At 46.0% G+C, this 243793-nt stretch overlaps 1 protein-coding gene and 1 long non-coding RNA gene across 3 annotated transcripts; one reads left to right on the forward strand and one right to left on the reverse strand.

Moving 5' to 3' along the window:
* Positions 1 to 110136: 110136 nt before the first annotated feature.
* On the reverse strand, positions 110137 to 120340 carry LOC138300850 (uncharacterized). The gene is made up of 2 exons (XR_011205029.1): positions 120267 to 120340; positions 110137 to 115390 (listed from the first exon to the last, which is right to left on the reverse strand). It is a non-coding gene; the product is annotated as an uncharacterized lncRNA (long non-coding RNA).
* Positions 120341 to 120903: 563 nt separating this feature from the next.
* On the forward strand, positions 120904 to 236136 carry C6H10orf53 (chromosome 6 C10orf53 homolog). Of its 2 annotated transcripts, none has more exons than XM_069242501.1 (3): positions 120904 to 121771; positions 202905 to 203024; positions 235515 to 236136. In XM_069242501.1, the coding sequence occupies exons 1-3, from the start codon at positions 121675 to 121677 to the stop codon at positions 235577 to 235579; spliced, it is 282 nt and encodes a 93-aa protein (XP_069098602.1). In that variant the 5' UTR covers positions 120904 to 121674; the 3' UTR covers positions 235580 to 236136. The 2 variants fall into 2 exon arrangements, with proteins under 2 accessions (XP_069098602.1, XP_069098603.1); XM_069242502.1 differs by lacking the exon at positions 235515 to 236136 and adding an exon at positions 213949 to 214026.
* The last annotated feature ends 7657 nt before the right edge of the window (positions 236137 to 243793 follow it).

The following is a 243793-nucleotide window of genomic DNA, read 5'->3' on the forward strand; positions in this document are numbered from 1 at the left end:
AGCAGTAATCCATGAACTCAACATATCTTTTTCCCCCCCCCCACTTTTTTTGTGGTCTTCCTGTTCATGTGTGCATCAGCATCATCAGGAGAAGTGGCATCGGAGCACGAGGGAGCGGCATCTCACATGGCATGGCGGGCCATGCAACAGAATCGGATTTCACCAGTGAGACGGAGGGCGAGGGGAGCTCCACAGCGGGGACTCGTGCTGATGTCAGTGGCAGCGACTCGTCCTCTGAAGGGAGCTCCCTTGTGGTGGCGGCAACATCCGTGCCCCCCGCAACAACAGGTACAGCCGCCACCCAGCGCACCAGCACCGCCCTCCCAGCAGCCCCTCAGCCTTCGCCTCGTGCCCGCTCACCCAGGAAGGTGGGCATCTCCTTCGCCCCAGGCACCTCAGGCCCTGCCCCAGTCACCCCTGCTGCCCTCAGTGAGGAGGTCATTGACCTCCTGAGGACCATCATTGTTGGGCAGTCTACCCTTTTGAATGCCATCCAGGGAGTAGAAAGGGAGGTGCACCGGAGTAATGCATACCTGGAGGGCATTCATCCGGGTCAGGCTGCCCATCAGCGATCGTTCAACGCTCTGGCCTCAGCACAGACGGCAGCAATTGTTCCTGTCTCTAGCCTCCCTCCTCCAACTTCCTCCACCCAGACCCAATCCCCAGTACCTCTGCCTATCCCAGGCACACCTACAGACCAGCCTGCACACACCTCAACACCCAAGGGAAGCTCATCCAGACATAAGCACCACACATCACACAAGCATTCACACAAGCAACATCCACATGCAGACACACCAACAGCCACTGCCTCCACTGTGTCCCCCTCCTCCTCGTCTCCCTCCTCCCTCCCTGTGACATCTCCACTCACACTTGCATGCACAACATCTTCAGCCACTACGTCCATCACCAGCACACCCACCAGAACACTCTGCACACGTGCAGTCACCACCCCCACTACCATTTACACGTCCCCTGTGTCCTCTCCCAGTGTGTCTGTCACCCCCTCTTCCAAACCACACAAACGCAAGCAGCCACCCATCCAACAGCCATCCACCTCACGACAGCCTCCAGCCCAAGCACCTGCACCCACAGACACCAGACTTCACACTCCTACAACCACATCCTCTTCCTCCACTCCCATACCCACTACACCTACCCGTCACTCTGTTTCCAAATTGCTTTTCCTTGCCAACCTTAACCTCTTTTCAACAACTCCCCCACCCCGTCCATCTCATAAGACTGCAATCAGCACCTCAGCCACCACCAAACCAGGACCTATCAGGACGGTTGTCCAAGGACTGTGGAGTCCCCTACCCTCAAGGGTAACAACTCCGGCGAGGAGCCACGGCACGGCCAGACCACCCCCGGAAAAGCACCCAAAAGTTAGCAGTGCCCGGCCCAAGAGGCCACGGACACCAGGGACCAAAATCCCTACCCTGGCTCCGTCTGGAAGTGGGGTGCCACCTGGCACACCGCCAAAGGTGTCAAAGGGCCACAGACGACCAGGGAAGGGTGGGAAGGACAGCACGCCCGACAAGTCCGGCATCAGGCCAGCTGCCCAGGAGTCCCCCACTAACCCCCTCCCAGGTGTGCAGGAGGACACCCAGAGGCCCGGTACGGCAGCCCAGGAGGGCCCCGCAAGCCAACGGACAGATGGGCAGGAAGGCCCTGCCAGCCACATGCCAGGTGGCGAGTGACACCCATGCCTGGGCCGGAACCGCTGAACTGGGCCCTTTCAAACAAGCACCGCTGAACTGGGCACCGCCGGCTCAAGCACCGCTGAACTGGGCACCGCCGTCTCAAGCACCACTGAACAGGGCCCTTTCAATCAAGCACCGCTGAACTGAGCCCTTTCAAACAAGCACCGCTGAACAGGGCACCGCCGTCTCAAGCACCGCTGAACAGGGCACCGCCGTCTCAAGCACCGCTTAACTGGGCAACGCCGTCTCAAGCACCGCTGAACAGGGCACCGCCGTCTCAAGCACCGCTGAACAGGGCACCGCCGTCTCAAGCACCGCTTAACTGGGCACCGCCGTCTCAAGCACCGCTGAACAGGGCACCGCCGTCTCAAGCACCGCTGAACAGGGCACCGCCGTCTCAAGCACCGCTGAACTGGCCACCGCCATCTCAAGAACCTCTCCGCTGGGCACCGCCGTCTCAAGCACTGCTGAACAGGGCACCGCCGTCTCAAGCACCGCTGAACTGGGCACCGCCATCTCAAGAACCTCTCCGCTGGGCACCGCCGTCTCAAGCACCGCTGAACAGGGCCCTTTCAAACAAGCACCGCTGAACTGGGCACCGGCGTCTCAAGCACCACTGAACAGGGCACCGCCGTCTCAAGCACCGCTGAACTGGGCAACGCCATCTCAAGAACCTCTCCGCTGGGCACCGCCGTCTCAAGCACCGCTGAACAGGGCCCTTTCAAACAAGCACTGCTGAACTGGGCACCGCCGTCTCAAGCACCGCTGAACAGGGCACCGCCGTCTCAAGCACCGCTGAACAGGGCACCGCCGTCTCAAGCACCGCTGAACTGGGCACCGCCATCTCAAGAACCTCTCCGCTGGGCACCGCCGTCTCAAGCACCGCTGAACAGGGCCCTTTCAAACAAGCACCGCTGAACTGGGCACCGCCGTCTCAAGCACCGCTGAACAGGGCACCGCCGTCTCAAGCACCGCTGAACTGGGCACCGCCATCTCAAGAACCTCTCCGCTGGGCACCGCCGTCTCAAGCACCGCTGAACAGGGCCCTTTCAAACAAGCACCGCTGAACTGGGCACCGCCGTCTCAAGCACCGCTGAACTGGGCACCACCGTCACAAGAACCGCTGAACTGGGCCCTTCATCTCAAGCACCGCTGAACTGGGCCCTTCATCTCAAGCACCGCTCCGCTGGGCCCTTCATCTCAAGCACCGCTGGGCACCGCCGTCTCAAGCAACGCTCCGCTGGGCACCGCCGTCTCAAAAACCCCTGAACTGGGCCCTTCATCTCAAGCACCGCTCCGCTGGGCACCGCCGTCTCAAGAACCGCTGAACTGGACCCTTCATCTCAAGCACCGCTGAACTGGGCCCTTCATCTCAAGCACCGCTCCGCTGGGCCCTTCATCTCAAGCACCGCTCCGCTGGGCACCGCCGTCTCAAAAACCGCTGAACTGGGCCCTTCATCTCAAGCACCGCTCCGCTGGGCCCTTCATCTCAAGCACCACTCCGCTGGGCCCTTCATCTCAAGCACCGCTCCGCTGGGCACTGCCGTCTCAAGCACCGCTGAACTGGGCCCTTCATCTCAAGCACCGCTCCGCTGGGCCCTTCATCTCAAGCACTGCTCCGCTGGGCCCTTCATCTCAAGCACCTCTCCGCTGGGCCCTTCATCTCAAGCACCGCTCCGCTGGGCACCGCCGTCTCAAAAACCGCTGAACTGGGCCCTTCATCTCAAGCACCGCTCCGCTGGGCACCGCCGTCTCAAGAACCGCTGAACAGGGCACCGCCGTCTCAAGAACCGCTGAACTGGGCCCTTCATCTCAAGCACCGCTGAACTGGGCCCTTCATCTCAAGCACCGCTCCGCTGGGCACCGCCGTCTCAAGAACCGCTGAACTGGGCCCTTCATCTCAAGCACCGCTGAACTGGGCCCTTCATCTCAAGCACCGCTGGCCCATTGGCGGAAGGGGCAGGCCCGCATCTGTGTCGGGCAGGGCTGCACGAAGCACTCTGGGCACTAGTCCCCCTCCAGTACCAGTGGAGACTGTTATCCACTTGAGAGACTTTGGCTTTGCACTCTCCAGAATTGAACAGTGGGCAACCCACCCACTGTAGAGACTTGTGAGACTGTGGCTTTGCACTCCCCAGGATGGCACAGTGGGCAACCCACCCACTGTAGAGACTTGAGAGACTGTGGCTTTGCACTCCCCAGGATATGGCAGTGGGCAAGCCACCCACTGTAGAGACTTGAGAGACTGTGGCTTTGCACTCCCCAGGATGGCACAGTGGGCAACCCACCCACTGTAGAGACTTGTGAGACTGTGGCTTTGCACTCCCCAGGATGGGACAGTGGCCATGGAGGCCCCTCGTGGATCTGGCGTTGTGTACTCATGTGGCTGAGGTGCCCCCCCTTCCCTTCCCCCTGAGGTGCCTGTAGTTATTCTATCTGATGCCCCTGCAGTGTTCTCTCCGTTGGTGTCAGGTATCTTGTGTGGGCCTTGCTCATGTGATTTGGGCCCAGTGGTCCACGGACAATGACAGCTAGAATTATCGGACTTTTAATATTTATGTATATATTAGTTTTAAATGTGTGATATTTTTATAAGGCAATAATACAATATATTCGACTGTTTATGATCTATTCCTTTTGTCTTTGCATTCTTTCGGGGGGTTTGGGGGTTGTAACAGTGATGTATTGCTATGCATTGATGTGTGTGTTGTAGTGGGTGGGGGTGTCGCGTATGTGTGTCCCCGTAATATTTTCTCCTCCCCCCTCCCCTGTGTCGTAGGTGCAGTACTCACCGTTGACTTCTGCGCCGGCGTTCGTGCCCCTGGTAGAGGAGCAGGAATACAATAGCTGGTAGGATGTGTAATTCGGGTTCCATGCTGACCAGATTCCTCGTGGGGTGTTTGGAGGTGAGCGTTTTCAGTTTGAAATGTCTGTTTCCGCCGTGTTTTTATCGGTGGGGCTACCGCCCCGGAAAAGGTGGCGGATTGGTGGGTTGTGATAGGGTGGGCGGTACATTGTCTTCCGCCTGTCTGTTGGCAGTGACCGCCGCGCTGTTTGTTTGTCCCGCCGTGGCGGTCAGAGTGTTAAAGTGGCGGTCTCTGTTGGCGGTTTCCGCCAGGGTCAGAATTCAATTTTTTTAACCGCCAGCCTGTTGGCGGGTTAGTCGCCGCTTTAACTCCGACCGCCAGGGTTGGAATGACCCCCTTAGTTTGCTTTTAAAAGGCTTAAGACACTTTATATCACTTTTCAGTGATATCTCTACATTTACTTAGTGTATCTTTGATTGTTTTGACCTGCAAATAGCCAGATAAATATTATATAGTTTTCTAAACACTGTGTGGTGTATTTGTGTGGTGCTATATTGTGGTATTGTATGATTTATTGCACAAATACTTTACACATTGCCTTCTAAGTTAAGCCTGACTGCTCAGTGCCAAGCTACCAGAGGGTGGACACAGGATAATTTGGATTGTGTGTGACTTACCCTGACTAGAGTGAGGGTCCTTGCTTGGACAGGGGGTAACCTGACTGCCAACCAAAAACCCCATTTCTAACATTGGTGATCAGCGGTGAGGATAGGACTTGTATTTGTGCAGTGACATACAGTAGCTAAGTATTTCACTACCTACCCCACAGTTCAAGGTCAACTTGATTTTTATATTTTTTCTGCAACTTCGTTTTTCCTGTCATTTTTTTGACCTAAATCCTCACTCAACATGTCTCAGGCTGGGTCTCAAGCAGGAGATTTTGAACTTGCCCTGTTGGAGACATACACTGTCAAACAGCTGAAAGGGTTCTGCAGGGATATGGGAGTACCCACCCAAGGTGCCTCCAGAAAGTAGGAAATTCAAAAGGCGCTGAGGGCCTGGGCAGAAGCCCATTCAGAGGAGGAGCCAGAAGATGGCTCCCCAGAGGATTTTTTGCCACCAGTGGATGTTACCACTGCAACTGTGCCCCCTGCAAAACCAGTGAGCAGTGTCTCTGATCAAAGCCTGACCACAGAGGAAAGGAGAGAGGAGAGAGAGTTTCAGTTGCAAATGGCAAGGCTAAAAATTGAGGCTCAACAGGAGGAAAGGACGGCAGAGAGAGAAGCCAAACAAGCTGAGGCTCAAAGAGCAGCCAAACAGATTGAAGCTGAAAGAGCTGAAGCTACAGCTGAGAGAGCCTTGGCTGAGAAGAAACTATTGTTGGCTCATGAACTGAGTCTCAAGGAGCTGGAGATCAAGGCGAAACAGTCTGAGTCCAGCAGTAATGATGTCAGCACACAGGCAGGACCTGCTGAAGAAAAGAAGGTTCGTATAACCAAAAATGTGGTGCCCAGTTTTGTGGTGGGAGATGACATAGATAAATGGTTAGCTGCTTATGAAGTTGCACTAAGGGCTCATGAGGTTCCTGAAGGCCAATGGGGTACAGCTATGTGGAGTTATGTGCCAGCACTGGGGAGGGACACACTTCTCACACTGGACCCAAAGGATCAAACACATACCCACTTCAGAAAGCCATTTTACTTGCCAAGTTTGGGCTGACCCCTGAGAGATACCGTCAGAGGTTCAGGGACAGCACCAAACAGTCCACACAAACATGGGTAGATTTCTTTGACTTTTCCAGTAAGGCACTGAATGGATGGGTGTGGGGCAGCAAAGTAGATGATTATAAAGGGTTATATGACTTGATTCTGAGAGAACATACACTCAATATTTATTTTACAGAGTTGCGCCAGCACTTGGTAGATAGTAAGCTGACTGATCCCAGGAAGCTTGCTGAGGAGGAGGACCTCTGGGTTAGTACCAGAGTGTCCAAAAAGGCATCTGGGAGGAACTCCCACAAAGGTGGTCAGGGTTCCCAACAGAAGAAAGAGGGGGGAGAAAAACTTAAAGAAAAGGAGTTCTCAAAAGGCCCCCAAAAGAATTCTCGGGGGGGGTGGATACCATTCCTCTTCTAGGTTTGCAAAGAAGCCAGGGTATTTTGATAAAACATTAGGTAAGTTCATCCCCAAATGCTTAGAGTGCTACCAGTTTTGACACTCTAAGGGCGACTCACAGTGCCTCAAGAAGGCACAGTCCACACCTGGACAGACACCTGGGTTGGCTAGTGTAGTGCTCGGGGGGAGACTGTCCCAGTTAGCTTTGGGGAGCAGGCAGAGGTTTCCCTAGTGTCCCTGGGAGAAAGCAAGATGGTGCCTAAAGCCTACATGCCAGAAAATACTCCAAAGTATAGGCAGTGGGTCACCGTTGATTGGGCAAAGGGTGGAGGCTCTGCGTGACACAGGAGCCAGTATGACTACTGTCAAGGGTCAGCTGGTGTCATAAGAGCAGATAGTCCCAAATACATTCCACCAGGTCATAGTCGCTGACAATCGCGAGAGTCACCTACCGGTGGCTCTGGTTCCCTTTGAGTGGGGGGTGGTCTCTGGTACTCTGAAAGTAGCTGTGAGTCCTGCCATGCCTGTAGATTGTCTGTTAGGCAATGATCTTGAGCGTACTGCCTGGAAAGAGGTAGAACTCAGATCCCACCTGGAGATGTTAGGTTTGCCTGAGTGGGTCTGCATGACCACACGGTCCATGGCTGCCCGGGAAGGGAGTCAAGGGCGTCTGGAGCCTGGAACAATGGCCCAGACAGCTGCCAAGAGAAAGGGCAAGAGGCGCGGGAAACCCGCCTCAGATGTCCCCCCCTGAGGAGCAGGAGGCCCCAGAGCCAACTGAGGAAGACATAGCTGACCTGGGTAATCTACCTCAACTTGCTGGCTGGCAAGTAGAGGGTGGGCCAACCAGGGCAGAATTCTGCAAAGCGCAGAAGGAATGCCCCACCCTTGAGGGTCTGAGACAACAGGCCACAACCCAAGCAGCAGGTGACGCCTCTGGCACTCACCATATTTACTGGGAGAATGATCTCCTTGACAGTGAGCCTAAGGTTCCAGGTCCTGGTGCAGCACATGTGCTGGTGGTCCCCCAGTGATACCGGGCCTTCCTACTGGGTCTGGCCCATGACATCCCCCTGGCAGGACACCTGGGCCAAGACAAGACCTTTAACAGGCTTGTCACCCACTTCCATTGGCCCAGAATGAGGTTAGCCTCAGATAATTTCTGCAGAGCTAGCCCCACCTGCCAGGCTAGTGGGAAGACAGGGAAAAAGCTTAAGGCTCTCCTGCTCCCACTCCCTGTCGTTGTCACCCCCTCTGAAAGGGCATCAACATCATTGGTCCCTTGGACCCCAAAACTGCCTTGGGCAACAGGTTTATCCTGGTTTTGGTGGACCATGCCTCCCGCTATCCAGAGGCAATCCCTCTGAGAACAGTGACTGAACCAGTGGTGACCAGAGCCCTGTTGGGAATATTTACCCGTGTGGGATTCCTTAAGGAGGTTGTGTCTGACAGGGGCACAAATTTCATGTCCGCATACATGAAGTCCATGTGGGATGAGTGTGGGGTGACCTACCGGTTTACCACCCCTCATCATCCTCAATCAGATGGACTTGTTGAGAGATTCAACAAGACCTTGAATGGCATGATTAATGTCCTGACTGACGCCACGAGGCGTAAGTGGGATGTCCTCTTACCATGCCTGTTGTTTGCTTACAGAGAGGTGCCCCAGAAAGGCAAAGGGGTGTGGTTCAGCCCCTTTGAGCTTCTCTATGGTCACCCTGTTAGGGGACCGCTAAGCATTGTTAAAGAGGGCTGGGAGAAAGCTCCCAAGACACCTCCCCAGGATGTGGTCAGCTCAATGCTAGCCCTCCTCAACCAAACCCAACACTTCTGGAAGCAGGCCAAGAGTAACCTCGAGGACAGTCAAGAGGTGTTGAAGGATTGGTATGACCGGAAGACCACTCTGGTTGAGTTCTCACCTGGAGACAAGGTTTGGGTGATGGAGCCATTAGAGCCCAGGGCTCTCCAGGACCGCTGGACTGGCCCCTTTGAGATCAAGGAGCGTAAAGGGGAGGCCACTTACCTAGTGGACCTCAAGACCCCTAGGCACACTCTAAGGGTCCCCCATCACAACAGTCTCAAACCTCACTTTGAGAGGTCTGAGATCAGTATGCTCCTGGTCACAGATGAGGGCATGGAAGAGGAGAGTGAACCTCTCCCCGACCTCCTCTCTGCCAAAGAAGGTGATGGGTCAGTGGAGGGCGTCATTCTCTCTGACTCCTTGACTCTAAACCAGAGAGGAGACTACTATGAGCTGTTAGAGCAGTTCTCCTCCCTGTTCTCCCTCACTCCTGGACTGACCCACCTATGTGTTCATGACATTTACACGGGTGACAGTCCGGGTGACAGTCCCCCTGTGAAGAACAAAATTTGCAGGTTATCGGATAAGGTGAAGGCCAGCATCAAGGAGGAGGTCTCCAAGATGTTGTCTTTAGGGGTTATTGAGAAATCCAATAGTCCCTGGGCCAGCCCTGTGGTGCTGGTTCCTAAGGCTGCTGCCCCCAGTGCGAAGCCAGAACTCAGGTTCTGTGTGGACTACCGGGGTCTCAACTCAGTCACACAGACTGATGCTCACCCCATCCCCGAGATGATGAGCTTGTTGACAGACTAGACGCTGCCAAGTTCCTGAGCACGTTTGATCTTACTTCAGGGTACTGGCAGATCGCCCTGACTGAGGGGGCCAAAGAGAGATCAGCATTTTCTACACCTGATGGCCTTTACCAGTTCCGGGTGATGCCCTTTGGGTTGAAAAATCCCCCCGCTACCTTCCAATGGTTGGTTAACGGGTTCCTAGCTGGCAAGGATGCCTACTGTGCAGCCTACCTGGATGACATAGCTGTCTACAGTTCCAGCTGGGAGGAACACCTGCACCACCTCAAGGAAGTGCTTCAGGCTCTGCAACAGGCAGGCCTGACCATCAAGGCTAGTAAGTGCCAGAGTGGGCAGGGTTCTGTGGTGTACTTGGGACACCTAGTAGGTGGTGGCAAGGTGCAGCCACTCCAGGCCAAGATTGAAACTATCAAGGCCTGGCACCCACCTAGAACACAGACTGATGTGAGAGCCTTTTTAGGCCTCACTGGATACTACTGCAGATTCCTCAAGGGCTATGGTACCATTGTGTCACCCTTGACAGAATTCACTTCCAAGAAACAACCCAGGTTGGTGAATTGGTCAGAGGCTTGTCAGAAAGCCTTTGATTCTCTGAAGGAAGCCATGTGCACGGCCCCGTGCTCAAGGCCCCTGACTACTCCCAGGAATTTATTGTGCAGACAGACGCTTCAGAGCATGGCATAGGGGCTGTTCTAGCACAACCAAATGAAGAGGGCTCAGACCAACCAGTAGCCTTTATTAGCAGAAGGCTATTACCACGAGAACAGAGGTGGAGTGCTATTGAGAGAGAAGAATTTGCTGTGGTCTGGGCACTGAAGATGTTAAGACCCTACCTGTTTGAGACTCACTTCCGGGTTCAGACAGACCACAGGCCCCTCAGATGGCTCATGCACATGAGGGGTGAGAATCCTAAAATCTTGAGGTGTTGCATTTCCCTACAGGGGATGGACTTTACGGCGGAACATCGCCCGGGGATTGACCACGCCAATGCTGATGGTCTCTCTAGATACTTCTGCCTTAGCGATGAGAGCTCCCAGGAGGTTGGGTAGCTCTCCCCACTTTCAGCTGGGGGAACACATGTTAGACCTGACAGCCTTAGGGTGGTCACCCCTAACTTTTTGCCTGTCTCCCTCCACTTTTTGGATGCTGTTTTTGCTTGTTTTTAGACTCTGCACTTTACCATTGCTAACAAGTGCTAAAGTGCATATGTTCACTCCCTTTAAACATGGTAACACCAGATCATACCCAATTGGACTATTTAATTTACTTATAAGTCCCTAGTAGAAGGCACTATGGTGGTCATTCTGACCTCGGCGGTAAAAGGCGCCTACCGCGGTCAGAAATCCTCCATAATCCCGCCGCGGTCGCGGAAACCCGCCACGGTCATTCTGACCCGCAGAAGGCAAACCTCTGAAAATCCGACAGCCACAACAGACCGCCAGACCAGCGGTCGGCGGAAAAGTGGAGGTGACAAAACCTCCACCGTCACGCCAACAGAAATACGCCCATGCCATTACGACCCACGAATCCACGCGGCGGTCTTTCAAACGCGGTATTCCATTGGCGGGACACACCGCCGCGGTCAGAATACACACAAACGAACAAAACTCAGCCACATTGGCCGATTTGAATTCCACACACCTGATACACATACACACACCACTCCCACACACACAATACAATATAAAACACACACCCACATCACCCACAAACCCCTACGACCAAAAATTCTGAAAGAAGGCCAGAGCGAGACACCACCATCCACAAACTAGCAGCCACAGCCACTCAACACCATCACCCACACACTATCCACACACAAAACAACACACACCACCACACTCAACACACTTAACTACACATACTCCACCCCACACATCATACACACCACCCCATGGCCCCCCAAAGACACCCCCGCTTCTCAGACGAAGAACTCAGGGTCATGGTGGAGGAAATCGTTCGGGTAGAGCCCCAGCTGTTCGGCACACAGATCCAATACACCAGCATTGCCCGGAGGACGGAGCTATGGCAGAGGATTGTCGACAGGGTCAACGCAGTGGGACAGCACCCCAGAAATCGGGAAGACATCAGGAAGCGATGGAACGACCTACGGGGGAAGGTGCGTTCCATGGTATCCAGGCACAACATCGCCGTGCAGAAGACTGGCGGAGGACCCCCACCTCAACCCCCACAATTTACAACATGGGAGGAGGAAGTCTTGAACATCCTGCATCCTGACGGCCTCGCAGGAGTCGGCGGAGGAATGGATACTGGTAAGTTGAAGCTTCAATACTGCTTCCCCCCCACCTGCATGCCAAATCATACCCCAACCCTCACCCCCATCCTCGAACCCCACCCTCACCCCCACCCCCATCCTCACCCCCACCCTCACCCCCACCACCATCCTCACCCCCACCACCATCCTCAACCCCACCCCCAGCACACCTATTCCCTGCCAATGTCTCACCATCACAACCCACACATCCAAAAACCTAGGCCTGCATGCGTCCACTAAGCATGGACACCCATCACCAAAGCATGCCCAATGCATATACACATCCCCCCCACAAGCCACCCTCACCAAAGCCCCCACACACGAATGCCAGCACTTGGGGACACGGGAACCCACAGATACACCCATATGCCACACATTGAAACTATAACCATACCTCTATACCCCTGCAGGACCCGACCGTCAACACACCGCCGCGGAGGGCCCAGAATTCTCCACACCCCCCACCCAAGAGGCCGTCAGCGATGACAGCAGCTCTGTCGACCTGGACACCGATGACCAGCCCGGACCATCGGGGACCTCTGGACAGTCGGTTCCCCTCACACAGGCCCAGGCCACTACAGACCCAAACCCCTCTGGGAACACCAGCACAGCTCCCACCCAGCGGGCCCATGCCTCTGTCTCCAGGGCGCGTCAATCTGCGGTGTGTCTACCACTACAGGGCACCCAGGATAACCCACCACCCCAACAACAACAGGGACCTGGGGGCAGTGGTAGTGGGCACACCGGCCAGGGGGCAGAGGCCCAGGGAAACAGGGCAACTCGGAGGGCAGCTGTGCGACAGGGGGGGGACGGGCCCAGGGAACCCACTCTCCACGAGGCCCTCACCACCATCATGGGAGCATACAACCGCTCCCAGGAGACGATGGCGACGGTACTGGCCCGGTTCCAGGAGATCCAGGTACTGCAGGAGGAACACTATTGGGGGTACAGGGAGGACTTCAGAGCCCTCACCTCCACCCTGGTTACCATGGTAGGGCTGCTGCAGGACCTCATCAACACCAGGACGGACACTCAACAACACCAAAGGGCCCCTGCCACTAGCCTGGACCAAGAACAGCCAACCACCTCCGCCGGCGCTAGTGGACAGGAGGCCCCCGCACAGCAGCAGCCCACCAGACCCCCACCTCCTGCAGGAGAAGAACCACCCCGCAAGAGGGCCCTGAGATCTCGCAAGAAGACAGAGTAGGATGTCAAGACCCCCGCCAGCAAAGGATACCACCTGATGTCATCCCACTGTCCCACATTGTCACCCTGTCCATCCTTGAACTGCCCATGCTCCATCTCTCCACAGGCCTCTGGACAATGCACCTGTGTGACTGTTACTCTGGACTCTGCCATGGACATTCCTTCACCATAGCCCCCACCCACTTGAAACCACCCATCCCATTTTGAGCACTTAAATAAACACCTATTTTGCACAAAACTATCTGGAGTCTGGCTGTGATTTCAAAATATTGTAATTGACATGACAGTGCAAATATGTCCTTGTACATAGTGAAGTCAACAAACAGCTGCCACAAAGCTGTAGTCCATGGGGAAACGAAGCACAGGACTCGTAGTGGGGACCCCAGATCTGAAATAGGGAGGGAAAAGCCACAACTCACTCATCATACACTGGGGCAAATAGACAGGCAGCAGAGATGCAGGAGAGTAGTTCACATTTACTAAATTATCTTTGAATTGTTACCTGTGTCCTATTGGAAGTACTGTTCAATGATTCTGTCCCTGTTGTCTGTTTCAGCCCCGTCGTCTTCCTCCTCGTCACTCTCCTCAGGTTCCACCGCTGCCACAACACCACCGTCTCGACCATCCTCCTGCAGGAAAGGCACCTGGCGGCGCAAAGCCAGGTTGTGAAGCATGCAGCAGGCCACGATGATGTGACACACCTTCTTAGGTGAGTACATTAGGGATCCACCTGTCATATGCAGGCACCGAAACCTGGCCTTTAGGAGGCCAAAGGTGCGTTCGATCACCCTCCTAGTACGCCCATGGGCCTCATTGTACCGTTCCTCTGCCCTGGTCCGGGGATTCCTTACTGGGGTCAGTAGCCACGACAGGTTGGGGTACCCAGAGTCCCCCAATAGCCATACACGGTGTCTCTCTAGCTGTTCCATCACGTAAGGGATGCTGCTATTCCTCAGGATGTAGGCGTCATGCACTGACCCTGGGAATTTGGCATTTACATGCGAGATGTACTGGTCAGCCAAACACACCACCTGGATGTTCATTGAATGGTAACTTTTTCTGTTCCTGTACACCTGCTCCCTGTCTCTTGGGGGAACCAAAGCCACATGGGTCCCATCAATGGCACCAATGACGTTGGGAATATGTCCAAGGGCATAGAAATCACCTTTCACTGCAGCCAATTCGCCCACCTCAGGGAAAAGGATGTAGCTCCTCACGTATTTCATCAGGGCAGACAACACTCTGGATAACACCTTCGAAAACATGGGCTGAGACATCCCAGAAGCAATTCCCACTGTTGTCTGAAATGACCCACTTGCCAAGAATTGGAGTACTGACAGGACCTGCACCAGAGGGGGAATCCCTGTGGGTTGGCGGATGGGGGACATCAGGTCGGGCTTCAGCTGGGCACACAGTTCATGTATAGTGGCACGGTTAAGACGGTAGGTCAGGATAATGTGGCGTTCTTCCATTGTCGACAGGTCCACCAGCGGTCGGTACACGGGAGGATTCATCCGTCTCCTCGCCAAACCCAGCGGACGGTGCCTAGGAAGGACAACATGGAGCACACAGTCAAGCAACCCACAGGTACGTACTCACAGCTAGCACAGTAAACGATTCTCTATGCAGTGAATGGTGTGTCTGAGTGGCTATGCAAGGCCTAGGCCTGTGTGACGCAGTTGAAATTGAGCCATGTGGACCCTCGAAATGGCGGCTGCCTGACCTGTGAAGTGTGACAATGGGATGTGAGGTCAATGCGCTGGCGTGGCACACCGCGGCGGGCGGCGGGCGAAGACCGCGGCGCGAAGCCGCATTGGTTAACATTGAAGCCTATGGGTTTCAGGAGCCAATGGCGAAGGGCGCCAGTGGTGGCGGTACGCACCGCCGCGGTACGCACCGCCGCGGACGTGACCGCCATTTTCTATCTACTTATCCACTTGCGACTTGAACTTTCACAGGAGAGGACCTATACTGCAAGTGTTGCTGTGACCTCGGTCTGGAAGGGACAATGGCTGCTGCGCCTGGGGAAAGGGCCCCTGCCTTCACTGGAGAGGAGTTGGAGAAACTTGTGGATGGGGTCCTCCCCCAGTATGCGCTACTCTACGGTCCTCCAGACCAACAAGTGAGTTTAATTCAATCTGGATTTGGGGCCACTGGCTGGCTTGGGGGCCTGGCGGGGGGCCTAGCGGGGATGGGGGGGCATGTTGGGGCTGGCGGGGGGCCTGGCGGGGATGGGGGGCATGTTGGGCCTGGTGGGGATGGGGGGGCATGTTGGGGCTGGCGGGGGGCCTGGCGGGGATGGGGGGCATGTTGGGGCTGGCGGGGGCATGGCGGGGGGCCTGGCGGGGATGGGGGGCATGTTGGGGCTGGCGGGGGGCCTGGCGGGGATGGGGGGCATGTTGGGGCTGGCGGGGGCATGGCGGGGGGCCTGGCGGGGGGCCTGGCGGGGGGCCTGGCGGGGATGGGGGGCATGTGGGGGCTGGCGCGGGCATGGCGGGGGGCCTGGCGGGGATGGGGGGCGTTGGGCCACTGGCAACGAAAATGCAGACAAACTTGAACGTGGTATTTCTCCCTCCCTGTACGTGTCACATAGGTCCGCGCCCATGAGAAGATCGGGATTTGGCGTGCCATCGCCAAGGAAGTCCGGACCCTGGGGGTCCACCATCGACGGGGCACCCACTGCCGCAAGAGGTGGGAGGACATCCGCCGCGGGACCAAGAAGACCGCCAAGTCTCTGTTGGGGATGGCCTCCCAACGTAGGCGGGGTGCCTGCCGTCAACTGACCCCCCTGATGTTCCGGATCCTGGCGGTGGCCTACCCTGATTTGGATGGGCGCGTGAGGGCAGCACAGCAGACACAAGGGGGTGAGTACAAGCATTATCTACTCTGTTGTCGCGCAGTGGAGGTGTCTGGGTGGGGGAGGAGGGCTGTGGGTCCCCCTAGGCCAGGGCGATATCTGTAGGCTGGGCACCCCCGTAAGCCCCTGTGTCCCCAGCCACCACCCTCAGTAGTTTGTCAGTACAGCCATCCCTGGGCCGTGTCATCCATGGGTGCAGTTGTCAACTCTAGGCGTGTAGGGCATGTTCCACGGAATGCGTAGCGGACCCCAAGTGCGCAACTTAGTGCAGGGGGCATCTGTGTCTGTCATGTCCGCTAACTGTACCGGAGATCCATGTACTCAATATCCCTTTATTTCTCTCTCCCCCCCCCTTTTTGTTTGTCTTTCTGTGCTTGTGTGCATCAGCATCATCAGGCGGAGGAGAAGTGGCATCGGGGCAGGAGGGAGCTGCATCTCACATGGCCCAGGAGGGCCATGCCACAGAGTCTGACTGGACCAGTGAGACGGAGGGCGAGGGGAGCTCCACAACGGGGACGACTGGACCCTGCAGCGACACGGACACGTCCTCGGAAGGGAGCTCCCTTGTGGGGGTGGCACCATCCGTGCCCCCCGCCATTACAGGTACAGCCGCCACCCAGCGCACCATCTCCGCCCTCCCAGCAGCCCCTCAGCGTTCGCCCCGTGCCCGCTCTGCCAGGAAGCCGGGCATCTCCTTCACCCCAGGCACCTCAGGCCCTGCCCCTGTTATCCCCGCTGCCCTCAGTGAGGAGGTCATTGACCTCCTCCGAACGCTCATTGTTGGGCAGACTACCCTTTTGAATGCCATCCAGGGGGTGGAGAGGGAGGTTCATCGCAGCAATGCGTACCTGGAGGGCATTCATTCGGGTCAGGCTGCCCATCAGCGATCGTTCCAGGCTCTGGCCTCAGCACTGACGGCAGCCATTGTCCCTGTCTCCTGCCTCCCTCTACTAACTCCCTCCTCCCAGTCTCCTGTTCCTCTGCCTGTCCCACCCACACCATCAGACCAGCCTGCACACACCTCAACACCCAAGAGAAGCTCATCCAAACATAAGCACCACAGATCACGCAGACATTCACACACGCAACATTCCGATGCAGACATGCCAACAGTCACTACCACCTCTGTGACCCCCACCTCCTCGTCTCCCTCCTCCCTCCCTGTGACGTCTACACTCACACCTCCATTCACCTCACCATCAGCCAGTGTTTCCATCACCAGCACACCCTCCACTCCAGTCCGCACACGTGCAGTCACCACCCCCACTGCCATTTACACGTCCCCTGTGTCCTCTCCCACTGTGTCTGTCACCCCCTCTTCCACACCACACAAACGCAGCCACCCACCCACCCAACAGCCATCCATCTCACGACAGCCTATCCCTCCTGCACCTGCACCCAAAGACAGCAAACGTGACTCACCTACAACCACATCCTCTCCCTCCACTCCCATTCCCACTGTACCTACCACTCTCCATTGTCCCAAGAAACTCTTCCTCGCCACTGCTAACTTCTTTCGTGACCCTGAGCCCCCCCTCCTTCTCGTCGGGGTAAGAAGAGCACCTCAGCCACCACCAGCCCTGCAGCCCCCTTGACAAGGGTGCAGGGGTATTGGTGCCCACCAGCCCGCATGTCTGGATCTTCGCCCAGCAGCAAGGGGACAGCCAGCCCACCCCCTGGGAAGAGGAGCAGAAGGCGGAAGGGGCGCCGCAGGAGCCCGGCTTCTACATCCCCCCCGGACACCACCCAGACACAGTCACCAGCCACAGCTCCAAAGGGAGGAAAGGGCCACAGACTCCCGACTAAGGAGGGCAAGGGCAGCAAGTGAGCATTTCCCTGCACTTAAATCTTTCTGTGCCTTACAATCCACGCCTGGCTGGGTTTAGTTGACAGCTCCTTGTGCATTCACTCAGACACAACCCAAACACAGGACACTCAGCCTCTCTTGCATACATCTGCATTTTGAATGGGTCTTCCTGGGCTGGAAGGATGAAGGGCCTGCTCTCACACAAAGGACTGCCACACCCCCTACTGGGACCCTGGCAGACAGGATTGAACTCAAAGGGGACCTGGTGCACTTCTAAGACACTCTTTGAAGTCTCCCCCACTTCAAAGGCACATTTGGGTATAAAATCAGGGTCTCTGCCCTACCACCTCAGACACTTCCTGGAGAAGAAACTTGTAACCAGAACCTGCATCCTGCCAAGAATAACTGCCTGGCTGGCCAAAGGACTCACCTGACTGCTTTCTGTGAAGGACTGCTGCCTTGCTGTTGCCCTGCTGCCTTGCTGCTCTCTGACTGTGGTGAAGAAGTGCTCTCCAAGGGCTTGGATAGAGCTTGCCTCCTGTTCCCTGAAGTCTAAGGACCAAAAAGACTTCCCTCTTGTAACTGGACTCCTTGTGCTGCAACAATTCGATGCACAGCTTGCTAAAACTGACGCACAGCCTGTCTCGCGGTGAGAAATTCACTGCACGTCGAACCGGAACGACGCAGACAGACTTTGCAAAGAAAAGATCGACGCGGCGCCTGCGTTGCAACCGGAACTTCGATGCACGGCCCACCGGATCGACGCACAGCCGACCTGGGATGACGCAGCCCGACTTCCAGAGTGGAAATCGACGCAGCGCCTGCCGTGCGGGAGAGGTTTCCCCGCAACGCCCACCGGAAATACGCAGAGTTTGTGACTTTGCTCCACAAGCCCAGGATTCCACGCACAGACCCCAGGGCGTCTGAAAACCCCGCAACCTGAAGAGGATCCACGACCGAGCGCCGGAAATCAACGCACAGCCGTCCCTGCGTGGAAACTAAATGATGCATCGACCGCGTGCGGCACGAGAAATCGACGCATACCCCTTTGTTTCCACGCTTCTCCTCCTCTGCGGCCCTTTGCGGAGATTTTTCACGCGAACCAGGTATTTTGTGCTTGAAAGAGACTTTGGGGGTCATTCTGACCCTGGCGGCCGGTGACCGCCAGGGTCACCGACCACGGGAGCACCGCCAACAGGCTGGCGGTGCTCCTGAGGGCATTCTGACCGCGACGGTTCAGCCGCGGTCAGAAAGGGTAAACCGGCGGTCTCCCGCCGGTTTACCGCTGCCCCAGTGAATCCTCCATGGCGGCGGAGCGCGCTCCGCCGCCATGAAGATTCAGACACCCCCTACCGCCATCCTGTTCATGGCGGGAAACCCGCCATGAACAGGATGGCGGTAGGGGGTGCCGCGGGGCCCCAGTAAGAGGGCCCCAAAAAGTATTTCAGTGTCTGCTTTGCAGACACTGAAATACGCGACGGGTGCAACTGCACCCCTGCAACTACGCCGGCTCAATTCTGAGCCGGCGTCCTCGTTGCAGGGGCATTTCCTCTGGGCCGGCGGGCGCTCTTTTGGAGAGCGCCCGCCGGCCCAGAGGAAATGTTTGAATGGCCGCCGCGGTCTTTTGACCGCGGTGCGGTCATTTGGCGGCGGTACCTTGGCGGACGGCCTCCGCCGTCCGCCAAGGTTAAAATCACCCCCTTTGTTTGCTTTTAAAAGACTTAAGACACTTTGGCCTTCATTCTGACCCTGGCGGTTTGTAACCGCCAGGGCAGTGGGCAGAGGAAGCACCTCCAACAGGCTGGCGGTGCTTCCGGGGCAATTCTGACCGCGGCGGTAAAGCCGCGGTCAGAAAAGGGGAACCGGCGGTTTCCTGCTGGTTTTCCCCTGCCTCAGGGAATCCTCCACGGCGGCGCTGCAAGCAGCGCCGCCATGGGGATTCCGACCCCCTTCCCGCCAGCCTCTTCCTGGCGGTTTACACCGCCAGGAAGAGGCTGGCGGGAACAGGTGTCGTGGGGCCCCCTAACAGGGCCCCATTAAGATTTTCAGTGTCTGCTTGGCAGACACTGAAAATCGCGACGGGTGCAACTGCACCCGTCGCACCCCAGCAAATCCGCCGGCTCCATTCGGAGCTGGCTTCATCTTTGCTGGGGCTTTCCCGCTGGGCCGGCGGGCGATCTTTTGACCCCATTTATATCACTTTTCAGTGATCTCTCTACATTTACTTAGTGTATCTTTGATTGTTTTGACCTGCAAATAGCCAGATAAATATTATATATTTTTCTAAACACTGTGTGGTGTATTTGTGTGGTGCTATATTGTGTTATTGTATGATTTATTGCACAAATACTTTACACATTGCCTTCTAAGTTAAGGCTGACTTCTCAGTGCCAAGCTACCAGAGGGTGGGCACAGGATAATTTGGATTGTGTGTGACTTACCCTGACTAGAGTGAGGGTCCTTGCTTGGACAGGGGGTAACCTGACTGCCAACCAAAGAACCCATTTCTAACATTGGTGATCAGCGGTGAGGATAGGACTTGTATTTGTGCAGTGACATACAGTAGCTAAGTATTTCACTACCTACCCACAGTTCATGGTCAACTTGATTTTTATATTTTTTCTGCAATTTCGTTTTTCCTGTCAATTTTTTGACCTAAATCCTCACTCAACATGTCTCAGGCTGGGTCTCAAGCAGGAGATTTTGACCTTGCCCTGTTGGAGACATACACTGTCAAACAGCTGAAAGGGTTCTGCAGGGATATGGGAGTACCCACCCAAGGTGCCTCCAGAAAGGAGGAATTTCAAAAGGCGCTGAGGGCCTGGGCAGAAGCCCATTCAGAGGAGGAGCCAGAAGATGGCTCTCCAGAGGATTTTTTGCCACCAGTGGATGTTACCACTGCAACTGTGCCCCCTGCAAAACCAGGGAGCAGTGTCTCTGATCAAAGCCTGACCACAGAGGAAAGGAGAGAGGAGAGAGAGTTTCAGTTGCAAATGGCAAGGCTAAAAATTGAGGCTCAACAGGAGGAAAGGACGGCAGAGAGAGAAGCCAAACAAGCTGAGGCTCAAAGAGCAGCCAAACAGATTGAAGCTGAAAGAGCTGAACCTCCAGCTGAGAGAGCCTTGGCTGAGAAGAAACTATTGTTGGCTCATGAACTGAGTCTCAAGGAGCTGGAGATCAAGGCGAAACAGTCTGAGTCCAGCAGTAATGATGTCAGCACACAGGCAGGACCTGCTGAAGAAAAGAAGGTTCATATACCCAAAAATGTGGTGCCCAGTTTTGTGGTGGGAGATGACATAGATAAATGGTTAGCTGCTTATGAAGTTGCACTAAGGGCTCATGAGGTTCCTGAAGGCCAATGGGGTACAGCTATGTGGAGTTATGTGCCAGCACTGGGGAGGAACACACTTCACACACTGGACCCAAAGGATCAAACACATACCCGCTTCAGAACGCCATTTTCCTTGCCAAGTTTGGGCTGACCCCTGAGAGATACCGTCAGAGGTTCAGGGACAGCACCAAACAGTCCACACAAACATGGGTAGATTTCTTTGATTTTTCCAGTAAGGCACTGAATGGATGGGTGTGGGGCAGCAAAGTAGATGATTATAAAGGGTTATATGACTTGATTCTGAGAGAGCATATACTCAATATTTATTTTACAGAGTTGCGCCAACACTTGGTAGATAGTAAGCTGACTGACCCCAGGAAGCTTGCTGAGGAGGAGAACCTCTGGGTTAGTACCAGAGTGTCCAAAAAGGCATCTGGGGGGAACTTCCACAAAGGTGGTCAGGGTTCCCAACAGAAGAAAGAGGGGGGAGAAAAACTTAAAGAAAAGGAGTTCTCAAAAGGCCCCCAAAAGAATTCCCGGGGGGTGGATACCATTCCTCTTCTAGGTTTGCAAAGAAGCCAGGTTATTTTGATAAAACATTAGGGAAGTTCATCCCCAAATGCTTAGAGTGCTACCAGCTTTGACACTCTAAGGGCGACTCACATTGCCTCAAGAAGGCACAGTCCACACCTGGACAGACACCTGGGTTGGCTAGTGTAGTGCTCGGGGTAGACAGTCCCAGTTAGCTTTGGGGAGCAGGCAGAGGTTTCCCTAGTGTCCCTGGGAGAAAGCGAGATGGTGCCTAAAGCCTACATGCCAGAAACTACTTCAAAGTACAGGCAGTGGGTCACCATTGATGGGCAAAGGGTGGAGGCTCTGCGTGACACAGGAGCCAGTATGACTACTGTAAGGGGTCAGCTGGTGTCATCAGAGCAGATAGTCCCAAATACATTCCACCAGGTCGTAGTCGCTGACAATCGCGAGAGTCACCTACAGATGGCTCTGGTTCCCTTTGAGTGGGGGGTGGTCTCTGGTGCTCTGAAAGTAGCTGTGAGTCCTGCCATGCCTGTAGATTGTCTGTTAGGCAATGATCTTGAGCGTACTGCCTGGAAAGAGGTAGAACTCAGATCCCACCTGGAGATGTTAGGTTTGCCTGAGTGGGTCTGCATGACCACACGGTCCATGGCTGCCCGGGAAGGGAGTCAAGGGCGTCTGGAGCCTGGAACAATGGCCCAGACAGCTGCCAAGAGAAAGGGCAAGAGGCGGGGGAAACCCGCATCAGATGTCCCCCCTGAGGAGCAGGAGGCCCCTGAGCCAACTGAGGAAGACATAGCTGACCTGGGTAATCTACCTCAACTTGCTGGCTGGCAAGTAGAGGGTGGGCCAACCAGAGCAGAATTCTGCAAAGCGCAGAAGGAATGCCCCACCCTTGAGGGTCTGAGGCAACAGGCCACAGCCCAAGCAGCAGGTGACGCCTCTGGCACTCACCATATTTACTGGGAGAATGATCTCCTTTACAGTGAGCCTAAGGTTCCTGGTCTTGGGGCAGCATGTGTGCTGGTGGTCCCCCAGTGATACCTGGTCTTCCTACTGGGTCTGGCCCACGACATCCCCCTGGCAGGACACCTGGGCCAAGACAAGACTTTTAACAGGCTTGTCACCTACTTCCATTGGCCCAGAATGAGGTTAGCCTCAGATAATTTCTGAAGAGCTAGCCCCACCTGCCAGGCTAGTGGGAAGACAGGGAAAAAGCTTCAGGCTCTCCTGCTCCCACTCCCTGTCGTTGGCACCCCCTCTGAAAGGGTGGGCATCAACATCATTGGTCCCTTGGACCCCAAAACTGCCTTGGGCAACAGGTTTATCCTGGTTTTGGTGGACCATGCCACCCGCTATCCAGAGGCAATCCCTCTGAGAACAGTGACTGCACCAGTGGTGACCAGAGCCCTGTTGGGAATATTTACCCGTGTGGGATTCCCTAAGGAGGTTGTGTCTGACAGGGGCACAAATTTCATGTCCGCGTACATGAAGTCCATGTGGGATGAGTGTGGGGTGACCTACCGGTTTACCACCCCTTATCATCCTCAATCAGATGGACTTGTTGAGAGATTCGACAAGACCCTGAATGGCATGATTAATGGCCTGACTGAAGCCATGAGGCGTAAGTGGGATGTCCTCTTACCATGCCTGTTGTTTGCTTACAGAGAGGTGCCCCAGAAAGGCAAAGGGGTGTGGTTCAGCCCCTTTGAGCTTCTCTATGGTCACCCTGGCAGGGGACCACTAAGCATTGTTAAAGAGGGCTGGGAGAAAGCTCCCAAGACACCTCCCCAGGATGTGGTCAGCTACATGCTAGCCCTCCGCAACCAAACCCAACACTTCTGGAAGCAGGCCAAGATTAACCTTGAGGCCAGTCAAGCGGTGATGAAGGAGTGGTATGACCGGAAGACCACTCTGGTTGAGTTCTCACCTGGAGACAAGGTTTGGGTGATGGAGCCATTAGAGCCCAGGGCTCTCCAGGACCGCTGGACTGGCCCCTTTGAGATCAAGGAGCGTAAAGGGGAGGCCACTTACCTAGTGGACCTCAAGACCCCTAGACACCCTCTAAGGGTCCCCCATCACAACAGTCTCAAACCTCACTTTGAGAGGTCTGAGATCAGTATGCTCCTGGTCACAGATGAGGGCATGGAAGAGGAGAGTGAACCTCTCCCCGACCTCCTCTCTGCCAAAGAAGGTGATGGGTCAGTGGAGGGTGTCATTCTCTCTGACTCCTTGACTCTAAACCAGAGAGGAGACTACTATGAGCTGTTAGAGCAGTTCTCCTCCCTGTTCTCCCTCACTCCTGGACTGACCCACCTATGTGTTCATGACATTTACACGGGTGACAGTCCCCCTGTGAAGAACAAAATTTGCAGGTAATCGGATAAGGTGAAGGCCAGCATCAAGGAGGAGGTCTCCAAGATGTTGTCTTTAGGGGTTATTGAGAAATCTAATAGTCCCTGGGCCAGCCCTGTGGTGCTGGTTCCTAAGGCTGCTGCCCCCGGTGCAAAGCCAGAACTCAGGTTCTGTGTGGACTACCGGTGTCTCAAATCAGTCACACAGACTGATGCTCACCCCATCCCCGAGATGATGAGCTTGTTGACAGACTAGACGCTGCCAAGATCCTGAGCACGTTTGATCTTACTTCAGGGTACTGGCAGATCGCCCTGACTCAGGGGGCCAAGGAGAGATCAGCATTTTCTACACCTGATGGCCTTTACCAGTTCCGGGTGATGCCCTTTGGGTTGAAAAATGCCCCCGCTACCTTCCAATGGTTGGTTAACGGGGTCCTAGCTGGCAAGGATGCCTACGGTGCAGCCTACCTGGATGACATGGCTGTCTACAGTTTCAGCTAGGAGGAACACCTGCACCACCTCAAGGAAGTGCTTCAGGCTCTGCAACAGACAGGCCTGACCATCAAGGCTAGTAAGTGCCAGAGTGGGTAGGGTTCTGTGGTGTACTTGGGACACCTAGTAGGTGGTGGCAAGGTGCAGCCACTCCAGGCCAAGATTGAAACGATCAAGGCCAGGAAACCACTTAGAACACAGACTGAAGGGAGAGCCTTTTTAGGCCTCACTGGATACTACTGCAGATTCCTCAAGGGCTATGGTACCATTGTGTCACCCTTGACAGAACTCACTTCCAAGAAACAACCCAGGTTGGTGAATTGGTCAGAGGCTTGTCAGAAAACCTTTGATTCTCCGAAGGAAGCCATGTACACCGCCCCCGTGCTCAAGGCCCCTGACTACTCCCAGGAATTTATTGTGCAGGCAGACGCTTCAGAGCATGGCATAGGGGCTGTTCTAGCACAACTAAATGAAGAGGGCTCAGACCAACCAGTAGCCTTTATTAGCAGAAGGCTATTACCACGAGAACAGAGGTGGAGTGCTATTGAGAGAGAAGAATTTGCTGTGGTCTGGGCACTGAAGATGTTAAGACCCTACCTGTTTGGGACTCACTTCCGGGTTCAGACAGACCACAGGCCCCTCAGATGGCTCATGCAGATGAGGGGTGAGAATCCTAAACTCTTGAGGTGTTCCATTTCCCTACAGGGGATGGACTTTACGGCGGAACATCGCCCGGGGATTGACCACGCCAACGCCGATGGTCTCTCTAGATACTTCCGCCTTAGCGATGAGGGCTCCCAGGAGGTTGGGTAGCTCTCCCCACTTTCAGCTGGGGGAACACATGTTAGACCTGACAGCCTTAGGCTGGTCACCCCTAACTTTTTGCCTGTCTCCCTCCACTTTTTGGACGCTGTTTTTGCTTGTTTTTAGACTCTGTGCACTTTACCATTGCTAACAAGTGCTAAAGTGCATATGCTCTCTCCCTTTAAACATGGTAACATCAGATCATACCCAATTGGACTTTTTAATTTACATATAAGTCCCTAGTAGAAGGCACTATATTTGCCCAGGGCTTATAGATTAAATGCTACTAGTGGGCATGTAGCACTGATTGTGCCTCCCACTTAAGTAGCCCCTTAACCTTGTCTCAGGCCTGCCATTGCAAGGCCTGTGTGTGAAGTTTCACTGCCAATTCGACTTGGCATTTAAAAGTACTTGCCAAGCCTAAAACTCCCCTTTTTCTACATATGTCAACCCTAAGGTGTGCCCTAGGTAACCCCTAGGGCAGGGTGCTGTGTGGGTAAAAGGCAGGACATGTGCCTGTGTAGTTTACATGTCCTGGTAGTGTAAAACTCCTAAATTCGTTTTTACACTACTGTGAGGCCTGCTCCCTTCATAGGCTAACATTGGGGCTGCCCTCGTACATTGTTTTGAGTGGTAGCTGCTGATCTGAAAGGAGTAGGAAGGCCATATTTAGTATGGCCAGAATGGTAATACACAATCCTGCTGACTGGTGAAGTTGGATTTAATATTGCTATTTTAGAAATGCCACTTTTAGAATGTGAGCATTTCCCTGCACTTAAATCTTTCTGTGCCTTACAATTCACGCCTGGCTGGGTTTAGTTGACAGCTCCTTGTGCATTCACTCAGACACAACCCAAACACAGGACACTCAGCCTCACTTGCATACATCTGCATTTTGAATGGGTCTTCCTGGGCTGGAAGGATGAAGAGCCTGCTCTCACACAAAGGACTGCCACACCCCCTACTGGGACCCTGGCAGACAGGATTGAACTCAAAGGGGACCTGGTGTACTTCTAAGACACTCTTTGAAGTCTCCCCCACTTCAAAGGCACATTTGGGTATAAAATCAGGGTCTCTGCCCTACCACCTCAGACACTTCCTGGAGAAGAAACTTGTAACCAGAACCTGCATCCTGCCGAGAAGAACTGCCTGGCTGCCCAAAGGACTCACCTGACTGCTTTCTGTGAAGGACTGCTGCCTTGCTGTTACTCTGCTGCCTTGCTGCTCTCTGGCTGTAGTGAAGAAGTGCTCTCCAAGGGCTTGGATAGAGCTTGCCTCATGTTCCCTGAAGTCTCAGGACCAAAAAGACTTCCCTCTTGCAACTGGACTCCTTGTGCGGCAACAATTCGATGCACAGCTTGCTATAACTGACGCACAGCCTGTCTCGCGGTGAGTAATTCACTGCACGTTGAACCGGAACGATGCAGCCCGACTTCGCAAGGAAAAGATCGACGCGGCGCCTGCGTTGCAACCGGAACTTCGACGCACGGCCCACCGGATCGACGCACAGCCGACCTGGGATGACGCACCTCGACTTCCAGAGTGGAAATCAACGCAGCGCCTGCCGTGCGGAGAGGTTTCCCCGCAACGCCCACCGCAACGACGCAGAGTTTGTGACTTTGCTCCACAAGCCCAGGATTCCACGCACAGAACCCAGGGCGTCTGAAAACCCCGCAACCCGAAGAGGATCCACGACCGAGCGCCGGAAATCAACGCACAGCCGTCCCTGCGTGGAAACTAAATGACGCATCAACCGCGTGCGGCCCGAGAAATCGACGCATACCCATTTGTTTCCACGCTTCACCTCCTCTGCGGCCCTTTGCAGAGATTTTTCACGCAAACCAGGTACTTTGTGCTTGAAAGAGACTTTGGCCCTCATTCCAACCCTGTCGGGCGGCGGTAGCCGCCTGCCAGGCGGGAACCGGCATTTGGCCGCCATGAGGCCAAAATACCGCTTCCCTCATTCCGACATTCCCGCTGGGAAAGTTAGCGCCGGCCGGCCCAGCAGGAATGGGGGCCGCAACACAGGAGCCGGCTCCGAATGGAGCCGGTGGTGTTGCGGCGGTGCGACGGGTGCAGTTGCACCTGTCGCGCTTTTCACTGTCTGCTAGGCAGACAGTGAAAAGCTTCATGGGCCCTGTTAGGGGGCCCCTGCACTGCCCATGGCCGCCAGCTTCTTCCTGGCGGTGAAAACCGCCAGAAACAGGCTGGCGGTAAGGAGGTCAGAATCCCCATGGCAGCGCTGCTTGCAGCGCTGCCCTGGCGGATTCGCCCAGCCGGGGCAAAAACGGCAGGAAACCGCCGGCCCTGGTTTTCTAACCGCGGCTTTACTGCCGCGGTCAGAATGGACTTGGAAGCACCGCCAGCCTGTTGGCGGTGCTTCCGTCATCCGTGGCCCTGGTGGTCTTGGACCGCTAGGGTCAGAATGACCCCCTTTGTTTGCTTTTAAAAGGCTTAAGACACTTTGGGGGTCATTCTGACCCCTTGGCGGGAGCACCGCCAACAGGCTGGCGGTGCCCCGCAGGGCATTCTGACCGCGGCGGTTTGGCAGCGGTCAGAAGTGGAAAACCGGCTGTCTCCCGCCGGTTTTCCGCTGCCCAAATGAATCCACCATGGCGGCGCAGCTCGCTGCGCCGCCATGGGGATTCTGACACCCCATACCGCCATCCTGTTCCTGGCGGTTCTCCCGCCAGGAACAGGATGGCGGTATGGGGTGTCGTGGGGCCCCTGGGGGCCCCTGCAGTGCCCATGCCAATGGCATGGGCACTGCAGGGGCCCCCATAAGAGGGCCCCACAAAGAATTTCAGTGTCTGCTCAGCAGACACTGAAATTCGCAACGGGTGCAACTGCACCCGTCGCACCTTCCCACTCCGCCGGCTCCATTCGGAGCCGGCGTCCACGTGGGAAGGGTGTTTTCCACTGGGCTGGCGGGAGGCCTTTTGGCGGTCGCCCGCCAGCCCAGTGGAAAACCCAGAATCACCGCAGCGGTCTTATGACCGCGGAGCGGTGTTCTGGAGGGGGGAACTCTGGCGGGCGGCCTCCGCCGCCCGTCAGGGTTAGAATCACCCCCTTTATATCACTTTTCAGTGATATCTCTACATTTACTTAGTGTATCTTTGATTGTTTTGACCTGCAAATAGCCAGATAAATATTATATATTTTTCTAAACACTGTGTGGTGTATTTGTGTGGTGCTATATTGTGTTATTGTATGATTTATTGCACAAATACTTTACACATTGCCTTCTAAGTTAAGCCTGACTGCTCAGTGCCAAGCTACCAGAGGGTGGGCACAGGATAATTTGGATTGTGTGTGACTTACCCTGACTAGAGTGAGGGTCCTTGCTTGGACATGGGGTAACCTGACTGCCAACCAAAAACCCCATTTCTAACATTGGTGATCAGCGGATAGGACTTGTATTTGTGCAGTGACATACAGTAGCTAAGTATTTCACTACCTACCCACAGTTCAAGGTCAACTTGATTTTTATATTTTTTCTGCAACTTCGTTTTTCCTGTAATTCTTTTGACCTAAATCCTCACTCAACATGTCTCAGGCTGGGTCTCAAGCAGGAGATTTTGACCTTGTCCTGTTGGAGACATACACTGTCAAACAGCTGAAAGGGTTCTGCAGGGATATGGGAGTACCCACCCAAGGTGCCTCCAGAAAGGAGGAAATTCAAAAGGCGCTGAGTGCCTGGGCAGAAGCCCATTCAGAGGAGGAGCCAGAAGATGGCTCCCCAGAGGATTTTTTGCCACAAGTGGATGTTACCACTGCAACTGTGCCCCCTGCAAAACCAGGGAGCAGTGTGTCTGATCAAAGCCTGACCACAGAGGAAAGGAGAGAGGATAGAGAGTTTCAGTTGCAATTGGCAAGGCTAAAAATTGAGGCTCAACAGGAGGAAAGGACGGCAGAGAGAGAAGCCAAACAAGCTGAGGCTGAAAGAGCAGCCAAACAGATTGAAGCTGAAAGAGCTGAAGCTGCAGCTGAGAGAGCCTTGGCTGAGAAGAAACTATTGTTGGCTCATGAACTGAGTCTCAAGGAGCTGGAGATCAAGGCGAAACAGTCTGAGTCCAGCAGTAATGATGGTAGCACACAGGCAGGACCTGCTGAAGAAAAGAAGGTTCGTATACCCAAAAATGTGGTGCCCAGTTTTGTGGTGGGAGATGACATAGATAAATGGTTAGCTGCTTATGAAGTTGCACTAAGGGCTCATGAGGTTCCTGAAGGCCAATGGGGTACAGCTATGTGGAGTTATGTGCCAGCACTGGGGAGGGACACACTTCTCACACTGGACCCAAAGGATCAAACACATACCCACTTCAGAAAGCCATTTTACTTGCCAAGTTTGGGCTGACCCCTGAGAGATACCGTCAGAGGTTCAGGGACAGCACCAAACAGTCCACACAAACATGGGTAGATTTCTTTGACTTTTCCAGTAAGGCACTGAATGGATGGGTGTGGGGCAGCAAAGTAGATGATTATAAAGGGTTATATGACTTGATTCTGAGAGAACATACACTCAATATTTATTTTACAGAGTTGCGCCAGCACTTGGTAGATAGTAAGCTGACTGACCCCAGGAAGCTTGCTGAGGAGGAGGACCTCTGGGTTAGTACCAGAGTGTCCAAAAAGGCACCTGGGGGGAACTCCCACAAAGGTAGTCAGGGTTCCCAACAGAAGAAAGAGGGGGGAGAAAAACTTAAAGAAAAGGAGTTCTCAAAAGGCCCCCAAAAGAATTCCCGGGGGGGTGGATACCATTCCTCTTCTAGGTTTGCAAAGAAGCCAGGGTATTTTGATAAAACATTAGGTAAGTACATCCCCAAATGCTTAGAGTGCTACCAGTTTTGACACTCTAAGGGCGACTCACAGTGCCTCAAGAAGGCACAGTACACACCTGGACAGACACCTGGGTTGGCTAGTGTAGTGCTCGGGGGGAGACAGTCCCAGTTAGCTTTAGGGAGCAGGCAGAGGTTTCCCTAGTGTCCCTGGGAGAAAGCAAGATGGTGCCTAAAGCCTACATGGCAGAAAATACTTCAAAGTATAGGCAGTGGGTCAGCATTGATGGGCAAAGGGTGGAGGCTCTGCGTGACACAGGAGCCAGTATGACTACTGTCAAGGGTCAGCTGGTGTCATCAGAGCAGATAGTCCCAAATACATTTCACCAGGTCATAGTCGTTGACAATCGCGAGAGTCACCTACCGGTGGCTCTGGTTCCCTTTGAGTGGGGGGTGGTCTCTGGTACTCTGAAAGTAGCTGTGAGTCCTGCCATGCCTGTAGATTGTCTGTTAGGCAATGATCTTGAGCGTACTGCCTGGAAAGAGGTAGAACTCAGATCCCACCTGGAGATGTTAGGTTTGCCTGAGTGGGTCTGCATGACCACACGGTCCATGGCTGCCCGGGAGGGGAGTCAAGGTCGTCTGGAGCCTGGAACAATGGCCCAGACAGCTGCCAAGAGAAAGGGCAAGAGGCGCGGGAAACCCGCCTCAGATGTCCCCCCCCTGAGGAGCAGGACGCCCCTGAGCCAACTGAGGAAGACATAGCTGACCTGGGTAATCTACCTCAACTTGCTGGCTGGCAAGTAGAGGGTGGGCCAACCAGGGCAGAATTCTGCAAAGCGCAGAAGGAATGCCCCACCCTTGAGGGTCTGAGGCAACAGGCCACAACCCAAGCAGCAGGTGACGCCTCTGGCAATCACCATATTTACTGGGAGAATGATCTCCTTGACAGTGAGCCTAAGGTTCCAGGTCCTGGGGCAGCACATGTGCTGGTGGTCCCCCAGTGATACCAGGCCTTCCTACTGGGTCTGGCCCACGACATCCCCCTGGCAGGACACCTGGGCCAAGACAAGACCTTTAACAGGCTCGTCACCCACTTCCATTGGCCCAGAATGAGGTTAGCCTCAGATAATTTCTGCAGAGATAGCCCCACCTGCAAGGCTAGTGGGAAGACAGGGAAAAAGCTTAAGGCTCTCCAGCTCCCACTCCCTGTCGTTGGCACCCCCTCTGAAAGGGTGGGCATCAACATCATTGGTCCCTTGGACCCCAAAACTACCTTGGGCAACAGGTTTATCCTGGTTTTGGTGGACCATGCCTCCCACTATCCAGAGGCAATCCCTCTGAGAACAGTGACTGCACCAGTGGTGACCAGAGCCCTGTTGGGAATATTTACCCGTGTGGGATTCCCTAAGGAGGTTGTGTCTGACAGGGGCACAAATTTCATGTCTGCGTACATGAAGTCCATGTGGGATGAGTGTGGGGTGACCTACCGGTTTACCACCCCTTATCATCCTCAATCAGATGGACTTGTTGATAGATTCAACAAGACCTTGAATGGCATGATTAATGGCCTGACTGACGCCACGAGGCGTAAGTGGGATGTCCTCTTACCATGCCTGTTGTTTGCTTACAGAGAGGTGCCCCAGAAAGGCAAAGGGGTGTGGTTCAGCCCCTTTGAGCTTCTCTATGGTCACCCTGTCAGGGGACCGCTAAGCATTGTTAAAGAGGGCTGGGAGAAAGCTCCCAAGACACCTCCCCAGGATGTGGTCAGCTACATGCTAGCCCTCCTCAACCAAACCCAACACTTCTGGAAGCAGGCCAAGAGTAACCTCGAGGACAGTCAAGAGGTGATGAAGGAGTGGTATGACCGGAAGACCACTCTGGTTGAGTTCTCACCTGGAGACAAGGTTTGGTTGATGGAGCCATTAGAGCCCAGGGCTCTCCAGGACCGCTGGACTGGCCCCTTTGAGATCAAGGAGCGTAAAGGGGAGGCCACTTACCTAGTGGACCTCAAGACCCCTAGGCACCCTCTAAGGGTCCCCCATCACAACAGTCTCTAACCTCACTTTGAGAGGTCTGAGATCAGTATGCTCCTGGTCACAGATGGGGGCATGGAAGAGGAGAGTGAACCTCTCCCCGACCTCCTCTCTGCCAAAGAAGGTGATGGGTCAGTGGAGGGTGTCATTCTCTCTGACTCCTTGACTCTAAACCAGAGAGGAGACTACTATGAGCTGTTAGAGCAGTTCTCCTCCCTGTTCTCCCTCACTCCTGGACTGATCCACCTATGTGTTCATGACATTTACACGGGTGACAGTCCGGGCGACAGTCCCCCTGTGAAGAACAAAATTTGCAGGTTATCGGATAAGGTGAAGGCCAGCATCAAGGAGGAGGTCTCCAAGATGTTGTCTTTAGGGGTTATTGAGAAATCCAATAGTCCCTGGGCCAGCCCTGTGGTGCTGGTTCCTAAGGCTGCTGCCCCCAGTGCGAAGCCAGAACCCAGGTTCTGTGTGGACTACCGGGGTCTCAACTCAGTCACACAGACTGATGCTCACCCCATCCCCGAGATGATGAGCTTGTTGACAGACTAGACGCTGCCAAGTTCCTGAGCACGTTTGATCTTACTTCAGGGTACTGGCAGATCGCCCTGACTGAGGGGGCCAAAGAGAGATCAGCATTTTCTACACCTGATGGCCTTTACCAGTTCCGGGTGATGCCCTTTGGGTTGAAAAATGCCCCTGCTACCTTCCAATGGTTGGTTAACGGGGTCCTAGCTGGCAAGGATGCCTACTGTGCAGCCTACCTGGATGACATAGCTGTCTACAGTTCCAGCTGGGAGGAACACCTGCACCACCTCAAGGAAGTGCTTCAGGCTCTGCAACAGGCAGGCCTGACCATCAAGGCTAGTAAGTGCCAGAGTGGGCATGGTTCTGTGGTGTACTTGGGACACCTAGTAGGTGGTGGCAAGGTGCAGCCACTCCAGGCCAAGATTGAAACTATCAAGGCCTGGCAACCACCTAGAACACAGACTGAAGTGAGAGCCTTTTTAGGCCTCACTGGATACTACTGCAGATTCCTCAAGGGCTATGGTACCATTGTGTCACCCTTGACAGAATTCACTTCCAAGAAACAACCCAGGTTGGTGAATTGGTCAGAGGCTTGTCACAAAGCCTTTGATTCTCTAAAGGAAGCCATGTGCACGGCCCCCGTGCTCAAGGCCCCTGACTACTCCCAGGAATTTATTGTGCAGACAGACGCTTCAGAGCATGGCATAGGGGCTGTTCAAGCACAACCAAATGAAGAGGGCTCAGACCAACCAGTAGCCTTTATTAGCAGAAGGCTATTACCACGAGAACAGAGGTGGAGTGCTATTGAGAGAGAAGAATTTGCTGTGGTCTGGGCACTGAAGATGTTAAGACCCTACCTGTTTGGGACTCACTTCCGGGTTCAGACAGACCACAGGCCCCTCAGATGGCTCATGCAGATGAGGGGTGAGAATCCTAAACTCTTGAGGTGGTCCATTTCCCTACAGGGGATGGACTTTACGGCGGAACATCGCCCGGGGATTGACCACGCCTACGGTCTCTCTAGATACTTCTGCCTTAGCGATGAGAGCTCCCAGGAGGTTGGGTAGCTCTCCCCACTTTCAGCTGGGGGAACACATGTTAGACCTGACAGCCTTAGGGTGGTCACCCCTAACTTTTTGCCTGCCTCCTTCCACTTTTTGGACGCTGTTTTTCTTGTTTTTAGACTCTGCGCACTTTACCATTGCTAACAAGTGCTAAAGTACATATGCTCTCTCCCTTTAAACATGGTAACATCAGATCATACCCAATTGGACTATTTAATTTACTTATAAGTCCCTAGTAGAAGGCACTATGGCCCTCATTCTGACCTTGGCGGGCGGCGGAGGCCGCCCGCCAAAGTCCCGCCGTCAGGTTACCGTTCCGCGGTCGAAAGACCGCGGCGGTAATTCTGACTTTCCCGCTGGGCTGGCGGGCGGTCGCCTTCAGACCGCCAGCCAGCCCAGCGGGAAAGAGGCTTCCACGATGAAGCCGGCTCGGAATCGAGCCGGCGGAGTGGAAGCTGTGCGACGGGTGCAGTTGCACCCGTCGCGTATTTCACTGTCTGCGCAGCAGACAGTGAAATACATGTAGGGGCCCTCTTACGGGGGCCCCTGCAATGCCCATGCCAGTGGCATGGGCACTGCAGGGGCCCCCAGGGGCCCCGCGACCCCCCCTACCGCCATCCGGATCTCGGCGGTCCGACCGCCGGGATCTGGATGGCGGTAGGGGGGGTCGGAATCCCCGCGGCGGTGCAGCAAGCTGCGCCGCCGCGGAGGATTCAATGGGGCCGCGGTACACTGGCGGGACCCCGCCAGTGGTGCCGGTCCGACCGCGGCTTTACCGGCGCGGTCGGAATCCCCATTGGAGCACCGCCGGCCTGTCGGCGGTGCTCCCGCGGTCCTCCGCCCTGGCGGTCAAAGACCGCCAGGGTCAGAATGACCACCTATATGTGCCCAGGGCTTATAGATTAAATGCTACTAGTGGGCATGCAGCACTGATTGTGTCTCCCACTTAAGTAGCCCCTTAACCTTGTCTCAGGCCTGCCATTGCAAGGCCTGTGTGTGAAGTTTCACTGCCAATTCGACTTGGCATTTAAAAGTACTTGCCAAGCCTAAAACTCCTCTTTTTCTACATATATGTCAACCCTAAGGTGTGCCCTAGGTAACCCCTAGGGCAGGGTGCTGTGTGGGTAAAAGGCAGGACATGTACCTGTGTAGTTTACATGTCCTGGTAGTGTAAAACTCCTAAATTCGTTTTTACACTACTGTGAGGCCTGCTCCCTTCATAGGCTAACATTGGGGCTGCCCCCATACATTGTTTTGAGTGGTAGCTGCTGATCTGAAAGAAGTAGGAAGGCCATATGTAGTATGGCCAGAATGGTAATACAAAATCCTGCTGACTGGTGAAGTTGGATTTAATATGACTATTTTAGAAATGCCACTTTTAGAAAGTGAGCATTTCCCTGCACTTAAATCTTTCTGTGCCTTACAATCCACGTCTGGCTGGGTTTAGTTGACAGCTCCTTGTGCATTCACTCAGACACAACCCAAACACAGGACACTCAGCCTCACTTGCATACATCTGCATTTTGAATGGGTCTTCCTGGGCTGGAAGGATGAAGGGCCTGCTCTCACACAAAGGACTGCCACACCCCCTACTGGGACCCTGGCAGACAGGATTGAACTCAAAGGGGACCTGGTGCACTTCTAAGACACTCTTTGAAGTCTCCCCCACTTCAAAGGCACATTTGGGTAAAAAATCAGGGTCTCTGCCCTACCACCTCAGACACTTCCTGGAGAAGAAACTTGTAACCAGAACCTGCATCCTGCCAAGAATAACTGCCTGGCTGGCCAAAGGACTCACCTGACTGCTTTCTGTGAAGGACTGCTGCCTTGCTGTTGCCCTGCTGCCTTACTGCCCTCTGACTGTGTTGAAGAAGTGCTCCCCAAGGGCTTGGATAGAGCTTGCCTCCTGTTCCCTGAAGTCTAAGGACCAAAAAGACTTCCCTCTTGTAACTGGACTCCTTGTGTGGTGAAAATTAGACGACAAGCTTGCTAAAACTGATGCACAGCCTGTCCTGAGGTAAGAAATTCACCGCACGACGAACCGGAATGACGCAGCCTGACTTTGCAAGGAAAAGATCAACACGGCGCCTGCGTTGCGACCGGAACTTCGACGCACGGCCCACCGGATCAACGCACAGCTGACCTGGGACGACGCAGCCTGACTTCCAGAGGGAAATTTGATGCAGCACCTGCCGTGCGGGAGAAGTTTCCCTGCAACGCCAACTGGAACGATGCAGACCTGTGACTCCACTGCGCAAGCCCAGGATTCCACGCGCAGACTCCGGGGCGTCTGAAAACTCCGCAACCCGAAGAAGATCCACAACCAAGCGCTGGAAATCGACGCACAGCCGTCCCTGCGTGGAAACTAAATGACGCATCGACGTGTGCGGTCCGAGAAATCGACGCATACACCTTTGTTTCCACGCTTCTCCTCCTCTGCGGCCCTTTGCGGAGATTTTTCACGCGAACCAGGTACTTTGTGCTTGAAAGAGACTTTGGGGGTCATTCTAACCCTGGCGGTCAACGACCGCCAGGGCTAAAATGACGGGAGCACCGCCAACAGGCTGGCGGTGCTCCAATGGGCATTCTGACCGCGGCGGCTGCCCTGGGGAATCCTCCATGGCGGCGCTGCATTTCGCTGCCGACCCCCTTACCGCCAGCCTGGTTCTGGCGGTTTTGACTGCCAGAACCTGGCTGGCGGTAACGGGTGTCGTGGGGCCCCTGGGGGCCCCTGCAGTGCCCATGCCAATGGCATGGGCACTGCAGGGGCCCCCTAACTGGGCCCCACTAAGATTTTCAGTGTCTGCATAGCAGACACTGAAAATCGCGACGGGTGCAACTGCACCCGTCGCACCCTTCCCACTCCGCCGGCTCCATTCGGAGCCGGCATCCTCGTGGGAAGGGGTTTCCCGCTGGGCGGGCGGGCGGCCTTCTGGCGGTCGCCTGCCCGCCCAGCGGGAAACTCAGAATAACCGCGACGGTCTTATGACCGCGCCGCAGTATTCTGGCGGTTCCCGTTTGGCTGACTGCCCACTGGCATGTAGTGGAGTGATGCAGGGTAGAGTGATATAGAATGCAGTGGCATAGAGTGCATTGGTACAGAATGCAGTAGTGCAGAGTGTTGAAAGGTGGAGTGCAGTGTTGTACAGTGCATTACAGTGTATTGGCATAAAGGGCAGTGGCGTAGAGTAGAGTGGTGTTGAGTACAGAGACACAGAGTATGATGGTGTTGAGTACAGTGGTGCAGAGTAAAGTGCAGTGGCTTACGGTGCAGTGGCATAGAGTAGAGTGGTGCAGAGTGGAGTAGTGTGCAGTGGCATAGAGTAGCATACAATGGAATACAGTGGTGTAGAGAAGTGTAGAGTACATTGGGTTAGAGTGTTGCAGAGTATAGTGTTGTAGAGTGCAGCAGCATAGAATTCTGGGGTGTACAATGCAGCATTGTAGAATTCAGTGGCACAGATTAGAACAGTGCATAGTAGAGTGCAGTGGTTTAGAGTGCAGTGGTGCAGAGTTGAGTGGTGAAGAATAGAGTGGCATAGAGTGTAGTGGTGTAGAATACAGTGGCGTAGAGTGCAGTGGTGCAGAGTAGAATACAGTGCCACAGAGTACAGTGGCATAGAGTGCAGTCACAAAGTGGCACAGAGTGGAGAGGCATGGACGGCAGTGGTGTAGAGTGAAGTGCAGAAGAATGCAGTGGCATAGAGTGCAGTAGGGCAGAGTAGAGTGGTGCAGAGTTTAGTGGCAGAGAGTGCAGTGTTCCAGAGAAGAGTGTCCATAGAGTGCAGCGGTGTTGAGTGCATTGGTGTAGAGTGCAGTGACGTAGGGTAGAGTGTCGTAGAGAGCAGTGGCATTGACTACAGTGGTGCAGAGCAGAGTGCAGTGCAGTGGTTTAGAGTGGTGTTGAGTCCAGTAGCAGAGAGTGGACTGGCACAGAGTGGAGTAGAGTTGAGTAGAGTACAGTGGCAATGAATGCAGCGGTATAGATTGTTTCAGACTATAGTAAAGTGGTGTAGAGTGGAGTGGTGTAGGGTAGAGAGAAGTGGCGTAGAGTGGAGTGGTGCAGGGTAGAGTGCACAGCCGTAGAGTGGGAAAGAGAAATGGTGTAAAGTGATGTTGAGAGCAGTGACAGAGTGCAGAGGTGCAGAGAAAATTATAGTTGCGAACAGTTTACTGGCACAGAGTGAAGTGGCATAGAGTGCAGGGTTTCAGAGTGGCATAGAGTGGAATTGTGCAGAGTAGAGTTGAGTAGCCTACACTGGAGTGCAATAGAAATGCAGTGGTGAAGAGTACAGTGGTGTAGAGTAGACTGGCGTACAGTGCATTGGCATAGACTAGAATGGTGCAGAGTAGAGTAGAGAGGCATAGAGTGAAGTGGCGTAAAGTGCAGTGACATAGAGTGGAGTAGAGTGCAGCGGTACAGACTGCAGAGGCATGGTTTTAAGTGGAGTGGTGCGGAGTGCAGTGACGTGAGGTTGTACAGAGTAGAGTTAAGTGGTGCAGAGTGGCGAATAAATTGTGCGGTATTACACTGCCACTACAGGCAACATGTTTTCAATTGAAATGACCCTCATATTTGCACAGAAATACAGTTTTACTAATAAAAATATACAGCACACAAACGATAATAGGTGGAAATGGCATCACTCAGTATATTGGTTTTGATCATATTAAACTATTTGTTTTCAACACACTTCAGAATTAACCCTATTGGTGCATGTGTTGGCCAATGGCTGATACATGCACACCCCCCTCAGTGCATTTGTCGGCCACTTTCAAACACTGGGGAGGGCTCATAAGGACCCTTTGGTGGCACCGAAGTATTCCTTTTATTTTTTAGCTAGGGAAGATGCAGAATTGCTTCCATATCTCTCCCCAACCCCCCCACATGCCCATCTGACATCACAGTTTTCCCTATCGGAGTTGAGGAGCGAGCAGGTATGCCTGCTCTCCACTCCAGTGGGGAAAAAATGCCTCCCCATGTTTCAGGAAGGCCTTGTTTGAATGGGAAGAGCCTTCCCTTTCAAATGAGGCCTTATTGGCATGGTTTCCTGGCTGGGATGTGTAGTAGAGGTCGGCCATCAAGCCATCATCTGGCACTCACCCCGGGTGCATACATTTGTTTAATTAAAAGTTGTTTTTTTTTTCTCCTGTGTGGCGAATGCGCTCCCCATGAGAATTTAGTAAGAACATTTTTTAAAAATTAAAAAATGAAATTGTCATAAGGGTTGGCCCTCTTGGACATCTCCAACTCCCTCGGGCCTGTAATAATAAAAAAAAAAAGTAATGTAGGCAGTGACGGCTTTAGCGGTGATGCCCCCATGCCATGACCTCCTCTTCAGATTCCCTCACTAGCACCCAGCAAAGTGCCCCTAATCTGTCCATAGCCCTTCTCTCTCATACATTTCATTTGTTTTAAAGCGCTGGTAAAGGATGGCTTTATCCACATAAAATACAGATCTGTTCTTTGCAGCAGGCATAGTAACCTTCTGCACTACTTTATGAGGAGTCAAAACAGCCACTAGCCAAATGATTTCTCTCTTTCTAGCAGGAACACTAATCACAAGATTTATCATGACATTTTTATTGCTGCGTGAAAGCAGGATGCAGAGGGAACTCTTCAGCCGGTGCTTTTGAATCAAATGTTAGGCTAAAAACAGTGCCACACCTGAGGTCGGTGCCCAGTGCAGCTGCACCAGTCATATTGCCCTAAAGGCAGCCATAAACATAGGGAGGAGGTCGACCCCTGCCATGCACAGTTTTTTCTTTAATATTTGACTGTTAATGCTTCATTTATATTTTTTATGACGTAATAGAAGTTGTCATGAGTGCTGTAATATCTGAAGCAATTAGCAGTGTATAGCGAGGGTACAAGTTATAGTTATCTTAGTTTCTTAAAATAACTATGCTGAATTTCTAGGATTTGTGCCAGTAAATTCAGGGCTTAACTATAACATCTATGAAACCTTTGTTTTTTAGGTAAATTTATATGTTTTTTCATTGTATGTCCTAACTATAACGTCCGTGTAACCGTAGTGTTTCAGTGAATTTCCTTGGTCTTTTAAACACAAAGGCACTCATTACAACCCTGGCGGTCGGTGATAAGGTGGCAATAATACCGCCAACAGGCTGGCGGTAACTACTGCCAAATTATGACTATGGTGGAAAGATCTCAGATAGATAGCCACTTTACCACACCGACAGCCAGGGTGAAAACAACAGGCACCACAGTGGTAGCCGCCTACAGCCAGGCGGAAGTCAATGTTCCGCCCACCATATTATGACCCCTGAAACCGCCACCTTTCCCGGGGCGGTGCCAACGACAGCAAAAGCCTGGCGGAAACACTGCGCAGAAAGGAAAGAACTCACCTTTGGAGACACAGGGAAAAACCATGACGCCATGGAGCCCGAGCTGCAAATGTTCCCCATGATATTTTACATCCTGCTCCACCACAAACACCAACGACGGCGAAGACGACCAAGGTGAGTACAGCCGCCTAGCACACAGGGGAGGGGGGGAGAAAAAAGAGAGTGACACACAAACACAGGCACAACACATCCCCCCACTCCCAACACTATACACACAATCAGATGCAGTAAGAAAACATATTTACCTCGTACCCCTCAAGAATATTGCAAGGACAACACGAATAGATGATAGTAAGTGTAATAATATAAATACCGTAAAAATACGAACATTCAATCCAAAAATATATTCATATGTACAGTTCAAGGGACACTGCCCAGTGCTCAATGTGTGTGGGCCACAGGGCCACATGACAAAGCCCAAGGCCCCACCTGTCTTCTGCACCAACACGAAGAGAACACTGCAGGGGAATCAGTTGGGGGCACCTCAGCTGGCAGATGGAACAAATCCACTGGTGCTGGAGGGGGCAACATGCCCTGTGCTTGGTCCTGGGGAGTGCAAGGCCACAGTCTCTCAAGTGGGTGACTTTCCCACTGGCTCTGGAGGGGGCAACATGCCCTGTGCTTGGTGCTGGGGGTGCAAGGCCACAGTCACTAGAGTGGGTGACTTGCTCAGTGGCACTGGAGGGGGCAACATGCCCTGTGCTTGGTCGTGGGGAGGTCTCTCAAGTGGGTGACTTACCCACTGGCTCTGGAGGGGGCATCGTACCCTGTGCTTCAGATGCTGGGGAGGATGGGGTGAGTGGTTGTCATACCCACTGGTTCTGGAGGGGGCTTTGTGCCCTGTGCTCCTGATCCTGGGGAAGATGGGGTGAGTGGGTGTCATACCCACTGGTTCTGGGGGGCAACATACCCTGTGCTTCAGATCCTGGGGAGTGTGAGGTCACAGTCTCTCAGCTGGGTGTCATACCCACAGGATTTGCAGGCGGCAGGCCGCACAACAGCCCATGGAGGTAGGTCTACAGACCATCTGCCGGCGACGACAGCTGCTCAGTGGTGGTAGTGGTGCTGCTGCTGGTGGTGGTTATGGGGGGAGCTCATGCCCATCCCCTGCAGCCTCGGATGGCTCCCCCCACTGCTGGTGGTGGTGGTGTTGCTGCTGCTGACAGTTGTGGGCGGAAGCTCCTGCCCATCCCCTGCAGCTTTGTACGGCTGCCCACTGCTGGTGGTGGTGGTGGTGGTGTAGCTGCAGCTGGTAGCGGTTGTGGGGGGTAGCTCCTGCCCATCCCCTGCAGCCTCGGATGGCTGCACAACTATGGTTGGTGGTGGGGGCTCCGACTGAGTCCCAACACCAGGCCCCTTGTCCATCCTGTCTGCTGGTGCAGGCCCCCTGCCCTTCCAGGCAGTAGTTGGGGATTGCTGTTTGCTCTTCTTTGCAGCACTTGGGGCAGGCTCCTTGCCCTTCCTGGCAGCAGCTGGGATGGCACCTTGCCCTTCTTTGCAGCATCTGGGGCAGGCTCCTTGACCTGCTGGACAGCACTTGGGGATGGCACCCCTTCCTTGAGGCTGCCTGGTGCCCTAGATCCTTTACCACCACGAGTGGGTGTGGACACTGCTGTGCCCATGGACTGGGTGGCTGAGGTGCTTGCCTGGGTTTTTGCCACCCTGGCCAGACATGAAGAATGGTGGGTGGGAAGGGGTAGGGAAGAGGTTAAAAGTGGAGAGGAAAAGCTTCTTAGGGACACTGGGGCGGGAAGAGGGAAAAGGTTGGGGAGCGGAGGAAGAGAGAGTGGTTGTAGGACGTGTCTGTCTGCTGTGTTTGGGTGCAGGTGCATGATCTGGATGCTGTTGAGAGGTGGACGGCTGTTGGGTATCTGAGTGCTTGCATTTGTGTACCTTGAGGGGACAGACACAGTGGGAGAGGACACAGGGGACATGTGCATGTCTGTTGTGGAGGTGTCTACCAGTGAGGTGTGTGTTCTGCTAGGTGTGGTGGTGATGCTGGTAGTGGAAGAGGATGTAGTGCATGCAGGTGTGAGTGTAGACGCAACTGGGAGGGAGGTAGAGGAGGAGGAGGAGGACACAGTGGAGGCAGTGGATGGTGGTATTTCTGCATCTGGATGGTGCTTTTGTGAGTGCCTGTGGGATGATGTGTGGTGCCTGTGTTTGCCTGTGCCACTCTTGTGTGTTGTCCTGTGCTTGTCTGCTTGTCTGCCTGTGTGCTTGGGATAGGTTGGGGCTGAGGGGAATGGGATTGGGAAGAGGAAGTTGGAGGGGGGGAAACAGGGACAATGGCTGCCATCAGAGAGGAGGCCATAGCCTGGATTGATCTTTGTTTGGCCACCAAGCCAGTGTGAATGCCCTCCAGAAATGCATTAGTCTGTTGTATTTGGGATGCCAGCCCCTGGATGGCATTTACAATGGTTGACTGCCCAACAGAGATGGATCTCAAGAGGTCAATAGCCTCCTCACTCAGGGCAGCAGGGCTCACTGGGGCAGGGCCTGAGGTGTCTGGGGCGAAGGAGATGCCCACCCTCCGGTGTGAGCGGGCACGGGCAACTTGATGAGGGGCTGCTGGAAGGGCAGTGCTGGTACGGGGGTGGCGGATGTACCTGTAGCTAGGGTGGGCACAAGTGCCGCCACCACCAGGGATCTTCCATTGGAGGAGGTATCTGTGTCCGAACTGTCCCCTCCCGTCTCCGCCGTGGTGCTCCCCTCGCCCTCCGTCCCACTGGTGCCCTCAGCGTCGGTGGACTCTGCCTCCTGGGTCCTGTGGGATTCAGCTCCCTCCGTTGCTGCTGCCTCTGTTCCTCCACCAGATGATGCTAATGCACTTAGGACAGGATGACAAAACAAAAAGGGGGGGAGACAAAGGATACACCTGGTCAATGGCTGCACCAACACCACCGTTGGCCTACGCTCTATGCAATTCACTACCAGTACCAATGCTAGCCACCAGGACATGGGGAGGAACACATACCGCCAATTACAGCATACCTGGGACCCACACAGCCCTACCCAGTAGAGGATGCCTACAAGCTAGGTAGGAGGCACATCACATCAGAACCCTGCCCAACATGGGACCTACTCTGTAATGTCAGGCCTGGTCTGGGGGCACCCACAGACACATATCCACCACCCGGATAGCACCCTACCATGTGTAAGATGTAATGTTGGGCACTGTACTCACCCCCTTGTGGCTGCTGTGATGCCCTCAAGCACCCATCCATCTCAGGATAGGCCACCGCCTGTATGCGAGCCATCAGGGGGGTCAGGGCTCGATTGGCTCCCCTTCCTTTTTGGGAGACCATCCCCAGCTGGGCCACCGCCAACTTCCGTGCCCAGCGTCTCAGGTCCTTCCACCGTTTCTGACAATGGGTGCTCCGCCTGCCATATACCCCCAAGGTCCGCACATCCTTGACGATGGCATGGTAGGTCCCAGACACAGGTCACAGCAGCACATGCAGTGTAGGTCCTCTCCTGTTGAAGGTCAGGTTGCAAGTGAGAGAACAGATCGAAAATGGCAGTGATGTCCAGGGCGGTGCATACCGTCACCACCAGCGTACATCACAATTGGCCACTGTACCCTTTAGGGGCCAATATTATCCAATGAGGAGTTGCACGGTGGTTCCCGACCGCCTCCCTCAACAGTGCACAACGTCAGCGGAATTACCTCATTTCACCTGTCCCTCCACACAGGACAGGTGGACGTCATTGAAGGTGGGGGAAGGCCCTGGATTATAAATGTGTCACAGTTCCCAATTGGACATACAGGACAAATGACACTTATACATTTCAAATTAACATGATGCATTGTACTGTTGTGGCTACAATGTTCAGTTTGTGACCGGCTCCTCACTCTTTTGTCCATTAGACTGCAACCGTTGTGGATGAGGAGGAGGTGGAGACATACCCCCCGTGTACAGACCCCTGGTGGACTTGGCAACAATGGAGGACAGGCACATTATCCTTACCTACAGACTTGACAGGGCCACAATCACGGAGCTGTGTGTCGAACTGGACTCTGACCTGATTTCTGCTATTCGTCACCCCACTGGGATCCCTCCTCTTGTGCAAATTCTACCAGTGCTCCATTTCCTGGCAACTGGTTCTTTCCAAGTGACAGTGGGCTTGGCAGCAGGAATGTCACAGCCAATGTTCTCAATAGTGCTGACCAGAGTGTTGTCTGCCCTGATTAAACACATGTGCAGCTAAATTGTTTTCCCCCAAGTGGAGGATTTGGCCACAGTGAAGGCTGACTTCTATGCAATGGGACACATCCCCAACATAACTGGGGCAATTGATGGAACGCATATTGCATTTGTACCCCCTGGCAAAATGAACAGGTATTCCGAAATCAAAAGAGTTATCATTCCATGAATGTCCAGATGGTGTGCCTGGTGGACCAGTACATCTCCCATGTCAATGCTAAGTATCCTGGGTCTGTGCATGATGCCTTTAACCTGAGTAATAGCAGCATCCCAAATGAGTTGGCCCAACTACAGACGCACAGGGTGTCGCTAATAGGTGAGCGCTGGTTCCAATCCAGTGGATGTTGGTGTATGGGTATGGTGTAGGCCATATGGGATGGTGTGTGGCTAAATGTTGTCCCTCCATATTTGGAGGTGACTCAGTTTACCCCAACCTATCATGGCTACTGACCCCTGTGAGGAATCCCAGAACAAGGGCAGAAGAACGTTACAATGAGGCACATGGGTGTACAAGAAGGATAATAGAACGTAAATTTTGCCTCCTGAAGGCCAGGTTTGAGTGCACAACCTTGCCTTGAGATGTGCCTTTTCTGCAGGAGGCGGAGGCTGGAGATGGCCTTGTGGTAGCAGGGGACCCTGTGGACAGTGAGGGTGAGGAGGCAGAGGATGAAGATGAGGACAACAGAACTGCAGTGATCAGACAATACTTCCAATGACACACATGTAGGACAGTGTTGCTTCATCTTTCATTGAGATTTTCTTGTTTATCTTTGTCACTGGCGTGCTGTTTTTCCCACTTCTATGCCCACTCACTGTACCCTTTGGTAACTCATTTTGCAGATGTTGGTGCCCCACTATTGCTCCTGGAGTGATCACTGCAGTCAACTTAATGGTCTTTCCTATGTGAACATTACTGTACATTTGAAATGCAATGTTTGAACCTGGTTCAATGAATATATACTTAAATAATTTGACATACTCCATACTTGTATTTTTTCAACGGGTGTTTAATTAAGTGCTAAGGAGTGAGGGGGTCAAGTGCATTAGGCTGGGGTGATGATTGAGAAAAGTCCAGGGTATAGTTCCAGTCTATTTGCAGCACAGGTGCATTGTCCAAGGGGACAGAGGAAGGGGGGCAATGGCAGTTCAAGGTGGTCAGGGTGACAAGGGGTGATAAGGTGGGACACAAGAGTGACAATCAGGAGAGTCTCATTTCCTGGCAGGGGACTTGGCAATAGTCTCTGGTGCCTGCCTGGATCACAGGGAACATTTGCAGGGTGGTTATCTCTCTGCAGGGGGAGGGGTGCTGGTGGCCTGTTGGTCCTGTGGCGTGGCCTCCTGTCCATTAGTGGTAGCGGAGGTGGAAGGCATTTAAATGTCTGGCTAGTGGCAGGGGCCCGCTGTTGGCCATGTCTGCCATTACCCCTGCAATGGACACCAGGGTGGTGTTAATGACCTGCAAGTCCTCCCTGATCCCCTGGTACTGTGCCTCCTGCAGCCGCCTGTTCTCCTGCACGTTGGCCAGGATCTGGCCAAGCGTATCCTGGGAATGTTGGTATTCCCCGAGGATCTCGGTGAGTGCCTCCTGGAGAGCCGGTTCCCTGGGCCTGTCCTCCCCCTGGCGCACAGCACTCCTCACAGTTTCCCTGTTGACCTGTGCCTCTGTCCCCTAAACCGTGTTTTCACTGCCACTGACCCCAGGTCCCTGACTGTCTTGTGAGCGAGGTGTGCCCTGGGGTCCCTGTAGTGGTGGACAAACTGGTGATTGACGTGTCCTGGAGACAGAGGTATGGGTACGCTGGGTGGGTGCTGTGGTGGTGTTTCCTGAGGGGGAGGCTCTTTGGTGGTGTGTGACTGTGGCTGGGTTACCGACTGTCCAGAGGTCCCTGATGGGCCAGACTGGTCATCCTGATCCAGGCATCCAGAGTCGCTGTCATCACGGTTGTCATCTTCTGTGGGAGGACTGGATATTGCTGGCACCTCTTCTCCGGTGACATTGGCTGGGGTACCTGTGGGGATGTGAATGCAGTGTTATTGTTTCTGTGTGTGAGATATTGTGCATCAGTGGGTTGCCCTCTTTGGTTGTATTCGCCCTGGCAGCTTTCACTTGTGTACGTTGGTGTACGGAAGGATGATTAGTTCTCTCTAGTGTGCATACTTTAGTGATAGGTGTCAATGCAGGTCTGTGAGTGGTGTCCATGCATTGGTATGACATGCAGGGCTTGGCATTGGGATGAGAGAGATGTGATGGTGGGCTGTGTGGGAAGTGGTGGAGTGATGGGAGTGAGGGTGAGGGTAAGTGATGGCATGCAGGTAGGGGGGCTGATAGAAGTAGTGAGTTGACTTACCAGAGTCCAGTCTTCCTGCTACTCCGGCCAGGCCTTCAGGATGCATTATTGCCAAGACTTGCTCCTCCCATGTTGTTAGTTGTGGGGGAGGAGGTGGGGGTCCACCGCCAGTCCTCTGTACAGCGAGCTGGTGTCTTTCTGCAATAGAACGCACCTTCCCCCTTAGGTCGTTCCACCTCTTACTGATGTTGTCCCTTGTTCTGGCGTGCTGTCCCACGGTGTTGACCCTGTCCATGATCCTCTGCCATAGCTCCATCTTCCTAGCAATGGATATCTGCTGCACCTCTGCTGCAAATAGCTGAGGCTTTACCCGGATGATTACCTCCACCATGACCCTTAGCTCCTCCTCTGAGAATCAGGGGTGTATTTGTGGTGCCATGGGTGTTGTGTGAGTAGTGTGGGTGAGGGTGTGTAGGGTGATGTGTTGGGGTGTGTGATGTAAGGTGCGTGGGTGGTGTATAGGTGATGGTGGTGTGTGGGTCTGGTCTGGTCTTGTCTGTAGTCGTGATGTCAGTCTGTTGACAATGATTTGTATTAGTAAGGGGTTGTGGGTACTCTGGGTGTGTGTTTTATAGTGGTGTGGGTGTGGTGTGTGTCAGGTGTGTGTTGTTTGAATTGTCCAATGTGGTGTTGTTTTATATGTGTGTGTGTATTTTGAGCGCAGCAGTGTGTACCGCCAATGTTTTACAGCCGTTGAATGTCCGCTGTGGTGATTCGTGTGTCTTAATGTGGTGGGCGTAGTTCTGTTGGCGTAACGGTGTGGGTTTGGATACCACCAGTTTATCACTGACCTTTGGTGTGGCAGATTTGTGTCTGTGGCTGAATTGTGATGGATTGGTGTATGTTTGTCATAATATGGTGAGCGGATGTCCGCCGTGGTGGCGGTAGGTTTGCGGCAGTCAGCGTGGCGGTATGCAGAATTTTCCACCAATGTCATAATGAGGGCCAAAGCAATTTTGATTATTATACGTTAATCCAACCACCAATGTGCACAGCCTTCAGCCATGGACCAGGGGGGAGGGCTTATGGCTGCAGGCCCTGCGTTCAACCCTTATAACCATCAAACCCCATCCCATGTAGTCTCTAGCTATGCGCAGCAGGGGTTGGCCATAGGGTCTGGCCTGAGGCCAGGCCATGAGGGCAAGCTCCTCTAACCACCCAATGCCACGCATGGCTTTTAACCGTGTATAGCGGGGTTTGGCCTGTGGCCATGCTCTGCAGCCAACCCGCTATAACCACCCAACCCCACATCGACCCCAAATGACTCATTGGTATGCAGTTTCCAGACATACATATGACATTCAACCCAAAGATTTTGATAGCAAAAAGGCATTAAGTTCCATCAAAAGGAATATTATTGGTGTTTGTCCTGAGGATGTAGTGGTCCCCAGGGTCGTGGGGACCACATGGCCCCCCATAATTGCATACCACTTTGCCCCAGGAAGGTGGCGGTCCTTGGGGCATGGGGGTGCTGTGTGGTAACACCCCACATAGATGATAAACAGTGGTCCGGGGAGGTGGCGGTCCCCGGGACTATGATAAGCCCTAGGAGATGGGCCCCGTGCACCACTCTCCTTTTTTTTACCAATGCCCCTGAGACCTGCCCCAAATCTCATAAAAATCTGCAGATTCATCTTCTGATTTTCCTAATTTTTTTAAAACAAATGCTTTTCAGCCCTGGCATAGGTCCCAGGGGGATCCCTAGACCAAGGCTAAGAGTGCACGGCATGCTTACCCTGGCCTCTTTTCTTTTGTTTTGTGTTTTTATGTGGGACTCGGCTGAAGCTGGGTCCCAAAATGGCTGCCAACACTTCTTTGCTGAAATGTTGGCAGCGTATCCAATAGCAGAAAAAGAAGAAAGAGGTAACAGTGGTACAGCAAATACCACACTTCCCATAATAAAAACTTTTTAAAAACAAAGTCTGCTCGACAGGTAGAGGCACTATACCCAACTAGCGTCAAAAGAGTATGAGAGAAACTCCCACACCTACATCTACACCAGTCAGATCCAGAGCAGAAACAAACAGTCTCAACAATAATGGTAATACCATATAGTATGTTTTTGCCAATCAACTAAGTCCATTTCTTTTTGGATCTTGACTTCCTTGAGCAAACTGTGCAGCAAACAAATGTAAGTGTCAAACAGTTTCTGAGGAAACATGGAGGCACTCTAGGGCCTCATTCTAGAACACACCACTGGACTCCCACTTCGCTTGAGAAGCTCAAGATATTTTTGGGCCTTACACTCAAAATGGGGTTAGTGCAGAAGCCAACCTTGCAGTCCTACAGGCCTAATCACACAATTTGGGCAACTCCCATCTTCACACTGTATGTGAGCAGAGATCATTTTTCGCTATTACAGAGCATGGTGCATTTTAATGACAATTATGCTGTATTGCTCGGGGACTGTCAGATTATAACAATGCAGTGCTTCCCTGAAAGCCCACACTGGCCACTTGGCAGAGACGCTATGGATCCAGCTCCGTACACCCCACCTTACTGCCTGTGCTACAAAATCCCACTAGGGAGATTCGATAGAGTCTAGAAGGGACTAGATTGGATGTTGTCTGGAGTGCCCTATTATAGTTGTTGAACCTTAAAAACGAGAGGAGTTATAATTGACCTGTCCTGATAATTTAGTTGCACTAACTGCCTGTTGTGTTGCCCGGCAGTATGAGTAGTCCCCCCATCTACCTGCAATGAACTATGTCAGTCGTGATGTCCATTGTTTAGTTGTAGTGCTGGTATTGCCCATTCAGATCCGTCTCTGGATGGGGTGTTAGTTGTGGCCAGATTGTGTCTAAGAGAGAACAAGCATATATATATATATATATATATATATATATATATATATATACATATATATATATATATATATATATTACAATCCAGGTTAGGATTCATACAGTCCCCTTCAACATATAACTTTATATCACTATGCGCTGCCAGAGGTACACATACTGGAGTTGTCTTTAAGCAAGCTCTTTGGAAGTAGACTATGCTTCTTGAATATCTTTTGAACTGTTGCCAGAAATAAGATGATGGCAACCTTTAGTTCATAACTACTGTTCATAAAACGGCAAAACGTATGTCCAGGGACAATTATAATTTGCTCTGGTCATGTCAGCACAGTCCTCAGGCACCAAGTTCTGTTTATCAAGTTCTATCCTCTACAGGCACCAAACTCTGTTCACTTGTGCCTTTACACATAATCACATTTTACACAACCATACTAAAGTTCTATTCACTTGCGCTTTACATAGAATATACAGAAACACAGAAGCACACTGTAACGCTACAGTTCTCTCGCCAATAACTAGCGCCTTGCCATGCGACCTTGATTTAATGTTGCTTTGATTTCTTCTTTTGTTTTCCAGGATTTCAGGAAGGCCAAGCGGCATGAACTTACTGTGATGGTCATAAACCAGGACGGTTGATGGGTGACTTTCTCTCAGGTAAGTTTGGGTCAGATCTGGGGTTCAGATGGAAAGCAGCAGAGATGTTGTCTGATGGAGCGTCTTAAAGCACAATAAGTTCTAGCCCACTGGGCGTGGTTGATGTGGATGAACCACACCCAAGATGGCCGCAGAGAGTGACTGTGGTCTTGCAGGATCTCAGCAACTTCTGGAGTGGAGCCTACAGTGTAAACAGTAGCACACAAGCCCGGATGCCAATAGAGTGAGCTATGATGTGTGGTGCTAAAGCAGAAACAACACTTTTTTATCAGAATTGAAGCTAACCATGATGTGAATGTGAAACAAGGTACAAAATATAAATACTGCATTAATCAGTGAAATCATACACATTACATAAATGAGTAAAACGATATGCATACACTATACACAAAGGTGCTAGTGCTCGGGTTGGAGGGCGGGCTCCTTAAGGAATAAAGGCTAGTCATTCAGCATAGCAGAGACCGTGACAGGGACCATCCATACCATGACAGGTTCCTCAAAATTCCACCTGGGTGGAACATTTGCCTGCAAGGTTTCCAGAGATTTATGCTCCTGGAAAGAATATACCCATTGATGAGTCCTTCCTTGATTCTTTCCAAACGCCGGCTGCTGTTCAGGCAGAATATTGTGAGCAAAAGTGCTTGCTATGGAATCAAGCTACACATGCTGTGTGAGCGCTCTGCTGGCTATATGTACAGCTTAAGAGTGTATGCAGGGAATGACTCTGATCTAAACACTGTAGGTTGTCCTCCAATGCTAGAAATCACAGGAAAGATTTAAGGGAGCTTGTCCAGCCACTCCATCACAAAGTTTCTAACCTTTATGTGGACAATTTCTATATGGGGTAGAGCTGTTCAGTGAGCTCCAGAAAGCTGGCACTGTGGCCTGCAGTACAGTTTGTTGTTTCCGCAAAGGATTACCAAAGGAGCTCGTTTGTAAGCAGCTCCAGAAATCCCAGAGCACTCAGTTGAGTTCCAACAAAATGCTGGTAGTCAAGTTCTCAGATTATGATGATAGCACTCCCCTTTCACGGTTTGGGATCAGATGGCCGAAGTTCACAAGCCCACCTCTATACTTGATTACAACAAGTACAATGGCAGAGTGGATAAAAAACATCCAGGTTCTTTAGCCACACAATGCAAGCTGTAAAACTCACACTTGGTACAAGAAACTGGTTACCCACCTGATCCAGATGGCAACATACAATGCATATGTTGTTTATCGTCAGACAACCACAGGAAGAGTCACGTCTTTCCTTGATTTTCAGGTGACCGTCAATGAAAGTCTTACTGCTACAGAAGCAGTAGACTCCACTTCATATGTTGTGGAGGACATGGCACGGCTGCAGGAGTGACACTTTTCTGATCGCATTCCTGAAATATCTAAAAAGGCTCAACCATGTCATTGTTGTAAAGTCTGCTCTACAAGAAAGGGAAAGAGGCAGGAGAGTCATGTTTACTGCCTTCATTGCCCATCTCCACCCGCCCTGTGATTTCCTACTTACTTTATGTTGTATCACAAAAAAAGAGAAGTACTGGGAAAATGACTGAGGTGGGGATGCCGTTAGGTAAACCTTTCAATGGCTGTGCATGAATGCCCACCTCATGTGGACCACTACTTCACTAGGCAAGCAGTCGCAAAAATGTATTTCCTCTAACTGAGGAAATCATAGATGTTCTTATGGCCTGCTCAACACCTTTATCCACTGTCAGAACATGGTAGGTGTTCTGTTCGCTGATTGACAAGTGTATTATAGTCCCCACCCTACACATAATGGTAGACAGGAACATAAGCCACGTTGTCACGGAGTACCCTGTGTGGCAAAATGTTAAAGGCTGGACTGGATTTTGAAGTGCTTTTTAGGGAAGGTATGTATACAAAACAAGGACGACCCTGATTGCCCACAAGAACCAGGGTAAGTGTAATAAGTCAAACAAATGTCATGTGGGACTTATTCTCCAACATTTCTACTTGCTTTGAAAGTGTGCAAACTCAATTAAAACATTTTTCATACCTAATGTTATTGAAAAGAGGTCCAGGACACAATGGGGGTCATTACAAAAATTGGCGGTAAAAGCCGCTTACCGCCGTGCAGAAGACCGCCAACAAATCGCCGCAGCAGCGCAATTCCGCCACGGTCATTATGACGCACTGCTCGGAATCTGCCAAAATTTAGACACCCACACAAGTCCGCCACACCAAAGGTCAGTGATAAACTGGCGAAAACAAAACCTCCACCGTCACGCCAACAGGAATACACCCACACTATCACGACACACGAATCCACGCTGCGGTATTTCAACCGCGGTATTCCATTGGCGGTACACACTGCTGGGCTCAAAATACACACACACTTACAAAACACTACCACATTGCACAATTCCAAATACACACACCTGATACACATACACGCACCACTCCCACACACCCATTATAATATAAAACACACACCCACATCACCCAAAAACTCCTATGACAAAATTACTGAGAGAATGCCAGAGAGAGACACTACAAACAACTACCAAGCATCCACAGGCACACAATACCATCACCCACATAACTTCCACACACCTCACACAACACACCACTAAATATAACCCCACTTATCACTACACAAACCACCCCACATACCACCCACACCACCCCATGGAACGGCAAAGACATCCCAGGTTCTCTGAGGAGGAGCTCAGGGTCATGGTGGAGGAAATAGTCCGGGTAGAGCTATAGCTATTCGGATCACAGGTGCAGCACACCTCCATAGCTAGGAAGATGGAGCTATGGCGCAGAATAGTGGACAGGGTTAACGCAGTGGGACAGCACCCAAGAAATAGGGATGACATCAGGAAGAGGTGGAACGACCTACGGGGGAAGGTGCGTTCCTTGGTCTCAAGACACCACATTGCAGTACAGAGGACTGGCGGCAGACCCCCACCTTCTCCCCCACAACTAACAAAATGGGAAGAGCAAGTCTTGGCGATTCTGCATCCTGAGGGCCTCGCAGGAGTAGATGGAGGAATGGACTGTGGTAAGTCAAATCTTAACTATTACATCCCCCACCCTACGTGCATGCTATCACATACCCCCACCCTCACCCCCATCACTCCAACTCCTCACAAATGTCCCAACATCACAAACCACACATCCTAACACCAAGCCCTGCATGCAACAACAAAGCATGGACACCCATCACCAAAGCATGGCCACTGCACATACCCATACACCCCCCTAAACCACCATCACACAAGGACCCACACAGGAATGCAAGCACTGGGGTACACAGTCACCCACCCATTGCACACATGGCACACACAGATGTAACAAACATCCTTTTATACCCCTGCAGGACCCTTACCCAACGTCACCGGACAGGAGGGTCCGCACATTTCCACACCACCAACAGAAGAGGCCCACAGTGATGACAGCAGCTCTGTCCAACTGGATCTAGATGACCAGGTCGGCCCATCGGGGACCTCTGGACAGTCGGTTCCCCTGACACAGTCACAGGCCACCACAGAGCTTCCCCCCTCTGGAAACACCAGCACAGCACAGCACCGACCCAGAGGGCCCATACCTCTGTCCCCAGTACACGTCATTCAGCAGTGTGTCCACCACTACAGGGAACCCAGGCTAACCCACCACCCCAACAACAACAGGGACCTGGGGGCAGTGGCAGTGGGCACACGGTCCAGGGTACGGAGGCCCAGGAACACAGGCGAACTGGGAGGGCTGCTGTGCGACAGGGGGAGGACAGGCCAAGGGAACCCACTCTCCATGAGGCCCTCTCTAACATCATGGGAGCCTACTACCATTCCCAGGAGACAATGGCAACGGTACTGGCCAAGTTTCAGGAGACCCAGAGGCTGCAGGAGGAACAGTATTTGGGCTTCAGGGAGGAACTCAGATCCATCAATTCCACCCTGGGCACCACCGTAGGGGTGCTGAAGGAAGTCCTCAACACCAGGTGAACTGGCGCTAGTGGACAGGAGGCACCGCCACAGGACCACCACACCAGCACCCCACCCCCTGCAGAGGGAGAACCACCCCGCAAACAGTCCCTGAGATCCAGGAGAAAGACAAAGAACGATGCCAAGACACCCGCCAAGAAATGAGACCGCCCTGAATGTCATCCTTTTGTCCCACTTTGTCACCCTGTCCATCCTCAAACTGCTCCAGCTCCACTTCCTATGCACATTTGGGCAAAGCACCTGTGAAACTAAAAGACTGGACTCTGCCATGGACATTCCTCCACCATCACCCCTCACCATTTTACAACCCCCTCCCATATTGAGCTCTTAAATAAACACCCTTAAAGCACAAAAAAATCTGGAGTCTGTCTGTGATTTCGAAATAGTGTATTAGCAATTACAGTGACAAAATGCTCTTTCAAATGTAATGTCAACATACCTATGTCACACAGCTCTAGTCCATGAGGAAACATAGCAGATGTCACACAGTGGGACCCACAGCTGTGAAATTGTAAGGGAAAGTGAAAACTCAGTGACCATACACTGGGTGAAAAGGACAGACAGTAAAGAGGTAGTAGTGTTAAAGTGCATGTAGTAGGCAGGCTTGTTTTCTTACCTGTGTCTCACTGGAAGTATTGCAGGATAACCGAGTTCCTGTTGTCGATGTCCTCTTCTTCTGCTTCCTCGTCTTCACTGTCCACAGGCTCCACAGCTGCCACAACACCGCCATCTGGACCATCCTCCTGCAGAAAAGGCACCTGTCGTCGCAAAGCCAAGTTGTGAAGCATACAGCAGGCCACGATGATCTGGCACACCTTCTTTGGTGAGTAGAATAGGGATCCACCTGTCATATGGAGGCGGCTGAACAAGGCCTTCAGGAGGCTGAAGGTCCGTCCTATAATCCACCGAGTTCTCCCATGGGCCACATTGTAGCGTTCCTCTGCCCTTGTCCTGGGATTCCTCACTGGGGTCAGTAGCCATGACAGGTTGGGGTAACCAGAGTCACCTGCAAATGGCGAGGGCAACTGTTAGACACACACTAACCTATAGGGATATCCCCAGACCCAGACAACCATTCCCACTGACTTGCTTCCAGGTGCTCACCTAATAGCCACACAGGGTGCCTCTGGAGTTGCCCCATCACATAAGGGATGCTGCTATTCCGCAGGATGTAAGCGTCATCCACTGAGCCAGGGAATTTGGCATTGACATGGGAGATGTACTGGACTGCCAAACACACCATCAGCACATTCATGGAATGATAACTCTTCCGGTTTCTGTACACCTGTTCATTCCTGCGGGGGGTACCAAAGCCACATGTGTCCCATCAATGGCACCTATGATGTTGGGGATATGTCCTAGGGCATATAAGTCACCTTTCACTGTAGGCAACTCCTCCACCTGAGGGAAAACGATGTAGCTCTGCATGTGTTTCAGCAGGGCATACAACACTCTGGACAACACGTTGGAAAACATAGGCTGGGACATCCCTGATGCTATGGCCACTGTTGGTTGAAATGACCCACTTGCAAGGAAATGGAGCACTGGCAGGACCTGCACTAGAGGGGGTATTCCTGTGGGATGGCGGATAGCTGACATCAGGTCTGGCTCCAGCTGGGCACACAATTCCAGGATTGTGGCACGATCAAGCCTGTAGGTGATGATCACATGTCTTTCCTCCATTGTCGACAGGTCCACCAGCGGTCTGTACACCGGAGGATGCCTCCATCTCCTCACATGTCCCAGCGGACGGTGCCTACGAAGGACAACAGCGAGCACAGAGTCAACCAACTCAGAGGTACGTACCCACAGCTTACACAGAACACGAATCATAATCCGAAATTTGGCCTGTATGAGTGTTGAGGCAAGGCCTAGGCATGTGTGATGCAGTGAAAAATTAAGCCATGTGGGCCCCTGAAATGGCGGCTGCCTGACCTGTAAAGTTGGACAATGGGATGTCAGGTAAATGCGCTGGTGTTGTACACCGTCGCGGTAGGCGGTCAAAGACCGCCGCGCAATTCTGCATTGGTTAACATTGGACCCTACGGGTCCCAGGAGCCAATGACGATGTACGCCGGCGGTGACTGTATGCACTGCCGCGAACGTGACCGCCATTTTCTATCTGTTCAATCACTCGATACCTGATCTTCGACAGGAGAGGACCTACACTGCAAGTCAATGGCTCGTGCGTCTGGGGAAAGGGCCCCTGCCTTCACATCGGAGGAGTTGTAGAAACTCGTGGATGGGGTCCTCCCCCAGTACACGCTACTCTACGGTCCTCCAGACAACCAGGTAAGTACACTGGGAGAATGCTGTATGGGCTATGCCTGTCTGGAGTGGGGTGGATGAAAGATGGGGGGGGAGATTGAGGCATGCATGAAACAACGGTGAGTGCATGTGCCACATGGCAAGGGTAGGGAAGGGGGCCAATGACTGTGACGGTGCGGACGGTTATATCTTCTCCTTTTCCCCTGTGCTATTCCTGTAGGTCAGCGCCCACCAGAAGAAGGCTATTTGGCGTGCCATCGCCAAAGAAGTCCGGACCCTGGGTGTCCACCACAGACGGAGCACCCACTGCCGGAAAAGATGGGAGGACATTCGCCACTGGAGCAAGAAGACGGCGGAGGCCCAGCTGGGGATGGCCTCCCAACGTGGCAGGGGTGCCCGTCGCACCATGACCCCCCTGATCTTCAGGATCCTGGCAGTGGCGTACCCGGAGTTGGATGGGCACTTGAGGGCATAACAGTAGCCACAAGGGGGTGAGAACACTCTCATTCTGCTGATTTTGCGCCCAGTGGAGGTGTCTGGGTGGGGGAGGTGGGCTGTGGGTTTCCCTAGGCCAGGACGAGTGTGCTAGTTAGGTCCCCTTGTTCCGGCAGACCCTGTGGCACCCCACCCCACCTGTGTACAGTGCCAAGTACACCTAGTCAGGCTCCTGAGACATCCATGTGTGCAGATGTCGGCCATAGCCTTGTAGGCCATGTCCCAGGGATTGAACAGTGGACCCCAAGTGTGCGGCATAGTGCAGGGGGCTTCTGTGTCTGTTGTGTCTGCCAACGGCAGTGGTAATGCATGCACTCAACATGTCTTTCTTCTGTCGTTCCCCCCCTTTTTGTGGTCTCCCTGTTCTTGTGTGCATTAGCATCATCAGGCGGAGGAGCAGTGGCATCAGATCAGGAGGGAGCTGCATCCCACATGGTCCTGGAGGGCGACACTACGGACACGGATTTCACCAGTGGGACGGAGGGCGAGGGGGAGCTCCACAGCGGGGACAGGAGCTGACAGCAGTGATATGAACTCGTCCTCTGATGGGAGCTCCCTTGTGGTGGTGGCCACATCTGTGCCCCCTGCATCTACAGGTACAGCCCCCACCCCCCTACCAGCACCACCCTCCCAGCAGCCCCTCAGCCTTTTCCCCGTGCCCACTCACCCAGGAGGGTGGGCATCACCTTCGCCCCAGGCACCTCAGCCCCTGTCAGCCCTGCTGCCCTCAGTGAGGAGGCCATTGACCTCCTCAGGTCCCTCACTGTTGGGCTGTCTACCATTTTGAATGGCATCCAGGGTGTAGAAAGGCAGTTGCAACAGACAAATGCATTCCTAAAGGGCATTCATTCTGGCCAGGCGGCCCTTCAGCAAGCTTTTCAGACTCTGGCCTCAGCACTGATGGCAGCTATTGTCCCTGTCTCTAGCCTCCCCCCTCCAACTTCCTCCACCCAGACCCAATCCCCAGTACCTCAGCCTATCCCTAGCACACCTTCAGACCAGCATGCACACACCTCAACACACAAGGGAAGCTCAGGCAAACATAAGCGCCACACATCTCACAGGCACTCACGCAAGCATCACACACATGCAGACACACCAACATCCACTGTGTCCCCCTCCTCCTCATCTCCCTCCTCCCTCCCTGTCTCGTCTCCACTCACACCTGTATGCTCTACATCTACAGCCACTACTTCCATCACCAGTACACACACCACCACACCCCACTCACGTGCACTCACCACCCCCACTACCATTCACACATCCCCTGTGTCTCTCCCAGTGTGTCTGTGACGACAACTCCCAAGATACACAAACGCAGCCACACACCCACCCAACAGCCATCCACCTCACGACAGCCTACAGCGCATGCACCTTCACCCAAAGTCAGCAAATGAACACCTCCTACAACCACAACCTCTTCCTCCACTCCCAAACCCCCTCCAGCTACCCGTCGCAGTGTTTCCCAAAAACTTTTCCTGTCCAGCCTTGACATCTTTCCCTCACTTTCCCCACCGCGTCAGTCTCCTAGGGCCCGACTCTCCAGGTCCCAACCTAGTACCTCAGCCACAACATCTCCGGGACCAGTGGTGTCTGTAGTCAGTGTGGCACGGAGCCACAGCATGGACAGTCTCCTACCTGTCAAGCATCAAAACTTGGCCAGTGCCCTGCGGGAGAGGGGGAAGACTCCAGCCACCAAAGCCGCTCCCAGGGGTACAGGTGGGAGTGTGGATTCAGCTGTGACACCTTCAAAGGTGGGAAAGGGGCACAAGAAACTCAGCAAGTCTGGGAAGGGCAGCACGGTGGAGAAGACCGCCATCATCCTCGCTGCCCAGGAGGCCATCGCCAGCACCAGCCCTGCTGCCCAGGAGGCCACCGCCATCATCCCCGCTGCCCAGGAGGCCACCGACATCATCCCCGCTGCCCAGGAGGCCACCGCCAGCACCAGCCCTGCTGCCAGGACAGGACCGCCAGCACCAGCCCAGCTGCCCAGGACAGGACCGCCAGCACCAGCCCAGCTGCTCAGGACAGGACCGCCAGCACCAGCCCCGCTGGGCCGTAAGGGACCGCCAGCACCAGCCCCGCTGAGCCATAAAGGGCCACCAGCACCAGCCCCGCTGGGCCCAACAGGACTGCCAGCAGCTGAGTCACTGCCAAGGACACCGCCGCCACAAGCACCGCTGAACAGGACACTGCCGCCACAAACCCCGCTGCCAAGGACACTGCCGCCACAAGCATCGCTCAACAGGACACCGCCGCAACAAGCACCGCTGAACAGGACACTGCCGCCACAAGCACTGCTGCCAAGGACACTGCCGCAACAAGCACCGCTGGCCCATGAGCACCAAGGGCACTGCGGCTACTGAGCCCGTCACCAGCAGGATGAAGCACTCTGGGCACCAGGCCCCCTCCAGAACCAGTGGAGATTCACATCCACTACCTCAGTCCTTGGCAGGATGAAGCACTCTGGGCACCATGCCCCCTCCAGAACCAGTGGAGATTCACATCCACTACCTCAGTCCTTGGCAGGATGAAGCACTCTGGGCACAAAGCCCCCTCCAGAACCAGTGGAGTAAGACATCCACTACCTCTGTCCTTGGCAGGATGAAGCACTCTTGGCACAAGGCCCCCTCCAGAAACCAGTGGAGATTCACATCCACTACCTCAGTCCTTGGCAGGATGAAGCACTCTGGGCACAAAGCCCCCTCCAGAACCAGTGGAGTAAGGCATCCACTACCTCTGTCCTTGGCAGGATGAAGCACTCTTGGCACAAGGCCCCCTCCAGAAACCAGTGGAGACTGTTATCCACTTGAGAGACTGTGGCTTTGCACTCCCCAGGATGGAACAGTGGGCAACCCACCCACTGTAGAGACTTGAGAGACTGTGGCTTTGCACTCCCCAGGATTGAACAGTGGGCAACCCACCCACTGTAGAGACTTGAGAGACTGTGGCTTTGCACTCCCTAGGATTGAACAGTGGGCATGTGGCCCCCTCGTGGATTTGGTGTCGTGCACTCAACCGACTGAGGTGCCCCCCTTTCCCCTGTGCCTTTTTTATTGCTATCTGATGCCCCTGCAGTGTTCTCTCCGTCATGTTCGGGGATTGAGTGTGGGACTTGCCCATACCGTGTGGGCCCAGCGATCCACGGACTTAAATGGAGCACTACCTGGACTACTATTCTTGGTGTATATATTTGTTTATAGTGTATATATATTTTTGCGTATTGGATTTTAATATATTACAATGGTTACACTCATTTCCTTTTGTCATTGCATTCTTCCAGGGGGTTTGGGGTGTGTAACTGTAATGTATCATGCTGAATTAGTGTGTGTGTTGTCGTGGGTGAGGGCGGGGGTGTTGCATGTTGCGTGTGTGTGACACTGTTTTTTCCCTCCCCCCTCCTGTGTCATAGGTGCAGTACTCACCGTGGTTTTCGCCACCGGCGTTCGTGCTCCTGGTAGAGGAGCAAGAAGATAAGGGCTGGCAGGATCTGGACCTCAGGTTCCATGGCATCCGGATTCCTCGTGGGGTGTGTTGAGGTGAGCGTTTTGCCTTCGAAGTCCTGTTTCGCTGTGTTTTTGTTTGCGTTGAATCCGCCCCAGAAAAGGTGGCGGATTGGCCTCTCATGATACTGTGGGCGGTACATTGTGCTCCGCCTGTCTGTTGGCGGTGAGCGCCATGCTGTTTGTTTGTACCGCCGTGGCGGTCGGAGTGTTAAAGTGGCTGTCTATGTTGGCGGTTTCCGCCACGGTCGTGATTCCATTTTTTTCTGCGGGCCTGTTGGCGGTCTTACCGCCACTTTAACACCGACCGCCAGGGTTGTAATGACCACCAATATTATGATTATTTTCACATCTTTAGTATAAGATGTGAAAACAATCTGCATACAAGTAGAAGTGTTGGTGAATGAGTCTCACAGGACATTTGTTTGGCCTAATACTTTAGGGAACTTAGGCAGCATTTATCATCCTGCCTACCTTAGTTTCAATTGCAAATATGCTCGCTCATTTTCGAGGAATGAGGCCTCAGAAGGCATACTTGGTAACCCACAACTTGCATCCACAAACTGGAAGGAGTAGGATTTAGAACAGTAAGGCCCAAATGTAAGAGCGTTAAAAACAGCCACTAAAAATGGCACAGTGGAATCTGATAGATTCCAATGTGCCCTTTTTGTGGGCCCCTAATGGGGAAACGTGTTCCATGCATACTTTATGCCTATTGCAGGCATACTGTGGCACAAGTGGTTACAAAGTGGCACAATGCATGCATTGCACCATTTTGTAAATCTGGTGCAGCTAATTTGGCCTCATTGAGCCACATTAGTGTAATAAAAATGGTGCTAATATGGCACAAGGAGGCGCTAGGCCCTCTTCAATGTGGGCCTAAGTGCGCTAATGGTGCATGAAACACAGTTTCTTGAGCTTCAACTAGCCAGGAATGGAAGGCATTAGTATAGGTTTACTTGGCAATTATACAGGTTTACTCAAGACTCTGATGAGGACTGAGACATGAATGGGTAAAAAGGCTTAAGGTGGGTGTGCTATCACAAGGATATTGCTCAGGTAGAAGGCAGATAGTAAAGATACCACAGATACACATGTCATGACTTCATCTTCAACTACAGATTCAAACCCATTTGCTCTGCACGCGCCCTTATATTAAATTACTATTGCATGCATGAGTAAATACTTGACCTGCCTGCTATGTTCATCCTCCGTTAGAACTTAGTAGATGTTCGGTTTGCTGTAGAATAAGTGTATTACTGTCACAGCACTGCACATAATAGAGGATGGGACATATGCTACGTTATCACGGAACACCCTGTATCAAAAACAATCATTGTTCATAGTTTATGACGTTCTCTTTAGGAAACTTCAGCAGTATTCCCCAGCATGTTTGCCTTAGTTTCAAAGCTAGCTATGCTCACCTAGTTCGAGAAATGACGCATCGGAGGCATACTCAGACAATCCCAACTTGCATCCACTAACTGGAAGGAGTCCAATTTTGCACAGTGATTGCAGTTAGACATAGCATCTTTTGGCATTGTTTCCCCTGATTTTTTGCTTTCTAAACTGTTTTGACAGTATTGAACTTCGTTTTTGTTGGCCACAGGGGTTTGCACACTTTACCACTTATATCCAGTGCTAAAGTGCATGTGCTCTGTGTCCTAAACATGGTGGCATTGGCTTCTCCACAGTTGGCATATTTGGTTTACTAGTAAGTCTCTAGTAAAGTGCACTATGTTTGCCCAGGATCTGTAATTCAAATGCTAATAGTAGGCTTTCAGCACTGGTTGTGCCAACCACTATGGTAGCCTTTCAAACTTGTCCCAGGCCTTTCATAGCAGAGCTGGTGTGTGCATTTTAAATTGCCAGTCAACCTTGCAAGTGTACCCACTTGCCAGGCCCAAACCGTTCCGTTTATTACTAGTAAGACACCCCAAGGTAGGCCCTGGTTAGCCTCAAGGGCAGGGTGCAGTGTAGTTAAAATGTTGGACATATACTTTTAAGTTTAACATGTCCAGGTAGTGAAAAACTCTTACATTCATTTTAAACTATTGCAAGGACTATCTCTCCCATAGGCTAGTATGTGTAATGTTTCATTAGGAAAAGACAGAACACTGAGTTTGCTGTCTCTGGACTCACAATTTAAAAACATCTTTCGGTAAAAGTGTTTTTCAAATTGCAGGCTTGAAAATGCCACTTTTAGAAAGCTGGTATTTTCTTCCTTTAACCATTCTGTGCCTTAGCCTGCCTCCAATCCACATCTGGTCTGTGCAAGGTTTAGGTGACAGCTACATCTACGCATTCCATCCCAACAGCCATAAAACACAGGACATTCTACTGCGTTTGCATCCCATCTGCTTACTGGAGGGCCTTCCTGGGCAGAAAGAGTGGAGGGGCTCTCACACACTTCAAAGGGTAGTTATGTGACCCCACACAAAGGACTGATAACATACCCTCCCCAGACCTCCTGGTAGATAGAACTGGGATGAAGGGTAACTGGGGCACTTCAAAACCACTCACTGAAGTCTCCCCCACTGCAAAGGCACATTTGGGCATATGTACTGGGCCTCTGACATATACTCTGAACACTTCTGGACTGAAGACATTCTACCACTGAGAAGGACCCTGGCATTGTCAGGAGGGACTGCCACTTTGCTGTTTGCATTGCCTGCTGCCGCTACCTCATGCCTGGGAGTGAGAGGGCTGGATCTAACTCTCTACATTCTGCAATCTAACATTTATCTAAGGGCCTGACTGAGCTTGCCTCCTGTTTCCAAGTCTCAGGGACACCAAAGACTTCACCTACATCTTGCTACCAGCACCTGGACTCCTCTGCTGAGAGTCCTGCTCTGCCAAGTGGTGCAAAATCCAGTCATAGGCCCTTGGAGGTGAGTGTGGTGCTGCAACACAAGAACTGAGGCAACGACATTGGTGCATCACTTGGGATCAATGTATCCAGCTACAGAAATGCTGCTTTGCCACTGCCTGCACTGAAGCCGCGGACACCCCTTGCAACTGTGCTTTGCAACAACTCCAAATTACAATGTAGCCCCGGCTTGGCCAATGGAGCACTGATACATTGGAACCAAGGCTTCTGGACCTCAATGCATCACTGATATTGCCCAATCATTAAACAATGTATCGCCTGCAAGTGCGACGCATCCCCTCCTTGGATCAAAGCATCGTCACTGCTACCAAGGTACTGTCAGTGGATCTGCATGACTCCTGTAACTGACCCGCACTCCATCACGGTCTGACTGAACTTTTGGATTTGCACCAGTCCAGCGCGACCAAATAACCCCAGGTGGGACCTATTGTTTTCAAAGCACTGCATTTTGATTTCATCTTTCAAAATTCAAAACTTGGCTTGTGTATTTAGGATGTTGGCTGTATTTCTAAACTGGGCTGGAGTTACTGTGTGTGTGCACAAATACTTTATACATTGCTTCTTTAGTTTAGCCTGACTGCTCTGTGCCACGCTACCAGAGGGTGAGCACAGGTAAACTTTTATTGTGTATCTTACTTGCCCAGACTAGGCTTGCGTTCCCTACTTGGACAGACTGCAAACCTCTGCCAGCTTAAGACCCATATTCTAAAAGGTGCATTAAAGACGCATGTAAGACATGTCTTACTGAGCCTCGTGTGGCTGTCATGGAAGCCTTTAGTAAAGGTTCGCTAGGCATTTGTTTGGTAATGTTCAGAAAAAAGGGGGCCGATACTTGACAGGTGGTAAAATTTAGTCTAAGTGATTCCGTCCTGTGGCATATGAATGTGATGGGCCTTTGCATGATGCCGGTATGTTGATGTGAGTGCACTGATCTGTTGGATTGAGCCCGCAGGCAGCAGTATGAAAGTTTTCTGTATAGTGCGTGAATGGTGTTTGATTGGTCCATAAAGTGGTTGGCGCCCTGACGTGGCTTTATGACTCACCTTCATAATTCTTGGTTTCAATATTCAGATACATTGATAAGTATTGGTGGTTTTAAGCCATAATTTCTGGAGGTGCTAAAACCAACTAGTGTAAATTGTAGATGAACTTTAAAAAAATGAGTACCAGATTTATATTTGTGGTAGTAAGATGGCTCTTACTAACAACTCCTTTTTTTCCTCCTTACGGGTAGCTGTTTATTTTCAGCCCTAGCTCAGCCGGCACCTGGGCAAACCTGCACAATTAAAAAAAATAGACAACCAGGGATGAATGACTTGGGTGGCTCTCACCAGGTAATATTACAGAGAAGCCCATACAAACGTCAAACTTTGATGAGAAGCATACATTTTAATCACACATCTGTGACGGAAAGACATGGAATGTGCATGGAGCCACAGATTTCCTACCACCCGGAGTTCCCACGCATCTCCCAATAAGAACGGTATCCCACTTCTGTGGAAGGCCCAAGAGAAAAGGACATAAAAGGCCCTAAATCACTATGTTGAGAGATAAGCAATAGGTGCAGGTGCAGTATTTGTGACTGTGCTGTGGAGCCACCTACATAAACCTACAAACCACAAACATTTTTGAAAAGTAGACAACCTAGGTGTGCCTTGTGTGGATCCCACCATGTTCTACAAACCTCAAACTCTGACATGAAATCACACATTTACCTTACATTTCTGCGATGGAAAGTTCCGGAATCCACAGCAATCCACAAAATTCCTACCATTCTTCATTACCCCATTTGCACCAATAGAACTGCTGCCCCACTTGAGTGGGCCTGGTGCACGCTTGCCAACGGACTGTCATTGACCTTGGTTTGATCAGTTTCTGTCACAGGCACTAGGCCTACACACACAAGTGAGGCACCATTTTTAACAGGAGACTCGGGGGAATGAAGGGTGGATGGAAAGAAGCTTGTGGTTCCCCTCAAATTCCAGAATTTTCCATCACAGAAATGTGAGGAAATGTGTTTCTTAGTCAAAGTTTGGAGTTTGCAAGGGATTCTGAGTAAAGAAAAAAACCTGGTCAGACCCATGCAAGTCAGCCCATCCTGGATATCCTTAGGTGTCTACTTTAAAAAATGTACAGGTTGGTTAGGTTTCCCTAGGTGCCGGCTTGAGCTAGGGTCCAAAATATAGAGCTACCAAAGTTGGAAAAAAAGGTCAGTTTTTGGTGGGAAAATTTGAATCGTCCATGTTGCGTTTTGGGTCATTACCTATAGCAGGCACTAGGTCTACCCACACAAGTGATGTACCATTTGTATGGGGATACTTTGGGGAATGTTGGGTGGAAGGAAGTTTGTGGCTCCCCACAAATTCTAGAACTTTCCATCAAAGAAATGTGAGGAAAATTTGTTTTTTAGTCAAGGTTTGAGGCTTACAAGGGATTATGGGTAGAAGAACATGGTGAGACCAACACAAGTCATGCCACCCTGGATACCCCTAGTGGTCTAGTTTTTAAAAATGTACAGGTTGACTAGGTTTCCTTAGATGCCGGCTGAGCTAGGGTCCAAAATCTAGAGCTACTCACATTGGAAAAAAGGGCTGGTTTTTGGTGGAAAAATGTAATGTGTGTATTGGAAATGGCCCTTTTTGCAGAGTTATCCCCAAACTTTTTGCCTCTGATCTCCTATTTTTGACTGTGTACTGTATTTAGTTTTTACTGACCTTAGGACTCTGGACACTTTGCCACTGCTAACCAGTGCTAAACTGCATATGCTCTCTGTTTCTGTTGCATTTTGGGCCGCTTCCTGTCACGGGCACTAGGTCTACCCACACAAGTAAGGTACCATTTTTATAGGGAGACTTGAGTGAATGGCAGATGGAAGGACGTTTGTTGCTCTCTGCCAGTTCCAAAACTTTCCATCACATTAATACGAGGAAAACATGTTTTCTTGTCAAAGTTTGAGGATTGCAAGAGAATCTGGGAAATAAAAAAACATGGTGAGACCCATGCAAGTGAGTCCACCCTGGATACAGGGTGGTTAGGTTTCCCTAGGTGCAGGCTGAGCTTAGGTCCAAAACCTAGAGCTACCCACACTGGAAAAAAGGGTCAGTTTTCTGTAAAAAAATGCAATATGTGTATTGGAAATTGCCCTTTTTGCAGAGTTATCCCCAAACATTTTGCCTCTGATCTCCTGTTTTTGACTGTACTGTATTTAGTTTTGCTGGCTTTAGGACTCTGGACACTTTGCCACTGCTACCAGTGCTAAAGTGCATATGCTCTCTGTTTCTGTCTAAAAATGCATTGGTGATTGGTTTCTCAACGATGGGCCTATTTGACTTACTAATATGTCCCTAGTATAGTGCACCAGGTGTGCTTAGGGCCTGTAAATCGAAAATCACTCTAGACAGACACACAAAGGACGATGAGGTGTGCCCTTCATAACGTGATGGGTCTTCCAGGGCTAGAGTGATGGGAGGAGCTGAGACTTGCACCTGAATAGGGCTGTGCCTGTCTTTACACAAAGCAGTATCCAACCCCCTGGAGTGTCTGAGGCCAGGGTAGAAAAGGCAGGGTCTTGTGCACTACAAATACTTTTCTTCAGAAATGGGTATAAGTACTGGACCTCTGACCTCACAAAGTTAGAATCCTTTTAGACTGAGGCATTCTTCCAGGAAGAAGAGCTGGATACTGTAGGAGGGACTGCCACTCTGCCTGTTGCTTTCTGTGCTGGCCTGCTGCGGTTGCTTCTGCCTTGGAAGTGAAAGGACTGGATTTTGCTTTCTACATCCTGCTTCTAAAGGTTGTCCAAGGGCTTGGACTGAGCTTGCCTCCTGTTAATGTCTCCGGTAAATCATAGACTTTACCTGCCAGTACCTGTGTTGTCTTGCTTAGAGTCCTGACCTGCCAAGTGGTGCCAAATCTAGTTTTTGGGCCCTTGGAAGTGAGCTCTGGAGGAACCTAGAAAACACCAAGCACATCGACTCCACAACAACTTTGGATTCAGCACCACTTTCCAATTCCACACCGCTGCCTGCACCGGAGCTGTGGTCCCCACTGAGGGCGACTGCAACCGATGCCATATGCCTGATGTCCCACCACAGTATGAGTCTCAAGTGCTGTGTCACTGATGCCCGTGACACACTGCTCCGACGGAGCACCTGTGGCCCAGAGGTGTGATCGCGACACCACAAAGTCGACGCCGCGCATCCTGACCTGCTGGACTCATCGACCCTGTTGGGTCGTAAGGAACCAAAGCCTCAACACCAACACTGCATCACCTTCCGTTCAACAATATGGAGCAGACACCTAACCTCTCCTGCCTAGCAGTAAGGAACCGATGCTTCACCATTCCCAGTAGCAGTAAGTAACCGATGCCACACCAGCTCCAGTGACTCCTCATCTCCCCAACTCCATGCAACCTCCTTGTTTCCTCATTTTCCAAATGTGCTGTATCTGGGGTCGAAACAACTGCATGACTGGCCCGCACACCCTCACGAGTGGCATCGGACCGTTGGGGACGACTCCATCAAGACGCTGTGATAGCCCCAGTTGGAGCTATTGTGTTTTCAAGCACTTTATTAAGATTTAGGTGGTCATTACAACCCTGGCGGGCGGTTAAAGCGGCGGTAAGACGGCCAACAGGCCGGCGGTAAAAATGTTGCAATTACGACCGTGGCGGAAACCGCCAACAAAGACAGCCACTTTAACACTCCGACCGCCACGGCGGTACAGACAAACAGCGCGGCGGTCACCGCCAACAGACAGGCGGAGGACAAAGTACCGCCCACAATATCACAACCTACCAATCCGCCACCTTTTCCGGGGCGGATTCACTGCGGATTAAAACACGGCGGAAACAGGATTCCGAAGGGAAAACGCTCACCTCTACACACCCCACGAGGAACTAGGACACCATGGAGCCGGAACTCCAAATTCTCCCTGCAATAGTCTTCCTGCTCCTCTGCCAGGAGCACGAACGCTGGCGGCGAAGACCACAGTGAGTACTGCACCTACGACACAGGGGAGGGGGAGGGAAAAAACAGGGACACACACACGCAACACCCCCACCCTCACCCACTACAACACACACACTAATACATATTAATACATGAGAGACACACCCCCCCGGAAGAATGCAAAGACAAAAGGAAATGAGTGTAACCATTGTAATATATTAAAAGCAAGTATGCAAAAATATATATATACACCATTAACAAAATATACACCAAGCATAGTAGTCCAGGTAGTGCTCCAATTAAGTCCATGGAACACTGGGCCCACACGGGATGGGCGAGGCCCACACAAGATCCCCAACCATGACGGAGAGAAAACTGCAGGGGCATCAGAGAGCAAGAAAACAGGCACGTCGGGGGAGGGAAAGGGGGGCCACCTCAGCCGGTTGAGTGCACAACGCCAAATCCATGAGAGGGCTACATGCCCACTGTTCAATCCTGGGGAGTGCAAAGCCATAGTCTCTCAAGTCTCTACAGTGGGTGGTTTGCCAACTGTTCAATCCTGGGGAGTGCAAAGCCACAGTCTCTCAAGTCTCTACAGTGGGTGGGTTGCCCACTGTTCAATCCTGGGGAGTACAAAGCCACAGTCTCTCAAGTCTCTACAGTGGGTGGGTTGCCCACTGTTCCATCCTGGGGAGTGAAAAGCCATAGTCTCTCAAGTCTCTACAGTGGGTGGGTTGCCCACTGTTCCATCCTGGGGAGTGTAAAGCCACAGTCTCTCAAGTGGATAACAGTCTCCACTGGTTCTGGAGGGGGCATTGTGTCCAGAGTGCTTCATCCTGCTAAGGACAGAGGTAGTGGATGGATCTCTCCACTGGTTCTGGAGGGGGCCTTGTGCCCAGAGTGCTTCAGCCTGCGTAGGACAGAGGAAGTGGATGGATCTCTCCACTGGTTCTGGAGGGGCCCTTGTGCCCAGAGTGCTTCATCCTGCTAAGGACAGAGGTAGTGGATGTATCTCTCCACTGGTTCTGGAGGGGGCCTTGTGCCTAGAGTGCTTCATCCTGCTAAGGACAGAGGTAGTGGATGGATCTCTCCACATGTTCTGGAGGGGGCCTTGTGCCCAGAGTGCTTCATCCTGCTAAGGACAGAGGTAGTGGATGGAGAGCCCAGAGTGCTTCATCCTGCTAAGGACAGAGGTAGTGGATGTATCTCTCCACTGGTTCTGGAGGGGGCCTTGTGCTCAAAGTGCTTCATCCTGCTAAGGATAGAGGTAGTGGGTGTATCTCTCCACTGGTTCTGGAGGAGGCATTGTGCCCAGAGTGCTTCATTCTGCCCGTGACGGACTCAGTAGCGTCAGTGCCCTTGGCGCTCATGGGCCAGCGTTGCTGATGCAGCGGTGCCCTGTTCAGCGGTGCTTGAGACGGCGGTGCCCTGTTCGGCGGTGCTTGAGACGGCGTTGCCCTGTTTAGCGGTGCTTGAGACGGCGGTGCCCTGTTCAGCGGTGCTTGAGACGGCGGTGCCCTGTTCAGCGGTGCTTGGAGCGGCGGGCTGCTTTGCAGTGACTCAGCTGCTGGCGGTCCTCCATGACCCAGCGGGGCTTGTGCTGGCGGTCCTTCATGGCCCAGCGGGGTTTGTGCTGACGGTCCCCTCTAGCCCAGCGGGGCTTGTGCTGGCGGTCCTCTCTGCCCCAGCGGGGCTTGTGCTGGCGGTCCTCTCTAGCCCAGCGGGGCTTGTGCTGGCAGTCCTCTCTGTCCCAGCCGGGCTTGTGCTGGCGGTCCTCTCTGTCCCAGTGGGGCTTGTGCTGGCGGCCCTCTCTAGCCCAGCGGGGCTTGTGCAGGCGGTCCTCTCTGGCCCAGCGGGGATGATGGCTGTGGCCTCCTGGTCAGCGGGGATGACGGCTGTGGCCTCCTGGGCAGCGGGGATGATGGCGGTGTCCTCTGCCGCGCTGCTCTTCCCACACTTTCCTGACTTCTTGTGGCTCTTCCCCACCTTGGAAGGTGTCGCAGCTGACTCCACACTCCCACCGGGACCCCTGGGAGCGGCTTCGGTGGCTGGATTCTTCCCCCTCTCCCGCTGGGCCCTGGCCAACTTCTGATGCTTCACAGGTGGGGGACTGTCTGTGCTGTGGCTCCGTGCCACACTGGCTGCCCTGGTGACCGGTGCACTCCAGATTCCAGTGACTACAGGCACCACTGGTCCCGGAGATGCTCTGGCTGAGGTGCTAGTTCGGGGCCTAGGAGATGGACAGGGTGGGAGAGGTGTGGGAAAGAGGTCAAGGTTGGACAGGAAGAGTTTTTGGGAGACACTGGGATGGGTAGCTGGAGGGGGTTTGGGAGTGGAGGAAGAGGTTGTGGTTGTAGGAGGTGTTTGTTTGCTGACTTTGAGTGAAGGTGCATGCGCTGGAGGCTCTCGTGAGGTGGATGGCTGTTGGGTGGGTGTGTGCCTGCGTTTGTGTATCTTGGGAGGTGGCGTCACAGACACACTGGGAGAGGACACAGGGGACGTGTGAATGGTAGTGGGGGAGGTGACTGCACGTGAGCGGGGTGTGATGGTGGGTGTGCTGGTGATGGTCGTAGTGGCTGTAGAGGTAGTGCATGCAGGTGTGAGTGTAGACGAGACTGGGAGGGAGGAGGGAGACGAGGAGGAGGGGGACACAGTGAAGGCAGTGGATGTTGGTTTGTCTGCATGTGTCTGATGCTTGCGTGAGTGCCTGTGGGATGTGTGGTGCTTATGTTTGCCTGAGCTTCCCATGTGTGTTGACGTGTGTGCATGCTGGTCTAGAGGTGTGGAAGTGTGCTTGGGATGGGCTGGGGTACAGGGGATTGGGTCTGGGTGGAGGAAGTTGGAGGGGGGAGGCTAGACACAGATAATGGCTGCCATCAGTGCTGAGGCCAGCGTCTGAAAAGCTCGCTGAAGGGCCGCCTGACCAGAATGAATGCCCGCCAGGAATGCATTGGTTTGTTGCAACTGCCTTTCTACACCCTGGATGGCATTCAAAATAGTAGACTGCCCAACAGTGAGGGACCTGAGGAGGTCAATGGCCTCCTCACTGAGGGCAGCAGGGGTGACTGGGGCAGGGGCTGAGGTGCCTGGGGCGAAGGTGATGCCCACCCTCTCGGGTGAGCGGGCACAGGGCAAAGGCTGAGGGGCTGCTGGGAGGGCGGTGCTGGAAGGGGGGGTGGAGGCTGTACCTGTTGATGGGGGGGCACAGATGTTGCCGCCACCACAAGGGAGCTCCCATCAGAGGACTAGTCCGTGTCGCTGGTCCTGTCCCCGCCGTGGAGCTCCCCTCGCCCTCCGTCCCACTGGTGAAGTCCAATTCCGTAGTGTGACCTTCCATGGCCATGTGGGATGCAGCCCCCTCGTGCTCCGGTGCCACTGCTCCTCCGCCTGATGATGCTATTGCACACAAGAACAGGGAGACCACAAAAAGGGGGGGGAACGACAGAAGAAAGACATGTTGAGTGCATGCATTACCGCTACCGTTGGCGGACACGACAGACACACAAGCCCCCTGCACTACGCCACGCTCTTGGGCTCCACTGTTCAAATCCTGGGAAATGGCCTACTAAGCTATGGACGACATCTGCACACATGGATGATACAGGGGCATGAGTAAGTGTACTTGGCACTCTACAGTGGTGCGGTGGGGTGCCACATGGCCTGCCTTACGAAGGGAGCTTGCCTACGGAACTCGCCCTGGCCTAGGGAAACCCACAGCTCACCTCCCCCACCCAGACCCCTCCACTGTGCGCAAAATCAGCAGGATGAGAGTGTACTCACCCCCTTGTGGCTGCTGTGATGCCCTCAAGCGCCCATCCAACTCCGGTTACGCCACCGCCAGGATCCTGAACATCAGGGGGGTCATGGTGCGACGGGCACCCCTCCCACGTTGGGAGGCCATCCCCAGCTGAGCCTCCGCCGTCTTCTTGCTCCAGTGGCGACTGTCCTCCCATCTTTTCCGGCATTGGGTGCTCCGTCTGTGGTAGACCCCCAGGGTCCAGACGTCCTTGGCGATGGTACACCAAATATATTTTTTCTGGTCGCCGCTGACCTACATGAATTGTACAGGAGGAAAAGAAAAGTTATTACCAAATGCACCATCACAGTCATTGGCCGCCATCACCTACCCTTGGCATGTGGCACATGCACTCACCGTCGTTTCATGCACGCCGCACTCTCCCCCCTTCCTTCTTACATCCACATCTCTCCACACAGGCATAGCCCATACAGCATGCTCCCAGTATACTTACCTGTTTGTCTGGAGGACCGTAGAGTAGCGTGTACTGGGGGAGGACCCCATCCACAAGCTTCTCCAACTCCTCCGATGTGAAGGCAGGGGCCCGTTCCCCAGACACTTGCAGTGTAGGTCCTCTCCTGTCGAAGTTGAGGTATTGAGTGATTGAACAGATAGAAAATGGTGGTCACGTCCACAGTAGTGCGTACCGTCACCGCCGGCGTACATCGTCATTGGCTCCTGGGACCCATAGGGTCCAATGTTAACCAATGCAGCATTGCGCCGCGGTCTTCGACCGCCTACCACGACGGTGTACAACGGCAGCACAGTTACCTCACATCCCACTGTTCGCACTTTAGAGGTCAGGCAGCCGCCATTTCAGGGGCCCACATGGCTTCATTTTAAACTGCATCACACATACCTAGGCCTAGACTCAACACACATACAGGCCACTTTTTAGATTATGATTGGTGTTCTGTGTAAGCTGTGGGTACGTACCTCTGAGTTGTTTGACTCTGTGCTCGCCGTTGTCCTTCATAGGCACCGTCCGCTGGGACATATGAGGAGATGGCGGCATCCTCCGCTGTACCGACCGTTGGTGGACCTGTCGACAATGGAGGAAAGACATGTGATCATCACCTACAGGCTTGACCGTGCCACATTCCAGGAACTGTGTACCCAGTTGGAGCCAGACCTGATGTCAGCTATCCGCCATCCCACAGGAATCTCCCCTCAAGTGCAGGTGCTGTCAGTGCTCCATTTCCTTGCAAGTGGGTCATTTCAAACAACAGTGGCCATAGCATCAGGGATGTCCCAGCCTATGTTTTCCAACGTGTTGTCCAGAGTGTTGTCTGCCCTGCTGAAACACATGCGGAGCTACATCGTTTTCCCTCAGGTGGAGGATTTGCCTACAGTGAAAGGTGATTTCTATGCCCTGGGACATATCCCCAAAATCATAGGTGCCATTGATGGGACACATGTGGCTTTGGTTCCCCCCCGCAGGAGTGAACAGGTATACAGAAACCGGAAGAGTTATCATTCGATGAATGTACAGATGGTATGTTTGGCAGACCAGTACATCTCCCATGTGAATACCAAGTTCCCTGGCTCAGTGCATGACGCAGCATTCCTTATGTGATGGGTCAACTCCAGAGGCACTGTGTGTGGCTATTAGGTGAGCACCTGGAAGCAAGACAGTGGGAATCATTGTCTGGATCTGGGGATATTCCTATAGGTTAGTGTGTGTCTAACAGTTGTCCCTCGCCATTTACAGGTGACTCTGGTTACCCCAACCTGTCATGGCTACTGACCCCAGTGAGAAATCCCAGGAGAAGGGCAGAGGAACGCTACAATGAGGCCCATGGGCGAACTAGGAGGGTGATCGAGCGGACCTTCGGCCTCCTGAAGGCCAGGTTCAGGTGCCTCCATATGACAAGTGGATCCCTATTCTACCCACCAAAGGAGGTGTGCCAGATCATCGTGGCCTGCTGTATGCTTCACAACTTGGCTTTGCGACAACAGGTGCCTTTTCTGCAGGAGGATGGTCCAGATGGCGGTGTTGTTGCAGCTCTGGAGCCTGTTGAAAGTGAAGACGAGGAAGAAGAAGAAGAAGACATGGACAACAGGGACTCAGTGATCCAGCAATATTTCCAGTGATACACAGGTAAGAATACAAACCTGCCTACTACATGTACTTAAACACTACTACCTCTCTACTGTATGTCGTTTTCACCCAGTGTATGGTTACTGAGTTGTCACTTTCCCTTACGATTTCACAGATGTGGGTCCCAATGTGTGACATCTGCTTTGATTCCTCATGGACTACAGCTGTGTGACATAGGTATGTTGACATTACAAATGAAAGAGCTTTTTGCCACAGTAATTGTTAATACACTATTCCGAAATCACAGACTGACTCCAGATTGTTTTGTGCTTTAAGAGTGTTTATTTAAGTGCTCAATATTGGAGAAGGTAGCAAAATGGTGAGGGGTGATGGTGGAGGAATGTCCATGGCAGAGTCCAGTCTATTAGTCTCACAGGTGCATTGCCCTAATGCGCATAGGAAGTGGAGCTGGGGCAGTTTAAGGATGGACAGGGTGACAAAGTGATACAGTAGGATGACATTCAGGGTTGTCTCATTTCTTGGCGGGGGTCTTGGCATCGTTCTCTGTCTTTGTCTTGGATCTCAGGGACCGTTTGCGAGGTGGTTCTCCCTCTGCAGGGGGTGGGGTGCTGGTGTGGTGGTCCTGTGGCGGTGCCTCCTGTCCACTAGCGCCGGCGGAGCTGGTGGGCATTTCATCGTCCATTCTAGTGTCAGGGGCCCCTTGTAGTGCCACAGTGTCCCTCCTGGTGTTGAGTACTTCCTTCACCACCCCTACGATGGTGCCCAGGGTGAAATTGATGGCTCTGAGTTCCTCCCTGAAGCCCGAATACTGTTCCTCCTGCAGGCGCTGGGTCTCCTGAAACTTGGGCAGTACCGTTGCCATCGTCTCCTGGGAGTGGTAGTAGGCTCCCATGATGTTGGAGAGGGCCTCATGGTGAGTGGGTTCCCTGGGCCTGTCCGCCCCCTGTCGCACAGCAGCCCTCCCAGTTCCCCTGTGTTCCTGGGCCTCCGTCCCCTGGACCATGTGCCCACTACCACTGCCCCCAGGTCCCTGTTGTTGTTGGGGTGGTGGGTTAGCCTGGGTTCCCTGTAGTGGTGGACACACTGCTGATTGACGTGTCCTGGGGACGGAGGTATGGGCCCGCTGGGTGGGTGCTGTGCTGGTGTTTCCAAAGGGGGGAAGGTCTGTGGTGGCCTGTGACTGGGTGAGGGGAACCGGCTGTCCAGAGGTCCCCGATGGGTCGGGCTGGTCATCTAGATCCAGTTGGACAGAGGTGCTGTCATCACTGTGGGCCTCTTCTGTTGGTGGTGTGGACATGTGTGGACCCTCCTGTCCGGTAACATTGGGTAGGGGTCCTGCAGGAGTATAAAAGGATGTTTATTACATCTGTGTGTGCCATGGTGTGCAATAGGTGGGTGACCGTGTACCCCAGTGCTTGCATTCCTGTGTGGGACCTTGTGTGATGATGGTTTAGGGGGGTGTATGGGTATGTGCAGTGGGCATGCTTTAATGATGGGTGTCCATGCTTTGTTGTTGCATGCAGGGCTTGGTTTTAGGTTGTGTGGTTTGTGATGTTGGGAGATTTGTGAGCAGTTAGAGTGATGGGGGTGAGGGTGGGGGTATGTGCTGGCATGCAGGTAGGGTGGGGGATGTAATAGTTAAGATTTGACTTACCAGAGTCCATTCCTCCACCTACTCCTGCGAGACCCTCAGGATGCAGAATCGCCAAAACCTGCTCCTCCCATGTTGTTAGTTCTGGGGGAGGAGGTGGGGGTCCGCAGCCAGTCCGCTGAACTGCCAGGTGGTGTCTTGAGACCACGGAACGCATCTTCCCCCGTAGGTCGTTCCACCTCTTCCTGATGTCCTCCTGATTTCTTGGTTGCTGTCCCACTGTGTTGACTCTGTCCACTATTCTACACCATAGCTCCATCTTCCTAGCTATGGAGGTGTGCTGCACCTGTGATCCGAATAGCTGTGGCTCTACCCGGACGATTTCCTCCACCATGACCCTGAGCTCCTCCTCCGAGAACCTGGGGTGTCTTTGCCGTGCCATGGGGTGGAGTAGGTGATGTGTGGGGTGGTGTGTGGGATGATAAGTGTGCTGATATGTAGTTGTGTGTAGTGTGAGGTGCGTAGAAGTCATGTGGGTGATGGTGTTGTGTGCCTGTGGATGCTAGTAGTGTTGATGGTGGTGTCTCTCTCTGGCCTTCTCTCAGTAATTGTGGTCGTAGGGGTTTGTGGGTGATGTGGGTGTCTGTTTTATATTGTATTGGGTGTGTGGGAGTGGTGTGTGTATGTGTATCAGGTGTGTGTAATTTCAAATTGTCCAATGTGGTAGTGTTTTGTTTATGTGTGTGTATTTTGAGCGCGGCGGTGTGTACCGCCAATGGAATACCGCGGTTGAAAGACCGCCACGTTGATTCGTGTGTCGTGATAGTGTGGGGGTATTTCTGTTGCCGTGACGGTGGAGGATTTGTTTTCGCCAGTTTATCACTGACCTTTGGTGTGGCAGACTTGTGTGGGTGTCTGAATTTTGGCAGATTCCGTGCTGTGGGTCATAATAGCTGTGGCGGATTTCCGCTGCCGCGGCGGTGTGTTGGCGGTCTTCTGCACAGCGGTAAGCGGTTTTACCGCCAATGTTGTAATGACCAGCTTAATCTTTGGAAATTAATATCTTTACTTGTGTATATTAGATTTTTGTTGTTATGGTCATTATTTTACTCAGTTAAATATTGGCTATTTTTTCTAAACTGGTATGGAGTACGTTTGTGGTGTTCTCGCTGTGTTACTGTGAGTGTGTGCAAATACTTTACACATTGTCACTGAGATAAGCCTGACTGCATGGCCCAAGCTACAATGGGGGTGAGCAGGAGTTATCCTGCTGGAGGACCCTCTGCAATCAGGTAAGTCGGGTGCTCTGACAGGGGATGGGGGTGAGGGGTATTGTGTAGGGGTGTGGGGGGTGTGGGTGTATGTTTGTGTGCGCGTGCATGCGGGTGTGTGGCGTGTGGAATGCATGTGTGCATGCATGGTTGTTAGTGTGCATGTATGTTGTGTTGTGTGAATGCGTGGGTGCTTGTATGTATGTAAATGTATGTGGATATGTGTGTGTATGGATGTATGCATGCGTGGGTGAATGTGGGTATGAGTGTGTATGATGGTGCATGAATGTGCATGTTTGTCGCGGGGGTCTGGAGTGGGAGGGGGAGGGCGGGGTGGATTCTGGGGACGGGGAGGGGCGGAGGAGACCCTATCAGTGACAGGGAAGGTATTCCCTGTCACTAATAGTGCCTACCGCCATGGTTTTCGTGGTGGTAAGGAAGCCGCGAAAACCATGGCGGTAGGCGGGGTCATAATCCTGCGGGTGGGACAGTGATGGCCGTCTGGCTGGAGACTGAAGTCTCCAGCCCGGTGGCTATTACCCCCCTGGCGGATGTAGTGGTACATTGGCGGTTTGGCTTGAGCCAAACGTCCAATGTCATATTTTGGGGAGGAGTACTGCCAGCCTGTTGGTAGTACTTTTCTCCAAAATACCACCGTCCGCCAGGGTCGTAATGAGGGACTATATGAATTGGTCTATACTCAATGAATTACCATGTTACGGTGCAGCTCAGTTGTTGGCTCTGAGTAACTTGAGTTCTTAGAGAACCTACAAACGCTATAAATCCCGCAACTAGAAAGGTCTAGCAGACATAATGGTATATTGTTTTTGTAAATCAGCCATCATGACAAAAAGTTACAGATGAAAATGCCACAAATGGTAATTTTTCCCTACTCATTTTCCATATTTCTTTATTTCAACAGTTATTTTCTTTGGAAAACCTTGAGGGATCTACACATACCACCCTTGCAGAATAGAAAATGTTGTCTACGTTTAGAGATCTATAGCTTTTCTGGATCACCTGTGGGTTTCACACTGGTTTCCACCACAAACTAGAAGTAGGTTGAGAGCACATAAAATAGGAAAAATAGGCTACCTCTTAGAAAAATGCCAAAACTGAGGTATAAAACTATGCTCCTGAAAACTGGGAAGATGGTAACTTCAGTACAGCACAGCCTTTGTGGATGCCATTTCTAGGAAAAAAACAGACACTTTTAGTCCATTCCAGTTGGATTTGTAAACTGCAGCTAATCACCTGTGAGGGTATTCAGGCACTGGTGTATGTTGCTGGTTGGCTCACTTGAACAACCAAGTCTAGAGTCCTCTTCACAATTCTAGTAGGGAGGGTGCGGTCCACAGGTGAAGTGGGAGGCGGTTCCAAGATTTTGCGTGTGATGTAGGTGGAGTGTCCTCTGGCTGTTGCTGTGACATATGCAGGGAGTGTGGGTGAGGAAGAGTGACGCAGAGCACAGGTGTCTGAATGAGAGGTGGAACTTCAGTCAGTGGATGATGTATTCAGGTCCTTGGCTGTGTAGGGTTTGAAGGCGTGGATCAATATCTTGAATTGGCATCTCTTCTGCACGGGGAGCCAGTGGAGTTTTTTGAGCTGGTGGGTAATGCGGGTCTGCTTGGGGAGGTCGAGGATGAGTCTGGCTGCCAAGTGTTGTATACAGCCTCTTGAGAAGTTGTCGGTAATCCCTGCATAGAGTTTGTTGCCGAAGTCCAGTCAGCTGGAGATCAGGGCTTGCGTGAAAATGTGTGTGGAGTTGAAGAGGAGCCACTTAAAAATCTTGTAGAGCATGAGGAAGCAGGAGGAGGATACTGCACTGATTTGTTTCCTCATGGTGAGTCTGTCATTCAGAACAACGCCAATATTGTGAGCAAGGCTGGTTTGTGTTAGTACTTGCACAGTTCATTTAAGTTTTGTGTGCTAGGAAAAAACTTTTTGTTTTCCCCCTGTATCAAGCAAGATTGTCACATAAATCTTCCTCTTTGAAGTCAGAGAAAGAAAATTAAACACAAATCCAATGGTAAGCAATGGGCGGAAATTCAGGGCACAAGTCCTAAAAAAAGAAGAGGGGGGACTAACGAAGTAAGACAGTATACAAGTGACAACATGTTGCATCATATCATAGCATGTGACATCATGGTGTGTGACATCGCAAGTGGCATCATAGGAAGTGACATCATAGGAAGTGACATTATAACCCATAACCTTGCAGAAAGTGACATCAAAAGAAGTGACATCTGATCTTAAGACCTCACATACATGTTTATCAGGTCTGTAGGGAGTACATTTCAACAAATCTCTAATTTAACAAATTAGATTTCGTGTTGGGGCTGTGCAAAAAAGTTACACAACTTTGACGAAAAATCTAGACCTCAAATTTCAACATTTAGGTGGTCATTATGAACATGGCGGCAAACGCTGCCCCGCCGGCGGTGGCAGTAACTACCGCCAACAAGCTGGTGGTCCGGACCACCAAATAATGAAGCACATGAGAAACAAGTAGCGGTCCATCCACACATTGCCATCATTGGAGTGGCGACGAGGACAGTGGAGGCCGCCCACAGGCCGGCGGAAAGGATCTACCCGCCCACTAAATAATGAACCACAAGATCGCCATCAGTTCCGGGGTGGGAAATACCGCCACACTTTCATGGCAGAAATGAACTACATAAAAGGAAACACTCATCGGAGTTACACACAACACGCCGACGCAGACATGGAGAGATAGTTGGAAATAATGCCAGTGCTGCTCCTTGACATATAATTCCTCGACCGTGACCACCGGCAAAGACGACGGTGGTAAGTACCGCAACTTAGTATACATAGGAAGAAAGGGCACAGTTACAGATCCATCCCACCCACCATGCAACGCACTTCAAACCCCTCACACCATCCCACACTATACACACCAAAATAAGATGTACTTACCCAACACAAGGCAACAAAGACTTGCACCAAAGTACACACATGTGCACACCACACCCCCACAATGAAACAATGAACCACGTCACCATATTGTGTGAAGAGCACCACTGGGCACTCAAAGTTTAATAAAACTAGAAAAATCTAATGTCCAAAAAAGGTCATTGGCCAGTCCATTCTGAATACCCTGAAGGGCCTAAATAGGCCGGACTTGACTTCCACATGTGCACAGGGTACTCCACTGTAAAGGGACATCAATGGGGCAGCCAGGCACCTCAGGGAACAGGGGCAGGGGCTGGCAGGGGTGGGACTTACATCTGGAAGGGGGGGCTTGGACCTAGGTTTAGGAGGTGGGCTTGCCCTTGGAAGGTGGGGGAGTTGGCTTGGACGGGGGGTGGTAGAGGGACCAGGGGCAATACAGGGCTTCTTCCTCCCTGAAGAAGGGGCACTGAAATGGGATGGGCAGACTGGGGTGAACTTAGACGTGGAAGGAGGGGACTGGGCAAGGGGATGGGCACGTTTAGGGACGAGACAGGGTGGTCTAGTGGGTTCAAACAGGTCAACACAGGAGAGGAAAAGCTTCTTAGGGGCAGTTGGGGGGATTTGGAGGAAGGTCTGGGAGTTGAGGTTGAGGGAGTGCTTGTACCAGGTGTAGGTGTGTCGGACGTGGATACAGGTGCCTGTAAAGTGTGCTGATGTGTGGTGATGTGTGTTGTGTCAGTGGTTGCGAACGTTTGAGTGTTTTGGGAGGAGGGGGATGGACACAGTGGGACAAGACAGGCTGCCAGTGTACATGGATGTTGTCTGGGTGTCTGCAGGTCTGGTGAGTGTGCTGCATGTGTCTGTCAATGTAGTTGTGGTGATTGCAGGTATGGTGTATGGGGTGGATGACTGAATGTTAGATGTTGTGGAGACTGCAAGAATGAGGGCAGCAGCAGTGACTGAGGGTGCAGTGCTTGTGGGTGCGCATGTTGAGGTGACAGACAGGGAGGAGGGAGAGGTGGACACAGTGGGGAAAGTGGATGTTGTTGTGTGTGCCTTTGTATTTTGGGTGTGTGTATGCCTGTGGTGGGAAGTGTGGTGATTGTGTTTGTCTGTGTGCATCTTGTGTGTTGAGGTATGTGCATGGCTGTCTGGACGTGTGCTTGGGATGGGTGAAGGGAGTGGGGTGCTGGAAGGGCTAGAGGTGGTGGGAGGGGGTACGGAAAGATCAGGACACTGGCTGCCGTCAAAGAGGAGGCCAGAGCCTGAAAAGATCTCTGTAGGCCAGACATGGCACTGTGAATGCCTTCCATGTATGCACTGCAATGCTGCATCTGGGATGCTAGCCCCTGGATGGCGTTCATGATGGTTGTCTGCCCTAAACAGATGGTCCTCAGGAGGTCAATAGCCTTCTCTGTGAGGGCAGCAGGGCTGACTGGGGCAGGGGTTGAGGTGCCTGGGGCATGGGCAACTGGGTGGGGAGCAACTGGGAGGGCGGAGATGGCATGGGGGTGGTAGAAGATGACATAGAATGGGTGGGCCCAGTAGGGTCCGACACCACCTGGAAGCTCCCATCGGAGGAGTTATCAGAGTCACTACCGCCAGTGGTAGTTGCCTCCCCCGTGGTACTCCCCTCGCCCTCCAACCCACTGGTCCCCTTGGCCTCCGCCGACTCTGCCTCCTTGGAACCGTGGGCCGCTGCATCCCCACTCGCCCGGTGCCACTACTTCCTCGCCAGATGATGCTGATGTACACAAAGGACACAAGAGCACAGAGATGGAGAGACAAAACATGAGAGAAATCTGTAAATACCTGAATGAATGTACATCCCTGGCTCACACACACTCCCATCCAGGTCACACACCTACACGCAGCACCTACAACAATAGTCATGACTGTGCCCCTAACTAGCAGCCACTACCTCAGAAAACACACCATTACCCACAGGAAACACAGACCTGAGAAACTGTGTGGAGTACACACATTGGGGACCATGTCCAGCCAATCTACCCACTAGTCAATGAGCTCACAAAGCATCCAAGATTACTGAAAGGTGAACCCCCATGGGCCTATTGGGACCTCCCACACCTGCCCCACACCATCCACAGGTCTATGAGGGTGCAGGACTGCAGGAACACACCTGGCCGAGTGCCTTGCACTAGACAGCATACATACCACAGCATCCAAACACATCCATCAAAGTAGTATTACAACAGTGTTGGTACTCACCCCCTTGTGGCTGCAGTACTGCCTTCAAGTGCCCATCCAAATTTGGATAGGCCACCGCCAGAATGCGGGCCATTAGGAGGTCAGGGTCCGACGCGTACCCCTTCCTCATTTGGAGGCCTTCCCCAGCTGGGCCTTGCCGGTCTTTCTGGCCCAGAGCCACAGGTCCTCCCACCGCTTCCTGCAGTGGGTGCTCCAACGGTTGTAGACCCCTAGGGTCCGCACTTCCTTGGCGATGGCTTGCCACAGTCCTCTCTTCTGATGGGCGCTGACCTGCATGGGACACACATAGCACAAAAACAGAAGTCAGTATGTGTGCTCCTAATACAGATGACATTTTACCAACTCACAAACAGTACATGCCACACAATCTACGGCTATGCAGTTCCAAATCGAATACACATGCATACAGGCATCTGCCACCATCCCACACATCAAAGGAAGACCCCAACTCACCTGCTCCTCTGGTCACCCATACAACTTGGTATACCGGGGCAGGACCGCATCCACCAGCTTCTCGAGCTCCTCCGTGGTGAAGGCAGGGGCCCGTTCCCCTGTGACTCAAGCCATTTCAGGGACCAGAGTCAGGACACAGCAGCACACTCAGTGGAGTACTGCCCTGCACGGGAATCAGGAGTCAAGTGTCAAGGGTATGACGACATGGTGTACGTTCCGCGGCGGTGTGCACCATCACTGCCGGCGGCGATCATGGTAGGCCCAGGTTTCCCATTGACAACCATGTAATCTAATGATTGGGTGCACCGCGGTGAACACGGCTTTCCGCCATAACGACTACTGCCAGTGGAATGATGTCACTTGCACGCCCTCAAACCTGGATGGCAGGAGGCTGCCATCTTGCTACCACCACGTAGACATAGCCTGGCCAGGGGCCCCATTCAGGGCCTTCAAGTCTCTGACCTTAGTCGCTTGCCTACATGAGTGTCTGATCCTCACATGCACCCAGGTGTACAGGAATCGAAAGAACTTCCACTCCATGAACATACAATTGGTGTGTACTTCTGAACAGTACATATCACATGTTAATGCCAGGTTCCCAGGATCAGTCCATGATTCCTTTGTCCTGAGATACAGCAGTGTCCCACACTTGATGGGACAATTACAAGGGGACAGAGGAAGGCTCATAGGTGAGTGTGTATGACACTGGATCAGTACATAGCTGACAACCAGCCTGTATGCAAGTAATGGCAGTTTGTTAAAGTGCTCTTTTGCCCACTTTTGCAGGTGATTCTGGCTACCTCAACGTGCAATGGCTCCTGCCACCTGTGAGGAATCCCAGGACAGATGCAAAGAGGAATTATAATGAGGCACATGGATGTACTAGGAGGGTGATTGAGCGCACTATAGGTCTCCTGAAGGCTAGATTGCGTTACCTCCATCTCTCTGGGAGATCCCTGTGCTATGGCCCTGAGAAGGTGTGTACAACAGTGGTGGCCTGCTGCATGCTGCACCACTTAACTGTGAGGAAAGGTATCCCCCTTCTAGAGGAGGAGGGTGCTGTCCAACCAGACCTGCTACCTCAGAAAGGGGATGAGAGTAAAGGTGAGAAAGAAGAGGGGGAAGATATCAACTCCAGGAACCAGCTGATCCACCTATCCTTCCAGTGACTATGAGGTACTGTTCACTGATGCTGTTGTCTTCACTGCATAGTGTCAGTCAGACTCATGCAATTGGTGATTTCGTGTCTGTAGTCATTGACGCTGTTAACAGAAAACTGAAGTGGCATGTGCCAGGGAACCCAATCTTGTGTACATTGTGACTTACTTCAGACACTACAGTGTGTGGGATCCCCTCCTGCAATAAAGGTATGAATATGAAATTGATTGGCTAATGCATACACACTCGCAATTGTAAACTCATAATGACAGAGGGCATACGTTTTGGTGCAGATATGTTTTTATTAAGTGTCACAAATGTGTTATATCGCTGTACAGTGATATGGAGTGGGCTCATGGTGCATATCCATACTCTGGTGCATGGGCTCAGCTGTTGGTGGCATTGGGTATTGGTCCATTTGTCCCTTGGTAGATGGTGTGTTGGTAGTGGCAGGTCAACAAGGTAGCACAGTGGCACACATGGGCGACAGTTCAGGGCAGAGTCATTTCTTAGTGGGGGCCTTGGTCTTGGCAGTGTTCTAGTGCCATTTCTGGGTCTGAGGGCACGAGTGAGTGACTGGAGCTGGGCTGCAGGGCTAGGCGTGCTGGTCTCCTGTGTGTCCTCTGGCAGTGCTGCCAGTCCAGTAGCTGCTGCAGATGTAGATGGCAGGGCAGTGTCCTGGATAGTGGTATGGGCTTGCACGTGGGTGGAGGTCTCAGGCTGGCTAGGGCAGTGGGGCTGCAGCACCCCTGCAATGGTGGCCATGGTGGCATTGAGTTGTTTCATTGCTCCATAGCTTCTTGGTGGTGTGCTATCGGCAGCCTTTGATTCTGCTGCAGGGTGGCCAGGATCTGGCCCATCCTGTCCTGGGTATGGTGGTATGCTCCCAGGACCTCTGAGATCACCTCCTGGGCTGCAGCATCCAGCCTCTAGCTTCCCCCTGGGCCACTGATGTCCTCCCATTGGCCCTTGCTCCCCGTGCCTGTGTCCCCTGCACAGGTCTGGCAGTTCCACTTGCACTGGGGACATCATCATCCTGCATGTTAATGGGTGGAGACTCTGGCCTCTGTACATGTGGTCTGCCAGTCTGTGACCGGAAGACACTGGTGTGGGGTCGTTTGGCCAGAGCTGATGGTGGTGGTTGGGTGGGAGGGCTGTCAGTGGTATCCTGGGTGGGGGCTGCTGGAGGGAGACATCCAGGACTGTGTGACAGGCCAGGGTATCCTCACTTCCATACATCCCTCACCAGTCTCCTGAGTGGGGCCTCTATTTCTGTGTGGGGCGTTGGCACTCCTTGGTCTTTCCGTCCGGGTAGCATGGGTGGTGGTGCCTGAGTGGGGGAATTTACATGTATGTTACATGTACTAACTCGGAAACGGAGGGACAGCTCTGCCCTATTTTGTGCTTTTATTCCCATGTCGTGCCATGCAGGGTCCTTTTGTGGAATTATCCTTTCATTTTGGGTGGGGGGTTGGAGGTGCATTGTGGGTGCTGTAGTGTCATTGTGAATCCCTGCAGGGCTAGGTGACTGTGCACAGGGCGAAGGATGGAGGCCTGTTAGTAGGTTTGTGGGCATGCAGGGTGACTGGATGTGGGTGTTGTAGCCTGTGTGGGGATGTGGTCCTGGTGGTAGTGGGAGTGGTGGGGTGGTACATGCATTACAGGTATGGTGGATATGAAGTAATTGCAGTTGACTTACCCAAGTCCAGTCCTCCAGTGAGTCTAGTGAGGCACTCCGGGTGCAGGATGACCAGTACCTTCTCCTCCCAGTTGGTGTAGTCGGGAGGTGTAGGTGGGGGTCCTCCACCAGTCTTCTGTACTGCCATGTTGTGCCTGGATGCCATTGACCACACTTTCCCACGCAGGTCGTTCCATCTCTTGCGGTGTGGATGGTTTCCCACTGCGTTGACCTTGGTGACAATCGTCTGCCATAACTCCATCTTTCTGGCGATGGTCCTCTGCTGCACCTGTGCCCCGAATAATTGTGGCTCGACCTTAAGTATTTCGTCCCCCATGGTCCTTAGCTCCCTATCTGTGAAGCAGTGGTACTTAGGGGGTGCCATGGTGTGTGTTGTGGGTGTGGTGTTATGGGTGTATTGGTGAGGGTGCTGTTGTGTGTTTGTGTGGGTGGCTTGTGATGGTGTTTGGGGAGTGTATGGGTTTTGGTGGTGTATTTCTGTGTATGACTTTTGTTATGTTGTGTTCAGTGTATGCGTGTAGGGTTGTCAGTCTCATTCGTGCAATTGGTGCTGCGAAGGATTGTTGGGGTGTGTATGTGAGTGTTTTATAGTGTTGTGGATGTGTGTTAGGTGTGTGGGTTTTAAACTTGTCAATGTGTGCATTTGTTGTTGGGTCCCATTGCTGGCCGTGGCGGTCTGTACTGCCAATGGTCGTTCTACATGCACTATCCGCTACAGTGATTTGTGCATCATTATTTGGTGGGCGGAGGATTTGTCTGCATGGCGGTGGCGGGGTGAGGTGTACAGCCTTTCCGCCATCATAGGCCCGGGCAGTGGTTGGAGGTTGCAGGATTTTTGGAGGTTTGACTTTTTGGCATCATTATACGGCGGTGTGCTGTTCACCGCCACTGGCAGTCTTCTGTTCACCCTCGCCACGGAGGTCGGCGGTGATTGCCGCCATGTTCATAATAAGGGCCATAATTTTCAAAATCTATGCCACAAAAAAATTCACACAAGGAAAAACTTGCTACTAAACCTGTTCTGCTTAATTGGTTGCAAAGTCTGCATTCAAAAAAACTTTATGGTGTTAAGGCAACTTCTGCAGAGAGCTTTGAAAGAGCTGCAAGTCTCAGGGAATAATAATATTGGTAAGAAACTCTCATGGTTAACACATTTTCTGGAGAGATATGTGTTGTGTCTAGTCCCAGTTTTGAATCAAAGTAGCATAGAGGGTTAACGTGTCTTCTGCAAAGCACATCATGACAGATTTTTATTTTATGTAGATAGGTAAGTGGGCTACTACTTTTAACACAGAGATCCTTTTGTTACTTGCAGTTCAGAAACTGTAATCCTTCTAGTACAGCACAGTAAGCTATAAATGACATGTGCCTCTTACACTATGTAACCATCACTATCTTATGCAACGCACCCTGTGCACAGATTTAGACTTATATGATTTATTGTTAATGTATAATGTGTACATGCAATGCAAAGTGCTCTGACACCCTGCATTAGGATAAGGAGCGCTAAAAAAGAAATAAAACAAAATAGTGTTATTTAAATTGGTATTTGTGTAAATACAGGAACAGACCTGCATATCTGGCATTCTTACTGTGCATGCATATCCCCTAATTCCAGGGGCTGACCAAAGTCAAAATCATGCCTCTCTTAAGTACTTGTGAAGTGACAACAAGCGGTGTGCCTTTGTTTCCACTCCATTGTTTTCACAGGTGGGTGTGAGGCTCCAGATAGCTTCAGTGAGACCAAAAGAAGATCTGATGGCACTTGGTAGATGGTGTGTTGGTAGTGGCAGGTCAACAAGGTAGCACAGTGGCATTTGAGGTAGGTCATGCTTAGGGCTCCTTACCATTGTTTCCAGATAAGCTACCCATGCCAAATTTGCATCCTTTTTTCCAACATCCTGGGTATTATAAAGGTACCCAGGGTTTGTAGATTTCCCTGGTGGGGACCGAGAAATTAGCCAGCATAAATTTAGGGGGTTAGGAAAAAATTGGAAAAAGTTCTGCAGAAGAAAGCATCTATTTTTTTTTTTACCTGCAAATGGCATCAACAAAGTTTTTGCGGTGCTAAAATCATCATCTTCCCAGCTTTGAGGAACAGACTAGTATCAGAAAACCACATTTTTCAACACAGTTTTGGCATTTTACTGGGACAAAACCAATTTTTCCTATTTTTGTGCTTTCAACCTCCTTCCAATTAGTGCCAGAAATGGATTTGAAAACAAACTGTGTATCCTGGAAAGATGACAAGAGGTCATTTGTGTAGATCCTTCAAGGTTTTCTTGTAGAATGTAACAGTTGAAATAAAAAAAATACTGACATTTAGTTGAACAAAACAGCCATTTCTGTCAACTTTTTCACTTAGGGAAACCTAGCAAACCTGTATACTTTTGAAACCTAGACAACTAGGGGAATTCAGGATGGGGTGAATTGTGGGCCTAAACCCAGATTCTGTCACCCAGAATCCTTTGTACACCTCAAGAATTGTCTAAAAAACACATTTTCCTCACATTTCGGTGATGCAAAGTTCTGGGATCCGAGGGGAGCTAGCATTCCCCCCAAGTGTTTTGATAAAAATGGTACCTCACTTGGGGTGAGTAGGCTTGGTGCCCACAATGGGAAACTACCCAAAAAGCAACGTGGAAACCACATTTTTTCCACTGAAAACTGATACCTTTTTTGCAAAGTGCCTAGCTGTGGATTTGTGGCTCTAGCTCAGCCGGCACCTAGAGAAACCTAGGAACCTGTACATTTTTTAAAACTAGACACCTAGGGGAATCTATGATCAGGTGACCTGTGGGGCTCTCACCAGGTTCTGTCACCCAGAATCCTTTGCAAACCTCAAAGTTTATCTAAAAACAAATTTTCCTCAAATTTCTGTGATGCAAAGTGCTAGAATCTGAAGGGAGCCACAAATGTCCTTCCACCCAGCATTTCCCCAAGTCTCCTGATACAAATGGAACCTTGCTTGTGTGGGTAGGCCTAGTGGCCACAACAGGAAATGCCCCATAACAGAGTATGGTTACATCACATTTGTCCACTGTAAACTGATGATTTTTTTTGCAATGTGCCTAGCTGTGGATTTTGGGCTCTAGCTAAGCCGCACCTAGGGAAACCTATCAGGCCTGTACATTTTTGAAAAGTAGACACCAAGGTAAATCCTGGCTGGGGTGACTTGTGGGGCTCTCACCAAGTTCTGTCACGCAATATCCTTTGCAAACATCAAAACATATCAAAACAACACATTTTCCTCACTTTTCAGTGTTGCAAAGTTCTGGAATCTGAGTGGAGCCACAAACGTCCTTCCATCCAGCATTCCCCTGAGTCTCCTGATAAAATCGTACCTCACCTGTGTGGGTAGGCTTATTCCCTGCTACAGGAAAAGACCGAAAATGCAGTGTGGACACCTCACATTTTTCCACTGAAAACTGATGCGTTTTTTTCAAAGTGCCTAGCATTGGATTTTGGGTTCTAGCTCAGCTGGCACCTAGGGAAGCCTAGCAAACCTGTACATTTTTAAAAACTAGACACCTAGAGAAATCCAGGATGGGGTGATTTGTGAGGCTTTTACCAGGTTCTGTCACCCAGAATCCTTTGTAAACCGCAACATTTATAAAACAAAATATACATTTTCCTCATATTTCTGTGATGCAAGGTTCTGGAATCTGAAGGAAGCCACAAACTTCCTTCCATCCAGCATTCCCCCAAGTCCCCTGAAAAAAATGGTACCTCACTTGTGTGGGTAGGTGTAGGACCTATGACAGGAAATACCTCAAAACACAGTGTGGACACATCACATTTGACCACTGAAAACGAATGGGTTGTATGCAAAGTGCCTATGATGGATTTTGGGCTCTAGCTAAGCTGGCACCTAGGGAAACCTAGCAAAGCTGTACATTTTAGAATAATAGACACCTAGGGGAATCCAGGATGGGGTGACTTGTGGGGCTCTCACAGGTTCTGTCATCCAGAATTCTTTGCAAACCTCAAAATGTGCCTAAAAAAATAAATTTTCCTCACATTTTGGTGACGCAAAGTTCTGGAATCTGAGGGGAGCCACAAACTTCCTTCCACCCAGCATTCCCCCAGGCCCCCGATAAAAATAGTACCTCACTCGTGTGGGTAGGCCAAGTGCCCGCGACAGGGAAGGACATAAAACGTATTTTGGTGATAATGATAACTAAGGTGAGTGTGCTAATTAGTTCTGGGTTCGCGAACCATTTAGAGAAACCTATCAAACCCAGACATTTCTGAAAAGTAGACATCAAGGGAATCCCATGGGAGGTATTGCTTGTGTGGATCCTCCAAAGTTGTTTTTTTTACCCAGACTACTGTGCAAAGGTAAAACGTCAAATAAAAAAAAAGAATTCCTCGCATATTTGTGAAGTAAACTACAGGAATATGCTGTGATCCACATACTTCCTACCACCCAGCGTTCCCCAACTTGTCCAGATAAAAACGCTACCCCACTGGTGTGCCTGGGCCCGTGACAAGAATGGATCATACAAGGGTCAATGGTAATTCTTGCGTGAAGTAGATGAACTAAAATTCTGTGGCTGCTTAATGAAGTAGTGGCCCATGGGCGTTATGTATTCATGCACAGCCATTGAAAAGTTTACCGAACAGCAGCTCCACCTCAGACAATTTGTCAGAAGTTTGCTTTAATATGATACAACATAAAGCAAGTAGGAAAACACAGGCCTGGTTAAGATGGGCACTAGGGAGAGTAAACACAAATTTCCTGACCACACTTTACATTGACGATACTATTGATCTTTTTTGGGTATTTTAGGAATGAGGTCAGCAAAGTGTCGCTCCTGAAGCCTTGCCACATCCTCCAGAACATATGAAGTAGAGGTTACTGCTTCTGTGGCAGCAGTAAGGCTTTCAAACACAGACAACTGAAAGTCAAGGAAAGACATGAGTCTTCCTGTGGTTGTCTGACAATAAACAACATGTATATTATATGTTGCCATCTGGATCAGGTGGGTAAACAGTTTCTTGTACCAAGTGTGAGTTTTATGACTCACACTGCATGGCTGAAGAATCTAGTATTCTTGTCCACTCGACGCATGTACTTATTATAATCAAGTATACAGGTGGGCTTGTGGACTTCGGCCATCTGACCCCAAACCATGATGGGGGGAAGTGCTCTCATGATGAATTGTAGTGAGTACATAGGCATCACGCCTATCCAAGAACTTGACTGCCAGCAGTTCATTGGAACACAACATAGTACTCTTGGATTTCTGGAGCTTCTTGCAAACAAGCTCCTGCAGGATTCCTTTGTGGTGACAACAAACTGTTCCACAAGCCACAGTGCCAGCTTTGTAGAGCTCAATGAACAGCTCTACTCCTGTATAGAAAATTGCCCATTTAAAAGTTATAACCTTTGTGAAGGAGTGGCTGGACAAGCTCCCATACAATCTCTCCTGTGACCCCTAACATGGGAGGGCAACCCACAGGGTTTGGTGTAGAGTCCTTCCCTGTATATACCCTCAAGCTGTACATATAGCCAGAAGAGCTCTGGCACAACATGTACAGCTTGATGCCATAGCCAGCTCTTTTGCTCACAGTGTAGTGCCTAAACAGTAGTAGCCCTTTGTACAGGATCAAGGGCTCATCTAATGCTATGTTCTTTCCAGGATTATAGATCTGTGGGAACCTGGAAGGCAATTGTTCCACAACAGGCTGAATTTTGAACAACCTGTCATGGTCTGGGTTGTCCTGGGGCAATGCAGCAGAACTGTCACTGAAATGCAGCAAGTGCTGCAATGGCAAAAAATGATCTCTCTGCTCATGTATGATGCGAAGATGGGGGTTACCCAAACCGTGCGACTCGACTAGTAGGACTGTAAGGCGGGTTTCTGCACAAATCCAATTTTTGAGCATAAGGCCCAAAAATATCTTCAACTCCTCCAGTGAAGTGGGAGTCCACTGGTGTGCCTTAGAACGGGGCCCTAGAGTGCCTCCTTGCTCCTTAAGAAATAGTTTGGCAGGCAAATTTGTTTGCTGCACAATTTGCTGACGGAAGTCAACATCTAAAAAGAGATGGACGTAGTCAATTGGCAAAAAGTGCGCCGTATTGACTTTATATCCAGCGTCACCAGTAAAAGGTGGAATTTGTGGCTAAACTAAGTTAGGGGACTGCCAAGAGAACACTCTATCTGTCCTTGCCGCAGTACGTGCCTTTTCTCTGGGTTGTCCTGATGTTGTCCCACTGTATGGACTGTTGTTGCGAAGGAACAGCACAACTGTCCTCATCGTCCTCAGAATCACTGGAACAGGAGTTGTCCAATGGGACTCCGCCAACTGAGAAATCACTCCCAGATTCTACTCCATTGTCCTCTCCCTCAAATGCTGTCTCAGTATCTGGTGTCTCAGTCTCTGATCCTGCCTCAGAGCTGTCCTCCATAACCCCAGTTAGGGCTTCAGCAGCAGTCATCCAATGATACGCCACCTCTGCTACTGGCTAAATTATCTTCTAAAACACTAGCCTACGTAGAAGGCAGATATGTTGTTCGCAAAATTGCTGGTGGGTGGGTGTGTGTGAGAGTGTATGTGTGTATGATGTGTTAAACAGTAAATGTCAGTCACCTTACCTTCTCTTCTTCCCTCAATCAGCAGGTTATCTAAAGGCACTGAAAAAACAAATAAAAACACACAATTACTTCACCTTGCCACATACCCACCATCACAGCCTTTAGCGCTGGTGGCGCCTAGTGTGACAATCATTTCGATGCTCCCTCTTCAACGACCTCCTCCTCGGATTCCCCCACTAACACCCAGCAACAGTGCCCTTCCTCTCTTCATAGCCCCCTCGCACATACATTTGATTTGTTTTAGAGCGCAGGTAATGGCAGGATTTACTAATCACTCAGCTATTCACATAAAATACAGACCTCCTCTTTTCAGCAGGCATATAAACCTGCACTATTATATGGCATCACAACTGCCACTAAACAAAAGTGCAATCTCTTTCTCTAGCAGGAACATAATCACAAGAGTTATCTTGACATTTGTGTTGCTGCCTGAAAGATAGATATACATCTATATATATATATAGATACATATCTCTTATAGAGATTTCACTCTCTATAAAAACACATATATATAGAGAGAGAAAGTGACTCTCTCTCTCTATATTTCTATATATATAAATATATATATATATATATATAGATATATATATATATATCTATATATATATCTATATATATATATCAGCTCCAACAGGTCCAGAAAGGGCGCGCTCATTTCTTGTTGGTGCCCGCATCAGGGAAGGACCTACTCTCATTAATCTTCACACCAGTTTGACAATCAAGTCAAAGATGCGGCGCTCACAGGATTTCGTCAAACTTCTTTTATTCCATGAAAAGAACCCCAACAAACTGACACCAACGTGTTTCGACCTTCCCGGTCTTGATCACGGTAATTGTTCAATCCATTACGTGCATTATTTATGCTGATCCTCTAAGCCATGCCTTTATGTGGCATTCTGAGATATGTAGTCTTTATAATATATATTGTGCTTAAAACCACACCAATAATCTTTTTAACCCAGTGTGTACTGCTAACACAAAATAGCAACTAAAAAATAAAAATGCAAATACAGAAGTACAAAATCTTAGTGCACCCAAACAATAAAACAAATTAAATAAAAAAGACAAAATATCATGAACACAACAACAGTTACTCTACTTATCATTAACATTTTTTATGATATACCACTGTCCTTGCTGATTATATTTCCAACTCAAAATTTCATAACCATTTTCCAATTTCACCACAACAACATTTCAACTTCTATTTCCTAATTTACCTATATAGGTACTTCGCCTCACTATTCTGGAATATAACTATTTCATTTATTGCAATTACTATACTACATTAGTTTTTACAGCGATAGTTAAATCAAGTTTATATTATACATTCAAACTTAAAGATGACAATATAATTCTTCATCATAATTAATCCCAAATGGCATCTTGGTCTTCAATTTAATAATATATCTGGACTCCAACTGTCTTAGTCTCTGAACCCTATCACCTCCCCGTTCATGTTTTTGCATTGTTGCAATACCATAATATTTCATGGACAGCCAATCCAATTCTGAATGAGTTTTCAAATGTTTGGTCATAGCATACGTAGTGTCCTCCTTTTTCACTGCCCTTATGTGTTCTAAAATACGCTTTTTTAGGGGGCATGTAGTACTACCCACGTATCTAAGACCACATCGACATTCCAAAACATATACAACAAAAGACGAATCACATGTGATTCTTTCACTGATCACAATTTCTCTACCTCTAAAGTCTGTCATAGACCTTTTGTTACTTCCGATTTTGCATGCTTTACATTTTCTACAGCAAAAGAAACCCTTATTACCCTCTGATAACCAATTAGAAATTCTTGGCATCTCAAAATGACTTTTTACTAGCATATCTTTCAGAGATAGTACTTTCCGATATGTAATTGAGGGGCAGGTGCCCACGCTTTGTCCAATATCATTGTCTTTTTGATTCAGGTGCCAATATTTATTCAAAATTTTCACAATTTGTTGGTTTTCTTTACTAAATCCAAGCTTAATCTAATCTCATTTTTTTCCAACTCTGACTGCTCTAATGCATTTCTCTTCTTGACCAGCACCTGTTCACGTGTCTTTTCCCTTGCCTTCATCCCACCGTGCTTTATCCATTTCAGTGTATATCCCCTATTCATGAACCTCTGTCTAGTCTCATTAAATTTCTCATTCATATCTTGTTCAATAATGAGGCACCTGTGCGCCAGTGAGTGGTACATAAACCTGAGAAGACTTTTGGCGGCATTTCAAGCAACCCCACAGACTTTGGCTGCTCTCTGCTGATGACGGGCTAAACCTAGAAACATGTGTCCAGAGATACACAGCACTTGCTGCACCTACTTAGGTGAAAGACTTTTGATTACTTTTTCAACACAAAACAAAGTGACTGCATTTACCATGATGCATTGGGGCTAACTTTTTGCTGGAGTGTGAGGCAGTGTGCTCCCTTTTTTCTTTTTGTCCAATGACTGCTCCCTTGAGCTAACAAGCTGACGAGCTCTGGTGAGGCACCTGTGCGCCAGTGAGTGGTACATAAACCTGAGAAGACTTTTGGCGGCATTTCAAGCAACCCCACAGACTTTGGCTGCTCTCTGCTGATGACGGGCTAAACCTAGAAACACGTGTCCAGAGATACACAGCACTTGCTGCACCTACTTAGGTGAAAGACTTTTGATTACTTTTTCAACACAAAACAAAGTGACTGCATTTACCATGATGCATTGGGGCTAACTTTTTGCTGGAGTGTGAGGCAGTGTGCTCCCTTTTTTCTTTTTGTCCAATGACTGCTCCCTTGAGCTAACGAGCTGACGAGCTCTGGTGAGGCACCTGTGCGCCAGTGAGTGGTACATAAACCTAAGAAGACTTTTGGCGGCATTTCAAGCAACCCCACAGACTTTGGCTGCTCTCTGCTGATGACGGGCTAAACCTAGAAACACGTGTCCAGAGATACACAGCACTTGCTGCACCTACTTAGGTGAAAGACTTTTGATTACTTTTTCAACACAAAACAAAGTGACTGCATTTACCATGATGCATTGGGGCTAACTTTTTGCTGGAGTGTGCAGCAGTGTGCTCCCTTTTTTCTTTTTGACCACACCAATAATATTTTTAACCCAGTGTGTACTACTAACACAAAATAGCAACTAAAAACTAAAAATGCAAATACAGAAGTACAAAATCTTAGTGCACCCAAACAATAAAAAAATTTAAATAAAAAAGACAAAATATCATGAACACAACAACAGTTACTCTACTTATCAATACCATTTGTTATGATATACACTGTCCTTGCTGTTTATATCTCCAACTCAAAAATTTCATAACCATTTTCCAATTTAACCACAACAACATTTCATCTTCTATTTCCTAATTTACCTATATGGGTACATCGCCTCACTATTCTGGAATATAACTATTTCATTTATTACAATTACTATACTACATTAGTTTTTACAGCAATAGTTAAATCAAGTTTATATTATACATTCAAACTTAAAGATGACAATATAATTCTTCATCATAATTAATCCCAAATTGTATCTTGGTCTTCAATTTAATAATATATCTGGACTCCATCTGTCTTAGTCTCTGAACCCTATCACCTCCCCGTTCATGTTTTTGCATTTTTGCAATACCATAATATTTCATGGACAGCCTATCCAATTCTGAATGATTTTTCAAATGTTTGGTCATAGCATATGTAGTGTCCTCATTTTTCACTGCCCTAATGTGTTCTAAAATACACTTTTTTAGGGGGCATGTGGTACTACCCACGTATCTAAGACCACATCGACATTCCAAAACATATACAACAAAAGATGTTTCACATGTGATTCTTTCACTGATCACAATTTCTCTATCTCTAAAGTCTGTTATAGACTTTTTGTTACATCTGATTTTGCATGCTTTGCATTTTCTACAGCAAAAGAAACCCTTATTACCCTCTAATAACCAATTAGAAATTCTTGGCATCTCAAAATGACTTTTTACTAGCATATCTTTCAGAGATGGTACTTTCCGATATGTAATTGAGGGGCAGGTGCCCACTATTTGTCAAATATCATTGTCTTTTTGATTCAGGTGCCAATATTTATTCAAAATTTTCACAATTTGTTGGTTTTCTTTACTCAATCCAAGATTAATCTAATCTCATTTTTTTCCAACTCTGACTGCTCTAATGCATTTCTCTTCTTGACCAGCACCTGTTCACATGTCTTTTCCCTTGCCTTCATCTCACCATGCTTTATCGATTTCAGTGTATATCCCCTATTCATGAACCTCTGTCTGGTCTCATTAAATTTCTCATTCATATCTTGTTCATTTGAACAGTTTCTTTTGATACGAATTAACTCACCATAAGAGATACTTCTAATCAAAGATCTAGGGGGAAACCTGGTGCAGTGTAGAATACTATTTGTTGCTGTGGGTTTTCTATGTAGTGTAGTTTGTAATTCTCCTGCTGCAATATACACTAGTACATCTAAAAATTCAATCATACATTTACTTGTCTTGTAGGTAAACTGTAATCTAACATCATTTTTGTTCAATATCCTAACAAATTACTCAAATTCTTCCACAGTTCCATGCCAAATCAAGAACAAGTCATCCTTGTAACGCAACCACATGATCACTTTATCCATGTCTGTCATTCTCTTGACCCCACGCTACGCATCTCTCCCACCACCCCATCGTGAGATTCGCATACCTCGGAGAAAAGGACACTCCCATCGCTGTCCCACAAATTTTTTTGTAAATCTGGTGGTTGAACAAGAAAATATTGTTATTGAGACACAGTTCTATCATGTCCAATAACATCTCAGAATGTTTCAACAAGTGAATGCTTTTTTGCCACAAGAAAATTTTCACTGCGTTCATCCCCCCTTGATGTGAAACAGAGGTGTATAGTGAGACCACATCTATCGTTACCAACAAGTAGTCAGACTGACACACTACACCATCTGATAATCTTAGGAAATCTCCAATATCTTGTATCTCCCAATCTCCCAATCTTTTACCATTGGGTCAAAATAGGGATCTACATAATTTGAAACACCTTCATATAATGAGCCACAGCTTGATATTATAGGCCTGCCAGGGGGTTTCTCTGAGGTTTTGTGGATTTTGGGCAAGAAATATATCGTTGGCATAATTGGATTGTCATTCATCATAAATAGTTTTTCCTCACAGCTAATCAGTCCTTCTAAGTACTACTTTTCTAATCTCTTATTTAGGTCCCATATTAGATCGTTGATGGGTTTCTCCGTCAATTTACAATAATTTGCCTTCACATTTAATTGTCTGAGCGCTTCCTCTACATAGTCATCCTTGTTCCAGATTAAATATTGCCTCCCTTATCCGCAGGTTTGATCACTATTGAGTGGTTATCCATCACAACCCTCAATGCTTCTCGTTGATCTTTCGTCAGATTCTCTTTGTCTTGTTTCTGAGAGGGCTGCAATTTTTGTAAATCGCTCACAACAAGATCATGAAATATATCAATTTTATTTCCTGGGGAGAGAGAAGGGCAAAACTTGGATTTGGGTTTGAATTTTGTTCTGACCTTTTGATCTGTCTCAATGACCAAAGTAGCCAGTATTTGTGTTTCAGTCATCTCCTCATCTCTTAAATTATGAGTCAAGTCATAAATTGTTTTCAAATCAGTACTTTGTTCAATGATTAAATCTGAGTTGCAAATACTAGAGCCTCCTCCCGATGTCATAGTGGGCCCTATTTTGGAAAAATATTTCGCCAATTTCAATTTTCTTACATACTTGTATAGGTCAATTCTTGGTTGGACAAAGTCCCGATGTTTCTCCGTGCAGAAACTTAAACCCTTCTGTTAAACTGATGTTTCTACTTTGTTCAGTTCGTAGTTTGATAAGTTCACAATCAAATTTTCCGATTGCCCGACTGATGTATTGGAATTCAGTTCCTTCTGATTGCGTAGCATGTAGTCTTTTCCTTTTTCCCCTCCTCGTCTTCCTGCAAGATCTCGCCAACCCTGGTCCCTGCCTCTTCCTCCCCTTCCTCTGTTCCTCAGAGTTGTTTGATCCAGATATACTAATTTCATTTTGTCTAAAAAAGTAGTTTTTCTTATGTTTTTGCTTGTTCCTTCACCTTAGCTCAGATCTGTTTCTGATCCACTTGTTTCTGTATTCTTAGTTTGATCCAAATCTATTTGTCCTGTATATAGCAGTAGTTTCAATATATCAAACCTTTTTGCAAAGGTTAAGATACGTCCTGATTCATAATCTTGAGCTTCTCTCAAAAACTTACTTTTTTTTCGTTCCTCTATTTGATTTTCATATTTATCAAGGAAAGTGTTCATAGTTTTTTTACATTTCTCCTTCTCTTCTTCCTGATCTAACATCACGATCTGTTCCTCAAGTTCTTTAATATTCTGTCTTAGTTTTTCAATGTCCTTTTTAGCATATTTGATTAAAATCTCCAACATGCTTTTGGAACATTCCATAGTATTCATACCCCATTCTTCCAGCATTTCAGGACTTATATCTGAGTGGTTTGGTAATATAAAAATCCTCAATCCTCTTGGGACACTACCCACTTGTATATATTTTTGCAATGTCATTATTTCCCAACTTTTTGAGATTTCCTTTTTCATAAGGCGTTCTAATTGCAAAAATAATTATTTAACATTATTCCTCTGAGCTGTTCCTGCACTTATTTGTGGCTGCCCATGAATTTGAGTATTGCTGGTGACCTCAAAGACTGATTCTGCTCTCTAAATACGTTTGGCTAGTCTTTCTTCCATGTTTTTACCAGACAAATCCACTTGAACCTGATAAAAGTTCTTATGTTACTTGTAGAGTATACTGAGTTGCAATCTCCTTGTGGGGTTTTGTTTAAACTTATATCACTTGTCAACAGGATCCTGTGTGGCTTATAGGACTTTATCTTTCTTATATCTTGTAGCCACTACTGGAAAGTGATTTGTATTAGTGAGACACCTGATTATCTTGGTGATTTTGAGTTCAAGATCTGATACAATTTTTATTGCGGAGATAGAAATTTTTTTGAATTATGTATTGGGGACACAGTCTGTGCACTTTCACAATTTCCAAAACCACCGCAGTGTGTTGTATCCAAACATGACATGCAAGCCATTGCCAATCTTGTTAATTTAATCTGTTTAATCTATTTCAGAATCTGGAGCCCTCCTTTTCTAATTCCTCCTCTTGTATCAGATAATTCCTAATACTCCGGCAATTTTATTGTCCAAATCTTAACCATTGAGGTATAGTGCAGTAGATAAGTGTGCTGCTCCAGGCTTATCCCTTTTACCCAGTGCTTTGATGTTACGATAGTTGTTACTTTGCTAAAGCAGGAAAACGCGTGTTTCGTGCCAGTAACCGCGTTTCTCTTCTTCCCCTTAATTAATGTCAATATATAATTCTCACGTTTCAGGCACGAAAAAACAGTTCTACACAATTTCACTTAATTGCCCATCTGTTGTTTTATCTCTTTCTAGAAAACCGCGTGTCCGATTTTCCTAAACGCGTTTAATCCTTCGGTTTTACTCGGTCTTGGCATTTATCTTCAAAGAATCTAAGCTGCGTCGTTGTTATATGTTGCACTAATCCAGTGTTTATTTATATCCCCTTTTGCCGGCGGGATCTATTATTTAAGAGGAAATACCTATTTCCTCACAAAGCAGTCTTTGCTTGCTTGTATTGCGCCAACGTTGTTTGTCTTAGTAGCAACTCGGGAGGTTCAGTTTCACCCAGTACTCTCCCGAGGCTTCGCTAGGAAGTGCGTGCATCTATTTTGTGCACATTTAACCACATTGACGGCAATCTTTTACTTATTTATAATATATGACTCCAATGTCAACATTCAAAGCAAACCGGTACTTGAGTCATGCACAGAATAAATTGCCTTCCCGCACTATCGCAATTACCTTAAATAAACTTTCTTCTCTGACTTAACTCCACAATTACAATATCGATTGTATCCAAATCACTTGTCCTCACTTTCCGGCGCTGCCTCAAATAATAACATCAGCTCCAACAGGTCCAGAAAGGGCGCACTCATTTCTTGTCGGTGCCCACATCAGGTAAAGACCTACTCCCATTAATTTTCACACCAGTTTGACAATTAAGTCAAAGATGCGGCACTCACAGGATTTTCTCAAACTTCTTTTATTCCATGAAAAGAACCCCAACAAACTGACACCAACGTGTTTCGACCTTCCCGGTCTTGATCACGGTAATTATTCAATCCATTACGTGCATTATTTATACTGATCCTCTAAGCCATGTCTTTATGTGGCATTCTGGGATATGTAGTCTTTATAATATATATTGTGCTTAACACCACACCAATAATCTTTTTAACCCAGTGTGTACTACTAACACAAAATAGCAACTAAAAACTAAAAATGCAAATACAGAAGTACAAAATCTTAGTGCACCCAAACAATAAAAAAAATTAAATAAAAAAGACAAAATATCATGAACACAACAACAGTTACTCTACTTATCATTACCATTTGTTATGATATACACTGTCCTTGCTGTTTATATCTCCAACTCAAAAATTTCATAACCATTTTCCAATTTAACCACAACAACATTTCATCTTCTATTTCCTAATTTACCTATATGTGTACTTCGCCTCACTATTCTGGAATATAACTATTTCATTTATTACAATTACTATACTATATTAGTTTTTACAGCAATAGTTAAATCAAGTTTATATTATACATTCAAACTTAAAGATGACAATATAATTCTTCATCATAATTAATCCCAAATTGTATCTTGGTCTTCAATTTAATAATATATCTGGACTCCATCTGTCTTAGTCTCTGAACCCTATCACCTCCCCGTTCATGTTTTTGCATTGTTGCAATACCATAATATTTCATGGACAGCCAATCCAATTCTGAATGAGTTTTCAAATGTTTGGTCATAGCATATGTAGTGTCCTCATTTTTCACTGCCCTTATGTGTTCTAAAATACCCTTTTTTAGGGGGCATGTGGTACTACACACGTATCTAAGACCACATCGACATTCCAAAACATATACAACAAAAGATGTTTCACATGTGATTCTTTCACTGATCACAATTTCTCTACCTCTAAAGTCTGTTATAGACTTTTTGTTACATCTGATTTTGCATGCTTTGCTTTTTCTACAGCAAAAGAAACCCTTATTACCCTCTGATAACCAATTAGAAATTCTTGGCATCTCAAAATGACTTTTTACTAGCATATCTTTCAGAGATGGTACTTTCCGATATGTAATTGAGGGGCAGGTGCCCACTATTTGTCAAATATCATTGTCTTTTTGATTCAGGTGCCAATATTTATTCAACATTTTCACAATTTGTTGGTTTTCTTTACTCAATCCAAGATTAATCTAATCTCATTTTTTTCCAACTCTGACTGCTCTACTGCATTTCTCTTCTTGACCAGCACCTGTTCACGTGTCTTTTCCCTTGCCTTCATCTCACCATGCTTTATCGATTTCAGTGTATATCCCCTATTCATGAACCTCTGTCTGGTCTCATTAAATTTCTCATTCATATCTTGTTCATTTGAACAGTTTCTTTTGATACGAATGACCTCACCATAAGGGATACTTCTAATCAAAGATCTAGGGGGAAACCTGGTGCAGTGTAAAATACTATTTGTTGCTGTGGGTTTTCTATGTAGTGTAGTTTGTAATTCACCTGCTGCAATATACACTAGTACATCTAAAAATTCAATCGAACATTTACTTGTCTTGTAGGTAAACTGTAATCTAACATCATTTTTGTTCAATATCCTAACAAATTCCTCAAATTCTTCCACAGTTCCATGCCAAATCAAGAACAAGTCATCCTTGTAACGCAACCACAGGATCACTTTATCCATGTCTGTCATTCTCTTGACCCCACGCTACGCATCTCTCCCACCACCCCATCGTGAGATTCGCATAGCTCGGAGAAAAGGACACTCCCATCGCTGTCCCACAAATTTGTTTGTAAATCTGGTGGTTGAACAAGAAAATATTGTTATTGAGACACAGTTCTATCATCTCCAATAACATCTCAGAATGTTTCAACAAGTGAATGCTTTTTTGCCACAAGATAATTTTCACTGCGTTTATCCCCCCTTGATGTGAAACAGAGGTGTATAGTGAGACCACATCTATCGTTACCAACAAGTAGTCAGACGCCACACTACACCATCTGATAATCTTAGGAAATCTCCAATATCTTGTATATATGAATTCAAATCTTTTACCATTGGGTCAAAATAGGGATCTACATAATTTGAAACACCTTCATATAATGAACCACAGCTTGATATTATAGGCCTGCCAGGGGGTTTCTCTAAGGTTTTGTGGATTTTCGGCAAGAAATATATCGTTGGCATAATAGGATTGTCATTCATCATAAATAGTTTTTCCTCACAGCTAATCAGTCCTTCTAAGTACCACTTTTCTAATCTCTTATTTAGGTCCCATATTAGATCGTTGATGGGGTTCTCCGTCAATTTACAATAATTTGCCTTCACATTTAATTGTCTGAGCGCTTCCTCTACATAGTCATCCTTGTTCCAGATTAAATATTGCCTCCCTTATCCGCAGGTTTGATCACTATTGATTGGTTATCCATCAAAACCCTCAATGCTTCTCGTTGATCTTTCGTCAGATTCTCTTTATCTTGTTTCTGAGAGGGCTGCAATTTTTCTAAATCGCTCACAACAAGATCATGAAATATATCAATTTTATTTCCTGGGGAAAGAGAAGGGCAAAACTTGGATTTGGGTTTGAATTTTGTTCTGACCTTTTGATCTGTCTCAATGCCCAAAGTAGCCAGTATTTGTGTTTCAGTCATCTCCTCATCTCTTTAATTATGAGTAAAGTCATAAATTGTTTTCAAATCAGTACTTTGTTCAAAGATTAAATCTGAGTTGCAAATACTAGAGCCTCCTCCCGATGTCATAGTGGGCCCTATTTTGGAAAAATATTTCGCCAATTTCAATTTTCTTACATACTTGTATTGGTCAATTCTTGGTTGGACCAAGTCCCGATGTTTCTCTGTGCAGAAACTTAAACCCTTCTGTTAAACTGATGTTTCTACTTTGTTCAGTTCGTAGTTTGATAAGTTCACAATCAAATTTTCCGATTGCCCGACGGATGTATTGGAATTCAGTTCCTTCTGATTGCGTAGCATGTAGTCTTTTCCTTTTTCCCCTCCTCGTCTTCCTGAAAGGTCTCGCCAACCCTGGTCCCTGCCTCTTCCTCCCCTTCCTCTGTTCCTCAGAGTTGTTTGATCCAGATATACTAATTTCATTTTTTCTAAAAAAGTTGTTTTTCTTATGTTTTTGCTTGTTCCTTCACCTTAGCTCAGATCTGTTTCTGATCCACTTGTTTCTGTATTCTTAGTGTGATCCAAATCTATTTGTCCTGTATATAGCAGTAGTTTCAATATATCAAACCTTTTTGCAAAGGTTAAGATACGTCCTGATTCATAATCTTGAGCTTCTCTCAAAAACGTACTTTTTTTTCGTTCCTCTATTTGATTTTCATATTTATCAAGGAAAGTGTTCATAGTTTTTTTACATTTCTCCTTCTCTTCTTCCTGATCTAACATCACGATCTGTTCCTCAAGTTCTTTAATATTCTGTCTTAGTTTTTCAATGTCCTTTTTAGCATACTTGATTAAAATCTCCATCATGCTTTTGGAACATTCCATAGTATTCATACCCCATTCTTCCAGCATTTCAGGACTTATATCTGAGTGGTTTGGTCATATAAAAATCCTCAATCCTCTTGGGACACTACCCACTTGTATATATTTTTGCAATGTCATTATTTCCCAACTTTTCGAGATTTCCTTTTTCATAAGGCGTTCTAATTGCAAAAATAATTATTTAACATTATTCCTCTGAGCTGTTCCTGCACTTATTTGTGGTTGCCTATGAATATGAGTATTGCTGGTGACCTCAAAGACTAATTCTGCTCTCTGAATACGTTTGGCTAGTCTTTCTTCCATGTTTTTATCAGACAAATCCACTTGAACCTGATAAAAGTTCTTATGTTACTTGTAGAGTATACTGAGTTGCAATCTCCTTGTGGGGTTTTGTTTAATTTAATATCACTTGTCAATAGGATCCTGTGTGGCTTATAGGACTTTATCTTTCTTATATCTTGTAGCCACTACTGGAAAGTGATTTGTATTAGTGAGACACCTGATTATCTTGGTGATTTTGAGTTCAAGATCTGATACAATTTTTATTGCGGAGATAGAACAATTTTTGAATTATGTATTGGGGACACAGTCTGTGCACTTTCACAATTTCCAAAACCACTGCAGTGTGTTGTATCCAAACATGACACGCAAGCCATTGCCATTCTTGTTAATTTAATCTGTTCAATCTATTTCAGAATCTGGAGCCCTCCTTTTCCAATTCCTCCTCTGGTATCAGATAATTCCTAATACTCCGGCAATTTTATTGTCCAAATCTTAACCATTGAGGTATAGTGCAGTAGATAAGTGTGCTGCTCCAGGCTTATCCCTTTTACCCAGTGCTTTGATGTTACGATACTTTGTTACTTTGCTAAATCAGGAAAACACGTGTTTCGTGCCAGTAACCGCGTTTCTCTTCTTCCCCTTAATTAATGTCAATATATAATTCTCACGTTTCAGGCACGAAAAAACAGTTCTACACAATTTCACTTAATTGCCCATCTGCTGTTTTATCTCTTTCTAGAAAACCGCGTGTCCGATTTTCCTAAACGCGGTTAATCCTTCGGTTTTACTCGGTCTTGGCATTTATCTTCAAAGAATCTAAGCCGCATTGTTGTTATATGTTGCACTAATCCAGTGTTTATTTATATCCCCTGTTGCCGGTGGGATCTCTTATTTAAGAGAAAATACCTATTTCCTCACACGCCAGTCTTTGCTTGTTTGTATTGCGCCAACGTTCTTTTTCTTGGCAGCAACTCGGGCGGTTCAGTTTCACCCAGTACTCTGCCGAGGCCTCGCTAGGAAGTGCGCGCATCTATTTTGTGCACATTTAACCACATTGACGGCAATCTTTTACTTATTTATAATATATGACTCCAATGTCAACATTCAAAGCAAACCAGTACTTGAGTCATGCACAGAATAAATTGCCTTCCCGCACTATCGCAATTACCTTAAATAAACTTTCTTCTCTGACTTAACTCCACAATTACAATATTGATTGTATCCAAATCACTTGTCTTCACTTTCCGGCGCTGCCTCAAATAATAACATCAGCTCCAACAGGTCCAGAAAGGGCGCACTCATTTCTTGTCGGTGCCCGCATCAGGGAAAGACCTACTCCCATTAATTTTCACACCAGTTTGACAATTAAGTCAAAGATGCAGCACTCACAGGATTTTCTCAAACTTCTTTTATTCCATGAAAAGAACCCCAACAAACTGACACCAACGTGTTTCGACCTTCCCGGTCTTGATCACGGTAATTGTTCAATCCATTACGTGAATTATTTATACTGATCCTCTAAGCCATGTCTTTATGTGGCATTCTGGGATATGTAGTCTTTATAATATATATTGTGCTTAACGCCACACCAATAATCTTTTTAACCCAGTTTGTACCACTAACACAAAGTAGCAACTAAAAACAAAAAATGCAAATACAGAAGTACAAAATCTTAGTGCACCCAAACAATAAAAAAAGTAAATAAAAAAGACAAAATATCATGAACACAACAACAGTTACTCTACTTATCATTACCATTTGTTATGATATACCACTGTCCTTGCTGTTTATATCTCCAACTAAAAAATTTCATAACCATTTTCCAATTTAACCACAACAACATTTCATCTTCTATTTCCTAATTTACCTATATGGGTACTTCGCCTCACTATTCTAGAATATAACTATTTCATTTATTACAATTATTATACTACATTAGTTTTTACAACAATAGTTAAATCAAGTTTATATTATACATTCAAACTTAAAGATGACAATATAATTCTTCATCATAATTAATCCCAAATTGTACCTTGGTCTTCAATTTAATAATATATCTGGACTTCATATGTCTTAGTCTCTGAACCCTATCACCTTTCCGTTGATGTTTTTGCATTGTTGCAATACCATAATATTTCATGGACAGCCAATCCAATTCTGAATGAGTTTTCAAATGTTTGGTCATAGCATATGTAGTGTCCTCATTTTTCACTGCCCTTATGTGTTCTAATATACGCTTTTTTAGGGGGCATGTGGTACTACCCACGTATCTAAGACCACATCGACATTCCAAAACATATACAACAAAAGATGTTTCACATGTGATTCTTTCACTGATCGCAATTTCTCTACCTCTAAAGTCTGTTATAGACTTTTTGTTACATCCGATTTTGCATGCTTTGCATTTTCTACAGCAAAAGAAACCCTTATTACCCTCTGATAACCAATTAGAAATTCTTGGCATCTCAAAATGACTTTTTACTAGCATATCTTTCAGAGATGGTACTTTCCGATATGTAATTGAGGGGCAGGTGCCCACTATTTGACCAATATCATTGTCTTTTTGATTCAGGTGCCAATATTTATTCCAAATTTTCACAATTTGTTGGTTTTCTTTACTCAATCCAAGATTAATCTAATCTAATTTTTTTCCAACTCTGACTGCTCTAATGCATTTCTCTTCTTGACCAGCACCTATTCACGTGTCTTTTCCCTTGCCTTCATCTCACCATGCTTTATCGATTTCAGTGTATATCCCCTATTCATGAACCTCTGTCTGGTCTCATTAAATTTCTCATTCATATCTTGTTCATTTGAACAGTTTCTTTTGATACGAATGAACTCACCATAAGGGATACTTCTAATCAAAGATCTAGGGGGAAACCTGGTGCAGTGTAGAATACTATTTGTTGCTGTGGGTTTTCTATGTAGTGTAGTTTGTAATTCTCCTGCTGCAATATACACTAGTACATCTAAAACTTCAATTGAACATTTACTTGTCTTGTAGGTAAACTGTAATCTAACATCATTTTTGTTCAATATCCTAAATAATTCCTCAAATTCTTCCACAGTTCCATGCCAAATCAAGAACAAGTCATCTTTGTAACGCAACCACATGATCACTTTATCCATGTCTGTCATTCTCTTGACCCCAAGCTATGCATCTCTCCCACCACCCCCATCAGGAGATTCACATAGCTCGGAGAAAAGGACACTCCCATCGCTGTCCCACAAATTTGTTTGTAAATCTGGTGGTTGAACAAGAAAATATTGTTATTGAGACACAGTTCTATCATCTCCAATAACATCTCAGAATGTTTCAACAATTGAATGCTTTTTTGCCACAAGAAACTTTTCACTGCGTTTATCCCCCCTTGATGTGAAATAGAGGTGTATAGTGAGACCACATCTATCGTTACCAACAAGTAGTCAGACTGCCACACTACACCATCTGATAATCTTAGGAAATCTCCAATATCTTGTATATATGAATTCAAATCTTTTACCATTGGGTCACATTAGGGATCTACATAATTTGAAACACCTTCATATAATGAACCACAGCTTGATATTATAGGCCTGCCAGGGGGTTTCTCTAAGGTTTTGTGGATTTTCGGCAAGAAATATATCGTTGGCATAATTGGATTGTCATTCATCATAAATAGTTTTTCCTCACAGCTAATCAGTCCTTCTAAGTACCACTTTTCTAATCTCATTTAGGTCCCATATTAGATCGTTGATGGGGTTCTCCGTCAATTTACAATAATTTGCCTTCACATTTAATTGTCTCAGCGCTTCCTCTACATAGTCATCCTTGTTCCGGATTAAATATTGCCTCCCTTATCCGCAGGTTTGATCACTATTGATTGGTTATCCATCAAAACCCTCAATGCTTCTTGTTGATCTTTCGTCAGATTCTCTTTGTCTTGTTTCTGAGAGGGCTACAATTTTTTTAAATCGCTCACAACAAGATCATGAAATATATCAATTTTATTTCCTGGGAAGAGAGAAGGGGAAATCCTGGATTTGGGTTTGAATTTTGTTCTGACCTTTTGATCTGTCTCAATGCCCAAAGTAGCCAGTATTTGTGTTTCAGTCATCTCCTCATCTCTTAAATTATGAGTCAAGTCATAAATTGTTTTCAAATCAGTACTTTGTTCAATGATTAAATCTGAGTTGCAAATACTAGAGCCTCCTCCCGATGTCATAGTGGGCCCTATTTTGGAAAAATATTTCGCCAATTTCAATTTTCTTACATACTTGTATAGGTCAATTCTTGGTTGGACAAAGTCCTGATGTTTCTCCGCGCAGAAACTTAAACCCTTCTGTTAAACTGATGTTTCTACTTTGTTCAGTTCGTAGTTTGATAAGTTCACAATCAAATTTTCCGATTGCCCGACGGATGTATTGGAATTCATTGTTCCTTCTGATTGCATAGCATGTAGTCTTTTCCTTTTCCCCCTCCTCGTCTTGCTCTTCCTGCAAGGTCTCGCCAACCCTGGCCCCTGCCTCTTCCTCCCCTTCCTCTGTTCCTCAGAGTTGTTTGATCCAGATATGCTAATTTCATTTCGTCTAAAAAAGTTGTTTTTCTTATGTTTTTGCTTGTTCCTTCACCTTAGCTCAGATCTGTTTCTGATCCACTTGTTTCTGTATTCTTAGTTTGATCCAAATCTATATGTCCTGAATACAGCTGTAGTTTCAATATATCAAACCTTTTTTGCAAAGGTTAACATACGTCCTGATTCATAATCTTAAGCGTCTCTCAAAAACTTATTTTTTTTTCGTTCTTCTATTTGATTTTCATATTTATCAAGGAAAGAGTTCATAGTTTTTTTACATTTCTCCTTCTCTTCTTCCTGATCTAATATCCCGATCAGTTCCTCAAGTTCTTTAATATTCTGTCTTAGTTTTTCAATGTCCTTTTTAGCATATTTGATTAAAATCTCCGTCATGCTTTTGGAACATTCCATAGTATTCATACCCCATTCTTCCAGCATTTCAGGACTTATATCTGAGTGGTTTGGTAATATAAAAATCCTCAATCCTCTTGGGACACTACCCACTTGTATATATTTTTGCAATGTCATTATTTCCCAACTTTTCGAGATTTCCTTTTTCATAAGGCATTCTAATTGCAAAAATAAGTATTTAACATTATTTCTCGGAGCTGTTCCTGCACTTATTTGCGGTTGCCCATGAATTTCAGTATTGCTGGTGACCTCAAAGACTGATTCTGCTTTCTGAATACGTTTGGCTAGTCTTTCTTCCATGTTTTTATCAGACAAATCCACTTGAACCTGATAAAAGTTCTTATGTTACTTGTGGAGTATACCGAGTTGCAATCTCCTTGTGGGGTTTTGTTTAATTTAATATCACTTGTCAATAGGATCCTGTGTGGCTTATAGGACTTTATCTTTCTTATATCTTGTAGCCACTACCGGAAAGTGATTTGTATTAGTGAGACACCTGATTATCTTGGTGATTTTGAGTTCAAGATCTGATACAATTTTTATTGCGGAGATAGAACAATTTTTGAATTATGTATTGGGGAGACAGTCTGTGCACTTTCACAATTTCCAAAACCACTGCAGTGTGTTGTATCCAATCATGATACGCAAGCCATTGCCATTCTTGTTAATTTAATCTGTTTAATCTATTTCAAAATCTGGAGCCCTCCTTTTCTAATTCCTCCTCTTGTATCAGATAATTCCTAATACTCCGGCAATTTTATTGTCCAAATCCTTAATCATTGAGGTATAGTGCAGTAGATAAGTGTGCTGCTCCAGGCTTATCCCTTTTACCCAGTGCTTTGATGTTACGATACTTTGTTACTTTGCTAAATCAGGAAAACGCGTGTTTCGTGCCAGTAACCGCGTTTCTCTTCTTCCCCTTAATTAATGTCAATATATAATTCTCACGTTTCAGGCACGAAAAAACAGTTCTACACAATTTCACTTAATTGCCCATCTGTTGTTTTATCTCTTTCTAGAAAACCGCGTGTCCGATTTTCCTAAACGCGGTTAATCCTTCGGTTTTACTCGGTCTTGGCATTTATCTTTAAAGAATCTAAGCCGCATTGTTGTTATATGTTGCACTAATCGAGTGTTTATTTATATCCCCTGTTGCCGGCAGGATCTCTTACTTAAGAGAAAATACCTATTTCCTCACACGCCAGTCTTTGCTTGTTTGTATTGCGCCAACGTTCTTTTTCTTGGCAGCAACTCGGGGCGGTTCAGTTTCACCCAGTACTCTCCCGGGGCCTCGCTAGGAAGTGCGCGTGTCTATTTTGTGCACATTTAACCACATTGACAGCAATCTTTTACTTATTTATAATATATGATTCCAATGTCAACATTCAAAGCAAACAGGTACTTGAGTCATGCACAGAATAAATTGCCTCCCCGCACTATTGCAATTACCTTAAATAAACGTTCTTCTCCGACTTAACTCCACAATTACAATATCGATTGTATCCAAATCACCTGTCTTCACTTTCTGGCGCTGCCTCAAATAATAACATCAGCTCCAACAGGTCCAGAAAGGGCGCGCTCATTTCTTGTCGGTGCCCGCATCAGGGAAGGACCTACTCCCATTAATCTTCACACCAGTTTGACAATTAAGTCAAAGATGCAGCACAAACAGGATTTTGTCAAACTTCTTTTATTCCATGACAAGAACCCCAACAAACTGACACCAACGCGTTTCAACCTTCCCAGTCTTGATCACGGTATTTGTTCAATCCATTACGTGCATTATTTATACTGATCCTCCAAGCCATGCCTTTATGTGGCATTCTGGGATATGTAGCCTTTATAATATATATTGTGAATAACACCACACCAATAATCTTTTTAACCAAGTGTGTACTACAAACACAAAATAGCAACTACAAAATAAAAATGCAAATACAGAAGTACAAAATATTAGTGCACCCAAACATAAAAAAAATGTAAATAAAAAAGACAAAATATCATGAACACAACAACAGTTACTCTACTTATCATTACCATTTGTTATGATATACCACTGTCCTTGCTGTTTATATCTCCAACTCAAAAAATGTATAACCATTTTCGAATTTAACCACAACAACATTTCAACTTCTATTTCCTCATTTACCTATCGGGATACTTCGCCTCACTATTCTGGAATATAACTATTTCATTTATTACAATTAATATGCTACATTAGTTTTTACAGCGATAGGGAAATCAAGTTTATATTATACATTCAAACTTAAAGATGACAATATAATTCTTCATTGTAACTAATCCCAAATGGCATCTTGGTCTTCAATTTAATAATATATCTGGACTCCAAACGTCTTAGTCTCTGAACCCTATCACCTCCCCGTTCATGTTTTTGTATTGTTGCAATACCATAATATTTCATGGACAGCCAATCCAATTCTGAATGAGTTTTCAAATGTTTGGTCATAGCATATGTAGTGTTCTCATTTTTCACTTCCCTTATGTGTTCTAAAATACGCTTTTTTAGGGGGAATGTAGTATTACCCACGTATCTAAGACCACAACGACATTTCAAAACATATACAACAAAAGATGTTTCACATGTGATTCTTTCACTGATCACAATTTCTCTACCTCTAAAGTCTGTTATAGACTTTTTGTTACATCCGATTTTGCATGCTTTGCATTTTCTACAGCAAAAGAAACCCTTATTGCCCTCTGATAACCAATCAGAAATTCTTGGCATCTCAAAATGACTTTTTACTAGCATATCTTTCAGAGATGGTACTTTCAAATATGTAATTGAGGGGCAGGTGCCCACTGTTTGTCCAATATCATTGTCTTTTTGAATAAGGTGCCAATATTTATTCAACATTTTCACAATTTGTTGGTTTTCTTTACTATAATCCAAGATTAATCTAATCTCATTTTTTTTCCAACTCTGACTGCTCTAATGCATTTCTCTTCTTGACCAGCACCTGTTCATGTGTCTTTTCCCTTGCCTTCATCTCACCATGCTTTATCGATTTCAGTGTATATCCCCTATTCATGAACCTCTGTCTGGTCTCATAAAATTTCTCATTCATATCTTGTTCAGTTGAACAGTTTCTTTTGATACGAATGAACTCACCATAAGGGATACTTCTAATCAAAGATCTAGGGTGAAAACTGGTGCCGTGTAGAATACTATTTGTTGCTGTGGGTTTTCTATGTAGTGTAGTTTGTAATTCTCCTGCTGCAATATACACTAGTACATCTAAAAATTAAATCGAACATTTACTTGTCTTGTAGGTAAACTGTAATCTAACATCATTTTTGTTCAATATCCTAAAAAATTCCTCAAATTCTTCCACAGTTCCATGCCAAATCAAGAACAAGTCATCTTTGTAACGCAACCACATGATCACTTTATCCATGTCTGTCACTCTCTTGACCCCAAGCTACGCATCTCTCCCACCACCCCCATCAGGAGATTCACATAGCTCGGAGAAAAGGACACTCCCATCGCTGTCCCACAAATTTGTTTGTAAATCTGGTGATTGAACAAGAAAATATTGTTATTGAGACACAGTTCTATCATCTCCAATAACATCTCAGAATGTTTCAACAAGTGAATGCTTTTTTGCCACAAGAAAATTGTCACTGCGTTTATCCCCCCTTGATGTGAAATAGAGGTGTATAGTGAGACCACATCTATCGTTACCAACAAGTAGTCAGACTGCCACACTACACCATCTTATAATCTTAGGAAATCTCCAATATCTTGTATATATGAATTCAAATCTTTTACCATTGGGTCAAAATAGGGATCTACATAATTTGAAACACCTTCATATAATGAACCACAGCTTGATATTATAGGCCTGCCAGGGGGTTTCTCTAAGGTTTTGTGGATTTTCAGCAAGAAATATATCGTTGGCATAATTGGATTGTCATTCATCATAAATAGTTTTTCCTCACAGCTAATCAGTCCTTCTATGTACCACTTTTCTAATCTCTCATTTAGGTCCCATATTAGATCGTTGATGGGGTTCTCCGTCAAGTTACAATAATTTGCCTTCACATTTAATTGTCTGAGCGCTTGCTCTACATAGTCATCCTTGTTCCAGATTAAATATTGCCTCCCTTATCCGCAGATTTGATCACTATTGATTGGTTATCCATCAAACCACTCAATGCTTCTCGTTGATCTTTTGACAGATTCTCTTTGTCTTGTTTCTGAGAGGGCTGCATTTTTTCTAAATCGCTCACAACAAGATCATGAAATATATCAATTTTATTTCCTGTGGAGAGAGAAAGGCAAAACTTGGATTTGGGTTTGAATTTTGTTCTGACCTTTTGATCTGTCTCAATGCCCAATGTAGCCAGTATTTGTGTTTCAGTCATTTCCTCATCTCTTAAATTATGAGTCAAGTCATAAATTGTTTTCAAATCAGTACTTTGTTCAATGATTAAATCTGAGTTGCAAATACTAGAGCCTCCTCCCGATGTCACAGTGGGCCCTATTTTGGAAAAATATTTCGCCAATTTCAATTTTCTTACAAACTTGTATAGGTCAATTCTTGTTTGGACAAAGTCCTGATGTTTCTCCGCGCAGAAACTTAAACCCTTCTGTAAAACTGATGTTTCTACTTGGTTCAGTTCGTAGTTTGATAAGTTCACAATCAAATTTTCCGATTGCCCGACTGATGCATTGGAATTCATTGTTCCTTCCGACTGCGTAGCATGTAGTCTTTTCCTTTTTCCCCTCCTCGTCTTCCTCTTCCTGCAGGTCTCGCCAACCCTGGCCCCTGCCTCTTCCTCTGTTCCTTGGAGTTGTTTGACCCAGATATACTAATTTCATTTTGTCTAAAAAAGTCATTTTTCTTATGTTTTTGCTTGTTCCTTCACCTTCGCTCAGATCTGTTTCCGATCCACTCGTTTCTGTATTCTTAGTTTGATCCACATCTATATGTCCTGAATATAGCTGTTGGTTCAATATATCAAACCTTTTTGCAAAGGTTAAGATACGTCCTAATTCATAATCTTGAGCGTCTCTCAAAAACTGACTTTTTTTTCATTCCTCTATTTGATTTTCATATTTATCAAGGAAAGTGTTCATAGTTTTTTTACATTTCTCCTTCTCTTCTTCCTGATCTAACATCCCGATCTGTTCCTCAAGTTCTTTAATATTCTGTCTTAGTTTTTCAATGTCCTTTTTAGCATATTTGATTAAAATCTCCATCATGCGTTTGGAACATTCCATAGTATTCATACCCCATTCTTCCAGCATTTCAGGACTCATATCTGAGTGGTTTGGTAATATAAAAATCCTCAATCCTCTTAGGACTCTCCCCACTTGTATATATTTTTGCAATGTCATTATTTCCCAACTTTTCAAGATTTCTTTTTTCATAAGGCGTTCTAATTGCAAAAATAAGTATTTAACATTATTCCTTAGAGCTGTTCCTGCAATTTATATATATATATGTATATATATATATATATCACTTTTTTTTAATATATACGTATGGTTTCCCTGGGGGCCGACCCTGGCCCCAGGAAAACCACACATGTATTAAATAAACATATATATATATATATATATATATTAATCAGTCTCTATATGTATCACTTTTTTATAAATGTGTGGTTTCCCTGGGGGACGATCACAACACCAAGGGAAACCACACATGTATAAATTTAAATATGCCCGCATAGGGGGTCAGCTTGTGTCAGGAGGGATGACTTGCCTTTTTTAATTTTGTTTTTTTTATACCCCATGCGGGGGGCACTTACACGAGCACCGACTCCCCTTTTTCAATCCCTGGAGGTCTAATGCTGTTTCCTGCCCGCATATCATAGCTGCGCTGCAATCCACAGCCAGGAAACTGTGCCACTAAGGGATTGATGGAAAGAGGAGACTCTCCCCTTTCCATTGATGCCTTGCTGGGATTTGGAGGCATTTGGCCTCTGTTTCCCCGTCGGAGTAGGGCGAGGACACTGACCTGGTCCTCCGATGGGGAAAAGTGTGACGTCAGCGCACCATCACAGATAGGCGGGTTGAGGTGAAGCTCTTCCACGTCTCCCTAGGGCTTTTTTTCATATTAATAAAACCCTTTGGTGCAAAGCACCGGAGGATTTTTCAAAGCCCTCCCTGGTGATGGCCAATGCTCGTGACCCACACCAGGGACGGTGTGTGTGTGACATCACACGTTCTTAAGGGGTTAACTTCGGCCTTTGTTTTGGCCCCATCTCGAATTTAAAATAAAAAAAGCTCCCTCACTGCCGCCTGCACATAGCTGCTCAGAAGGAAAGCAGACAACATGGAGGAGCTGCTGAATGCGTTGCAGTGGTTAAGCATTACACCGGGACGAGTTCAGCATATTATAGTATGGCATAACTACTTGCCAGGGTGGAGAGCGTCCACCATGTGAAACTGGTGGGTGGCCGCCATGTACCCGTGTGTACCCCGACTTGTGTCCGAGGCAGAATGCGGAATTCCCAGGGATACTTTCTGAATATAATAAAGTTGTCTTTGGGGTCGGGTAGGATCAAAGATTTTCTAGCTTTCGCAACAAGAATTTTCAATTCTATTAAGGACACGGAGGCGAGGATTATGCTTATCTCTTATCTTTACTGCAACACACAGCAGCCTTAAAACAGTAATGAAAACATGGAAAAACTACATTTCCCATCACCACCAGCCTCGTAATGACCCTCCAATGAGGCTGCATAGTCACTTTATAAAGTCCGAAGCAAGCAAAGTCCGTCCTCTTTCTTTGTACGTCTCTAACCAGATAACTGACCATATTATCCTTGAAAAATGAGACCGCAATCAACAAATCCTCAACTGGAACTCAGAACGAAAGCAAAACGGTGCAGGAGACCTCCGGGAATCTGCAAAACTTCTCAGAATGCATCGACTTCCATCAGGTGAATTTTTCATCTAAAGGAAGAAAGAAAAACTGTAACAGTTCGAACAAAATCAAGCCTTGAATACAGTTAAACCATATCTTTCAAAAGAGTATTGCATAATAAATTTCATACAGGGTGGGAGAAATCTCTCTGATTTCAGATGTAAATAATCACCCTTCCTGGGTGGGATAACCCTAGCCTTCGTGTCCTTAATAGAATTGAAAATTCTTGTCACGAAAGCTAGAACATTTTTGATTCTATGTCATGACCGGAGGCTTCGGATTATGCTAGTTCAAAGCTGAGCGATCACATTAGAAACGATATCAGCAATTGGTTTATGATAGAATAACTTAAAGGTGGAGTCTGTTGACCAATCAGCTGCTGTCATTATATCTTCCAATCTGGACCCTGCATTAAAAGCTTTAGAAGCCATAGCTCCTCTAACAGAATGAGCTCCAAAACTGGAAACATCTATGACCGCTTCTTGCAACAACCATCTGACCCGTCTCGCAAGAGTAGCTGAGGATCCTGGGCCAAAAGGTTTTTGCAAAGAAATCAACAATTGACCGTGAACATCTCTTCTCAATTCTCTAGTACATCTTCATATGCTTTCAAATAATTTACCACACAAAGTTTGGAATTATCCCTGAAAGCTGGATAGCTAATACATTTCGAGTTTGATTTTGTACGCTTAGAAATGCGAAAAGAAACTCCAGAAGGAGTAAAAACTCTACCTGCAATATCCAATGCTTTGACATCTGAAACTCTCCTGCATGAGATTAAACAAAGCAACATAGTCAATTTTGCTGATAATTGTTTCCTTGAAATGCCCTTGTTAGCTGGCCACGCCACCAACATTTTTTAAATGACATTTACATCCCAAAGAGATGAATATTTCGGAAGAGGAGGGCGAAGCAAACACACACCACGTAACAATTTACAAATTAATGGATGTTCTCCAACTGGTTTATCTTCCACATGAGGGTGTTTAGCTGAAATGGCCGATCTAAAATTATTCACTGTTCTGTAAGCTAGACCCTGGGCCGCCACGCTTAGACAAGAAGTTTGCTATCATTTGCACAGGAGCCCCCATGGGATCCACTTTCCTTTGATCGCACCAATCCAACCATCTTCTCCAGGCGGAGGCATATCGTTTATGCGTACTAGGCGCCAAGAATTCCCCGATATTCTCCAAGCCATGAGAGTCAACTGGTTCTCTAAGATCAGGGGGTGAGGTTTCCCTAGAGGATCTAATAAGAGGTCCTGAGACAGGAGGATTCAACCGGGGCGGCACAGCACAAGCTCTGACCTATTGTAAACCACGCCTGTGGCTTCCAAAACGGAGTTACTAGAATCAATTCTGCTTTCTGTTGAATGGATTGGGATAGAACATGTTGAATCATGGAGAACGGGGGAAAAGCAAAGTGCTGATCCCCTTCCCAATTCTGGAGAAACGCATCCGATCTGAAGGCATTTGGATCTGGTCTCCAACTGAAAAAGAGAGGGAGGTGAGTTTTCAAGCGGGATGCAAAAAGATCTATTTTGCACGGACCCCAGAGCTGACTCAGAAACTGAAATATTCTGGGATGGATTTGCCAATCACTGGCATCCCTCAGGTACCTGGAATTCCAATCCGCCACTAAATTCATTTTCCCCAGGATATATTTCGCTGACACCAAAATCTGGTGAGCTAGGCAGAAGTGCCAAAAATCCTTGGCAATCTCTGCCAACATCCTGGAAAGAGTTCCCCCCAGTTTGTTGATATATCGAACTGCTGAAATAGTGTCCATCCTCAGGAGAATACAACATTTCGACTTGTACGGGGACAAGGTCTCCACTGTGAAATATCCCGCTAGGAGGTCTAGGCAATAGATATGGAGTTTGAGTTCCTCCGGAAACCAACGACCCCCCGTTTCTATCTGGCCACATCTGGCAACCCAGCCCTGTCTGCTGGCATCTGATTCTATGACTACTTCTGGAACCGAGGCGACAAACACTCTGCCATTCCAAGCGTCCATATGATTCAGCCACCATTGGAGCTCCGTTTGAGCTTTGTGGGAGAGTACAATCGATTTGGAATAAGTCAAGCCCCTTCAAAGATGAAGGATCTTCAGTCTTTGAAGTGCACAATAGTGAAGAGGGCCTGGAAAGATGGCTTGAATGGACGATGCTAGGAGGCCCACCAGACGGGCAAGTACCCTCAAGGAAATCGAAGGAGCTAACAAGGCTTTCTTCAATTCTTTCTTTATAGCAAGCCTCTTGGTCAACAGCAATGTTAAAAGAGCTGCTATGGGATCTATCCTAGAACCTAAGAATTTGATATTCTGAACTGGGGTAAGTTGAGACTTCTCTATGTATAAAATTAAGGCGAGATCTTGAAGGAGCTGCATCGTCCATGAAAGATGAAGACGAGCAAGGCTCTCTTCCTGAGCCATAATTAGGATGTCGTCTAGATAAATAATCAGACAAACTCCTTTTTCTCTCAGCCACTGAATCACCGGGCGCATTACTTTTGTGAAGCACCAAGGTGCTGAAGAAAGACCGAAAGGAAGGGATGAGAATTTGTAGCAACAATCTTGTCAGAAGAATTGCAGAAATCTGCGATGTGGGCCGGATATCGGAATGGTCAGATAAGCATCTTTGGGTCTAGACGGACCAACCAATCCCCCTGCTGTAAAAGGTCTCTGAGAAGATGAATACCTTCCATCTAGAAGTGTCGATAAATTATCCAAGAGTTAAACTGTTTCAGATTGAGGACAAGGCGGGACCCTCCTTCCTTTTTCTGAACAAGAAAAATCATGCTGATTAAACCCCTTGGATGCGGACGCGATTCTACAATAGCGCCTTTTTGTAACAGCGCTTTTAACTCTTGATTTATAAAAAACATCTCTTGTTGAAAAAAAAGGCGAGGGGGAGGGATCTCGGATTGTAAGGGCTCTGAGTAGAATTCTAGGTGGTAGCCTGAAATGGTGTCTAGCACCCAGGCGTCTTGAGTAATCAACAACCAATTTTGTATAAACTGACCCACTCTGCCCCCCAAAACAACTTCTGTGTGAGGAATTAGACTCACCTGTTTGAGAGGTATTTTGTCCATAATAACCTCCTCTGCGAGGACCTCTGGGGTTACCGCCCTTGTAACCACAGCTTCTGTTGGGATAGAAGTTGGGGTTGGGTTAATAATTAGAGTCCCACAGTTTTTTTGATAAGGGCGGGAGGTCTGTGAAGAGAAACGGCCTGACGAACGACCCCTGAGACGCCCGGCCCTGTGAAAAATGCCACTGCTAAACACCTTCTTTATGGAAGTCTGGGCCTTGTCTAGTGCTGAAAATGTTGCAACATATTTGGCAAGATCTTTCACAAACTTATCGCCAAACAAAAGTCCTTTAGCTGCTGGTCCAGCGTCCGCTGAAGCCAGTTCGGCCAACTTGGGGTCAATGCAGAGGAGGAACGACTTCCTGCGTTCAGTAGACATTGAACAGTTTGCATTACATAGTAGGCAAATGGCTCTCTGTGCCCATTCCGGTAAGGTATCAGGATCAATGGGTTCCTGCGATTCCTTAGCCTGGATAGCCAGGTCCAGGATTTTAGTAAGAGGACCTGATATGTCCAAAAGTTTATCCTGGCAACCAGGCCAGGCTCTATCAATACCCCTTTTAGGATCTCTAGAAATTTTTTTAAGAAAAGTAATCATATGGGGATCCAATTCTGGAGTGTCAGCTACTTTTCCCTCGAGTGCTGGTCAAGGACACTCTGATCTCAGAGTACTATGAATGTCTTTCTCAAAACTCTTTCTGAGTCTGGATTGAACATAGGCTGCCACTTCAGGGCAAGGAGTCCATTCTGTTGATTTTGAATGAATAATATTGTCTGGATCGAAGAGCAGATTCTTCACCGGAGGAGAAGATGGATCAGAATGATCCAAGTGGCGTTTTTTGCATTTACGCTTGCCTTTACGTTTGTCAGAGGAGGATCTATCCTCCGAGTCGGAAGTAGAGGAGGAGTCAGAAGAATTGCGTGTAGATTGTGGCACATGAACAGAGCCTTGATCGAAAGAGGCGCCATATTCATGATCCTGCAATACTGCATTAATGGTATTTTGAAAGGGGTCTGAATCAGACCGGCCAGGCTCATTTATTTCTACCTCATTTGGGGTGGGGTTCTCCGAGCCTGCGCCAAATTGTCTGCCGACAAAATTAAATATAGGTTGAGCAAAAGGGCGTAAAGCCTTTACCAAAGCCCTATTTGCAGAGTCCTGTACATGAAAATCGAGAGCCTCAACCAGGCGTTCCTCCATCTGATGGCCTTCTGAATAGTCCCCATAGTAATCATCTTGTTGAGCCATATTGAAAAAGGGGGGGAAATATGGCACTTTGATGTCCCAAACAGGTATTTGCCAAGCAGCAATAAGGGGGGGGGGGGGACGCCCCTGTGCCTAGAAGGTCAACAGACCTTTTTTGCCTGTGGAAAACGGAATTGGTAACAAGTAATTAGTTGTAATTAAATCTATTGATGCAGAAACTAGAAGAGCAACTAGAGAGGCCTGGCACACAAAAAAACCCTAGAGCAACGCTCTTTTGTATTATTACAGCCCCTCCGGGCGTGACAAAGGAGCGAAGAGTCAGACGACTGTAAAAAATCCTTTTTCCGATGATCGCGCTAGAGAAAACCACAATTCTTATGATTTGCTCAAGCGCGATCGTCTGGAAAGAAAAGGGACTAATCTCCTGAGGCTGCGCTTCCTTTTAGGTCTCTCACTGGCAAACTGAAACGGGAACAACATGATCATGGATCGTTTTTGAAAACAGAGCGCGATAAACCGCCAAATCGATCCGTCGTAACTCGATTAGCGCTTAAAGCAAAAGCTGCGCCACATAGATTGAGGAAAAGCATGAAATCACAATACTCACTAAAGATAATATGCAGGCACTTATCTCTGAGGCAAAGCAGCAAAGAAAGAGGTCGGACTTTGCTTGCTTCGGACTTTATAAAGTGACTATGCAGCCTGATTGGAGGGTCATTACCAGACTGGTGGTGATGGGAAATGTAGTTTTTCCATGTTTTCATTACTGTTTCAAGGATGCTGTGTGTTGCAGTAAAGATAAGAGATAAGCATAACCCGAAGCGTCCAGTCCTGACATAGAATTCGGAGAATTCGACCGAAAAAGGAAAGTGCCACCAAACTTGTAAGCTGGAATGAATCGTTTTATCCATAAGCATGCACTGAAGTTACGTTTAAAAGACATGTTGGTTTGCCACTAATCACCCTGCCAGTTTTGTGTCATTATGAATGCGCTCTTTATTTCATGACACACGACTGTAATGTGATACAGTAATTCGATACAGTAATTTAACAGAGATAGCACAACCTACTCCAAGCGCAAGCTCAGGCGTTTTTGTCGGATTCTGTGCGGCGCACGCGTACAGCCAGTAGCTTGAAACAGCCCTAATCACACGCAGTCCTTGTTGACAGCAACATTCTGATTGAAGCTTCCTGCGTAAGGACGCACGTCGTACGTAACACTTCCTTAGCAACGGCGTCACACCTCCGAGAAACAGATGTAGTATTGCGACAACAGAGGGAAAGCACAACGTGTGGATGTACTGCTGGGTTTTAACACACACAAATCGCGCACTGGCCTGCATTTATTGCAGACAGACCTCAGCCCTTCATCCGAAGCAGTTTTAACCAATCCCCAATTAGTAACCCACGATACAGGACAAGGCAAGAAGTCCTTAAAATTTGCCCTGCATGTCTGCATATCATACCAGCCTGTTCCGATCATTCCTCACTCGCTAGAAACTCCTTCAGTCTCATCGAGTCTGTCAAACCGAGAGCAAAATCAACCGCAGAGCGCAATTCCATTACTATTTCTATCAAAAACATACTCTTGTTAGCCGAACTTACAATGGCAATCCATTCAATACATACTTAATAAAGTAACTCGTACCCTAGTGGCTAGTGAACCATTTCGCGAGCCCTGTACACAAACTAAGACCCCCACTATCCCTCGTTCACTGCCCTGGAAGTAGGTTCTCATGTCATCCTCGACGAATCCAGCGGTCAGTTGTATTTGACATAGGCTTTCTCTGTCATTCATGTTTTTCGAACCTAGGACAGGAAAGCACCACAACCAACTTAAATTTTACTTTGCTTACCGCGATCCATACAGTGTTCAGAGCTAATGCAATTAGTTGAACGGTCAAATCTAAATTTCATTATTGCTACCCGACCAAGCGTATTTCAAACGTAGATTCTTCCCACCTTGTTCTGCTCGATCTACCCAACTTCTGCTGAATTTGACAGTTGCACTTACCATGCCGGAAAACGCCAAGGTGATCATCAGATACGGTCCGTACAAGGGCAGCGATGGCCTGGTGGAACACCGGACATTTCGATTGGAAGGGATGCAAGGTAAAGCAAATAATCTTGAGTAAACGATATTATATGTACGTGGCTCTTAAACGAAACACTATGGTACACGCATATTAAAGAGCAAATAATTCATAAACACACATTAAATATTTTCTTTGGACTGTTTCATCGTGCCCAAGCTCAGTCCCAATGCGTAAATTAAATACAAATGCAAGGGATTCTGAACCTCCCAACATAATTTGATAAATTAATACTAGATTTTAATGCCGAGTTTAAAGAGTCGGGTGGGATCTACTGTTGAAGCACCCAACAAGATTATGTACTGGGTTGGCTCTGTGGTTTACTGATTAACATATTGCCCAAGAGCCAATATCGTACATTGTGGCTTTTGTATCTTGTAACATAGCCAGGGTCAAGAGATGCCTAGATAACCATAATTTAGCAAAACTGTTAGACATTAAGCGATTAGTTTGTGGGCGGCTGTTCCTGTTGTACAGGCTTTTCATATGTTTAGCTCTAATGCAAATAAGTGCAAAAATGTAGACCTTCCAGTGTGGTCTTTTCGTTTTGATTTCTACAAGTTCTTGTCTCCACAATCCTAGATACCTGATATGTTGCAATATAATTGTCGTAGGAACAGGAATTTCACTGGTTTATGTTTAGCTGGGTGTAAAAAAAAAGCCGTGGTGTGTCAATCTATACTTATCTTCTGGGCACGGAAATCATCACTTATTTGATAAAATATAATTTATTTTGAAATTGATTTCACAAATCCCTTTGGCAGTAAACTTTATTGAAAAACTTATGTGTTCTGTTGTTCTGACCCAATAATTGAGTGCTACGATGAAGTCAGGCGTGTGCTTTAAGTCTACATCTTTTACCCTGTTGTGTGTATGCTTGTAGTAAAGTATTACTATCCACCATTCTAGTGCTAATATCAGAATGTAGAATGGTTGCACAAAAGGAGATATTCAAGACACTTGTTCCTGGACCAATGGTAAGATTAGCAACCTCGTTGACTGTTGATTTGTTTATGGAGAATATCTCGAGGCCTTTGCTCAATATAGAATATTGTATTATGTATAAAGTAGTTAATTTCCCCAGCACATTGACACACTACATACTTCTTCAATTACAGAGGCTACTGCCTTAGATACTGAGGTACAATGGACAAATGATAAGTCAAGAAGGTTAGACATTCTATTAAAGAGTGTTGAAGTTCAATGCCTTATGAATGAATTAACTAATCCCTCGATTTCTCCATGTTCGGTGATGGGGGATGTAATCATTTATTTATAAAATGCACATGCACAGAATGCCTGCATGGTGCTTAGAACATTACAGAATTGGACAGCCGTTATTGAAAATGATTAAAAGAGGATGTGTCTTAAGGCCTCGAAGGACAGGTGATTCTCAATTTTCCTGGGCTAAGCACTAACTCATTCTAGTGCTTCGATGCCAGAAAGAAGAATGATTGTTCTCTTATTCGGTCCTTCTTCCTCCTGAGAAAGAATGCCCGCCACGAGGAGCATTGAACAAACAGGTGTATAAAGGGTGGTGACAATGCCTATAAGCCTGCACATCTACAATTGACATTGAATTTATATTTATATTTTTCCCTGTAGGGGTGCACTTGTACGCTCACATTTTTGGTTATCTTTTTTTGTAATCTATGGGCTCTTGGAAATGTAATATTGGTGGCATGCACACAATGGTGGCTTGAATAATTGTCTGCTGTTGTTCTTTGGACATGAGTTGGAACATGAACCACACTGAAAACTTTGATGGAACTAGGGTAATTTCCCAAGAGTATCTGGGGATTTTGAAATTGTACTCAACTATAACAAGTATGACATGGAGTTTTTATCTGTAGGTGGTTTGCAACCTTGAAAAAGTTCAAAGGACGAAACACGTGTCGGCTGCTGCTCTGTAAGAATGTTGTTCTACTCGCCCATACTCATCTGAAGAATAAAACCAACATGGTGATGAAGCATCCTTCTATGACTACTGGACTTATTGGACTATTCTAACACTATTTTCAGTGTGCATCGGTACCCCAAAAAAGCAGGTGGTTAAAGGGTCAAAGACCCAGAAAGCTAAGATTTTTTTTTCCGTGCATACAATATTTTATAAATGAGAGATAGACATTAAATCAATTAAATTAAATTGGACGCTTTCCTCAATGGCAAAACAGTGCCTACAGAGAGTCCCTGTAGGCGCTGCAAGTGTGATCAAATTTATGCAAACTCTTGACAAGTCTACCTCTAACATTTTGGTCTTCTTGGATAGAGGCCAACATGTTGCCAGGCAGACCTAGATAAACGGATTCCCATGAAGCATGATGAAGTTTCATTAAAAATGGGAAAACCTTCCTCCACATCTGATGGTGATAGAAATAAGAACTGACAAGAGACCATTTGCATCCATACTGTAATCTGTTAATTAAGATGCACTCTTTAAAGTGAGTCACAGGGCTGGTTAATGCGTCCATTGTAGGAACATGGGTTCCCAGAGATAACTGTTGTTCCAAATTAGAAGCAGCTCTGTCTTACTTCCACCACGTTTATACAAATGTCTCCCATCCAACATTGTGCTGCTTTCAAGTAGCAATTGAGTCTGGAAGTGGTCAAATATGAACAAGTATGGAAGAAATGGTGAAATTATTATTGTCTTGGAACTTAGTGGACACCTATCAGCCTGTGGTGTCTGTTTTCAGTTAGCTTACCTATTCTTACAAATGTGCCCCAGATGTTTTGTTATATATATATATATATATATATATATATATATATATATATATATATATATATATATAAAAATAATTCTCTTTCTGTTAAAAAAGAAAAAAACACACTCCGTCGTTGTGCCTTATTTGATTTACTTTTTTAACAGAAAGAGAATTCATTTTATATAACACAGTCGTCCTACCGAAAACCGGCACCACCGAAGAAAAAAAGTGCGCAGTTGCACGCTATTCAGGACAATCTCTCTCATATATATATATATATATCTAAAATAAAAATGTTATTTAAACAAATTGAACGCTATCTAAATTTCAGAAAGTTTTGATAAATAATTTTAAAATATTGAACTGTGCTAACAAAATACATTTACTAAAGAGATACAACACACAGTTATTCTAAAAACCTCTGTCCCCCATACAACAGAAAATAGGAAGAACACAGATAGCACTGACAGCCAATCATAAGCTAGAAAATTACCCAGCTATTGTACTATATATAACACCTAATTCTAATAATCCTCCTTTTGTAGCTACAGCCTCAAGTGTAAAACCTCTGAATGGAAAGGAAAAGAAAATAATGGAAAAAGAAGAACAAGCTCATCAGAACATCAATTTCTAAGAAACATTTCCTACCAGCAATGATAACAGAGATCACAGAGGACAAGATATAACCGATAATCAACATCATTTCTGTCATGAGACACTTGAATACAGCAACTGAAGAAAGTAAAAAGCCTGACATAGCAACTTCATAAAGTTAGAGTTTAAATGTACCTAATCATATAACTACCAAAAAAGTGGCCAAGAAACCCCTTAGTATGCAGACTGTTGAGCAGCACCTTGGAAATTCAATAGTTAAAATCGATTCCATTGAGGCAGTTAGTATCCATCAATATCACAATAATGAAGAGCCTATCTGTTAGAAATGGGGTCTTTGGTTGACAGTCAGGTTACCCCCTGTCCAAGCAAGGACCCTCACTCTAGTCAGGGTAAAGGAGAATCACCCTCAGTTAACCCCCGCTCACACCCTTGGTAGCTTGGCACAAGGAGGCAGGCTTAACTTCAGAGTCTAGGTGTAAAGTATTTGTAACAACACACACACTAACTCACTAAAAACACTACAAAACGACACAACACAGGTTTAGAAAAATAGGTAATATTTATCTAAACAAAACAAGACCTAAACGACAAAAATCCAACATACACAAGTCAAGTTATTAATTTTAAAAGCAAAAGAGTCTTAAGTCCTTGAGAAAACAGTAAAAACACTGTTAGCGTTGAAAAGTACCTGGGTAGCGTCAAAATAACGCGCGCAGGCGAATGTGAGTTGAAAAAGGTTGCCAATGTGTCGATTTCTCACCCGCAAGCGAGACCTTGCGTCGTTTCTCCTTCTCCGGTGAGGTCAGCGTGCTTTGTTTTTCCTCTCCGCAGGAGAGCGATGCGTTGATCCGGGCAAGCACTCAGGTCTGGGCAGGCGTTGCATCATTTTTCCACGCCCAGCAAGGTTTGCGGTGAAAATCCTGCCGCGCGGTATCAGCAAAACCGCGCTGTGTAGGTTGCGACGTTCTCAGACTCCGTCAGCGGGTGTTATGCATTGTTTCTCCAGCTACATGCGTCGATCTTCCAGCCGCGATGCCGGTGGAGTGCCGATTTCTGCCACGAAGCAGGCGGCGCGTCGTTTTTCAGCCGTGTCTCAGAAGGTGCGTCAATATTTTCCCCGCACGGCAGTCTGTGCGTGGATTTTTAAGCCTGGTCTGCCAGCTTCACCTGTCAAGGCCTCAGGAACTGGATAGGGCACCACTTGGCAGGGCAAGAGTCTCAGCAGAAAGTCCATGTGGTGGCAGGAGAAGTCTTTGATGGCCATGAGACTTCAGCAACAGAAGGCAAGCTCAGGACAAGCCCTTGGAGATTTCTTCACAAGCAGGGACAGTCTTTGTCCCCTTGCACAGGCAGAAGCAGCAACTGCAGGATCGCTCCACAAAGCACAGTCGCAGGCAGGGCAGCACTTCTCCTCAGCTCTTCAGCTCTTCTCCAGGCAGAGGTTCCTCTTGATGTCCAGAAGTGATCTAAAGTCTGTGGTCTTGGGTGCTCTTACTATACCCATTTTGGCCTTTGAAGTAGGCTTACTTCAAAGGAAAGTCTCTCTTGTTTGTGAAATTCTGCCTTGCCCAGGCCAGGCCCCAGACACACACCAGGGGGTTGGAGACTGCATTGTGTGAGGGCAGGCACGGCCCTTTTAGGTGTAAGTGACCACTCCTCCCCTCCCTCCTAGCACAAATGGCTCATCAGGATATGCAGGCTACACCCCAGCTCCCTTTGTGTCACTATCTAGAGAGAGGTGCAACAGCCCAACTGTCAAACGAACCCGGTCAGGGAATCCACAAAAAGGCTTTGTCACAGACTGGTTTAAACAAGAAAATGCCCAATTTCTAAAAGTGGCATTTTCAAACACACAATCTTAAAACTAACTTTACTAAAAGATGTAAGATTTTAAATTGTGAGCTCAGAGACCCCAAACTCCACATGTCTATCTGATCCCAAAGGGAATCTACGTGTTAGTCATTTTTAAAGTTAGCTCCCATGTTAACCTATGAGGGAGATAGGCCTTGCAACAGTGAAAAACGAATTTGGAAGTAATTCAATGTCAAGACATATAAAACACATTTGTATCTGTCCCACCTTAAACATACACTGCACCCTGCCCATGGGGCTACCTAGGGCCTACCTTAGGGGTGTCTTACATGTAAGAAAAGGGAAGGTTTAGGCCTGGCAAATGGGTGCACTTGCCAAGTCGAATTGGCAGTTAAAATCTGCACACACAGACTCTGCAGTGGCAGGTCTGAGCCATGTTTACAGGGCTACCAATGTGGGTGGCACAACCAGTGCTGCAGGCCCATAATAGCAACATTTGATTTACAGGCCCTGGGCACCCCTAGGGCCAGTAAATCAAATATGCCAATCATGGAAAGCCAATTACATACACATTTTAAACAGGAGCACTTGCACTTTAACACTGGATAACAGTGGTAAAGTGCCCAGAGTAAAAAAAATCAGCAAAAACAGAGTCCAGCACACATCAACAACCTGGGAAACAGAGGCAAAAAGTTAGGGGTGACCATGCCAAGGATGCCAAGTCTAACACTATCATTAGTAGTTCTTCAGACACAGGAGTCATGGATAACATGGAACCCCAAATATCAATAGGTTTCCTGTGCAAACCTACCATTAGAAATGATTTTTATTCTAGAATACATCTCCTGTGGTGTTGAAGGTATTCCAAATAAGAGAAATATTTTACACGTATTCCAAGACATACCAAGCATGACACACATAAAGTCAGAGGACATCACAGTGGTTCAAAAGGTGAGGCTGGATGTTTGGACCCTTTAAAAAAAATAAAATCCAGACATTTAATTTCTACACAAGTACATATATAGGAAGATAACAGATGGTCCCAAAGTACCATTCCATTAAAATGTACTAACAACCAGACAGAGTGGAGTTGGCTTCCCACAACATTAAGGCTTAATGTAAATCAGTATTCTTAGCCCAGTCAAGGTAGAATCTCACACAAATAATAAACTGATACTACTTATCCATGTTAACTTTTCTAATAAAATTGGACATTCTATATTTACAGGAAACTCGGGGCACCACACTGGTACCAATTTAATAGTTATTGAGAAATACTTACTACAACAGAAAGACCAACATTTTTCTTAGACCCTCAGGTGGTCTTTACAGTTATGCCTCCATGGCAGAAAGAACTAATGTATCTCTTTCAAAGCAGTTGTGTCCATCCCTTCAAGCTGTAATCCCCGACCGTTGCAATTTTTGCTGCAGCAACTATTCAATCCTTAAAATTAATGTTTACTTGAAATTACATAATAGTGATCAAAAAGCAAAAATAGCTACTTTGGCCACAAAGTCATGATAACTGGTGACTTCATACTTACTATACTGGGCAAATTTAACGAATCACTAAGGAGCTGTCTGCACAATCATAAAATATAAAGGGCCGTATTTATACTTTTTTTAGCGCTGCATTTGCGCCGCTTTTTGACGCAAAACGGCGCAAACCTACAAAATACAATGGTATTTTGCAAGTTTGCGCCGTTTTTGCGTCAAAAAACGACGCAAATGCAGCGCTAAAAAAAGTATAAATACGGCCCTTTATATACGGGCCAAAGTGTGGAAGGCAGTGCAATTCAAAGGATTGCTAATTTTTGTACTGCTCAATTTTCAGTCTATGTAGAGTGGTGGTAGATCTCAATTGACTCATGCGTCCGTATCCTCATATTAAGGAATTTTTAAATTACATGGTGGTCTTTGACTGGGAACTTAAAGTTAAATCTTCCACTCACACGGCTGGTCATATATTAGACGGGATTTTTGCCCATCCTGAGGACCAAGTGATGGTGACAAACATGCCACTCGAGTGGACTGATCATTATCTCCTAACCTTTAGGTGTGCCAATGTACATTCCGCTCAACACGTTAGTGTTAACCGTAAATCTGTGAGACACTGGAACCATTTTAAAAAGCATCAGCTAGGCTCAGCCTTTGTTGCTGGTTGGGAAGCTGCTGGAATTCTCTCTATGTCTGTTCTAGAAAGTTTTAATTAAAGTATTAATTCTGCAATCAATCAATTTGCTCCGCTCGAGCCCCCGGCCCCTTCAGGAAACAAAAAAATCAGATGCCCATGGTTTACTAAGGACCTCAAGCTTTTGCAACGAAAGTATGGTCAGCAAAAAAGACAATGGAAGTTAGCTCCTAATTCAGTAGAAAAAGATAAGCTTAGATTGGTCCTGAAGCCTTATAAAGATGCTAGTTTTAAGGCCAAATCAGATTATTTTACTCTAACTATTAAGGGGGCATTGAATGCCCATAGAGAATTGTTTACTGTGGTACGCGCCTTGTTGGTGCCCCCTTCCTCCTCTGAGGTGGACAGTTCTCAAGAATTCCGTAATAAGGTGGCAACTTTTTTTGAAAATAAAATTTGACGAATTCACTTGAGCTTTAATCACTCTGAAGAGACTTTACGCCTTCTTGATTTCTCAAATAGCACTTCAGATAATGACATCTTGGTGTTTACCAACTTTCAGCCATTATCTCCCGATAGGATCAAAGAAATTTTATTGGGAATTAAATTGGGATCCGCGAACGATCCTTGCCCCCTGTACATCCTTCAGCAGGTTCCAGAATTAGTTGCTACTGCTCATGCTCCGGTTTTGCAGGAGGTTTTATCCACAGGAGTCTTTCCTCCATCTTGGAGGGAAGCGACTGTAATTCCTCTCAAAAAGAAACCAGACCGAGCAGCACATGATTTGAGCAACTTATGGCCTATTTCTTTACTCCCTATTCAGGCTAAGATCCTTGAGAAACAAATTAATAAAGAGTTAGCCAGTTTTCTTCAAAACTCAGGAAGCTTAGACCTCTCTCAACATGGGTTCAGGAAGGCCCACAGCACCGAATCTGCACTCATTACCACGTCAGACACTATTCGTAAATTAGTGGATGAGGGGCAGGGAGCAATACTAGTCCTATTGGATTTATCCACTGCATTTGACACCATCTCACCTCAGATTATGGTGTCTCATCTCCATCAAGCAGGGATTAGAGATTTGGCACTGAGGATTTTGGAATCCTTTTCATGTGATAGACCGATTACGGTGAGCAGGGCCGATTTTAGGGCTCGGGCATATTGTCTGCCATGTGGTGTTCCACAAGGCTCTCCTCTTAGCCCCACCTTATTCAATCTCTGTGTTGCTCCTCTGGCCAGACTGATTTGTTTGTGTGGTTTAATGCCCACCTCATATGCTGATGATACCCAACTGATCATCCCTGTCTCCAAAAACAATTGGGAGGAAGTGGCAGACCGGTATTACAACTGCATGCGAGAGATTAATCGCTGGATGGGTCAGAACTGGCTAAAGCTGAATGGTGACAAAACTAAAATTTTGCTGTTCGGCTCCAGTAAAGAGCAGTGGAATTCTCGATGGTTGCCTCCAGAGTGTGGCGAGCTTCCAACTCCTATTACTGCCACTAGAAACGTGGGAGTCATTTTTGACAACTGTCTTTCTTTTAAGCCCCACATTAACTCCATTATCAAAACAAGTTTCTGGACTCTGAAAACATTGAAAAAAATTCTTCCTTATTTACAGATGGTGGAGAGAATTACGCTCATTCTGGCTTTAGTAATGCCTAGATTGGATTACTGCAACTCTTTGCTGCTTTATCTGGATAAATTGTCACGTAGGAAGCTTCAGTTGATTCAAAATAATGCGGCCGCTTGATTTTGGCTCTTCCTTGCTCGGCTTCTGCTAGAAATAGCTTGAAATTACTGCACTGGCTTCCGATTGCTACTCGGCTTATATTTAAAACTCTATGTCTAACTTTTAAGTCTGTACTATTTGGTTTCGAGGTTACGCTGGTATAAGCCGAGTTGGCAACTCAGATCAAAAGTAGCTTACTTGATTCAAGTTTGTTGCACTGGTAGAGCTAGATGGGGAGATAAGGCCTTTACGGTTGCTGCGGCTATACACTGGAATTTGCTTCCTTTGGATATAAGTAAAGAGCATAATTTTCTGACCTTCAGGAGGTTGGTAAAAACCTGGCTTTTTCCTCAGTAATCAGTTTATTTTTTCTGCCCTCCTCATGCTTGTTGATACTTACTGTTTCGCTTTAGCGCTTCAATGCCACAGCCGAAATGCACTTTATAAATACCAAATACAAATACATGACTCCCATGGTGGTTCATCCAGGGTGGATTAGACATTTGTTTCTCAAACAGTAGTTCTACTTCTACAGGCTTTTTTGTGCTACAACAGAAAAAAAGTGATCTTTTCCTGCTAGTGTCGACTTTCACTTTTGATTTAAAACAGGTAGAAAGTATAAATGTGGTGGGAAATATGGAAGCATTAGGTGTTTTGAAAAGGCTAAAATGGACTGTAGTGTCATTGGCTGAAATAAAATAGTGGACAAGACTCACCGATCAGCATTGATCTGTATAAAAGCTTTTCAGACCCACACCTCTCTTTAATGCTGTGACCAAAGGTTGTTGAATCACTAGCTGACATCTTGAAGTGTAATAAAAAACTCAATAGCCTTCCAACAATCAAATGCCATAAGAACTATCCTTAGTTTACACCCTACATAAAAGCGTATAAATTTGAACTTAATTCTGGAAAGAAACATATAAAATGGCTAAACTATTTCAGAAGCCGCACTTAGCCTATGCAATACAAGAAGAAAGTTTTGCAGACTGATGTGGGACAAGAAAAGGAAACATTTTGACAGACAATGGTAATTAATGCATAAGCTTTATAGTCAAAGAGACCAATCTAAATTCTGTCAGTCTGCTAGATAATCATAAATTCAGATGTAATATAAAAGGGGTGACTGTTTCTTTTTAGTAAAAGTCTTAATGCTGATACTTTGTTTCATTCTGTGCTCAGCTGGATTGGCTTTTCTTTTGCATTTTTGCATTTATGGTTTTTATTAACTAATAAACACATTTTACCTAAAACAAAAAAATAGGTAAAACATATAAATATTCATTACCATACATCTAATGTCACCTTTCCTTTAACAAATGGTAACGTTCACCGGGGTGTGGAATTTAATAAAATATCTAATTATCCATGGGACAGGTTGCTTCATAAATCTACTTGTCCTGTAACAAAATCCACTTGTCCCTTTGGTGCCTTGTAGTGCGGCAAGAAATTATGGCAGCAATCTCATTATATAAAAGCTTGAGTAGCCTCTCTGATTATGACTGGGCTATTACTATAGTAGGGCTTGAATACTAGCAATTCCATTATATTGCCACCTACTCTCTGAGGCTGGATGTAGCAGTAAGCATTAGTTCTAGTGTCAGAATGCCCTTTTGAGTCTGTGCAAACTTACTAACCTGCATGTTTTAGGGGTTTTCACAAGCTCTTTTCTAATATTTTCCCATACTGAGAAAACGTTAAAAAAAATTCTCGACAAGGGCAGAAGTAAAGTTTCTTCTGGAGTTGGAAAAATATAGGTTGGAGGGAAAGTGATCTTGTAAACTCTCAACAGATTTTTGCATGAGCAAGTTTACACATACATATTTGCTCAAGCTAAAATGCAGTTTCCAATTATTTTCTAAGAGTGCCATTTCCTGGCCTGCTTCTGTAAATTGTTGGTAATTCACGAAAGCTTAAGGGCCTCATTACGAGGATGGTGCTCTAAGGACCGCCAGCCTCACAGTGACAGTCGTATCGCTGCTACTGTGTCAGTTCGACTGCCACATTATAACCCTGGTGGGCAGAGCCGCCAGGAAACCACCATTCCCGCCGGGGTGATGGCAGTCTGATTTGTACTCAGCCAGGGCGGCGTTGGACTCCTTGCCGCCTGGCTGATTACAACTCTCCTTACCGCTAGCCTTTTCATGGTGATCACCCAGCCATTGAAAGAGTGGCGGTAAGGGTGTGCTGGCAGGCCCCACTTGCCTAGCACCTTCAGAATGCTCAATGTCTGCTTGGCAGACAGTGGCATTCTGAGGGTGCTGTGTGCTACAATATTGACCTAAGGGAGCCGAGCTGAATATCGTAGCACTGTTTCTGACGGTCAACCAAGCAGGAATGCGTATTACAATGTTCCTGCGGTTATCCCAGGAACATTGTAATATGTTCATTGGGGACGGCACCGCCATGACAGTGGTGTCCTACCCGCAAGTTTGGCAGCCCAAGGAGGGACCGCCAAACTCATAGTTGGGACCTAAATCTGCACCAATGCAAGGACATATGTAATGCTATCTGTATTTAACCACTGACTCCATCTTGACCACTCACGCCATTTTATGTTTAGCTTAGCTTCAGATGCCATCACGTTGGTGGTGTAGTTATTTTTCCACAAAGCTTGTTTTCTACACTGAGCTTTCGCTTCTTCTCACGAACACTGGGTTGCACCATGCAGGAACATAACATGGGGGATATGGACATGACATGATAAGAGAGTCTCAGCCTGGGAATGGTTTCAATGTTTTCACTATGGAATAGTACTGCTCCTCTGACTCTGAAATGTGTATCAGGGCAGGGCCTTTTCCGTTGCATGTTTTTGGCACAAACTGAGTACAGCCAATGCTTGAATTTCATAACTCACGCAAAGGGAGGGGGAGGTTGCCAGAACCTTCCTCTTGGGTTTGTTTAAGATATAAAAGGTGGGGAAGCTTGGCGCAGAGGCAATAGGAACTCATTTTGGGGGTGGACACACTGCTCAAAACAAAATCCCATCTAGGAAGGTTTCTCCTGTCTTGGCTGCCCAGGGTTCCTCAGCTTGACGTTGGCAAGGATGATGTTGGATTCAGTCCCCAGGGTGATGCAGTTTTGTGTACACACACACACACACACACACACACTTGATGCATTGTGTTTTACTGCATTCAAGTTAAATGCTCATGTTCATATTTCCGTATACTTTATTATGATATTTGGGAAGTACCCTAATAAATTAATTACTCAAACTAGGAGTGCCTCATTCCTTGGCATTGTACTCCTTTTAGTTTGAAGCTAAGCAAAACAACATATACCATGGGTGCACTTTTGTGATTCTTTTTAAGAATTAGGGGCCAGATGCAGGAAGAAAGCAAATTGCGACTTGCAATTTGCGAGTCCGTGCGACTCGCAAATTGCAAGTCGCAATTTGCTATGCAGAAAGGTGTCTCAGACACCTTCTGCAACTCGCAATGGGGTCGCAAAGACCCACCTCATAAATATTTATGAGGTGGGTCGCAGTTTGCGACCCCATTGCGAGTATAGGCACTCGCTAACATGGAGGCCTGCTGTAGTCAGCAGGCCTCCATGTTAGCGACCTGCTTTTAAATAAAGCAGTTTTTTTTTTTTTTAAATGTAGCCCGTTTTCCGTAAGGGAAAACGAGCTGCATTTCAAAAAATCCGAAACCTTTTGTTTAGGTTTTTTCAGGGCAGGGAGTGGTCCCTTGGACCACTCCCTGCCCTGAAAAAATGTTTTGGGGTCCATTCACAAAGGGGAAGGGGTCCCATGGGGACCCCTTCCCGTTTGCGAATGGGTTACCATCCACTTCAAGTGGATGGTAACTGCGACTCCATTTGCGACCGCATACGCGGTCACAAATGGAATTGCATACCATTGCGAATCGCAAATAGGAAGGGAACACCCCTTCCTATTTGCGATTCGGAAATGCATTTTGCGAGTCGGATCCGACTCGCAAAATGCATTTCAACATAGCAAAGTGGCTTAATGCCGTTTGCGACTCGCAAAACCCTTGCTACATCTGGCCCTAGGTCCCTAATTAGGTCTGGTGTTAACCAATACCTTATGTTTTTATTAAAATTCAGTCCATCTCTCTAGCTACATATTGGCTGGCTTCACTCTGAGTGACAGCAGAGTGCTCTTTCACAAGGAGCATATTCGCAGACAAAGTCGTTTTGTTCAATGACAGAAACTACTGTGGCAATGTGTGCTTTTTGAGACCAAAAATATTTTTGCTTTTTTTGACAGAGTTTTTTTATAATAGTAAGGGCTTGGGATCTTCCACAATAATAACGTTTTACAAAACCCATGTCAAAAAAATACACACACTGATGAACCCAAAAAGGTGACAACCAATGTCGAACCTACTGGCTTTGCCAATGCTTGTTTGTTTGCATGTTTCCAGTAATCTTATTGAAATTGGTTACACCGATTTTTTCTATTATGAATATTTATTTGAAATACCAGCAGGCACCAACACATTTAACTAAGTGATGCTTCAAAGAAATGGTACCTAAAATTTCACAGTAGTTTAGCAAAACTTAATTTTTCAGTTGCACTTACTTGTGGACATTTTTATTTTGAAAGCAAAGAATTCTCAATATTGTATTCAAGCTTCTGCAAATATTTGCATCTAATCAGAGGACATTCTGGGAGCATTATATGTAGCCTCCTATTGTTAAACTTTGTAAATGTGTGCACACATTTCTATACTGGAACTACTATCAGTAGTGCAATTCCAGCTTACAACATTTCCTTAGAGTGCTCACCCTGATAATAAAGGGTTTCCATTAATGAAGCATAAATACAAGTTTGAACGACGTTCACATATGGACTCAAATATTACCTTAGCTACAGACAATGCTTTTAAAAGCAAAGAGGATTATAAAACACTGATGTTTTTTTCTATCTTTGGGCCATCAGGTCAAAACATATTTTGGCTATAGGCAGATTGGTTTACTGAAACTGTAACTCCAGTGTGGTATAGAAAGTGTTAACATAGCAACTGTAAGTAAAAAACAATATTCTAAAAGTTTGGCTCTATTATTTCTTAGAAAATACCACCCAAGAAAAGTTTTTCTGCAACATGTTTGTTAGTTTTGAAGAAAATCACAAAACAAACAAACATGTAACATCATGCAAGAGGTACATAGGTAAAGCCTCACGTACAAAAGTGACACAATAATTCTTTGTCAGAGGCCCCAAGAAACGTTTCATTTTTCATTTGTTAATAGTGTATAAGGTATTATCTGAAATGGGTTTAACACACCTTTTGGTGTCTTTCTACACCCATTGGATACAGGGTGTTTCAGGCTAACACCCAAGTGGTGTGCAGAATCTTTTACTACTGTTGCTTGTATTTTCTGTAATCTTTAACAGGTTTGGACAAGGGAGCCTTACAAGACTAGAATTTTAAAAAGCGTTACAACCAAGTACTGGGGTTGAACGAAAAATATTAAATTCACAGTGGGGCAAAAGTTGAAGCCATTTCCAAAGGTTTTTTTAAAGAAATTCTAGACTCTAAAGGCAAGGGCACATCCTCTTCCTGATCTGCATCTTGCAGAGATATCCTGTCCACAGCACATTACAGCTATCCATGGATTAGAGAGAGGTGAAATATGTCAACAACTTTTACCATATTATAGTTGGCTGTTGCTATTTATTAAGTCCCAGAATAGCAGAAGAAAAGTGTAATCTGCAACCAACACCTATGCTCCTGGCACCAATTAAATGCTGAATTCAATAATACAAATAAAACCAATTCAATAGGATATTTTGAATTGGTGATTATTTTAGAAAATCACACATTATGCCTTCAACTTGAACATTTTCTGAATTTTTAATTATTTTTGAAAGAAGTCAGTGATATTATAAGTTGGAGGTAGTGGAGCTAAAATCCCTCTGATTCATGTGTTTGCATTTCACAAGATTTCTCTAGCAACCACAAAGATTAAAAGAGGTTCAGTAAGCATTTTTTTACTGACCAAGAATCTGAATATCCCTAATATGTTCACAGCCAGTAGATCATATCTGTTACATGAGTAGTGTTTTCATCCTCATATTCTTTTAACATGTCCACCATAGTTTTAAATCCAATTCAATACAAAACAATCTTTATTCGGATTTTACTCCATAAAAGAAGGAGAAAAAGAACAGTCTCTTTAAAATAAAGAAATATACAATAGAAGTTTTTCCAAATACATACTGATAAAAAGAATAAAAGTCTTTGTTGTGACAATGCGATTACTCATTCTCATATCGGAGTTTTTCTAAATAAGACAGCTTTTTCCTCTGCTCAATTGCATATAAGATTAATTTTATCACTGCTTCGTATTTCTCATTCGTATCCAGTTTAAATAAATAGTTAAAAGCTTCTCTGCAACAAAATAACTTATTAATAATAAATAGTGGTTTTAAAAATTGTTTCCTAATATCATGATAAAATTTACAAGATAAAATAAAGTGCATTGTAGATTGAGTTTCAAATCCATATGTAAAAGTATTACTCTTATACAGTATCTATATGAACATTTTCTTATTCTTTGTGATATATATATCTAGATCATATTTTACTTTTATCTCCCTCAGGACAAATCGTATTCTCAACTACTTATTTCTTTGTTATATTCATTTATTTCATCTCATCTATTCTCAGTTTTTTATCTTTCACAAATGTCTCTGCAACTCTGCATCCATGTTTAAACCCCACGGCATCTCGCTTCCAATCAAGATGATCCATTTTGATTCCATTCTCCTAAGTCTCTGTTCACAATATCCTTGTCTATCATTCTGTTTGATATGTTGAATGCCATAGTATTTTAGTCCCTATGTTCACCTTGATGTTGCTCCCATATGTGTTTTGCCATTGAGTATGTTAAATCCTGATTGTTGATTGCCCTGATGTGCTGCAATATACATAATTTTAATTTATTTACTGTATTGCCCACATATTTTTTACTGCAAGCACATTCTAGTACATAAATCACATATGGGGGTTCACAGTTTATTCTTTCCATGATTTTCATTATTCTGCCGTCAGTTATTTTAAACTGCATCATGTTTTTCCCAAAAGTACATGCTTTGCATTTTGGACATTTCCAAAAACCTTGTTGACTACTCATCAGCCAATTTGAAACATTTTTTTCTCTGGAATCATATAGCTACTTGTTAAATGATCACCCAGTGTTGGTGCTTTCCTGTACGTAATCGACGGATAATTGGGTAGAGACTTAGATAGTGTTTCATCCAGTAATAGCAGTCTCCAATTGTCTTCTAGCAGCTTTTTTGTCATTTGACTACCTGCATCAAAACGCATGATGTATCGCACATTGTTTGTTTTTAAATCATTATTATGATCTTTCCTTCTAGGTATCAATAATTCATCGCTTTCACGTTGCATTGCTCTTCTTAAAGCATCATTCAAGACTGAGCTTGGGTATCCTCTTTTGTAAAATCTTTCATACATATCATCTATTTGAATTTTCAATTCTGTTTCTTCTGAACAATTATGTTTTACTCTCAAGAATTCCCCATATGGTACACTCCACTTTAAAGCCTTTGAGTGTCCACTATTCGCATGTAGCAGACTGTTTGCACTTTTTGGTTTTCTATGCATTTTTGTGCAGACTTTTCCATTGCTGATATACACCCCAATATCTAATTGATTTGCAGATTACTTATTTCATATGTGAACTTCAGCTGTTGGGGGTTATCATTAAGAGATGTTATGAATTGCAACAAAGGCTCTTTTTCCCCTTCCCATATAAGGAAGAGATCATCGATGTCGTGTACCCACAAAATAATATGATCTGTTATTTCTTGATTGTTCTCTTGCCACACCACCTGTCACTCCCACATGCCATCAGCAAGTTTGCATATCTTGGTGCGAATGAAGTCCTCATAGCGGTTCCTTGCTCTTGCAGATAATATTTACCATCAAATATAAAAACATTGTAGGTCAAACAATATTGCAACATTTCTACTAGCATTTCTGAATGTTCCAAAAGGCTGATGGATCTAGATCTTAGAAAGTGCTGACAGGCTTCCAGCCCATCTTTATGTTTAATTGATGTGTAAAGAGAGACAACATCAATCGTAGCCATTATATAGTTGCTTTTCCAAGTTATATTATTGATCCTATTTAAAAAATCCATTGAGATTCTTAAGTATGATGGAAGATTCGAGACATGTGGGAATAAGAACATATCTATAAATCTTGAAGTGTTTTCAAGCAGTGACCCATAGGAGCTTACCATGGAACGTCCCGGTGGATTAGTTTTGCTTTTGTGAATTTTTGGCTAGAAGTATATCGTGGGAATAATTGGATGATCCATCTTTATATATCTATATTCGTCTTCCTCTAATAATCCTTTTTCTAACCAGTTTTGTAGTTTCTGATGATACTCCACCATGTATGTTTCCATAGGATTATTCTTCAATTCACTGTAATTTTCTTTGTTGCCCAATTGTTTTTTAGCCTCCTTTATATAATCAATACTGTTCATCAAGATCATGTTCCCTCTTTTGTCCGATGGTTTATTGACAATTGTGTCATTATCTCGTAAGTCTTTTAGTGCACTCTAATCCTCCTGTGTCATATTCATATATCCATATTTTTTAGTTTTCTTTGACAGACCTACAGCTATCTTTGTTTGTCTGTTGGAAAATGGGTTATTGGTAAGGGCAGGTAGGTACCTACACCTAGCAACAAGCCTCTAACCTCCACCTAGGTACAGTTAGGTCTCAGTAAATTAATCCCAGCTCAACCCTTGGTAGCTTGGCAACGAGCGTCAAGGCTTAACTTAGGAGACAGAGTGTAAAGCATTCAAATATCACAAAACAGTAATTAAATAAAACACAGGAAACAGTTTAAAAATCCAAAACCAATTTATAAAAATAGTTTATATTTTTATCTTTAAAATGACTCAAAAACTAATAAAATCGGATAAAGGGAACCGGAGATATGAATTTTTAAAGAATTATTACTTTTCTAGCGCTTAGAAACAAAAAGCGCCAATCGGGTCATCTGGTTGCACCTCGACCGGGGCAAAGTCAAAGTTTCAGGCCGACCGCGATGGAGCCCTGCTCGGCTACAGGTCGCGGGAGGCCTCGGTTAAAAAGTTACCTTCTGACTTAGGGGGTTATTCTAACTTTGGAGGAGTGTTAATCCGTCCCAAAAGTGACGGTAAAGTGACGGATATACCACCAGCCGTATTACGAGTTCCATAGGATATAATGGACTCGTAATACGGCTGGTGGTAAATCCGTCACTTTTCCGTCACTTTTGGGACGGATTAACACCTCCTCCAAAGTTAGAATAACCCCCTTAGTCTTTATTTTGAAGATTTTCTTCAGCGGGACAAACCTGCCAGTCGAATCCGACCTCCTGGAGCCCTTGTCCGGATACGCGATGCTGGATTCCTCGGTGGAGATTTTTACCTTCGGACTTAGTCATTTTTTCGTGGTGAAAATCCTTCGACCGGGGTAAACCTGGATCTTGATCCGACGTCCGTGGAGCCCTTCTCGGATACGATGGCTGGGAGGTCCCGGTCAACTTTTTACCTTCGGACTTAGTCTCTTTTTCTGAGATTTTTCTTTACCGGGACGAACCACCAAATCAGGCCGGGTCGCGGTTGAGGCAAGCCGGCTAGAATTTCCGCGGCGGGTCGGTCCCTCTCTGGAGCTTTTTTTCAAAAATTCTCAAATCTTCTCCAAACTTCTGGGGCTTCACCCAGATGTTCTTTTAAGGTTCTTTTGGGGTCCACAGCTCACCCCAAGGGTCCAGAAGTTCTGTGATGGTCCTTGGGGGGTGCGGACTTCAACTCCCAGAATGCACCTGGCACAAACTCCTTTTTGGCCACTGGACAGTGGTCAGCTGGTCACTTTTCAGGAGTTGGTGCAGGGGGACTCTGGATAGCAATTTTTCACCTGTAGCAAACAGGGAGTCCCTCCTTGAACCAGTTGAAGCCAGGCAAAGTCCTTCTTGTGGTGAAGCCCAAGTGTGCAGCTGGTGCAGTCCTTCTGAGTGCAGGTTCCAGGTGCAGGCCAGGGGTCCAGCAGGGCAGTCCTTCTTCTCCTTTAGTTCTTTTCTTTTTTAAATCTGGCAGGGATCTGAGGTGTGGGGGCAGGTCTGCCAGTTTTATCCTTGCTCCTGGGTGAAAAGCAGGGGGTCCTGGTTCTCCAATCAGGTACAGGGTCGTCCCCCTGTGATGACTACTTCCTGGGAAGTGTGGCAAAAATCCATCCCAAAAGGCAACATTCTCTAAAAATCCAACATGGCTGAATCTGATTTTTGGAGGTTACATCTGGCTGAGCCCACCCACTGGTGTGGCTAAAAATCATAAACACACCCCTCTCCTGCCCTCTCCTAATCTAATCAAGGGGGCACCTAGCTGTCTGGGGTTGCGGGATGTGGGGGTGTTGCTGGTTGCTCCAAATGTCCTTCTCTGCCTTTGAAGACCAGTTTGGCAGCCCTCCCCCTCCTGCCTCACCATCTGCTAAGGGGAGATTCTCTCCCCCAAGCACATTCCTTTGTGTGAAGCCAGGCCACTTCACACCTCATCAAGGCAGCTTTGACTAAGCTGCTGCAGGCTGGCCAATCAGAGCACAGCAGCAAAAACAATGCAGGGCTGAAATTGGCAACTTTTTAGGTAAAGTCTAAAACTCTTTACCTGAACAAGTTATATTAAATCCAACAACTGGAAGTTGTGGGATTTATTACAACAATTAATTTGATACCAAATTCTTGGTATGCAACATTTAAGGAGACTTTACAATTTAAAATAAAGTCTCCCCATTCTAGCCTATGCAGGCCATTTACTTCAATGAGGGAAAAACGAATTTGGCTGTTTTTACCTCACCAGGGTTTATAAACCTATTTTTATAAAGTCCCTGCTTATAGTTACATGGCACCCAGCCCTAGGGGCACATAGGGCACACCTTAAGGGTGACTTATATGTAAAAATAAGGTAGTTTAAGACTTTGGAACTACTTTTAATTCCAAAGTCGAATTTGCATATAACTTTAATTTAAAAGCAGCCAGCAAGGCAGGCCTGCCTTTAAAATGACACTGGGCACCTCAGCAGTGCACCTAGGTGTGCACCACCTATGCTGTGGTCCCTAAACCTACATGCCCTACCATATACTAGGGACTTATAGGTAGGTTAACTTAGCCAATTATAATTAGCCTAATTTCATATCCATTTTACACAGAGCACTGGCCCTGGGACTGGTTAGCAGTACCCAGGGCACCATCAGAGTCAGGAAAACACCAGCATAAAGCGGAAAATGGGGGCAAAAAGTTAGGGGGCCTCTGCAATCAGCCCTGTTTTCTCACATTGTCCATCTGTCATTATTTCTTGAAATATGTCTATCTTATTACCAGCTGGAAGCTGAGGAAAAAACTGTGACTTCTGTTGGCAAGCCCAAAGAGAAACATAGTTCATGGTCAGATACATTTTCATAGTTTATCTCCCCAGGGTTTACTCCTGATTCTTGTTCTATGGCCGACAGGGTTCTTAATGGTTCCGAGTCCAATGTTGTCAATTAAGATATCCCTTGGGATAATAGTCTCTTGTCTTCCAGTTTTGGATGTGTAAAATTTCCTCAATTTTAATTTCCTAGAAAATGTATATAAATCAATCCTAGCAGTTGCTAGGTCCATAGTTGTCATTGGACAAAAACTTAATCCTTTATTCAGTAATTTAAGATGTTTATCTTAAAGACATTCGGAGGAAAGGTTGATCACCACATTCTCATCTGGTGTCATCTTTTTTACTCCTTGATTATTACTCATTTTTTTTCCTTTTCCTCTTCCTCTGTGATCTCCTTGTCCTCTTTGTCCCATCTTGTTTTGTATTCCTTTTCCACGTCTTCTTGTTTCCATGTGGTACAGCCTCATTTCTCCTGAGAAGTTCAATTTCGGTCACCTCATTGCTTGTACCTCGTCCCCCAAGCTTGCATCGGAGCTTTCAATACTTGAAGAAGCTTTATCTCTTTCGATTGTTCTGTCCATATTTTGCTTACAGTAAAAGGAGTCAAAACGTTTTGCAAAGGTGAATATTCTTCCTATCGAGTAGTCTATCTTATCTCTATTAAACTTCTTTGTTTTTTTCAATTGTATATCTTTTTCATATTTTCCATCTCCTCTATCATCTTTTTCACATCTTCTGTGGCTTGTATGGACTGTATTTGCTCTTCAAGATCCTTAATTTTCCATAAGGTTTTCTCTAATTTCCGCTCTGCTTGCGTTATGAGAGTCTGCCTCAATTTCATGGAACATTCCGTTGTATCCATTTGCCACTGTCTAAGTAAATCCATGTCATTTAGAGTTGGTAATCAAAAATCCTCAATCCCCTCGGAACTCTTCCATTTTCAATGTATTTCTGTAATGTGGCCTTCTCCCACCATTTGTTGATCTCCATTACTTTAGCTTGTTTCCAACTCTTTCATTAATATATTGAGGGGTAATTCACAATCTCTTGACATAGTTAATTCTTGTACACTTGTTTTTCCTCCTTCTTCAAATAAACTTCTCATAATTTTTTCCCGTTTTGAAATTCTTTCAGCCATCATTAGCGATCTAAGAACAATTATAGTAACTCAAATCTGGATGCACATATGTGCATAAATTTCATATATTGTTATTTCTTTTTCCGATTCAGTATTGACATTAAATTGAGGACACTTCCAGTATTCTAGAGTAATAATTCCTAAAAGAACTTTCTTTAGTTATTTTTTTATGTGTGTTTTAATAGCACCATTTGTTTTTGCACCTTTGGCTTTTATGCTGTTGCTTTGTCAAGTAGCGTCTTATTAGTATTCTTTTATCAATTTAGGCAGCCACAGTACGCTTATCCTCTAATATGCGTTGATGGTACTGAAGAGAAAATTCACATTATCCATTTCCAAACATTATTCTTTTCATTCATATACTTCCTCGTTTTTGATCACAAAGCATAGACTGTTTTTTATTATCTATTCCTTCTTTTACCTACAGTCACTGTTCAAGAAAATCCATATCCTAAAAATTGGAAACAAAGCAAGTTTTTAAACGTTACCGATATCTCGGTCCTCCAGTTCCCATAATGCATCACCAGCGTCCGACCAGCCACCGTAATGCCTGTCACATCTCCTGCGTTCTCTCCGGGCCTCTACACGCCGTAGTTCGCATACATCCTCGCCTCTCACATAGCATCTGCAGCTTTCAGTACAGTTATTTCTTTTTCCTTAATGTTTCAATGCATGTGTAACACCAAGCGAAGCGGAACAGAATTCTCTTTGCTTCTTTCAATTTCAGTGACTGTTCAAAGGATCCCTTTGCACATAAAGTCTCCGTATGCCTTTTAATGTTCACACAGCGTCCACATTTTCTTTATGGAGTTCTGTTCCGGAATGGTACAGTGCATGTATCACACAAAACGGAGCTGAGCAAGGTTCTCTTTTGTAACCTAGTTAATCAAATTACCAGCAAGAAAGAATCAACGCTCTCCTTCGAGTGCCTGCCAAATACAGCCCGGTTACTACACTAATTATTTCATCAACAGTCACTACATAGCATACTGGAACCAAAGTTGACCAGATTCTCGCGAATGAGAGAATGTTTTTTGTGTTGCCTATAACTTTGGCACCATTTCACGTATCTTCACAAAATTTTCAAAACGTATACATTGCTAAGTTTAGCTTCTGTCCTGAAAGTTTCCGGGTGATCTGTCAAGCAGGGGTTGAGAACAAGGGGGATCCCCAAAATGTGTTTTCTGCATTCATTTGTCCATAGGACCTTTAGACATGCCTACAGCCCGAACCACTGAACGGAATTACACCAAATTTGGCAAGTAGCTAGATTATTTTCTGCAGATCACGCTTTTTGTGATTTGGTGCAAATCTTTTCTGTAGTTTTGGAGAAATCATAAGCCCAAAAAATATAGATATACAGGGACGCGGATCCTCACAGACCCACTTCGACACTCACTCACTCACAGACCCACTCAGACCCTCATGCACTTACTCAGCGCCCTAGTCAGACCCTCACGCACCCACTTCGACCAACGAAGATAATTACACACTCACTCACACACCCACTCATACTATCACACACCCACTCATAGACCCACAGACCCCCTCATGCACCCACACACAGACTCGCACACACAGACACACTAAAACACTTCTGTACTCACTCTCACACCCAGACAATCTGACAACCAATCTCACCCCCAAATATGCCCTCTCACACATATTCTCAACCCATATACACCCTCTCACACCCAGCGAGACCCCGGACAACTCCTACCACACACAGCCAAAGGGCAATGCGCAGCCTGGGGTTAGATGGTTAGGGAGGTTGGCCGCAGGGTCTGGCTGCAGGCAACATCTTGCAGGCAACCTCTGCTGCACATTGGTGAAGGCCGTGCACGGTGTAAGTTTGGGTGGTTATAGTAGGGTGGCCAAGGTCTGATCACAGGCCAGGCCCTGAGGCCAACCAACGCCACACACGGCCAAAGAAAATTACTGTACGTTAAAAAAAAACATAGAAAGTCACTGAAAAAAACAAAAGTTACAGGGACGTTATAATTAGGGAATAGAATAAAAAAAAACATAGAAATTCACTGAGATAACTCTAACTTTAACTAGCGAATTTCTAAGCTTTTGTACGTTTAAAATGTGAGCCTAACTATAATGTCCCTGTAACCTTTTGTTTTTTTCAGTGAATTTCTATATTTAAAAAAAAAAAATTCGATTTCCTAACTAGAACGTCCCTGCAACCTTTGTTTTTTTCAGTGAATATATATATATTATACATAGGACCAGTTTCCATAGAAAAAGGGTTGTTTGTTTTGCTAATACCTTGAGCTCCGTTTCCCGAATCTTCACAACATTTCTAATACTAGTGTGCCAGGCTCTACAGCTGCTGTCTGGAAAGTTTCAGGGTGATTCATCAAGCGGGGGCGAGAAGGAGGGGGGTCCCAAAACAGTCTTACCTATGCAATTTCCCATAAGAATTTTAGACACAACTACAGCCCAAAACGCTGAACGGAATTACACCAAATTTGTCGGAAAGCTAGATCTTGGTCCAGAAAGAGTGTTTTTTGTAATTTGTTGTAAATTTGTTCAGTAGTTTTGGAGTTAAAAAAGATTTATGTATTTCTAGAGAGATGGATCCCCACCTTCAATACAGTGGATCTGCTCCGCCAACAGCAGTGCTGTGATTAGCTGGCTGCAACTTGAGAGAGAAGTTGCGGCAGCGTTTTTGTCAATCGGGAAACAGTTCTTGTGGGGGTATATGAGATGCAAGGGGTCAGGATAGAGGTATCCTGTTCTCATGGGATTGATGAAGGGGTCTGTGAGGGACACTTCATGGGAAAGAAATAGTAGAAAAACATTTTTTGCGCGCTTGAGAATCTGCGGATCCACCGCGGTGCTCAAAGTGACCCTCTGGGTGAATCTGCAATGGATTCGCTGATCCAGACCTCAATTAAAAAAAAACTCATACACCCACTCACAGACCCACACAGCCACTTACACACCCATTAACATACTCACAGACCCACAAAACCACTACCACACCCACTCACAAGACATGCACAGCCACTCACACAACCATTCATACACTCAGCCACCTTCTAATGCACCCATTCACACATTCACACACCCACTCACAGTCTCACAAAAACATTACCACTACACAACAATTCACAGTCCCACACAGGTGCTCCACGCCTACTTACTCACTCACACAGCCACTTACACAGCCTCTCACACACCCATTCACACCCTGACATGCCCACTCACACACCCATTCATGCACTCACAAATCCACTCACAGACCCACAAAACCATTACCACTCATACACCCAATCACAGACCCACACAGCCACTCACACACCCATTCACACACTCAGAACATCCACTCACAGACCCACAAAACCACTGCCTCACCCACTCACAGACCCAAACACCCACCCACTCCCCCACCCACTTGCAGACCCACCAAGCCACTACCCTGCCACTCACAGACCCACACAGCCACTCACTCACCCACTCATACACCCACAATACCACACCCACTGACAGACCCACACAGCCACTCACACACCCACTCACACACCCATTTACACACTTACAGACCCACAAAACCATTACCACTCATACACCCAATCACAGACCCACACAGCCACTCACACACCCATTCACACACTCAGCACATCCCCTCACAGACCCACAAAACCACTGCCTCACCCACTCACAGACCCACACAGCCACTCACCCACCCACTTGCAGACCCACCAAGCCACTACCCCGCCCACTCACAGACCCACACAGCCACTCACACACCCACTCACCCACTCATAGACCCACAATACCACACCCCCTGACAGACCCACACAGCCACTCACACACCCATTTACACACTCACAGACCCACAAAACCACTACCACACCCACTCACAAAACACGTGCAGCCACTCACACAACCATTCATACACTCAGCCACCCCCAGTGCACCTGTTCACACACTCACACACCCACTCACAGTCTCACAAAACACTACCACTACCACACCAATTCACAGACCCACACAGGCGCTCCACGCCCACTCACACACCCATTCACACACCTATTCATACACCCACAAAACCACTACCACACCCACTAACAGACTCATATAGCCACTCATACACCCACTCACACACACATTCACAACCTCACACAGCCACTCACAGACCCCCAAAACCATTACAACATTCACTCACAGATCCACACATCCCCTCACATACCCACTCACACACCCATTCACACATTCACAGATCCACTTACAGACCCACACAACTATTACCACAACCACATCCGCTCACAGACCCACACAGCCACTCACACACCCATTCACACACGCACACACCCACTCACACACACCCATTTACACACTCACACACCCACAAAACCATTACCACCCCACTCACAGACCCACACAGCCACTCACACACCCATTCACACCCTGGCACACCCACTCACACACCCATTCGTGCACTCACAAATCCACTCACAGACCCACAAAACCATTACCATTTATAATCCCCCTGACAGGCCCACACAGCCACTCAAACACCCATTCACACACTAAGGCATCCAGTCACAGACCCACAAAACCACTGTCTCACCCACTCACAGCCCCACAGACCCACTCACCCACTCACTTACAGATCCACCAAGCCACTACCCTGCCCACTCACAGACCCACACAACCACTAACACACCCACTCACACATCTGTTCACACACTCACACATCCACTCAAACTCACAAAACTGCTACCACACTAACTCTCAGACCCACACAGCCACTCACATACCCACTCATGCACTCATTCACACAGTCACACCCATTCACACAATCACTCACACACTCACACAGCCACTCACATACCACATACCCATTGTAGTACAATTTTTATTTAAAAAAAAGGGTGAAATTCACTCAACAACCTAAGTTTGCAGGGATGGTATTGTTAGGAAAGACCATTAAAAAAACTTAGAAATTAACTGGAAAAAAACAAAAGTTACCGAGACATTATACTTAGATTCAGATTTTACACATGCAAAACCACAGGAATTCACCAGTTGTAGTTATAGGTATCTCAAATAATTAAAACTTGTGCCCTAAGGTAACTATAACTCGTGCCCTCACCATACACTGCTAATTACCTCATATATTACATCACTCCTGACATGTTCTATCACATCATGGATAATATCACTGCAACATTTGCAGTGAAATTATTGATGAAAAAACTGTGCATGGTGGGGGCATGAGTTAAAGTTACCTTAGGGCACGAAATATAGTTATTTGAGATAACTATAACTATAACTGGTGAATTTCTATAATTACAACCAGTGAATTTCTGTGGTTTCAAAACAAACAAAAGAAATGTATTAAAAGCTACAAACCAAATTATATATATTTATAAATAACAAATACCCTTACTATCTAGAAAGCATTGCAAGAACCACCTAACAATCACAAATAAGTTCACATCCAATATAAACCTACAGAAAGCAATTCAATTTATTTATTTATAAATATTATATAATTTATTTTTATTAATCAGTGCAAACTAAAATTTATGAATAATCAATATTCAATGGCACTGATGAATAAAATAATTTATAGATTAATAATAAATAAATAAAGCAATAAAATTGCACAAAATTTCAAAAATCCGAAGCATTAAACATGATATAGAAAGTACGTACAATACTTTTTTTTTTTTTTTACAAATGACAGAATAATAGAAAAAAACAATCATAGTGAGCATTTCCCGCACAAATTAAAAACATAAAAATTAACTTATGGTTCTGTAGCCAGCCACGGCGGAGCTAAACACAGCGCCATCTGGCTGATTACAACTCAGCTTTCCACCAGCCTTTCCATGGCGGAACCCCACCAGGGAAAGGCTAATGGAAAGCTAGTGCCAGGTAGCACAGGGCAGTGCTAAGGCTCCCATGCCCAGCTTTGCAGCGAGTGCGCATTCTGATGGTGCTAATGTGCTACAATATAATGTCCTCAGCACCCTTAAAGGAGCAGAGACCAATAACGTAGCACTGTTCCTACTGGTCAGTCCGGTGGGAATGCGTAATACAATGTTCCTGCCGGTCAGCCTGGCGGGAACATTGTAATGTGCTTGGGGGGAACACCACCTGTATGACAGTGGCATCCTCCCTGTGGGTTTGCCGGTCGGCTAGTCCGACCGCCAAACTCGTAATCAGGTCCTTAATCTTTAAACTATAGCACACTGACTAAAACCAAAATCGTTTTGGCAAAACACACAATATAAATATAACAAATACTATTCTCACTACAATGTTAACCACCAGCACTGAAAGGGTCAAACTTACTGTTTCTACTCCAATCTAAGGGCCTTATTACGAGGCTAGAAGTTTTCAGACCGCCAGCCTCGTGGTAGTGTTGAGGACCGCCGCTGCTGTGGCGGTCCGACCACCACATAAAGACCCTGATGGTCAGACCGCCAGGGTTCCGCCAGCATCACCAGGATCCATCGGGCTGGTGGAGATTGTAATCCACCAGGACAGAGCTGCATGCAGTGGTGCCCTGCAGATTATGACTTCGTTCTACGCCAACCTTTTCATGACGATTTCACCACCATAAAAAGGCTAGCAGAGAACAGGTGCAGGAGGCCACAGGGGGGCCCCTGCACTGCCCATGCACTCGGCATGGGCTGTGCAGGGGTCCCCCTGCCCAGCACTGTTTCAGTGTTCACTGTCTGCCTTGCAGACAGTGAACATTGTGAAGATGCTGGTGCACCCTGCGTGCTACAGCGTTGGCGTGGGCTCGATAACGAGCAGGAGACAACGCTGTGGCCTGTTTTCCGCTAGGCCAGCGGACAGAAACCAAGGTTTCCGCCTGACAACTTAGCGGGAAACTCGTAATAGGTCCGAAGGGGTAGTCGCCTTGAAGGCGGCGACCACTTTGTCGGTAGTTTGGCGGATCGGCTTTCCCATTCGTCAAATTCATAATGAGGCTCTAAATCATTTTTGGGAAAGGTGTTGGACACTAAAGGAATAACATTTACTCTTTCCATTCCAATTTGAACCACTTTGGGGGAGATATTGCAAACTCAAGGAGACAAAGTACTATTTCAACTCCTATGTAAACTATTTTGGGGAAGGTGTTGGACTTGGGTGGGCCAGATTTACTCTTCCCACTCCAATCTAAACCACTTTGGGAAATGTTTTGGAAACTGAAGGGCTAAAAATGACTCAAATGTCAACCCTTTTAGGGAAGGTGTTGGACACTGAAGGAGTCAGATTTACTATTCTCACTCCAATCTAAACCACTTTGAGGAATATGTTGGACACTAAGGGGGTGAAATGAGTATTACTATTCCAATCTGAACTATTTTAGGGAAGGTTTGGATACTACAGGGGTCAGATTTACTTAATACTACTCCCATCTTAACCACCATGGAGTAGGTGTTGGGCACTGAAGAGATCAGATTAATTATTCTCAGTCCAAAATATACCACTTTGAAAATGTGTTGGACACTGGAGGGGTAACAATTTCTATTCTCACTCCAACCTAAACCAATTTGTGGAAGATGTTGGACACTGAAGTAGTCACATTTAGTATTCTCACTCAAATGTAATCCACTTTGTGGAATGTGTTGGACACTAATGGGGTTAGAATTACTATCGCCACTCCAGTCTAAACCATTTTTGGGAATGCCTTGGACACCAAAGAGGTTAAAAATACTACTCCTCTTCTAAACTATTTTGGAGAATCTTTTAGAAATCAAAACAGAGTTATTACCTATTAGGAACCCATCTATAGAAAGGTTAAGCTATTATCGTCATCACATTTACCATTTCGCTCCAAAATAATTAAAATGTATATAATTTTTAAAAATTACAAATATTACATGTACTATCAACGCTAACAATCACACACATTTCAGAAAATATTATATTCAGCAAACAACACATACGAAAAAATAAAAAATAAACAAATAAAAATTAACAATTTGTTATACAATACAAAATATATTAAAATGGTTTACAATGGAAACATAATAGTATTGTTATGTAAAACACTTAATATATATATATGTTTTAATTTTTAAATGTAGTAATATGTTAAAACAAACCTGTAACATTTAACAATTTTCCAATATTTTAATACATGATTAAAATATTGTAAAAAAGGAAAAAGGTGTAGTCCTATTTTCCTATCTGCAAGAGGACTATCAAATGCCTTTTACACAACAGCTAAAATACAGGCAGTTAAGGAATGCACTCACACACAGTATTGCTAAGAATGAAGAGACCCAAGAAGAAATTCCGCTTGAGAACTGACTGATGGAGGGACGGATTAAACATAAACTGATCTCTCTGACGTACAGAACATTGATGCGGGATACTCAGGGGGCCTTGACACACTTAATAGATGAGAGCAAGACATTGGAGAAATAAATGAAGAGGATTAGTGGGATACCCTGGTCTTTCCAGCTGAGGGAGCAATTAAGGCTAGTTATAGACTCATTCAACTACAACTCCTACACAGGACATATTATACTAGATCATTACTGCACAAGATTGGGAATGCAGGAGATGCCCTATGACTTTGAACTTGTGGAACGGAAGGCACATTCATCCACACATGGTGGCACTGCCCACGTACATGCTGTTTCTGGGAACAAGTGGTAGAATCACTGGAAGGAGTGGTGGGGGTTCCGTAGAGTAGACACCAGTGCTGGCTCTCTTGGGTGTATGGCAGCCCTCAGATCTCAGCAAATATAATAAAATACTGATAAACCTGGGCTTCCAAGGGTCCAAACAAGATATTGCCCAGAAGTGGGGAGTCGAGGTAGCCTGTCTTTCTGGCAGTGGGAGGAAGAGATGATTTGGTGCAAAATTGTGGAGAGTGAGGTTTATAAGGGCAGGAGTTGTGAGAAGAAATTTGAAAAGATCTGGGGTACCTGGGTCTTAGGGGAATAGGTCCAGTCATTTGGTGGTAGTTGTTGTATCTGTGATTGTAGAATGAACGGGTGGGGTGGAGTGAGGTTATGGGGGGCTGGGGATAAGCTGGTACTGACATATAATAAGGAGGGATGTCCTGTGATTGTATCAGTGCAATGTTTACTTGCTGTTACTGTTTATAACAAATGCAAATAAAAATATATTTAAAAAAAGTTAATGAAAAGTATTAAATTGAGAAAACATGTTTAATACAATATAAATATGCATATATAATATATAAACACCCAAAGACAATACAAAATATACCCGATATTAACATTTCAAACATCATGTAAATAAATTAATTAAATATACAATTAAAAATAAATATCCTAAATACATGCAATATAATACTTACATTTTAGTTACCTTCTTAAAAGTTAATTGAAAGCTTTTCCCTATTAACCTATAGTTTAATTTGAGTAAAATTCAAAATATGTTGGCTAACACTGATATAAAATATCTAATTGTTGTGCTATTGGCTGCCAGCCTTTTGCCTTTGAGAAAGAACAAAAGAAGGAAAGATAAAGCAGGAAAGAAGGCAAGAAATAAAAATGGAATTAAGGCATGGAGAATGAGAAGAAAGGGAAGAAGGAAAGAAAGAATGAAAGGAACAACAAGGAGTGAATGAAAGAATGAAGAACAACTGAAAGAAAGAAAGAAAGAATTGAGAATGAAGGGAAGAAAATAAGAAAGAAGGAATGAAAAAAGAGGGAAGTAGGAAAGAAAAAAGAAAGGATACAAGGCAATATAAAAGTGTTATAAATGACCAATAAAGGCTGGTTTTCTTCCTGGGCAAAGTTTATTAAAGAACCATTAGTGAAATTTAGTCCAGGTTAAAGATTGTCTGTAGAATTGACCACTTATGAATTCATGTGTATATTATTGTTATTTTTTTCAACTTCATGAAAAACGTTTTCAACTGGACGCAGTCTGTTAAGTTGTGATATACCAGCAGTCAAACAGTAAATAAAGAACACTTCTGAAGGAATTTACAAAAGCATTGGCAGGAGACAGTAACTGATAATGAATGCATGGAATGTGGCCTGTGCTCACATCCTTGTAAGGATCATGCTGCCACATCAGACTCTAAACACAAAGACAACTTCAAAGTATTAATTAACAAAAATGAACAGAAGCGGACTAGCTTGTGTGCAGATGTGCTCCTTGTAAAAGAGACAAATGCAGTCAGTTAAACTGTCCTGAAGTGGGCTGACCACTTGCCCCATGCTGTATGCTATAGAGGGCAGGAGAAAATTGTGAATGACACACCAACGGACAATGGATGAAGAAAGCTGGCAGAAAGCCCATTGAAATAAGTATTTTGTGCATATATTTTTTTTACAATCAAAAGATCTTGGATGATGACAGATCTAAAAAATAATATACCCTATCAAGATATTTTAAGCAATAATATTTAAAACAACACTAACAAAATGATATTTTTACCTGCAATATTCTTACAGACAATATTTTCCATCTCAAAATATTCTTGCAATGATGTTCTAGTATCAAAATATTAAAAACTTGATATTTTGTCCAAAACACCATCCAGAGTGCACCTTCTGCAAAGAAAGTAAGTCGAGAAATGAGGAAGTATTGATTGGCAGGCTCTTGCTTGGAGCACCAACTGTATTAAGTGGATGCAACCTCTGTGACAAGCAACTGGCAGTCGCCAGTGAGTAGTTATAGTTAGGTCTGACTTTCCATTTGACAATCATTTTTTTGCTTTGCTTATAACTTTGGTGCTATTTGACGAATCTTCATGACATTTTCCCAAAAAATGTTCATCCACCTCAGCTCAGGATGATCAGTTAATGAAAGGCCAAGAAAAAAGAGTTGTGCTAAAACCATATTTCCTATGCATTTTCCATAGATTGTTTTTTTTTTACACAATACTGCAAAAACTGCTGAATGGAATTACACCGAATTTGGCATGAAGCTAGATCGTGCTCCAAAAGGCGTGCTTTTTGTGATTTTGTGTAAATTAATTCAGTAGTTTGTGAGAAATTAAGATACACAACATTTGTATATCTGGTGGGAGACCCAGAAGCTTAGTTTAAATAAATAGACTGTTCTGGGTGGCCATGGGGACTTATTTTCCCTTAGGCCTCCTGACTCAATCCTGAGGGTGGAACGCTCTGATTGGATGGCCGCAATATGAAAGAAAATGTTGCAGCAGCCACTACAGGACTTGGGGACTAAGGGCCTGATTATTATTTTGGCAGTCTTGGTACCACCGATGCGGCGGTGTCTGAATCACCTCTGCAGCATTAGCAGTCCGAACGCCGTATTACGATGCATGTGGTTACAAAGACAAAAGACCGCCGTGGTCACGTCGCGGCCACCACCAGTCTGTCACCGCCCACATCAACAGTGGTCACAGACTACAGCAGATGATGGCTGGAGTCCAGCCACTGTTCCCGCCGGCGGTATTATGTTGTGGGTCACCGCCAAGCCAACCTTGACTGCAAGACCCCCATACTTGACCTGACAGAAACAAGAGAAACAAGGTAAGTGCTCACCTTATGTCCAGTTTCCAATTCTCTTCCCATCACGGAGCCCCTCATCAAGGTCCTCCCTTTGCTGCAGATCCTTGTCCACAAAGAAAATCCACACCGTTATGGTCTACTCCTAAGGTAAGCCGCTCATACATTTCATCACTGTTACTATGGCTATGGACCCATGCTGTTGGATAAGGTATATTTTCTATAGGTGAAAAACATGTGTGTATTTTCAGACTTGCTTTGTGTACATACACACATATATGTATTTGCACTGTGGAACAATACCTACAAAAAGTGAGGTTCCTAGTACAACGGTCCACCTCCGTCATAAGACCGCCACCTCAAGACCACCAGCAGAACAGAAACATTGTAAAATGGCGGACAGAAGACTGCTGGCTCAGTACTCTTCTTGGGACCAGTAGCGGTACAGTGGTAAAACTGCAAACTCATAATCAGGCCCTTAATCCCCTTTCCTGAGATTATTTTTGAAAAAATATATAAGGGGGCAGGTTGGGGATACTCTCCCCGCAACCCTTTTGGGAGGGTCCCTTAGAAATATTTAGGAAGGGATCATGAGTCCAGCCACCATCCCCAAGCCACCCTTGGGCCCCCATTTTCAGGGTCAAATATCAATTTATTTGGTGGGAGATGTGCTGCACCCATCCCCATGCCGTAATTGGGCCTCAGAGACCACAACCTCTAGGCCACATTTCTTAAAAAGGGGAAGAGGGGCTGTGCATACGCAGTCCGCACTCTCCTTGGCAGGGAACTCAACTTTGCTGTGCCCAGAAGGAGCAGTTACAAAATGCTTCTCCTGCCCAGGCAGGAGCAAAGACACAATGCTGGATCCCGCCTGCACCTAATGTAGTGCAGGAGGTGGGCTCCCCCCTCATCCCCAAATGAATAATCATTTGGGTGTGCCAGGTGGGCACCTGAACAGCCGCAACAAAATGCAATATTAAAACCTATGGTAAAAGAAAGACTCACAGATGCAATTTTTTATGAATTTTTCAAAAAGGTTTGTATAATAATCAGTATCCTTAAAAATTGCATTGTGTGAATTACTGAAATATACATTTAATTAAAAATATTGGTCATTTTTGGAAAATGATGATAGAACTTGCTTTAATATATATTGATATCCTCACCCCTTTAGAAAGCCAATAGGGGGGATCGTAGCCTAGGAGCAACATGGCGTCAGCGTCGGCGTAACTGCGCTCTCGCAGTCCCGCCCACCAGGGGAGCCGAAGGGGAGCCGAAGGCACGGTGGCCGCGGCGGCCGTAGCGGAGCAGCCGGGCAGGATTAGCCCCAGGAGGCCCGTATTTCCCCGTATTTCTGGTTGCGGTGCGGCCAACCAGACGGCCAGAAACGGTCGGACGGTGGATCGGGGCCGAACTCGGCCCGCTTTCTTCTCTCTCCCTCCCCCGCGATTCTGCCTCCGGGGGGGAGTGGAGGGTGTAGCGGCTCCGAGGTGGCCGTCACGGAGCGGATGTGAAACGAGCAGTGAACCGGGCCGATCTCGGCTTGTCGGGTTTTCTTTTTTTTCTTTTTTCCCTGCACAGAGGAATCAAGAAGCTGCATCAAGCCAGTGGCGTTTGGGCAAAAGCTGCACGGTGAGGCTGTACAAGCGTTTGGACAGTCCTTTGCGATCCCCCAGGCACAAGGGGTTGAAGAGTCCTTTCCAGAACCAGATTTTTGCAGCTGTGAGGACCAAGGAGAAAAAGATTATCGGGATGAGAACTCTGCTTTCACCCAGATGAGCAGAGTGGTGAATCACCAGGAGGAAAACCAGGAAGAAGAGCAGACAGACAGTTCGGGTGGAAATCAGGCGGAAACAGTCAGTCCAGGTGCGCCCCATTCTACAGTAAGGAGGAAAGGATAAAAAATAAAGGGGCGAAAAGAACAATGGATAAAGTGGAGAGGTAAAGGGAAAAAAAAAAAGAAGAGAAAGGGGGGAAGAAGGGGGAAAAAAGAAGGGGGAAATAATACTAAGAGAGAATAAATATTTGAGATCTCAGATGCTGCAAAATAACTCCGGTTTGCATTTATATACCCCCTAATGGCTCTGGAAAAACTTGGCAAAACAAATAATCGCGGATTCAGCCGTAGTATCGTCCGGGGTAAAAGGACTATTTAGGCTATTGGCACATGCACTAAAGATCAAGATGCCTCCCAAGCCCTTCCGGAATCTGGGAGAAAAGATAGAAAAGATAGAAGGTGTAAAAGTGACACGGGCTGGCCGAGGCAAAGGAGAGCTGACGGGAACTAATAAACGCCTGATGACAATTGTAGCTAAACCAGCCGTGGAAAATATGCTGAGTAGCGTCAAGACAAGTGAGAATACTACTATTACTCCCCCGACTGAAACTAAGGTCAAGGGCAAAAGTCAATCTACTATCATAACTTTTCTTGCAGGGGGGGCACAGGATATACGGTCTGCTCATTTAACCCCCCTCGATGAAATGGTAGGAATAGACTCTCTTCCGAACAGTAGCAGCATAAGCGGGGGTAAAATGAATGATGATCCTCCTGTGAACTTTAAACAAGGCACGGAGAGTATGCCTGAGGCGGAAGGCAACCAGACGGAGGTAAAGGAAAAGAAATCCGGCCCTACTGCCGAAACTAGGCAGCCTCAAGCACAACAATATGACTGGTCTGAACGATTGGAACATCAGGAGGGGGAAGGAGGTGTATCTATATTTAGACCTTCAACAGAAGGAGAGAACCTATATAAGACTGTCTCAAATACCAAAAACCCGAGTAAAATGGCAGGAAAAGACCCCCAAGCGGTGGAATGGGGGAAAGACAATAGTGATAAATTTTACTCTCTGACGGAAGAGTCTGATCTCAGCAGTGGCGATCATAGTCTTGGCGGGTCTGAGGATAGCGAAACATCGGAGACGGAAAACAAAACTTCAAGCAATGAACCTACAGTGCGACAGCTGCGCCGACAGCGTAAAGCGGTTAACACACGGCCTTGCGCCCAGGGGCCCCTAGAAAATGCGCTATCCTCGGGCGGTAGAACTTTGAAATGGGACTATTCAGGTATCGGACTCACAGATTCTTCATCTATAACTATTCAGGGCTCAGCTAATGGCAACAAGGAATCAGATATAGGCCCCCCCACTTATGGTCCGTCGGCAATGGGGGCTGAGGTAGGAATGCTGCAATCAATTTATAGTTCAATTAAAGAGCTGCAGACAGAAACTAGGATTGAAAGTCGACGTGCAAGGGTTGCTACGAAGAAACTACAGGGGACAGTGCGCAAAGTAGCAAAATCATGCACAGAAATTTAATCTAAACTGTCCTTAATGGAAGAAAGGATTGTAGCAGTAGAGGAGGATGTTGTCAATCTTAAAGAACAGTATACTATGAGGGACGAACAACTGACAGACGTAATGTGGAAATTGGAAGACTTTGAGAATAGGCAGAGAAGGAATAATCTCAGAATTTTGGGCATACCGGAGGGGCTAGAGGGAAACAATATAAGGACATACATGATTAACTTTTTGCGCAATGCCTTCCCGGAACTAGGGAGATGGAGTTGGGAGAACGAATTGCAGCGTGTACATAGGTTTCCATTAAACCGGCGAGAGGGGGGCCAACGCGCAGACTCTAAATACCCTAGGGCAGTTTTAGCTTATTTTGGGAATTATTTATTACGGCAGGAGATTTTGGATAAAACCCGTCCAAATACCCCTCGCACTGTTGATGGGGTGACTTTTTTCACCCGTCCTGATTTTTGTCATGCCACTGTGGAACGGAGATGGCGGCTCCGACAACTTATTAAACCAGTCTTAGAGAAAGGCGGGGAAGCGTATTTACTAGCCCCGGCTCGTCTTAAAATAATATTGAATGGGAAAACAGAAGTATTCACGTCCGAGATTAAAGCAAAAGAATATGTGATGGGGGGCAGATAGCGAAATAAAGTTACTTGGAAAAGCAAAAGTGCTCCAGTAACTTGTGGGTGGGTGCGCACAGACACGACGCTAACATTCAGGCCATGAGTGGTCTGATTGCTCCACAGGATGGTGGGCCAGTCTCGGGGAGGAAGGTCACTCGGGAAGGGGGTGGTAGGGACTGGCCTGGGAAAGGGAGGGGAGGGAGGAGGGGCGGAGGTTGGGGAGATGGGGGAAGGGGTAAGGAGGGAGGGGTTGCGGACGAGGCGAAGGAGGAGAGGAAGGGGGGGAAAGGATAGAAAACGGGGGAGTAAAATGGAAAAAAAGGGGAGTAGGAATGCAACAAGGGGAGCAGCAGAAAGCAGGGGCAGGAGAGATAGAAGGAGGGGGACAAATCGAGTGGGAAATTCAAGAGAAAGTGCAGTTAGATATAAAAACCTGTGAGAACAAAAAGAGAGAAAGGGAACCTGAAATAGCAAATGGTTAGACTTCGAATTGCCTCGATTAATATATGTGGGTTAAATGACCCTCGTAAAAGAAGTAAAGTAGCAGAGGAACTTAAAACTTTTAAAGCAGACATTTACTGCCTACAGGAGACACATGTGGAATATAAGAATGATGGAATTTTGGGCACACTCGGTATGAAAGTAATTGTTCGATCAGAACAAGAGGGTAGAACTAAAGGGGTGGCGATATTAGATCGGACTAATAAATTAAATTTTACTAGGCAGAAGGCGGATAGGGGAGGGAGATGGGTAATTGTAGAATGTGGCTATGGACATGGTAGCTTTACACTTTGTTCTGTATATGGCGCGGTCACGGATGACTCAACAGTGTTAGATACCCTGGCTATAGAATTAACAGGATGGGCCCCCCCGTATATTCTATGTGGTGATTGTAATCTTAATGGATCCTGGGAGGGATTACAGGATGTTTTAGCTCCTACAAAGAAGTACCAAGGGCGGAAACCCCGAGTATATAATGCAATGGTCGCTATTCAGAAAGAACTAGGATTAGTGGACGCATGGGTGAGATTATGTAAGCCAGATCCTGGATATACTTATTATTCGGCCCCGCATGTGAAAGTAGCACGACTTGACTATTTTCTGATCTCTCCTGTATTATTAAACCAGGGTAAGATGGAGCTATATCCGCGGGTTGTATCAGATCATAATCCTTTAGTACTAGAATTGGAATTGGATGGGTTAGAACCAAAGGAGAGGAGGTGGACATTTGAAAGAGGGCTTCTTAGGAACCCGGAATATTGTACACACATGAGCAAGTGGATAGCTGAATTCCTGGGGTTTAATCAAGGGACAGCTCCGGTAGAGATAGTCTGGGATACTTTAAAAGCCGGAATACGTGGTGAAACATTGAGTTATAGCATGATAAAGCAAAAAAACACCCAAAACAGAGTTAAAGATCTTCAAATGAAATTAAGTAGGTTGGAAAGACAGCTGGCTTCAGCAATAGAAACGGGGGGTGATGTAAAAAAGGCCCAGGAGGAAGTTGTAATAGCTAAAGCTGCAATTAACGAAACTCTGACCCAAAGAATAGCGGAGAAATATTTAGCACAGCGTTCATTAGGATATGAGTTCGGAGAAAAAGCAGGACGTTTATTAGCAATACGGGCAAGCCAGAAAACAGCATCCGGGATTATTAGAGAGATTAAAGATTGGCAAGGACAAATGGTTGTTGAAGTGGATCAAATTAGGCAGGTTTTCCACAGATACTACACGGAATTATATGATGACACATCTATATACTCAGAGGAAGAAATGTTAAAATTTTTAAGCCACATCAAAGTTAACAAACTAACGGAGAGTGATATCCTAAGTCTAGGGGAACAGATAGATATCTTGGAAATTGATAAAGCTTTGGGTGATTTAGCCATTGGTAAGGCCACAGGCCCCGATACAATTCCTCTAGAATTTTATAAAATATTTAAAGCCATTCTGCTTCCGGTAATGTTAGAGCTGTTTACTCAGGTGCAGAACGGAGGGGCAATTCCTCCATCATGGGATACGGCTAATATAGTAATGTTTTTGAAAAAAGGGAAACCCGCATCAAATCCGGCGTCATACCGGCCAATTACACTAATCAATAGCGATACTAAAATATACTCAAAGATATTAGCCGCTCGACTATCTCTGGTGATTAGGAAGATAGTTTTCCCTAGACAGCATGGGTTTGTCCCAGGAAGGGATACCACCGATCATATTCGAAGAGTCATAGCACTTTTGGATGCTACAGAAGTGGATGAGGAGCCGATGGCAGTGGCATTACTTGATGCAAAAAAGGCATTTGATCGGGTGAGCTGGAAGTATTTATGGCATGTATTGGAGTATTATGGGCTAGGGAAGAAATTTATTGTAGCAATAAGGGCCCTATATAGATCACCGGCAGTAAAAATACAACTGATGGGGGGACAATCGGAGAGTGTCCCGGTTAAGAGAGGTACTAGACAGGGATGTCCATGCTCTCCACTCTTGTTTGCTGTATATATAGATCCTTTGCTTAGACAGATCGAAGATAACAACAAGATTCCACCAATTCATAGGCAGGGATGGGATATAAAAGTACTAGCCTATGCAGATGATATTGCTATATTAACTCCCACCCCTGATCCGGCATTGAGTGAGGTTGAAAAGGTGGCAATGAAGTTCGGAAGATTTTCTGGTTACCTTCTAAATAGAGATAAAACGCAGATACTGATTAATCAATACACTAGCACTCAGGATACTCGAAGGGTGGATCATGCAGTATATCTGGGCATAGATATTACGCCACAAGTAGGAGAAATTGTTAAGTTAAATCTGGATCCCATAATTACTAAAGCAAGACAAGATATGTGCAGATGGAATAACTTACATTTAACTATTATGGGGAGGTATAATATGGTAACAATGATTTTTCTCTCTAAGTTGCTGTATTTGTTTCGGGCTATACCGTTGGGCTTTAATAATTCTAGATTTAAAGAGATAGATAGAGTGGTTATGAGATTCATATGGGCATATGGTAAATGTAGAAGAGCAAGTAAATTTATGTCTCTCCCCCGAGAAAGGGGGGGGTGGTCTTTACCGAATATAAAATTATACCAAATGGCAGCAGCCTTTCAGTATATGCGCCCTTTATGGGGTTCTAAAAAAGAAGGGATACAGGAAGAGGACTGCCCTAATATATATGAGCTGCAGATAGGAGCAGCAGCTAATGGGTGCCTGGTAACATTTCATGAGCCCGGGTACTACAAGAAAACTCGGTATAAGGTATTGGAGGCGGCCTATAAATGCTGGCGGTCATGGTATAAAAAGAAAGGATTTGGCAGATATAATTGGTATACCATGATAGAAAAGAATCCATTGCTCCCCGACATATTTAAAGATAAATGTATGGCAAGCTGGGTCTCTGTAGGAATAGAGAGGCTGGGGAATCTCTTTGACAATTCCGGGGTTAAGGCATTTGGTGATTTACAGAAGTGTTATGGTTTAGAGCGGAGGGATTTTTTTAAATATCTACAGATACGAGACTTCCTTTTAAGGAAAACAGGAGGGGTGCAGGGATTTAGGAGTGTTCGAGTGCTGGATGATATTTTGGCTAATCCTAATATATCAATTAGGTCAATCTATCGATTACTAATGTCAGAACAGCCCGATGACTTAGAGAAGAATTGTGAAAAGTGGAGTAAGAAATTGGAAGATGGGAGTAAAATCTTTTTAAGGTCATTAGAATTAGGACACACTATTCTACTTTCCTCCTCCCTCCAAGCGCAACATTATAAAACCGTATTCGATCTGTATCATACCCCAGCTCATCTTGTCAAATGGGGAAGCTTGCTGGGAACAAGCTGTCCAAGATGTGGGATGTATGGAACAGATATTGTACACGTCATGGCTACATGCGGGGAATTGAAGGATTTGAAGGAAGGTATTCAATCTGTATTGAAAGAAGTTCTGGGATATGATTTAATCCTTTCCTCTGAGGTAATGGTCCTAGGGGTTATTGGCGAAACGGACAATCTGTATGAAGCATTTATTTTTGTGGCCATGGCAGTATTTCGATTGTGTATATCATCCGCCTGGCTTAATGTCCGACCTCCGTCCTGGCAGCAATGGTTGGCCAGATTATTGGCTGGTTATCATCTGGAGATAGCATTATATGAACGTAAAGGGAAACATGCGAGGAGGAAAGGGAAGGCAATTTGAGGGGCATTTCAGGATTGGATTTTAGCTCATAATAATTAAATGTTTAAATCAAAATGGTATGTCATCATGTAAAGAGATGGTCATGTGTCTCCCAAAGGTTTATCCCCTGCTGGGCTAAAATTGTTTTGTTTTCTCATTTGTATTTGTTGTATGATACCTTTCCAAAAAAAAAAAAAAAAAAAAAAAAAGAAAGCCAATAGGATACTTTTTATATTTTGGTGTTGTGACTCTTTGACCAATTCAAGTAAGTCTGCCTGACAATGGCTAGGACCTGCAAGACCAACCACACGCTGCACATAACAAAAGGCAGTGCACGGAGTGGGGTTGGCTGCTTGCAAGCAGTTGGCCAGGACGGATGGAGGGTTTGGCTTTACGTATGGTAATATCTATTGCTTTACATTAAAATAAACCCTAAAAGTATAATGAAAAAAGCAAAGGTTAAAGTGAAGCTATGTTAAGGAGTTGTAATTATATCTTATTTCATGTAAAAAAAAACCTCAGATATTCACTAAAAAACTAAAGTTAAAGGAATATTATATTAAGGTGACAAACTTCAGTGGCAACATAATGTTTTAAAATCAAAAATCCAATGAGATTTACCAGCTATCATTACCTCTAGTAACTATAACTTATGCCCTAAAGTAAATATAACTTGTGCTTGTCATACACTGCTAATTACCCCACATAATATATGACTCATAACATGTTCTATAACATCATTGATAATATCACTGCAACATTTGATTTGACATATTTGATGACAAGACTGTGCATGGCAGTGATACAAATGTTAGTTACTTTAGTGCACAAGTTATAGTTACTAGAGTTAACTAGAACTGGTGTCTCACTGGGATCCTGCTGGTCAGGACACCAGTGCTCATAGTTTGTGGCCTAATGTGTGTGTTGTCAGTAGTGCTTAACTGTGTCACTGAAGTTCTGCTAACCAGAACTTCAGTGCTTATGCTCTTTCTGCTTCTGAATTAGTCACTATAGTTTATTGACTTCATTTACAAGTTCCAATTGGCACACTGGAACTCCCTTCTAAGTCCCTGGTATATGGTACCTAGGTACCCAGGGCATTGGGGTTCCAGGATATCCTTATGGGCTGCAGAATTTATTTTGCCACCCATAAGGAGCTCAGACAAATCCTTTCACGGGACTGCCACTGCAGCCTACGTGAAATAATGCACACACTATTTCACAGCCATTTTCACTACACTTAAGTAACTTATAAGTCACTTACATGTCTAACCTTCATTTAGTGAGGCTAGGTGCAAAGTTACTAAGTGTGAGGGCACCCCCACGCTGTCCAGGGCCAAATCCCCAGATTTAGTGAGTGTGGGGATACCATTACACTTGTGCACTACATATAGGTCAATACCTTGGCTTCACAATGGTAACTCCGAATATGACCATGTAAGGTGCCTAAGATCATGGAATTGTCCCCCCATTTCAAAGTACTGCCAAACCATCTCTCTGAGGCTTGCACTGCAGCTACAGCTGCTGCCACCTCACAGACAAGGTTCTGCCCTCCTGGGGTCTGAGCAGATCAGTCCCAGGAAGGCAGAACAATGCATTTCCTTTGGGAGGAGGGTTTTACACCCTCTCCCTTTTGAAATAGGTGTTACAGGCTTGGGAGGGGTAGCCTCCCAGAGCCTCTGGAAATGCCTTGAAGGGCACAGATGGTGCCCTCCTAGCATAATCCAGTCTACACCCATTCAGGGACCCACAGTCCCTGCTCTGGCGCGAAACTGGACAAAGGAAAGGGGAGTGACCACTCCCCTGTCCATCACCACCCCAGAGGTGGTGCCCAGAGTTCCTCCAGTGTGTCCCTGGAGTCCCTGGAGTTAGCCATCTTGTTTTACAAGGTGTGGGGACACTCTGGAGATCTGATTGGCCAGTGCCAGCTGGTGACGTCAGAGACCCCTCCTGATAGGTGCATACCTGGTTAGGTAGCCAGTCCCCCCCTCAGGGCTATTTAGGGTCTCTCCGGTGGGTTCCTCTTCAGATTCAGCTTGAAAGTTTGCACCAGGAACCCTCTGCAACTCCTGCTTCATCCTCTGACCGTCGGGTCAACCGCAGACTGCTCCAGGAACTGTTGTAACTGCAACAAAGTATCTAAGAAGGCTACTGTGACTTTGCATCTTCAGCTCCAGCCAGCAACTGCAACAGTTTCCAAGGTGTGCACGTTCTGAGGGCTCCCTGTCTTCACCCTGCACCAGAAAGACCGAAGAAGTCTCCTGTGGAGCGACGCAGTCACTTTCCTGCTCCAGCAGGCACCTTCTAAGATGACAACCAGTTCTCTGGGACTCCTCTCCTGGCAACGAGCGTGCTCCCTGGAACACAGGGGGTGGACCCCTTCGACCCAGACAGTCCTAAGGTCCAGCTGTCCAAATTTGGCGAAGGTAAGAGCTTGCCTTCCCGGTTTGCGACAGTACCCCTGTGCAACACGTCATATCTAGCTCTTGAGGCCTCTGTGCACTATTTGCAAGAATCCTTCATGCACAACCTGGCCCAGGTCCTCAGCACTCTTTCCTGCGATGCTCAGCTTGCTGAGTTGTTTTCCGGCGACATGGGACCTTCCTTTGTAGTGCTGCAGCAACTGCAATTTGCATCTTCTTTGTCCCCGTTCTTTGGTGGGTGCTGCCTGGTCATCTGGGGGTTCTCTCCAGTGTTGGGAGCCCCCTCTGCCTCCTCAGTCTGAGTTGAGGCTCCCAGGACCCTCCTGGGTCCAGGCAGCGCCATTCTGACACAAACCGCGACATTGCTTGAACCAAGGCATTTTGGACGAATCCAGGGTATTTTACTCACCTTTTTGGTTTTCTTACACTCCCAGCGCCCCTCTACACGCTACACTTGCCTATGGGGGAATTTGTGATTCTCATTCTGCTTTCTTAGCATATGGTTGTGTTGCCCCTAAGCCTATTTCTTCCTATTGCATTCTATGGTATTTTTTACTTTTTGCACTAGTCTGTGACTATATACTTACATGATTTTGGTCTCTATTATATATATTGTGTATAATACAGAGTATTGCCTCTAAGAAATTTTTGGCCTTGTGTCACTAAAATAAAGTACCTTTATTTTTGGTTACACAGAGTATTGTCTTTCATTGTGTATAAGTACTGTGTAACTATAATGGTATTGCAGGAGCTTTGCATTTCTCCTAGTTCAGCCTAAGCTGCTCTGCTGCAGTTACCTCTATCAGCCTAAGCTGCTAGTACACTGACTGCATTTCACTAATAAGGGATAAGTGGACCTGGTATATGGTGTACGTACCTAGGGTGCCCACTTCAAACCAGGCCAGCCTCCTACAATATATATATAAAATACAAACACATTCACTATTCAATAAACCATTGTAAAGAATTAAAAACGTGTTACTAAATATCAAGACTGTTTTAAATACTTTCAGAAATAACATGAACATCTATAAAATATTCATAAAATGTACACTACAGCAAAACAAACTCACCAAAACAAAGTCAAATAAAATACAAAAATAGACTTCAATAATTGCAATCCTACATACATTAAAAAATAAACTGATGGGACCTGAGATGTAATACTGTACCTCCAGTTCCAAAATAAAAGGAGAAAGTTACTATTCTAAATCCACGCCAACTACAACTGTAGGAACTACATAAATAAAAAATAAAATTACTATTTTAATTTGAAGCCAAAATTTAGGGAGCATTATAACATGGCTAAGGGGGAAGAATTAAGTTTAAAATGTAATTGTAATGTAGCAAACATTATTGAAAATTTAGAAAATGGTTGGTGGTGGTGTTAAAATAAAATCTATTTAAAACATATATATGTATTAAAGTTATAATAGACACCCTGAATATATTGTATAGTTGAATTAATGTTTCATTAAAACATATAAATTAATATAAAAAAGCTCAGTTTAAAATTTAAATCCACCCAAATAAATGAACCTTAATTTTAATAATTGAGTTAAATTAAGAACACAAAGGACCTTGTTCTGAGTTTTACGGTCCCTAGACTGCCTTGGCGGCGGCAGTCTGACCACAACGGGAAGGCGGTCGGACCGCCATAATACGAGTCATGCAGGCCTATGGCGCAAGACTGGGGTGGTCCCTCCGGCACCGCCAGGCAGTGCAGATCGCCACGGTCACAAGCCAGCACAAACAGGCCAGCTTAGCCTGTGTTTCCACCGGACACGTTATGAGATTGCACACCACCAATGTGACCATGGCGGGCCAACCACCACGTCTCAGAAGGCGGAAATGGACAGTATAATGGGAGACACTCACCTGCAGGCAGCCTTATACGTCCTGAGCCACTATGGAGCCCATCATGCACATCCTGTTGCTGCTGATGATAGTCGAAGGACCACCAAATCAACGCAGTCGTTGGTGCTACCAACTGGAAGTACCCAAACCTACCTGTATTATTTATCTTTAAAACAGAGCGTAGCACTGTTATCCACATCGTATGGGTGCACGCCACAGGCATTAAGTACAAATAGCATCCTGTACACAGTCCGAAACATACATTAAGACGGACACATTCACAGTCACAATACGCCCCCTTTGGGCACCTCACCCACACTGCACTGCCACACTACTCTAAAACACACAGCCACACATCTCAGGCACTGGGACAGTGCAGCCTGCACAACATTGTCTCAAACATCACCAACAACACACAATCATAACATATACAAATACAACTCACACACTCACATTTCACTCTGGTCAGGGACTGTCATTACATAAAACACACAGATGTATCCATGCGACATGGAACACAAACACCACAACCATTAAACAGTCCTGCAAAGGACACACACATCACAATGGAAGGACAATGGCATGCACACGACACAGAGAGACAAATAGACAAAGAGCACTATGCTACCAGTACCTGAACTATAGGGATGGGGCCATCAGGAACACACAGGGAAGGAGGCTGCAATTGGACACATATCGCTTTGCACAGGTCCCTCAAACAACATGTGCACAGGGACTGGCCCTACATGTGTCACAGGGACAAACAGTACAAGACCCAAATGTCATGCCCATCTGCACAATGTGGAAGTGCAAGTCAACAAAGAGTATATAACTCCAACTGCAGGAGACATACATCTACATAAAGTAGCTGCAAGGTACATACAGCTAAATGGGCACATGCACAGTCCATTGCAAACAGGGATAGCACAGCTGAACTCACTCCATGTCTGCACAAACAAAACACAAGCTGACACACATCAGATGAATACATAAGCCAAATCAGGGGGACAAGACTAAAACCATACATGCTCACATTGGACAACACAAGATGAAATACTTACCATAACAAACAGTGCACAACGCCATGACACCACCACTGCATTTACACGCACATATCCATACACTAGAGACATATACCGTTCTCTTCAGGGACAACAGCACTGCCCACAAAGTCAGATACTGCAAACAAAAGCAAATGGATCAGCGAGCTGTCTGAAACATACACAACTGTAGGAATGCAACACAAATCGCTAAGGAACATCATTAATGTAGAAATGTGTACCCAAAACAAAACTCTTTGGGTTTATTTTAAAACCAGATGGAAAATGTCCAAGGCCATTGGCCTGTCCATAATAAATTGTCCATGCACATTCATGTGCTCACGCTTGACTCCCAGTATTTCCAGGGAACCTCCACAGGAAGGGGCATCAAGGGGCAGGAACCTCAGGGATTATCTGGGGGTATTGAATTTGAGAGGCGGTTTAGGCTTGGGAGGGGTGGGCTTCTTCTTGGGGGGGAAGGTGCTTGCCCGGCAGGGCCGGGGAAGCCTTGGAGGTGGAATGGACGGGCTAGGAGCTGGGTGTGCGCCTCTTGGGTTTGAGATGGTGGTGGAGGCAACAGGGCAAAGGTTTAAGTCAAACAAAAATACTTCTTAGGGACACTGGGATGGTCATCAGAAGAGAGTTGGGATTTAGAGGTTGAGGAAGTGGTCATAGTCATAGGCTGTGTTGGATGTGGATGTCATAGGTCCATGCTTCTGGAAGGTATACTTGTGTCTGTTGGGTGGATGAGTGAGTGCATTTGTGTGTCTTGGGGGTACAGGAGGTGGAGATGCTGGAGGGTGGAGTGGTAGATGTGTATGTTTCTGTTGGGGTAGTGACTTAGAGTATGCTGGATGTGGTGGATGTCCGTGTGTCTGTAGTTGTGGTGCTAGTGGTGAATGTCTAGGGGTCTGCTAGGCTGGTGTTGGTGGGTATGATGGGTGTGTCACTGGCTGTTGGTTTGGTGCCTGTGGGTATGCTGGATGCTGTGTGTATTACGGTGGAGGTGTCCAAGGAAGTTGTAACTGCTGTGTCTGTCAGTGGCTGTTATTTGTATGCGTGCCGGTATGTGTTGTGATGTTTATGTGTGCTCTTGGCTGTTGATGTGAATGCCTTCAGGTCTGTCTGTGTGCTTTAGGTAGATAGGGGCAAGGGGATTTAGATTGGGAAGAGGGAGTTAGAGGGATGACAGAAGATGGGAGGTGTCTGGCTGCTGTTAGTGAGCAGGCCAAAGCCTAAAAAGATCTCTGTAGGCCAAACATTGCACCATGAATGCCTGACAGGAATGCATTGGTTTGTTGGCGTTGGGTAGCTAGTCCCTGGATGGCACACACAATGGCTAACTGACCCACAGAGATATTTCTCAGGAGGTCAGTGCCTCCCCACTGAGGGCAGCAGTGGTAACAGTGGCTGGGGTGGAGGTGCCTGCGGTGAAGGAGACGCCCACCCTCTTGGGTGAGCGGGCACGGCTAACTAGGTGGGGAGCAACAGAGAGGGCAGTGAGAGAACAGGGGGTGGCAGACACGGATGGAATGGGGGATGCCCCGATGGGTCAGCCACCACTAGAGATTGGCTACTGGAGGAGGAATACGATGATGTTGAGAATGTAGATCTGGTCTCTGTGTGTCTTGACCAGAGGTCCTGTGGCCAGATGCTTCCCCACTCAGCTCTGCCCTGTCTGCTCGGATTGTCGGTGCTGATGTTGCCAATACAGAGAGGAGTAGGGTCACCATATGTCCATCATCAAACTTGAACAACAACTCTCAGTAGCTAACCTTGCCATGATGTCAAGTAGGCCCCAAAAATTAACTCTACCTAAGTGGCCCATACATGTGCATACCATATGCATGGATGCCATCTGAATTATCATCAGCTGCCCTCATGAAATTCTGGATCTCTGACAACCACATCCTGACATGGAAGCACAAGATATGTTGGCAACAGTGATGACACATAACACACGTCAATGGACATTCCCCACTTAAATTACCAAGAGAAAGTAGTGATTTATACCTGCATCAGGAGAACAAGGCAAGCCCTGTCATATGTATGTTGGACACCTTCCTATTACACACTGCAGTGAGGCAGCAGCACATAGCCTGCACTTGAGAAAACAAGCTCCTGGTGGCAAATGCCAACATAAACATTTATACAGACACATGGCTGAGGACAGTGATCCATCACCTTCTTACCTTTGGCCTGGAACACTGAGGAGTAGTGGTCTGTTGCATAGAAAATACACACACTACAACCACAAACAGTACATAATTGATCACTGTACAGAGCCATATGTGGTCCTTTCAGAGAAAGTGGTTTGAGGATTCTACCCAGTTTTGTCCTAGGTCCCTGGTACAACAGGCAATGCACATCAGTATAAAACACATGACATTTCTACACAAACAATCTGTTATCTACTTTGTGACACATGGCTTATCCCTAATTGTCAGGGAGTGCAGTCAGAACCTCAGGAATATGCCCAGTACTCACCCCCTTGTGGCTGCGGTGTTGACCTCAAATGCCCATCAAGCTCCGGATAGGTCACAGCCAGGATACGGGCCATTAGGGGGTTCATAGTCCGGCAGCACCCTGCCCACATTGGGAAGACAGCCCTAGCTGGGCCTTCATGATCGTCCGGGCCCAGCGTCTCAGGCCCTCCCACTTCTTTCTGCAGGAGGCAGTCCCCTGACTGTGGACCCCCAGGGTCCATCCCTTCTTTGGGATGGCTCTCCATATCCCTTTCTTTTGATGGGCGTTGACTTTAATTGACGCAAAAGACAAATCAAAAGATCATGATAACAGGTTTCAACACAAATGTTTGAGTCACATACATGCCAGTTACATCAAGCTTGAACTTTCCAAATTTGTCAATGATCTCCAAGTGTGACACTTACAAGCCAATAAATACAGTGCCATGACTACAGTCATACAGATCCCAATCTGCAGACCAACTCACCACCCTGCTCAGGGCCTACAATGGCTAGGCAGGCTTACTGACGTCTTGTGGGGCATTTTCCAGCAACCTGACTGAAATGTGAGCCACTATGAGACACATCACACCTCTGTGGCTTTTAGAGGGTAGACTCCTTAGGCATGAATGGACCAACTCACCCACACTGCAAGAATAGCTCCCTGCATACAGTCCTTACAGGTTACTGCCAGAGTACAAACCCAAACATCACACATGGTGACAATAAAGGGACTGGCATGATGGGTACAGAAAGTGTCTACCCTTTCCATTTGTGGACATGTGGACTAAGAAATGCTGATTCATTGCAACTTCAGAGGGTGGGGTTCTGTGTTATGTATCTGTACCACAGAACACTCTCTTGGACATATGTATCCATCCTACAGAGATGGCATCCAGCAGAAAAAGTCATGCATTGTCCAGTTTCTGCTATGTGACTAGGCTACTGAGTCATATACCATGGTCTCCCAGGAATCAACACACTATCTGTATTGAAGAAATGTCAGTTATTGTCTGTAGAAAGGTGACAACAGGGCTGTGGGAGTTAGGAACTTGTCTGGAGTCAGAGATACACATTGACAGTTATGCTAAGTGCACATGTGTCACAGATCAGTAACCCACCCCTGTACCCATTCCCAATCTGAATGAGGAATGGGGCATTCTACGCAGCATATTACAGCAGAACCTCATATTAGCCACATGACAGGAACTGCAGTGGTACAGGGAGTGGGCACAGTGCCACACTTGCATAGCCGCAGTGACACTCCCCAGCCTAGACTAGGACCCATACTGGGAGATGCAACTGACAGGCCCTGGTCTCCGCAGGCTCAGCAGAGATAACCTACATGACCCTACATTCCCATCACTTCTATGCATTACAGTACATCATGTAGCCAACAGCAAATTGGCATGTGGTGTTTGTGCCAACCTGAAGGGCAGAGAGAGTGATGACATGCCTTATAAACACCAGTCTAGCAAGGATAGATGAGTGAAGAAATCGCTGTGGCAATATACAGATAGCTCACATTATTCACAACTGACAACATGCCTACTCAGCTCATGCTGTCATGTATTTACATGTTGTCTCACATATACAGCATTCATGAGAAAGATATATCAGTATATGGCTGTAATGTCGCCTCACCTACTTCTGTGCATCAAAACAAAAGGTGGATCAGGGAACACAGAAAACACACACACCATGATATGAATGTACTCAACATATGACACTGGCCACCAATACCTGAAAATTGACTCTCCCGTTGATGTCACACAGACTGCACCTACACACAGATGAGTATTCAGTTTGGTACACATGGGCACAATCTTGCCTGTGAGGAGGGAATGAATGGTGAAGTACATAGAAAACTGTGCACATGAGGCACTTACCTGCTCCTCTGGTGCACCATAGAGCTGTCCATACAGGAATAGGACCTCAGTCACCAGCCTGTCCAACTTCTATTGTGAGAAGGTTGGGGACCTGTCACCTGCTGGACGTGGCATGATTGCTCCCTGAGGTGGTACACAGCAGCTCAGTAGTGGAGATGTTGCTGGCAGCAGTGTCAAGAGTCAAGTGAGGGATTTTGGATTTTGCAGAACATAGCGGTCACATCTGCCACGTACATGGTTGTCAATAATGGTGGACACAGCCATTGGCCTGTGACAGACACTGGCAACAACACTAGTCTATGGCTGTGTCCGCCACGGTTGCAGCAGCCTAGAGCCATGGCAACTTCTGCCAGCTGCCGCAGGCAGTTCCTAATGTCCAGTGGAGTAGGTCAGGCAGCTGCCATTTTAGAGGCCTGAAATGCTGGTTTGGACTTTAGAAACTGTGTCACACCTCAGAAAATGTTGTTTTGGGCACAAAACCTGCTTATCCTGTCTTCAAATGTTGGCCCTACTACTGAAACCCCATTGTGACACGTTGCAGGGCACAGATGGCAATTTACAGTGGGGCACAGTCCACCCAAGTCAAAGGTCATTTTTGTGTTCGGGACATCCATTCACATTCTGAGTGGCATTTGTGATGCACAATTTTGATTTATGTCAGATACATGATGTGCACATGTGTGGCAAACCAAGGGGGTAACCTGTAACCCTTGTGGCATTAGCAGCTGTGATGTGTACTGTTTGCCATGTCCATCCATTCAAAATTGTCTTGTCACATGTTATCCTTGACATGCATCATGTAAGTTGCTGTGGACACAATGACTAATGTCAGAACTCATTTCTTGTCATATACAAGTATCCAGGGAGAGGGAGGATGCAACAACCACCTGCCTACCACCCCCTGCCAGACCTTCAGACCATGGAAGAACACAACGTCATACTCCTCTATCATCTGAATCTGGAAACAATAGTGGACTTATGTCATCAGTTGGCCTCAGAGCTGATGTCAGCTATTAGTTTTCCAACCAGCATACCACCCATTGTAGAAGTCAAATCAGTGTTGTACTTCGTAGCCATAGGGTCCTTCCAACATACAGTGGCCCAAACTGTTGGTATGTCCCAACCTCTGTTCAGTCTGGTGGTGAAGGATGTCATCTCAGCAGTGTTGAAACACCTGACAACTATATCCAGTTTCCCCTACGTGAGGATTTAGCCCATGTGAAGGCAGACTTCTATGGTTTTGCACGCATCCCACATGTGGTGGGGGGTATTGATGGCACACATGTTGGCTTGTCCCCACTGCATGCCAATGAACAAGTGTACTGCAACAGGAAGAACTTCCATTCCATCAACTTCCAAGTTGTATGTTTGGAGGCCCTATTTCCCAGTTCTGTGCCCATACTACGGGTTCAGTCCATGATGCCTTTGTTATGTGGAACAGCACTATCCCCCAGCTGATGTCACAACTGTACCCAGACAGGGCCAGGCTGGTTAGTAAGTAATATCTGTCCTGTTTGTGTGTGTGCAGTGTCTGTTGCAACAATTCTGATGAGAGGGACTCATAGCTGCGCAAATGTCCCATTCCTTAATAGGAGCCTGTACATATCCAAGCCATCCTTGGTGTTGAGGCCAATCAGGAATCCAACTACGCCTCGGAAGTCTGCTTCAATGAGAACCATATAAGAATAAGGTGGGTTGTGGAGCAGGCTTTTGGGCTCCTGAGGGCCAGATTCAGGTGTCTGGACTGCACTTGTGGAGCCCTCCTCTACTCACCCAGTAAAGTGTGTCAGATCATTACGGCCTGCTGGATGTTCCACAACATTGCCCTGCAGAGGAATACACAATACATCCCAGAGGAGGGGGAGCCTGCAGTGCCACTGGGTAAGCCTCCTGAAATGCCAAATTAGGATGGCAGTGGTGAAGAGAAAGGAGCTTACGCGGGAAGATCTAATCAACAGCTACTTTTCTTGAGTGTAAGTATGTCATGTGATGTAATGACTGTTACTGTACAAAGATCTGTAGTTGTCAGAATATGTGGAGTAGAGTTTTTTGGCAAAACTCTGTGGAGCAAAGTCTCTGCAATACTCAGCCAAAGGATGCTTGAAGATTTAACTTTGACATATCCCCCACCTTGATGTAGCTGCTTTGTTTGTGTCATTGTGGCAGTCTCATTGCAATGTGACCACATTTCCAGATGCTTGCTATGTGATTTGTGGAATGTTTTCAAATATATACTCCTTGTTTTGTCTTTGTACAGGTACCTTCACCATGACATCCTCATGTGGGCATTTCTGAGTTGTGACACTGGCAGGTATCCAATGCTGTTCTGACATAGGCAGTGGACATGGAGTATCCCAGGTAATGTAGGTCACAGATTTGGGGTGTATAAAACTTGTGCCAAGGCAGCTTGAACAGTGTTTGGGTGGAGGGTTTGAAGTGCACCATATACTTGTTTTTTGTGATGTGTTGGGCCGGGCGATTGCATCATGTGTGTAATTATGTGGGCATGAAATATGTAGTCATCTAGTGCAAGCCAGGCAGTCACCCTTCACAAAGACTAAACATTCTTCTTGTTTGACCTGTATGTAGCTGTAGATATGTTTCATCATTGCAGGCCACAGTGCCTGTGCCACAACACTGACATATGTTTGTGTCATACCATCAGATGCATGGTCATTGGATTATGATGGACCTGCCCTCTGTCTGTATCTTGGTTTATGTGATGTTGGATAACTTGGGTTTGGTATGTGATAAGGCTCAAGCTGGTGACACCATTCAGTTCTCTGTTTGCCTGTTCTACCGAACAGTGCCTGACAAGCCCCTTCCTTCTGTGGTCTGGAGGACTGTGCCTCCATATATTTACCTTGACACAATGAGTCAGCCATTATTGGCTATGACAATCCAGACGAATGGACAGCCTATGTGCTATAACGTGAATTAAAATGTTTAGTGTGACCAGACACTTGCATCAATGTGTTTGTTTATGTTGGTGGTAATCCTTAGCAGGACTCTGTACCTGAAACACATCCCTCCTTGTTCTCGTATCTTGTGTCTTCAAGATTGGCTTTGCATGGTCTTTCATCTCTACATAGCAACAATTGAAAACAGTAGCAAGCAGACACAGGTGGTATTTATTGTGGATTTGTGCATAGAGATGACATAAGGGACATGACGGAATAGATAAATTGAAGGGTTCAGTCATGGTGGATGAAATCATTGTAATAGATGCCACGGCATTGGAAGTCCAAAGTCCAGTGTGCTACTCCTATAGGAAATGGAATGTGGTTGAAGAACAGTCAAGCGAGTGAATAAGTGGCACACAAAAGGGTTCCTTCACGAAGTGGTCACTGGCTGGCAGTGGTCAGTGTCTGGCCATCTGCACCTTCTGGGTTCTTAGCAGGACGTCCCTGCTTGCGTGGGAGGGGAGCTGTTGCTAGAGAGGCAGGGGTGTCTGGTGCAGGCTCCTCCCCTGATAGGGCCTCCATTCCACTGGCTGGCACTGATGAAGAAGGGCCTGGTGTTGCTGCACCAAAGGAAGGAGTAGAGTTGTGCTGACAATCCCTGATCAGTGTACTGCTAATGTGTGTCAACACCCCTGTTAGGGAGGCCAGGTTGGTATTGATGGCCTCCCACGGTTGAAGCAAATCCCTATGGATGTTCACCAGCAGCTGCTTGATCTTCCGGAGTTCTGCAAGTACCTGGCCCATCATGCCTTGGGACTCCTGACAGACCCCTAATACTTGGCTGATGGTGTCCTGGCCAGGAGCATCCCAAGTGGCCTCATCCCTCCCATGCACCCTACACCCTGGGGCCTGTGTCCTTGCCACAGGGTGCCCCCTACTACTGCTCCCAGAATCATCATTGTCTGAGGTGTTGTGCTGCGACTCAGGATCCTGGATGAGGAGGGACACGAGATGGTTGCCACTGTGCTGGGTACACAGGTTGGGGGCGAATGGCTGCCTGTGAGGTCAAGGCAACTGGGCTGGGCGGTCTTGATGTGGCCAGTGAGACACACTGTAGGGGTCTGACCAGATTGTTCAGATGGGCCAGAACTGTCGTCCACGTCCCGACATCCAGGAGCGTCGTCATCACTGAGGGCGTCATCCATGGGGGTAGTGGCAGTCTCTTCTGTGGGCTCTTTGTGGTCAGTGGCAGCTCGACCCATATAAAAGATACAATGTTACTGGTTGTATTGTGACATCTACCTCCAAAAGTGTACAGTGACATTTTGCAAAGTCCTTGTGCATAGATGATTTGCAGGTTATCCTATTGTGACAGGTACCGCTATTGGTTGTATTGACCTAACTTTTGTGAAGTATGTCAGTTCCATTTGAGTCAAGCAGCTGCTGATTTTAGCAGTTCATTAGCACTTGGGAGGATGGGCAGATAAATACATCTTGTCACCAGTGCAGGGAAAACAGTGGCTGGGCAGGATGTGGCTTGGACCATTTTGAGGCCTATGTGATTGTTATGCAGGCTGACCCAGAAGTTTGTTGTATAAGTGATTGGAGCCATCATGTGGTCAGTGCATAGTGAATGTGTCTGAGCCAATACCATTTTGGTGATGCATCTTGAGCCCTTGTTGTTTATTTATGTTGCACACTGGGCAGGTTGCCCTTCCTGTCCTCAACAGTTTCATCTTCGCTTTGTAGTTTGAGATTGAGCTAGGTAGCCAGCCACATCTCTGAGTTGAGCATGATCTGCATCTTGGTCCCTCCCAGGTGAATAAACATCATTAGAGAGTGACCAGGCAAGGATTTTTGGACAAGTGATATGTGTTCTGCTATTAGGAGTCACACGGACTATGCCTCCTGGGAGTTAAACTCAGGTCACTCCCTTAGTTCCCAACACTAGCTGTTAGAAATATGGTCTTTGGTTGGCAGTCAGGTTACCCCCTGTCCAAGCAAGGACCCTCACTCAAGTCAGGGCAAAGGAGAAACATGCCTGGTTAACCCCTGCTTACCCCTTTGGTAGCTTGGCATGGGCAGAAAGGCTTAACCCAGAGACAATGTGTAAAGTATTTGTACCAACACACACAGTAATACAGTAAAAACACTACATAATAACTCAACACCAGATTAGAAAAATAACCAATATTTATCTGAGCAAAACAAGACCAAAATGACAAAAATCAAACATAAGCAGGCAAAGTTATGAATTTTGTAAGATTAAACACAAAAATAGTGCATAGAAACCCAAATGATTTGATTAGGTGCTATCAGGGCATTGTGACAGAGTCGATCCCAACAATCCAACGCTGATGGTGCCACCCACAGAGTCACACTAACCCCCAGGTACAGTAATTTGTGAAAATGAGGAAACAAGCTGGTGCACAGAGTCAGGATTGTGGCGGGCTGGATCAGAGGTTGCGTCGGTTCCAGTGCTGCAGAGCAAAGGAGCAGAGGTGTCACGAAGAGCCGTCGGGTTCTTGCTGCGGAGTGCTGGAGGTGAGGTGGCGTTGGTGCGAAACATTGGATCTGCGCACTTCCACCTGAGTCGATTTCCGGCCGTCATGATGTGGTGTGGCGACTTCCACGGAGTCGCGGACCTCAATGAGGCTGCAGTGGGATCGAGCCTGCAGGATTGTCACACTCCAGTGAGGACCACTGCTTCGCTTGCAGGCGGTGTCACAGGATTCAGCAACAGCGTCAGTCGGGAGTCGCCCGAAGTTGACTCATTTGGTTTTTCTTGTTTTTTCCACCAGATTCTCCTTTCAAGGGCTCAGGGACTGGATTAGGCACCACTTGGCAGGGTAGAAATCCCAGCAGAGAGTCCACATGTTGGCAGAGGGAGTCTTTGATGGCCCTGAGACTTCAGAACAGGGGGGAGCTCAGTCCAAGCCCTTGGATATTCTTCTCTAGCAGGAATAAACCACAAAGTCCAGTCTTTGTTCCCTTTCACGGGCAGAAGCCACAACCCAATATAGCCTAACAAAGCACAGTCACAAGCAGGGGCAGCACTTCTCCTCAGCTCTTCAGCTCTTCTCCTCGGCAGAGGTTCTTCTAAAGGCTGGGGTGTTGGGTCCAATACATATGCCTCTTTCTGCCTTTAAAGTTGCCCAACTTCAAAGAAAAGTCTCTGTTGTTTGCAGGATCCTGCCTTGCCCAGTCCAGGCCCCAGACACACACCAGGGGGTTGGAAACTGCATCGTGTGAGGGCAGACACAGCCCATTCAGGTGTAAGTGACCACTCCTCCCTCCACTTTAGCTTAGATGACTCTTCAGGATATGAAGGCTCCCATTGTGTCACTGTCTAGAGGCGATTCAGAAACAGCCCAACTGTCAGTCTGACCCAAACAGGGAATCCACAAACAGGCAGAATCACAGAATGGTTAAAGTAAGAACATACCTCCTTTCTAAAAGTGTCATTTTCAAACTAACAATCTAAAAACCAACTTCACTAAAAGATGTATTTTTAAATTGTGAGTTAAAAGACCCCAAACTCCACATCTCTATCTGCTCTCAAGGGGAAACTGCAATTTAACGATATTTAAAGACAGCCCCATGTTAACCTATGAGAGATATAGGCCTTGCAACAGTGAAAAATTAATTTGGTAGTATTTCACTGTCAGGACATGTAAAACACATCAGTTCATGCCTCACCTTTAACATACGCTGCACCCTGCCCACGGGGCTTCCTAAGGCCTACCTTAGGGGTGTCTTACATGTATAAAAAAGGAAGGTTTAGGCTAGGCAAATGGGTACACTGGCCAAGTCGAAATGGCAGTTTAAAAACTGCACACACAGACACTTCAGTGGCAGGTCTGAGCCATGTTTACAGGGCTACTCATGTGGGTGGCACAATCAGTGCTGCGGGCCCATTAGTAGCATTTGATTTACAGGCCCTAGGCACCTCCAGTGTGCTTTACTAGGGACTTACTAGTAAATCAAATATGCCAATCATGGAAAAGCCAATTTCACATACAATTTCGCATAGGGAAGTGCACTTTAGCACTGGTCAGCAGTGGTTAAGTGCCCAGAGTAGCAAAAACAGAGTCCAGCACACAGCAACAACCTAGGAAGTAGAGGCAAAAAGTTAGGGGAGACCACGGCAAGGATGCCAGGTCTAACACTAGCCAAATATTATCCTCCCAGGTGAGTAAACGTCCTTTGCGAGTTCACTAACAGATGCGTTTGGGCAAATGGGCACTAGGGTGGTGGTTGGAGTTAGCAAAACAGGGCCCGTTGGTCTTTACATTCAGATCACTCCCCTAGTTCCTAATACCAGCCAAATATTATCCTCCCAGGTGAGTAAACATACTTTGTGAGTACACTAACTGCTCCACTAGGGCAAGTGGACACTGGGCTGGCAATTGGAGTTAGCAAAACAGGCCCACTAGTTCCCATCACTAGCACAATATTATCCTACCAGGTGAGTAAACTTCCTTTGTGACATAACAAACAAGAATAGTTGGACAAGTGTGCACTGGGCTTGTGTTTGGAATTGGAGAGACAGAGCCTCCTGGCCTTAGCAGTTATGTCACTCCCTCTACTTCATACACTTGAGAAATGTCATCCCCTCAGTGACTACACTTCTTATGTGATTTCCCAAATATGAGTCTTTGGAGAAGAGGACACTCGTCGGGTGGTTGGAGTGACAATAAGAGACACAACTGTGAGTTACAGTCATGTAACTCGCTATACTACACACACTGTACAAATGGTATCCTCACAGGTCAGTATATTTCAATTGAGGGTTAAGATACAGGGCTCCTTCGACTAAAGAACACTGTTTTGGTGTTTTGTTTTACAGAAACAGGCCTCCTGGCATTAGCAGTCAGATCACTCCCTGTACTACACCCACTATAAAAATGATATCTTCCCAGGTGAGTACACTTCAATTTGGACTTGACAAACAAGGGTCTTTGAAGCAGAGGACACTGGGCTGGCTGCGTGGAGTAGCAGTATCATTGCCTCCACGCCTTAGCAGTCATGTCAGTCCCAGTCTTTGGAGCAGTGGACACAGGTCTAGTTTTTGTAGATACAGGAAGGGTGTCTGCTGGGATTTGTAGTCATACAAGTCCCCATACTACACCCACTATACATAGAAGTTGTTCCCCCAGGTGAGTCTGCTTCAATTGTGAAATGGCAGACAGTGGTCTTTGGACAGGTGAACACTGGGCTGGTGAGTGGAGTGACAGTGAAGGTGGAAAAAGGTGAACAGTTAGCATGCATTACATAACATTTATGTGACATATTTTTGTTTTGTGACTTAGCAGACTCCACTCTCCCAGGTCTTCCTATCAAGCCCCCAGGATGCAGGATGGCCAAGACCTTCTCCTCCCAGGCATGGAGTTGTAAGGGAGGAGTGGGAGTACCACCGCCAATCTTCTTGGCCTGCAGTTGGTGCCTGGAGACCAGGGAACTGACCTTTCCCTTGAGGTTGTTCCACCTGTTACTGATGTCCTCCTTTGTGCGCAAGGTGGGGGCTACAGCATTGACTCTGTTGGCTATCCTATCCCACACTTCCATTTTCCTACTGAGAGTAGTGTGCTGGACTTGGGCTCCGAACAATTGTGGCTCTACTGCTGTGATTTTACCCACCATGACTCTTAAATCTAAAGTGCCATGGTTGTAAAAAAAGAAAAATATATTACTGGTGACAGTGACTTATTAAAAATGGGAAGTGCAAAAGGGTGTGACTGGATAAAAGTTTGTGCAGGGTGTGTTATGGGATGTTTAAAAGAAATTTGAAGGGGTTCACATATTAAGTTTTTTAAGCACTCTGTCTTGAAGGCTCCTGCTGTGAAAATGCAGGGGATTGTGGTGTGTGAAGGGGTGTGTTTTATAGTGTCCTTTGCAGGTGTGTCCAGTGTGGCAATGTGTGTCAGCTGTGTTGTTTTCAAATGCATCCAATGTGCAGTTGTGTATTACTTTGTGGACCGCGGACCACTGTGGTTCAGACCACCATTCGCTGAGTGTCAAGGGTGCCCGCAACTGCGACTTTGGACTCCTAATACGGTCTGTGGTTGGTCGCCGAGCTGTCGGGGCTGGAGTTTCAACCGCCTATTTCCGGACCTCCGCGCCAGTGCCAGTCTGCCTTTTTTGGCTGGTGGTTGGCGGTCCTGCCTGTGTAACTCGTAATAGAGCTGTCTGTAAGACCGTCAACATGGTGGTCTTTTTGGAACCGCCAAGATGGCAGTCTGGTGGTCTGACCGCCAAACTTGTAATGAGACCCAAAGTCTATATTAAAAGAAAAAAAACTCTATTATCATAAAAATAACATTAGAACACTACTCACCCATGTCCCCAGAAAACCACTTAGCCTATAAAAGAAATCATACAGCTCAAAATATATGAAGTCCAACATTTGCAAATGGTTATTGTTTAACATATATACATAATAGAAATAGGTTTCAAAAGGAACAATTTTGTTTATTAAATACATTTTAAATGACACACTCCCCACAAAATATAACCCCCTAAAATGTATCCTGTTTTTTTAACATTTAAAAATAACAAATAGCATAGTTACATACAAATACTCCACATATTTCCACTACAAATATCACAACCCGTAACAAAAAATATTATACTGTTCAAAGTAAATGAACCACAAATCATGAATACAGGTACAAATATTTACAAATTAGTTACAAATATGTGTGTATAAAGTAACATCTGTAATAAACAGCGCACCTATCTGGTTGCAAAAGACCTCTGACATCTTACCAAGATCTTACAGTGGCATATAAAAACAATTCAATGATTACCACTGGTTGGGTTCATTGTTGCTCTCATTTGTGTGCTTCTTATTTGATGGCTTGCCTTGTCCACCTTGTGTTTTTCCCTCCCCTGGAGCAACGCTTCTTTACTGGTGTCCTTCCACTGCTCAGTTTCAGGGAACTCATTGTTCTCTTTGCCTAGGCTCCCCACAGCAGTGCTTGTGTTTTTCAAGTGTTTCCCTCATGTGCTTATCTTCCCCATTTTAGTCAAGCAAAGTTTTGGTCCAACAATATTCTGAAGATGATATTTGGGTACCATGCTGCAAAATCAAAATAATGTTTTGGCAAATAGTGGCCCACACCAGCTCTTCAATAAAAGCATGTAATTGTCCTAGCAAAGAACGTAATAATCACAGTTTTTTGATAGTACATTGTTGTAATCTTTGAATGATAGATGAGAATTAAACAAGAAAAGGTGTTGTTTCCATTTAATCACAATAGTTTATACATCTCCAACAAATACTCTAACAAAGACCAGGCTAAGATTTATGATGATTTTGATAGAGCCCACAGAATTGATTCCATTTTTAAGTACTGAGATTAGGTCATTTGTTCAAATTTAAATAGTTTGCACTTACTTATGTTTCTTAATTAATGTTACCCTTAATGGGGAAAAAACAGCTTGAGCCATGCCAGATCCCTCTCTCTTGTCCACTCCATCCGTTCAGCTTGTAATCTCCCTTACACTACACCACTACCCTTATTACACTCATTCCACTTCTCAGATTCCATACACTGCTGTTACCTCATACAGCTTGCTCAAGCTACCACACCTAACTTTTTATCAGAACATGTCAGAACTCAGTATTATGTGAATGAGTGATTATTGATTGTATCTATTAGCAATTAGAAAGACTGTACAGAAAGAGGGGTAAAGGTCACCAATACAGCGAATGTGATTCGTGGTCCTTCTGGTGGACTGGATTCCTAAATCCAATAAGGGTTTCATAGTAATAACTGATTCAGGAATAATTCTGATAGCAGAGTTATACACTGACTATGGGAGAGATCTAGGTCAATTAGTTGCAGCTGGAATTGGCTAGAGTAATCGGAAAGGATCTTATCACCAGTATACTATGGCACCCACATATCAACTCAAATTAAGGCTGCCCTATAAGTAAATAACCTCCTAGTAGAGCAGTAGCAGACAGATTTGTAATTGGTTGCCCTTTGTGGAGTGGCACAGGGTGCCAAAAAATGATGGGCTATCAATTGCCAAGGCTTACAACATCCTTGCATATACACAGCTGCACATTTTCACTTATTTATTTATTTAGTTGGTGTTAGCCTTGACACGCTGAGGTAGAGGTTCCACAAACTTTTGCTTTTTCTAGGAGGCCTTGCTGATTCTCTTTGAGTGGCCCTTTCCCACTGTAAATATAGTGTGAAAGTGAGCGAGCCCTTCCTACATCTGCTGGAAGTAGTGCTTGCCAGGATGTGCATGCTTGCACATTGATGGCACAGCTTGCCAGTATGTGCACCTTTGTGCATTAATTTTGTGTATATATATATATATATATATATATATATATATATATATATATATATATATATATATATACATACATACATATACTAAGCCTGGCACAGATTGCCAGTGTGCTTGCACAGTGATGTTTTCATATATATACTGACCATGGCACAGCAGGCCTCTATGGGCGCACTTGCACCTTTGTGGTATTCTTAAAACTTGTGTCCAGCCTGCAGGCTTGTGTGTGCCCATGTGTGTTTTCACCACCATTGAGAGTTGCTTTGCCCATAGGTTAATACGGGGGAAAGTTTACAATTAATACTAGCTGCAATAGTGTATTGCAGCGGAGCAGCTTCATAATGTTTACTATCATTGGATTCACAATGAAAAATCCTCTCCAAAGTGGGCATTTCTAAGTTTGAAAACTTCTTTTGTGTGCCTTTTTAAATTCAGCTTCATTTCCCTGGTCTGTGCATTCTCCATCAAAAGCTATTAAACTTGGTGTTGGAAAGTGGGTTATTGGTAGTGGTAAGTATGAACCTACCACTTTCAATACAGCCACTAACCAAATATAGGTTCAGTAAAGATCTCAGTTAATTAGACCCTTGATCAGCTCTTGGTAGCTGTAACCCAGCAGACATGCCTAACTTAGGAGACAAGAGTCTAAAGCCTTCAAAAACATCAATACAGTAAATAAGTGAGACACAACACACAATAAAAATCCTAACCAATTTATAAAAATAGATTATATTTTTATGAGTAAATAGACCCCAAATTCTCAAAAATCTAATGTAGGGAACCAGAGAAAGGAATTTATAAAGAAAAAACACTTTCTAGTGCTTAGAAACACAAAGCGCTAACTTTACCAAAATTCTCCAAACTTCAGGGGGTGTTTCCTGAAGCCCTCCTTGCAGATACAAAGGGTCCAAAACATAAATACAAGGGTCTGGAATATCCTAGATGGTCCTCAGAACGTTAGACCGCAGTTCCCACAATGCACTTGGCCAAATCCTTACAAGTCCACTGGATGCACTCCAGGCTGTGGACTCTTTCAAGAGATGACACATTTAAAGCTCTGTTAGCCTATAGCTGCAGGGAGTCCACTCCTGAGTCCTTCTTGAAGCAAGGCACCATCCCAGGGCCGTAGTATTAGATTGTGCAGCAGGCACAGTTCACACAGAAGTGCAGGCAAAGGGTGCAGATCTAGATTCCAGCAGGGCAGTCCTTCTTCCTCTTGTACCTTCAGGCAGCATATCTGAGAGGCTATGCACCTCTTACATATTTATTCCCAGCTCCTGGGCATCAGGAGGGGGCCACCCCTGACCAATAGAATGTAGGGTGACACCCAGATGCATGACCACTTCCTCTAAAGTGTGGCATATTCCTGTCCCTGAGACCACCATTCTTCCAAAATCCATGATGGCTGAAATTTCAGCAGAGCAGTCAGAGCTGACTAAACCAACACCCAGTGTGGCTCATTGCCATAGCTCTCCTCCCAACATCTGCAAATTCCTGCTTTAAACCTGGTATGTGGTTGAGGGGTCCAGAAGGTGATCTGGCATTCTCTGCCTGCCCTGCTCTCCTTTGAGGCTTGATGTTTTATTACCCCTCCCCCTGCTGTGGCATTCCTGGGTAGCTGCAGAGCTGCCCTTCACCAGATATCCTCCACCCTGGACACCACTTATCACCTAATCAAAGCAGCTCTGCTAATCCTGTTAGCACTGACCAACCAGAGGGGACCTTCAGAAGGTTGGATTTTGGCTTACAGAAAGAAAAGCCTTATAGCGTATTTCCTGTACAAGTTGTGATAAATCCACCAAGGTCAAATGGCTGGCTTTATAAAAAAAAATATTGTAAGTCCTTGAATTACTTTTCCACACTTTTCCTTACTATATTTACAATCAAATGCAATATTGCTATGATAGTCTATGGAGCCCGGCATCTACAATGGTGGGAAAAATGAAATGATCAGTTTTTTCACTCCCCAAGGTTTACAAAACATCTTTATAGGGCCCTGCTTATAGTTACATGATCCCCCAAAACGGGGACACCTAGGGAAGACCCTGGGGGCACCTAACATGTGAAAATAAGGTAGATCATCACTTTTAAAGTGCCCAATAGCACCAAAGTCCAATTAGGACACCATTTCCATTTAAATGCAGTCTGCAGAGTCAGGCTGCATTTAAAAAACAAATGACAGAAAACCTCCAGCAGTGCCCACATGCAAAGGGCAGTAATTCTCCTGGGCCTCTACTTCCATGTCCTAGTATTTACTAGAGCCTTATAGGTAGTTGCCACGCTCTTCCCTTATTATTTACCAGGGACTTATAGGGACTGTCATGCAAATGGTACGAATGTAACTTTTAAAGACAGGCTGCAAGGCAGAGCCGCATTTAAAAGGACAGAGAGCATACAGCAGTGCACACATGCATGTGCAGAAATTCTCCTGGAATTCTAATATCCCTGCTCTATTATATATTGGGGGCTTAAAGGCAGATTGTACCCCCTTACCCCATTATGTACTACAGATCTAAAGGGTCTGTCAGGTCAGTTGGAAGGGTACCCTATCACATAGTGAACTGTACTATATGTGTGTGTTTTAAAATAGCACTGGCCAGGGTCTGGCTAACAGAGCCCAGGGCACAGTCAGAGTCAGTTACCTTCAGCACCAGTCAGCAACAGAAACATGGGACTGAACAGGGCAAAAAGATGACTTTGTAACACTTGGGCAACTGAAATGACAGACCTCTGCCATTTGAGGGCCTGGCTGGATAGACTGGAGGGAGAGGTTTTCACACTTGCCTTCTTGGAGCCCGATCACTGTCCCACTAAGGAATAAGAACAGAATTCCATGGCCCCATGGTCGACATGGCTGAAATTTGGAGGAGACATCTGTGGTTCAAAGGGGAACCCTTTGAACCACCCCCAACTTCTAAGGCACACTTCTGTGTAACTAGGGGTACCACACTTCAGAGATACACTTACAGGAACACAGGACGGAGACCTTGAACTGCATGGTGCACACTTCCAGAGGAATCTGTTGTGCACAGGAGTATTTACTGCCCAGAAAAGGGACTGCACACATCTTCCTGCATCTTGACTGGCCTGGGTGAACTGTTTACTGCAGTGTGCCAGTCTGAAGTGTGCTCTACAAGGGCTTGTTGGCTTGCCCCCTGTTCTTTGTGGAGGTCTCAGGGACACCAGAGACCTCCTACAATGGACCTACAGCTTCTGCCTGGGTCATCTGGAGAGGGGTGCCCTCCTAAACACCTATTTTGTCTGCTGGATTCCACTGGGAAACAGCAGTTTGAGCATTGAACTAATTTTTGCACCTGGAGACTGGATTTGCCTGATGTGGAGCCTTCAAATTACTGCCTGCATTCAAGAAGTGGGGCCAAGACACGCATAAGCATCTGTTTGGTAGTGAGCAGATTCACCGGTTGCAGGATCCCGTGTGTCCCGCTTTTGTTGAGCGTGCTGCATTTCTCTCCTGCAACAACTGACTTCATGCTCATTGTGTGTAATGTTTGTGTCACTGGTTGCAACCCTTGGAGGTGGGTGTGTACCTGGAGCAGTGCCACATTCTACCACATGCGGCACCACTGAACTTGCGTTTCTGTGTGTGTGACCAGATTTGTCTAGTGTGGCTCAATTCATTGTTCACCACACAGTGTGCCTCATTCCAGGGAGGTACGGGATTGGAACAAAAACTGCTTTCAGACCCTAACAGCCCCTTGGACCCTAACGGGTGAGTAGTTGCGATATACAAGCACTGATTGATTGATTGATTGTGTATTTGGAAGGGTCTGTTGCAACTCCAGTCATCAGCACTAGACGTTGTGCCTCATTCCAAGGAGGCGCCGCATTGCTAACTTTTCGCGTGCAAGCGAAATTGTCTGATGCAACTGGAGTCATCACACCTCAAATTTGTAACTCTTCGTGGGTAATCGGAATCGTCTGGTGTGACTGTCATCGTTCACCCGACATTATGCCTCCTTTCCGGGAGGTGCAGATTTGATCATTCTTTGTGTGCAACCGGGATGCCTGAGGCGGCCCGAGTCATCATGCCCCAGACATAGTGCCTCCATTCCTGAGAGGCGCAACATTGATAACTATTTGTGGATCGGAATGTCTGGCTACACTGGGCACCACTGTTAACAGCATGTGTCCGAAGGCGACTCTCCCCGTGCTTTGCAGACCGGGGCCCCTCACCAGAAGGCTGGTGTGGAGTCCCCTGAAGGAACTTCCAGAGCTGTGGCCAATCCTCCATTCTCTCTTTCTTCCCATCTCCTTTGCCTCGGGAACCTGAGTAAGTGTAACCACTGGCCGCAAGCAGCCTATTATCCAGGAAAAGGTTACTACATCTTTAGCTCTTGGGATGGGAATTGGTTAGAGGCTTGAAGAAGGTTTGGGTCCAAGAGGGTCGGCAAACTCACTGACAACTCACCTGCTGAATGTCAGAGCACCGCATTAGGGTGCTGGAAGTGAGTGTGTGCGAGTTTATGTATAGCAGCCTGTCTGATATCCGTAGCGGTGCGGAGCGAGTGCATGGGAGTGATTGCCTGGGATCGACTACACTGCACGGCGAGGGTACCGTGCACATTGTTTACTATTACAACGACATTGAAGTTTGCCTGTGTGGCCTAGGTCACAGCCCTATTTTAAAAGTGCCAAGATTCTCTGTATGTACACATTGTTGATATCGTTGGGAACCGGGGTGCATCCTATAACAGTTTGATGTTGAATTGGAGATGATCGCTAGGGTGGGTCTCATTCTGCCAATGTGGCTGCGTCGTATGAGGGTGGTGGGAGGAAAGGTATTATTTTTTTGCACATGTACTTAAGTCCTAATGTCGTGTTAATACAGTTGGGCCTAGTAGTACCACTTATATTTCTAAATGTGATTGATGCCCAGATTTCCATGATGTTCATGTTGTTATTTAATGGGTGTGTTCAATAAAAAGTGTATTTACGTACACCTCATGTGAAGTCTCTTTTGCTTCTCTCAGGCTAATTAATGTGTGCCAGTGCTTTACACATTGCCTCGATGATAAGCCTGACTGCTCTGTGGCAAGCTACCCTGGAGGGAGTGCAGGTTATACAGTGAATGTAGCCACCCACCCCTGAGTGGTAGGTTCTGTTTGGGTAGAGCCTCGCCTCAGCCAACCAGAACGTGCTGTCTCCAACAGTTGTTTATTTAGATATTTTCTATAGTGTGAACTAGACCCAAAAGGCACTGAGTGCTCTCCACATGGGCAGGTTACCATTTACAAGTTACAAGAGCAATTATTTATAATAAGAAAGGGTAAATAAAGGCACAAGTATGGGCATTTGGAAAGGTAAATTGAATAAGTTAAAATACCATGTAACGGTGTAGACAGCATGCAAATCAAGATGGCGTTTATAAATTATATCCTGTAAACAAAGACCTATAGTTACAGACTATACACAACAGGTATAACATTGAAAATAATGTTGGCCTATAAAAGCGTAAAATTATAGAATGCAGACTTTTATAATCACAATCATTTACAGTTGACTCAGAACCATAGGGGTGTGGTATGACTTTGAAAACCTGACGGAATCTGCCTCTAGGAAGTATTGGAAGGAGAATGACTATATTGCAAGTAGCACTACTCAATCAGCCACCTTTGCAACTATGTTGTGATTCTCTCTAATAATTTATGTTTGATCATTTTACCCATCATATGCCTTAACGGGGCAACTGTTAGGCTAGTTTCACATGTCAATGTTGTTAAAAGAAACATGTTTTAACTGCTTTTTATGATTTTGTAAACATCTTCACATTTTACAAAGCTTTCTTACGATGTTTACATTTATTCTCTTCTCTGTTGTTTATTGTGCCAGAACTCTGTTTTTAATACGTCCACTTTACATCAGAGCTTCCAAGCTGGACATTTTTCTTCAGTTATTGTATTTTTGATATTGTATTTTATTTGAAGAAGCGTGGGGAAATCAACGATTGGAGTTATTTTTTTCTGTACAGCACAGATAATGAGTTTTCAGCTGAAAAGTAGACATGTATTGATCTGCCCTTCACTGTTCAACAGGACCTGCATTCTTAGCCTGTACCTTTAGTGTAAGCTAACTGAATATCTGTTTGACGTTTTGTAAACCGTAATAACAGTATCACCTTTATTTATAGAGTTTAACAAATATATTTAGGAGTAACTATCCTGTGTAAGGTCATATATTATTTTCGTATTGCGTATTTGCACTAAGAACGGACATTGATACTTAATATAGCAGCAAAACACACATTTTGTATACAGGAAAAAGTCCACACTTAAATGCAAGATTGTTATGCAGCCCTTCTTCAGTTAGCTCCCTTTTACATATCACACAACTGAACAGACTTGTCACATTGGCCAGTGAGTAGAGACAATAGATTTTTCCGGCAGGCAAAGTGCTCCACTTTTATTTTGAGTTTATGAAATTTCACATTTGCCATAAACTCAAGTGATCTTCCAGCAAAGAAGGTACTAAATTGAAAACCATACCTTGTGTATTAGGTAAAAAAAATTGCATTCTCTTTAACATACCGTAGGGCCACGTCCATAAACGCTCATGTCAACTGATTGTTATGTTGCGAAAGCCTCATAGAATGAAATATACTCTTTGGGCCAGATGTATGATCACGGGCTATTGCGATTCGGTAATAGCGATTTTTAAGAAATCGCTATTACCGACTCGCAAAGGGCCATGTATCACATTTGCGAATCGGTAATAGCGATTTCTTAAAAATCGCAAATGCTATTACTGAATCGCAAATTGCGATACCGGCCCCATTCGCAGCTATGGGCCTGTTGGCCCATAGCTGCAAATTTTTTGCTTTTCCAAAATTGCGATTTCTGAACCAGAAATCACAATTTTGGAAATGCAAAAGGCCAGGGTGCTGGGGGCCTAAGGCCCCCTCTCCTGCACCCCAATTTTTTTTTTTGAACATGTAAGGTACACACATGCCAAAAGGGCATGTGTGCTTTACATGTTAAATTTAAAAATGCAGTTTTACTGCATTTTTTAATTTTGCACCAGGTTACCACCTGGTTGCAGATCATGGTATTTTGCATGTGCAAAATACCATTCTGCGAAAAATCGCAATTTGCGATTTTTTGCAGCATTGCCTTGTGACCTGGATTTTGCGAATCGCAATTTGTGATTCGCAAAATCCAGGTCGCAACGCAAAAAATCGCAATTTTTGCGATTTCTACTTTGTGGTCTGCGAATGCCTTTCATGAATTGCAGACCACTATTTTGCACTCGCAAACGGCTGATTTTACCGTTTGCGAGTGCAAAATATTTTCATACATCTGGCCCCTTGTTTCGTATGAGAGGTTCCCCGTAACCACACTGAAGTAGTTTACGAACCAAAAATTAATCTGAATGCGAACCACCAATTGAACTGATAACAAAGCTATTTGGGGTCTTATATTTGTAATGGTTAATACCAGAATCATCCTATTTTCACTCGTTGTTTTTATTACAGTTCTAAATTACCTTGACCAATCACTTTTTTTAATGTTCTAAAAAGATAAGGTGCTTATTAACGAGCTTTTCCTTCTTATAAATAAAAGATGCGTCATTTATAAATTCACAAAAATGCCAGTTTAGGTTTTCGTAACAAGAGCTGTCAAATATATGTCCAAAGAATTATGGGTGGGGCTAAGCCTTTTAAGGACAAGACCAGAGGGTGTTGTCCAGTTTGAAGGCATTAAACCATAGACTATATAGCTCATTACCACAAGTAGCAAGAGTAGGGAAACATTGATACTTTCATCTGTTGAATGTTCAATTGTGACTGATACATCATGAACTGCCATGTCTAGCGTCAAGAGAGAAAATGCTTAAACTCCTGTATTGTCTCAGCTATGGAAAAATGTTAAAATGTGGGATGCTAAATTAGTTTCAGAAATGAAAGATTTGAGTTACCATAGGTTACTCAGCAACAAAAGGTATTTCAGTTTGTTGAAGGACACTGAAATAGGAAGTGCTTACTATACATATTTCATAGTGATGCCCCTGATAATTTCATCAGCCCTAAAATGTCCTATTTACAAGACCTAAACACTATTAGCACTTGGTGTAAAGGTGAGCGACTGATGTCTTGTATAAAGTTTGTACTCATGGCACACCCTCGATTACGAATCATCTCATTCAGACGACTGCCCAAATGTAATTTGCACAATGTGTGTAATTTTCATGCAAATTTTCGTTTTGTCCATTGTTTGTACATGTTTTCATTTAGCCCTAGGGCTGGACAGGCCTTTTATAACACCAGGCTTTTCCCCTGGTAGACTGAAGGCCTTACAGGCCGGTTTGGAGAGCCCAGAGCTGCTCCTGGTGCCTCTGTTGCCTTCCCTATCTCTCCAAGGTTAATTGTGCAGGCATGGGGAGGATTCAAGAGAGAGAGAGAAAGAGAGGGAGGGGGAGAGGGAAGATAGAGATAAAGTGATCAGAGACGGAGAAGAGAGAGAGTAGGGAAGGAGAGAAAGAATGGATGAATGGAAAAAGAGAAATTACATGAGGAGAGAAAGGGAGCCGGGTTGTTTTGAGCTTTTTTTGCCAAGTCTTCTTGTGATTACCCAGTCTTATCCTGTTTAGCTCTGTGATTTCAAACCAAACCAGATCGCGTTACTTTATGTGATTTTAATTGTTCTTGCTTTGCGTGGAATCTGTCAGATGTCTGTGCTGTTCCTGATTCGTCTTCCCCCCTTTGCATGATTTATGAGTGACTAGGCTGCTATGGGATGCGGTGGCATTTAACAGTGCACTTGTGTCAACTTTGGGCACAAAATCTTGTGCCTGCAAAAGTTGATCGTTGCTGTCATTTGTACCTCGTTTCAGTACAAAGTGCTGCTTTACATTGTGCAAGTGTCCACCATTATGTTTAGTTGATTAGGTATGGACCATTGTGTTCTACTGTCTGCCACTATCTCTTTTCTTACTTGTTGAGAAATGGTCTCTGAATAAAGACTGAAAAATTACAGGTGCTGGAAGAAGCAATGCAGAGGTGCTTCAGCAACTCCAAAATAACCTGCTGGAATTCAGAAAATGAATGAGCAACAATGCCTTTAAATTTGGATTTTATCTTATTGCATTTGCAATGCCTTCATAGACAGGGGTCAAATGTCAGGCTATGTCTTCTGACAAATTGCTGCTTATTCTTTTAAAAAGAATATTGATATTTATTTTTCTTTCTCTGCAAAGTGAGAGTATTTTGTACAGTGAACTGTGTGATTATCCTGCTAGGCCTCAGAGAATGTGAAAAGAAAGGCAGTAGGATGTCTTTTTTCCTAACACACAACAACATTTAATTTAACTACCTGTTAATGAACTGTACGTAAATGTTAAAATAAATCAGCAGCAAGGAAAGCACAAATGAGGCACATTTTTATTTCTTAAGTGAGAGAGAAACAAAGATTTTAATACAATTTAAATGGATCAGGACACCTGGTGATGCTCAAATGATAATATTTTCGCTGTAACCAGTTCCCCATACAATATCCAATGGGTGCTATATAGTTTTATCTGTAAAACTGTAGTCTGTGCAAATTTAATTGCCATTTCAATGGAAAATGTGTTGTCCGTAAAATAACATTGTTCTACCACACTATGCAACAATGAGTTAAAAAATGCACCCCCGGACATATAGGGGCATATTTAGAAGCCCCTAACGCTACCTTGCGCCACATTAGCGTAATTGTTTTTATGCTAATGTAGCCCAACAAGGCCAAAATCCTAGCGTCATATTTACAAAGTCTTCATCCTCAAGGTTCCCCTAGTCATTTTCCCATGCCCTTCGAAATGCAGGGAATGTGTCAGGTTAATTAGAGATAAGAGTTTGGTATATCTTTGAAATCTTATTCCCTCCCAGGTCTCCAGAGCTAATCTTACTCTCTAGCAGCTTAAATTCAGAGTGGTCAGTCAGGTCATATGGTGTTACGTCATGACAGGGTTGTAAATAATGATGACACTAACTGCAGTGCAGTTTGTATTCCGTTTGTAGAGTCTGAAAGGTGTTGAGGACTGTCCCACTTATAACATTACCCAGGGTAGAGATCCCTATCAAGTCCCATTCCATAAGCCCTCCAGTTTAGCCACCGGCCCACCACAGCCGTGTTGGCTCTGTCAGCCTCCCATACCACCCTATCTGTTGGAGAGTATTTTTCTGTTGGTTAAAAACTACTGCAATAGCTGAGGAGAGGCTGTCTAGACTGCCTCCAACATACAAATAATCGGACTAGAGGAGTATCTCGGACGTGAAGGCAGAATCGCTCTGGAGGCCGTCGGTCCAGTCATTAATGATCAGCAAATTTGGGGCTCGGTAATATGCTTCATTTACGGCCACCATGATGCTTCCACAGTAGGTAGTCTTAAAAACATTTTCTGGGAGCAATACGGGTGGCATCACCATCCCAAAGAAATCTACGGAGGTTAGAGTTTAGTTGTCGAAACCTCTGTTGTGGGATGTCATCTGTGAAGTTTTGTAATTGCTACAAGAAACAAGGGTAATGACATAATTTAAAAAAAATGTCTGTTCTGCCCATGAGGGAAAGAGGGAAGACCGGCCACAGTCAAACATCCTCACTCAGGTGAGCCAGTACGGGTTCAAGGTTTCATTACCACGCCACTGTAGCATAGGGTGACACAAATACATGTAAGTACTGAAAGCCTCCCAAGGCTATGTGTAACTCCGATGCCCAACTAAAGCCCTGCAAGCAACTGTTTGCCAGGAACACTGTTGATTTGGAGATATTGAGACGAAGATCCAATATATCGCCAAATATGCATAATTTGCAGGATGCGAGCCCCTGTGCGCTCAGGGTTAGTCAAGAAGACGAGGACATCATCGATGTATAATGCTATTCTATCTGAGACGCCCTCCTCCCATTCAAAGCTGCCCACTTGAGCGTCCATCCTCGCCCACACTGCCATGGACTCCATAGCAGGAGCAAACAGCGGGGGACAGGGAGCATTCCCTGTCTCGTCCCCCACTGAATACGAAATGCGTCTGATTTGGCACCGGCCACCAAACTGTTGCTATTAGGTAGTTTATAGGTAGGAGAGAAATTTAGGGACGAAATTTAAATGATGAAGAAGAGCGAATAGGTATTCCCTGCTCACTTAATCAAATGCCTTGTCAATGTCCGCAAGAAGCCGCCTGTCCCTCTAGTCTTTTGACCAGTGCCAACGCATTGTATAAATGTCTAAAATTGTGCTGGGTAGTGTGATGTGGCATGAACTCGTCCTGGTCAGGATTCTGCCGCACTAGGATGTCAACTAGCACTTTTGCCAGTACCTTCACTTCCAGGTTCAGGAAGAAGATTGGGCGATAAGAGGAGTCATCTTCTTCCAGTCGATTAGGTTTAAGAAACACCATAATTTCCACATGTCTCCAGTCTGGAGGTGATCTGCACAGTGAACAGTTGAACAAATCACCCCCAGCATGTGTTCCTGAAGGTTAGGCATATAGGCTTTGAAGAATTCACCTGGGAAACCATTGAGCCCGGGTCTTTCCTGGGGCGTAGCTCTACCAGAGCTGACAACAGTCCCTCCCCTGTGAGGTCCCCCTCCAAAGAGTCACAGTCCGCTCGTGTGAGGGTCTTAAGGGGAAGGGCAGTCACAAACTGCTATCTGCTCCTGTGACACGAACTCCATCTGAGTGTACACCCTTTCAAAGTGAGTGGCAAAACTGCAAACCACTTCTCTGGGGTCTATGAGCACAGAGCCATTTGGGCCCACATGAGAGGGATGGAGAAGGAGTGACAGGCATTATGGCACAATCTATGCAACAGATTACTCAGCATATCCCCCCACTGTTGAGTGTGGCTCTGGGCTACCTGCCAGGACTATTTGGCCTCCTACTGCAGGGTACGCTGGTATTGTTTCTATAGGAGACTCAGCTGTCTCCACGCCATCTGCTCGGTGTCTTGTCGGCTTTGTGTTTCTAAGACAGCAATCCAGGTTTCAAGGTCTGCTAGGCCCTGTACACAATGCTATTAGTATTATAGCTAATGTCCGCCACCCGCAGGGTGGTTTTCAGGGCCTCCCATAGTGTTGCGGAAATGCTAGGGAGTCCATGTGATGTATAAAATAATTGTCAATGGATCACACCATATGTAGTCTATTCTCTGGGTTATGGAGTCGCCACCGATAAGCCAAGGGCTGGCGGCTTACATGGAGGTGGAGAGCGATCGGGGAATGATCCAAGAGCCCTTGTGCCAGTATGGTGATGTCAGAAATTCTATGTAGGTAAGAGTGTGGTATAAAGAAGTAGTCCAAACGGGAGAAGGAGCCATGCACCTGAGAGAAGAAGGTATAGTTCTACCTGGAGGAGTGGTGGGTCCTCCATACACCTACCAGATCCAGAGCAGCAACATAGCGAGCCAGGTAGGTACTCCCAGGCCCCATCTACCGAGTGATCCATGACACCATTAAAGTCACCCCGCAGCACCATGAGTCTCTCAGAGAATTCTCCCCACAGCCCAGTTATCAAGTCTATGAATGACTTGCTCAAGGGAGGTGGGGAGTAGACACAGAGAAAGGTGAGGGGCTCCCCAAATAATGTTCCTATAACAGCTGTATATCTGTCCTGTGGGTCCACCCACGTCTTAATCTGTTGGAAGGGGACTTAGATTTTGATCAGGATACTCACCCCCCTGGATCTCCTCATAAAATCAGCTTAAGAAAACTGTGTGTAGACAAGCCTAGCCAGACAGGCAACTGTGTTATACATAAGGTGAGTCTCCTGAGAGTGTAAGACATCTATCCCTATTCTTCAAGCATATTTCAGAACAGTACCCCATTTAACTTTATTAAAAAGGCCGGGCTAAGCCAGAACACTGGGCAGTTGAGGTGAGCAGAGAGAGACGCGCGCCTTGGGTGTGTGCAGCATGAACAACAACATGAACAAATTCCCAACCCCCCTCCCTCCATACTTCGAGACCAGGAAAAATTCTATTGCAGGGTAGGTCATTGCTGGGTCTCAAAAGGGAACCCTGTGCCATGCCCACAAAAGTCAGTCAACAGGGAGGCTAAATATCCCACCCTCATTGTCCTACGTTGATGAAAGTCTTGGTCCACATCGGATCCTGGAATCAGCAATCCTCAGCCAACAGTATCAGGAAGGAGGCACAGCAGTATACACTGGAGGCACGGGATATTCCCTCCTCCGGCAAGGACAACCTCATCACATTGAAGGAAAATACATAGTATCAGGTGGAAGGAAATACATAGTTGCATATGTACAAGCACCTAGTGCCACCGTGACACACCGTAGCGGCATTGTTTTTTTACACTAAGGCGGTGTTAAGAAGGTCTTCCTACCGCTCTGTATTTACAAAGGTGCACAATGCCGCAAGGCCCCACTTTGTAAACCCCTGTTCCACATTATGCCTGCACCAGGCATAATGTATGCAAGGGAGGCGTTTCAACGCAGGGATGCCCTAAAAAATGGCACTTTGAAATTTGCAACATTTCACTGCACCATTTTTTCCGTAATTTTTAACGCCTGCTCAGAGCAGCCGTTAAAGTGCAGCCATCCTTACACTATGGTGCAAATTTTGCGCCAGCGCAGGGGGAAACACGGGGGTGTGCTGTATTATTGCAAATATGGACAATCCCTGTGTTTTGAAAATTATAGTACGTGAGGCTGCCAAATTTGGCACAGAGACGCGCACCGTCATTTTCATTTAACTCTGGCCCTTATTTTGGCAACTAGTCAATTGGGCAACTAGCGTGAGGAAAAACACTGTTCCTCGGAAGTGAAAGAGTGCTCCGCCTGTTTTTTATTTTATTTTTTTGGTGTTTTGTAAAGCGCTTTTGTCATTTTTGCATTTACTTTAAAACGTTTACATTCTGTACATTCGGATTCTTCCTTATAAATGTCAGTGTGCAAATATTAATCTCTGAAAGTGCAAGGGAAGCAAGGAACAGTAAAACCACCTAAAATTCAGAGGCCATTGTGGATGGATGTGCTCGTTGATGCTTTCTCCCGCTTTTTTAAATGGGCAAAAACTGTCAGGCTGTTAGTGCTTGCATTAATTCTATTGGCTAGGCAGAGTACCAGTGCTTCTCAGAAGGGTGTCAATTTCTTGCAGTGGTAGAGTACTAACACTGCTCGGTGGGGATCCATTACTGGCAGTGATCGATTACCAGCACTACTTAGCAGGGATCCATTATTAGCAGAGGAGAAATACCAGCTCTTCTCAGCATGGGGTCATTTCTAACAATAATGGTAGAGTAGCAGTACTAATCAGCAACCTTAGTAGCAGTGGAATATTGAAAGCTCTTCTAAGCAGTGATGCATTGCTAGCAATAATGCAAGAGCATCAGCACTTCTTAGAAGGGGTCCATTAGGAACAATGGGAGAATCCAAGTACTCCTCAGCAGTAGAGTAGCAGTCTGTCTCAGCAAGGGTCCATTACTGACAGTGGGTGAATGGCACGTCTTTTCAGCAGGGGTCCATTACTAGCTGTAGTGAGTGCCAGCAATTCTTCGCAGGAGCCTATTCTGTTAGTGGTAGGGTACCAGCACTTTTCAGTATGGGTCCATGACAGGCAGTGGGAGAGAGTACCAGCACTTGTCAGTAGGAAACAGGTACTCCTAGATTGTGAGTATCTTCATGTCTATCCCTTCCATGTACTGCTAACTTTCCGGCTATGAATAATTTGTAGTTAAATATTTTAATTTCAATTCAACTTTTCTTGAAAGGAATAGGAAAAAAACAAAATCCGTCACGCAGGAGTCATTAAATCAGTTGCTCGCAAAATCAAAGTAGGTGTTATTGTGATTAGTCATTTAACCCCCTTTTCCTAAGCAGAATGTGTGTTCCGAACTACCGCCCACAGTTCCTGTTTCATACTTTGCCACTATCAGTGCCCCACATAATTCCGTCAGAGCAGCAAAAAAGAACCAGAAAAGCTTTCAAAGAGAATTATCCGAACAGGTGTCCAAGGCTATACTCTGTATGAAAAAGTGTTGGTGCTGGGAACCCAGAGCTCACTTGAGTGTTTTGCTACCCAGTCCAGTGATGAAAATGTCTCCAAAACATCAAAGCCATTGGCCTCTAAATCAGCACGACGTTAATCATGGATCGATATCTAACAGTCGAAATAGGACTTTTATTCCCGATGCCTCTTTCCTCTTCTTTGCTGTTATGACCTATTGCCATATGAACTTTTAGATCCTGCAATAACTCATAGTTCAAAGATAAGAGAATTGAAAGAAGAGAAGTTTCATTATTGGAGACTTTTAAATATTGGATTGTTTTTCTCCCGGACCCTGGACCTATTACTTTGTCAATATACCACATTTTCCTGCAGTGCTTCAGTTGCTTTGTAGCCCAAGTCATTCGTTATGTGCTATCAGAGTTAGTGATTTGAAGACTAGTCTGAAGAAAATACTAGGATCCTAGCACTAAGTTCTGGTTAAGTTCTGTAAAACTCTAAGTACAGGTTTCCAGTAAATATTTTCCCAGAAAGACCTTTCGACTGACCTAACAATGTCACTGGCTCCAATGCTGAATCAATGTCATGAAAACCTCATCTGACCCCGTCTGTCCCCTCCTGCCCAGTCCTACCACTGATACATGTCAAAACTCTGTAGGCTCTGCTGTTTGAAGCATTACCACATGTTGATTATGGCTTATCCTAACTGCCAGAAGTACCGTTTTTTTCTGGTTGGAGCTTTGTCTTTCATACCTTTAGCTCTGATGTAGCTGTCCTGACATTATGGAACCCTAGATGGACTTTGCTTTAAGGTGATTGCCAATGAGGACCTTCTGCGAGAAAGGGCTTCTAGAATCACCTACAATGATATTGAAATCTTTTTTTCCATGCAAGCTGATTTGACCAAGGGCTTCTAGCTCCAGTATAGAACTGTGAAATTTTCTTTGCCCACCACCTTTGACCATATCTGTTTTGTCTGTTTTGAAATATCTTTCTTAATACAAACTCAACAAATTAGCTAGCAAATTGATCATAAAATGTGTCACCAAATATCTGAATCAGGCAGAGTTAGAAGCGCAACAAGGTTTGCTGTGTAAAAGAATATGGCGATTTGATGGCTTTTTTCTATTCTGCTGCAGTAGGTTGCCCTCCCCAAATGGAACCTTCATCTAGACCAGGTGAACTGAGGGTTTAAAGGGAAAGTCCTTGGAACTACATATTTTTCCAGTAGGATTGGACTTCCTCCTTTGGTGATATGGTGTGCTCCACATCAGTTGTATGAATGCCTCATTCACAGTTCCGTAATGTTTTACAAACCCTTGAAGAGGGGTTTGTCATGAGGCCTTTTTGGGCTCACTTTGGTTCCCTTTTTACATTTTACACGTTTTAGCAGACATCGTTTTTAGCAATGATATTTTACATGTTTTATTATGTATTATTTTCATGAATATTATTTTGAGAATACACTCTTCAATTTGCATGTTTTCAGTAAGTGCGTCTCGGGAAGTAATCTGTACACTCTGTTCAAGGCTAGGAGCTAAGAACGACATCTCCTAGTGCTTGTATTGTCTCTTTGCAGACAGCTCCTGAATTCTAGACATATCATTGCATCAGAGATGCTCCTTTAACACAGTGTGGTTTTGATTATATAAACGGTGCGCTGTCCTTAGTGGGTCAGAGGAACACTCTGGCTGTGTGTCTCCTGGAACAGATTCTGTGTTAAATATGCAGCTCTGCTAATACTGTCCTTTCATCCTGCAGAGAAGGATTGCCAACTTCACCCTAGACCAACTACCTGGCCCAGCAATCAAGGTATGGGGAGGTTTAGGCTATCCTTCGAGATCGCGCAGAGGGTACACTCGCCATGCTCTGTGAGTGTAGATGGTGATAGATAAGAATATATAGAAATAGGATTGCCATGATTGGGTTATTTATTTTGTTCACCATGTTGATAATGCTTATTACTATGCTTTGTTTTATCTGCCTAATAATCACAGCTCATTCTCTCTATGCAAGAATACAATTACTTCAATAAATGATTGGAAACCTGTATTTGCATCTTTCCTGTGTTTACCCTGGGTATGCACAAGTAAACAATGAAAGAGTAAGGTCTGTTTCCACAATTTCCTTGTGATTCAGAGTTATCCTGTATGAGGTTGCCAAAATCATCTATCACCCTGGGAAGTTTAGGGGTTCAGGTGAGGCACTGTTAGCTAGTTCGGAAAGGAGCTGACATTTCCTGATGGTGAAGATGGACTCAATGTCTATGTCCTAAAGTTTTATCGTCCTACTTCGCAGTCCTACATTCAGTGGGAACCATATAACAGTTTGTACAATAACACTCTTCCAGACTTAAAATATCAGAGTTAACTGGTGAGGGGTTCTGTGCTAAAAAAACGCAGCTGTCTAGACTGCTTACCTCTTCCTTTCCCTCCCTGAATGTCTGGAAAGGAAGAAGGCATTGGAAATGATGGATTCTTCCTAGCTTTGCCACTGGATCACCCGTGGCCGGACTTTGCACCCATAAATGTAGAATTTATTTACAGGTAATTGGTAAGGCACTGTATATGGTGCTAAAAGCAGGTTTAAAGTGCTAATGGAAGGAAGCAGGTGATATGGAAAAGAAGGGAGTTCAATTTCATCTGGCTTTTTTTCTGTCATGATCCTGCAATCCATGATAACCTCATACCAAAAAAACCTTTGTGTCTCCCATGTGCTCGGTGAAAACTTTATTTTCTTTGCCATTATTCCCACGTTCTCAGTGAAATGCAGAACTGATCTTTTATGTAAATATGAGAGAAACCCCCAGTGAGGGTGGAACATTAATTCTTCTTAAAGACAAACCCCACTTTGGGGTCTGCTTTCAGGAATCACTTGCGACTACAGGGCCATTTTGGAGTTGCAGACCTACCAACCCATATTGCTTTTTTCCACTAAACCAGCTCCCCCAAGTTTGCTGGAGGCATTTTGGTAGAACAATGTCTTTGAAAATGGCAGTCTTGTTTAGATTTGGTGGCCCAGCATCCACCGACATGGTACTGGTCCTGCCTCCACTATAAAGTCAGTTCAGCAGCTGGGTCCCCAGCATTTAAATGAGCCATTTTGTTTGGTTATGTATTATGTTTTCTGTAGCACATGTCATCAGCTACTTGGTGCCAGACTTTGACGCAGCTCAACTCAGCAAGCCACCTTCCTGCGCTGCGTGAAAGGGTAGGAATGCACCATATCTATCATGATTTGGTGCATTTATGTCCTCTGCCTGCGCTGGTGCACAACAACACTGACACCCTTATGTCATAGAGTAAGGGTGCCTGCGTTACAGGCAGGATTGTTTTTGTGTAGGAAAGGGCACCTTAATGCACAAAAACAACCCAGGGAGGCATTCTTCTCTTTCTATGTGTGCTGCAAAATGCAGTATACATAGAAAGAGGAACAAACAAGGGGAAATAAACATATTTCTCCTCGTTACTGCTTACCTGGAGAGGTGTAGTATTTTGACGCATTCCCAGGTCCACCACTATTTGTTAATTTGGGAATGTGCCAAAATACATGGGTGGATGCATGTGAATACTCATTCTCCACCCATGTAATGTCTCCCTAGGGCAGAGTAACGCAAGGCAGCACAGAGTAACGCAAGGCAGCTATTTGTGCTGCCTTGCGTTACTCAAGATTTATAAAGCCACTCAGGGCCACAGAGGGTGGCCGTGGCTAGCTTGATAAATATGAGTTAGGTCAGACAAGTAGGAGCAAGGGTGACGCAAAAACATGATATTCTGGAGCCAGATCCTTTAGCACATGGGTGAATTGCAGAACACACTAGAAATCATGTAATGTTCACAAGAAAAAGTGTGCAGGTACTAAAGATTTTGATAAAGGTAACACAAGATTCACAAAATAAATGTTTTCAGTCTGTTGATTTTACCGTGGCCGAACGGGTCTTCCTCTGTGTCTTTTTTTCATGAAAAGCTATACGACTCCAATTTTACCTGAACTTACGAGTGTTCATTGCTTGAATATCTGAAATCTAATTAAAGCCATGTTTTTAAAGGAATCCTCTCATTGAGTGAAGATTGTAAAATTATTTTGAAAATAGAGTTACGCCTGTACCAGTTCGAACTGTGATTTCCCCAGAGTAGCAAAGCTTCGAAATTTGATTAAAAGACTATTTACTGCTCTGGACATAATTCACTGTGTGTTGAATTTTTGCTTTGTTGCAGCTATGCTGTTGGCAGATGGGCACCAATTAGTTTTTGAAGAAATACAGGACTGGAACATGGTGGAACTCATTGTGAATGGAGAGAATATTTTTCATTGCAACATCACAGACCTCGACTTTGGTAAGGACAAGTACGGAAGCAGGAGAATGACATTTCAAAATCAATCATTTCAGTCTCATCATTCATTCACTTGCATTTGCAGGCTATAATTCGTCACTTTGTGCTCTGCAGTGCAATCTTTTTAACCCCCTTTCTCCACCCTCAGCGGAAGATTGCTCTAATTTGTGGGCTTGTTAGGCACTGGTATGAACATGATTTAATAACAGCCCAGTAGTTTCCTTTCCTGTTGTAGATATGTCTAAAAATTGAATGCTAAAAAAGTTTTTTTATTTTTATATGAATCCATGAAAAGCTAAAGAATATTTATTTATGTATTCCAATGTAACATTAAGCACCAATATGCTATCTGTGCAGCACCTTCAGGGCGCATTTTATGTATATTCCTGGGGTAATGGCGGTTATATGTGTGATGGTGACAGAGGCCTATGGAGGGTCGAGATAAAGAGCCTAATTATGATTCTGGCGTCTCATGACCACCAAACTCCCAGTGGCGGTCTGACCGCCTCATCATGACCCTCGTGGTCAGACCTCTGGCTCTGCCAGGAATGTGGTTCCTGATGGAGTGACGGCAGTCGGACTCATGGCCAGCCATGGTGGCACTGCGTTAAATGCCGCCATGCTGTTCACAATTCCACTTTCTGCCAGCCTTTTCATGGCCGGGACTGCGCCATGAAAAGGATGATGGAAAGCCAGTGCTGGGGGCCACAGGAGGGCCCCTGTTTGCAGACGACAATGTCGTGGGCAGTGCAGGGGCCACCCTACCCAGCACCCTCGGAATGCACACAGCCTGCTGCATTTCTAGGGTACTGGGGGCCCCCTCTCTGCGATGGCATTAGCCTTGGTTCCATGAAGAGCCAAGGTCAATGCCGTCGCAAGGTTTCGACTGGGCAGACCCGCGAAAACCTCAGATTTCTTAGGTCTGCACTAGTTAGTCCAGTGGAAACCTTGTAATAGGGCCGCGGGGGAGACCGCCAACCCCACGGTGGTCTTCTTGCCAACCTCATAATTTTTACCCATTTTAATAGTTCTCAAGGTATGAAGCATGAAGTAATTAAAGCCTGGGCTAGCCATGCCAGAACTTAACACTTAATTCATGAGCCTTTATACCAAACCCTTAGATATAGTACCCCAAGGATTGTCTGCCCTCAACAAAGCTTTTATCACCCTCACAGTGACCATCTAAGACAAAAAATTGTATGCAATTATTCTTAATCCACTCCTAGTCAAATACTAGATATTGAAGTACGGAATGCCATTGTGGGGTTGTGGGAGATAGAAGCAGCACATATTCTTGACATAAATTGCATAACCTATAATTCTTCTTAAATTTACGTCTCTCCCTATGATCATCGTCCCGAGAGAAATTAAACTCAGAGAGGAGGTACAACTACATTTCTTGCTTTCACTGTATGTCTGAAACAAACAGAAAATGAGGACAGAAATGCTTGAATTAATAAGTGAACGTATTTACTGCTGACGCATCCCATTCCATTATTGTTTGCTCACTGTTTCATTATAGACACTGAGATACTATATGCAAACAGTCTTGGCTACACTCCTAAAAAGAAAAGTCCGAACTGCCAAAGACATAGGTAAAAACAGATGCACACCCAAAAAGCTGTTCCTGATGCGTTGTGGACCCATTAAGCCTCATGAAGTGAAGAGTGATTAACTCGATATTGTGAGAATGAAGAAGCTGAAACCAGTCCTTAGCTCTCCACCTAGAGGTCGACCCCCTGTATGTGGTCAAGGATGGAAAGGAAGGCCCCTTCTAAGGAGAGAAGTGGGGGAGGGAGTACTCAGAGAGACACTCCTGCAGGTTGGTATTTCAAAGAGTTAGACAGGATTCCTAGGCACAGCGTCTCAAGTCAGACTTCTCAAGGTTGGGTCTCCAGCTACAGGTGAGGGGGCACAAATTACTAGGAGGGCTACACACAGAAGGTAACTACCAGACACATGCACCGCAGACTGGGACTTACTCGGTGCAAGCAGATGGTATGCTGAAACTCGCCCCTCATATACCATAAAAATAACACAAGAGCCGAAAATAAAGACCACTGCAGCACTTTGACGTAAAGAGAATGGATGGGATGTACAAAGTCAACAAGCGGGAATGCAAGGGTATAATAAGGCACAAGAGGAGAGGGAACAAAGAAACCGAACATGGGCGAAAACAATAAAAGTGAAGGAATGACCCAAGCTGGGTACACGTAATGCAAGGAACAAAGAGCCATGGCAAACGCTATTGCCAGACATGTGAGCTTAGTGTGACTCAGACCTAAATACTCTGGACTTGGAAGGGTGTCTACATACGCTGGTTCTGTAGTGGTTGAGGCTGCAACTATGACTCTGGTAAATGTCGTTTTATGTGTCAAGCAGTGTAGTTTCCATCCAAGTTTGTTTTCGGTTGTGACATTCTGTGTCCATGACCTGACAGGAAATGTAAATTGATTTTCCATGATGGAGCTATCCACATGACCTGCTTCAGGGCATAGCAACATCATTTGGTAAGCCTCACTAAATAAATAAAACAAAAGGTGCTGGAAGGAAATGGGGAATTTACCTACCAGTTATTCCTCAAGTGGCATTCCAATCCATGTTTTGTGCTTACCGTGCCTGTACAGACAGGAGCCAACCATATGAAAGCCCATCTTTCCCCACACCAAAAGGGACAATATAATTAAGCATGCGCTTCTCTTATATGGAAATATTTCTATGTCTGTTATTGGGAGTAGTGTTATTTTTCTGAAAATCTAATAAAACTAAAAATTTTACAAAGCAGCTATGGCAGTGAGTCAGTCTTCCCAACAGGAACAGTTGGACTTACAGAACTGTTAAACAGTTACTATTTTACAGAAGCAGCATAGAGTAAAAGAAATGTAAACCAATTTACGATCTGCAAATATACAAGCACTTGGAGTGTTGCAATGGAATTGTGGGTAAGTTAAGGATTAGGACGACAAGAACGCATGCAATTATGAATTAAAATAACAGTGGATTTACAGCCATTCGCCAGTACGTTGTTTAAAATGTCAATACTTCTTAAAAAATTGATTTTGAACAAATGATTAATACACAAACTAAAACTGTGATATTTGTTTCTCTACACAGGAAGTGAGATATGTATAGATTGTTAAAAATTAAATTTAAGAAACTTAAAAGGATTTTTTTGATATAGCAAATAACCACCATCAAGGAATGTATTAGTTGGATCAGTACATAATTTGAATATTGGAATTGTACATCAATGATACAAAACCTATTGCTGATCAGAAATTTGGCAATATTTTTAAAATCTTGGATAAAACCGGGTACTCCTGAAGAACAGAAAAAAGGTCAAAAATGTTAATGAGATTACATGTAGATTTGCGGAGCAAACACCTTGTTAGAAAGCCTGTAAATAAATCAATTTACTAAAGTAGAGAATCATTAAATAATTTAACAGATTAAAATGATGTGAAAAAGTGCCTGAAAAAAATGCACTCCTCGTTAAATGATTTCAGTATCAAATGTGACTGTTTTTATGTTATTAACTCAAACCTTCATGATTATTGTGGAAAATCCTGGTGTTGTATCTATAGGATAGGGAAATTGCACTGTATTTGTTAAAACTCCTCTATGACAGATCATGTCAATACTACATACTTTTGTAGTCCGTTCACCAGGATTTGGCCACCTAAGTTCCAAACATTTGCGTAGTTGTACACAGGAGGGGGAAGAATGAGCACATTCCACAGTATCGAAGAAATATAAACTTTCCCTGATATAGGTGGTCATTCTAACCCTGGCGGTAAAAACCGCCAGGGCGAATGACCGCGGTAGCACCGCCAACAGGCTGGCGGTGCACCGCTGGGCATTCTGACCGCGGCGGTTCAGCCGCGGCCAGAAACGGAAAGTTCCCGCTGCCCTTGAGAATCCTCCATGGCGGCAGAGCGCGCTCCGCCGCCATGGGGATTCTGACACCCCCTACTGCCATCCTGGAACAGGATGGCGGTAGGGGGTGCCGCGGGGCCCCTGGGGGCCCCTGCAGTGCCCATGCCAATGGCATGGGCACTGCAGGGGCCCCCGTAAGAGGGCCCCAAAAAGAATTTCAGTGTCTGCCTAGCAGACACTGAGATTCGCGACGGGTGCTACTGCACCCGTCGCACTCCAGCAACTCCGCCGGCTCCATTTGGAGCCGGCTTCATCGTTGCTGGGTGTTTCCCGCTGTGCTGGCGGTCGCCCGCCAGCACAGCGGGAAAGCCAGAATGGCCGCCGCGGTCTTGTGACCGCGGTGCGGTCATTTGGCGGTAACCATGGCGGGCAGCGACCGTCGCCCGCCGCGGTTAGAATCACCGCCATAATCTTTTAAAAATTAACAAGAATAATTGACCTCTATTGGTTTCATTCGGTGGTAGGTTTGTTGTTAGGCAGTCAGGGGCATGTTTATCAATCTTTCACCCAGCGCAACGCAGCAAGACACGTTGCTGCACTGTGTGAATGGGAAAAGGCAGGAAGGCATCATTTTTAACATTATACAACGCATTCCTGTCCTTTCCTAGCACTGGCGCACCTTTGGCAGTCTGGCTCCAATGCTGGCACCCTTGTTTCATGATGCAAGGGTGCCTGCATTGTAGGCAAGATTGTTTTTGTGTAGGAAGGGTCAACTTCCTGCACAAAAACAATCCTGAGAGGCATTTTCCTCTTTCTGCATGGTGCAGAATGGAGCACACATGGAAAGAGGAAAACGAGATGACATAAAGATATTTCTCCTTGTTATACCACACCTGGGGAGGCATGGCATTTTGACAAATTCCCAGGTGTCCCTCTAATGATAAATCTGGAAATGCACCAAAATCCTTGGGTGGATGCTTGGGAATACCCACGCTCCACCCATGGAACACCTCCATGCTGCAGAGTAGCACAAGGAAGCAATTTGTGCTACCTTGCGTTACTCTAGATTTATTAAGTCATGCCTTAATTATTGCATGGCTTGATAAATCTCACTTAGGTTTTGCATCGCCCTTACAACCCCTTGCATGTCACAACAGTGACGAAAACCTTGGTAAATATGCCCTATGGTGCTTATAAACATTTGTCTCAAGCGGTTGCAGATCTAATTTGTACAGAAACTCCTGTAACACCTTTCATTTGGAAGTACACTCAGTACCCACTTAGCATCCTCCTAGTCAAAGGGATAATTGCTAAAATTGTTGTATTCTGAGTTACATATATAGTGAAACATCTGTGAGGCTTCCTCTCTGTGTCTCTGTAAACCCTTTTAGCCTTGTAGTCCACCGTAGCAGGCTATACCTGCTGGTAAAGGCCGGCTTCAGAGTTAAAGGCCCAAGCCAAAGGCGAGGGCATTTAACAAGGGAGTGGGACTTTAATACTTGTTTAGCCCATCTACAGAGGGCTATAAGGCTATTAAAACATTCTGCCCCTAGAGGGCATATTGTTCTAATATGATTTAGAAACTGGATACCTATATTTTACAAAGTGTATAATGGTAAATATAAGTAGGAAACATAAGAGCGCATCAAATGTTGAAAAAGGCGGATCACTATTGACACGGAAAATTGTAAATTTGTCTCAACAAAATACAAAAACAAATGGTAGATGTAAACTTTCTTGTCAACTCACCAGTATGACTAATAAAGGGTAATAGCTATAACAGAAAAACAGCATAAAGTGACATTCTGCTGTACAAGCTGATTTACTAAAACCATTCTGAGCCCACATCAGACATGTATAGAGCCTTCTGTTCTCCTAAGAAATGGAGTACAAAGGCACCACACCAGCTTTCGGATACTTTTGGTATTGTACTCTGGCTTTATTGGAGCCTATTGATGTAACAAAACAATACAGAAAAATTTAAACAAATGATATGTGATCTCACTAAAAGAAAAATCTACTGCAATTTAATTTTCAAAGGTAATGGTAGACAGCTTGTTACTATTTCGGGTAGAAGATATCTCAAGCATATTGGGATGGAAACTGTATGAATAATATGCCATATGAACATCTGAGAGCACATGTAAAATGCATGGATGTAATTTAGGGGTCACCAGGGTCACAGCTGCAACTCCTGGCTTCCCCTTGTGATCCCCAGCACTACCTTTGTGAACCCATGCCTCAGAGGTGGCAAATCACTGCGAGGATCAAAGTGGCAGCTCATCTTTATGGACGTTGGTTGGTGCTCCACTCTCTTTGTTTTCTATCAATCTTTTTACTACACTAAGAGTGAATAATATTACATTATTAACTAGTAGTGTAATAAACATGGAGTACAATTAGCTGGATTAGGACCTTCCTGAGGTATACAAAAATGTTTTTAAATGTATATTGTATGCTTGAAGATGAGATTGTGTTTACATGAGAGAGTGTGTGAAAGTGTGAGTGTGCATGTATGTTTAAGCATGTGTGTCAAAGAAAGTGAAGGTTAAAAGGTGTCTGATGCCACTTCCAGTACCTATGTAATTTTGGTGAATTGACATCCATGGTAATATGATGCCACACTTTCTCCAGAGGTATGGAAATACATTTTCATTCCAGATCAGCAAAACCATGAGCAAATGATTTGAAATCTAGATATCCTGTGGTGCTAAATTCTGATGTCTGGACGCTATCTGGAATTTATGGGACATCTGAGATAACCTATAAGAACCCACTGCTCCTGCTCAGCTTCTTCGTAATAGAAGCTTAGGAATTATGCCTGCCCGAACCCTTAATAACGGAGAGACCTACGAAGTATACAGTGAATAGAGTCTCATTGGCATTGACAGCTTGATTGGCTGGAGTACATTTGAAAGAATGGGTATCCTTTAAAACTACTCCCTGTACAGAGATCTGAAGCTCAGTTTTAACATTTTATCAGCACCATTCCTCATATGTTACATGAAGAGTTTCCTCGACTCATTTATGCAAGTTACACTTATCCCTTATGTAATTTTTGCTCCTATCCCATGTTATATGCTTAATATTGACTCTCACTATATTGTGGGCACTACATCACCACCATTACAACATGGGACATTTCATCAAATTGGAGGGGAAATTATCCCCTCCTGTTTTATTTATTTAAGTACCCTTACTGTATTTCTTAATGAATCAACACTTACCCTTATACAGTGCTTTAAATAGGAAAACATAATTGCAGGTACTCACTAAAACGAACTATGGGTGTGGCTAATGGGCAGGGTTAGGGGTGGGGCTAAATACGAGACATGATGATACAATGAGTCACTTATACTATCACATATTCATATTGTCCTTGACAGTAATCAGCAGAATCATGATGATAATTTCTACCCACTAGTATGTCTTCTTGGCTTCTCTCTGTGTTATGTTGATCAAGTACTGTATGATCTGGTGCCAGTGGGTGGTTGATTTCAGCCCAACGGTGTGTGGAATTGACTCAGCACTGTGTGATCTTGGCCCATGCTGTGTTGTCTTAGGCTAGTAATGAGTGGACATAGCTCCAAACAGTTTGCTTTTAAGCCATTCTTATCTGATTTTGAGCCATTGCTGTGATTTAGGCCAGTACTTATACTGAAACATCGATGTAATAGCTTGTGTCAGTGATGTGGGGTCTTAGTTCAGCCCTGTCTGATTGTGGTCAGTCATTTTAGATCTTTGCTCAGTGTTTTCTTCTGCTCAGAGGACAGATAATGAAAAATTTCGGGTGAGCTGATGAAGGACAGTGCTTAGAGCCTAATTTAGAACTCGGGGTATGGGTTACTCTGTCACAACAGTGACAGATATCCCGTCCACCGAACTCTAAATCCCATTGGAGATACTGGGATTTATATTTTGGCAGACGGGATATCCGTCACCGTTGTGATGGAGTAATCCCTCTGCCAAGTTCTAAGTCAGGCCCTAAGTTCCTAATGGCATGCATGCAAAACCTCATTATGGAGGCAGGGAAGTTAAAATTATGTTTCACGTTTCTCACACTTCCTCATTCTGATAAAAGCTAAGAAGAAAATACAGTTTTGTAATGTATATGCCTCTAAAACTATTAGATATTCCCAAAATGTTGCCATGTATAGAGTAGGGTGCGTAATGTGAGTGGTCATGTCCTTCCATCTATCTTCCCTAACCATAGAAGGGGATTGCGGGTGCAGCTTCAGGAGAGCAGTTTCAACACACTCAAACAGACAGACAGACACACACACATGCAGACACCACACCACACCACACACATCACACACACACGGCACACCTACACTCATCACTGCTTTCCCACTTTTTTCTGTTTAACTAGGTAACACCAATTATACCTGTGCAATCATGGACGCCCCCTGTTCAGCATCATAGTTTTTAAGTGGTTCTTATTTTAAGGGCTCATCCTTGTTTCCCCTTGCACGCAAGGGGCATATTTATGAGGCCCATTGCATCTATATGGATTGGCCAAACCAGACAATGCCAAAGGATCCTTTGAATTAATTTGACTGATTTTGAACAGTGCACACTGGCCATCACAGTGATATGTGACTTGGACAGTGTTGTAGACCAGCGTTATGAGATCCAAGCACTGTGGTATATTAGGTATTGATAGACCAGTATGTGACTTTATGTCATTGCTATATATTAGACAAGCGTTGTGCAATTTTGGGTGTGCGCCCAATTTTTGTGATACTGCCACAACATTGAGTGATCTTGCCTACCACTTTCTATTTAGATGGACTGGGTCAGCACTGTATATTGAGGTAAGTGCTACTCATGCACCAACATTATATACAGGGAATTGACCATACATTTCAATAAGTGTTTACCAGCTTCGCTGAAAAAAAGATTTGGTTGCTCCTGATGTAGAGGCATGTGTACCTTCAACACAAAACATAAATGCTTTTTACAGTTATCCAGATGTAGTGACTGTATTAATGTTTGTTATGAAGTTGCAGTGTGACTGGCATAATACTGAGTTGATGTATTAAATTAACTGTAAGCCCTAGTTGTCGTCTCTGGATGCTGAATTTGAAACCACCCAACAGGGGTGGACCAAAACACCTGAGGAGGTCCATAGTGGATGTAGCTGCACACTGCAATTAAGGTGATAGGGATGCCTTCCAGGAGCAAGTCTTTCTTTACAAAGTGAAATGCGGAAGGCTTTTTAGGGTCAAGCACGCGCCAGCGCTTTGGACCATGTTGTAATCTCTCTGTGGGCTTCTAACCACACCCATGTCAAACCCGTCACTTTCATTAGTTTGTGGGCTTGCCTTTTAAAAATTTATTGATTCAATTTGTGAAAGGCATGCATACGTCATGCCTTTTCTGGTGTTTAGGCTACTGAAAACATACGAGGCTCCGTGTTCTCAGTTGGTTTCTGGACTACTTTATCTTTTCATTTCCTGCGAAGCGCGATCTCGCTCGGCAGAAGTCGAGCTCTTTGCATGACATCCAACCTGTTACATGGATAATTGCACTTTTGCCATTATCGTGGATAATTGCACTTTTGCCAGTATCGTGGATAATTGCACTTTTGCAGATAAGTTTCACTGCGAGCGAACTTTTGTTTGCTATTCTGTGTCTCCTTCACGCTCATGTCGACCATCGGCTCGCACATGTGAAACTGTTTTACTTTTCATTATTAGTTTATGTGGCAAGAAAAGTCTGGTTAGGAGTTTACAATGCAAATAGCTCTAATGCAAGACCCTTTGCATTGCAAATGCTTGTTACCTTTACATATGGTAACAGACCCTAAATTTCAATGAAAAAAACCTCTAAACCATTATTGCAGCCAAGCCGTCGACTCCATCGGCTTAATAGGTGGTGTGCCCCTGAAAACTGACGGGCAAACAGCATTATTAAGGACTTCAGTACCAGTTGCAGATACAAAACGCATGAGAAATGTATTTCTCCAAAAACAATGTGAAGTTAATATTTCCTGGTTTTGTTTTGTATTATTTGCAAGCAGATTCTTAATGCCTCACTCTAATATGCTTGCTTTTGGCTGTATATTTATATATTCTTGAGTGAAAACACAGAAAGAAACAAGCAGAGTGTGCACACAAAACATTCCACACATTTCTTTCAAAATTCCTCTTGAGTGACCATATTTGCTACCTCTATCACTCGCTTTCCTCTCACACACAGACACGAACACACAAGCAGGCAAACACCCAGACACAAGCAGCCACAAAGGCTGAGGTGCGATTAAAGCTATTTTACACCCCTAATCTCCCCTGACGTTCTTAGTTGGTGCTGTTAGTGGGATGCCTGGATTCCAGGGCGGACACAAATGCACACAATAATGTGAATGAAAGGACCCCGTTCTGTCAAACACAATATGATAGTGAACACCAGGGCAATATGCAAATAAGCCTCTGCTGAATAGCAGTGGCTCAGTTTGGGTTACAGAGGAGCTTTGAGTGTCAGAAGGCCTTGTGCTCAGCAGCACTAACAGCAATGAGCCTTGACATTTCGGGACTACTAGTACTGTCCTTGGTCAGCAGAGAAGTGCCAGTACTCAGAACAATAAAAATAAGAAGTGCCGGAACTCAGTACCTGTGAGTACCAGCCCATTTAAAGCACTGCCCTGAGAGATATATATATATATATATATATATCTATATGTGTATATATATATGTGTATATATATATATATATATATATGGAAAATGTCATTTACCCAGTGTACATCTGTTCGTGGCATGAGACGCTGCAGATTCACATGCTGTGCATTATCCTGCCATCTAGTGTTGGGCTCGGAGTGTTACAAGTTGTTTTTCTTCGAAGAAGTCTTTTCGAGTCACAAGACTGAGGGACTCCTCCCTTTCAGCTCCATTGCGCATGGGCGTCAACTCCATCTTAGATTGTTTTCCCCGCAGAGGGTGAGGTAGGAGTTGTGTATATAGTAAAGGTGCCCATGCAATGGAGTAAGTATGTATGTACATAATGTGTATAAAACTAGTAAGTATTTACAAAATTTACAAATTTACAGGTTTTATTCAACTTATAACGGCTACAGGCTCCTGAGGAGGCGGGAGGGCGCCTGTGAATCTGCAGCGTCTCATGCCACGAACAGATGAACACTGGGTAAGTGACATTTTCCGTTCGATGGCATGTGTAGCTGAAGATACACATGCTGTGCATAGACTAGTAAGCAGTAATCTCCCCAAAAGCGGTGGCTTAGCCTGTAGGAGTTGAAGTTGTCTGAAATAATGTTCGTAATACAGCCTGTCCTACTGTGGCTTGTTGTGTTGTTAACACATCTACACAGTAATGTTTTGTGAATGTATGAGGCGTAGACCATGTGGCTGCCTTACAGATTTCTGTCATAGGTATATTTCCTAGAAAAGCCATTGTGGCGCCTTTCTTCCTAGTGGAGTGCGCCTTTGGTGTAATAGGTAGATCTCTTTTTGCTTTGATATAGCAGGTCTGAATACATTTCACTATCCACCTGGCAATGCCTTGTTTGGATATTGGATTTCCTGCATGAGGTTTTTGGAAGGCTACAAACAATTGTTTTGTATTGCGAAACTGTTTTGTTCTATCAATGTAATACATTAGTGCTCTTTTAATGTCTAAGGTATGTAAGGCTCTTTCGGCTACTGAGTCTGGTTGTGGAAAAAAGACTGGGAGTTCCACTGTTTGGTTTAGGTGGAACAGTGATATAAGTTTTGGTAAGAATTTGGGATTTGTACAGAGAACCACTTTATGTTTATGTATTTGTATAAAGGGTTCTTGTATAGTAAATGCTTGTATTTCACTTACTCTTCTAAGAGATGTGATAGCTATCAGGAAGGCTACTTTCCAAGTTAAGTATTGCCTCTCACAAGAGTGCATGGGTTAAAATGGTGGTCCCATGAGTCGTGTTAACACAATATTGAGGTTCCACGAGGGGACTGGTGGTGTTCTCGGGGGTATGATTCTTTTTAATCCCTCCATAAATGCTTTGATGACTGGGATTCTAAAAAGTGATGTTGAATGTGTAATTTGCAGATAGGCAGATATTGCTGTGAGATGTATTTTAATAGAAGAAAATGCTAGTTTAGATTTTTGTAAGTGTAATAAGTAGCTTACAATGTTTTTTGCGGAAGCATGTAGTGGTTGAATTTGATTATTATGGCAGTAATAAACAAATCTTTTCCATTTGTTTGCGTAACAATGTCTTGTAGTAGGTTTTCTAGCTTGTTTAATGACCTCCATACATTCTTGTGTAAGGTCTAAATGTCCAAATTCTAAGACTTCAGGAGCCAGATTGCTAGATTGAGCGATGCTGGATTTGAGTGTCTGATCTGTTGCTTGTGTTGAGTTAACGGATCTGGTCTGTTTGGTAATTTGATATGAGGTACTACTGACAGGTCTAGTAGTGTTGTGTACCACGGTTGGCGAGCCCAAGTTGGTGCTATAAGGATTAGTTTGAGTTTGTTTTGACTCAATTTGTTTACCAGATAAGGAAGGAGTGGGAGAGGGGGGAAAGCGTAAGCAAATATCCCTGACCAACTCATCCATAACGCATTGCCCTTGGACTGAGGGTGTGGATACCTGGACGCAAAGTCTTGGCATTTTGTGTTTTCTTTTGTTGCGAATAGGTCTATTTCTGGTGTTCCCCAGAGTAAAAAGTACGTTTGTAGTATCTGGGGATGAATTTCCCATTTGTGTGTTTGTTGGTGATCTCGAGTGAGATTGTCGGCCAACTGGTTTTGAATCCCTGGGATGTACTGTGCTATTAGGCAAATGTGATTGTGAATCGCCCAATGCCAAATCTTTTGTGCTAAGAGAGACAGTTGTGATGAGTGTGTCCCTCCTTGTTTGTTTAGGTAATACATTGTTGTCATGTTTTCTGTTTTGACAAGAATGTGTTTGTGGGCTATTAATGGTTGGAATGCTTTCAATGCTAGAAACACTGCTAACAGTTCTAAATGATTTATATGCAGTTGTTTTTGGTGAACGTCCCATTGTCCCTGTATACTGTGCTGGTTGAGGTGTGCTCCCCACCCCATCATGGAAGCATCTGTTGTGATCATGTATTGAGGCACTGGGTCTTGGAATGGCCGCCCTTGGTTTAAATTTATAGGGTTCCACCATTGAAGCGAGAAGTGTGTCTGGCGGTCTATCAACACTAGATCTTGGAGTTGACCCTGTGCTTGTGTCTATTGCTTTGCTAGGCACTGTTGTAAGGGCCGCGTGTGTAGTCTTGCGTTTGGGACAATGGCTATGCATGAAGACATCATGCCTAGAAGTTTCATAACAAACCTCACTTGATAGTGCTGGTTTGGGTACATGGTTAACATTATATTTTGGAAGGCTTGTACTCTTTGTGGACTTGGAGTGGCAATCGCCTTTTGTGTGTTGATTGTTGCTTCTAAATATTGTTGTATTTGGCACGGTTGTCGGTGTGATTTTTGGTAGTTTAGAGAGAACCCTAGTTTGTGTAGGGTTTCTATGACGTATTGTGTGTGTAGAAGACACTGTTGCTGAGTGCTGGTTTTTATTAACCAATCGTCTAAGTAAGGGAATACGTGCATGTGCTGTCTCCTGATGTGAGCGGCTGCTACTGCAAGGCATTTTGTGAATACCCTTGGGGCTGTTGTTATCCCGAATGGTAACACTTTGAATTGGTAATGCACGCCTTGGATTACAAACCTTAAGTATTTCTTGTGGGAAGTATGTATGGGTATGTGGAAATAAGCATCCTTGAGATCTAATGTTGACATGTAGTCTTGTTTTTTGAGCAAGGGAATCACGTCTTCAAGTGTTACCATGTGAAAGTGATCTGATTTGATGTAAAGATTCAGTGTTCTGAGGTCTAATATGGGTCTCAGCCTTTTGTCTTTCTTTGGAATTAGGAAATACAGGGAGTAGACACTTGTTCCTTTTTGATGGTTGGGTACTATTCTATTGCTTGTTTTTGTAACAATGCTTGGACTTCTAGCTGTAACAGGTCTAAGTGTTGTTTGGACATATTGTGTGCTCTTGGAGGCACATCTGGTGGCAATTGTATGAATTCTATGCAATAACCATGTTGGATAATGGCTAGGACCCATGCGTCCGTAGTTATGTTTTCCCAGTTGTGGTAGTAAGCGGTAAGTCTCCCCCCTACTGGTGTTGAGTGGTGGGGGTTTGTGACATTGAAGTCACTGTTTGGTTTGTGGGGTTTTTGGGCTCTGGAATTTCCCTCTTGCCTTAGGGAATTGTCCACCCCTATATTGTCCTCGAAAACCTCCTTTCTGATACTGGCCCTGATATGCGGGTCTGACTTGTGAGGTGGAAGGCTCTGTGGTTTGGGAACGAAACCCCCCTCTAAAGTGAGGCTTTCTAAAAGTGCTTCTGCTCTGTGGGGAGTAGAGCGTGCCCATGGCTTTGGCTGTGTCTGTGTCCTTTTTTAGTTTTTCTATTGCTGTATCCACCTCCGGCCCAAACAATTGTTCTTGGTTGAACGGCATATTCAGCACAGCCTGCTGGATTTCTGGCTTCAAACCATAGCTCCGTAACCATGCGTGCCTACGAATGGTTACTGCAGTGTTCACTGTCCTTGCCGCGTGTCTGCTGAGACCATAGCCGACCTTATTTGGTTGTTCGAAATAGTTTGTCCTTCCTCAACAACCTGTTGGGCACGTTTTTGGTACTCCGTGGGAAGGTGCTGAATGAGATGTTGCATTTCATCCCAATGTGCCCTGTCGTATCGAGCTAGTAAAGCCTGAGAATTGGCAATGCGCCATTGATTGGCTGCCTGTGCTGCCACCCTCTTGCCTGCTGCATCGAATTTCTGACTTTCCTTGTCGGGCGGTGGTGCGTGTCCTGAGGATTGGGAGTTTGCCCTCTTTCGGGCTGCTCCCACTACCACCGAATTAGGAGTTAATTGTTGTGTGATAAAGACAGGGTCCGTTGGGGGAGGTTTATATTTCTTCTCCACCCTAGGCGTGATGGCTCTGCCTTTTACTGGGTCCTGGAACACTTGTTTGGCGTGTTTTAACATGCCTGGCAGCATTGGCAAACTTTGGTATGAGCTGTGAGTGGATGCCAAGGTGTTAAACTAAAAATTGTTCTCTATGGGCTCTGCATGCATTGCTACATTCTGGAATGCAGCTGCCCTTGAAACCACCTGCATATATGCAGTGCTGTCCTCAGGTGGTGACGGCCTTGCCGGGTAGCAGTCAGGACTATTGTCTGAGACCGGTGCATCATACAAGTCCCATTCATCAGGGTCATCTTGTGTCATCCCCGTGTGTGTCGGCAACTGCATCATTGGGGGTGTTGCTACCGGGGACAGGTGTGGCGAATACAATGGAGATTGCTGTGGCGAGAACCTTGGTGGTGTTTTTTCTTTAGCCACTTTCGCTTTCGGCTGCATTTCCGTCTCCTGGAATGCTAGCTTTCACTTGATCTTTATTGGAGGAAGAGTTTGGATTTTCCCCGTGTCCTTCTGTATGTGTAACCTCCTCTGGGTATGGTCTGGCTCTCCCATGCCCAGTTCTTGTTCAAATCTGTGCCCTTGCAACTGACTTGAAAGGCCTTGCTCTTCTGTATACGAGCTTGGTTTCGGCTCCAAGGTTGCATGTTTCGGCACCAAAGCTTTTTGTACAGTCTTTTTCGGCTCCGAGGAAAACTTCTTGACTTTAGGGGTGCCGAACTCTCGGTGCCGAGATGGTTTGGAGCCGGTATCTTGATCGGAGTCGGATGTCTTCGGCTGCTGGGAGGCCTTTTTCGGTGCCGATGTTTGGTCACCGTGTTTTCAGGTTAAGCCATGGCCTGTTGGCGGTGGCATCCCCTTGGCCTTTATTATTTTTGAGTGAGTCTTTGCCGGGGCTGGTTTACTCACAGTTTGTTGCTGCGTCTTCGGCTGCTCACTTTCGGACTCGTCCGAATCTCGAATGGAGAATCTCTCCTCTTCCTCAACGTCGATCCGCTCGGCCGGTGTCGACGCCATCTGGAGTCTTCGAGCTCTTCGATCTCGTAGTGTTTTCTTGGATCGAAATGCCCAACAGGCCTCGCAAGTATCCTCCCTGTGTTCTGGAGATAAACACAGATTACAGACCAAGTGTTGGTCTGTATAAGGATACTTTGCGTGGCAATTGGGGCAGAAGCGGAAGGGGGTCCGGTCCATGAGGTTTGAAGATGGACGCGGTCGGGCCGACCAGGCCCCGCTGGCGAGTGGAAGCTCCGAAGGGCCGCCGGAGCGCTTCTTTTTTCGGTGTCGATGTGCTAACACTAAACCGGTACCGAGCGCGAGCAATACCGTCGAATTTTCCGATAACTAACTAACTTTCCCGAATCGAAATACGGAGCGAAGAGGAACACGTCCGAACCCGATGGCGGAAAGAAAACAATCTAAGATGGAGTCGACGCCCATGCGCAATGGAGCCGAAAGGGAGGAGTCCCTTGGTCTCATGACTCGAAAAGACTTCTTCGAAGAAAAACAACTTGTAACACTCCGAGCCCAACAATAGATGGCAGGATAATGCACAGCATGTGTAGCTGCAGCTACACATGCCATTAAACATATATATATATATATATATATATATATACATATATATATATATATATATATATATATATATATATATATATATATATATATATAGTAATTTCCCACAAAGTACTGATGGCAGTGTGGTGCCCCACAATGTGGTAGTCTTAATGTAGTCAGAGTTTATAGTCCCAGTGCAGATGTTAGTTCCTCTACAGTCAGGATCATGCTGCTCAAATACATGCCTCTGCTTCTCATGTTTTGACTGGGTGCTGGACTCTGTTTTGCTGTTTTTGGTTCTCTGGGCACTTTACCAACACTGACCCGTGCTAAAGGGCAAGTGCTTCTGTGTAAAATGTATGTGTAATTGTATGTGTAATTGGCTATCCATGATTGGCATATTTGATTTACTGGTACATCCCTAGTAAAGTGCATTAGAGGTGCCTGGTACCTGTAAATCAAATACTACTAATGGGCTTGCAGCACTGGTTGTGCCACCCACATTTGTAGACCTCTAAACATAGCACATACTTGACACTACAGTGCCAGTGTGTGCAGTTTTAAACTGCCAATTCGATCTGGCAGGTGTACCCTAAACCTAAACCGTCCCTTTTTCTACATGTAAGGCACCCCTAAGGTAGGCCCTTGGTAGCCCCATGGGCAGGATGCAGTGCATGTTAAGGATGGGAAATGTACTGGTGTGTTTTACATGTCCTGACAGTGAAATACTGCCAAATTTGGTTTTCACTATTGCAAGGCCTATCTCCCCCATAGGTTAACATGGGGGCTGCCTTTTAGTCATATTTAAGTGTAGATTCTTTTGGGTGCAGATAGAAATATGGAGTTTGGTGTCTCTGAACTCACAATTTAAAAATACATCTTCTGGTAAAGTTGGTTTTTAAATTGTCAGTTTGAAAATGCCACTTTTAGAAAGTGGGCATTTTCTTGGTTTAACCATTCTGTGACTCTGCCTGTTTGTGGATTCCCTGTCTGGGTCAGACTGACAGTTGGGCTGTTTGTGAATCAATCCCCTCTAGACATTGAGACAAAGGGAGCTGGGGTGTATCCTGCATATTCTGATGGGTTATCTGAGATAGAGTGGAGGGAGAAGTGGTCACTTACACCTGAATTGGCTGTGCCTGCCCTCACACAATGCAGTCTCCAACCCCCTGGTGTGAGTCTGGAGTCTGGTCTGGGCAAGGCAGGATCTTGTGAACAACAGAAACTTTCCTTTGAAGTTTGCCAAATTAAAAGGCAGAAAGGGGTATAAGTAGCAGACTCAAAACCCCACATTTTCAGATTACTTCTGGGGTCAAAAGGGAACCTTGTCAAGGAGAAGAGCTGAGGGGAAGTACTTCCCCTGCCTGTGACTGTGCTTTGTTGGGCTATCCTGCAGTTGCTGCTTCTGCCTGTGAAAAGGGACAAAGACTGGACTTTGTTGTGCATTCCTGCTTGAGAAGAATCTCCAAGGGCTTTAACTGAGCTTCCCTTCTGTTTTGAAGTCCCAGGGCCATCAAAGACTTCCTCTGCCAGCACCTGGACTGTCTGCTGAGACTCTTGCCCTGCCATGTGGTGTCCTATCCAGTCCCTCGGCCTTTGAGAGGTGAAGTTGGCAGAACAAGGACTGAAATCCACACACAGAACACCGTGCGGGGAAATTTCCGATGCACTACGTTCAACGGGGCTGAAAAACAACTCGCCACCCACTTCACGGCAAAAATGGATGGTCCACCTGCATCGCGGCTGGAGAAGCTATGCGACACATGTTTGCAGCTGCTGATAACAACACAAACCCCACGCAGTGCGGTTTTCTAACCGTGCAACTGGATTTCTCACACATCGTCCCTTGGCATCAAAGTCATCGTGAAACTGCGCGGATCCGAGGTACCCCGTCTGGAAATCGATGCATCGGTCTCTGGTGAGGGAGAAAAACAACGCATCGCCTACCGACCGGAGAAGAAGTGACACAGCCTCATTTGCAAGTAAGGAATCGATGCATTGCTGACTTTTCTGGCACACACTGGCCCGTGCTGCTTTATTTTTTACGTAAACCAGGTACTTTGTGTAAAATCAATGTTTCCATCGCTTTCTTTGGAGTAAGACTCTTATTCTTTTGAAAATTCATATCTTGACTCTCGTACGTTGGATTTTTGTCATTTTGGTTTGATTTAAATAAATATTACCTATTTTTCTAAACTGGTGTGGTGTCCATTTTGTAGTGTTTTCAATGTATTATTGTGTGTGTTGGTACAAATACTTTACACATTGCTTCTGAGTTAAGCCTGCCTGCTCGTGCAAAGCTACCACGGGGTGAGTGGGGTTAACCAGGTGAGTTTCTCCTTTGCCGTGAGTAGAATGAGGGTCCTTGCTTGGACAGGCGGTAACCTGACTGCCAACCAAAGACCCCATTTCTAAGAAAATGAAAAATGGTTTCAGCAATATCCCACCTGCAATCCTTCTGAAATGAAAACACATATAAAAACTTCTACACTGTAACCTCCCTGTAATGCAATATGCTGATGACCTAGTTTTATTAGATCATACTCAAATTGGCCAGACAAGAGTGTTGGGAATACTTAATGGCTATAACATCAAGAACGCCTTACAGGAAAATGCAAAAAGAATCAAAAGTTCTGGTGTTTGGGTGAAGGACTAAGAAAAGACAGCTAGAATGGCAGCTGAGTCCACTTAGGATAAGCATGATTGGTATAAATGATTATCTCGGAGTCTCGCTGTCGGACTATGGAAACCCACCACGCATGCCAAAGTACAAATAAGAAAAGCTGCAAAGACGCCTATGCGCTTTTCAGGTTGCACCACATCTTACATAGCCCCTTGGTGGAGGGTATCCTAAGAGTGACACGGCCCACGATTCTTCCACCAATAACATTTGGCCACTTGGCTTTTCCTGCCATGTTCATTGAGACACTGAAACACTGCCATATGGCGACATATAGAAAAATCTTTGGCATCCCCAAAGGGACGCGGCGTACATTAATTTACCTAGAATTTGGGCTTGAACAAATAGACGTCTATTGCAAAAAACTAGATAATTATTACCATCAGACTTCCAGGGCTGCTACAGATTCACTGAGAACTGCTTTACGCATTATCTTTCAAGACAAAAAATCCATCTGGCCACCGTACTTAGCCACTGCCGCGGCCACATTGAATCTGCCCCTAGAGGCCATAAACAACACCCATTTGTCGATGGAAGCCCTAAAGAGGATGTTAAAAGTGGAAAGCAAATCGTTATCAAGGGAACAGGACATCTGTAAAATCAGTGGTATGGTGGAATAGAGGGCCTAGTTCAATCATATGAAGCTGCTTACTTACAACACTATTTGAAAGCTGCTCTGGGGAGACAAGCTTTAGGAAGCAAATTAATGACTTGGCAACTAAGTATGCCCATAAATGAAAACATAGCGCATTGGAAGAACAGTCCTAAAGACACAGAAAAGTTTCTAGAATCTGCTATCCACGTCATATGTCGTTGCCCTGCACTGCTCGCTCAGAGGCAGATTTATCTTAGGCCAGTTTTACTTTAAAAGTGTATAAGAACATGTAAAGAGGCCGTGATACTCATTCATCAGTGACTGTAAAAGACCTAAGCCAGATAGGTAAATTCATGACCATTGCTGGGCGGAGCCTGCACGATCCCTGTCGGCCTCTGGCGTCAGTGCTAGTTTATGGACAATCATGAGTCCTTTTGTTGCACGTATTCTCCATGTATCCCAGTCTGCAGCTGCACAAATACAATGTTAACTGGCATGACGCGGCATGCTGCATTATAGTGATCACTTGCACACTTACTGTCCTTGAGCTTCTGCATAAGGTGGTTTGTATTTAGAGGGGGTTACACCCTTTTATTGATAGTGAGTGCAGACTAGTACACTGCAGTAGCATGCATGAATATCAAATCACAGTAGTGTCTACAATTTACTTTTATATAAGGGGTCAGTTTGACTTGTGTATCGCACTTTAGGGAATGGCCCCGTAAGTAGGGACGTTTAGTGATTTGACTTTTAAACCATTAATTAGCACTTTAAAGGATAGATCCCTTTCATCACTATTACTTTAAGGATGCTCTTGGGTTTTCATCGAGAGTATTGTAGTTTTAGCCCTTTCTAACGTTTATGGCTGCTGTTACGCAGTTACAATTCTTTATGGAATTTGACTTGTCACTGCATCATTGTTATTTTCCTGCAACAAGGAACAAGGTTATATCATAATTTGTGCTGTTGTAAAGATGCGATGCTGCTGATTCTTTTTATTTTTACTATGATTCTGATTAATTTGTAATGGTTTTAAGTAACTATACAATGAAAAATACATACAAAAAAAGTCTGTGAAAGGCTAATACAAATAGGTTCACATGAGCAGGCTGACATAAATGCATCATCAAATGTCTATTTGTTGTAGGGAAACTGGAACCCTATCATGATGCACTCCGCTGCATCAGCGCACAGCCACGCGCCTGTTTTTATGCACCTGCAGTGTGTAAAGTCAATTCATTTGAACCAATATTTTTCAGCGATAGAGCTTCATTTTCAGACAGTGCGGAAACAGTGAGCAAAGTTTTTCTTCTATTTCTGAGTTGTGCTGTCTATAATAAAGCACTCGCTTAAAAAAATTTAAGGTTAAATGTATTGACTTTATGCACTGCATATGCATAAAAACAGGCGCTCGACTCTGCGCTGAGTCAGAGGAACCCATCATGGTGCAGCCCTTGACACCGAACAGAGAAGCGTGCACATCATAGAGCCCAGCTTGAAATATGAAAATAACCCTTAGGTTTACAAGGTCTTAATGTGGGATGATTGTAAATTAGAGTGACATTCTTCCCAAGTTTGGCAATGACTGGTTGTGCAGCTTTTTTAAACGGTACTCAGCTTTTATCTTATGAACTTTATTTGGTAGTTATCCACGTTTTTGGTTAAATCTCTTTATTAATATGAGATCATATGTTGCAAGCTTTTCATGAAAAACTCAAGTAGGCAGCAATGGGGTCCCCCATGTCTCCTCGATTTGTGTGTTTTAATTGAGAAAGAATAGAATTGGTGGACACTGTTTTACTCACAGGAATGTCCTACAGGTTATAAGTGATGGAGAAGTATTATTACCAGTAAGTTTTTAAGTCAAAGCTTACCGGACAGCACAACCTTCTGGTTTGCTTATGACTTCTTGTGGCCATTCTGAATGCTTCCCTGGGACTGCATTTCACCCATTGCTTACTATTAATTTTGTGGTTTGTGACTCACAGTTGCTTTCTATATGCTGGCTTTATTAGCTCTAGGCTATCCAGCTTGAGTTCATCCCTCCTGTGAGCATGCCTTGTTTACTGTATCCTTCTGAGGAGTCTTTTTTGGTAAACAGGCCATTAAATCGTGTTCTTACCTTTTCACATTTGCTGTGCATTCAATGACAGAGGTCAGATGTCAGACTTTGGTCCTCATTAAGAGTTTGGTGGTCTTTAACAAAGACTGCCACGGTGGCAGCCCCCAAAAGACTGTAATGGGGGCAGTAATCTGACCGCCATATTACGAGTCACACACTGAGCACCTTCAAAATGCAGCCACAAATCCGATACCGCCAGGACGACCGAGGGTGGGAGAAAGGCGGTCTTCCACTAGCATTGACACACCGACCACACTCTGCCCTCCAGATTACGACCCACAAATCTCCACAGCAGTCATTGCATGGCAGAAAAGCATTGGCGTTGCGAATCACCGCGGTCGAAAACACACCTCCACCAGAAAACAGCACCACATTTGACATATCGAAGACCCCACACCTGACACACATACACACATCAGACACACCTTTACACACCATTATAAAACACCCCCCACACAACCCACAATCCTTTGCAACCAAAACGACATTCACTGACGGTGGGGATCACACAAACTAAAGACACTGCACTTGTACACCATACGCACTATCACACACAACACTCGGCACACACCACGCAGCTGCACCATTGACACAATAAACACATTGTTACAGAACACAAACACCACAAACAACCATTGCACACAACCAAGCACCACCTCACCCCACCAAGCACCATACACACCCTTGCACACTACACACAACCCCCCACACAACACAACCACCATGTCCGGTCAAAAACACCCACGCTTCACAGACGATGAGTTGAGGGTCATGGTTGATGAAGTTGTCAGGGTCGAGCCACAACTGCTTGAAGCACAGGTCCAGCAAACATCCATAGTCAGGAAAATGGAGTTAAGGCAGAGAATCATCAACAGGTTCAACTCACTGGGCAACCATCCACACACAAGGGAGGACATCTGGAAGAAGTGGAACGACCTACGGGGAAGATGTGTTCCATGGCAACTAGGCACCAAATTGCTGTGATGAAGACTGGCGGTGGGCAGCCACCTCTTCCCCCAGAGTTTGCATCGTGGGAGGAGAAGGTCTTGGACATCCTGCACCCTGAGGGCCTGACTGGAATACACAGAGGGCTGGACTCTGGTAAGTAACTAAATTTCCCTTAGCACTAATTTGTCCAGTCCTGCATGCTACCCCACCACCCTATCACTCCCCAAGTCACCCTATCTTCCAATACACCTCCCAAACACTCACCTAATGCCCCTCCCCTGCGTGCCACACCACCACCCAGCCACAATGCCCAGATAGTCCCTGCCCAGTGCACGAATTGCACTGCCAATATCCATCACTACAACTCCCACAATGCACCTGCGCATACACATGAAAAGCTGATATGTCCACATCCCAGTGCAAAACGTGTATGTGCGATTATCACACCTGCAACACCAATGGAATGCTACGACTGAGGGCCTATACATGGCAATGACAGCAGTGCATTTCTCATTCATCAACCCTCAATGGAACATGGTACCCATTTCACTATCCATTACCCACAAACAATATCTGCAGTGCTGCATCTGTAATTGCCATAACTTTGAATCAAGTCACGCCACTGTATGCATCAAACAAACAGACCAACATTCACATCTCCACCACGTGATACTCTCCCACTCCATTCACAGGTACCCCTGCCACTGCCACCATGGAGAGGATGCCAGAGACAGTCATCCCTCCCAGGATGAAGGCCCCATTGAAGACAACGCCTCAGGATGTCTGGACAGTGAGAATTTACCTGCCCCATCTGGTACACCTGGTCAGTCCACCACTCCCAGCCTCACCCTGCCCACATCCAACCCCCCAACCAGTGGCATCAACATCACAGCCAAACCCTCATCCCCAAACCTGTGTACCAAGGACTGGTCAATCAGTAGTGTGCCCCATAGTACAGGGACCTAAGTCGAACCCTCACACCCAAGACAATTAAGATCCTGGTGTAACTGGGAGTGGGCACAGGCACAGGGGGCCGTGGGAGGGCAACTATGGGCCAGGGGATGGGGCCCCCAAGGGACTCGACTGGCCAGGAAACTGTCTCCCACGTCCTGGGAGCATACCAGCAATCCCAGGGCTGGATGGGCCAAATACTCATCATTTTGGAAGAAAACCAGTGGCTGCTGAGGGAATACCACCAGGAGGCCATGCAGCAGTGGCAGACACACAATGCCACCATGGCCTCCATTGCAGGGGTGCTCAAGGAGCTAAATACCATCCTGCATCCCTCCGCCACCCACCAGAAGCCCCTTCCACGCACCAGATACCAACAGAGCCATCAACATCAGCCTCAGTTAGTGGAATGGAGGCCCTGCCAGAGGAACCACAGGCATGCCTCCCTCTGTAGCTGAGGAACCCCCCGCAAATGTGGTCGTCCTTCCAGACGTCCTGCAGGAGCAGATATCAAGACTAAACCCACTGCCAGGAAGTGTCCCTCTGCTGAACATTCTCCCTTGTGTGCCACTGAGACACACTGTTGGCTGTTCAATGTTATGGCTCTATTTTCACATGGCCCTTGGATACTAGACCTGTACTACCTACAGCTAGGCCACCTATTCTGATGATTACTCTAACCATTACCCCACTCATCAACTGTTCAACACATTGTGCACAATAAACACCATAGAACACAGGAACTGCCTGTGTGTCGTTATTGATACATGTATGAATCTACTTTTTTACCAAAATGTAATGTGTGTTTATTCCCCTTCACCAAAATTCTGTTACATGAAAAGCAGAGAGAGGCTTTCCCTGCAGGTGACACAGTACATCAGACATGTTCTAAAATCCAGTTGCAAGGGCGTCACCAGTCCAGCTACAAACCAGAGTAGATCCACAATCCCAACCTGAAAATAGACCAAGACGGGTACTAACATCAGGATAGTAGGCATGGTGGCAGTCACAGTGCATATGCAGTACAATGTTGTCATGCCAAGTGTTGATTGGCAACAACACAGTGGAAAAAATAGAAGACAGTGCCACATCCACATTCTCAGGAATCCCATGAATATTATGCAGTAGCTCACATCTGACATGGGGTAAAAACTACACTTTACTACTGTTAGGAAAGGCCAGTGTCCATGAATGCCACAGCCAATATTTAGGATAGGGAGTCATACACACTACACAATCTATAGTTGGAAAAACATCTGCACAGGAGATTGCAGGACAAATGACACACGACATGCCTGAACATACGAAATGTCAACCTAGCAAACTGCATTGCCAACACATGTCAGAGAGATGACATCAGGAACACAGCTCCTGATAGGCAATCTGTGTCCCACCACAAGTCACACTGAGGAATAGGTGCACTGAGCATCTCCACTGATGTACCTGACCAGGAGGAGCACTGTCAGAAGGCAATTTGGAAATAAAAGACCTGACAATACACACAACATACCTGTATATTACTGGAAGTAAAGATTGATCAGCTCAGTCCTATAATCAGCTGTACCTTCCTCATCAACCTCGTTATCACTTTGCATGTCACCATCATCAGCCACTGGTCCAGCTGCCTCCTCCTCTTCAGCCAGTAATGGAATCTGATGTCTCAGGGCTAGATTGTGTAGCATGCAGTAGGCAACTTTGATCTGGCATACCTTTTGTGGAGTGTAGAGGAGGGCACCTCCAGAGATGTGGAGGCACCTGAATCTGGCATTCAGTTGGCCAAATGTTCTTTCATTAACACGCCTCGTCCTGCCGTGGGGCTCATTGAAATAATGTTCCCCATCCGTGGTAGGGTACCTCACTGGTGCCAGCAGCCAGGGAAGTTTAGGATAGGCAGAGTCACCTGTGCGCTCAAAGGTAGGACCTGTCACAATACCGGTAGAGACACAGGGCAGAATGAGATGACAATTGACATTACAGAGACACACATCCTAATGCATACATACCAATGAGCCAAGCCCTCTCTTTCTGTAGTTGTGCCATCATGTGTGGGACATTGCTGTTCCTCAGATTGGTCTGGATGATCTGTCTCTCCTCCAGGGTAGCAAGGTCTGCTAGGAGATAGTACCCTGGTACATATCTCATTCTTCCCATTACAGGATTATCTAGGATAAAGAGGAGAGAATGTATAATTTTATGAGCACTCTACACATACTAGCTGACACTATCCTAGTTGCACACAACAGTCACTGTAAACATGCCCCAATAGTTGCCACATACCATATTGGCCATGTAAACAGGCCATGTAAACCATCCTTGCTGCCCTTTGCAGACCCTGACCAACAGCATTTCACACACATAACATGTGTAATGTTTCATGTTAAAGCTGCATATTGCCCCAGCAAGGACCATGTATGTACTAATGCCAGTGCCCTATATGGTAACATCTCCTATGAGGCACAGAGTCGCTGGACAAGCACTGGGATTGGCATCCGCCCATCAAACACCACTGTGGCATGAATGGCACATGTATGGGCCCAGCCATGATGGCACAGTAACAGACCCGCATACATTTACCTCATCCACCACATGCGCACTCACCACAACCACAGACACACCCCACATGCAGCACATGTACTATACCTGCAGAGACCACCTTAACAGACAGTCACCCATCCAGCATGGCGTCTCCCAGAACCTCCTTCCAAGACACCTAAACACCCGCACTCACTCACCCAACAAACACACAGCACACACATTCAATCCACATACGCACCTGCACCCAATACACTGACAAGAACACATCTTACAGCTACTCCCTCTCCCTCCACTCCCAAATGCTTTACCCAAGACTGCCCTTGTGACCCTAAAAAACGTTTCCTTTATGAGTTTTCCCTGCTCCCTACCCTTCCCCCACACAATGGTTCCCCAAAGTGCACTGTGTCCCTCCCCAAGTCCAGCCGTTCCACCTCCCCTTCCTCCCCTGTCAGCCCTGATGTTGACCATGCCCCTCCCCCTGCTAAGAGGTCGCCCCCACCCCTGGTCCCCCTCCCAAGGCAAAAGCTAAGCACCCTCCTACTAAACCCAAACCCAAAGCCCCGCCCCTAAACCCAAGGAGCCTCCACCCAAACCCAAGGACCCTCCTCCCAAGCCCAGACCCACACCACCACCACCCAAACATCCCTGAGGTGCCTGCCTACCCCCTTGAGGCCCCTACACTGTGGAGGTCACTTTGCAGTCAGGAGTCAAGTTGGGGGACTGTGTTGTGCCATATGTGCCATGGGCACAATTGACTATGGACTGGCCAATGGCCTAATTTTGTATATAGTTTATTTTCAATTCTGCACTTATTATATTACATCTGGACCAACCTGCTGTTGGTATCGTTGGTGACAAACTGCCAGCTGTTGTGCCTGGGCTGCATGTGTGTGTGTGTGGGCCTGCCATTGGCCCTGTGGCTATTGGTGTGTTTTTTATGTGTGTGATATAATTGTGTAGCTCCATGCATGTGTGTTGCTGAGTTGTGCATTGTACGTTATGTGATGTGTTGTGGGGGTGTTGTTTGCCATTGTGTGGTTGTTGTGTGTGTGTCCGTGTGTGTGTGGTGATGGCTATGTCAGATGGGTTGGATGTGGTGTGGATGTGGTGTGACATTTGGTACGTTGCATGGGTGTGTGATGTTGATTGGTTGTGACTAGTCTTTGCATGCTGTTGTCAGTACGTAATGTCATGTGTCAGTGTGCAGTTCTATGGGGTGACAACACATTTGTGTAGTAGTTGTGATTGTGATATTGTGTGAATCGGTGGTGTTATGTACATGTGTGCCTGTGGCAGTGATGTGTGTCCGAGGTGGGGTGTGTATCGCACATATGTGTTCGCCGTGGTGTGTGTATTGTTCGTGTGCGTGTGTTTGTTTTGTGTGTGTGTCTTGGTTTGGGTGTGTGTTTTTGTGTGTATATGGCAGTCACTAGACATCCCTAATGTATGTGTTGGGTGTGCGTGTGTTCTAATATCCTTCCCTGCAGTGTGTGCTGGGTGGGTGTACTTACAGTTGTTGTCGTCTTCACCGTGACTGGTTCTGGAGACGCAGGGCGATTAGGAGCAGTGGGAAGACTTCAAGTTCTGCTTCCATGGCAGTTTTGAACGTGTCTGTGTTCCTAAAGGTGAGTGTCTTCTTTTCTTGAGTTCGGTTCAGCCAGGGTTTTGGTGGCGGTGTGACCGCCCCGGAAATCCTGCCAGTGTGCAACCTCGTAATGTGCTCAGCAGGAACATGGTTCCCAGAGGCTTGGAAATGCCTACTGCCGTCCACAGCAGCCCCTCAACTCTGGCGGTACTGGTGGTGGTGCGACCGCCACTGTCCCCATGGTGGTATTCGGACTGCCAGACTCATAATGAGAGCCTCTGTCTTCAAGGGAGCTTGGCGTTTACTTTTCTTTATCTGACTTCAAAGTGAGAGAATTTGTTACAATCCTGATGAGTACCCATGTGAGAGGAAAAGGTATGTTATTTTTTGTAGCACGCAGCAAAAATGAACTGTGTTTATGTCTTAGAATATATAAAGATTGGGAAATTACAATTGATGCTAATTTTTTGTAATTCTGAAGTGTGGTGGAAATAAATATTTGAATATGATCAAAACATATCAATACACTAGGTGATGACATCCACACATTATTATATGTGCACAGTTAAACTGTAATGGTAATTTCAGTTGAAAATGTGTTGTCTGTAATGCAGTGCGCTACCACACAATATATACTCCACACTACGCCACTCCACTTCACACCACTCTACTCTACAACATTCTACTCCACTCTATGCTCCTCAACTCTACACCACACCACTCAATTCTACAACATTCCACTCTCTAGCATACCACTCCACTCCCCTCCACTCTAAGACACTCTGGGCCTCATTATGAGTGTAACGCCACTACACCGCCATTGTGGGCTAAACCCTGCCAGCCCTATTTTGAGTTTCCTGCTGGGCCGTCGGGCGGAAACAGTGTTTCCACCCGCCGGCCCAGCGGGAACAGGGCCGTAACATTGCAGCCACCTCATAATCGAACTGGCGGCAAATGGCGGTGCTGCACCCGTCGTGCATTCCGCTGCCCGTAATTCGGGCAGTGGACTGCGCAATGGGGCTGTGCATGGGGGCCCCTGACACCCTCATTCCCCCAGCCTTTCCATGGTAGTATAAACCGCCATGGAAAGGCTGGTTGATGGGGACTCGTAATCCCCAGGGCATGCTGCCCTGGCGGATTGCAACTGTCGGGACTGCAAGGCTGCAGGCTGGCGGCAGCCGGGTAGTGTCGGTGGTCGGACTGTGGTGGCTCTGCCTTGGTCATAATGTGGTGGTCAGACAGCCACGACCGCAGCGGTCAGACTGCCACTGTGAGCGTGGCAGTCTGAAGACCACCAGACTCATAATGAGGCCCTCTGTGACTCGCCACTCCACTCCATGCCACTGACTTCATGACACATTCCTCTCCACTATATGCCATTCTGGCCCGACCTTCCACTCTTCTCCCCTTCACTCCACACCACTTATCCCAATCCACCCCACTCTGCTCCAGGCTACCCAATCTATCCCACTCCACTCCAGTCAACTCCAATCCACTTCATTCCAATCTACCCCAGTCTATACCACTCCACTACAACCTACTCAGTCTGCTCCTCTCGACTCCAATCTACCCCACTCCACTCCACTCCAATCTACCCCATGCCAATATACCCAACTCCACTCTACTCCACTCCAATCTACCTCCACGCCATCCCAATCTATCCCACTCCACCTAATCTGCTACATTCTACCTTATTTACCCCACTCTACCCAATCCACCCCACTCCACTCTACTCAATCTACCCCATTCCACTCTAATCTACAACAATCTACCCCACTCCATTCCAGTCTACTCCACTCCAATCCAATCTCCAATCTATCCTACTCCACTCCTCTCTACCTCACTCCAATCTATCTCAGTCTAACCCACTCCTATCTACTCCACTGCACTCCAATGTACCCCAATCCACTCTTCTTCAATCTACCCTACTCTACTATACCATAATCTACCCCATTTCACCTAATCTACCCCACTCTAGTCCATTCCAGTCCATCCAGTTTACCCCTCTCTACTCCACTCTGCCCCAATCTACCATACTCTACCCCAGACTACCCCACTCCAGTCTACCACACTGTACCTCAATCTACCCCTCTCCATTTCACTCTAATCTGCCCCACTCCACTCAAATCTACCCCACCCCAGGGTATCCCTGTCTACCCCACTTCAGTCTAATCCATCTACCCCACTCTACCCCACCCTACCCCAACCAACCCCAACCCACCCCACTCCACCTGTTCTACCTCACTCCCATCTACCCCTCTCTACTCCAAACTACCCCACTCTAAACTACCCAACTCCAAACGATCGCACTCCAATCTACCCCACTCCACTCTGATCTACCCCACTCCACTCCAATCTACCTATTATAGTCCACCCAATCTGCCCCACTACACCTCAATTTAGCCCACTTCTTTCCAATCTACCAAACTCTAATTCACCTAATCTACCCTACTCCAATCTAGCCCACTTCACCCCACTGTAATCTATCCCACTCCACTTTACCACAATGTACTCCAATGCAACAAACTCCAATATACCCACTCCAATCTACCACACTTCACTCCACTCCAATCAGCCCCACTCCAGCCAACTCCACTCTACATCAGTCTACCATACTCCCCCACTCCATTGTACCCCAATCTGCCCCACACCCCACTCCAATCTACCCCACTGCAATCTGCCCCACTCTGCTTCATTACAGTCTCTTCCAATTTCCCCACTCCAGTCTACCTCACCATTCCCAATCTACCCACTGCAATCTACCCCATTCTACCTTACTCTGCCCCACTCTACTCTACCCCAATCTACCACACTCCATTCTACCCCAATTTATCGCATTCTACTGCCATCTACCCCATTCCACCCCACGCCGCTTCACCCTACTCCAGTGTACCCCATTCCATTCTACTCCAATCTACTCAACTCCACGTCACTAACTCTTAGCCATGCTGAACAGTAGCCACACTGGTGTACTACATGGCTAAAACACATTGCCAATAGCTCTTGCATAGGCATAACATATTGGCTTTTCCAGTGCTTGTTTTTCTTTTTCCAGTAAGGTGGTAGGTTTCATGTGTGGAACTTATGCTCAGTTTGTGTACATGGATCACACACTTATACGTGTAAATTGCTCTTCGGTTTACTTTTATGAATTATGCATATTTTATGCCTAAACATTTTGGCCCATATTTATACTTTTATAGCGCTGCACTTGCGCCACTTTTTGACGCAAATGTGGCGCTAAAAAAGTATAAATATGGGCCTTTATGTCTTGTTTCTGATGTCAGTCTGTTTTCTGCCCGTAAAGGACTTAGGGACATATTGAAGAGCCCCCTAGTACCTCCTTGCACCACATTTGTTTCATTTTTTTTTACGCAAATGTAGCCCAAGGCCCGAAACACTGTGCCATATTTACAAAGTGGCGCAATGCATGCATTTTGCCACTTTGTAACCCCTTGCGCCACATTATGCCTGCGCCAGGCAAAATGTATGCATGGGGGCATTCCTGTGCTAATGGGGCTGTAAACATGGCGCCAAGGAATCTATGAGATTCCTTTGCACCATTTTTATTAGCACTGTTTAACGCATGCTAACTGCAGGCATTAACCAGAGGCTCCCATTGAATACAATGGGCCTCTGGGTGCTTTGCAAGATTAGTGTCATCATTTTTTAGATTAACCCTGCAAATCGTTGGACTAGTGTAAAACAATGATGACCCTAGACACCCTAACTATCATCATGGTGCGTGTATCTTAAATATGGCACTACCATGGTGGTATTAGGGGGGCACTAAGGGGCGAAGAAAAGTGCAGCGCCAATTTTAAAAACTCTGCCCCCATGTTTATTGGCCTAGTGAGTCAAGGTTTCACAAACTAAGGTTGCCACTTCTTGCTCATACATTTGTGTGCCTCTGCAGCCAAGACAACTTACAGTGTTGGTTCTGTCATCAATTATTGATTTGCTAAAGTCAATAGGGGAGGGCCAAAATTTACATCTAGAATTTATGAGATCATGGTGCGTGTATTTTAAATATGGCGCTACCATGGTGGTGTTAGTGGGGCACTAAGGGGCACAAGAAAAGTGCACCACCACTTTTCAAAACTATGCCCCCATGTTTATTGGCCTAGTGAGTCAAGGTTTCACAAACTAAGTTTGCCGCCTCTTGTTCATACATTTGTGCGCCTCTGTAGCCAAGACAACTTACAGTGTTGGTTCTGTCATCTATTATTGATTTGCTAAAGTCAATTGGGGAGGGCCAAAATTTACATCTACAATTTATGAGACCCATAGTATCCATGGTGGAAGCATGACTGGACGCCTTCTGCTTATTAAATTTACTGTATATTTCAAATGAGCTAAGCCATATCCGCATCTACACACCACCCTCCACCCCCCAACAACATACTCACTAACAGACACAAGCGCACACACAGAGCTAGCTGAAAGCCATCTTTTCTGAATTTGGATTTAATTGCATCCAGTTTATGCCTCGAAGATACAATGAATTTCTTGCCAGAAAAAATCCCAGAGGTATTGCAGCCATGTTTTTTCAACCTTTAAAATACTTTCTTAGATCAACCTACGAGGTATTCCGTGAAGCTTTGTCCCCTCTGGTATACATTAAGCTACGGGTGAGTTGCTGCAGAGGTTTTTAATTAGTGCTCTTTTTTCCTAGGGGGCGATGGCCAACTGGATCCATTGTGTGAAGAAGCAAGACAAGCTGTGCTGAATGCCTATTGATAAAAATAAAACCTGTTCATCTCGCTGTACGCTGACCAGACGTTCTCCCACCTTCTGATGAATTTTTAGCAACAAATGACAGTGGCAGATGTCAGGCATCTGTTCCGTCTTAAGAGAAGATCTAGATTAAAACAGCATTAGCTAAGTGTGTCCTCATTTTAACGTGAACAAATGGATCAGATAGATCCATCATTATGGGCATTTCTTCCGCAAAAGACCATCTGATTGATTAAATCACCGAACATCACCACCGCTCCTGAAGGAGTGCATACAATGCAATCTTGCAGTGCCTACATGATTGTTCTTCTGCCAATTAATCCAAATACTGTTAGAAATTGATTGCTCTTCATGGTCTGTGAATAATAAATCACATTTTGTAGGTGCCAGAATTCTAAAGTTATTACTATACCTATTCACGTCCACAAGAGAATAATTGCTGCAAAATAATTGAGTCTGGCTATCCTTTTTGTATTGTGTGGAAAGCAAATGTTATTTGTCTAGAAAGCGAATGTGTGTCTGAATACAATAGTTATATTTCAGCATGAGTCATCAAGTGAGAGCTTGCATGTCAGATCACGTTTATCAACATCAAGTATGCACTCAGGGTGTGTCTGATTACATATTTCTTTAAGGAGCACAGTTAAAGAGTGTTTTATTTGGGTTATAGATCACAGCCGGTCTTCGGTGTGTGTTTATTTTCTAATCTTGAAATTAATCTGCAGTTGTACAAATGTATTTAATATGATATATATATATATATATATATATATATATATATATATATATATATATATATATGTGTGTTGGAGACCTGCCCATGAAAAAATAGATTAATGTGTTGAGAAGGAAGTTACTCTTGAAATATGTGGAGAGGGAGGGTTACATCTTAAAGTGAGTGACATTTATTTTTCCATTGAACGGAATTTTAAGCATAAACCATGCCTTTTGGCTCTACAATTGAACAATTTATTAAAGTACAAAACCCAACACAACCTAATAATTACAATTTTAAATCATATTGTTGGCCTAGCTTTCCTAAAAGATCCAGCGACTCTGTTGTGTTGTCACTGAGTAATATTTCAGTCCATGAAATAATATCATTTTACACTGAAGTTAAACATTATTCAAACAGAACATTTTTTTCAGAATGTCTGCTCTGAAAAAACTCTGTGAACTGCAATCTTAGGTGTTTCCACAGGCGCTCAGGCAACATGGAGTGACACAAAACTTCACTAATCACCTCAAAAAGCAGCAGACAGTTAACATTTTGGGCCAGATTTAAGAAAAGTGGCGCTACATTACATGTAGCGCCACTTTTCTTGCGGCCCCTTGTGCCACCCTACTGCCACCATTTGTGCGCCATATTTAAAATGCCCTGCACACCATGGCACGGGATAGGGGGGCAATAGCGTCAGAATTTCTGAGGCTATTGATATACTGTTCAGGGTTAGCCCCATAATTTTGGCGCTAACCCTGAACAGTACATAGTTGCCCACTGAATAAAGTGGCATGCCCCCTTTTAATGCCTACTCAATGTCGAAACAAATGAGGCAAAGAAATCTCATATATTTCTTTGCGCCATTTTTGCACCCCCCTGAATGGGGGAACACGCCCCCTTCCACACATTATGCCTGGGAGAGACATAATATGGCGTGAGGGTTACAAAGTGGCGTAATGCGTGCATTCCGCCACTTTGTAAATATGGCACCGTTTTTTGGTCCATCTAATGCCACATTAGTGTAAAGAAATGACGTTAATGTGTCGTTAGACGTGCTAGGCCCTCTTAAATCTGGGCCTTTATGTCTAAAATTATTTTGAGCTGAAAGGTGGCCCTTGCTGTGCGCCCGAATCCCTTTGTGCCACCCACTGTGCTAAAGTATGGAAGGGGTCTTGGCTGGGGCAGCCAAGCAGAAAAACCTTAGGATTTTCTGCAAAAACAGATTTATTAAAGTAGCATGATCTGCTTTGACCCAAATCCTATAGCCAAATAAAAGCAGGCTCAAGCAAGACGTCAAGAGCTATATCTCCTGATACACCTAAATGCAACATGCATGCTTTGACATACATGTCTGACCCCTGTACTGGCCCACTTAGAAATTAGTACTGGAGAGTGGACCTCCAGAACAAATCGTAGACAGCAGTGTCTTTTGTGCTACAGAGCAAGACTGTGCATGACACCAACCAGCCAGACTTAGCGCAAGTGCTTGATAATTTCATGGTGAGGCAATTCTTACTATTGTCTCCCATTCATGTATTGCAACACTGTAATTTTGTCATTTTTCACACAGCCTGAAGGACAGTAAATCTGGGCCTGTGTGCCTGCTTATCCCATGTAGTTTCCTTACCTGGGAACCATGCATATGGCTAGACAGTGGGGACCCGTGCGTTTCATGAAGGATGACCTAGTCTGTATTTTCAGGCTGACGATTTCCAGTTGTCAGCATGTGGTTGGTTGGAGTTCACTTTGGACGAAACTGAGCTTACTGAAGCAGAAGTATGAGACAGAACGTTGACAAACTTTATGAGTGAGGGGCGGATGTTGGAAACAGTTCATGTCTGCTTTGAGCAACTTAAGTTGCTGAAAGAAATGCAAACTGAGGTCTTGCTCGGTTCGACCGTGCTCAGGCTTTACTACCAGGGTGGTTTTGCCAAACTCAGTGGGTTCCCATACAGACAAACACATTAAGAAGTGGACAAGTGTAGGCATAGAGACAGAAAGAGATTGATGCTTGGCTGGAGAATTAAAAACATTGACCAACTTGGTAGTGGACCCATAGGACAATGTGTCATGTATGGTGCTCTAATGAATACCATATTCAATACATGGGAAGCCGCAGACACCAATCCCATGGCACATGCAGTAACATGGTTATTATTTACAATTGGAGGGGGTCTGAAGCGGGCAACTCGGTTTTTTAGAGCTCTCCAGTCCATGGCCAAATGGAACACTGCCAGCATCAGAACACAATGGGAGACCAACTGGTTGGGGGCGTTTGCGAACTAAATGAAAGGGACTGGGAGAAAGACATAGAATGTGCCACACAGTTTCTAGAAAAGCCCATTTTAAATGTATTCACTTGAACTACTTATAGAGAACGAACTTGACTTCCAGGAGAATCAATATGACGTACAGGACTAACAAAACCTGTTGCCCCACGTGCACATTCATAGGTGCAGGGTTACATCACATGGTCTGCGAATGCCCCATTAGAGGCCAATTTTACACGATGGTTAACGACCGACTAGCAGTAACATTGTGGAGAACAGATTTTTGCACACTAAACAATGCCTCCTGAGATTTATGGACGTGGCCGTATTGCTGTTAAATAATTCCATCGGTATGTCGTGGAAATCTCAGTGCTCCTGCCATGGGCTGATGGTCATAGGCAGTACAGCAAAAAGGGAATTGGTCAAATACCTAAAACTATGGAACGTGGAGCTGTTGCGATGTAAATCTAATTGCCAGACACCAGGGGGAGCTGTGGAAACTACTGGTTGAGTTTATACACTTTCTGTAAATGTAATACTATAGAATATTGCATAACACCATGGTTCAGAGACAAAACACACTGGTTAGAAGAAGGTGGTACATGTACCTAATAGAAGACCTCCTGGTAGGGGTTGATCAGGCAAACTGGCAAGAACTCTGACCCCCTAACTTCCGCTTTCCTGGCCACATATTTGGGATGAGGGGCTGACCTGACATACTCCACAGAAGGGATAGATTCACATATAAATCTGCTGTAGCAATGATACCAGTCCCACGCTCATTTTTCTTTTTGATGTTGAATAGTAAAAACTTTATCATGCTTGATCACATTGTTAGCAGATAATCACATACAGTAACGGAAATGTTTATTGACGACCCTTATCCATGCATATATTCTTTCAACGCTTACATACTTGGAAATGTCCCGAAGTAATGGAACTCGCAAGATCAAAGTGTAACTCAATGAAGGTGTTTTAAAAAATAAAGTCCAACAACACACGTCCGGTAACATTTGAATACTTCTAGTTGATTGTAATGAACAGAAATGTTTGCTATCACCGTGAGACTGTGGGGCCCGTATTTATACTTTTTGACGCTAAACTGCGCTAACGCAGTTTAGCGTAAAAAAGTTTAGCGCCGGCTAACGCCATTCTGAAGTGCCATGCGGGCGCCGTATTTATTGAATGGCGTTAGCCGGCGCTAGCAGACCGGCGCTGCCTGGTGTGCGTGGAAAAAACCCACGTACACCAGGCAGCGCCGGCGTTGGGGAAAATGGCGTTAGGGCGTCTTAAAAATGGTGCAAGTCAGGTTGATGCTAAAAAATCGCCTCCACCCGATTTGCGCCATTTTTAACGACGCCCAGACGCCATTTACATGACTCCTGTCTTAGTAAAGACAGGAGTCATGCCCCCTTGCCCAATGGCCATGCCCAGGGGACTTATGTCCCCTGGGCATGGTCATTGGACATTGAGGCATGTAGGGGGGCACAAATCAGGCCCCCCTATGCCAAAAAAAAATATAAACAAAATAAATAATTATACTTACCTGAACTTACCTGAATGTCCCTGGGATGGGTCCCTCCATCCTTGGGTGTCCTCCTGGGGTGGGCAAGGGTGGCAGGGGGGGTCCCTGGGGGCATGGGAGGGCAGCTGTGGGCTCATTTTGAGCCCACAGGTCCCTTAACGCCTGCCCTGACCCAGGCGTTAAAAAGAGGCGCAAATGCGGGGTTTTTTGCCCCGCCTACTCCCGGGCGTGATTTTTGCCCGGGAGTATAAATACGACGCATTTGTGTCGCAGTCATTTTTTGGGATGGGAACGCCTACCTTGCATCTCATTAACGCAAGGAAGGCGTTCACGCAAAAAAACGACGCTCTTTCCTCATACTTTGGCGCTAGACGCGTCTAACGCCAAAGTATAAATATGGCGTTAGTTTTGCGCCGAATTTGCGTCGAAAAAAACGACGCTAATTCGGCGCAAACGGAGTATAAATATGCCCCTGGGTGCGGCAATAACCGTGCACATTGGAATGTGTCATCTGTGGATTACCTATTAATAGGGTTAATCAGATCGCTTTGTGCAAATAGGCTGTCCAACACAGAGAATTGATGTTTTTCACAGAAGCGACAAGGGGAGGCCACCTTTCTGCTCTCTACTTCCCCAGGGTGTTTGTGTCTGTGATACCTATGGATTCCCACTACAGAGGCAAAATGGATCTACTCTGTTTGTGTGCCAGACAGCAACCAGTCCTTATAATGTATCGCTGGAGCAAGAGAAGCTTGTTTTAATCTGTATCCTCTCTGAGGCAGTTAAAGCTGTCCAGCCCAACTAGTTGGATTTTTATAACATTCAAAGATGCAACTGAACATATTGTTAGTGAGCTGCTGGTCAATTGGCAAGTATTGTTAATAGAAATTGAAGACTCACTCCAGCATGTTGAAAAGCTGCACTGAGAAAGACATGAATAGACCCTACAGCAGTGCTTTTTAAATGTGGAGCTGAGTACTGTTTCTATCCTCGAGGCTAAAATTAAATCTGATGCCCTGCTGAATCTCTGCTTGCCTGCTATGCTGCTGACCTTGCTAGAGTGAAAGACCCATCTAACACAAAACATTCAGAGATGCTGATCCAGAGAACCAAGAAAGTCTCTCCACTCCTTGCCAGAAACCAGTAATTTCAAGCAGTATTTTCCGATTTAACGTAGGTAACCAGTGTTGCTACATCGTATTTGCGTTAATTTCTATTGCTTAGCTCTTTTTGTTTTACAGTGTGTGTATATTTAGGGTAGTATTAAAGTGATGGTCCAGTAACTCAGTAATATCTCAAACCACACATTCCATCTTTATGTCTGGTAAAAAAAAAGGTATACTGTATCCAGTCTTAACTTCAAACCTCATGTTTTGAACTAGGCTTTGTTTGTTCAACTAAGCAGTTTTTCAACAAAAACGTTAGCACAGGCTTGCACCATTTCTGAGCACTAGCCGGGCACCATATTTATGGAATGGTGCAAGCCAGTGTAAAGGATAGACTAGCGTAAAAAATAAAATAAATTCCGTTAGCTGGGTGGGGCTGGCGGTATGGGAGAAGGGGGTTTTGCACCAAAAAATTACATTAGGCAGGTTAGAGTAAAAAGAAAATGACTAACCGGCCTAGCGTCATTTTCTGACGCGAAACCATCCATACGACATGACTCCTGTCTTAGAAAAGACAGGAGTTATGCCCACCACCTCAATGGCCAGCACAGGGGACCAGGGTCCCCTGGGCATGGTCAATGCACCCAGTACCATGTAGGGGGGCCCATTTCAGGATCTCCAAAGGCACATTAAAAAAAAAAAATACTTACCTGTACTTACCTATGCTTACCTGGGATGAGGTCCCCCATCCTCCGCTGTCCCTCTGATGTGGGTGGGGGTGTCCCTGGGGCCTGTGGAGGGCATCTGTGGGCTTATTCCATGGTGTTCCATCATGGAAATAGGCCCACAGGTCCCCTAACACCTGCCCTGAACTAATCATTAAATAATGGTGCAAAGCAAGCTTTGCATTATTATTTGACCCCTCCCCCCTGTGCGTGATTTTAGCAAAAGGGATAAATATGGTACTAAGGCCTTAGAGTCTTTTTTTGCAGGGGGAAGCCTACCTTGCATCTCATTGGCGCAATGTAGGTTTCCACGTCCAAAAAATGACTCTAACTCCATAACTTTGGCTCTAGACAGGTCTAGCGCCAAAGTATAAATATGGAGTTCGTTTTGCATAAAATTTGCATAAACTAAATGACGCAAATTTGGCGCAAAACAAGTATAAGTATGTCTCTTATTACTCAGCTTCTTGGAAAGAAGGAAACAAATGCAATCTCACCTTTGAAATTGCTTGGTAGTACCAGTAACTTCAGAGATCAGAGTACAAGGTTTGGCACACGTTTAATATTTAGGATTGATGATGATCTATTGGTTTGCACTGCGTTGAAATCACCTCAGTTGCTGAGGGGAAGAAGAAATGGCATGAGAAGGAACAAAAGACCGCTGTAAGAAAACAATCTTCTAAGCAGTTCATTAAGAGATGCAATACAATTTTTTCAAGGGGAAAACTGGCATGATCTGGAAGCCTATTGATGACTTAAAAACAAAGGCCAACACCTGTAAAACACCCAAGTGGATGGACTTCAACACACTAATCATCGCAGACCTCTCAAAACTTCTCAGCTCTCTCTGTGTGAACGCATACAAAAACAACTGTTCCATCTATTGCCATAAAGCACTCAGAACTCTGGTAAATATAATCACCACATCCCTTAGTCTAGCCATCATTCCTGACTCTCCTAAGACATGATGGTTCCCAATAGTATTCAAGACCAACCTAAATCCCGATGATCACTTTAACTGTTGCACTACCATTATCATTACATAGATTTTATTGCCTTTACAAGCTTTGCAGCGTGGAAAGCTTGATAATACTTAGGTGAGCTTTATTGGGACTTCTAAACAGCTGGAAACCATACCCACTGAAACAGATGGTTACTCAGAGCAGCAGGCAGATGACACCAAATGGCAGCCATCCCTAGCCCTTTGCTTCTAGCTCGCAAAGTCAAGAGCCCTTTAGACATTACTTCTGTCCCACCTGTACAGTCCCTTTTTCTCTGCTGCACATCATCCCCTGCTAGGGTAACCTGTCCCCGCCCCTGTGTATGGGACTCTCACCTACTGACCTCAAGTTGGCCTGCAGGCTGGCATGATTTCTTGCCACACAGTGTCCTGCCCCAGGACATTCTAGAGCAGGAAACAGTGATTTCAACCAAGCTGGGTACTTTAAACGTCACCTCATCAATGTTGGGCAAAGACAAGAACTTTTGCCCAGCTTCACCAAAGGCTGAGGTTCCAGACATTGTAGTCAAAGTATAAAATAATCACGACCATCACTCTCTTTCAGCAATACCAATATGGAAACAAAAAAAACTTGCACAGGCAAGAACCATGATGGTGCTTAACAGTACCCATCAAATTTCTGACAAGGATGTCTCTGTCTTTTTGTTTTCCTGCAACTCTGCTGCACTTCACTCTATTGAGCATTAAGCTTCACTATCACCCCGAAACCTCTCCACTCTTATGCTGTGTGGTGCTTTGCGTTCTACTTAAGCAACAGATTTTAACACTTTGCTATCTTATCTTATTTATATAGACCAACACTCTCCCAAGGTGTATCGTGGGCTGAAGCAGGAGCTGTATGGACAGAGA

Source organism: Pleurodeles waltl, chromosome 6 (genome assembly GCF_031143425.1).
Source record: "Pleurodeles waltl isolate 20211129_DDA chromosome 6, aPleWal1.hap1.20221129, whole genome shotgun sequence".
NCBI classification, from domain to species: domain Eukaryota; kingdom Metazoa; phylum Chordata; class Amphibia; order Caudata; family Salamandridae; genus Pleurodeles; species Pleurodeles waltl.

Excerpts from the sequence above, each read along its gene's own strand:
- C6H10orf53 (XM_069242501.1), top strand. The coding sequence starts at position 121,675 with ATGCCGGAAAACGCCAAGGTGATCATCAGATACGGTCCGTACAAGGGC. Across the intron at positions 121,772-202,904 it reads TCGATTGGAAGGGATGCAAG|CTATGCTGTTGGCAGATGGG; the intron begins GTAAAGCAAATA and ends GCTTTGTTGCAG. Across the intron at positions 203,025-235,514 it reads CATCACAGACCTCGACTTTG|GGGGCGATGGCCAACTGGAT; the intron begins GTAAGGACAAGT and ends CTTTTTTCCTAG.